General features: G+C 38.0%; 1 protein-coding gene and 1 pseudogene across 1 annotated transcript; one reads left to right on the plus strand and one right to left on the minus strand.

The window, feature by feature from the left end:
- Positions 1-159,194: 159,194 nt before the first annotated feature.
- LOC127687920 (UPF0547 protein C16orf87 homolog) lies at positions 159,195-159,651 on the minus strand (annotated as a pseudogene).
- A 6,151-nt stretch (positions 159,652-165,802) lies between these two features.
- Positions 165,803-171,163, plus strand: Fscb (fibrous sheath CABYR binding protein). Its single transcript, XM_052186728.1, has 4 exons — positions 165,803-167,227; positions 167,513-167,752; positions 168,941-169,444; positions 170,135-171,163. The coding sequence occupies exons 1-4, from the start codon at positions 165,803-165,805 to the stop codon at positions 171,161-171,163; spliced, it is 3,198 nt and encodes a 1,065-aa protein (XP_052042688.1).
- The last annotated feature ends 117,195 nt before the right edge of the window (positions 171,164-288,358 follow it).

The following is a 288,358-nucleotide window of genomic DNA, read 5'->3' on the forward strand; positions in this document are numbered from 1 at the left end:
CCATGTGGTTGTTGGGAATTGAACTCAGGACCTCTGGAAGAGCAGTCAGTGCTCTTAACCACTAAGTTATCTCTCTAGCATCACCTGCATTTCTTATAGACAGTACAAATTTTGGGTTGAAAGTTTTGTGAACAGATTGGTTTCCTCATGTCTTCACTGGGAGTGGAAGGGTTTCCTGCCTGGCTAGAGGAGATAGCCTCTTTAGGTTCTATATCCCCAGTGTTTGGCACCTCAGCTAAGGTCACCCACATTTACTCCTGGGAGCCTCCCTCATCTTAAGTCCCTGGGACTTCTTAAAGATTCCCCTCCCCTCAGCTGCAGATTTTTATTTATTCTCCTGGCCCTCTGATTCTCTCTGCATACCTGATCTCGCCCTCTCCATTTCCCTCCTCCTTTCCTCTTCCAAGCACTTCCCTCCGCCCCACTGCCACTTCTAACTACTTTGTTCCCCCTTCTGTGATTCAATCATCCTTTCTTGGGCCTTCTTGTTTAGCTTCTTTGGGTCTGTGGGGTATATCATGGGTATTTACTTAATGACTAATATTCACTTATCAGTAAGTACATACCATGCAACTCCCTAGGGGTCTAGGTTACCTTACTCAGGGTGATATTTTCTAGTTCCATCCATTTGTCTGGAAAATTCATGTCCTTGTTTTTCTTTCTTTCTTTCTTTCTTTTTTTTTTTTAAGATTTATTTATTTTATGTATGTGAGTACACTGTAGCAGCTGTCTTCAGACACACCAGAAGAGGGCGTCAGATCCCATTACAGATGGTTGTGAGCCACCATGTGGGTGCTGGGATTTGAACTCAGGACCTCTGGAAGAGCAGTCGGTGCTCTTAACCACTGAGCCATCTCTCCAGCCCATGTCCTTGTTTTTAATAACTGAATAGTATTCCATTCTATAAATGAACCACATTTTCTATATCTATTCTTTGGTTGAGGGACATCTGGGTTTTTCCAGTTTCTGCTTATTGCAAATAACAGTTCTATGATCACAGTGGAGCATGTGTCCTTGTGGTATGGCGGAGCATCTTTTGGGTATATGCCCAGGAGTGATATAGCTGGGTCTTCAGGTAGACTGTTTACAACTTTATGACAAACAGCTGGATTGATTTCCAGAGTAGTTGTGCAAGTTTGCAATCACACTAGCAATGGAGGAGTGGTCCCCTTTCTCCACATCCTTGCCAGTATGTACTGTTGCTGGAGTTTTTGATATTAGCTATTCTGATTGGTGTACAGTAGAATCTCAAGGTCATTTTGATTTGCATTTTCCTTATGACTAAGGATTTCAACATTTCTTTAAGTGCTTCTTTGTTATTCAAGATTCCTCCGTTGAGAATTCTGTTTAGTTCTGTACACCATTTTTTATTGCATATTTTATTTATTTACATTTCAAATGTTATCCCCTTTTGAGGTTTCTTCTCTGGCACCCCCATCCTTTCTCCCGCCTCCTTCTATGAGGGTGCTCCTCCACCCTCTGTACACTATTTTTAAAATTAGATTATGTTGTTGGAGTCTAACTTTTTGAGGTCATTATACATTTTGGATATTAGCCCTCTATTGGATGTAGGATTAATGCAGATCTTTTCTCATTTTTTAGGCTGTTTTTTTTTTTTTATCCTATTGACAATGTCATTTGCTTACAAAAGCTTTTCAGTTTCAGGAGGTCCCATTTATTGTTGATCTTAGAATATGAACCATGGAGTTCTGTTTAGGAAATTGTCTCTTCTATCAATGAATTTAAGGCTATTCCCCCCTTTCTCTTCTATGAAATTTAGTGTATACTGTTTTATGTTGAGTTCCTTGATGTGCTTAGACCTTTTTGTGCAGGGTGATAAATATGGATCTATTTTCATTTTTCTATGTGTAGACATCCAGGGGAGCTTTCTCAGTTGGTGGGATTGGTGCAGGGAGAGAGGGCATGGGGTCTCACCTATGTGTCTCAGATTAGAGCAGACCTCCTGGGAGGCAAGTATGGATGCGGGGTGGGGTGAGGTGCATTGATCTGCGACTGATGGGATAGATGTAGACAGGAAGGAGGATGGGGCTCTGACAGGGCATGGCAGAGCCCACAACTACTTTAAGTTTCATTTTTCATCACTTTCTCCAGCAAGCTTCTGTCCACTCTCAGGCCATGCTACGTCAGATTCCTGCAGAAGAGCTCAGCTCTTCTAAATGACAGGTTTCATTAGAGAATAACACCTGTAAATTTTCAGGGTATCTTTTCTATTTTAAAAGTAGACTAGAACATAATTATCAGATGTAGAATTCTAGAGACTGAGTTTGTCATTCAGTTTTGATACTAAAGGGTTCACCTCAGACAGATCTCCTAACTGGAATTCAGTGACACTCTGTTTTCCTAGGAATTTCATCATGCAAGTTGAAACTATGTTTACAAGAAGCTCATGATTCAGGTAAACAAGGCCACTAGCCTCACTCACATAGGCATGATTTTCTGATCTCCTAAGACTGTTGGAATTTCAGGACATATGTTGTCAAAATAGAAAAACAGCAACGGGAATAGGAGAGAGCCTCCTTCCCAGCAGCCATATTCTTTGTTGATACCCCATGAAACTCAATAAAGTTTTTATGTTATAGTGAATTATTGAGACTCACTGACATGGGGATAACCCTGAATTTGGTTCATATCATTTACCTCTATAAAACTGATTCTGTCTTACTAGTTCTGTGTGGCACTATTACATTACGGTCATGTTAAAATAAAGATTGAGGCTAGTTAAATGTTTTCAAGGTTTACCTGGAGACAAAAAAATGTTCCTAACCTTGGTCAATAAAACTTCTTCATGCAGTGGGCATCAGTCAGCGGAGAGATGGATACTTCAGCATGTGAAGAAGAAGAGACCAAGTACTCAGCCCTACATAGAACTATATTTCCTAACCACCAACACTCAATATCATGGAAGAGAAGATGGAAAGAGAGTAAGAGTTAAAGGATGTGAGATGTGCTGTGAAATGCTATCTTTTTGATATGACAATATCCACATAAGGATAAACACTAACATACAACTACAAGTGCATAAACACTAACTACAAGTAATGGTTAGTGGAGTAACTGCCTTCGCTTTCTTCGACTACAAATAGCATATGTACATGGAGTGTAGTGGGGCGTTCAGAGCTATCCTCAATCTAGAATTTTGCCTGGTACTCGTAACTCTGGCCAAAGTACATTCTCTTCTTATTTCTTAACGAAGTGTGTTTGTTAGAAGAAAACGTGCAAAAGATTGAGTCAATAAGCACATTAAGTGTAAAAATTTTATCATATAATGATATACTCTAAAATTATTACAATATCCAATCATTACCAACTTCTCATACTTATATTTAATTTGTTATTAAATAAATAAACATTTAAAAATTAAAAACTCGGAAAGACAAAAAGAAAAAATAAACATTTATAATGATAATTTTATTCTAGATTTGGTTTTTTAAAATAATATTTTCCCCCATATGCACTGTGGAAGAATCTAATTCTGTCTTAACATATTTATATTTTTGAAATTTTCATATATGTGTATAAAGTAATATGACCTAGTCTTTTCCCCATTTCCTTCCTCCAATTCATCCCCTGATCCTCCATTATATCCTGTCCTGAATTTGTACCTTTTGTCTTTTGATAACCCACCAAATGAAACTAATGTTCATATGTGCAGGGGTATTACGGGGCCATCCACTAGAACATGGAAATCACACCAATGGCCACATCCTCAAAAAAGAATGATTCTCTTCTCCCAGAAAGTACTGTTAATAGATCTTCAGGAGGTGGAAGGGGCCTGGAGATGCTAGACATTTGGCTGCTGTGATCTTCTGTAGGTCTTGTATGGGTAACAGTAGCTACTGAGAATTTACCATTGGGATTGTGATATCATTCACAAAAGACAGCATTTCACAGCACCTCTGCCCACCCTTTATCTCTTATTCTCTGCTTCCTCATCCATGATTTTCCTTGAGCTTTGGAATGTAGAAATCCTGTATAGGGTTGAGTCCTCCATTTCTTATTCTTTGCACACTGAAGTATGCATCTTTCCACAACTGTTGCCCAGTAAACACACACACACACACACACACACACACACACACACACACACACACACACAAAACAAACCAAAAAACAAACAAACAAACAAAAAACTTTCCTGGTCAACGTTGAAAACAACCCGGTATTTGGGTTTATGCATAAATATTTAGAAGTTTATTTGCCCATTTAGCAGCATAACAATAGTAGGTTCTGCCCTAGGGCATTTGCGCTATGCAGTCATGGGTTTTGGATCAAAATTATAGTACCAAGAATTGAATTTCTTTCTGTGGGGCAGGCCTCATGACAGTTGAGACAATCTTGCTCCAGTAGGCACTTAACTGTCAATTAAAATACTCTAGACAGTAAAGCTGAAATTTTCTAATGAAAATTTGCTGATCATATATTTATTCCATTTTAGAATTTTCCACTTTAAGTATTTGCTAAAGCAAGACATATAATGGAAGTCCACAGGATATATTTTTTTTATTTTATTCTTCCCAACACCTTCCAAAATGAATGCACAGAATATTTAGAGCAGCAAAGAAATGACCCAGAAAATGGCACAGCAGTATGTGCCTGGCAGACTTTCTACATAATACAAAATGACAACCACCTGTAAGGGCAAGAAAGCTGTATTGCTAGGCCCCACAGACTCGTCAAACCCACAGCGGTCTGCTGTCACTGGGGCCTTTTGGTTAACGATATCAGTTCATGGATGCTGAGAGAGGCTGAGGAGTAAGTGCAGATGTGATGTGTGGCCATTTACTGTCCAGAAGAACACAGCCAAGTATTTGTTTCTTTATGTTTTTTTTTTTTAAAGAAATAGAATGCAATTCAAAACTCTTGAAACTGTCTGCTCTATAGCAGTATGGAGAGACCATTTCTGTTTTTCTCTTAGGAAGGGATTTTTCTGTCTCCAAAGAACTATAGTTTGTCAGCTCTGACCTTTTATACCTTAATACATCAAATGTATTAATTTATCATAGACATATTCAAGGACAAGGATTACCTTGCTAATGTAGAGCTTCAGTATAAACTCTGTAGAAGACTGCTTCATAAGAATTGGTGTAACTGACCCTTCAATTTGATTACAAGGTATACCTATAAGCTTATTATGGAAATCTTTTGACATTGTTTATCTAGTTAGAGGAGTCAATTTGGGCTTAGTATCATTTATCAATTATGACAATAGTTAAAATTATACCCCTTTCCCTCCACCATAGCAAACTAATTTGTGTGTGTGTGTGTGTGTATGTGTGACCAGTGTACCTTGGCTCTTGTGGAGAAGTCATAGACAACTTATGGGAGTCAAATTCTTTCACCCTGTGGGTCTGAGGGTTTACACTCAGATCATTAGACTTCTTAGCAAGCACCTTTACCCTCAGAGACTTCTTACTGGATTGATCAAAAGAAGTGTAATGTTAACTTTCCAAAGAGGGATGTAAAAATATGGATAATTATCAGAAAAATATTATATCCTCTATTAAATTTTTCCTTTTATGTACAACAGATACTTAACCAGACAGACAAAAAAACTTCAAGTATATATTAATTTTACTTAAAATATTCCACATATGAGCTGTTCAGGGAAAGTATTAGCCATGGGAATTAACAAAGTAGGTCATGTCTGACTCTTACTGAAGATATTTTTGGTTCAAGGCAAAAATTTCAGACTCGATGGGAAAGGAGTGGAGTGGAAGTGAACAGATTTGCTTTCCTGACCCCTTCAAGGATGGTCTTTTTTGCCAAGACAATGTTTGACCAATCCACCTATGGTGAAGAGTTCAGGAGCCTTGTCCAGGAGAGCAAACTTCATCCTGCCAGCACTGCAATGTTTCCTTGCACTGAGATTACAAACAACACTTTCGGAATCTCAGAGAGTGTGCAAAGATCCTTGGGGTTTTCCTCAAGTACATCTGTAGACATTTATGGAGATTATCTTTAACCCCTGCAAGTTCTATTGCCCAAATCTTCTGATTTTACTTAATTTTATTCTGAGGGGCTCTCCTCAGGTTTGTATTCTATCAGGTGATTCTGTTGTACTGCTAAGATCTGGGAGAATTTTTTTCTCTCTCCCTACCTCCACTCCCCTCCCCTCTCCTTCCTTCCTCCCTCCTTATGCCTCCAACAGTTAACATTGAGAATGAAATTAGAAGAGTTGCTCTTTTGACCTGAATAACTATAATCAATTCAAGGACTGGCAATCAGGCGCCTCTCCCCCCACCCCCCATGACCAGGTCAACACAGCATTTTATGGCATGACCCTGCAGGCATAGGGCCTTTGTATGAGTGAAGCTAATTCCTCTTTCTTACAAATACAGGAAGAGTTTTCTAGTACTACAAATTGGGTAGGCTGCAAGGCTGGAGGGCTGCCATTAATAATGTCAGGGTGTGGAGTTCTCATCTCTTATTTGAATGCACTCATGGCATTACTGATTAGGAATGGATTTCAGGCTAGTGTTTGGAATCATATACAACAGAATGTATATTATCCCTTCATCTTCATTGTGGGCATTAATTTTTATATATAAGAATCCTACTTGCATTGGGTGAATATGCTCAGTTGGTGGCAGCAATGTTCTTTTACTGAAAAATTTGAGGCCATAGATATTTTGAAGAAAAACAGGGAACAGAGCAGGATGTATAATAACATCCATGTTTTCTGTTAACCTGCAGAACTATAAATTTATTGCATGTGCTCAGGAAAAAGCAAAATGTGTAAAAGAAAGATTTCCTGCTATCTCTGTGTAAATCTGATCCCCTAAATATGTCTTTTGTTTCTAAATGCAGAAGTAGTGTATGTCTCAGCTTCAGGTTGTAATCCAAAAGGAGGGTGGGCATCTGAGGATTTATTGTTGGGTGTCATGTAAATTTATTAAAGTAGGAGCTTTGATCTTAAAATACAACCAGACAAGATTAATGATTTAGCATCTGGGGAAATCAAGTATGTGATGCTATGAATAGATAAGGAAGTTTTTTAGAGATTCATATTGTCAGAGATAAAAATATAGTATTGGGCAGGAAAGATGGCTCAGCTGGTCCAGACACTTACTATGCAAGCCTGGTCTCCAGGGAGGAATCCTCAGAACTAATGCAAAGGTGGAAGGAGAGAACCAAAGTTACAACACCATTCTCTGACCTCCACACATGTGCATGGTGCACTCTCATTCAGTTCACACTCACATCTTAGTCACATGCATGGAGATATGCACACATGTACAGATTATTTAAAAATTAGTTTTTAAAGGCCTAGTTTATAATTTATTTTAATGTCAAGAATTGTGAAAGAATATATAATGGAAGTTAACATATAGACTATCAGAGTTCATAAGCAATAAAGAGATGGAAATCAATAAACAGAAATGAAATGGTAATTAGAGCATCAGCAGTATAGAAAGATGGAGACATGAATTCTGCTTTTGCTTTGGTGGTGATCATTCAGGGGTAAATTGAAAATTGAACCCATAACTGGCCCAGGGATTGTCTTGCTATTGTTTACTTATTGTGTTTTCCAGCAATATGAAATGATCCTTTTCTTAGCCATAATTCTCATGGCATCATCATTTTGAGAGGTGTGTGTAAATAACTAGATATATAAATGGATACTTAGGTAGTACACTGGAATACCACATAATGTGACCAAGGGACATTGATCTCCTAATGAGAAATCACTATTTAGTAAAAATGTAGAAATACTCTTAAGTTGCCAATTTAGAAGTATTGAATATAGGTAGCTAGGTAATTTACCCTAGTGGTAAGCATTAAAGTATCTGATGAATCTTAATATTGCTGAATGGAAGTGTAATCTAGGAAGTTTAATCCTTTTAAATCCCTTTTATACATTGTTTCAATTTCACAAAGATTTTGAGTGCAATATTTTTGTTTTATTTAGCAGCAAGTTTTGCTTTAGATCACTAATTGTCTCATGTTAAAAGTGAATATGAGCTTACAGATTTAAATATTTATTTATTAACCTCAAAATACATAACTGTTGAAATAGCAATCTACAGTTTATCCAGCATGAACTGCAGTAAATGGACACCATCCAAGTTGAACACTCCCGGTTAAAATTTCAAAGTAGTTTGGAATGTAACCGTGTAAAACCCATTTTGAGTAAAGGGATTTTCCAAACAAGATGTTGTTCCACTTCTATGACTTTGAGAGCATGTCCTAAAACCACTCTTCACATCCCTGTCATCATATTGTCAGTCAGATCAAAGTTTGTCTCATCTTCCTTTTTCGATTTTGAAGATACAGTGAAGTTGTAGGATTCTATGAACATAAACATTTCACCCAGGGAATTTATGACTGTCTATTAAAAATAAAAATCAAGAGACAGTTTAGAAATGGTGTCCAAGCACTATATGAACAAAATGAGACAACCACAAGAAACATGAATGCATTTGGTCAGTGCTAGGATTGCAAAGCAATGGCCTGTCGTTTTTACAAATGGTCTCATGGACAAAGACCCACAGAAAAAAAATCAGACAAAAACACAATCAGTTGCTTGATGTTCCTCCTTGAGGGGCCTGCTTGCGAGTTGTGTTATGTGATTAGGAAACCGTAATATTTGGTTGGAATGATATTGTTAGGAGCTTCTTCAGGTCAGAGATGTTAAAGTGTTGAAACATGAGAACCAGGTAATAAACACATTATTGTTCAAAAAATAATTGCTAGGCATAGGTACTTAGTTCTGTATCCCCATCCCTCAGGGATCTGAGGGAGGAAGATTGTGAATTCAAAGCTACCCTTAAGCTTCATAGTAAGATCGTGTTTCCAAAAACAAAAAGGTATATAAACTTACAAGTTATATTAAGTTAAATTATAAAATTGATTGCTTCTTAATTATCACTTTTAGCTCTGGTCGCTGCTGTGGATATCATACCCATTGGCAGCTATTAAACAAGATACTCCTGCATGTTTTGCAAATGTGTTCCCAAGTGACATCATGCTGCTAACTTTAAATTGACCAGGTGGGAGCTTTTATGCTTCTGGCATTAGCAAATGAGGTAAACCAGCCCTCGATTTAATGTCTTGTTTATTTAAATTTTAGAAGTGATAAAGGTAATAATTTTAAAGTGATAAAGCTGAATAAACTTAAAACATATCTACACTGTAGTTATTAATTTGTGAATAGAATAAAAACACAAGAAAAAAAAATCACCTTCTATAGCTATAGATTGCCGTCTGGGTTAAAATGTTATTCATGACATGGCTGAATGAATGAAATTCTACATATATTCTCTTCTACATGACCAAAATTAGCACCTAATATTTATGTCATACCTATGTTCTTTGCTAATGATGTAACTTGTTTGATAAACTGTGTAGTAGTCATTAAGGTGTTGTTGAAAATAAAAGTACTAGTTCTATTCATTTGCCTAAGAATTTCATGAATTCGTTGCTTTTAATAGTTGAGTAGTACTCCATTGTGTAAATGTACCACATTTTCTGTATCCGTTCCTCTGTTGAGGAATGGGTTTGCAGTGCCATAGGAGGAACAACAATATGAGCCACCCAGTAGCCCCACCCCAGAACTCCCAGAGACTAAACCATCACCCAAAGAGTACACATGGAGCAACCCCTGGCTCCAGATGCATATGCAGCAGAGGATGGCCTTGCTGGACATCAAAGGAAGGAGAGGCCCTTAGTCCTGAGAAGGCTAGATGCCCCAGTGTAGGGGAATGCCAGGACAGGGAAGCAGGAGTGGATGGATTGGTGAATAGGGGGAGAGGGGATGAGTAAGAGAATTTTGGGGGGGAGGGGACCAGGAAAGGGAACAACATTTGAAATGTAAATAAAGAATATATCTAATAAAAAATAAAAAAGGCATAAAATAAAAAAAAAAGAAAAATACAAAATATAATAGTGGATTTCAAGAATACCTAGTTACAGTAAAATTATAAGCATATGAAATTTACAATTACATGACCTTAAGTTTTATTATTATAAATTTCACGTTATGTGTGTTTATATAAACAATATTCAAAACAAATATGCATGTATATGTATATATGTATGTATGCATATTCATCTTATACACTTATCTTTTCTTGGAGATCTGGTGGTTCTACACTGATAAGCTTACCACTGTTCTCAGCTCTTCAGTTGAGGCTGGAGAGCATTGAGTTCAAATGCTTTGTATTCGGATATTGGCTAAATGTAGATTAAAAAATGCTTGGTTATGTTTATGCAGATGTCATACTAGAGACATCTACTAAGTGCCACTTTTCAAGATTTTTATTTCCACTGCTTCATTATTAAATTTTAGAGACTTATTACTGTAGATTCTGATATGTTGATCTAAGTAATTCTTTCTAAACCAAAGGGTATTTATTAGAAATACCAATTAAAATCTTGTTTTATGGTGACATATTTCCTATAAACTTGCTACATTATAATCATTAAGTAGTCTCTTCCCCACATTCTCATGCATATTAGGAAGGTTCTTCATTACTTAATCGCATACCCAGGCCTCAAGAATTTACCTTTTCAGTGTTTTTCAGACTGCCACTTGGAAGCTGTCAGTCCATTTTCTGTGGTGAAACAGAATACCATAGATACAATTATTTTTAAAGGAAGAAATTAATTTCTCATAATCTGAAAACGGTCCAATATCAAGGTGTTACCTGGCATCTGGTAAGGGCTTTCTTGATACTTCATTGCAAGGTGAGAGAGATATAAACTTGAATCTGTCCCCCCTCTCCCATACATAGCCAGTAATACCATCACTGAAGCAAGACCCACCTTCACACACCATGTAACTCAAATCACCTGTTAACAGCATCACTTGCAAATATCATATAGACAGCAGTTTTCTCATACGAACTTGGAGTGTGACTGGGGAACACATTCCAACCACCGGGAACCGCTAAACCAATCTTGTGTTTAAAATAACAGCCCCAAAGAATCGATAATATGACTTAACTATTATCCTTGGAAGACTGAATTGACAGATGGCAGAGACCAAGGCTGTGGACACAGTCATTGTCTCCACCACTTATGGGAGTCTGAGCTGAGCGTTCTAATGAGTCCTGATGAGAGGCGTTGCAAGCACATCCGAGCTAATTGTAAACTGCCCTTCTCTGCACACATTCATCTGTCTTGAAGAACATTATCTGGCAAGTTGTTTTACTGGTTTCATTGCTCAGGGAGGAAGCACACGATGTCTTCTACTACAGTGCTACACAAATCAGTAATTGCTCATCTATTTTTGTATGGGCAGTTATATAGCTTCCCAGTATGCATTTCCATCTGTCCTGCAATAAAACCTTTAATTTTTTGAGGCATATAATTTTACAAGACCACTGGCAGAAAAATAAAATGACCTTGAGTTCATATATCTGACTGGCCATTTTGAGCCTCTTTCCTGAGCCTGCTTTAGGGTCTTATCAGGTGTCTAATAGGAACTGATGTAAACAGTATCTCTTTTTCTAGTCTGTCATGTCACCTTTGCTTGGGTCTTCTTCCAACCATCCAATTAATTTCTAATTGCCTTTCTTCCAACAAAAAGGTGGAGGATGATAAAGCCTCTAGACAAAAAATTACTCAACTCTTGTATGTTTTGGATATATAGACTTGGGGTTGTAAGGACAGACTTCATATCATTAAATGTAATAAGTAGTGGTAAATGACATTAATGTATATTTAATACATAGTCTAAGATAAAACTAAACCTCTTGTTCTATTCGTGTTTCCAGACTGGAGTTACTCCTTCCTTCCAGGAGTAGGTTATGTTGCTGTATTTTTCAACTCTAATAAACCCTAAAAATACACAATCCAATTATTATAATTATAAGCTATATGCTTATATTTGGCAGATCTAACACTATACTGACTTATGCAGCTATGAGACCTCTTGTTACTTGAAGTTTCTCCTGGCCAGTGGGTCAGGTCCAGCATGGCTTCCTCCCTGACTTCTGTCTGCTATCCTTCCCTTCTCATTCTCCTCCTCTCTCCCCACCTTCCCCTCCTCTCAAACCGTCAGTCCCACCTTCCCCCTCCACTGCCCAATCACAGGCTTTAGCCTTTATTGACTAGTTAAAATGGGGAGAAGGTTCACAGGAGATCACCTGTATAGGTGATGGACTGTTCTGTTGGGGGATGGGGGACACCCCTCTTGAGGAAACACAGTTAACATCAGAATACAGACAGCACCAGGAAAGCCCACAACAAAGCCACATGGATTTATTTTTGGCTAAAATTAAGAAAAATACCATTCCCTTTATTTTAGCAAAATAAAGGGAATGGTATTTTTTTCTTCTTCTCAGGGGATCCATCACATAGTTGGAGGTTTATTTGAGTATCTACAACCATGAATATCAATATCATTTAGGAAAACAATAGGAATGAGTGGTTGCAGACATCATGAGGAAGAAGGAAGGACTAACAAGTGATTTCAGGATTCTGTCCTGTCTCTGAGGCTCTCAGTGAGTGTGTAAGAATGGGTGCTGATCTGTTCTCCCTTGGTTACACAGTCCTTCCCTGCCTTTCACAGTGGGAGATTCTATTGTGAGATGGAGATCGCAACACTTAATGATAATTTTCATAACAATTATCCAAGGAAACTCTTCCAAGGGACTTTCCAGCATAATTTTGATTATATCTGGCTTTCTGTATCATGTAATATGAAAACCAAAAAGGCTAGGTCACTCAAGCTATGCTTTTTCCCGCATCACAGCTTTAAAGTGGAGGGCACCTTAAAACGAAGACAATGCTTAAGGAATAGTCTTAGGAATTCCAGATAACTCAGTTTGAGAGAATTGCCATTTGTTACCACTCTCAGGAAAACGTAAGATTTCTGAGAGAAATAAAGCATTCTTCCATGTTAGGTCTGGGTTATCATTGAAGATTATTGCTGCCCCAAGCCTTCATCAAAGACGCTTCTTCTTGCAGTGAGTGCATTAACACAGAGAGTCATAACTGGGCAAAAGTTCCAAGAATAAACGATAAATTATCCAAAATAGGATCTATCTATATCACTCCTCTTTCAAGGCTCAGGGAACACACCAGAAGAGGGAGTGGGCAGGAAATAAGAGCCAGCGAGCAGGGAGACATGCAACATAAAGGCATCTTTTGGGCATTACGGAGCCATTATAGTAATACATCCATGGTTATCTGCACAGGACTTGAACAAGATTTGGTCCTCATTGTGGACCAATGGGGAAGGGTCTGTGAGGCCCAGTACTCTCTGAGGGACTATTGGGAGTTAAAGTTTATCAGGTGAGGGAGAATTATCATGTATTAAATGTTATAGCCACTCATAAGCCCTCCTTTCTTCAGTATGTAGCCACACATCCATACTTGGACAAGAGACTCTAATTAATCTCAGGGGACCATGAACAAAAGGAAGAGAAAAGAAGGAGGGGGCCTTACTAAGAAGGTTTCTGGAAGGAGAGAGAGAAAAGCATGGAAGAAGGGAGTGTGTGTGAAAAAGACTAAAACTCATTATTCAAATGTATAAAACTGTCAAATAATAGAAGTTAAAAATACACATGTGTTTTTATACTTACAAGTGGTGTGATGTTCTACAAAAGTGTCCAAAAAACTTTATATTCTGACTTACACTCTAAAATATCTAGTCCCTTGTCCTTATTTCAGACTGTCTAGAACTTTATAATCAATGGTCTTGTATTTTATTCAGTTTAAGGAATCATTGTACTTGGCCTTTGACTTGCACACATCTGGAGAGCAGACTAATGAGAGATTTATGAGAATGTGGGATAGCAATTTCCTCTGAGCTGAAACATTCTACTGGGAAGCAAGTGCAGACCCAGGATTCTGAACGGATGTTCATTCAGACTCAAGAAGCAAACACTTCCCAAGTCTCAGGAAGTCTCTGAAACTTACCATATTTACAAGGTCATTCCTTACAAACTTATGTAAGCAGTAAGAGGAGACTTATATAAGCTGAGGAGGGAAGACCCTCACAGTCCAGCTTCCTGCAGGTTATGCAGACAGCTCCTGTGTTCTAGCTCTCAGGAATCCATTCTGGTTCATGTGCTCTTTCAATGACGGAGCTGCCCTTGAGTTGTCTATGCTGATGTAGTAATTTTCTATTAGATATATTTTTTGTTTACATTTCAAATGTTGTCCACTTTCCTGGATCCCCCCCCCCAAAAAAAATCCCCTAACCCATCCGCTGGCCCCTGCTCACCAATGCACCCACTCTCCATTCCCTGTCCTGGCATTCCCCTACACTGGGGCATCTAGTCTTCTCAGGACCAAGGGCCGCTCCTCCCTTTGATGCCCAACACGGCCATCCTCTGCTGCATATGCAATCTGGAGCCATGGGTCCCTCCATGTACTCTCTTTGGTTGATGGTTTAGTCCATTAATATCTCTTATGCATCCTGTGTTGTTATTTTGGTTCATTGTTAATTCCTTGCCAGGTTCTTATTTTCACCTTAGAGATAAGTGCCACATAACATGGGCAGAAAAGGGTATGTAAGTAAGTGAAAACAATTTTAAAAAGATTTCCATTATATATATATATATATATATATATATATATATATATATATACACATATATATATATGTGTGTGCAAGACATGTATGCAGTATTTGTGGAGGCCAGAAGAGAGCATAAGATCCCTTTGAACTAGAGTTACAGAAGATAGTGACCTGCCATGTGGTTACTGGGAACTAAACTTGAATCCTCTGCAAGAGTGACAAGTGCCTATAACCACTGAGCAATCTTCTTTAGCCCCTTAACATTTATTTTTTAAGTATAAATTATATTTTTAGACTACAACACAAATCCCAAAATCACTATGAGGATAAACTCAGGTAGTAAGAATAAAATATCATGATACATTAAGGAGCTTTCAAGCATATATTGGAGATTCATCATGGGAGTGGGAAAGAATCTTTAATAATCAGAATAATGTGGTGTGTGCACCTAGCTTTATCAAGGACTGATACCAACTTCTGTTAATTTTCTGCTGCTGTCCCAAGTTATCCCAGCATTTAGCAGCTTAAACAACAAGCATTTATTTTCTCACACATTATATGAGAGTAAGATATTTTGGATCAGTCAAGCTTTGATTCAGAGCCTTTCCTGTGGTTGAGGCACTGACTAGGGCTACAGTCATCTGAAGACTTGATTGTTGTGGGCAGAAATCCTCCCAGGCTGATTTCCATGGTTCTTACCAGACATTTTTAGTTTCCTGGCACACTGATGTGTTTACTGGGTTGTTCTGAACTAGCAACTTCTTCATTCAGTTCCCCTTATATTCTTTTTTTTCTTTTCTATATTCTTTGCTTACATTTCAAATGATTTTCCCTTTCCCGGTTATCTCCTCTCCATAAGTCCCATAAGCCTTCTTCCCTCCGCCCATTCCCCAATCAACCCCCTCCCACTTCTCTGTCCTGGTAATCCCATACAATGCTGCATCAAGCCTTTCTAGGACCAGCGCTCTTCTTCCATCTTCTTGGGATGATTTGTTATGTGAGTTGGGTCTTGGGTATTTAGAGCTTCTGGGCTAATATCCACTTATCAGTGACTGCATTCCATGTGTGTTCTTTTGTGAATGAGTTACCTCACTTAGGATGATATTTTCCAGTTCCAACCAATTGCCTACGAATTTCATGAATTTATTGTTTTTAATTGCTGAGTAGTATTCCATTGTGTAAATATACCACATTTTCTGTACCCATTCCTCCATTGAGGGACATCTGGGTTCTTTCCAGCTTCTGGCTATTATAAATAAGGCTGCCATGATGAACACAGTGGAACATGTGTTCTTATTGCATGCCGGGGAATCCTCTGGGTATATGCCCAGAAGTGATGTAGCATTGTCTTTCAGAAGTGTCATGCCCAGTTTTCTGAGGAACTGTCAGACTGATTTCCAGAGTGGTTGTACCACCTTGCAATCCCATCAGCAGTGAAAGAGTATTCCTCTTTCTCCACATCCTTGCCAACATCTGCTGTCTCCTGAGTTTTTAATCTTAGTCATTCTGACTGGTGTGAGGTGAAATCTCAGGGTTGTTTTGATTTGCATTTCCCTAATGACTAATGATGTTGAACATTTTTTAAGGTGCTTCTCAGCCATTCAAAGTTCTTCAGTTGAGAATTCTTTGTTTAACTCTGTACCCCATTTTTAATAGGGTTATTTGGCTCTCTGGAGTCTAACTTCTTGAGTTCTTTGTATATATTAGATATTAGCCCTCTGTCGGATGTAGGGTTGGTGAGGATCTTTTCCCAATTTGTTGGTTGCCGTTTTGTCCTTTTGACAGTGTCCTTTGCCTTACAGAAACTTTGTAATTTTACGAATTTTGTCAATTCTTGATCTTAGAGCATGAGCTATTGGTGTTCTGTTCAGGAACTTTTCCCCTGTGCCCATGTCCTCAAGGGTCTTCCGCAGTTTCTTTTCTATTAGTTTTATTGTGTCTGGTTTTATGTGGAGGTCCTTGATCCATTTGGAGTTGAGCTCAGTACAAGGAGATAAGAATGGATCAATTTACATTCTTCTGCATCCTAGCCTCCAGTTAAGCCAGCACCAGTTCAAAAGGCTATCCTTTTTCCACTGGATGCTTAAAAGCAATATACAGCAAACCGGTAGCCAGCATCAAACTAAATGGAGAGAAACTTGAAGTAATCCCACTAAAATCAAGGACTAGACAAGGCTGCCTCTTCTCTCCATATCTTTTCAATATGGTACTTGAGGTTCTAGCTAGAGCAATTAGACAACATAAGGAGGTCAAAGGGATACAAATTGGAAAGGAAAATGTCAAACTATTACTATTTGCAGATGATATGATAGTATACTTAAGTGACCCAAAAAATCCACCAGAGAACGCCTACAGCTGATAAACAACTTCAACAAAGTGCCTGGTTATACAATCAACTCAAGCAAATCAGTAGCCTTCCTATACTCAAAAGCTAAACAGGCTAAGAAAGCAGTTAAGGAAATGATATCCTTTACAATAGCCACAAATAATATAAAGTATCTTGGTGTGACTCTAACCAAACAAGTGAAAGATCCGTATGACAAGAACTTCAGGTCTCTGAAGAAGGAAATTGAAGAAGACCTCAGAAAATGGAAAAATCTTCCATGCTCATGGATTGGCAGGATTAATATAGTTAAAATGGCTATCTTGCCAAAAGCAATATACAGATTCAATGCAATCCCCATCAAAATCTCAACTCAGTACTTTATAGAGTTAGAAAGAGCAATTCTCAAATTCATCTGGAATAACAAAAAAACCTAGGATAGCTAAAACTATTCTCAACAGTAAAAGAACTTCTGGGGGAATCAGTATCCTGGATCTCAAGCAATATTACAGAACAATAGTGTTAAAACCTGCATGGTATTTGTACAGTGACAGGCAGGCGGATCAGTGAAATAGAATTGAAGACCCAGAAATGAACCCACACAGCTATTGTCCCCTTACATTCTTATGCTGAAGGCCTAAGCCCCAGTGTGATTATACATCACACATTGGCTGCTTGTGAGTTCTTCTTCCTTCTGCTTTTCCACCCATTTCCCACTCTTTTAACCCCTTACACTAGATACACAGAAAAATGAACCGAGGGGAAAGAGGGCAAATCACAGTCGGCTGCTGTGGACAGTCTGGGGTAGTCCATATTGCACACTTGGGATTAAAACAAAAACATATTCTCACAATATTTTTGTGGTTTTTAAAGAAAACCAAATTCCAAAATTCTTACTACAATAGAATAGAAACATATATAGATACATGTGGGTAGAACCTGTGAGGAGATAAAAAAATGCCAATAGAGATGATAAGAGTGAAGGCTTATCTTTTTTTTTTTTTTCTGTGACAAAACACCAAACAGAAACAAGTGAGGAAGGATTTGTTTTGCCTTATCACCTCAGAGATTTCAGACCACCATAGTGGGGAAGGCATGGCAGAATGGCTCATTTCAATGCGAACAGGAAGCTGAGAGAGAGGAGACTGGCACTCAGGCATCTGCTTCAGAGCCTGACACCATTTACTTAGTTCCACCAGAGACCTCACCTCTTTTAAAGTTTCCACTGCCTCCTCAGACAGCACACCAGCTGTGAACCAAACATTTAACACATGAACTGAGAGGGACAGTTCAGATTCAATCCACTACTGGCTCTAATCTGAGAGCTCTTGTTCTTCCATAGCTCAGTCAGTAAAAGGCTTGCTGCGAAAGCCTGAGCACCCATGTTTGAGAGTCCAGAGTTCAGGTGTAAAACCCCAGGGTGGTAGCTAGCATTTGTAATTCCAGCTTGGGAGCTGCTGAGACAGGTATCCGGCTAACTTATACGAACACATCTTAAGCCTACTTATGTAAGGTAGGCATATCAGTTTAATTGTGAATATGGTATTTTACTGTCTGGGATAAAAATATAAAGCCCTCTTGGGAATTTTATGAATTACATGTGCTACTGATAATTTTTCTTTATTTCTTATATATAAGATATTTTTTGAGGAAAATACCTTTAAATTAAAATAACGTATATCTAAAATAAGTGAGGAGTAATGCTGTATGAAAACAGAAAAGAAATTTGTAGTGAAATGACATTCCAAACCATTGTCTTATCATGTTAGCAGATTTCCAGCTGTGGGAGACTTGGTGAGTCTTCAGACATAATCACAGATCAGTATGCATGGAGTGGCTGTCTTAACACCACTAATTCTTCTATAAACTCTTTGCATAAATCTAAACCAATCATGATTAGAACAATATTTTCTGCAAAATCTAACTATATATTGAAGAGAGATTCAGCATTAAGTTTTGACTTTTTGCCAAATTATTTTTGTTCTTGTTTTTAAAGGAAATCCATTCTCTGAGCTACAGGATTTACAAGAAGGAGGAGACTAACACCCTGTAAAGCAGGAAAGCTGACCCTTAGATTACTTTTTTAGGGATCAGTTATTGTTTGAAGGGAGCATTTAAACAGTTTTAATGACTATAAGATGACTATAAAATATCAATGTAATTTCTTTTGGTGGTTGACAGAATTACTTCATTTTTAGAAAATAATTTTTAACAATTTTGAGTAAGAAGATACTCACTGAATTGAACAAATGACTATAGATCTGAATAAACCATCACTGCAGGATCTTAGGAGTAAAGTCCAAATTAAACATGTAAGACTACTGATATTTAGATTATATCAACTACTTAATTAATATACAAGAAATACAATAATCACAAATGAGCTCAATAGAAGAAAGAGAATATATTTCTGAGATGATAAAGTTGCCACTTTCACTTGGTTTATTTTAAAAGAGAGATATCTGCTTTACTGACTTTTGTTTAGAATTAAACATCTATCAATTATCTATCTATTTATCTATCTCTATCTATCTATCTATCTATCTATCTACCTATCTACTATGTATGCATGTGTGTATGTATGTATGTATGTGTCTATCAATCATCTACCTATCTCTTCAGAATAGTTGTCAGTCTTGATATCAAATGCTTATACACACTAAATCATCTCACTGGCTTGGAATTTTTATTAATTTTTTGAAGTTCATGAAGAAATTAATGAGTTTTAGGGTGACATTTTCATGCATAAATATCATCATACATTTTTCTTAATGAGTCTTTAAAAATCGCTTTATGGTCATGTGTATATGTGTGTGTTTGGGTATGCATGAGCATATGTGTGTGCCTGCATGCATGTATGTGTATATGTGTATGTAATGTGTGTATGTATATGTGTGCAGATTTGTTTGTATGTGCATGCATGTAGGAGTGTACTCAGATATTGGTCCTTGTCTTTGATTGTATGATTGGACCTCTTTGCCATTCACCATTGTGTTCAGCAGGCTAGCTGGCCTGACATCTTTCAGGCACTGTCCTGTTTGCACCTCCCATTTCCCCGTAGGAGCAATGGTTTACAGGTGTTTGCTATAGTGCTTGGCTTTAAATGGAACCTGGGGATTCAAACTCAGGTCTTCAGATTAGTATATGAAATAATTTTACTTATTATTTTAGCTTTCTTCTCAGCCATTTATTTCAGTGATTCTTAACATTAGATTCTTTTCAGAAGGAGCTGAAGTATTTCTTTGCAAAATTCTTTGCAGTATTTTTTCAATGTAACGCTCTTATATGTGGTTTTCCTTTAAAAATGCAATTCGGAGGGAAGTTTTACTTGAAGTACTCCTATACCTATATAATTAGTTCAGCTTTAGTAATCACTTCACTATATATTTTTGTATCAAAACATTATGGTAAATGTGCATGTCTTAAATTCATACTATAAAAACCAGAGCAAAATACTCCACTTATTAGAAAAAATTTTCCTAAAGCCACAATGTTCCTTATATATCTAGCAATGACTTTCTTCTGAGATCTTGACCTATAAGCAACCTCTAACAGGATGTTTCACATGTGGTTGAAATTCAACACTTCAAACACGGTATTTAGTTTCTTTACTAGATAGTTAATATAATATTCTTCTAGACACATCTCCATGTTACACTTCATTTGAAGACATTTGGATCCCACCAGAAAGAGTCAGCTCTGCTCTCCTGTAGAGGGAATTTTGCTTTCTTGAAAAACACAGAAATGTTATGCTAATACTTTTTGTTTGTTTGTTTGTTTTAATCCCAGGTGTGAGATATGGGGCTTCTTCAGATCTTACAGAGCAGCTAACTATGATGCGCTTGTACTCTGGCAAGGGCATGATTTTGCTTGTTGAAGATGGCTTACATTTGGAATTCTGAAGACTCTCAGAAGATATGTAAATTCCAGAGATATATAAACTCCTGAGAGGCAGTCCTTGCTGCTCCTCTGACTGTTGCTCCACCTGTTGCTGCGGGTCGTCACGTGGTCATGAGCAAAGAGACAGCAACAAGAAGGAATTGGATATCCTGATGATGAAGATCAATATTGCCCCAAGGAACTCGACACTCCAAATAGTTAGAAGCAATCTAATGAGATCAACACCTCCCTTTTCCTTTTAGCCATCTTTTTTCTCTACCTATTGTTGGGGGGTCAGAAGGGTGGAGGGCGTGGTAGGAAAAAAAACCCAATAAAGTAGCCAAAAATACAGTTATACTCTCCTCTCAGTTTTCATTGTGTCTTGTGCTTCCTTACACATTAACATTTATCAAATTATAAAATGTGTTATGCATTTGTTTGCTTCCTCCATAGAATATGAGTTCCCTGAGAAGATATGCTTCTTATCCACTTTATATTACCATTTCATACTAATAATGTTGCTTTAAATGCAACATAATGTTGGCAAATTCTTAACAAATAAATGTCTTGTTACCAGTATGAATACCAATGGTGAACAGACAAATAATCCTACAGGAACAAGACATGATAATTGAAAACTATTTCTTACATTGGCACATTTTATTTTGTGTGTTCGTGTGTGTATTTGTGTATGTGCATGTAAATAAAAGTGTGTTTTGTATATAAACATGTGCATTTGCATGTATATATATCTTCGTGTGTTGTTGAGTATATACATATATGTGTGTGTTGTGTATGTATATGCATTGTGTATATACACATATGAGTTTGTGTTTTGTGTTTGTGGAGGCCAGAGGTTGACATATGGTACATTTCTCATTTGCTTTTGAGATGGGATTTTTTGTTGAACCTGCAGCTGACCTATTTGGCTAGACTGGCTGGCCAGCAATGTCTAGGGATCCTCCTGTCTACCTCCTGAATCACTGGGATTGCATTCATATGTTGCCATATCTACTTTTTAAATGTGAGTCCTAAGGACTGGAAATCATCTTCATGCTTGCACAGCAAGAACTTTGCCAACTGAGCCATCTTTCTAGACCCTCTTTAATCTACTCTTAATAAATGCAAAGGCTTTCAAGTTCATCATCACTGGATCTGTGATAAAGTAGTTTAGGGTTGTTATATTGATTTGCAAGGAATTTCAGCTACCTGATACTCTCAAGCAGTTGAGTGGCAATGAGCTCAGTGATAAGGAGAATTTAAAGTGACTATATCTTGGAAAAATATTTCCCATCAGTTTTTTTTTTTTTTTTGCAATAAGTGAGAACACCTGAATCTTTTTATTTTGCTTCTCTTTTAGGGCAGGTGACATCTTGATCTACTATTGCTTAATCAATTTCTGGTATGAACAGAAGGTAAAAAAGACTTTGTAGCACAGGGATGTAAGCAGAAAGGAAATTTTCCTATGTAGGATTTGTGCATCATAGATGTGAGAGGTGGTAGAAGGGGGTAATAAGAGGGAGTAGAAAGGACAGAGCAAAGGCAAAGGTGCTGACAAGAGTAGCAGTAGGGGAAAGGATCTCATCACTCCAGAGGAAAGAAATCGTGGACATTAGAACTTAGTATATGATTTTTCTGACTAAGTGTGTACACACACACTCACACAAACACACACACACACACACAAACACCTGTTTATGACCAACTACAACTATGCCTTCTGGTTCTGGAAGTTTCACTGAAATGAAATTCAGAAAATGAGTTTTTCCATGATGTTGTCATAGAGAGCTGGAGGTTAGGGAATGCTGGGAAGCAATATGGGTGTTCTTTGTGATTTGAAGACCCCATGATGTTCTCTGTTGTTCCTCCTCTAGGGAAGAAGACTGACAGTCCATCCATAGTGTCTGATGGCAACTAAGAAATGCTCATGTTCAGATATCATTGTATCTAATGTCTTTTAAATTAGCAGTTCTCAGGTCAGATGAGTTCATCTGACTGTAGGAAGAGTTATAGAAAGGTAGTTTATTTTCAGTCTCTTTGATATTTGATCTCATCTTCCCACCATTTTCATCAAAACACTGATGCTAAGTTAAAGTTGATGGAGTTGCTTTCTTTCAGCAGTGTCTCTTATGACTATCAGTGAGTGAAACATTGCTATGGTAATAATTTCAGAAATTTAATATATCAGGCTAATTGGGTTATGAATGTGTTCTCCTCTTCTTTTACTATCCAGTCATCAAAAACGTCCATATTTCTGAGTTGAGAGACTGGAATCTGCAAAAGAGCTGGCAGCCCTATGTCTCCTTACATAACTTATTCTTTTGGGGTCTTGCTCAGGTCAGATCCTAGGTGACAGTTTTATCATGTGATTAGTTGGTGCTATGTCACTTCAGTGTTTCAACTTTATGGTGTATAACTTGTCATGAGCACCTTCAATTGCATAATGGCAACTTGCTGTATATCAATCAATGCTCCACATCATGTTAGGAACTGCCTTTCTCACAGAGAACAGTTTTCTGGTGAAGACACATCAACAAGAAGCTCCAACCAAATAAATGGGGAGAGCTATCCTGCTCTTCTCTAGGTGTGGTTGGCCAAGGAATGTATGGGGCATCTTCATTGTTTGAATTATGAATTCCTTTGGCATTTTTGAAACTTAGGTCATATAGTCTATGTTGCAGGACTATTTGTGTCTCATTTGAACCAATTTGAGAGTCATCTGTTTTCCTAAGTCTACTCAAAACTGGTAGCCTTGTCAGTGCTTTAATAGCTTTGGCACTAACTTGGTTTTGAACAAGCTAGAGACTGCATATTAATGTTTGAAATGTAAAAATGTCACTTTCATAAGAGCAGTTCTCTAATAAATGTTCAGTAGAAAAGTATAAGGTTTATTTTTGTTGTTGTTTGTTTTGTTTTAGCTGATGCAATAAAATAGCAGTGACATTACTGAATTCTTTGTAGTCTGCTCAGGCACTGTAGTTCTGTTTTGGAGTTCATAAGAACATTCAGGACTTGATAAACTGAGTGATTAGATCAAAGAATCAGTGAAAGTGGGTGATGTAGTTCCCCACAAGCTTGCCCACACACACCAATCTGGTGAGGGCATTTTCCCAATAGAGGGTCCTCTTCCCAAGTGACTGGCACACTGAACAGATAAAGAGCTAAAATGAACAGAGAAGTATGAGATTTTCACTGTCCCCACTAAAATTAAAATTATAGGAAAAGCTTGAGTCGGTAAAGCTTTCCCCATATGATAGTTTCCTCCATTTACATATTCTATTCTCCTTCAACTCTGATGTCACTCAGGCTGCCCAGTGCACTCGTTAACTGTCGACTACTAATTATAGACTTCTGCAGTTATCTCAAAATAGTCTAAATAACAGCGCTTTCCTAAGAAGTACAGATTTAATTTATTTTCTGAGTTTCTATGAATGTTTTTGAGGGTCAGAATTTGCATTTTACTACTAGAACAGTAAATAAACATAATTATTAAGAGATAACTTTTTGTTTTAAATCTTTCAGTTTTTCCTAAATAGAATTAAAGCTTCAGTTTATATGGTAAATGTGAAGGTAGAACATAGATTCTATTTTTGAAAACAATGAAGATGGTAATTGAAGCTTGAAGTTCTCTAGAAAGATTTAATTGAAGAAATAGTATGTGTGATGGCTAATTTTATGTCAACTCAACACTAGCTAGAGTCATTTAGAAAGAAGAATCCCAACTTCCCACAAACCAAGCTGCTGGAGGCATTTCTTGATTGCTTATTGAGGTGGGAAAGCTCAGATCACTGTGGGTGGCGGTGTCACCCTTGGTCAGGTGGTTCAGAGTTGTATAGAAAGCAGACTGAGTGAGCTAGGAGTAGCATTCCTCCATTGCCTCCTGGTCAGTTCCTGCTTGCACGTTCCTGCTTGGACTTCTGCACAACCTTTTCCTCCATAGCTGCTTTTGCTCATGGTATTTTATTACAACCATAAAAATTCTTATTAAGGAAGTATCTAATAGATCATTTAAAATATAACATAAATTCAAATTTCAACTGGTTAGTGTGAATTAAAAATAATGATATTGAAACCACATGATATACATGTAAATTTGAAAAAAAAAGTTTAGCAAGCTTCTCACCAGCTACCTGAACCTCTTGAATGTTTTGTCTTTTGTTAACACACGTTAAGATTCCTTATTTGACCGAACTTCAAGAATTGGTTTATCATGTAAATGGTGAATTTCAACACCTGTAAATTGACCCTACCTAGCCTAATGTACAGAGCGATTTGCTTCTGCCCAGAATAGTTGAAAACATGCTTGTGATGGTAGCGCCACCCCCCTCCCGCGAGAGAGAAAGGAGAATAAGCTTCCCATATCGTTATGATCACCTGTCTTCACAGTTGGGCAACATTCCAAATGTTTAGGTTTCTATAGTGAGTATTGCAGAGTTCAGTTTGTGAAGTAAATTAGAGGTAATTTGGTACAGGTCAGCATGACCTAGTCACAATTGTGATGTTATTAATTTTTTTCTTCCTAAGCTAAACAAAGCACTGGGTTAATCATGATTCCCTGAACTGATCTGAAGAATAAACAAGCCGAGCAGGAATAAATTCTGTCCTGAAATGCAATAGCCTGGGGGCAAGTGTGGCCAGGAAGGTTTACCACCTCGAGGCTGGCGCTGCGGTCCACTTAGACCTTTCCCTTCCTCTCCTCCGTCTGTCGTCCCCCAGTCCCTGCCCTTCGCAATGTCTGCTTCTCCTCCAAAAACTGGTTATTATGAAATTTCACAAGCACATGTGACGTTCTCTAAGCCCCTAGTGACTAAAACCATACTTCCTGTGCCAGCAGCAATGACATCAGGGGCTGGTGAGCAACGCAAGGGCTTTCACGTATAGACTCAGATTTTGCAGTTAACTGTCTGCGGGTAATCTGAGTGCACAGCGGTGTTTGGGAAGCCTCTCTCTCTCTCTCTCTCTCTCTCTTGCCTTTTCTTCACATTCCCCATCTCCACTTTTCCAAGCATCATCTTGTAACCTTTTTAATGGATTTTTTTTAAATTTTATTTTTGTTTTGGTAAAAATCATGCTACTTTTCTAAGACGATATGTGTGTGGCAGTCACAGATTCCTGTTCTCATCTTATGGGTAGAATTTTCCCCATCTTGCATCTCTTATTTTCTATAAATATTGTTTGCTATGTTTCCAATTATTCATTTCTTTGTTTCATATGCTTCCTATATATTTTGCTTTTGTGATGTTTTCTCCCTGACACAGTGGAGTATTTTAAAACATCGTCTGTCCATATTCAAGTGTAGATTCAGGCTGGAAGTGGTAACCACGTGCTCTTTGCAGTAGACTGTAGGGAACCTGAGAGAGCCATTCCTAAGGGGACAGCTAGAGGTAGAAGACCAGCTTCTCTTTAGCAGATGTCATGGCTTGTCATGGCTACAAACAGCACCTCTCAGCAGATGGCCAGTGTTTGAGAACAGAGGACCAAGGAAATAAAGACCCTGCAGGTTTCTGTTCTTTTCTCATTACCACCCTCTTTCCTTCTCATCTTGACACTTAGGTATTGTCTGAAATCATTTAGACGGACCAGTGTCCACCTTCCCATCATGCTTTGCGGTGATCACTGTGGCTTGCTGCTGCTTCTGCTCTACACCTTTCAGAAAACAAGCCATTAAGATCTCTGCTCATAAAAAAACCCTCTTTCCCATTCTACTGCCTTTACCACTTTTGTCACCGGCAATCTTTTTCTTTTCTGGGAACTATTACCCTGGGAATTTCAGAGATCGAGAGGGAGAGATAAGTGCGTCTAGTTCTTGATTACTACCGAAAGATTAAGTTTTTCAGCAGTGACAATGTTCATAATGCAAATTTTGTCCTTTTAAACTCACTGGGTAATCTGGCAAGAATTTTTCTAAAAATGGTAAATTCTGTACTGACATAATTTTCAGCTAATCACACATACAAAGACAGGCACTACGGCTGTACCTGACCGGCATATCAAGCACCTGAAACAAAATAAAATGATTTTGTGCATGCCTTGGCGCTTGCACACGCATATGCGGGACCTCCTGTGAACACCTGCTCCTGTGAGCAGGTGACCAGGCACGACACACAGTGACTGGCACTGCAATGATTAGAAAGTAATCATGTTTTGATTTTTATTCTTAAAATGCAATTTTTATCATGTCTCAGGATGGTCCTTTGACTTCCATTTCACAACTGCCAGGGTTGGCATTCTATATTCTTGGCAGGTATTTTAAGCTCGTGGCAGTATTATTTCTTTTTCTATCTGGGAGTTCTAAGAAGGTAGGTGATTTTCCCCTTTCCAGATAAATCACTCTGATCCAACCCTTATGTAAGAACAATCTTTTACTCTATCTTAAGGTGAGCTTCCTGAGAATCTCCATTCTTTTCCCTCTCCTTCATGCTTTTAGCCCTATTCATGTGGCCTTCATATAAAAACCCTCTAGGGGCACAGCAGAACAGTTTTAGACTAGGATTCCACCTTCTCCCGCTCTGAGATCCCTTTATATCAATAAAGGAATCCATAAATAAATCATACCCCCTTCCTCACTTTACAGTTATTCTTTCTCTCCAGAAGAATATTCTGTCTCTGCCTTATCTACTGCTAGGCTTTTAGAAATCTTATAATAAAATATTGTATCATGGTGATTCTGTAATCCTAAAGTCAATTGTATTAAAACCAATTCTGAGCTATTGCAAAACTAGGTCTGTAGATAGCTATAGAGCCTGTTTTACATGACTGTGTCAGTATTATTTCTGTTTTTCTTTTTGTTCTTTTCTCTTCTATATGCACTAAGATAGGTTTTGGAATTCATTGAACAACACTTAGATACTGTTTTTGTATGAATTTTTAACTAAATACATGTATGATGTGCAACAAATATGAATGTATATGCTATTTATTATTAGAAAGGTACCTATGGAAGTCTGTCTAATGGGGTGTTATTATATCTATCAGCTTTTTCTGTAATTTGTCTCTTTATTCCCTCCTTTTTCCCTGGGCCCCCTCTTCCTTGCTTTCACTTCCCCGTCTCTATGAAATAGTGCATAGCCTCCTTCCCGAAGGAGTGAACGTGACCTTATTTTGACAAGGGTCTGATATCTTTACAGATCCAATGAAGTGAAAGATCTTGGGATGAACCCATTTTAAATGAGCTAGATCCCAATTCTGGTGACAGATGTCTTTATAGAGACAGAATTGAGACAAGACAGACACACAAAATAGTATGCTGTGTAAAGATGGCAGCAGAAACTGGGCCCATGTGGTGGTTATAACCTCCAGAGCTTGCAAGAAACAAGGAAGGAACTTCCCTTTCAGTATTGTGAAAGGCACCTGATTCCAATATTCCCTGTGTACATCAAGTTTCTATAACTGCAATGAGAAAACAAATTTTTATTGTTTTAAGCTACTTAGTTGTATAGTACTGTTTTAAAGTGGCCCCAAGGAAGTAACACAACAGAGGAGAGTAGTCCAAAGATTAGAGAGAGCAGCTCTTCTATCATTTACTAATAAAAAGTTTTGTTATTAAAAATTTTTGTTTTGTATTTCCCTAATGACTAATGATGTTGAACATTTCTTAAGGTGCTTCTCAACCATTCAAAGTTCTTCAGGTGAAAATTCTTTGTTTAGCTCTGTACCCCATTTTTAATAGGGTTATTTGGTTTTCTGGGGTCTAATTTCTTATGTTCTTTGTACATATTGGATATTAGCCCTCTGTCAGATGTAGGGTTGGTGAAGATCTTTTCCAAATTTGTTGGTTGACATTTTGTCCTTTTGACAGTGTCCTTTGCCTTACAGAAACTTTGTAATTTTATGAGGTCCCATTTCTCAATTCTTGATCTGAGAGCATAAGCTATTGGTGTTCTTTTCCCCTGTACCTATGTCCTCAAGGGTCTTCCCCAGTTTCTTTTCTATAGTTTCAGTGTGTCTGGCTTTATGTGGAGGTCCTTGATCCACTTGGAGTTGAGCGTAGTACAAGGAGATAAGAATGGATCAATTCACAATCTTCTGCATGATGACCTCCAGTTGAACCAGCACCATTTGTTGAAAAAGCTATCTTTTTTCCACAGGATGTTTTCAGCTCCTTTGTTGAAGATCAAGTGACCATAGGTGTGTGGGTTCATTTCTGGATCTTCAATCCTATTCCATTGATCTACCTGCCTATCACTATACCATGCAGTTTTTAACACTATTGCTCAGTAGTACTGCTTGAGGTCCGGGATACTGATTCCCCCAGAAGCAAATCAAAATAACCCTGAGATTTCACCTCACACCCATCAGAATGGCTAAGATTAAAAACGTAGGAGCCAACACGTGTTGGCGAGGATGTGGAGAAAGAGGAACACTCCTCCACTGATGGTGGGAATGCAAGTTGTTACAACCACTCTAGAAATCAGTCTGGTGGTTCCTCAGAAAACTGGGCATGACACTTTTGGAGGACCCTGCTATACCACTCCTGACCATATACCCAGAGGATTCCCTGGCATGTAATAAGGACACATGCTCTACTATGTTCATAGCAACCTTATTTATAATAGTCAGAAGCTGTAAAGAGCCCAGATGTCCCTCAATGGAGGAATGGATACAGAAAATGTGGTATATTTATACAATGGAATAGTAGTCAGCAATTAAAAACAATGAATTCATAAAATTCTTAGGCAAATGGTTAGAACTGGAAAATATCATCCTAAGTGAGGTAACTCATTCACAAAAGAACATAAATGGAATGCACTCACTGATAAGTAGATATTAGAAGCTCTGAATTCACAAGACACAACTCACATATCAAATCATTCCCAGGCTGGAGAGATGGCTCAGCGGGTAAGAGCACTGACTACTTGTCTGAAAGGTCCTGAGTTCAAATCCCAGCACCACATGGTGGCTAATAACCATCTGTAATGTGATCTGACTCCCTCTTCTGGTGTGTCTGAAGACAGCTACAGTGTACTTACATATAATAAATAAATCTTAAAAGAAACTCATTCCCAAGAAGAAGGAAGGAGAGGGCTCTAGTCCTGGAAAGGCTTGATGCAACATTGTAGGGGATTACCAGGACAGAGAAGTGGGGGAGGGGTTGATTGGGGAACAGGTGGAGGGAAGAGGGTATATGGGACTTATGGGGAGGGGAAATCATTTGGAATGTAAACAAAGAATATAGAAAATTAAAAAATGGGTAAAAATATGTTAGCAGGGCAGTGGTGTCCCATGCCTTTAATCCTAGCATTTGGGAGGCAGAGGCAGGAAGATTTCTGAGTTTGAGGCCAGCCTGGTCTACAGAGTGAGTTCCAGGACAGCCAGACCCTACACATAGAGACCCTGTCTCTAACCCCTCCCCCCAAAAATGCTATTATAGAAGTTGGTGTGGAAAGTATAAGAGCATACTCTCTTATGAATACATAAAAATATGTTACAGACAGGAAGTTGAGTATTATACCTATTTCCTGGGCATCGAAAAATCAGGTATGGTTACAAACAAACATACTGGATATTTTTCTAAGCTAAAGCAGTATCAGTGACTTCCTCCATGTTCCAGGGCACATGTAGGCATATTATAACATAGCAAAGCCAGGGTACGTATCAGGGGTGAAGAAGATCTGAATGCAGGCGATGTGGAACAGTTCCACAAAAGGGAAGAAAGCCAACCGTGCTTCTTGTTCTAACTTGGCCAAGCATCGCTTTGACTTTGGTAGTAGATAACTACATAAAAGTTACTTTTTATAGTAGAAATGCTGAAGTCAATCTGAAGCTCCGCAGAATGGCCTTTTTAAATGTCTAGAAAGTCACTAAGATATATAAGCCTTAGGTCTTGTTCATTTTCCTTGTGTGATTTATTTTGTAATAAAGTTTGTAAACATTTAAAAAATAATATTAGAAATATTTATTGTGTGTATGTGATGGGTTCGTTTGTGCATATGAATGTATGGGTATGTATATGTGATGGGTATGTGTCTCATGGTGCACGTGTGAAGGTCAGAGGTAATGATGTGTAGCTGGTTGTGTCTTTCCTCCTTCATATGAAATCTAGAGATGTCAGTTGGGTGGTTGAGACTTTACTGGATGCACTATTCTTCCAGCTCTCTCTATCTTTTTAAAGGCCTTCCTAAAGTGAACTGTAATTTTGTTATTTCAGTTACCAAACACATTCATTCCAAATGCAAAGAAAATGCTGTTTGTATATACAGAGGCTAAAACCTAATTGATAGCATTATGATGAACTTAGGAGTTTATTACCATATGGCTGGAGTGCTGTTGAATATTTCAATGGCCGTGATAATGAAAATATTGGCTTCTTTAAAATCATGTCCCAAGAGTAAAAAGAACCTCCTTAGATAAGCTGAAATGACTTAAGAAAGAAACAGGCTGTAGTATAAACTGCTTGTAGCTGGGGGAAAATGTAAATACACAATTATCCTGGTGTCCACAGAAAATTTTTCTCTCATCTTTTCGCTGTAAACTATAAAATGAATGCAGAAAATGTATTAACTGCAGACATAGCTAATAACTTACTTTGGCATGAATTTCTATGTCGCTCCTTTCAGGTTGAATAACTAGCATTCTTGCACGTCTTTTCAGCTATAGCTTCCTCAGGATGCATCCCAAGATTCTCTTTGCCTACCTTTTCAATTTTTATAGGTAAGAAATTTAAAGTTCTAGATTTTATACAGGGACAAACATTTTATGTAAATTTAAGAAAGTTTTTTTTCCCAATAATAAAGCCCAATTAAAAGTGAAAGACCCTTCTTTGTTAAAGCAAATAAAACAAAAATTATACATGTGATGAAATTGTCATGGTCATTAAGTGGAAAAATACCCTTTTTAGCTTCTTTCTTCCCCCTCTACCTCTTCTCTTCTCGTCCCTTTCCTCCCTCTCTCCCTCCCTCTCTCCCTGTCTCACTTCCTTTCTTCTTTTCTGAAGGCAGGGTATTTTATATGCTAGCCTGGCAGATTCTGGGATTATAGCTATTCACTACCACCTCTGGTTTATGTGGTTTATGATGGATTGAACCAGGGGCCTCCTGCACACTAGAGTATCACTTTGATAACTGAGTAACATCTCTAATCCCTCAAAGAAAACTGCCTAACCTAATAATGATACAACAGCATTTTTTTAAAAAGTTTTGCTATTTATTGTTACACCAAATTCTACATATTTAACACATATTTTTATGAGTTTGTACCATTATCACTATCAAAGATTTATACAAATTTATCATCTCCTAAAATTTTGTGTGTTGTACGGTGTGCATGTTCATGTTTGCTGTACAGTTTATCAGTTAACATGCATTCCATTCTCTTAATTTCTTTTTTTTTAATTTTTAATTTTATTTATTTTACATCCTGATCACAGTTTCCACTCCTTCCACTCCTTTCCATCCCCTATCCACTCTTCTTCCATTTCTCTTCAGAAAAAGGCCAGTCTCAATGGATATTAACCAACATGGCATACCAAGTTTTAGTAAGGCTAGGCACCTCCTCTTCTGTTAAGGCTCGCCAAGACAACCCAGGAGTAAGAAATGGTTTCACAGGCAAGCAAAGAGTCAGAAACAGCTGCTCCTCCCACTGTGGGAGTCCTACAAGATCAAGCTATGCAAATGCAACTTTGGAGGGCTTAGGTCAGTCCCATGCAGGCTCCTTGCTTGACAGTGCAGGCTCCTTGGTTGACAGTTCAGACTCTGTTATCCCCTATGGGCTCAGCTTGGTTGATTCTGTGATGTTTTTGTGCTGTTCTTGACTGTACTAGATCCTACAACCCCCCCCCCCCGCCCCCCAACCAGTTGTCTCTGAGTTACTGCCAGATTTAAACAGAATCCTTTAGGAAATACTTTTCGGTAAATGTGGAGGCTCCGCTTTCTATCTTCCTTTTCACTCAAGCTGGGCCCTTTGTACAAGGACCTTTGTACAATAAACACAAGAGAAAATATTTCACGTATACAGTATACATATGAGTAAAGTATTTTATACATACATGTTATAGTATTTTATATATACTAATGTTGGAGAAGGATAAATTTATCAAAGAAAATACTGCAATATCCAATGTCCTTATTCCCAGAATTACAAGGATAGGTTGTTGCTCTTCAACACAAAGGTGTTGGAAAATCATTGTTTGTTCCTTTATCCCAATCAGTCAAGATAAGATCCATTTAAAAAAAGATGAGATCCATCTAAAAATAAAATAATCATTTATTAATACCAAAAACATGTTTACTAAGTTTTGGTCATTTGATTTATGAAAAATCAAATCATTTAATTTATGAAAAATATGTGAAATATTTTCTCTTGTATTTATGTGTCTATTTGTCTATGTATCATCTATCTAATCTATCTATCTACCTACCTACCTATCTATCATCTATCTATCTATCTATCTATCTATCTATCTATCTATCTATCTATCTATCTATCATCTGTGCTTTTGACCCCAATGGGCCAATTCCTGCTTTTCCTTATAGTATGGACACTTTTAATATCACAGAGATGTATCAGTCTTGCCCCTTAGTATGTTAATTAAAACTTTATGAATTTATTATTAAATGTTTTTCTTTTAGCTGAGGCTGGATTTCAAGACCGTTCTCTTGTTAGAAATTTGAAAAGCACGATGACACGGCTGAACACTGATTATTTTTCACTTGGTATCAACATTCCTCTGACAAGGAGAGAACAACAATCACAGACTCACAGAATCATGCAATTTCAGGATATGCATCTGAAACTATTTCAAAGATGTTGAAAGGGTACACTACAGAGAAAGGGAGAAAGGGAAAAGAAGATTCCTCCCTTAAATTTCCATATGTAAGTGCCAAGTAAGTAGAATTGAAAGCTAAGGAAGAATCCAGAAAGCAGACTCCTCAGTCTGTTTGGAAGCAGTGGCACCTGCATGGGAATTCATTTTCTTCAGGAAGCAGCAGCTGCACAACTTTCAAGTCCTAGAAATAAAAAGAAAATCACCTGTGCTAATAGATCACACTGATTTGATTTGGAAAGTAAATATCAATTTATGCATAGACAGGAGGAAATAATAGTACATGATCTCGGGTCTGTTGAGACACATTACAACATTAATCATATTGCGTTTAAAACAATTACATTTGATCATATTTGTAAAAGGCACATAAAGAAATAAAGATTAAATAAAAATGAAAAAACTACCCGTAATCTTGAGAGAATCTGCTTCCCTTTTTATTTTCTCACACAGATCAGAGATGAGCCTCTCATCTAGACAAGCAGGTTGGTAAGGGAAAACGAGCGGAAGGACTGAGCAAAACACGTTTGAGTCTAGAGGAATTTGGAACTGTTTTTGTTTGAAAACTTACAGCCTTCACAAGACCAAGGACCTCTTCTCTCATTGATGCCCAACACGGCCATTCTCTGTATGCTGCTGGAGCCATGGTCTCTCCATGTGTACTCCTTGGTTGGTGGTTTAGTCCCTGGGAGCTCTGGGGGTTCTGGTTGGTTGATATTGTTGTTCTTCCTATGGGTTTGCAAACGTCTTCTGCTCCTTGGGTCCTTTCTCTAACTCCTCCATGGGAGACCCCGTGCTCAGTCCAATGGTTGGCTGCAAGCATCTGCCTCTGTATTTGTCAGGCTCTGGCAGAGCCTCTCAGGAGACAGTTATATCAGGCTCCTGCCAACATAAACTTCTTGGCATCCACAATAGTGTCTGGGTTTGGTAACTGTATATGGGATGGATCTCCAGGTGGGGCAGTCTCTAGATGGCCTTTCCTTCAGTCTCTGCTCCACACTTTGCCTCTGCATCTCCTCCAATGGGTATTTTGATCCCCCTTCTAAGAAGGACCGAAGTATTCACACTTCGGTTTTCCTTCTTCTTGAGCTTCATATGGTCTGTGAATTGTGTCTTGGGTATTCCGAGCTTTTGGGCTAATATCCACTTATCAGTGAGTGAATACCATGTGTATTCTTTTGTGATTGGATTACTTTACTCGGCATGATATTTTCCAGTTCCATCCACTTGCCTAAGCATTTCATGAAGTGATTGTTTTTGATAGCTGAGTAGTACTCCATTGTGTAAATGTACCACATTTTCTGTATCCATTCTTCTGTTCAAGGACATTTGGGTTGATTCCAACATTTGGCTATTATAAGTAAGGCTGGAGACAGCATTTTGATATTCATGTTATTTTTCTGAGTGTACTTTTCTACTTGTTTATACCCACTTACAATTCTTTTATAAAATTCTTGATTGTGTTTTATGTTCATTTTTCTGTTTGGTCAGTTGTCTTTTCCCTTTTGATTTCTGTTTTTTATTTTTATTGTGTGCATCAGTTCATCTTCATCTTCAAACACTATAAGTATTTATTTCCTCTTGACATTTGCATTTCTCTGCCATTCTTACATAAGTAAAAGTTTTAAATTCATCGTAGTTGAACTCGCCAACCTGTTCCCACGTATACCTCTTCTGTATTTTCAAAGAAACCTTCCCCTGTCTTGATATTTTATTTTATCCCAACCATTTAGAGTGGCAGAAATAAAGGACTTTCATTTTCCTTTCTCGAGAGGACTTTAGAAAGATGATTTACATGCTTGTAACTTAATTGTTAGGATGAATATCTTCCTAGCTTGACAAAAGTTTTATCCCCCAATTTTTATTAGCATTCATTAATTGTATATGCCACAACACAGCACAAAAGTGGAAATCCTGTATGGGAGTTGGATCTCATCCTGCATCATAATGATACCCACTGTTTTGGCCCATACCTACCAGTAGGCTGTTTGTAGTAGGCTGTTTAGAAATAAAAGGAAGGGCTTAGAGACTCAGGACTCAAAGAGAGGGACCTTAGATGAAATGCCCCACAGTGGGGAGAGGGAGCTTGTGGAGTCCACCTCTAGTAGAAAGACAAGGCATCAAGTGGAGAGATGGGGTTGCCATCCCACAGTCTAAAATTCTGGCCCAAAATTGTTCCTGTCTAAAAGAACTGCAGGGACAAAAAATGGAGAAAAACATGAGGAAAAGGAAGTCCAGGGGACAGAGGGATGGATCATCCACCATGATCAAGTAAGACTTTATCCCAGGGATGCAGGGTTGGTTCAATATACGGAAATCCATCAATACAATCCACTACATAAACAAACTCAAAGAAAAAAACCACATGGTCATTTCATTTCATTGGATGCTGAAAAAGCATTTGACAAAATTCAGCATCCTTTCATGCTTAAAGTCTTGGAAAGAACAGGAATTCAAGGCCCATACCTAAACATAGTCAAAGCAATATACAACAAACCGGTAGCCAGCATCAAACTAAATGGAGAGAAACTTGAAGCAATCCCACTAAAATCAGGGACTAGATGGGGCTGCCCCCTTTCTCCTTATCTTTTCAATATTCTACTTGAGATACTAGCTCGGGCAATTTGACAACATAAGGAGGTCAAAGGAATACAAATTGGAAAGGAAGAAGTCAAACTATCATTATTTGCAGATGATATGATAGTCTACCTAAGTGACCCAAAAAACTCCACTAGAGAGCTCCTACAGCTGATAAACAACTTCAGCAAAGTGGCAGGTTATAAAATCAACTCAAGCAAATCAGTAGCCTTCCTATATTCAAAGGATAAACAGGCTGAGAAAGAAATTAGGGAAATGACACCCTTCACAATAGCCACAAACAGTATAAAGTACCTTGGGGGTGACTCTTACCAAACATGTGAAAGATCTGTATGACAAGAACCTCAAGACTCTGAAGAAAGAACTAGAGGAAGACCTCAAAAAATGGAAAAACCTCCCATGCTCATGGATTGGCAGGATTAATATAGTTAAAATGGCCATTTTGCCAAAAGCAATATACAGATTCAATGCAATCCCCATCAAAATCTCAACTCAATTTTTCATAGAGTTAGAAAGAGCAATTCTCAAATTCATCTGGAATAACAAAAAACCCAGGATAGCTAAAACTATTCTCAGCAACAAAAGAAATTCTGGAGGAATCAGTATCCCTCTCCTCAAGCAATATTACTGAGCAATAGTGTTAAAAACTGCATGGTATTGGTACAGTGACAGGCAGGCGGATCAATGGAACAGGATTGAAGATCCAGAAATGAACCCACACACCTATGGCCACTTGATCCTCGACAAAGGGGCTGAAAACATCCAATGGAAAAAAGATAGCCTTTTCAACAAATGGTGCTGGTTCAACTGGAGGTCAGCATGCAGAAGAATGCGAATTGATCCATCCTTGTCTCCTTCTACTAAGCTCAACTCCAAATGGATCAAGGACCTTCACATAAAGCCAGACACTCTGAAGCTAATAGAAAAGAAACTGGGGAAGACCCTTGAGGACATCAGTACAGGGGGAAAGTTCCTGAACAGAACACCAATAGCTTATGCTCTAAGATCAAGAATTGACAAATGGGACCCCATAAAATTACAAAATTTCTGTAAAGCAAAGGACATCATCAAAAGGACAAATCGGCAACCAAAAAATTGGGAAAAGATCTTCACCAACCCTACATCAGATAGAGGGCTAATATCCAATATATATACTCAAAGAACTCAAGAAGTTAGACCCCAGAAAACCAAATAACCCTATTAAAAATGGGGTACAGAGTTAAACAAAGAATTCTCACCTGAAGAACTTCGGATGGCGGACAAACATCTTAAAAAATGCTCAACTTCACTAGTCATCAGGGAAATGCAAATCAAAACAACCATTAGAAACAATGAATTCATGAAATTCTTAGGCAAATGGATGGAGCTAGAGAACATCATACTAAGTGAGGTAACCCAGTCTCAAAAGATCAATCATGGTATGCACTCACTAATAAGTGGATATTAGCCTGGAAGACTGGAATACCCAAAACATAATCCACACATCAAATGAGGTACAAGAAGAACGGAGGAGTGGCCCCTAGTTCTGGAAAGACTCAGTGTAGCAGTATAAGACAAAACCAGAACTGGGAAGTGGAAAGGGATAGGTGGGAGAACAGAGGGAGGGAAGGGGGCTTATGTGACTTTCGGCGAGTGGGGCATCAGAAAAGGGGAAATCAATTTAAATGTAAATAAAAAATATATCGAATAAAATAAAAAAAAAGGGAGTCCAGTGACAGGCCCAAATTGGGATCCAGCTCAGGGGGAGGCCCAAGGCCTGACTCTATTACTGATGCTATGGTGTGCTTATGAACAAGGGTCTATCATGACTGCCCTCTGAAAGGCCCCACAAGCTACTGAAAGAGTCAAATGCAGTATTTACATCCAACTAATGGACAGAAGCTAGTGACCCCTGTGGTTGTATTAGGAAAAAGCTGGAAGAAGCTGAGGAGGAGGAAACCCTATAGGAAGAGGAGCAATCTCAGCCTACCTGGTCCCCTGGGATCTCTCAGACACGGAGCCACCAAACAGGCAGATACACCAGCTGATATGAGGCTCCGGATACATGTACAGCAGAGAACTTCCAGGTCTGGGCTCAGTCAGAGAAGATGCAACTAACCCTCAGGTGATGCCCCAGGGAGTGGGGGATGGGGATACTCTTGAAGATGAGGGGGCAGGTGTGGGATGTGGAAGAGTCAGAGGGTGGACCAGGATGGGGATTAAGTCTGGACTGTAAGAAAAAAGGAACTAGACTAAATAACTTTTGAAGACTTTAGAAGATTCATCATGAAATTAACATGGTATTATATATTTTACTCATGGAGAAGAAATGCCAGAATTTGTTCATCTGAATTTACATACAAATCAATAATTTATCATTTTGACTTTTATGTCCATAACATACAGAAGCTGCAAATTTGAATTTTTGTGAATGTAGTATTTATAACTATTCAATGGCCATTTCTCTCATGCTTGCTTTTAAACTAAACTTTAGTTTTTGGTTTTATCCTAAACTTTTTCAGACAGTTATGCCCTAGTCTGACCATGAAGACTTTCCACCCTCCTGCTGGGCTGGGGTTATAAATATAAACCATGATACAAGCATTATCTTTTCATGAGGAACTCATGGAAGGCTTTTCTTTTTTTTTTAAAAAAACAGGACCCAAAGGTTTTCTTGCTTATAAAATGGTACCCAAGGCAAGGAAATTCAAATTAAAAAGGTGCCTGATGCTATCTGCATGAGATAGATTATTTGACAGGCCCCTAGGGACTCTAAGAGGAAAGTTGATAGAATTTCAAAGCAAACAAACTACATCTCTGATTGTTGAACTAATACACTGGAAATTATTTCTAGGGTTCTCCATCAGTGAGATACAAAATGCTCTCATTGTTGAGATGACTTTTAGTCATGCAATGGAGCCTGAAGCATCTGTTTTGACATAGGGTGTAGAACCACATAAAAAAAGAGAGGCTTGACTTAAAATAGACCACAGAGACAAGTTTCTCCATTCCCTTTCCTTTATGGGGTTATAAATAGTGTGTTTATCAGCTGACAATCTGATGGGGAAGAAGAAGTCAGAAAAATGTATAAATTCAAGGACTGTCACTACTAAAGCATGAACTTCTAGAGTCATTTGCAGTAGAGACAAATATCTGTTACCAGTTCATTGGGCCCAGAAGGCATCTCGTTCCCAAAAAGCTTTGCAGTATAGGCCAAATTATTTTCTGTCTACTTGTGTTGGGAGTGTAAGTAATGATTCTAAGAGAATTCTATTCTAGGTGACAAAAATAAAACCAATCTGCTTCTAAAGTTAAATTCTTCAGAACCATTGCTTTTTTTTTATTTTTAAATTTAGGTATATGAAACTAAGTGTTGCATTTATTTTTTCTAAATCAAATTAAAATATAAGTATAAGAAGATAAGGAATTCTTAGCATTTGAAAATTTGGATTCACAGAGTGAAATTTTATGGTAGTTATTGTTCAGTTGGAATACAGTTTTCTGCAGATACAAGAATGCCAATTATCAGTGGATTCCAAGTTATTTTATAAGTATTGGAACAAAGAAATACTTATCTATGAGTTTATATTTGTATAATGTAATAAGAAAATTTTCCTAATTCTTGCTAAACTTACCTTCTGAGTAAGAAATGGTGCTCAGTTCTTGTTTTACATTTACCTTCAAAGTTTCTTCCTTCTATTTCCTTTGATCTCATTCACTTTTTAATTTGATGTCATAAATTTACTGCACTTTGTCTTTTTTGAATTATTATTATTTTTTTATTGTTTTTTTATTCGATATATTTTTTTATTTACATTTCAAATGATTTCTCCTTTTCTGGCCCCCCACTCCCCGAAAGTCACATAAGCCCCTTCTCTCCTCCTGTTCTCCCACCAACCTTTTTCCAATTCCCTGTTCTGGTTTTGCCTTATACTGCTACACTGAGTCTTTCCAGAAGCAGGGGCCACTCCTCTGTTCTTGTACCTCATTTGATGTGTGGATTATGTTTTGGGTAATCCAGTTTTCCAGGCTAATATCCACTTATTAGTGAGTGCATACCATGATTGATCTTTTGAGACTGGGTTACCTCACTTAGTATGATGTTCTCCAGCTCCATCCATTTGCCTAAGAATTTCATGAATTCATTGTTTCTAATGGCTGAATAGTACTCCATTGTGTATATATACCACATTTTTTTGCATCCATTCATCTGTTGAGGGATACCTGGGTTATTTCCAGCTTCTGGCTATTATAAATAGGGCTGCTATGAACATAGTAGAGCATATATCCTTATTACATGCAGGGGAATCCTCTGGGTATATGCCCAGGAGTGGTATAGCAGGATCTTTCGGAAGTGACGCTGCACTTTTTCTTAATCTGTTTGTTGTACAAGTCCCATTCTGAAGATGTGTACCCAAAAATGTGTTGTGGCATTTCAGAATGAAGGTATTCTTAAAACCCGGTCTTATATATCAAAGTGCATATGATCATCAATCTTATGTTTTCAAAGATCTTTGAATGTAAATGAAGTGAAAAAATTTGATTTTATAAATGTTATGCTATATAAGTATACAGATAAAAAAAATAAGTTAGTTATTTTGCAGTTACTTACTAGGAGGAAACAGAAAGAGTTGGGTCCATCTGAAAGGCAGGCAGTCCCTGATCATTGGATCCATAGGGAAAACAGGAAGCATGAATTATGTTGTGGTCTGGGCAACGTTTAGCTCTGGGAACTGCACTGCAGATCTAGGGAGAAGTCTTTTATCTTGGTACCTTTGTTCTAGGGTTCACATTCTGTTTTTGTCCTGTGTCTATAAGTGATTATGTTTGTCTAAGAATTAGGGGATCTTTTTTCTAGCAGGATGCCCACAAGTGCTTGCTGACCCCTAGAGCAAAATATAGCTGTCACCTGGGAGGTTCTGCTAGTGCATGACAAATAGCGAGGAGGACATTCTCAGGCCGCCATTGAGCTGAGCACAGGGTCCCCAGTGGGGGACGTAGAGAAAGGACCCAAGGAGTGGAAGGGATTTGCAGTGCCATAGGAGGAACAACAATATGAGCCACCCAGTACTTCCAGACCTCCCAGGGACAAAACCATCAAACAGAGAGTACACATGGAGTTACTGATGGCTCCAGATACATAGGCAGCAGAGGATGACCTTGTTAGATGCCAAAGGAAGAAGGGGTCCTTGGTCCTGGAAAGACTTGATGCAGCAGTGTAGAGGAATACCAGGAAAGGGAAGCAGGGGAGTGTTGATTGGGGAACAGGGGGAGAGGAGATGGCTTATGGGATTTTTCAGGTGGGAGGAAACCAGGAAAGGGGACATCATTTGAAATATAAATAAAGAATATATCGAATAAAAAGAAGAAAGGAACACTTATTCACATGGTGTACCTTATGCATTCAGCTGTCCAGACTCACACTCTGAATTTTGGAACAAAAGCAAACGATGAAGGAATGGGCATAGGGACAGTTGCTGGAACTCCAATCTCTGCGAGAAAACTTACAAATAAGGACCTGCCAGTCAGAATGGCTAAGATCAAAAATTCAGGAGACAGCAGGTGCTGGCAAGAATGTAAAGAAAGTGGAACACTCCTCCACTGCTGGTGGGATTGCAAGCTAGTACAATCACTCTTGAAATCAGTCTGGCGGTTCCTCAGAAAACTAGTTATGATACTACTGGAGGACCTCATTATACCACTCTTGGGCATATACCCAGAGGATTCCTCAGCATGTAATAAGGACACATGGCCCACTATGTTCATAGCAGCCTTATTTATAATAGCCAGAAGCTAGAAAGAACCCAGATGTCCCTCAAGGGAGGAATGGATACAGAAAATGTGGTCTATATGCACAATGGAATACTACTCAGCTATTAACAATGAATTCATTAAATTCTTAGGCAAATGGGTAGAACTGGAGAATGTCATGCTGAGTGAGGTGACCCAATTACAAAAGAACACACATGGTATGCACTCACTGATAAGCGGATATTAGCCCAGAAGTTCGGAATACTCAAGAAACAATTCACAAATCAAAGGATTCCCAAGAAGAAGGAACGAGAGGCCCCTGATCCTGGAAAGGCTCAATGCAGCAGTGTAGGGGAATACCAGGACAGGGAAGTAGGAAGGAGTTGATTGGGGAACAGGGGGAGGGAAGAGGGCTTATGGGACTTTCAGGGAGGGGGGATCCAGGAAAGGGGAAATCATTTGAAATGTAAATAAAGAATATCTAATTAAAAAAGAAATCAAATTTAATGCAAAAAAGAAAAAAGAAAAAAAGCAAAAAGAAAGAAGGACCTTCAATTTGGATCTCTCGGGAGAGACTGAGTCAGTCACTTCTGTTCCCTGCAAGAGAAAGGGGCTTCAGGGAACAAAAGAAGAATGATTCTTGGGAAGTCCCCTGTTCTAGAAGGGAAACATATACATATGAGAATAGAATCTGATTCTTTTCATTCAGAAAATTGTAAATCAGTTGGACAAATATGGTCAGTTCTTTCTGTGAAAACAAACTTGGCTTCAGCATGTATCCAGAAGGTGAAAAAGAAAAGAATATCAAAGTGAGCTGAGCTTCCTGTGAGCTATTTCTGTTTGAGGTAGCTTGGATTGGTAATAGATCTTCTTCACTCAATTCAGGAAGATGCAGGTACTTAAAAAAAAAAAAGCAGCCTGGTATATAGAGAGGCTTAGGGTACTATTGTCTTACAGACTCTTTCCATCCATACCTTCTATTCTGCTCCAACATTTCTATTCTCTTTCTCTCTCTTTTTTTATATTCTTTGTTTACATTCCAAATGATTTTCCCTTTCCAGGTTCCCCCCTCCCCATAAGTCCCATAAGCCCTCTTCCATCGTCCATTCTCCAATTAACCTCCTCCCACTTCTCTGTCCTGGTACTCCCCTACAATGCTGCATCAAGACTTTCCAGGACCAGGGCCCTCTCCTTTCTTCTTCTTGGGAGTCATTTGATATGTGAATTGTGTCTTGGGTATTCAGAGCTTCTGGGCTAATATCCACTCATCAATGACGCATTCCATGTGTGTTCTTTTGTGATTGGGTTACCTCACTTAGGATGATATTTTCCAGTTCCAACCAATTGCCTACGAATTTCATGAATTTATTGTTTTTAATTGCTGAGTAGTATTCCATTGTGTAAATATACCACATTTTCTGTATCCATTCCTCCACTGAGGGACATCTGGGTTCTTTCCAGCTTCTGGCTATTATAAATAAGGCTGCTATGAACATAGAGGAACATGTGTCCTGATTGCATGCTGGTGAATCAAATTGGGAAAAAATCTTCACCAACCCTACATCCAACAGAGGGATAATATCCAATATATACAAAGAATTCAATAAGTTAGACTCCAGAGAGCCAAATAACCCTATTAAAAATGGGGTACAGAGCTAAACAAAGAATTTTCACCTGAAGAATTTTGAATGGCTGAGAAGCACCTTAAGAAATGTGCAACATCACTAGTCATTAGGGAAATGCAAATCAAAACAACCCTGAGATTTCACCTCACATCAGTCAGAATGGCTAAGATTAAAAACTCAGGAGACAGCAGGTGTTGGGCAGGATGTGGAGAAAGAGGAACACTCCTCCACTGCTGGTGGGATTGCAAACTGGTACTACCACTTGGAAATCAGTCTGGCGGTTCCTCAGAAAACTGGGCATGACACTGCTCCAACTTTTGTAGTGTCTGCTTCTCTGCTTCTATGCCATGTCTGATACCTTGACTAGTCTAGCTTGGCATGGTCTCTCCACTAACTGTGGGTCTCTATTCTGGTTCTCTCTCTGGATTGCTTTATACTGAGGCTAGCTGAGAGTTCAAGATTCTGACTCTGGTCAATAACCAGGTAACTTAAAATATTAGTCATTAGTTATGGTAACTAGAAAGCACCCAAATCTTAAACACGTTTTACTTGCATGCTAATAGGAATAGAATTATTAACGAAAACCCTCTCAACTAGTATCCTGAGTTTTCAGTTGCTTATCATAACTAAAAAGACACATTTATTAAACATGTAATCTTTCTTAGTAACATTAAGCAAAGTTGATATTTGAACAGTATGTTATCATTTAAACATATAAGTTGTTTTTATAAGAAAAGAGAAGAAAGGTTTGCTTAATAGATAATGTACCGAAACTTCTGAACAGTCATCTTTTTGTAAGTCTTTTATCAGGGAAAATATATTGAGAGTAAGACAATTTCTTCTAAAAAGACAATACCAGTGATAATAAAAGTTGTAAATGAAAGTAGTCAAGATTTCAAAATTGTATCTGATAGTAATAGCTGTGCGAGAATTTCTGCAACCTGAAGAAGCACAGGCCTCTTATATTATCCTGTGATTTTTTAATAGTAGGTGCTACAGAGAGCTGCCTCCAATTACTTCAGATTGTTAGTATATCCTTACACTGGATCAATAGTAGAGGCAATCAAGGTGGCATTTAAATTAATTAAACTTTCTTTGAGTTTAAATTAGCCAATGTGTTTTATTCTCTAGACAAACAGGTAATGCTTAAATGAGATTTCAACAGCATTACTTTGAAGACTAATATTTTTATGTAAAAGTTTTTTGCATATTTCTTTTCTAATTCAAGGTTCCTGACACAAGGTCCACTTGAGAGTGATAATAGTACTTGTCACATAAACAAAGATAAAGGAGGGACTCATTGAATTTCTGTCATGGTTTGTGCATAGACTGCTGCTTAGCCTCATGGTGATTTTCTGCTTTCAAAGTGGATTGCTAAAAATAAATCATATCATGCATTTAAATTTTCTGGTAGAGTCTTAGCTATGTAGCCCAGAATGGCCCTGGACTACCAGATCCCTTGCCTTAGCCACCCTAGGGCATGCAATATCAAAGTGTGTCAATGAGCCCACTGTGTTCTGCATTTATATTGAGATTTGTTGCTTCCCACTTTTGTTTCCAAGGTGGAATATTTATGCAGTTCACCTTACCCGAAAAAATGCATTTCAGATACATAGTACCTTAGTTTGTCCTTCTATGAAAAAAAATCCCCTAAAAGGATTAAGTTAGAACATGTAGCTGTATTAATTTATGTTAAGATCATTAGAGCACCATAGTTGCAGTATTGATTTCACAGCCACTCCACAGCACATTTTCAGGCAGGTTGAAACAAACTGGTGAGTGTTGTCATTTGTTTATAAGGAAAGAATTATTTCCTGGTACTCTGGTAACAGCCACTGAAGAATGTGCCTTCAGGGTCTTGAGAGGATGCTGTGCTCAGAAATGTGGTGTTGTCTGCTTTTATTATCTCAGAACTTGTATGGCCCTTTTAGAATGCCAGTGTTACACATGCCAGCAGATGAATCTAGAAAAAATTGGTAAGTCAGTAAGTACATTTAACACATGGAATAATTGATGGTACCTTTTCTTTCTTTCTTTTTTTTGCTTTGGCGTGTGTGTGTGTGTGTGTGTGTGTGTGTGTGTGTGTGTGTGGGTACCAATGCATAGGTGCATGTACGGGTGTATGTGTTTGTATTTATGTGTTTCGGTACATATGCATATGTGATTGTACATGTGTGTATTTAGGTATGTATGTATAGATGCATGTTCATGTATGTGTATGCTCATTTGTGTATTTGGGTACATATGACTAGGTACAAGTGCATGGGTACATATACAGAAACTATCACAAATTGTGATATGTGAAGAATCAAGAAATCTGAATGTGAGGCGGGTGAGGCTCTGCATTGAAACATAGGATGACAGAGAGCGTGGGAAGAACTGGGAATTTCTTTGCATTAATTTTATCTACATCAAGAAGGTTCTCTTTTGAGGGCTGAGAGATACACTGATCTATGGGTACAACACTACATCATTAGGACTTATCTTAGTGCTATGCTGAATTAGCCAAAAAATAATAGTAGGTTTCCCCCTAGGGAGTGTGACCAATGTAGCTACAATTCTTGGCTTTGTTAACAGTGCTGAGAATGCATTCTGTCTTGTGGACCTGCCCCCATAATATTTATGCCAGAGTAGACATATCCTGTTCATTATTGTAGCACATATGGTTTGTGCCTGAGTGAGATTGGTGGTTACTTTTATGTTCCAGTAGTGTGCCTGTCACTTCAATCACCATGAAAGCCAACCAGTAAATATAGGGCTTCCAGGGTAGTATCCATGATACTTGATTTCTCCATGTTTATGATTTATTTATGTGGAGAGTTCAGCAATACAGTCTTCCTGTAAAGTTCTGAAAGGTAACCAAGAGCAATGGCAGTAACTTTCTTATAAGGCTTGTGCTTTCATGGGATCCCAATTACCAACAACTCAAGAGAGGTAACCTATTGAGTATTTTATTTGGTAGCTTGTATTGTCTAGTTTTGATATTGTCTTCCCATTATAGAGTGGCTCCACTTAAATTCATTTTATATGTGCATGTACACACACACACACACACACACACATACACACACACACATACACACACACACACTTATACTAGGCAGTTTCTACTATATGGATTTCTACCATATGGCTTTTCAAAAATATGGTAAGTGATGGGTTTTTTCCCATATCCCCACCTCTATTTGTCCTTCCCAATCCCATACCCTTTAATGTTTCCTATTTTATTGTCTTAGTCAAGGTTTGTATGGCTGTGTTGAAACATAATGACCAAAAGCAACCTGGGGAAGAATGGTTTATTCAGTTTAAAGTTCCAGTCTTTCACTGAGTGAAGTCAGAGAAGGAACTCAAATAGGGCTTTGAACTGGAGGCAGGAGCTGTTGCAGAAGCCGTGGAGGAGCACAGTTTATTTGCTTGCTTTGTCATGGTTTGCTTAGTCTGCAGAATCAGCACCATAGGAGTTTTACCATAAGGACAATAGTTTATGACATCCCACATCAATTACCAGTCAAGAAAATATGCCACAGGATTGCCCACACTCAAATCTGGTGAGTACGTTCTCTCAGTTGAGGTTCTTTCTTCCAAAATCACTCTATCTTGTGTCAAGTTGACATAAAACTTGGCAACGTGCCTATTTTCCTTCTCTTTTTCTTTATAACACTATAGTCTGTTTCCTCTTTCTTGAAAGATGCCTTCCTCATCCATGATCCCTTATTATTTTCTTAACCTTGTTGGATACCCCAAACAAAGCTTATTAGATAAATCTTAAAAGTTCACATCCACATATGAAATAAAAAATGTAATGTTTGTCTTTTTGGATATTAGTTATCTATTCGGGATGAATGTGTCCAGTTTCATTCATTTGACTATAAATTTTACAATTCCATCTTTCGTAACAGCTGAATAATATTCCACTGCTAATGTACCACATTTTAATATTCATATATTGGGCTATGAATATTTAGGTTGCTTCTATTTCCTAAATATTATGAATAGAGCAGCAGTGAATATAGATAGTCCTTTGGTTATATTATCAAGAGTATTATAAGCTGAATGTTGTGGCAATTCCATCTCTATCTTTTTTTATTCTATCTTTCTTTGTATAACCTCCATATATATGAACCACCATATGTATTTTCACAGTGACTCTACCAGTTCCCACTCCTCCCAATAGTTAATAACTGTGCCTTTCCTCCCAAATCCTCACCAGCATCTGCTAGGGTTTTTTTTTTTTTAAATCTTGGATATTCTGACTGAAATAAGATGAAATCTCAAAGAACTTTTAAATAGGATTTCCCTTATGGTTACGAATGTTGAACAGTTTAAACCAAAACTTTCTTCATCATTCGTGTTTCAGTTTTTGAGAACCGTCCATTTTGTTCCAAGTCCCATTCTTTAATTGTGTAAATTTTTTTCTTGATGTCTATTTTTTGCGTTGCTTGTATAGTCCAGATATTATCTCCATGTCAGTCTATAGTTGGTAAAGCCTTTCCCCATTCTACGATACCTCTTCACTTGAATGAGGGTTCTGGAACTAATCTTGATTAAGTTGTACAAGATTGATATTCAAATGAATTCTCAATCTGAATGTGGCTCACAGGCTGGGTACTTTTAACAGGAGTTCAGAGGCTGTTCTAATGCATGTCTACACCGTGAGCACTTAGTGTTAATCAAGGTAGGTTAATTATGGAAGAGAGCTGAGTCAACCAAAGAGGAGATAAAGAAAATGATGGTAGAGGGCAAATTTCTAAAATAGATATTTTTACCAGGTGGAGGTAAATCACTTCCACTGAGGAAGAAACCATTCTGTGCACAGACTGTCTTCAGGTTCCCATGTGACAATCAGGAACCTAAAAGTGAAATACCACACATCAACTTTAATCTCTGTATCACCACTTCCTTGAAACCTTTCCTTCCTGGTTTGAACTCAAAAATCACAGGTCAGCCACTATTCCTGGGATTACAGTTGTGTCCTACCATATTTATGTTATTCTTAATATATTATAATTGTATGACAAACAAAAATGACAATTCAACCAAAGTTAAAGTGGTAAATTAGTGAGTTTGTTAGGTTTACTCTCAGGAGTAAGAATGAGACATTACCATGAGAAGAATGCAGCTACGTTATTGAAGATATCACTCTCACATGGATGATGATCTAGGTAAGCTGAATCCCTGGAACTCTCTGTACAACCTATAGGCATCTTGACAAGGCAGGGAGAGATTGAGAGAGCGAGAGAGAGGCTTTTCACTCTAGCAGTCTTTATTCTTAGAAAGATCTTGTGGAGGTCCTTTTTGAACCTTGTAAGTTTGAGGAACATTCTGAGACTGGGAAGTTTGGTATTTCCTGAGCCTTGTAAGTTTTGTTAGCTTCCTGAATCCTAATAAGCCTTTCTCCAGGATGGAGTATTTCTATTTGAAGGTAATTTGTTACACAACACTCTATCCCTTTCTCTAGCTCGTACATTGTCTCTTTCCTGTCTCCTGAAATGTTCTCTGAGCTTTGATGGAGTTTATAAATATCTTATTAATTCTGCCGACTTATGGCAAAGTACTGGAAAATTATAATACAACAATGACTTAGGAGCTTGGTTGGATTTGAGTCTCTGCAGTACTACTCTTTCCAGTGCAAAAAAGAAGTTTCTTTCCATGACCCATTGAGGCTGGCAGCAAGAGTGATCTATAAATATAAGCACACAGATATAGGAAGGATTTTGTCAGCCACATCAAAACTGTTAAGGAAACAAAAACAACTGCTTCCTCTATGACTTTTTTTAGCCTCGAGTTTTTACCTTAATAAACTGTTCCAGATATTAGTTCCATTTCATGGAGCAGGGCTGAAATCCAATAATAAAGCAATTGGTTGTACCAAGAACAGTTGTCCTACTATTGTGCTAGTGAGCACATCTTGCCTAGAGTGTTGGTAGTAAGCAGAGTCCATATCCAAGTATGACCATTAGTGATAATTATCTCTCAACAGGCATATATGATACTTTCTAACATTTTTAAATCTATGCAGCACACACACACACACACACACAAACACACACACAAACACACACAAACACACAAACACACACACACAAACACACACACAAACACACACACAGACACACACACAAACACACACACAGACACACACAAACACACATACACAAACACATACACAAACACACACACAAACACACACACAAACGCACACACATACACGCACACACACATACACACACACAACCAGAGAGAGAGAGAGAGAGAGAGAGAGAGAGACAGAGAGAGAGAGACAGAGAGAGAGAGAGAGACAGAGAGACAGAGAGACAGAGAGACAGAGAGACAGAGAGAGACAGAGAGAGAGAGAGACCAATTCAGTCTGGTTTGATTTCTCCATATCCAGCAGCCAGGTGTGTGGTAAATTTAGTAACAGGCACTTACCATGTAATTCCAACAAGCAACCAGCATCAGGCCAGCTTTTGACATTTTGGGAACCCCTGGTGCCATCTTATCGAACAACTCTTAGGGAAGTAGCCCACCTCTTGCCTAGTGTTTTCATTTAACAAATTTACAGGTTCTGGTGTATGTGTCTCCACACACATAAAGTGCCTTTATTTAATCTCATTAACTGTCACCTTTGCTGTTATTTCAAATCTGTGGAACACTCAAATAAACGCCTTTTCTAAAGAAACCTTTGTACTGTGGGTCTCTGAAGACCCACCATTTTTCATTCTAGGTTCTAGTTGGTCTTAGATGTCCAGTGCAATACTAAAAAAGAAAGTTTGCAAGGTCTAGTACAGCATGAAATGACCTTATCACTCCTATTAATTGTTCACTGTAAAGAACATTTTGTGTATATTAGCGTGACGAGGAGGTATCATCCTATCTAGACCTGTAAGAGAACAGATACTATTGCTGAGCTCCCTGGGTTCCCCTTCATGGACTGCTCACACTGCAACTGGTTCTTGTGCAACACCTAGTCCTGATGGTCTCTTCAGGGCTGGCTTGCTACTTGGTTTGCCTTTGGTTCAAGAACTATACTGTGTTATGCTTGTAAGTTCCAACACATTCTGTGACAGCATTGTGCTTCTTGCCTTTCTATCAGCTATGGTTGCTAAAGTGGGTTCAGGCTAGGCAGAGAAGTACACTTTACATCATATATTCTGAGGAGGTAGGCTTAATCTATTCTTCCATGAATTATTGCTCTGGTTCTAAAGCCTTTCTGAAGTTCACAAACACAGCTTTTGGGCTTTTGTTAGTTTTCTCCTTATGGACTCAAACTCAACACCAAACTTACTACTTTTGCCTTCAAGTGAAAGGGACAGATCTCTCCGCGCTGACCTCCTTCCAGTCTCTCTTGACTGATTTTGCACACTCACATCTGAGCTCTATGAGAGACTCAACGTTACTAGGATTTGCTAGAATTCCTCCTACCTCATAGAGATGATCTGCAGGTCTCTGCAAGCCACAAAAATCTACACTTGCTTGAATCTGTTTTTATCGCCCTTCAGGACACAATCCTGTCAGACCCTGTGACTAGGGATTAAATACTACCTCTCTCTGCTGAGTTCCTTCAGTAATCTCTGTCTCTCCTCTATTGTTTTCTAATTCCTGGTGGGGTTTTCTTTTGCTTTTAATGTTTTTCATAATATATTTAGATTATATTCTTTTCCCTCCTCCAACTTCTCCCAGATCCACCTTAATTTCCTATTTACCTATCTTCATGGACCCCTTCTGTCTCTGTCTGTCTGTCTTTCTTTCTCTCAAAAGAAAATAAAAACAAAATAAAAATAAGCAAATGTAAAGAAAAAGCTTAACAAGACAAAAATTACCAAAACAAAACAAAAATATGTAAGTTCTCTCCCCTATTTTGTCTTGGCTAACTATCCTTGCTCGTGGGGCCTTCCCTGGAGTGTGCCCGATATAGGCAATGACACTCAATTGACAAAACTGATTTTCCTTTCCTAGTAGAGGTGATGGATGACTCCAAGGAAACAGTATCATCCAGACACAACATGACTACTGTGATGTGAGATATCATAGAGACTGTGCCAGCACACTCCTGACTTGCATAGGTTCAGACCAGACACAAATCTAGCATGGAGAAGAGTCAGTGGACAAAGGGACCCATTCTAGCAAATCCTTGGTGTTAATAGGCACTCATGCAGGAAAGGTGTATCCATGGATTTCTCTACAAGTTGCCATAAGCTTCCTTAGTGTCTCACACAAGTCATTCTGCCTGGCACTGATTTCACTCGTATTGTCTCATAGGATGCTATGTCTAAAGATCTGGCTAGACATATTGCTTCCCAAGTACTCAGTTTGATTTCATCCACCTGCAGATGCCACAACATAACAAGGCACGGGTTCTTCCAGTTTTTGTTTCAAAATTCTTCCTCAGTCAGCTCAGAAGCAGATTATTACTCAACTGTATTGGCTGTTTGCACCAGACTGTCATGAAACATCTGCCTCTTGAGTTGGGAGTTTGTTTTTTTTTTCTTCTCTTTTGGGCATGTGGAGTATCTTGCATCACTTTCAGCTTGTTGACTTTGTTCTCACTATCCAGTTCTTCCCATGATTTTTCCCCACAAATCTAATTCATATTCTTTTTCCATGGCATCACTTTGATGCTACAAAATGACAAATAACTAACTCCAGCTCTTCTTCCCTTCCCCCACCTGCCTTTCCAATAGGAAGCTAATACAGAAGCTACAACTGCATGCTTTTTCTTTTGTAATTTTTCCTTTCTGTAGGCAGGTTCTTTCATTAAAGATTGGTGAGCCTCAGTTGCATATCTTACCACTCATAGCAAAAGACGTGCAACTGATGCTGCAGCCTACATGTGATCCCATCCCATATGTGCTACATTTATGAACTGCAGAACATTCTTAAATCTATGAGGAAATTGGGTAAGTCTCTATCCATGATGGAGACATGACCAACAATACAAACTTGTCTTAGTCATTGTTCTATTGCTGTGAAGAAACAAAAGGAGCAAAGCAACTCTTGTGGAAAAAAACAATTGGGAGCCTGTTTGCAGTTTCAGAGTTTTAGTGCATTGTCATCAATGCAAGGAACATGGTGGCATTCAGGCAGGCTCTGGAGAAGTATCTAAAAGCAACATCCTTATCTGTAGGCAGACAGACAGAGAGAGAGACAGAGACAGAGAGAGAGAGACAGAGAGAAAGAGAGAGGAAGAGAGAGAGAGAAACCCCAATAACCATACCCAGTGACATAGTTCCTCCAATGAGGTCACACCTACTCCTCCAACAAGACCATGTCCCCTAACCTTCTAATCCTGGCAAATACTACCATTCCCTGGTGACTAAGCATTCAAATATCTGAGTCTATAGAGGCAATTTGTATTCAAACCACCACATACATGAAGGAAAATGACTGTCCTGAGATTTCCCTGAAAAACACTCCATTCATAGATGGTTTGGCCTTCACTGAATATCCTATCACCCATCTTGGGAACATGTAATCACCATCATATCAAGAAGGCACACTATCATTCACCATCTGGGGAAAGGCTACCCTGTTGGCATTGCTTCTGTGGATGCCCTGCCCTCATTAGAGATCAGTCTTACATGAAGGTATCAATATCCATTATTGGACCCATGTAACTCTTCCTCTCCACCTCATCTTTGATTCTGTCTATCCTTGTTCAGGTGCCACTGATATTGTGTGACTTTTCCCTGTGAGCTATGAACAATGGCCACTTATCCTTGATAGAACATCAATGACAATGTTAACTTGGTAAACACACGGTTATTAGCATTAATACAGTCTTATGGTTGAAGAGCTCCTTATAGGAGCAGGATAACAGGCTACTTATATGAACATACAGGACTCAAAAGCAGCTGCATCACCTAAATGATGATCTAAGCATGGGTGGTGACTCAGGAAAGGTACATCCCCGAATCTCTCAGTGCAATTTACAGTTAACTCCACAGGTTGGAGTGGCTTCTTCCCAGAATTCCTTGTTTCTTTCATAAGCTTGAGGATAGCCTGTGTAAGTTTTGTATGTTTCAGGAACATCTTGAGACTGTGGAGTTATTATTTCTCTAGTTTTATGAGTCATGTTAACTTCCCACATCTTATTTATTTATTTATTTATTTATTTATTTATTTATTTATTTATAACTTCCTAAAACGTATGGAGCATTCTTGTAGGACAGGGTGATTTAATCTGGAGGAAATTGCTACGCAACAATAATACATACCAGGTAATAAATAATAGAGATTTTATTGATAAATACATAATTTTGACAGGAAGCTGGCATTTTTTTTTACCTTTGGACGCTCTACCAATAGAATTGTTGTAATGATTACTGCCTTCCAGGGTTACTACTTTATTATGATTAATGATACAATAAATGCAAGGCATGTGTCATAGCAATTACATATGTAATTGTAATAGATTTAAAAATCCAGAGTTTATTCTTAGGCTAATCATATTGAGTCAGCTATATTACTTTCAAGTATTCAATAAGCGTTTATAGATTTGAATCAGTTTTAACTTGACTTTGAGAAAATGTCAGATATTGAGACCTGGATTTTCAAACATGTACTATATAACTCAATTTACTAATAGCTAGTGTGTTGAGAATGCATAGGTATGTTTCTGTTTTGAAAGTAGTTACAATATATTTGGCCCTTGTTCTGCTATGCTATGGTCTACTGGAGACGTCTCATACCCTCCAGTTAATTGGTATGATCATTTTTGATTAGCAAAGAGAAACGAAGGGACAGTCAGTAAGTGGGAGGATTGATCTAAATGTGGAAAACCTGCATTTTTCTCTGTGTAATTAATGTATTTCTCTGTAAAAAGTGACTTTGAAATGACCTATTCCTGGTTGTTCTGAATGATTTATCTTTATAAGCATGATAGTTCATATAAACTCCTTTACTTTTAAGGCTACTTTTAACTTTTTAGAAGGGATTTATAGCTGATTGGAAAAACATAGAAGTACATAAAAAAAAACAAGTGTGGAGATAAATAGAATCAGACTGACAGATTTTCAAGATTTGTGCTGGTATTATATAAATTAAAGTTTCTAAAGATATTTGGAAGAATACTATATTGAAAAAAAACTCTACTCTTAAAGCAACAACATTTTTCAAGACAATTGATTTTTCTGCATATATTTATCTTGTGAAGAGCTAAAATGTCAAAACAAAGTACCCAATCACTTGAAAGCACAAAGGAAAAAAAATCTGTGTTTTCAGTGTTTTCAGATAGCCATAACCAAACTAATTGCTGTCCAGCTCACAGCATAACAGCAGAATATAAAATGTTATTTTTACATTAAGGCCTTAATATTCTGAGATGAAGCCACTGAAATAAGTTCCCAGGAAGTAATTTTAGCAATACTAAAAATAATAGCCTCATATAGTTCCATTCTTGATATAAATCCCTGAGCAGACAAGTTTTTACAAAAAGGGCATCTTACTATCCTTATCTTTAGTGATATTGGATATGTGGTCAGAGCTAGTCATATAAAGGAATTCTAGCAGTCCTATTTTAAAATTATTTCCGAAGGAGTGAGCTTAAGTGTTTGCAATTATGCAGCACAGCCTGATCTGGAACTCACTATGTAATCAATGCTGACCTTGAATTTAAGATTTTCTTATCTCAGCTTCCCAAAGGTTGGAATTATAAATCGTATAACCACAGCTACTCCAAATCAAATATTATTGAAAACTCTTTACACAACAGTGAAGGTAGCAGTGGATTACCTATGTTTATGGATGTGACTTCTTTGTTTATCTGGAAGCACAAGAGAGGACTGAGTTTATATACACTTGTGCCTGAAAGCAAAAACCATGAAATGTTGAAGTCATAAAAGTAACAGAATCTGTTAAGATGAAGCTCAATATGAACTGTATATTCATAATCTCAGTTTCTTATTGTTGCATAAGAAATTATCTCACATTCAGCAGCTTAAAATAGCACTTCTTGTTCAATTTAATGCTCTTGTGGATAAGTCTAGGCTAGCTCAATTTAATGTCTCCCAAGGCTGAACTAGAGGACTGGACAGTGGAGGATTCTGTATGGAGAGAGAGCTGGCAAAAGAAACTGTTGTCTGGGCTCTTGAGTGCTATTTGTGAACTAGCTTTGGTTATTGGCAGAACTTAGCCCCTTGTAGTTTTAGGGCTCAAAGTTCCTATTTCTCTTTTGCTTATCAACTCCAGGAATCCTAAGAGGTTAGAAACGTCTTGTGTTTTCTTTTTCATTACCCATCACTAGGCAGGAATGGCATGTCAAAGCCTTTCCCCTTTGAATTTTTCTAACTGCTGCTTCTGCTGGCACATTGAAGAAAACTCTCCTATTTTTAGAGGACTAAATGGCTAATTAGATTCATTTATGTCATATCCATATTTTATGGTCAAGTGATTGGTAGCCTGAATTTTATAGCAACAACTTTTATCAGTTAATTAAACATAATCAAAGCACAAACGAGGTGTTGGACAGCCTAGGACTTTTTAGTCATTTTAAACTTAAAAAAGAAGATTGTATTATGATTATATTAGTTTTATCTAGTTATTTCATTAGTAAGTGTGCTTTCTTTATCCATACAACACAATTATAACCTGCCTGAAAAAGGTCACAACTTTATACTTTGCCATACTCTCCCACAGCACTTATTAAGATTACATTCCTGCTAAACACTTCATGAATTAAATTACTTTGGGATACAAGAAGAATGAAATGTGACTTTTGTCTTTAAAACTTTTTATGTATGAAGTTTGGGTCGCCTGATTTAAACCTAAGTGAAGTATAGCTCTGCTGTCTATAAGCATTCACAGTGATCCAGCTAAACTGTTCAGTTATTTCAGGAATCCCCTTATGTGCTTGGATAGAAATTGTTATAGGACACTAGGTTTTAAATGCAAATTTCTAAAAGATGGATAAAAATTATATACATTCTGTAGTCTTTTATTGTTGAGGCTCAGAAACACCTGGATTGGGATAAAATAAAATGTTTGATTTTGTTTTATTGGTACCTATATCTTTTATGTTAGTCTAACCTAGTGGTTCTCAACCTATAGGTCATGACTGCTTTAGAGTATCAAATGACCCTTTCATAGGGGTCACATATCAGATATTCTACATATTAGATATTTACATTGTGATCCATAACAGTAGTAAAATTACACTTCTGAAGTAGAAAAAAAAAACCTTAATGGTGGGGCGGGCAGTCAACACAACATGAACTGTATTAAAGGGCCACACCACTAGGAAAAATGAGAACCACTGGACCATATAATTTTCCAATGTGAAGCCTCTTTTTCAGTTGTTCCAGTGATGTAACAACTGTTTAGATGTTTAGAAACTAAAAATTGTACTATCAACAATGGGTTAACTACATTTTAAGGAAATCCAGAAGCATGTGCATGCTGACCTCTAGCTCTTTGAAAGAAGTTTTGAAATATAAGATGGGAAAAGAAGAATTCTCTTTAAGAAATAATGTTCTTTAAGAAGAGAAGGAACATTAATAATCTATCAGCAGAAGGTCAAGAATAGTGAGTAAGTAATTATAATAGCACTTGACACTGCCCCAGGAAGATCAGAAAGAGAAGAAATTCTTGCTACATCATCTTGTGAGTTGACTAAGTGAGATTTCATTTTTCCCCTCTGTGGCTCATCATAATTTCATATGCTCTTTATTTGCAAGTTAGAAAAGCCCTACTGAAAGGAATTTAAATTATCACATAGCTGTGTGTTTGCTGTCTCAAGTAGATTCAAGGCTACTGCTATTTTAATATTCTGTAAACAACTCTACTTGAAGGCAGCATAGAGCATTTTCAACTTTTCAAAAGGCTCTGAAAATACTATTGGTGGCCTTTATTGCTGTGGAGAAAACAAATAGCTGAATGTTTGAAACCTCTTAGCGAATTTGTTCTGGAGTTGGCAGGTTTTGTGGAATTGCTGTCATCTGGCTGTCATCCCTCAAATCATTAACTTCTTTATGATTAGTCTTACTAATTAGCTCTCTTGGAGGAACAAAGGATAGAGTGATGGCTTTTTGTATCTGAAGGTGATGCTGCAGCAGTATCTGCCCTCTGGTTGTCATCACAGAAAAACTTGGCTATGTATAAGGTGAACCAGAGTTACTTCTTCCTTAGTTACCCATTTCTTTTGAATTTTAATTCATTAAATTTACATTATTTTAATTATATAAATTAAATTATTTAAATGCCTATCACAGTTTCGCCTCCCTTGACTCTTCCTAGTCCTGCCCCTCCAGCTCCCCCATCCACTCCTCCTTCCTTATTCTTCAGAAAAGGGGAGGCCTCCAATGAGTAGCAACCAGCCTTAGCATATTAAGTTGCAGTAAGACTAGGCAGTTCTCCTCCTCTAGAGGCTAGACAAGTCAACCCCGAAGGAAGAAAAGGTCCTAAAGACTGGCAACAGAGTCAGAGACATCTTTGCTCCTACTGTTAGGAGTCCCACCAGAAGATCAAGTTACACAAGTGTTACATGGGTACAGATGGCCTAGGTGAGTCCTACTCATGCTCTCTGGTTAGTGCTTCAGTTTGAGTGAGCCCCTATAGGCCCAGGTTATTTGATTCTGTAGATTTTTCTGTGGTGTCCTTGACCCCTCTGGGTCCTGCATTCCTTCCTTCCCCTCTTCCATAGGATTCTCCAGTCTTCACCTAATGTATGGCTGTAGATCTTCTGCAGCTGTTTTCATCAGCTGGTGGTTGAAACCTCTCTGATGACAATTATGCTATGCTCCTTTCTTCAAGCATTGCAGACTCTCATTAACAGTGTCAGGAGTAGGCTTCCTCTAATGGCATGGGTCTCAAGTTGGACCAGTTATTGATTGGCCATTCCCTCAATTTCTGCTCCATCTTTTACCCTGAACATTTTCTAGATAAGACAAATTGTAGGTCAAAGGTTTTTGTGGTTGGATTGGTGTTCCAAGCCCTCCATTGGAAGACTTGTGTGGTTATAGGAGTTGACTGATTCAGGCTCCATATTCCCCCCTTGCTAAGACTCTTAGCTTGGGTCACCCTCATATATTTCTGGGGTGTTTCTATTACCTTAGGTTTTATTTTGACTCAGGGATGTGCTCCCCGCTCCAGTTGTCTCTGCTAGTATTCTCTCCCTAAGTCTTGTACTCACCTGTTCCCTGTTGTTTCCATCCCAATACCAATCTGTCCAGTCCCCTTCACTGTCCACCCACAATGTCTATTCTATTTTCCCCTCTCAGTGAGATTTATGTGTTCTCCCTTGAGTCCTCCCTGTTACTTAGCTTCTTTGGGTCTGTGGGTTGTAGCATTGTTATCCTTTATTGCTTATATTTCCTTATAAGTGACTATATACCATGTTTGTTTTTCTGAGTCTGGGTTACCGCTCTAAGATTATTTTTTCTAGTTCCATGCATTTGCTTGCAAATTTCATGATGTTAACTTTTTATAGATGAGTAATATTTCACTGTGCAAATGAACCAAATTTTCCTTATCCATTTTTCTGTTGAGGAACATGTAGATTGTTTCCATTTTCTGAATATCACTAATAAAGCTGCTAGAACATAAATTAGCACATGTCCTTTTGGTACAGTAGAGCACCTTTTAGCATATTCCAAGGAGTGGTATAGCTGGGTTTTGAGATAGACCTATTCCTAATTTTCTAAAAACCAGCCAATTGATTTTCAAAGGACTGTACATGTTTTTTTCTCAAACCAGCAATGGAGGAGTATTCCTTTTTGTTGAGTTTTTGACCTTAGCCATTCTGATGAGAATAAGATGGAATCTCTGAGTTCTTTTGATTTGCATTTTCCTATTGCCCAAACTGAACCTTTTAAACTTGTTTCTCAGCTACTAGAGATTTTTCAGTTAAGAATACTCTATTTAGCTCTCTACCTCATATTTTAATATGGGTTATTTGATCTGTTGATGTTTAATTTCTTGAGTTCTTATATTTTGGATATCAGTCTTCTGTCTGATGTGGGATTGGTGAAGACCTTTTCTATTCTGTAAGCTACCATTTTGTCCTTTTGATGGTGTCTTGGCTTACGGAAGCTTTTCACTTTCATGAGATCCTATTTATTAATTGTTTTTGGTACCTGAGCTATTGGCGTTGTGTTTAGGAAGTTATTTCCTGTGCCCATGTGTTCAAGGCTATTGTCCACCTCCTATTAGATTTAGTGTATATGATTTTATGTTGAAGTCTTTGATCCACTTGGACTTGAGTTTTGCATGGAGTGATAAATTTTGATCTATTTGCATTCTTCTACATTTAGACATCCTGTTAGACCAGCACTATTTGTTGAAGATGCTTTCATTGTTTACAAATTATACAATTACAATTTGTATAATTTTTGCTATTTGTCAAAATCAAGTATCCATGGATGTGTGAATTTACATCTGGGTCTTCAATTCAATTTTATTTATCAACCTGGCTGTTTTCATGCCAATATATGGTTTTTATTACTATTGCTCTGTAGTACAGCTTGAAATCAGTGATGATACATATAGAAGGTTTTTATTGTACAATTTTATATATCCTGCTTTTTTGTTTTTTATATGGAATTGAGTATTGTTCTTTCCAGATCTGTAAAGATTTGTGTGGGAATTTTGATGGCAATTGCATTGACTATGTAGATTATTTTTGGTAAGATGGTCATTTTCACTATGTTAGTTATACTGATCCATGAACACATGAGATCTTTCTATCTTGTGACATTTCCTCAATTTCTTTCTTCAGGACTTGAAGTTCTTTTTATACAGATCTTTCTTTTTTTGTCATAATTACATTAAAAACTTTGTCTTATTTGTTACTATTTTGAAGGGTATTGTTAACCTAATTTCTTTCTCAGTCTATTTGTTATTTTTACATGGGAGGCCTATTGATTTTTTTGTTGTTAATTTTGTATGAAGCCACTTTACTGAAGGTGTGTCTCAGTTGTAGGAGTTCCCTAGTGGAATTTTGGGGATCACTTATATATACTGTCATATTATCTGGTAATGGCAATATTTTGACTTTTTTCCTTGCTCTCCTTCAATTATCTTATTGCTCTAACAAGAACTTTAAGTACTATATTGAAAAGATATGGAGAGAATGAACAGCTTTATCTTGTTCCATTTATTTAGGTATTGACTATTGGCTTTCTGAAAATTTCCTTTATTATGTTATCATGAAGGAGTATTAGATTTTGTAAAAGGATTTTTCAGCACGTAATGAGATGAACATCTGTTTTATCTTTCTTACAGTTTGTTTATATGATAGAATACATTGGCAGATTTTCATATGTTGAACCATCCCTGCATCTCTGGGATGAAGACTATTTGATCATGTTGAATGATCTCTTTGATGTGCTCTTGGATTCAGATTGCAAATATTTTTTTTAATTTTTTTTATTCGATATAACTTATTTACATTTCAAATGATTTCCCCTTTTCTAGCCCCCCCAATCCCCGAAAGTCCCGTAAGCCCCCTTCTCTTCCCCTGTCCTCCCACCCACCCCTTCCCACTTCCCCATTCTGGTTTTGCCGAATACTGTTTCACTGAGTCTTTCCAGAACCAGGGGCCACTCCTCCTTTCTTCTTGTATCTCATTTGATGTGTGGATTATGTTTTGGGTATTCCAGTTTTCTAGGTTAATAACCACTTATTAGTGAGTGCATACCATGATTCACCTTTTGAGTCTGGGTTATCTCACTTAGTATGATGTTCTCTAGCTCCATCCATTTGCCCAAGAATTTCATGAATTCATTGTTTCTAATGGCTGAATAGTACTCCATTGTGTAGATATACCACATTTTTTGCATCCACTCTTCTGTTGAGGGATACCTGGGTTCTTTCCAGCATCTGGCAATTATAAATAGGGCTGCTATGAACATAGTAGAGCATGTATCCTTATTACATGGTGGGGAATCCTCTGGATATATGCCCAGGAGTGGTATAGCAGGATCTTCTGGAAGTGAGGTGCCCAGTTTTCGGAGGAACCGCCAGACTGATTTCCAGAGTGGTTGTACCAATTTTCAACCCCACCAGCAGTGGAGGAGTGTTCCTCTTTCTCCACACCCTCTCCAACACCTGCTGTATCCTGAATTTTTAATCTTAGCCATTCTGACTGGTGTAAAATGAAATCTTAGGGTTGTTTTGATTTGCATTTCCCTAATGACTAATGAAGTTGAGCATTTTTTAAGATGCTTCTCCGCCATCCGAAGTTCTTCAGGTGAGAATTCTTTGTTTAACTCTGTACCCCAATTTTTTTTTATTCGATATAATTTATTTACATTTCAAATGATTTTCCCTTTTCTAGCCCCCCACTCCCCGAAAGTCCCTTAAGTCCCCTTCTCTTTCCCTGTCCTCCCACCCACCCCTTCCCACTTCCCTGTTCTGGTTTTGCCGAATACTGTTTCACTGAGTCTCTCCAGAACCAGGGGCCAGTCCTCCTTTCTCCTTGTACCTCATTTGATGTGTGAATTATGTTTTGGGTATTCCAGTTTTCTAGGTTAATAACCACTTATTAGTGAGTGCATACCATGATTCACCTTTTGAGTCTGGGTAACCTCACTTAGTATGATGTTCTCTAGCTCCATTCATTTGCCTAAGAATTTCATGAATTCATTGTTTCTAATGGCTGAATAGTACTCCATTGTGTAGATATACCACATTTTTTGTCTCCACTCTTCTGTTGAGGGATACCTGGGTTCTTTCCAGCATCTGGCAATTATAAATAGGGCTGCTATGAACATAGTAGAGCATGTATCCTTATTACATAGTGGGGAATCCTCTGGGTACATGCCCAGGAGTGGTATAGCAGGATCTTCTGGAAGTGAGGTGCCCAGTTTTCGGAGGAACCGCCAGACTGATTTCCAGAGTGGTTGTACCAATTTGCAGCCCCACCAGCAGTGGAGGAGTGTTCCTCTTTCTCCACACCCTCTCCAACACCTGCTGTCTCCTGAATTTTTAATCTTAGCCATTCTGACTGGTGTAAGATGAAATCTCAGGGTTGTTTTGATTTGCATTTCCCTAATGACTAATGAAGTTGGGCATTTTTTAAGATGCTTCTCCGCCATCCGAAGTTCTTCAGGTGTGAATTCTTTGTTTAACTCTGTACCCAATTTTTTAATAGGGTTGTTCGGTTTTCTGGAGTCTAACTTCTTGAGTTCTTTATATATATTGGATATTAGCCCTCTATCTGATGTAGGATTGGTGAAGATCTTTTCCCAATTTGTTGGTTGCCGATTTGTCCTCTTGATGGTGTCCTTTGCCTTACAGAAACTTTGTAATTTTATGAGGTCCCATTTGTCAATTCTTGCTCTTAGAGCATACGCTATTGGTGTTCTGTTCAGAAACTTTCTCCCTGTACCGATGTCCTCAAGGGTCTTCCCCAGTTTCTTTTCTATTAGCTTCAGAGAGTCTGGCTTTATGTGGAGGTCCTTGATCCATTTGGATTTGAGCTTAGTACAAGGAGACAAGATTGGATCAATTCGCATTCTTCTGCATGCTGCCCTCCAGTTGAACCAGCACCATTTGTTGAAAAGGCTATCTTTTTTCCATTGGATGTTTTCAGCCTCTTTGTTGAGGATCAAGTGGCCATAGGTGTGTGGGTTCATTTCTGGATCTTCAATCCTGTTCCATTGATCCTCCTGCCTGTCACTGTACCAATACCATGCAGTTTTTAACACTATTGCTCTGTAGTATTGCTTGAGGTCGCGGATACTGATTCCCCCAGATTTTCTTTTGTTGCTGAGAATAGTTTTAGCTATCCTGGGTTTTTTGTTGTTCCTGATGAATTTGATAATTGCTCTTTCTAACTCTGTGAAGAATTGAGTTGGGATTTTGATGGGTATTGCATTGAATTTGTATATTGCTTTTGGCAAAATGGCCATTTTAACTATATTGATTCTACCGATCCATGAGCATGGGAGGTTTTCCCATTTTTTGAGGTCTTCTTCCATTTCCTTCTTCAGAGTCTTGAAGTTCTTGTCATACAGATCTTTCACATGTTTGGTAAGAGTCACCCCAAGATACTTTATACTGTTTGTGGCTATTGTGAAGGGGGTCATTTCCCTAATTTCTTTCTCAGCCTGCTTATCCTTTGAGTATAGGAAGGCCACTGATTTGCTTGAGTTGATTTTATAACCTGCCATTTTGCTGAAGTTGTTTATCAGCTGTAGGAGCTCTCTAGTGGAGTTTTTTGGGTCACTTAGGTAGACTATCATGTCGTCTGCAAATAATGATAGTTTGACTTCTTCCTTACCAATTTGTTTCCCTTTGACCTCCTTATGTTGTCGAACTGCCCGAGCTAGTACCTCAAGTACAATATTGAAAAGATAAGGAGAAAGGGGGCAGCCCTGTCTGGTCCCTGATTTCAGTGGGATTGCTTCAAGTTTCTCTCCATTTAGTTTGATGCTGGCTACCGGTTTGCTGTATATTGCTTTTACTATGTTTAGCTATGGGCCTTGAATTCCTGTTCTCTCCAAGACTTTAAGCATGAAAGTATGCTGAATTTTGTCAAATGCTTTTTCAGCATCCAATGAAATGACAATGTGGTTTTGTTCTTTGAGTTTGTTTATGTAGTGGATTGTATTGATGGATTTCCGTATATTGAACAAACCCTGCATTCCCGGGATAAAGCCTACTTGATCATGGTGGATGATCGTTTTGATGTGTTCTTGGATTCGGTTGGCAAGAATTTTTTTTTTTTTTTTTTTTTTTTTTTTTAGGACAAGATTTTTTTTTTTTTTTATTATTATTCGATATAATTTATTTACATTTCAAATGATTTCCCCTTTTCTAGCCCCCCCACTCCCCGAAAGTCCCGCAAGCCCCCTTCTCTTCCCCTGTCCTCCCACCCACCCCTTCCCACTTCCCCGTTCTGGTTTTGCTGAATACTGTTTCACTGAGTCTTTCCAGAACCAGGGGCCACTCCTCCTTTCTTCTTGAACCTCATTTGATGTGTGGATTATGTTTTGGGTATTCCAGTTTTCTAGGTTAATATCCACTTATTAGTGAGTGCATACCATGATTCACCTTTTGAGTCTGGGTTACCTCACTTAGTATGATATTCTCTAGCTCCATCCATTTGCCTAAGAATTTCATGAATTCATTGTTTCTAATGGCTGAATAGTACTCCATTGTGTAGATATACCACATTTTTTGCATCCACTCTTCTGTTGAGGGATACCTGGGTTCTTTCCAGCATCTGGCAATTACAAATAGGGCTGCTATGAACATAGTAGAACATGTATCCTTATTACATGGTGGGGAGTCTTCTGGGTATATGCCCAGGAGTGGTATAGCAGGATCTTCTGGAAGTAAGGTGCCCAGTTTTCGGAGGAACCGCCAGACTGATTTCCAGAGTGGTTGTACCAATTTGCAACCCCACCAGCAGTGGAGGAGTGTTCCTCTTTCTCCACACCCTCTCCAACACCTGCTGTCTCCTGAATTTTTAATCTTAGCCATTCTGACTGGTGTAAGATGAAATCTTAGGGTTGTTTTGATTTGCATTTCCCTAATGACTAATGAAGTTGAGCATTTTTTAAGATGCTTCTCCGCCATCCGAAGTTCTTCAGGTGAGAATTCTTTGTTTAACTCTGTACCCCATTTTTTAATAGGGTTGTTTGGTTTTCTGGAGTCTAACTTCTTGAGTTCTTTATATATATTGGATATTAGCCCTCTATCTGATGTAGGATTGGTGAAGATCTTTTCCCAATTTGTTGGTTGCCGATTTGTCCTCTTGATGGTGTCCTTTGCCTTACAGAAACTTTGTAATTTTATGAGGTCCCATTTGTCAATTCTTGCTCTTAGAGCATACGCTATTGGTGTTCTGTTCAGAAACTTTCTCCCTGTACCGATGTCCTCAAGGGTCTTCCCCAGTTTTTTTTCTATTAGCTTCAGAGTGTCTGGCTTTATGTGGAGGTCCTTGATCCATTTGGATTTGAGCTTAGTACAAGGAGACAAGGATGGATCAATTCGCATTCTTCTGCATGCTGACCTCCAGTTGAACCAGCACCATTTGTTGAAAAGGCTATCTTTTTTCCATTGGATGTTTTCAGCCTCTTTGTCGAGGATCAAGTGGCCATAGGTGTGTGGGTTCATTTCTGGATCTTCAATCCTGTTCCATTGATCCTCCTGTCTGTCACTGTACCAATACCATGCAGTTTTTAACACTATTGCTCTGTAGTATTGCTTGAGGTCAGGGATACTGATTCCCCCAGATTTCCTTTTGTTGCTGAGAATAGTTTTAGCTATCCTGGGTTTTTTGTTGTTCCAGATGAATTTGATAATTGCTCTTTCTAGCTCTGTGAAGAATTGAGTTGGGATTTTGATGGGTATTGCATTGAATCTGTATAGTGCTTTAGGCAAAATGGCCATTTTAACTATATTGATTCTGCCGATCCATGAGCATGGGAGGTTTTCCCATTTTTTGAGGTCTTCTTCCATTTCCTTCTTCAGAGTCTTGAAGTTCTTGTCATACAGATCTTTCACATGTTTGGTAAGAGTCACCCCAAGATACTTTATACTGTTTGTGGCTATTGTGAAGGGGGTCATTTCCCTAATTTCTTTCTCAGCCTGCTTATCCTTTGAGTATAGGAAGGCCACTGATTTGCTTGAGTTGACTTTATAACCTGCCACTTTGCTGAAGTTGTTTATCAGCTGTAGGAGCTCTCTAGTGGAGTTCTTTGGGTCACTTAGGTAGACGATCATGTCGTCTGCAAATAATGATAGTTTGACTTCTTCCTTTCCAATTTGTATCCCTTTGACCTCCTTATGTTGTCGAATTGCCCGAGCTAGTACCTCAAGTACAATATTGAAAAGATAAGGAGAAAGGGGGCAGCCTTGTCTGGTCCCTGATTTCAGTGGGATTGCTTCAAGTTTCTCTCCATTTAGTTTGATGCTGGCTACCGGTTTGCTGTATATTGCTTTTACTATGTTTAGGTATGGGCCTTGAATTCCTGTTCTCTCCAAGACTTTAAGCATGAAGGGATGCTGAATTTTGTCAAATGCTTTTTCAGCATCCAATGAAATGACCATGTGGTTTTGTTCTTTGAGTTTGTTTATGTAGTGGATTGTATTGATGGATTTCCGTATATTGAACCAACCCTGCATTCCTGGGATAAAGCCTACTTGATCATGGTGGATGATCGTTTTGATGTGTTCTTGGATTCGGTTGGCAAGAATTTTATTGAGTATTTTTGCATCGATGTTCATAAGGGAAATTGGTCTGAAGTTCTCTTTCTTTGTTGGATCTTTGTGTGGCTTTGGTATCAGCTTAATTGTGGCTTCGTAGAAGGAATTGGGTAGTGTTCCTTCTGTTTCTATTTTGTGGAAAAGTTTGAAGAGTATTGGTATTAACTCTTCTTTGAAGGTCTGGTAGAATTCTGCACTGAAACCATCTGGTCCTGTGCTTTTTTTGGTTGGAAGACTTTCTATGACTCCTTCTATTTCTTTAGGCATTATGGGACTGTTTAGATGGTCTAGTTGGTCCTGATTTAATTTTGGTATTTGGTATCTGTCAAGGAAATTGTCCATTTCCTCCAGATTCTCCAGTTGTGTTGAGTATAGGCTCTTGTAGTAGGATCTGATGATTTTTTGGATTTCCTCAGTTTCCGTTGTTATATCTCCCTTTTCATTTCTAAGTTTGTTAATTTGGATACTTTCTCTGTGCCCTTTGGTCAGTCTGGCTAAGGGTTTATCTATCTTGTTGATTTTCTCAAAGAACCAGCTCCTGGTTTTGTTGATTTTTTGTATGGTTCTCTTTGTTTCTACTTGATTGATTTCGGCCATGAGTTTGATGATTTCCTGCCTTCTACTCCTCCTGGGTGAAATAGCTTCATTTTGTTCTAGGGCTTTCAGGTGTGTCATTAAGCTGGTAATGTATGCTCTCTCCGTTTTCTTTTTGGAGGCACTCAGGGCTATGAGTTTTTCTCTTAGCACTGCTTTCATTGTGTCCCATAGATTTTGGTATGTTGTGTTTTCATTTTTATTGTGTTCTAAAAAGTCTTTAATTTCTTTCTTTATTTCTTCCTTGACCAAGGTATCATTGAGTAGAGTATTGTTCAATTTCCATGTGTATGTGGGTTTTCTCTTGTTTCTGTTGCTATTGAAGACCACTTTTACTCCATAGTGATCAGATAGGAGGCATGGGATTAGTTAGATCTTCTTATATTTGTTGAGGTCTGTCTTGTGACCAATTATATGGTCGATTTTGGAGAAGGTACCATGAGGTGCTGAGAAAAAGGTATATTCTTTTGTTTTAGGATAGAATGTTCTATATCTATATCTGTTAAATCTAATTGGTCCAAAGCTTCAATTAGTTTCATTGTGTCCTTGTTTAGTTTCTGTTTTCCTGATCGGTCCATTGAGGAAAGTGCAGTGTTGAAGTCACCCACAATTATTGTGTTAGGTGCAATGTGTGCTTTAAGTTTTAATAAAGTTTCTTTTATGAAAGAGGGCGCCCTTGCATTTGGAGCATAGATGTTCAGGATTGAGAGTTCTTCTTGTTGTATTTTTCCTTTGACCAGCAAGAAGTGTCCGTCAGAGTCTCTTTTGATGACTTTGGGTTGAAAGTCAATTTTATCTGATATTAAAATGGCTACTCCAGCTTGTTTCCTGAGACCACTTGCTTGTAAAATTGTCTTCCAGCCTTTTACTCTAAGGTAGTGTTTGTCTTTGACCCTGAGGTGTGTTTCCTGTAAGCAGCAAAATGTAGTGTCCTGTTTACGTATCTAGTCAGTTAGTCTATGTCTTTTTATTGGAGCATTAAGTCCATTGATGTTAAGAGATATTAAGGAATAGTGATTGTTACTTCCTATCATTTTTGACGTTATTTTTTAAATTTGATTTCTTAACTTCTTTTGGGTTTGATGAAAGGTTACTATCTTGCTTTTTCCAGGGTGAAGTTTCCCTCATTGTATTGGTGTTGTCCTCCTATTATCCTTTTTAGGGCTGGGTTTGTGGATAGATATTGGGTAAACTTGGTTTTGTCATGAAATATCTTAGTTTCTCCATCTATGGTGATTGAGAGTTTTGCTGGATATAGTAGTTTTGGTTGGCATTTGTGTTCTCTTAGAGTCTGCATGAGATCTGCCTAGGACCTTCTAGCCTTCATAGTCTCAGGTGAAAAGTCTGCTGTGATTCTGATGGGTCTTCCTTTATATGTTACTTGGCCTTTTTCTCTTACTGCCTTTAATATTCTTTCTTTGTTTAGAACATTTGGTGTTTTGATTATTATGTGACGGGAAGTATTTCTGTTCTGGTCCAGTCTGTTTGGAGTTCTGTAGGCTTCTTGTATATTCATGGGCATCTCTCTCTTTAGGTTAGGGAAGTTTTCTTCCATAATTTTATTGACGATATTTGCTTGCCCTTTAAGTTGTAAATCTTCACTCTCATCTATGCCTATAATCCTTAGGTTTGGTCTTCTCATTGTGTCCTGGATTTCCTGGATATTTTGGGTTACAAGCTTTTTGCATTTTGCATTTTCTTTAACTGTTGAGTCCATGGTTTCTATGGAATCTTCAGCATCTGAGATTCTTTCTTCTATCTCTTGTATTCTGTTGTTGATATTTGCATCTCTGTCCCCTGATTTCTTCCCAAGGCTTTCTATCTCTAAAGTTGTCTCCGTTTGAGTTTTCTTAGTTGTTTCTACTTCTGATTTTAGATTCTGGATGGTTTTGCTTAGCTCCTTCACTTGCTTGTTTGTGCTTTCCTGTAATTCTTTAAGAGATTTTTGTGTTTCCTCTTTCATGACCTCAGCCTGTTGACCAAAGTTCTCCTGTATTTCTTTAAGTGATTTTTGTGTTTCCTCCTTGTTGGCTTTTGTATTCTCTTGGATTTCTTTCAATGATTTTTGTGTTTTCCTTGCAAGGGCTTCTAACTTTTGATCCATTTTCTCCTGAATTTCTTTAAGTATGTCCTTCATGTGTTCCTGTACCAGCATCATGACCAGTGATTTTAAATCCAAATCTTGTTTTACTGGTGTGATGGGGTATCCAGGACATGCTGGTAGAGAAGAATTGGGTTCAGATGTTGCCATATTGCCTTGATTTCTGTTAGTGACGTTCCTGCATTTGCCTTTTGCCATCTAGTTCTCACTTTTGTTACTTGGTCTTGTCAGTGCTGGAGTCACCAGTGCAAGCTGCCCCTTCCCCGTTGGCCTCTGGTGCACAGCTTACACCCTGCACTGCCTGTACACAGGGTGCTGCTGCCCAGGCTGTTCAGATCCCGAAGCAGGCACCCGAAGGCTCCTGCTGGGTCCCGCAGGATTTACCAGAGCACACCGACTTCTCCCAGCTGGCCGCCCGGAAGCCCCCCCTCTAGCCTCTTGCAGGACCTGGAGATGTGGTGCGGCCGCCCAGGCTGATCTGAAGCAGAGAGAGTTGAGCTGAGGGCTTCTGCCTGAGGCCTTGCCCCAGATTGTGTTTGTGGACCAGATGGAGCCCGTGTGCACCCCCAGGGAGCGCTGGCGGTGTATGCTGCTGTGACCTCCCCTGTGTTCCGCTCACTCCGCTGGGCAGCCGATTGCCCAACCGAGCTGGCGCACACAAGGTTAGCCTGGCTGCCCAGGCCCTGAGTCCAGGCAAAAGCCTGGGAGGCCAAGGTCTGAGCAAAGTTCCCCTAGGGCTATGACTGTTAAGATTGCATATATTTTATTGAGTAATTTTGCATCAATGTTTATTAGGGAAGTTGGTCTGTAATTCTCTTTCTTTATTGAGTTTTTGTGTGTTTTCAGTATTTGGGAGATTGTGGGTGGCCCCATAAAATAAATTTGGCAATGTTTCTATTACATGAAATAATTCGAGGACTCTTTTAACTCTCTGAAAAGCTGGTAGAATAATTTTACACTAAAACTATATGGTCCTGTACTTTTTAAAATTTTTTAAATTTTCTATATTCTTCGTTTACATTCCAAATGATTTTCGCTTTCCCGGTTTCCCCCTCCCCAAAAGTCCCATAAGCCCTCTTCCCTCCGCCCAGTCTCCAATCAACCCCCTCCTATTTCTATGTCTTGGTAATCCCCTATAATGCTGCATCAAGACTTACCAGGACTAGGACCCTCTCTTTCCTTCTTCTTGGGAATGATTTGATATGTGAATTGTGTCTCAGGTATTCAGAGCTTCTGGGCTAATATCCACTTATCAGTGACTGCATTCCATGTGTGTTCTTTTGTAATTGGGTTACCTCACTTAGGATGATATTTTCCAGATCCAACCATTTGCCTAAGAATTTCATGAATTCATTGTTTTTAATTGCTGAGTAGTATTCCATTGTGTAAATATACCACATTTTCTGTATCCATTCCTCCACTGAGGGACATCTGGGTTCTTTCTAGCTTCTGGCTATTATAAATAAAGCTTCTATGAACATAGTGGAGCATGTGTCCTTATTGCATGCCAGGGAATCCTCTGGGTATATGCCCATGAGTGGTATAGCAGGGTCCTCCGGAAGTGTAATGCCCAGTTTTCTGAGGAACTGCCAGATTGATTTCCAGAGTGGTTGTACCAGCTTGCATTCCCACCAGCAGTGGAAGAGTGTTCCTCTTTCTCCATATCCTTTTTCTTAAAAAATAGATTTAGACTGTTTATCTGATTTTGATATAGCTTTGGTAAGAGGTATCTACCAAGAAAACTGTCCATTTCTTTTAGATTTTCTAGTTTTTTGGAGTATATGTTTTTTGAAGTGAGAGCTAATTATTCTTTGGATTTCCTTGGTGTCTGTTGTTGTGTCCCTTTTTATTCTGATTTTGCTACTTTGGATATTCTCTCTCTGCTTTTTAGTTAGTTGGATTAAGGGTTTGTCCAACTTGTTGCTTTTCTCAAAGAACTAATGAAGTTTCATTAATTCTTTGTATTGTTCTGTCTTTATTTTATTGATTTCAGTACTGAGTTCTATCATTTCTTGCCATCTACTCCTTTTGGGTGTGTTTACTTCTTTTTGTTCTAGAGTTTTCATGTGTGCCTTTAAGTTGTTTTATGACATCTCAATAATTTCTTTATGAAGGTCCTTAGTGATATGGACTTTCTTCTTAGCACTGCTTTCACTGTGTTGTTGTGTTTCATAAGTTTGAATATGTTGTGCCCTCATTTCCATTGACTTCTTGAAAGTCACTCATTTGTTTCTCTATTTCTTTCTTGACCCAGTGATCAATAAAGAGAGTGATGTTAAGTTTTCATGAGTTTGTAGGCTTTCTGTTTTCATTGAAGCCCATCTTTTCTCCACATTGGTCTGACATGTGGAAACTTGTTTTGTAATAGAGCATATGGTCCATTTTAGAAAAGGTTCCATGAGGTGCTGAAAAGAAGGTATTTTTTTTTTATAATTTTACTTTAGATCATGATTGCTGCCCCTTCCCAGTCACCCCCTCCCACAATCCTTCCCCTTCTTCTCTGAGAGGTTGGAGGCCTTCCTGGGTATCCATACTGGCACATCAAGTTTCTGCAGGGCTAGGTACATCTTCTCCCATTGAGGCCAGTTAAAGTAGTCCAGTGAGAAGAACATAGCCCCCACATAAGCAGCATCTTTTGTGATCCAGTTGTTTGGGATCCATATGAAAATTGAGCTGCATATTTGGTATATATGTGAGGTGGTGTCTAAGTCTAGGCCATGTATGCTCTTTGGTTGGTGATTCAGTATCTGAAAGCCCCAAGGGTACAGGTTAGTTTACTCTATTGGTCTTCCTGTGCAGTTTCTATCCCCTTTGGGGCCCTCATCATTTCTCCAGCTCTTCTATAACAGTCCTCAAGCTCCATTTACTGTTTGTCTGTGGATGTCTATATCTAAGTCAGCTGCTGGGTGGAGCCTCCAGAGAACATCTTGCTTCTGTCTGTAAGCATAACAGAGTGTTATGACCAGTGTTAGGGATTGGTGCTTGCCCATGGGATGGGTCTCTACTTAGGCTGGTTATTGCTTGGCTATTACTTCAGTATCTGCTCATTCATCTGCCCCTACATTTCTTATAGACAGGATAAATTTTGGGTCCAAAGTTTTGTGGGTGGGTTGGTATGCCTATCACTCCAGTGATGTTCCTGTCTGGCTATAGAACATAGCCTCTTCAGGTTCAAAATCCCCATAACTGTGGTTACCCACATTGGTTCTTGGGTGCCTTCCCTATCCCAGGACTTTGTCAGGCCTTAACTATCCACCCTTGCCAATTGCATATTTCCATTAATTCTCATTGTCATTTGGCTGTCATGTCACTTCCCACATCTGATCCCAGTGCCCTCCCCATCCTTTCTCCCAGTTTGTTCCCTACCTGCTTCCTATGACTATTTTTTAGCCCTTCTAAGTGAAATTCAAGCATCCTCAATTGTAACTTTCTAATTGTTTAGTTTCTTTGGGTCTGTGGAGTATAGCATGAGTATCCAGTATTTTATGGCTAATATTCACTTTATGGCTAATATGGCTAATATATATGAGTATATACCATGAATGTCATTTTGAGTCTGGGTTACCTCACTAAGGATTTCATTCATTAACCTGTAAAATCCACGATGTGCCATATTTTCTTTATCAGTTCTTCAGCTGAAGGACATCTTCAAGGACACAAAGCTGCTATGAACATAGTAGAGCAGATAGCCTTGTGGTATGTTGGAACATCTTTTGGGTGTATGACCAGGAGCACTATAGCTGGGCCTTCAGGTATAACTATTTGCAATTATCTGAGAAAATCAGATTGATTTCCAGAGTGGTTGTACCAGTTTGCACTCCCACCAACAATGAAAGAGTGTTCCTCTTGGTCCACATCCTCTGCTATGTGCTATCACTTGAGTTTTTGATCTTAGCCATTCTGACAAGTATAGGATGGAGTCTCAGGGTCGTTTTGATTTGCATTTTCCTTATGACTAAGGACTTTGAACATTTCTTTAAATGTTTCTTGTCCATTCAAGATTCCTCTATTGAGAATTCTCAGTTTAGCTCTGTAACTCATTTTCTAATTGGGTTATTTGGATTGTTCGCGTCTAACTTCTTGAGTTATTTGTCAATTTTTATTATTAGCCCTCTGTCAGAAGAAGGGTTCTTATCTTTTCCCCATCTGTAGGGTGCTGTTTTGCCCTATTGGCAGTATCCTTTGCCTTACATAAGCTTTTCAGTTTTATCAGGTCCCATTTATCAATTGTTGACCTTAGAGCCCGAGCCACTCGTGTTCTGTTCAGAAAGTTTTCTCCTGTACCGGTGAGTTCAAGGCTATTCCCTACTTTCTGTTCTATTAGATTTTTATGTTTTATGTTTGATGTTTTGAGTTGAGGTCTTTTACCCACTTGGACTTGAGTTTTATGCTAGGTGATAGATATGGATCTATTAGCATTGTTCTACATTCTGACATCCTGTCAGACCAGCACCATTAGTTGAAGATGCTTTCTCTTTTTTTCATTGTATAGTTTTGGCTTCTTTCTCAAAAATCAAGTGTCCATAGGTATGAGTTTATTTCTTGGTCTTTGATCCATTTCATTGATCAACCTGTCTGATTCTGTACCGATACCATTAATTTATTTTTTTTATCACTATTGCTTTGTAGTACAGCTCAAGGTCAGGAATGGTAATTCTTCCAGAAGTTCTTTTACTGTTCAGGATTTTCTTTCTGGCAATTCTGTGCTTTTGTCCTTCCATATGATGCTGAGAATTGCTTTGCCAAGTTCTGTAAAGAATTCTCTTGATGGGAATTGATTTGAATGTGTAGATTGCTTTTGGTAAGATGGCCATTTTCACTATGTTAATCCTACTGATGCAGGAGCATGAGAGATCTTTCTATCTTCTGAGCTCTTTCTTAATTTATTTAAAGATTTGAAGTTCTTGTTATATAATTCGTTCACTTGCTTGGTTAGAGCCACACCAAGATATTTTATATTATTTATATTATTTGTGACTATTGTGAAGGGTGTTGGTTCCGTAATTTCTTTCTCAGCACATTTATCCTTTGAGTAGAAGATTACTGGTTTGTTAGAGTTAATTTTATATCCAGCTACTTGGCTGAAGTTTGCTGAATTTGCTCTCTGGTTGAATTTTTGGAGTTGCTTATGTATACTATCATATCATCTGTAAATAGTGATATCTTGACTTTCTTCTTCCCAGTTTGTATCCCTTTGATCTCCTTTTCTTGTCTAATTGTTCTGGCTAGAATTTTGAGTACTATATTGAATAGGTAGGAAGAGAGTGGGCAGCCTTGTCTTGTTCTTGATTTTAATGGGACTTCTTTGAATTTCTCTCCATTTAGCTTGATGTTGACTATTGGTTTATTGTTTATTGCTTTTGCTATATGTAGGTACAGACCTTGAATTCCTGATCTTTCCAATACTTTTAATGTGAAGGGGTGTTGTATTTTGTCAAAGGCTTTTCAGCATCTGATAAGATGATCATGTTTTTTTTTTCTTTGAGTTTGTTTATACAGTGCACTACATTGATGAATTTCTGTATATTGTACCATCCCTGGATTCCATGGATGACATATTTTCTTTTTTTCTGTTCGTTTAGTGTTTTGGCTATTATAAGGAAGGGGTCCAATCTACTTGGTAATCTATAAGATCCTTACACATTTATAGGTATCACTTTCTTTAGGTAAGGAATTTTTCTATAATTTTATTGAAAATATAATCTTGCCCTTTGAGCTGGAAATCTTCTCCTTCTTCTATTCCTATTATTCTTAGGTTTAGTCTTTTTCATAATGTTTCATATTTACTGGATGTTTTTGTGTCAGGAACATTTTAGCTTTAACATTTGATTTGACCAATGTCTCAGTTTCTTCTATTGTATCTTCTATGCTTGAGATTCTCTCCTCCATCTCTACTCCATCCTTGCATCTGTAGCTCCTCTTTACTTACCTAGAGTTTCTGTTTCCATGATTCCCTTAGTTTGTTTTTTCTTTACTGCTTTTAATTCCTTCATCAGGTTTTAACATTTTCATTACTTTCTTTCACCTGTTTGATTGTATTTTCTGTATTTCTTTAAGGAGTTTATTAATTTACTCTTTATAGGACTTGAGGTCATTTTCTTGTATTTCAGCTGTGTTAGAACATTCAGGGCTTGCTGTAGTAGAATGGCTGTGCTCTGGTGGTGGCAGAGTTATTATAGGTTTATGTGTTGATTTCTGGGTTTATCTGTGTTAGATGGGTGCATTTTGGTTGTTGTTGTTTTTTTTTTCTCTTGGTTTTCCTCTTAGGTTGTCTGGCCTGAGTGCCCTGGACTTCTGATGACCAATGAGTCTTCAGGTCTAATATAATGTCTCCACTGTGGTTTTTCTAGATTATGTGACTTTTAGGGTTTTGGATACCAGTGCTATCTCTGGCATCCCTAGAACTAGAGTGGGCTCTGGGAAAGCAAAGGTCTTCTGCCACAGTTCTTTACTATAATGTGGAGACCAAGGGATAGGGTGCTGTTGGGTGTGCTCAAAGGGGAGTTGGTAAGCACAGGACACAGGGTGGATTCTTATCTAGGGTCATTGGTACAGGCATGGCCTCTGGGAAAACAGGTGGAGTTGTGGGCTGGAAAATGGACCCCAGGGAGAACGTTGCATTTTAAAGCTATTGGGTGTGCTTTAAGGGAAGTTTTATAACTTTTGTTTGGACCAGTGAGAAGGGGGAAGAAAAAGATAGTAAATGAACCATTGTAGCTATGACCATGGAGAGAGAACAATTGCCTCTTGTTTACAAAATGTTAGGAAATGAATCTTATGTTTATAAGTACTATATTATGTATAAATGCAATATTCTTGCAGTGTTATTTTTTTTTTCAACTGGTACTGAGGTCTCTATAAATATCTCTTTACTGTAGACCATGCCAATAGCATTGACTATTGACTTGCTAACTTGTACCTGCCTTTCCTATACATTTAAAATGAAACCTTTCAGCAGAATTTATATCCATAGAAAAATATTTAAATTCAGCAGTGACTCTGAATGTCATGACAGAAGCTCTGTCTTTTCTTCTGTCTATGTTGCTATCAAGAACAGAATAAGAACAAATTGTAATAGTGAGGGGTTAAGTTCTTAGAGGCATTTTCATTAGAATTGTAGAAATGGGCAAGTTGGTATATTTGCAATGCTGCATTTCAAATAGCTGACTAGGGATGACATGGTGAAGCTCCTGCTTTCTTGCAAGCTGACTGCGGGAAAGGCTGTACAAATGTCGCTGATTACTTCTGGCATCATTAATATTTTAAATTGTGGCATTATAAAATATTTAAATGTAAATATTTTGATGTGTCTTAATACAGTTGCAAAACAGTAAGATTGGAAAGGTCTCTTATACTGCATTTTAATTAAATCCATAAAGAAACTTCCTTTAACTTCTGTGAAAGCTCCTGTGTAAATCCAATATAGAGCTTGCATTTCATTGATTGCTTCTACAAATTATGTGTCTCATAGTCATACTTTTCAACCCCCTTTCAGAAACAAATGGTAATTCTGCTTGGAGTTTTCCCTGAGCAATGTATTTAGACTGTTAAGTTTTCAAGGTCTGATTGCATGAATCTTACCCGTCATACTGTTCTGTGGAGCTAGTGAAGAAAAATGTTCCTTGAAAAAATTCAGCATTTAAAATTCCTTTAAAAATGCACTTATTTTTAACTCTCTACTCTCCACCTATGGACTGAGTGTGCACACATGAGTGCAGTTGCCTGGGAGAGTCATAAGAAGATGTCTGATCTCTTGGAGCAGGAGTTACACGTGGTTGTGAGCCACCTGAAGTGGGTGCTGAGAATCCAACTCAAGTCCTCTGCAAGTGCATGTTCTTAACCACTCAGTAACCTCTACAACGCAGAAAGTATCCTTTATAGTGTCTTATATCGAATAGAATGAAACTATTTTTAAACGTATTTGCTACAGTTTTATGTTGGTGTGATTTTTCTGCAATGTTGTTAAGAATTTTATCATAAAAAGAAGAATTTTATTGTCACCAACAGCATCATTGTCATCATCATCATAGTCATCTTAATCATCAGCATCTACTTAATGCCTCAAGTGGGAACATTCTTTCAATACAATGTGTTCATAATCTGCATAAATATTAATCTTATGTCATCACAATTGAATTATGATTATGGCATCTTTTGAAAGTTATTACTCATTTGGGTTATTTTGTTTATTCCTTCTTTATTTCCTTCATTACTCATTACTTGTTTAGAATGAGAGACTGTGGCAATGAAACTCAGGAGACCAAGCCAATGAAATAGATATGATTTTGTTTTAAAGAAGCTTATGTCAAATTCAAGGAACAGGTAATTGATGATTTAGTAACAAATCCACTATGCTCTTCCTTACTCTTCAGCCTGTCTAGTCCCAGTGAATGTAAGTTTAGGACTGAAGGGGAAATCATTTGAAATGTAAATAAAGAATATACCGAATTAAAAAAAAGAAAATACACACACACACACACACACACACACACACACACACACACATACACACAAAGACGGAGGCAAACCCATTTATCATCATTCTGCCCTCTTCTTTTCCAGTCCTTTGGAAGCTGGGGCTGATTCTGTGACTCTGTTATAGCCCAGTAAGATCAGTACCTTTTTCGGAAGATTCTTGAGAGCACGTTCGTTGTTCTGGCAAAGGAAACCAACACTGATAATGTTCATTCATGCCTGCTTCTCTGTCACTGTCTTTCTATTCTAGATGTCTGTTTAAAGTGTTGTCAGGCATCTGGTGACCACAAGGGAAATGCTCAAAGTATCAGAGGTGTCACTGAATTCTTTTAATTGCTAAAGTTTCCTGAAAAATATTACTGTATGCAAGGAAAGTAAACTATTATTTGGTGAGTATTAGATTTGCTGCCAGTTCAAACTGAATGTATCCTAACTGGTATGGAAGTTGCAACATGCTGCTGTTACAGTGAACTTGAAGGAACTATTTAAGGGTCTAAGAAGGCATTTGGGTTTCAAAATCACACCAACATCAAACTGTGGCAGTGATGCTAATATGATGTTAACTGCAAGTTGGATTTCTGAGCAATTCACCACAGTGAGTGGTGGACATTCTAACTCTGATGCTCACTCTGGATTCTCAGATGAAACATTACCTTTTTGTTTTTTGTTTGTTTTTAAAGACTGCTCCCCTTTAAGCCATCTGTCTGTGCCTCTAAGCAGATTCTGTTCCCTTTCAGTTTACATTGCTTTAATTTATTCTTATGCAAGCCAGTCATAATACAATATGGCATCTCAGTACTTCTATTGGAAGAAAAGGTATTCTCAAGCACCATCATTCAAAGGAAGGTGTCTGTTCTATGATTTGGCCATACCCTGAAGACATGCCTTTGAGTCAAGCCATCTTAGTCTTCTCTGTTTCCTGAGTGAATAATTACCTAGCTCTATTTTATTAGAGCAGAGAGGTATACTTAGCCTGTAACCTAAAATATAATAGCCTAGTGTAGTGAGAATCTTGGTTTCTTTAAAAACACAGAAATGTTATGTGAATATATTTCTGTTTTAATCTCAGATGTGGGATATGGGACTGCTTTAGATTGTCCGTAGCAGTTAGCTAACTATGATTTGTCTCATGCCCTGGTAGAGGTATGCTTTTGCAAACTGATGATAGTTTATCTTTGGAATTCTGGGTATGCTTAATTGCCAGAGCCCTCAGAGACACAGTAACTGCTACCCTTCTTGCTCCTCACTATTACCACCACTACTTCCTCCCCTGCCACTGTAGCTGCTGGTTTCTGGTTGGAAATATCCTGATAATGAAGATCAGACTTCTCCCAAGGAACTCAACATTCCTAATTAGCAGGAAACAGTCTAACGATATGGATGCCTCCTTTCTCCTCTAATCTTCTTTTTCTCTACCTAGTGTTGGAACATTGGAAGGGTAGAGAAGAGTTGTGGGGAATGGAGTCCAATAAAGTAGCCAAAAGTCTGGTAACAGCTTAGTACTTGAAAGCAGCATTATCGGGTGCTCTGTCCTGCCCAACACTTAATACACTCTTTGGCTGAACAAATATATGTGGATTTGTCATCAATTAAAAAAAATAATCACTGGTTCATGTCAAGTAGGCACAGGGCTAGGGTAATTATTTCATTCCTGGTCTTACCCTGCAGATATGCTCTTGCTGAATTGCACTTCAACATTATATTCCCTGTCTACATTGGAGGTGTTAAAGAAGTGATCTTCTGAGACACATAGTCATGTTTACTATGAGGCTGCCATGATGGGTGATTCTTACTAGCTCACAGATTCATATGAATAATTTTTGGTGAGTTTTACTCTACGCACACTGGGAAATACAACTGTTGATGATTTCCTTTCTGGGGTGACTGGCACCCTTCTTGGTATTGAGGTTGATTTAGGCAAATGAACAAGCTTTTACTGCACCTTCCTTTTCCCCCTGTAAGCTAATATTATTTAATGATTAATCTGTTTCTTTTCATTTCAGATTAATTTTTAAACTTATTACATATATTTCACATTTCTGAGTAAGTGTTTACTAATTGTCTCCCTAGCTCTAAGCCTGGTCTGTGTGTACATGTACAAATGGGAATATACATTAGAAAAATACATTTCATCCACAACACCTCAAAGGTTTGTTTTGGGGTTTTTTGTTTTTTTTTTTTTTTTTTTGTCTATTGGCTCATTTAGGTGGAAATTGATTCTAAAAGTGTATCCTCAACATGACTCTCAGTATTAGAAAACTTGTTTTCTTTACTCTTTCTGCCATCCCTTGACTTAACTTCACTTTGGCTTAAAAGTGTTTTTGTTGATAGAGGAAATCTGAAATTGATAGTTCTCACAGCAGTGTTTGCAATTAAAGTAGAATCTTGGGGAGAGGCTGTCAGGATGTATTTGAGGGAGATTTGCCTTCATTTCTTCTACTTTAATTTTAACTCTTTAAATATATTGGTTCAATAGTATCTAAAAACTTTAATTCTCTTATTTACAACTTTTTTCCTTACATAACCAAATATCTGGGCTGCAACATATAACAATTATATATTTTTTAACTTAATTGTAGATTAATTTAATATTGAAAATACAACTAATTGCTTTGGGTTTGTTATATGACATCTTGAAATAGATTAAGATATTCTTCTCCTGAATCCAAAGATCCTTTTGCTTTGCCTACAGGCGTTAGTGAGAGTTATAAGACTTTGAAGAAATCTGTGTGTTTTGGATAACAATGAAATAGAGAGATTCTAGTCTGTTGGAAATTTATTGTTTTGGGATACAGTGAGGTTCAAAAGAACTTAGAGAACAATTCCTCCAGGGATTTAGGGGTCTGTTAGTGGGGTTCCGAGCAGCTGGTGTGGGGGTAGATCTTCTCCTGTCATGGTTACTCCTGTTCACCTCATCTCAGAGACAAAGCGGAAGCTGAGGGATGATGGTCTTTGAGTCAGAAGAGGAGCTTTGGGATATGAACCAGTTTTCTTTCCATCACCAACATGACTTGCTTTCTTGTCAAGGAAAACTATTCAGCCCCTTTTTCTAGGTCATGAGAGGGTTTTTCGGTAAGGGTGAATGCTTCTATGGCCCTGCTTTCTGTTGTGTGGAAACAGAGATGGCAGGAAGAAGGACCTCCTGAGTGGAATCCCATGATTCTGCTTTACTTAACACACAGCTGTGCAAGCACATACACAAACACGCAAAAGAAGAAGAGAGATTTGCCACACTAGGCTTAGTTCCTGGCCTCTGAGGGAGTTCAGGGAACACACTCTTGCACACTAGCAGTGGAGATATAGTGATTGGATGCTGGGAGGATTGGAGCTTGTGGAGCATTCTAAGTAGCACTTATGAAAAATACATTTCACTTGTAATAATGTAATGCAACTATTTGATGATGCACAGGACCAAGATCATATTTAGACCAATTACCCTTTCCCATTTTCCTTTCAAAGAGTCAAATGGGTAGTGTTCTCTGCTGTGTGTATTGTCTTGGGAGATAAATATATATGAAAAGGTAGAAAGATACACACCAAGCACTTACTTTCACTTATTACTTCTGCCTCAGACTTCAGAGAGGATATGAAGGGATAGACAAAGTATCTGTTGCAGATGGAAAGAGGGCAGTTGCTAAGTTTTAGACAAAGTGGAACAGACTTTTAGTGTCTGCTCTGATTCCAGTTCAGTCTCCCAGATAGAAAGGAGTGAGCTCCTGGGTCCTTAGCTTTTTTATCCCACATAGTTTACCATTATTCATCTTGATTTATAATCTGATAGGACCTGGAATCACCTGGAAGGCACAACCTCCAGGTGTGTCTGTTGGGAGTATTAACTGATTAACTAAGGTGAGAAGACTTGCTCTGGGAGTAAGTGATACCTTCTGAGGAGTGTCCAAGATATAAAAAAGATCTAGGGAAAAAAAAAACAATTGACTGTTGACTATTTTCTCTTCTTGACGAGGTATATGTATCATGCTGTTGACATACCTCACTGACATCAGCCATCTTGGATTTCCAACATTGAATGAATACCAGTGACTCTCCAGGAATCTTTCAGACCTTAAATTTCATGTCTCTTATGCATTTAGCTTCATGGCTGAGTAGCTGTGGGTTCTTAGCTTTCCCAGTACAGAGACAATCACAAGGATTGTCTATTCTTCATTGCATAAGGCAACAAAATAAATATACTATATATATATATGTGTGTGTGTGTGTGTGTGTTATTAGCTCTGTAGTTTTTGAGAACTCTGCCCAATATGCTTGCCAATAAGCTATTTATATAACAATTTTCTATATGAGGCTTTCTCCTGCAGAGACTAGCTTTAGCATCTGGGATCTGCCCCTTCACAGCTGTTTTTTGTCAGGAATCTGCTTCTTATCTGGGAAGTGATACTGCATGGTAGAAGAAACCTGTTGGTCTTCTACACTATAATAGAATATTGTCTTTATTTTCTTTCTTCTCTCTCCCAAATGGAACTTACTGTCTACCTCATCTCCAAGGAACTCTTTTTTCCTTTTGTTTCTTACTATTGCAATATCATTATTTGAAAGAGTCTCCTTTTAATTCCCTTTATGGAACTTCAAAGCATGGGCTATGCCATATCACAGGAAGATTTGGGCTCTTCTCTTGGTCACATTCATCTCAAGCAAAATTCATGACCTGGTGCTTACTAGGGTTAAGGGAAGAACAAAAACAGGAGGAAAATTGTCACAGGTTAATGATTATCTTTGCCACCAAGTCTTCATGGGCTTGGATATAAGGGTAACAACTAAATTGGTTTGGCAAACATTTCTTTAGATTCAACCATGAGGTGAATTAGAAATAGTATACCATCTTTTTCCACTGAATGCTTTTTTGCTTTAATGATTTTATGTTGGGTAGTGCTTGAGCACCTTAAATCTTAGCAAATAGAGAAGTTCCTATTATTTAAAAAATAACATGGAGCTCAGACACGACTTCAGGGATCTTTTGCTTTGGAAATGGTGAGGAAAATGAGGAGGGAAAGGCATGGGTTGGAGAAAGGAGGTAAGGAGCTCCGTCCTTTTACATGCTGAGAAGGTGCAGAATCTACTCTGCCCACTGAGTCGTGTCCTATCCACAGTCACTATGTGTACTTGTCCTGGGTCTTAGTTATTCCTCACCTATCTTCCTTGGGCTTAACTCCTGACTTTTTTGGTAGATTTTTTTCCTTCAAATTTGCATTTGTAATAAATAAAAGTTTCACATATTAGCTTTACTTGAAAGCCTTTGATTTAGCCTTTACCCCAGGCATAAGCTTTGATGTAAAGCTAGGCTCTTTGTAAATCCATCACCCCCTCACACATCTGCTCTTTTTGTTTATACCTGAGCATGAAATGTACCTGATGACCCACTGTGGCACACAAAGGACGTCTGAGAAGCACAGAAAATGACAGGGCTGGTGTATTTCTGAGGTGCACCCGAAGACTGTGGCTGAAGCAATTTCAAACCTCTCTGTCATACTGCCTGTAGCCTGCGTGACCTCAGGAGGACTGGTTCCCAGGAGTTGGTGCTGAAGCAACTGTAGTTTGGGTTATTGTGGTCTTAAGTAAGAAGATGTTGTACGTTGTTAGTGCCCACAGTTCCTGTTGCATCCTGGTACAGGTGAGGGATATCTATTGATCAGCTGGCTACGGGAGGGGCTTTGCCAAAATGACTCTCCAGGTGATCCCAGCAGAGCACTTTATGCCTGCCTTCCACAGTAGCTGATGTGTACTGATCCCAGGGTGCTTTTTAATTGGAATGGCTGTTCAAACTATAAGAGCCATTTCACAGTTTTCACCTTCCCTAACTGTACCCTAGGCTTTTGCTCTTTAAGTAGGAGAAAGAATGATTTATTTTTCAGTACAGAATTTTCTTTTCTGTTTGAAAATAGCCCATAAGATGTTTTAAAGGAGTTGGATAAATGAGAATCTTCAATTATCTATATTGGAGTAAATTAACAGTATTAAAACTAAAACCTCCTTTGACTGGTATTGCTACAGAATTACCACAACTCTGACTTCATGCCAGCTGTAGCTTCTCACAGTAAGCACATTTTTTGACATGTATGACCTAGAAATGGAACCATTGGAGTGGGGATTTTGAAAAGAAAGTGGTGTTTTATCCCGTTCTGGGCTTTGCTCAGGCCCATCCGTAACCTTATTAGAAATTCAGCAGCCTGATTAGTTGGGTCATCTCAAACGATTGCCCAGGTCCAGGTAGTTTCACAAGTACAATATCATTTAGTCCGTCACCATTCATCCCGTCGTGCAGATGAGGCACAGGCAGACTTGGAGGTGATTGCAGCCACGGATGCCATGACTTTCCCTTTAGACCCCTTCCTAGTGCTGGCAGCTTCTCTGAGACATTACTGCCGAGGCCCATTGCAAATATGAAGCGAAAAGTCTGTAAGTATGTTTTAATGCACTGCCTTACTTCTTCCTGGAGTATCTATGTCTATTGTTGCTCACTCACATTTGTGTAAAACCCATTCCTTCCAAGTCTTACCTTCTCTATAGGGTTTTGTCTACATCACAATTCTATTAAACTGAGAAATGTTAAGTGTATCCAGTAGACATCATGTATGGACGCTTTCTTATAAAACTGCAATGTGACATTGTTAATGCTATATAGAAAGACAATACCAACCAGACAAGACTTGGACCAAAAGTGAGACAGATGTTTTTATAGGCCTGATCATCCATTATCCATACGTTTGATTTTTAACAGTTTTAATGGTGGTCAGCTACTGTTCACAAATATTAAATAAAAATATTATGCAAATTTATTCACCTCATGACATTGTATGTCATTCTGAATAGTGTAATGAAATTTCCCATCATTCTAGTTTTTCTGCTTTTATTTCACTATATTTATTAATATACTGCTCTTGCAGTGCTTAGCAATTATCTTTATTAGGATATTAACTGTCATAACATCACAGTGCTTTTATTCAAGTAACTCTTGTCATACTTAATAATGGTGCCACACCACAAGGATAGTCATGCTGGGGACACACACACACACACATACACACATATCATATATGTATATGCTATAAAGTGCTTCTTTAAGTGAAAAGGTAAATGAAAAGGTACGCACTCCTGATTATATAAGGAGAGAATGAGAAAAATAAAACCTGTATGCTGAAGTTGCTAAAATTTTCGAGAACAAATTTTCTATCTGTAAAACTGTGAAGAAAAAGAAACTTGTGTTACTTTTGCTGTTACACTTCAGAATACAAAAGGTCTGTGTGTGGTGCATAATAAGTTAAGGTAGGAAAGATGTCAAATTTGTGTATGTATGTACAGAGAAAATATAGTTTATGTGTGATTTGATGTTCTACAACATTTTAGATATCTATTGTATATCTTGTAATATGTCTCTTGAGGGTAAAGAGGGCCTTTACAGCCAGCACCAGCTGATAGCATAGTGCTTTTGAACTCTGGGCTCAGAGACAAGAAACTGGCAACAGGAAGTTAGCCTCTATGGAGAATAAAGTCTTGCATATGAAATAGGGAACTAAAGCCATGTTGGAGCTAAAGCTAGGGATTAGAGGAGAGTATGCTTTCCCCAGGGGAAGAGTCTAAGAATGCAAAAGGCTACAATTACTGCTGGGAGCTATGGCTCATAACAAGCAGAATGCTGAGGCAGAAATAGCTCAGGTTCAGATGCACAGCGAGAAGCAACTCTAGAACTATTACAGGTCCCCAGATTATATGGGTAATAGTTCTCATTATCACACACTAGGTTGCTGTAAGACCTGGTCTTGACTAAGGTCCTATTGGGTGGAAGTGATAAGAAAGCATCAGGTGCTTCCTCATAAGGAATATGTTTTCATTAGCTTTGATAACAAGGGCAGCTGATGGTCTTGATCTTAGTAGTTTCACTGGCTGTTAGATACAAATATAGTGGTAGAATGGGTAGGTTATTGAGGCTCAGATAGGACTGTGCATATTTTTTTCAAGAAATATAGAATATCTCCATCCTGTAGAGGATTGTTTAGACTTAGGACAGATGGGACTCCAGTATGGACCAATGTACCACAGGTCAGAAAATAAGGTGTGAAAGAGAATGCCCTTTCATTGAGAGAACCTCTTGCCACACAGCTCAGATTGGCTTTGAACTCATGACCTTTTCATTTCAGCCTTCTCAAATGCTGAGATTTCAAGCATAAGCCACCATGGTTAATACTAACACCTTTTTGATAGTTGATTTTGGTATTAATTATATCATACCAGAAGAAGAGTAAAAAAAGTTCAATATATTAAACATATTATAATACACATTTTGTCACCTGCCATTTAAAAATTTAAATTGATGTCTATTTAATTCTCCAGCTGTTTGAATAGAAATTATATTGCTCAATATTTTATATGAGCTAAACTCATGAACTCTTTGAAACCAAAAATTGAAAACTCTGTCTTTAAGACTGTACAAATTGTGGAGAATATAAAGTGTCTCCCTTCTAAGATAGTTTCTAATAATCTTTCTATCTTGATATTCCCCTTATTGTGCATATATATGTTGAATGGGGCCCAATCTGCAGACTTAACACATTAATGAAATCAAAGAGAGCTCAGAAACAAGTAATGAATATAGCTTAATCACTTTTATATTACTCTGGCAGAAAGGTTGATGGAGCAAAGACACTCTCACTTCCCTGAGAAGAGGCCTATGCAGCAAAGAACTGAAGACACAGAATGTTGACTTGGAAGGCATGTGCTCCATCACTGAGCAAAAACAGAGTTCTCTCTCTCTCTCTCTCTCTCTCTCTCCTTTCCTTCCTTTTTCCTTCTCTGTCCCTCCATCCTCCTCTTTTTCTTTCTCCTTCTTTCCCCATCCCTCCCTCTCTTCCTCTCTCCCCCTCCTTCCCCTTCCCCTCCCCTCCCTTCACTTTCCTCTCTCCCTCAAGTGTATGTGAATTTGTATACATATGTGTGCATATGTGTTGAGGACAGAGGTCAATGCCAGTACCATCCACTATTACTATTACTATCTTACCTTATTGAAAAAATTTTTCACTGAACCTAACAGTTACTAATTAACTCCTTTAGCTAGACAGTGAGTTCAGGGATTCACCAAACTCTAGCCTAAGAGTTATTGATGCCTGTGGCCATGCTCCATCATCATCATCATCATCATCATCATTATCTTCTTCTTCCTCCTCCTCCTCTTCCTCCTCTTCCTCCTCTTCCTCCTCTTCCTCCTCTTCCTCCTCTTCCTCCTCTTCCTCCTCTTCCTCCTCTCCTCTCCTCTCTCTCTCTCTCTCTCTCTCTCTCTCTCTCTCTCTCTCTCTCTCTCTCTCTCTCTCTCTCTCTCTCTTTCACTTTTGGTAGCTGATGGGGATCCAAACTCATGTCCTCATGTTTATGTAGACAGTGGTTTACTTACTGGGACCTTATCTTCCCAGACCCCTGAGTTACAATCTTAATTGCAATAACTAAATGACCCTGAGCTAGAAGCACCCAGATCAAATACATTCTTGATTCATAGAGTGCATGCTTAATCCCTTTAAGATGTTTATAACCCCAATTAATGCAGTGGTATCTGGGAAAGTTCATGCCCTTTCAATCAAATTATCAATGCTTGTTTGTAGTGTTAGAGTTCTTGGAAACGTAAGGTCTGATATGCTAACATGAATATGTGAGTGCTGAGAGTCTCTACTCTGGTTCCAGAACCAAAACACAAACATAGCATGAAGCCAGTGAACCTAAAAACAAATATTAAAATGCTTTTCTTCATACCAACTCCAAGGTATTTGAGAAATGTGTATTCAATTCTCTGAATCCCAAATTGTTATTTTTAGTTAATCTCAATATGTTATAAATTATGACAGTTAATTTTATGTGTCAACTTTATTGGACCATGGAGTGCCTAGCTATTTGTTCAAATGTGACTTTTGTACTGTCTTTGAATATTTTTGGTTTTGGAAATGAGACTAACATTTAAGGTACCAAATGGTTAAAGAAGGTTGCCTTACTACTGAGTCTGGGCCAGAAAAACTTTAGAGGTGTGGAAGGAATAAAAAACTGATTAAAAAAGTTTGTTCTTTCAGCTTGATTGTTCTTGAGAAGACACACATTTTCTGCCTTTCAACTTGAACTCATGCTCAGTTGAAACTCAGACTATTTGCAGTACTTGGCTTACAGCCTGATGACTGTGCATCTCAGGTTTATCAGCGTCTCTAATAAGAATAACTAGTTCCTTATTTCTCTTCCTGTGTAATTATTACATAAATGATATGACATGTATACCTATATAATATATATTTAACTTGCATATATACATATATTTATATAATCCACATCTATATCATCCATCACAAACACACACATATGTATATCTGTTTTGATCTGTTTCTTCTTAGAACCCAGACCAGTAACACTAACTATATATTGTCTATCATTTTAATATGCAAGCACTAAATCATACTAAATATTAAAATTTAATATTAAAGGATTAACAATTCAAGATGCATTTTAAGCATGTCTTTTGTAAGAAGTATTCTGATTAAAGTTATGTTTTGGAACAAAGCTTACTTTTATGTTGATATTACTTTTGATTTAAATGCATGGTGGCTTTATCTTTGGGAAGCCTGCTTGTTTTTAGAAACAAAGTGCATATTTCCTCATCCGTACCAATTCCATTTCCTGATGGCACTGTCATGTATATGGCAATAAAATATTAATGAGGGTATTTATCAAACAGTCTTGTCTTTGGCCTATTGCATGGCAGAGTGAGAAATGGCATCTTTATTAGTAAAAGCTATGCAGAGGTAGCAAACAGCCTTCCAAATCTCTGTCTCATTTTATATTATGTATGTGTATGCATGTGTGCATGTGCATGTACATGTGTATGTGTGTGTGTGTGTGTTGTGTGTAGGATGTAGGTGCACATGCATGTGCAGGTGAAGGCTAAATGTCAGATGACATTCCTCAGGAGCCTGCTACTCTGTTTTCTGAGACAGCATTTCTCAGTGGCTTGGAACTTGCCAGATAGTCTAGAATGGATGGCCACAAAGCCTTGGGATTCACTTCTCTATTTCCTCAGATCTAGGTTTATAAATACATAGCACTATGCTCAGCTTTTTAATGTGGGCGCTGGGGTTTGAACTCAAGTTCTCATGCCCATGTGTCAAGCACTTTACTAATGAAGCTATCCTTCAAGCCTAATTTCAACCTCTTAAAGAAAAAATATTTACCTTATTCCATGCCTCCTCTATAGTATGGGTGGGCTATTATTCTATTCATGCTATCTTAACTCTAGTAGCCAGACTAATGTATAAAGTCTGCCAATAGTTGAGGAATCAGGAGTAATAGATTGACAAAGTATCCATGGTTCTCCAAGCTCTTCTTGAATTAAAACACACTCCTTTTTGCATCTCAGTGTTCAAAAAAAAGTCACACGCTGTCCCAAATTTAACAGAATGACTGTGTTAATTTCTCCATGGAAAGCACAATAAAAATACATTTTCTTTTTTATTGTCTAGTTACACAATCCACCACAGTTTCCAAAGATATTATGCTTTTCATAAGCATTCTTGGGAAGAATTATTTTGAAACGGAGAGTCAGGAATTTTATTTCTATAAAATTATAGCCTAACAAAGCTGACAAAGAAACCCATGCTCTGAGAAATGTATTTGTACTCTATTGTGAAACAATTTCTCAAGAGTGGTCACAGGAACAATGTAATTCCTGGTGGCTTATCCAGGTCAAGTCTTAGTGACCCCTTTTCTGCCCTGGTGTCAGTGTTAACATCCCACCTGCCTCCCTGAGCACTGTTGGGCAGTAGTGCCAATATATCTTTGCCAGTGAGGCCACTGGGTCCTGCTGTCTTCAGTCTCTTTCTCCTGACTCAGCTCTCACTGTGGGCAATAAAGGTAAATTGGCCCAGTTAAATGTAAAACAGATTTTTTTTCATTCAGTGTTTTCCTTCTGTAAAAAATTTCTTTTCCTAAGTAGAAGTAACTTTAAAAATTTTAATATGCATTTTTGGTAAAGACACTGGAAGGGTATCTAATGGGTCACTTAAAGGTGTTTCTGTCCTAAATTGTTGAAATTTTTAAGTTTTTTTTTAATTAGAAATTTGCTTTATTTACATTTCAAATGGTATCTCCTTTCCACATTACCCCTCCGAAAACCCCCTATTCCATCCCCACCCCCTTCTCCCCTCCCAAATTTCTTGACTTGCATTCCCCTATTCTGGGGAATCAAGCCTTCATAGGACCAATGGTCTCTCCTCTAACTGATGTCTGAAATGGTCATCTGCTACATATGTAGCTGGAGCCATGGGTCCCTTCATGTGTGCTCTTTGGTTGGTGGTTTAGTCCCTGGGAGTTCTGGGATACTTCTTGGTACATATTATTATTCCTCCTGCAGGGCTGCAAGCCTCTTCAATTCCTTGGGTCCTTTCTCTAGCTGCTCCACTGGGGACCCTATGCTCATTCTATTGATTGGCTGTGAGCCAATCAATACTTTCCAATAAGGATCAAAGTATCCACACTTTGGTCTTCCTTCTTCTTGAGCTTCATGTAGCCTGTGAGTTGTATCTTGGGTATTCTGAGTTTTGGGGCTAATATCCACTTTGGGACTAATATCAGTGAGTGCATACTGTGTGCGTACTTTTGTGATTGAGTTACCTCACTCAGGATGATATTTTCTAGCTCCATCCATTTGCCTAAGAGTTTCATGAATTCATCGTTTATAGCTAAATTTATTGTTAATAGCTAAATAGTACCCCATTGTGTAAATATACCACATTTTCTGTATCCATTCCTCTGTTGAGAGACATCTGGGTTCTTTCCAACTTCTGGCTATTATAAATGAGACTGCTATGAACCTAGTGGAGCATGTGTCCTTATTACATGTTGGAGCATCTTCTGGACATATGCCCAGGAGTGGTATAGCTGGGTCCTCAGGTAGTGCTATGTTCAATTTCTGAAGAACAGCCAAGCAGATTTCCAGAGTGGTTTTACCAGCTTGCAATCCTACCAGCAATGGAGGAGTGTTCTTTCTCCACAACCTCTCCAGCAATTGCTATCCTCTGAGTTTTAAATCTTTGACATTCTGACTGGTGTAAGGTGGAATCTCAGGGCTGTTTTGATTTGCATTTCTCTGATGTTAAAGATGTTGAACATTTCTTTAGTTGTTTCTCAGCCATCTGGTGTTTCTCAGTTGAGAATTCTTTGTTAGCTCTGTACCCCATTTTTAATAGGGTTATTTGGTTCTTCAGAGTCTAATGCTCTGAGTTCTTTGTATATATTGGATCTTAGCTCTCTATTGGATGTAGGATTGGAAAAAATCTTCCCCCAATCTGTTGGTTGCCATTTTGTCCTATTGACAGTATCCTTTGTCTTACAGAAGCTTTGCAATTTTATGAGGTCCCATTTGTCGATTGTTGATCTTAGAGCATAAGTTATTGGTGTTCTATTCAGGAAATTTTCCCTTGTGCACATGTGCTCTGGATTCTTCCCCACTTTCTCTTCTGTTAGATTCAGTGTATCTGGTTTTATGTGGAGGTCCTTGATCCACTTGGACTTGAGCTTTATACAGGGAGATAAAAATGCATCCTTCTACATGTCGATTGCCAGTTGACTAAGCACCATTTGTTGAAAATGCTGTCTTTTTTTCAGCTGGATGGTTTTAGCTCCTTTGTCAAAGATCATGTTTGGTCTCTGTGATTTTGGAATTAGGGTAGTAGTAGCTTTATAAATAGAATTATGAAGTGGTCATTAAGTTTGTATTTTATGGCATCATTAGAGGAAGATCAGAATTGATTCTTTGATTGTCTAGTTGAATTCTACAGAGTCTGTCTGGTCCTTGGCTTTTATGATTGAGAGGCTTTCAATTACTACTTATGGTAATTTTATGTTTGTTTAAATTTATTATTTGATCTGATTTAACTTTGTAAGATTGAATATATCAAAAAAAATAATTCATTTCTTTTTTACATTCTCCAAGTACAATATATATTTTTAAAGTTTTTTTCTTATGAATTTCTCTGAATTTCTTTGGTATCTATTGTAATGTTCCCCTTTACATTTCTAATTTTATTAATTTGTGTCATATCTTTTTGGGTTAATTTTGGTTAAGGGTTTGTCAATTTCATTGACTTTCTTTATTTCATTTTTTTGATTATTATTTTCTGTTCTTGTTTCTATTTCATTGATTTCAGCCTTGAGTTTGATTATTTATTTCTATCTAGTTTTTGGGGGGAACTATTTCTTTTTGCTGTTCTAGAGCTTCCAGGTATGATGCTCAGTTACTATTACAAGGTTTATCCAGTTTTTGAAGTAACCACTCAGTGCAATGAATTGTCTCTTAGAACCATTTTCATTATGTTCCTTAGGTTTATTTTTATTTTTACTCAGTTATAAAATGTGTTTCATTTTGTTCTTGATTTCCTTCTTGACCCACTTTTTCATTCATTAATGAGTTGTTTAGTTTACATGAGTTTATATACTGTTTATATTCTGTTGTTGTTGTTGTTCTAGTTATCTAGATTTAATCCATGGTGGTCAGATAGGATGTAATTTCCATAAACATTGAGATTTGCTTTGCATTTTTATATGTGGTCAATTTTGGAGAAAGTTCCATGAGCTGCTGAGAAAAATGTGTATTCTTTAGTATTTGAGTGGATTGTTTGATAGATGTCTGTCTCTAGGTAATGGGGATAGAATGGATGGAGGAAATATTGCAGCAGCCAAATGGTATAAGGACAAAACATAAGTTTTGAAGGACAGGAAAAAGAACTGCACTATGAGGCAAAGTTCCTAGGGACTTGTTGGGATATAAGGAAGGACTCCTGCAAGCATGCTGCTATATGACTAAGAGTAAGTCTGCCAGGATCAGAAGGGTCACAGTAAAGGCAATGGACTCTGCTATGTGAATCCAGGCCCAGGGTGTCCAGTGACTGTCTCTGGAAAAAAGTGTTTCTGTCTGTTGGTTGTTGATTCAATGGAGCTGAGATAGTTTAGAAGGGAAGGCTGAGAAGTTTTGCAGGAAAGTCCTATTCTAGATTACTATCAATGTTCTTTTCAAAATGTCCAGTTATTTAAATTTTCATTTAAAGAGCAAAGATTTGAGAGTGCATTGAATTGACATCTGTCTATAAGCCACCTGTTAGGCCAGTACCTGTGAAGAGAGAAATTATGTTGCCTCACTGTAAGGTAAATGGGCACCGGGTGGCAAGAAAGCATATTCAGCACCAAGGCCAGCTCTCCATGGTCTCTTAGGATTTAACTCCTAATAATCTTTCAGCATACCTAACATAAACAATAATTAAATCCTTTCAAACTAATTTCAATGATTTTCTAGCATTATTTGATATTTATTATGTATAAGGCCTTTATATTGCTCCTTGTTCAAGTTTGGTTTTTTTGTTGTGGTAAAACAATGTAGTTTGGAAAACGTCTGTTACATCTTATAGGATAGATTCCATCATTAAGGGGAGACAAATCATGAGCTCAAGGAGTAACCAGGGCACAGACTCTGAAACAGAGCTCAAGGACAAACAATATCTGGCTTGTTCTCTGTGGTTTATTTTTTTCAGCTTGCTTTATTTATTTTAATTGTTTTATATGTTTGGGTGTTTACTTGCATGTATATCCGTGTAAGACTTGTGTGCTTGGTGCTCATGGAAACCAGAAGAGAGAGTTGGATAACTGTAATAACAAACTGTTGTGAGACACCATGTGTATGCTGGGAATCGAACCCAGCACTTTTGGAAGAGCAACCAGCAACCAGTTTTCTCCACTTCGGAGCCAACTTTCCAGCCCTTTAGCTTGCTTTTTTTATATAGCCCAGGGCCATCTGCTCAGGAATGGCATGGCCTACAGTGAGTTGCACCCTTCTACATTAATCATTTATCAGGAATATGTTGTATTTTTATAAAAATTAAAGAGAGAAGGAGTGTTTGGTGGATATGCAGTCAGGATTGGAGGAAGGGGGTGCTTATGCAGGCCCATGCTGAGGCATCCCTTCCTCCTGAGGGACCAGCCACAGGATAGTATAGTATAGAATAGAGTTTATTCAGGGCATGAGGAGGGGAGCTGAGGGAGAACAGACACAGAAAGGCACACACACACACACACACACACACACTGAGAGAGAGAGAGAGAGAGAGAGAGAGAGAGAGAGAGAGAGAGAGAGAGAGTAGAGGCTGGCCATGAACATGTGGAGAGAGAGGGAGAGGGGCCAGGGAATAGGGAGAGAGGGAGAGCAGGAGCAAGAGGACAGAGCGAGAGAAAGAGTGAGAGAGCAAGTGAGAGTGAGAGAGAGAGAGACAGACAGACAGACAGACAGAGAGAGAGAGAGAGAGTGAGAGAGAGAGACAGAGAGAGACAGAGAGACAGAAAGAGAGAGAGACATAGAGACAGAGAGAGACAGAGAGACAGAAAGAGAGAGAGAGAGAGAGAGAGAGAGAGAGAGAGAGAGAGAGAGAGAGAGGAAAGGGCAAGCTACCACTTTTATAGTGTCAGGCACAGTTGACTATTGCCAGGTAACTGTGTGATGGAGCCTAGAATGAATGTCATCAGAATATACCCACACACTTGCCAACAGGCAGATCTTTTGGAGGAGTTTTCTCTACTGAGTTTCTCTGTTTCTAGAAGTCTTTAGTTTATGTTAAGTTGACAAAAAATAAAACAAAAGGACACAAGAGCAAATAAACAAACTTAATAAGAACATCTTTTAAAGTTCAATTCTAAGAATTGAATGTGGGATAGGTAAATTATATTATTCTTACTTTACGGTTCAGAGATACTATGTCAAGGAAAGTTATATAATTTACTATATAAATTAGAAAGGGGAGGGGCCAAAATCTGGCTAGTGTCAAATTCATTACTTCTGGTACAGTTTTTAAATTTTATTATGGAAACTATTTTAAGTACATGCTTCAGACAGACTAGACACATTAACAATACACAACTATTGCCACTTATCTTTTGCTACCCCCTTTATATCACTTTGATTTCAGAATTCATACTCAGCATGTAGGGAAGGAGACTATCAGCAGATAATTTCTCTAAGGATTCCTTTATTGCTTCAATGTTTTTGTACAGGGTTCTTTCTAGCTTAAGGATAAAACTGGCACTTACATTGGGTGGAGAAAGTAATTTAACAGGCTGGGAACGATTTGGCTGCAGAAGTAAGCCCATTTCATGGCATCTGCTGAGAAAATCTCATAAGTAGAAGAATTATAGTGCAGAGACGACAACAAAGTATTATCTGTGGGCAAATTAGAAAGAGGAAACATGCTCTAGAGTATGTAATGGAACAAATTCTACCAAGAAATTTGAAAATTCCTCTCAGTGTCTAATGAACATGTTCTAAGTTTTAGTAAGATAGAAGAATAGCAAGAAAGAGAAGAAAAATATGTACAACAAAGTGACTCAGACCCCCTGTGCTATATGTGTAGGTTTTTATTGTTTCCCACCCTACTATTATTTTCTGATTCCCATTTGCTTATATATTACTATTTTTCAAGGATGGAAATTTCATTAAATTCTTTCTGACTAATAATCTTTTGGCCAATCTAAAAACTTTTTTGAAAATTGTATTAATCTGATAGACTAAGAAATATTTTAATTTCAGAATATCTTATAGTTCCTCCTATTAAATGATCAACATAGTAAAACAATAAAAAATTATCATCTATTTACAGATTTTCTAAATATCTTCAAGAAGTATGTGTGAAATATGTTAACATTTATTTTTAATACATTTTGGTGTTATATTTCAAGATGATATGAGGGCATATCTTAGGTGTCATATCTCTGGCTTTTGAGAGTATAATCATAAAAGAGGATGTTGTTTTAAACCTATGATTTGTAAAGATACCACCAAAAATCCCAACAATCAAGTATTAATCCTATGATGCATATACCTTGTGCATTATTTCTTATTGATTAATCTGATGATCTCTATTGAATCATAAAACTTAAGTTGCATACATATTACAGTCGAACCTTTTCTCATGAATAAGGATTAATTCTAAGACTCATTGCAAGTAATATTCCGTTTCAGATATTTTCAGGAATCTAGATTTTGAGACCTGAAAACTTCATGGTATGCAATGTAAGGTACAGGCTATCAGTACTTAACTGTTTAAATGATACTTAATTTATAGTATGACAGATTTTATACATGTATAAATATTTTATACGTATATATATATACAATTTTGTTTAGATATAGTTTCATCCTATGTTAGTGTGACATGTAACCACGACATTTTATATATCTTTTCATATTCCAAAGACAATAAAGGTAAAATCATTTCTTTGAAAAATACCAAAACAAGAAAGGCTATGATTCCTTAAAAGATGAAAATAACATTTAAATTATCCTTATTTGCCTTCAGAAGAATATAACAGAAATTATTTTTTCCTTTGAGAAACAATTTTGAGGAAACAATAGAAAAAAATCTTTTTGAAAGAAAATTAAGGCATTATATTCCAGCAATTATCTAAATATTGCAAGAAGATCATGTTTGACAGGAAGAACCTCAAAATGAAAATTTCCATTGACTAAAGTTACAGTTAATAACTGCTTCATATCTTCTCTGCAAGACATTGAGAATAATGATGGAAAACTTGCCAGGTTTCTTTTAGTGCAACTGTTTAGTCACACTTGAGCCCTAAAGCACATGCTTATACCCACACAAGTTACCTATCATACTTTTTCTAGTAAAACTGTAATTTCTATCTCAAAGGGAAAATGGTAAATTCAGCTAATTTTATCTGTGGTCAAAAAAGCATATGATATTTAATAAAAGAAGGAGCTAACTAGAATACAGCTGTCACTTGGAAGGCTCTACTAGTGCATGACAAATACAGAGGGGTGACACTCTCAGCCAGCCATTGAACTGAGCACAGGGTCCCCAATGGGGGAGCTAGAGAAAAGACCAAAGGAGCTTAAGGAATTTGCAGCACCATAGCAGGAACAAAGATACAAGCCACCCAGTACTCCCAGAGCTCCCAGGGACATTAGCTAGATGGTACCCATGGCTTCAGATGCATAGGCAGCAGAGAATGGCCTTGTTGGACATCAGAGGGAGGAGAAACCCCTGGTCCTGGAAAAACTCAATGCAGCAGTGTAGGGGAACACCAGGACAGAGAAGTGGGAGGGGGTTGATTGGGGATCAGGGGGAGGGGAGATGGCTTATGAGCCTTTTGAGGGTGAGAAACCAGGAAAGGGGAAATCATTTGAAATGTAAATAAAGAATATATCTAATAAAAATAGAAAAGGTATATAAGGAAACATTTGAAAGACTTGATTATGGTTGCTAACTTTATCATGCTCTTGGCTTCATGGTCAAAAGTCAGAAAAATGGACCAGTGAAATTGCTCAATTAGTGAAGCCTTGCTGCTCTAGAATGCAAGGTTGATGACCTCTGTCCAATTCCTAGAACTCTAAAGGTGAGAAAAGAAAACCAACTCAATAACATTGCCATTTGTCCATTCATTTATTTATTATATATAAGTAGATGTGTTTGTTATTCATGATATATTTTATATATGTTATATATATCATTTATTATATATGTTTATTTTTTATACTGTAACTGTCTTCAGACACACCAGAAGAGGGCATCAGATCTCAATACAGATGGTTGTGAGCCACCAGGTAGTTACTGGGATTTGAACTCAGGACCTCTGGAAGAGCAGTCATTGCTCTTACCTGCTGAGCCATCTCTCCAGCCCCCATAACATTGCCATTTGGCTGAAACATGCAAGCTTGTCTGTGTGCTCACCCTTCCTCCACATATAAACAGACATCTATGTGTGCGACAATAAATTTAAAAACTATAAACGAGAGAGCAAAATCTCTACCCTAAAATATGCAGTCTATTATTAATTTAACTTCAGTAAAAACAGTAAAATTTTATGCATTAAATAATTAGTTTAAACAGAAATTTATATTTTAATGTAATTGAATTAATTGTTCATGTGATGGGACATATATTATGAATATTGTTTTTGGCATATCTGTGGACAGAGGCTATAGTAGTTCTGTCCAGACTATCCTTTCAATGGCCTGTTGTGACTATCCGCAGGGGATGGAAATGATGTCTGCCTTTGAAATGAAGGTAAGATTTTTTTTGCTGGCTGGTATGAAAGAAATAGTGTTTCAGTTTTGGGAGAAAGAACAACATACTTATTGCTCATTACAAATTATTTGGACTCTTTAAGCATAGGGTTTTTCTCCTATCATCCAATTCATCATATTTACATTCTTGACATCACCCTTGGGGACTGAAGTGGAGAGATATGGTGTGACGCTGACTGGACAGCTCCTCCTCTTGTCCTATGCAGTGAACTGGTCTTTGGTTCATTTGGAAGAGTTTTGTGTTTTTTTTTCTCTCCAGTTTATGAAATTATCACTTCCTAATTCACATGTTTGAAATATCTTGAGGCAGGGGGACCAGTACTGAAATAGATGACAGTGGCAATGAAGAATTACCCTCTGATTCAGAGTTTTGGGCAGATGGAAAAGAGTAGGAGTTCATTTGCTGGAGTTAGGAGTTAACACCACTCAAATGTGCAACAGAGCATTACTGGAATAGTCTCTTTTTACACTTCCTTATAAACCCTTTCTCTCAACTTCCTTCTCAACTTTCTTTGTCTCCTCAATTTCCTTATGAAGAAAGACAAGTAATGTTTAGTCTGAGATTTCCTAGTTTGCAAGAGGGATCAAAGAATGTGTCTACCTAGACATGTATGCTAGGAAATCCCCAGGAAGAAAAGAATTCAAACCATCGTGGAGTTGATACAGGTGCCCAGAATTCTACCTGGTCCTGAAATGGAGAGAAAGCTCAGATCTGATTAATAAATAGTCAAAGAGAAACTAATGCAACCTTGTGGTTTGACACTGTGGGTCAATTCATTATACTTTCTTGTTTATCTACATCTGAATATATAAGAGAAATTATTCTGAGTATTCTTGAAATTCTCATTTTATAAGTACTAGGAGGAATTCTGATTAGGAAAATCTATGTTCAAAAGGTAATCACAAGTTTGAGGTTGCACAATCCTGATTACCCTTTAAAGTACAAGCAATGCCTGACTTTTTCCACCTGAGCCTCAGGGAAAGGGAGGCTGTGTTCATTTGTAGGCAGCTGTGGAGTTGTATATGGCCAGCTTTCCTTATATTGACACAGGTACATCCCTTTGACAAGAACCTATTAATTTGGCACTAGACTCTACAAAATTGCATGTTTCATTTATATACAGTGTTTGACTTTATCTCACCATTACTATTTTGTGATGGGTTAGTTCTGATACAACACTGATAAAATATGAAGGGATGTAAATATTTCACTTGTCAATTGAAATGATATGTCTGAAATTAATGACAGTGTGATCTGAGTAATATCTGAGCCGTGTATATGAAATAGTTGCAGTGTTGTACAGTTGTTTCCTCTGAATTAAAATTCATCCTGGAGACAAGAATCAAGCTCCAAAAACTCAGGAAGCTAATAACATTCATGTGATTAAAAGATCCGAGAGAGATACAAATTTCACAAGTGCCTTCCCCAAGGTTGTATACACAGATATCAATTTCTGGAGAAGGGGAGACTCTTCAGTTGTGCCACTTGCAAATTGGACATGCACTAACCCTTCATTACTAACCCAGCATTACTGCTGTAATGCTAATAAACTCATTGGTTCACCAAGATGGTTCTGGGTAGAGTGACTTTTTGGTCTTTTGTCAGTGTCCCATATATTAACAAAACGTCTGCATCTATTTGTCTGCAGGCTGAGAGCACATTAGTCACAGTGTATCTCTTGGGATGGTCCAAACAATCCAACACAGTAAAACTGAAAGGTCCTTGATTATCTTCAGCACCAGTTAGTTAAAAGGAAAAATGGGCATGATTACTCTACACCAATGATTCTCAACCTGTGGGTCACAATCTTTTGGGGTCACATAGTAAGTATCCTGCATATCAGATATTTACATTGAGATACATAACACTAGTCAAATTATAGTTTTAAAGTAACAACAAAATACTTTTATGGTTGGGGGTACCACCACATGATAAACTGTAGAAAACGATCAAGGCATCAGGAAGGTTCCTTTTGGCAAGACTTGTTATATTTTTATCAACTGTAAGACATGATAAATATTCTAGCTGCTAATCTGTCACAAAGGCAATTATGCCTGTCAAATTAAACACATTTTTTTGGGCTTATGAAACCAAAGAACTGAATTGTGGCTGTGGATCTAATTATTTGGTCACTCACATTGGTATCCATGGTGAGGGTCTATTATCTGGTAAAACAGCTAGGATGAAACTACTGATAGAGCTTGTTCTGCCCAGATAGTTATCATTTCATCCTGGGTTCATCACTGTCATGACAACACATTCGTCATCACAGATTAGGTATGATTTAAAGGACTTTGTATTTCTAATTTAGAGAGTGCTTCTGCATAAAAGACTTGTCATACTGTCCCCCACATTAGCCCACTTATCCTATATTGAGAGACTGGATCCCTCACCAGCTGCCAGGCTTACTATATACCTAGGAAGTAGTGTTGATTCCTTGATGTGGACACTTTTTTTTTCAGGTTATGAAACTAATATTTCTGTCTGATTAGTTGCCTATGGCATAGCACTGAAAGTAACTGTGTCACTTTTTGGGGGCTATTTGCAGCTTTATAGTGATGTTTATTTCATTACAAACCTCATCCTTAATGAACATTATCTGAGTATTTGGTGGAGTTTGTCTGCAGAAACTGAATTGCTACTATCCTGAAATTTTCTTCAAAATGATTCTTTTTTCCTTTTTTCTTAGATATATTCTTTATTTACATTTCAAATGATTTTCCCTTCCCTAGTTCACCCCTCCCCGAACGTTCTAGTTCCCCAATCAACCCTCTTCCACCTCCCTGTCCTGGTATTTCCCTACACTGCTGCATCAAGCCTTTCCAGGACCAGGGGCTTCTCCTTCCTTCTTCTTGGACATCAGTTGATATGTGAATTGTGTCTTGGGTATTTTGAGCTTCTGGGTTAATATCCATTTATCAGTGAGTGCATACCATGTGTGTTCTTTTGTGATTGGGTTACTTCACTTAGGATGATATTTTCTAGTTTGACCCATGATTCTAGTTGTACCATGCTTACCTTCTTCTGGCCTATACACTTTAGTGATGTAGATAGTAATGTATATAAGCCTGGTATATAGATGTATACTACCTGTTATTGCAGACAAAAAAGGGTTGGATTTATTATAATCCTGTGTAAAACAATGGCCAAATTCAGTTGTTTTAATGGACATAGGATTCTTAAGGTTTGAGCTGTTTGGAAGACTGTACTGAAAAAAAATCTTTCAACCATTGTCTTCTAGTAAGTGTAGGCACTTTTTGAAACCCCCTGAAATGAAAATATTACATTCTTCTCAACGTATTATGTGGATTTGGTATTGTCTTGTAGAAAAGATATCCATTAACTTATGATCATACAAAAATATAGTGACCTATATGAAAGATGAAGGGCTTCTTTCCCTTCATGTATTTTTTCTTTTTTTCTGTGTTTTGAAACATTCTGCATTTCTTTTTTTTTATTTTCTATATTCTTTGTTTACATTCTAAATGATTTCCCCTTTCCAGGTTCACCCCTCCCTATAAGTCCCTTAAGCCGTTTTCCTTCCACCCATTCCCCAATCCACCCCCTCCCACTTCTATGTTCTGATAATCCCCTACATTGCTGCATCAAGCCTTTCCAGGACCAGGGCCTTCTTCCTTCTTCTTGTGAATCATTTAATATGTGAATTGTGTCTTGGGTATTCAGAGCTTCTGGGCTAATATCCACTTATCAGTGACTGCATTCCATGTATGTTCTTTTGTGACTGGGTTACTTCACTTAGGATGATATTTTTCAGATCCAACCATTTGCCTAACAATTTCATGAATTCATTGTTTTTAATTGCTGAGTAGTATTCCATTGTGTAAATATACCACATTTTCTGTATCCAAGAATTTTGAATGACTGAGAAGCAGCTTAAGAAATGTTCAACTTCATTAGTCATTAGGGGAATGCAAATCAAAACAACCTTGAGATTTCACCTCACACCAGTTAAAATGGCTAAGATTAAAATCTCAGGAGACAGCAGGTGTTGGGGAGGATGTGGAGAAAGAGGAACACTCCTCCACTGCTGGTGGGATTGCAAGCTGGTACTACCACTCTGGAAATCAGTCTGGTGGTTCCTCAGAAAACTGGGCATGACACTTCCAGAGGAACCCGCTATACCACTCCTGGGCATATACCCAGAGGATTCCCCGGCATGCAGTAAGGACACATGCTCCACTATGTTCATAGCAGCCCTATTTATAATAGCCAGAAGCTGGAAAGAACGCAGATGTCCTTCATGTACCTTTTCTAATCTGGTCTCAGTTCGTGCATTAGTAGTGAACAAGTGATCAGTTAGCCTTTGACTCAGGAGGATATTCAGTCACCTTAAGTTACCAGGTTAGAGGCATAAGTCAACAGTTTATAGCTGTTAGAGGCATCGACTTGCTCTTCTTATCTGTAGACAAAAGTAGAGCTTGTGTATTTGTATTTCATCCTGTTACTATATCACCTCCCAGATGCATCTATTAAAAGATAAATGAATAAATATTGTTGAGAAAACTCTTTTCCTATGGTATATCCTTTTCTTTTTTCTTTTTCTTCCTCTTTTTTTTTTTTTTTTTTTTTTTTTTTTTTTTTTTTTTTTTGCTCAAAAGTTGCCAAATGTTTTCTTAAATAGTCTCAACAGTAAATTGTCCTTGTTCAGGAATGAAGGTAAATCTTGTCATGTATTTGTGCCCACTGAAACTAATTTGTATTATACATTTGGCTATTCACACTCTTTGTTGTCTGACAGTGATATACAAAAATCACATAACAATGGGATAGCAGTCAAATGGGATGAGTATTGCCACCAAAATAACTGAATTAGCTGCAAACATTACATGTAATCTACTGGCAATTAATTAGCAAAAGTAAACAGAAACTAGGATTTAGCCTCATGCTCAGATTAATTATTATGGCTGATGGAGTATTATATTCATAGGAAAAATTTCCCAGAGAGGCTAATACAGTGTAGTACCAACAAGCAATTATTCTTTATAGACAACTCTCTAGATGTCTTTTATACTTTGTAAGCAAGGCACTTGCTGACTGCTCTGACATATTTATTTCTTTAAATATACTGACATAGCAAATAACCACAGACGATAGAAACAATATCAAATTTTAGAACATTGTCCACAATGCTAATAAACATAGGTCTTCCTCTTGAGTAGAGATTAGGTATGCTCACTGAAGAAGTTTTGATATTCTAAAATTGGATTTTACTTTCCCGTAAACATCACTGACCTAATTTATTTTACTATTGCAAGGTACGTTTAGACACATAGTAGAAATGTTGTGATTTCTCAGAGGAAGATACTGCCTTTTTTTCTGATACTGAAGTCTTAGGTCTTCTACTAGAATTATGAAATGGATAGGCTAACTGATTAGCATTCAACTGGAGTGACTTTCATGGTTCATGACACTTTTGTATATATAAAAATACCATGTCAATATCATGTATATTTTACCCTGTACTTTATTGCTTCTTTGATTGTGACTGTAAATATTTTAAAACCAACATTTAAGGAAATTAATTCTATTCTGACTCTATTTAGAGACTTCTCATCCACATAGTGTTTTAATGAGAAGTGGTAGAGGTGCAAGATCTGAAATATGATTGCATGAATGGAGTAGATGGCTAAGAGGCAATGACTTTGGCTTGACTCTGGGCTCTGCACATATATACTGCAAATGTAGATTGCTTCAGAGTAGGTGTATCAGTCAGAGTTCTTGAGAGGAACAGAAAAATAGAATGAACATATATGTATATATAATTTAAATTGAAATATTTGCATATAAATGTAAAAATACTATGTATATATGTATACATTTATTTATTTATTTATTTATTCATTTGAAGGTAATTTACTATAATGGCTTACAGGTTGTGGTCCTGCTAGTTCAGGGATGACTATCTACCAATGGAAAGTTGGAGAGTTCAGTATTGTTCAGTCTATGAAGCTGATGGTCTCAGTTTGTCTTCAGTATATGCCAGAAGTATATGCCTAAAGAAATAGGCTCTATCTTCAAGGAATGAAGGAACTTGGCAGCCAGAGTGAGGGCAAGCAGGGAAAGAGTAAAGAGCTTCATTTGTTCATGTTCTTTATATGGGTAGATATACGACCCAGATCAAATAAGCATGAATCTTCCCACCTCAAAAGACCAAGACAAAGGTGATCTCCCCATTTCAAAAGATCCAGATTAAAGTTGCTTCTTCCTATGGTAAATGATTTAATTAGGAAGAGTCCCTCACAGGTGTACTCAGCCACTTGGGTTTAGTTAATTCCAGTTGTGCCCAGGATGACACTAAAAGACCCTTCACAACAGGCTTCAGACTCAATGGATTTCTTTTATCATAGGTTTGAGACACCAGAATCTTTAATATAACAAAAGATTTTTACTTCCATCCATACTGTTTCTTTGATTTTTTCTTTCCAAAGATGTAACAGCTCTCACTTTTCTTTGAATCTGCAAAACATATAAAATATAAGATATTTCTTTGCAATTTTTTGTGTGTTCCACAATTTGGCTTCTGAAAGTATTCAGTTGCTATGGTGATGCTCACTAAATAAATGTAAAGGAACTGAATTCTTCCTCTTTCAATATAAAATTTGCATTCAGAACACATTAACTATGTAATAGATTCATTGGATTTTTTGGCACCAGAAATGCTTGACAATAATGCAGATTTGTCATAGTTTTTTCCTTTAGAGAGCAAAAATTAGTGGCAAAAATGGTTTGAGATTCATAATAAGATATGTATACATTTATATGTATAAATTTAAAAATATGTTTCGAACTTATGCAATCTAAGCTATGTATTGGTGGGGAAGTATATGATACTTGTATCTTAAATGTTTTATTTTTATTCTAGTGATGTTTTCTTTCCTAAAACATATCTAAGAAAAGCATTTCTTTTGCTCATTCTTTTACATAGCCTCTCTATTTGGAATACATTTCATCTCCCCTTTGAAAAGATCACTGAAGAGAAATTACATAGCTTTAATAGTGTATATGAATTTAGAATTCTAGTCAACATTTCCTATAAAATGTGTGTCCAGGATAGACTGAAATATCTTTAGACATGACTTCAAGATCACATAGTGGCCTAATTATTTTTTATTTAATTTTATATGAAGAAAAAGTGACATAGAAATAAATTATGGGGCTAATAACAATGGATATTTACAGTATTTAAAGTATTACAGAAGAAGAGACAAAAATTCATTATGTCAAAAATATGTAGTGTATAAAAGCTTGATTTAGAAGTAATAAAAGTTTGTATGAATTTGCTTATTTTAAAGGGAATAATTCTAGGGGCAGTCTAGTTTTTGTAAAAGTTGGCTAAAAAGCTATGACAAAAGTTTGATTGAAACTTTTATTGTGATTTTGTTAAGGTAGTAATTTCTTCCAGGCACTCATCCATTCTCTGTCTTGCTCCACTTTCATAAAGGGAGGAAATACCTAATCTGATTGGATAGTTTGCAAAGGCAAGTTGAACATATGAAGATTAATATGAACTATATTTAGTTTTTTTCAACTTGAAACAAACTTAGACACACCTAGGAAGAGGGAAACCCAGTCAAGAAATGAAGGAAGCCATAGTTACACTTATACCTAAGCCACACAAAGACCAATCAAAGAGAACTTCAGACCAATTTTGCTTACAAATATCAAAGCAAAAATACTCAGTAATATTCTCAAAAACTAATCTAAGAATACATCAAAACAATCATTCACCAAACTCAAGTAGGCTTCATCCCAAGGATGCAGGGATGGTTCAAATAAAGAAATCCATCAAAGTAATCCACTATATAAACAAACTCATAGGAAAAAAAATGTGATCATCCCATTTGATGCTTGAAAAAGCATTTGACAAAATTCAACACCCCCTATTGTTAAAAGCCTTGGAATTCAAGGCCCATACATAGTAAAAGCAATATGCAACAGACCAGTCACCAACATCAGACTAAATGTAGAGAAATCTGAAGCAATCCCACTAAAATCAGAGAGTAGACAAGACTGCTCACTCTCTCCCTACCTATTCAATATAGTACTTGAAGTCTAATTAGACAACAAAAGGACATCAAAGGAATACAAATTGCAAGGGAAGAAGTCAAAATATGACTATTTTCAGATGATATGATAATATAATTAAGTGACCCAAAATATTCCCCCAGAGAACTCCTAAACCTGATAAACAGCTTCAGCAAAGTAGATGAATATAAAATTAACTGAAACAAATCAGTGGCCTTCCTCCACTCAAAGATAAAGAGACTGAGAAAGAAATTAGGGAAATAAAACCCTTCACAATAGTTACAAATAATGTAAAATATCTTGGTGTGACTCTAACCAAGCAAGCGAAAGATCTGAATGACAGAAACATCAAGTGTCTGAAGAAAAAAATTGAAGACCTCAGAAGATGGAAAGCTCTCCCATGCTCATAGATTGGCAGGATTAATGTAGTAAAAATAATCATCTTGCTGAAAGCGATCTACAGATTCTGTGCAATCCCCATCAAAATTCTAACTCAATTCTTCATAAAAGTTAGAAAGAGGAACTTGCAAATTCATCTGGAATAATAAAAAACCCAGGATAGTGAAAACTATTCTCAACAATAAAAGAACTTCTGGGGGAATCACCATCCCTGATGTCAAGATGTACTACACAGTGATAAAAACTGCATGGTATTGGTACAGACAGGCAGATAGATCAATGAAATAGAGTTGAAGACCCAGAAACAAACCCACACACTTATGGTCACTTGATCTTTGACAAAGAAGCTAAAACTATACAGAGAATAAAAGACAGCATTTTCAACAAATGGTGTTGGTTCAACAGGAGGTCAACATGTAGAAGAATGCAAATCAATCCATTCTTATCTCTGTGTACAACACTCAAGTCTAAGTAGATCAAGGAACTCCACATAAAACCAGATAACACTGAAACTAATAGAAAAGAAACTGGGAAAGAGCCTCGAACACATGGGCACAGGGAAAAATTTCCTGAACCGAACACCAATAGCTTAAGCTTTAAGATCAACAATTGACAAATAGGACCTCATAAAATTGGCAAGCTGTTGTAAGGAAAAGGACACTGTTAATAGGACAAAATGGCAACCAACAGATTGGGAAACAATCTTAACCAATCCTCCAATAGAGGGGATTCTGGTGGTTCCTCAGAAAACTGGATATAGTCCTACTTGAGGACCCAGTTATACCACTCCTGGGCATATACCCAAAAGACACTCCAACATATAACAAAGACACATGCTTCACTGTGTTCATAGCAGCCTTATTTATAATAGCCAGAAGTTGGAAATAACCCAGATGTCCTTCAATATAAGAATGAATACAGAAAATGTGGTAGATTTACACAATGGACTACTACTTAGCTACTAAAAATAATGGCTTCCTAAAATTCTAAGGCAAATGGATGGACCAAGAAAATGTCATCCTGAGTGAGGTAACCCAGTCCCCAAAGAACACACATGGTATGTACTCAATGATAAGTGAATATCAGGCAAAAATCTCAGAACACCCATGATACAACTCAAAGGCCATGTGAAGCTCAAGAAGAAGGAAGATCAGAGTGTGGATGCTTCAGTTATTTTTAGAAGGGGGAACAATATACTCAGTAGAGGTAGAAAGTGGGAGGGACTTGTAAGGAATGGAGGAGGGAGGTGGGAAAAGGAGGCTACCACCAGGTGTGGGAGGAGATGGGGATGATACACAGAGGGTTAGGAAATTGAACAGAAGATTTTAGTGATGGGGGATGGAGTACTGGTTGTAGTCACCAGAAAGTCCCAGATTCCAGAAAATCAACATGCTTCCAGGACCCATCAGGGATTATGTTAGCTGAAATTCTCAACAAAGGGGAGGGGGACCTGTAGAGACCATATCCAGAGCTTAGGCAAGGCCCCTAGCTGGTGGATGGGGCCACACACTCATCTCCAAATTTCTAACCCTGTTGAAATGAAATACAGGGGCAAAGTGTGGAGCAAAGACAAAAAGAAAGGCTATCCAGACACTTCCCCACCTGGGGATCCATCCTATATACAGACACCAAACTTAGACACTATTGCGGATGCCAAGAAGTGCTTGCTGACAGGAGCCTGACATAGTTGTGCCCTGAGATGCTCTGGCAGAGCCTGACAAATGCAGAGGCGCTCACAGACAACCATTGGACTAAGCACAGGGACCCCAATGGAGGAGTTAGGGAAAGGACTGAAGTAGCTGAAGGGGTTTGGAATCCCATAGGAAGAACAATGTCAACCAACCAGACTCCCCAGATTCCAGGGACTAAACCATCAACCAGAGAGTACACATGGAGGGACCCATGGCACCTGCTGCATATGTAGCAGAGGATGGGCTTGTTTGTCATCACTGGGAAGACAGACCCTTGGTCCTGTGAAGGCTTGATGCCCTAGTGTAGGAAATGCCAGGGTGGGGAGCTGGGAATGGGAGCACCCTCATAGAAGCAGTGGGAGGGAAAGGGGTTAGGGGGTTTGCGGAGGGGAAACTGGGAAAGGGAATAAAATGTGAAATGTAAATAAATATAATAGCCAATAAAAATAAATTTCATCAGATTGGCCTGTTGGCATGCGTATAGGATATTTATTGGTTGCTGATTGATATGGAAAGGCCCAGCCTATCATGTAAGGTTCTGTCACTGGGCATTTAGGCCTGGTTGTATAAGAAAGATAACTGAGTAAGCCAGAGTAAGCAAGCCAGATTAAGCAAGCCAGAAAACTTGGCCTCTGATTCTGTTCGTGCCTTCTGGTTCAAGCCTGTGTTCTTGCCTTATCTTCCTTTGATGATTGACAGTTTCTAAACCTGTTCCTTCTCAATTTGCTTTTGATCAGCAGCTGAAGGCAGACTGATAAAAATCCTTATTAGAAGGAGATTGCTATTGTGATAGATATGCCATGGTATCTATGTCTGTCTCTATGTATGTAGTATTTATTTATTTATTTATTTATTCATTCATTTATTGGAAGGTAGTGTGGAGCTTTGGTCTAGAAAAGCCATTTAATACACAAATATTAATGGGCTGTTCTGCAGGAGCTTGGATGATAGGAAAGTTGTGAAATGTGTAGAGGATGGAAGCCTGTCTTGTGAAGTTTCAGAGGAAAGCCAAGGGTCTATTGGGGCCAATCAAGTAATGTGTTGAATTAATAATATGTGGAGGTGAACCTTTGCTTGTCTGGGACAGTCTGTATTGGTTAGATGGGACTAAAGAGTCAGCAATGGTTAATAAACCAGAATCATTGAGGTAAAATTAAAAAAAAAAATTCTTCAGGGTTAGCACATAGGCATTGTGGTCCAGAGGGAGCCAAACAAGGATGAACTTTGAAGTGTGTCCTGTCTGATTCAGTCTTTACCAGCACGAAAGCTGCAGAATTGCCACTGTGAGAGGTCATTTGTGAAGGCACAACCTCAGAGGTAGCAGAGAGCTTTGGATTGAAGGGATCATGGAGCAAAGCTTGGTACCATGTGACAGGATTAGAGGCGCTGCAGAGAGGTCAGAAGGTTATTGGCGGAGGCACAGCCTCTGTTGCAGTGGAGACTTCGAGGTAATGGAGGGACCATGGGATAACAGCCAAATGGCAAGCACAGAGTGACAGAGTTAGATTGTCACTGAAGGGTCTTAGTTTTGATTTGCTTGGATTATAAGTGCTCTGGTTTTTCCTTGTTGGAACAACAACATCAAAACAAAAACATATGAAACTTGTTTGTTTTATAAGAACCACACAAGACCTTGGATTTTTAAAGAGTTTGAAGTTTTAAGTATTGAAAAATTTAAAGACAGACTTCTAAATGTTAGACTGTGTTTTATATTGTTATTTTCACATATTGTCTTGGCTACAAGAAATTAAAAGGGCATAGCTTAAATTTTTAAAATTTATTTACTTATTTGCTTTACATTCTGATCATATCTTCCTCCCATCCCATCGTAACCCTTCTGCCCATCACACCCTTACGAATACACCTCCCCCCTTCACTCTGCTTCTCCTCAGAGAAGGCACCTCCTCGTGGGTACCATTCTATCCTGGGAATCTAGTCACAGTAAGTCTAAGCGCATCCTTTCCTACTGAGGCCCAACCAGGTAGTCCAGTTAAGGGAAAGAGATCCATTGGCAGGCAACAGACTCAGAGACAATTTTCACTTCAATTGTTAGAGAACCCATATGAAGACCAAGCTGCACATCTGCTTTGGTGTGTAGGGTACCCAGATCCAATCCCTGTATGCTCTTTGGTTGGTGGTTCAAATTAAATTTTATTGTGTGTTAAAGTTAATAAGGAATGGAATGTCATAGTTTCTTCAACTTGAACAAACCTGACCATAGCTGGGAAGAGTGATTCTCAATTGAGAAATTTCCTTCACCCACTGGTTGGGGGGGCATGTCTGTGGGGTCATTTTCTTGATTGCTAATTGATGTAGAAGGGCCTAGACCACTCATGATGGGCAGTGCTGTCCCTGGGCGGATTAGCTGACTGTATAAGAAAGGTAGCTGGGCAAGCCAGAGGAAGGAGGACAACAAGCTTACCCTCTGCTTCTGTTCCTGCCTCCTTGTTTCTGCCTTTGTTTCCCTAAAGATGGACTGTAATCTGTAACCAAAATAAACCCTTTCCACCACAACCTGCTTTTGGTCAGTGTTCTATCAAAGTAATAGAAAGCAAACTAACAAAATACAAATTATAATCTGTTTCCTTCTGATTTTTAGGAGCTTGCTACCCACAGAAGAAACACCTTATTGACCATGCCCTGCATTGTTTGGTAGTCATGGTCTTTAGCATGAAATGGTCTGAATACTCTACTGCCATCAGAGACTAGGTAATTTTGTGTTTTGTTTTCAAGGAGATTATTATACTTGCAGACTCTGTCTTAGAACCCAAACAATTAAACCAAATCAATAATTGCCACATGAAAACAATGCTGTATTCTATGAAGACTGTTCTTCAGTAACAATGGAGCATAGATCTTAGCAGAGGATGAGGCAGGATAAAATTAGGTGAGATGGATGGAATTAGATGAGACAGTGGAATAAAACCTCAGGATCTGGAGAACACACATTAAAAAACATATTTACTTATTGAATTTTACATTTTATATATTCTATATGTAATTTTTATTAGCTTCTATGAAGAGGGCCCAATAACATTTCTCATTGTATAACTGAAGTTCAGGGCATTCCATTATTTAATGAAAACTAAATTTGATGTCCCCAATTTTCTCTTTCCAGGAAGGCTTGCTCCTTCAAAGGAGAACATTTAGATGTTCTCAAGGCAGGTGGTATGTTAGAGCAGTACTGATTTGCAAACCCAGGTTTGACTGAGGTTTGGACACAGTAAGGTGGCTATGAAAAGCTGAACCAGCAGTAGTGCCTCAGGGAGAGTTGAATGATACTGGTAAAAGGCCACACTCAGGTACATTTGCTATTTGGTCTGCAGTTATAGGAACTACCTGGGGTGTAACAACAGCAGTTTGAGTCATCTTACCCTTGTAAAATTTTGAGATAAGGTTTTGTATACAACTTTTGCTTTCCTAAAGTTTATAATGAATTCTAAGCTGAACTCAGACTTACAGACATCCTTCTGCCTCTGCCTTTGCCTCTTGAAATTGTCGTACTTCAGGACTGCACCACCACACCTGGCTTCTCTCTACTCCATGTTCAATTGCTTAAGTTAATCTTGATAGTACCAATATAGACAAATAAGCAAACAGAACAAACAGACAAACCCAAACACACCACTCCTTAGGTATTGTCCAGGAAATAAAGGACTTATGGATGGCTGCAGGTTGGGTAGATCCTAAAGAAAGCCGAGAGTTTGGTAGCAGTGTATACCAGGGTGGTCAGCCTAGGGCAGGACATTGGCTGTAAGACTTGATTTATATATGGCAGGTTGTAGAAAAATGGGGGTTGTATGGTCAGGGCTGCTCACTAGGCTAGACATTGAAGAAGGACTTGGGAAGCCTGGGTAATACCTGAACAGATGTCTGTGATATTCAGCTATGGCCTCAGCTGTAGGCATCAATTTATTAAATGTAAAAGTCTTATTTGTTCTTATTTGGTGGTCAGATTTTTCTACTTTTGTCTGAACAGTGCTTCTGATATACCCAACAGCCACATTAGTTTTTTTTTCATTTGTTTCTTATGTAATTTTTCTGTTCTGTTTTCCTAACTACTGTTCTCTCTTTTAATGGCCTTATTATGATTGTAGTCATTAGCAGCAACTCTACAATACTTTTGCATTATTTAACTCTGTGCATTGCTTAATTCTATGAGGATTTAAAGATTCTTTTTCTGCAAAATGGGTATGATCACTATACAGTGGAGCCACTGGTGATAGAATATTTAATCAAACCATACATTCAAAATATCACAAATATATATATGAGAGGTTGTTAAGTTAGAATTTTATGGCCTTTGTCCATTGATGAAGATATAATTTTTCCCTTCAGTGATTTCCCACCAGTGGAAGACTTTTAGCAAACCATTTTCTTAAAGCAAGAGAAGAAAGAAATTTTACCTGAGAGTGATCTGTTTGTCCTGTTCTTTCCAAATGGAATCAGAGAGTCTAGGATAACTAACTGAAAAATCAAGCTTGCTGTGAGTCAGAATTTGCCTCAGATTAGCCAAATGTGAAATAATGCAGGTACATCAGGGAACCAGCTCAGGTTCTGAATCCAGCAACTGGATGGGCATATTAGAAACAGAGAACACAGCGGGGAGAGGTTGAGGGACCAGGGAAGAGGAGCTGGCTAGGGAACAATAGGACACAAGTGACCCATTTATACTTTATTTTCTTCGGAGTTTTAGAAAATTGTTCTGCCTGGGTTTTTAATAATTTGTGTTCACATAGGTGTTTCCTTGGCAGTCGCTTTTAATACATTTTTGCTAAGGTAGTCGTCTTTCCAAGTATACTGTAAGTGACTTGAGGGCAAGCTGCCTTTATTTTTTTCTTTAGTGTATTTCAAAGGAATATAGAGGAATCCTAGAATGGCAAAGAAAAAAATTAATTTTTATGTCCATGTCAATATTAACTCCTTCGTGACATATACGAATGAACTTTCTGTGCCAGACATGACTCTCCAGGCGTCCATTTTAACAATAGAATTTTAAAAGTCTGTTTCTAAAATGGTGATGGAGAGATGGATCATTAGTTAAGAGCAGTATCTGCTGTTGCAGAGCACCTGGGTTCAGTTCCCAGTATCAACAGGTTTCACAACTGGACTATATGTCCAGTTCCAGAGGATCCCATGCCTTCTTTAGACCTCCATAGACAATTGACATTAGCATGGTGAAAAGACATACATGAAATCAAAACAGCTACACGCAAAAAACAAACAAATATTTAGCTGGGCAGAGTGTTGTGCAGCTTTAATCCTAATACTTATCAAAGGCAGAGAGGCAGAGGCAGGAGGATCTCTGTGAGTTTGAGGCCAACTTGGTCAATATGGTGAGTTCCAGGATAGCCAGAACTCCACATTGAGATACATTCTTAAAATTAAAAGTAATAGGGGGTAGAAGAGATAGATCACTAGATAAAAGCATGTATTGTTCTTATTGAGGACCTGAATTTGATTCCCAGCATCCATATATGGAGGCTCACAACTTGTACATAGTTAAAAATTTAAAGAAAAATGCAGATGGAAGAATTACTCAAAGGCAAAATATGATTTAGGAATGTTAGTAATGTTAAATATTACTTATACTGACATGTTGCTATCAATGAAATACTTTTTAATTTAGTTGTTAAAAGGAGCATAAAGGTACTACTTTAATCAGTCACAGAGTGTTTTCATTCTAATAACTTTTTAAGGAATTCTGACATTTCTTGTTACCAAAAAGCAGCAGTTAATAGTGCGAGTATCTTGTTGCTAATCCAACAGCTGTTAAATTGGACTGGGCCTGTTCAATAAGAGGGAAAAGATGCCTGGTGCCCAAAAACTGGTGAAGTACTCTGGCCTAATATTTCATGGACTGTGGAGGACAATATACAACCCCAATTATATAAATCAGCATATTTTCTGTCTCCTAAATGTTTATCCTTAAACCCATGGATAAGTGTAGTCTTCACTCCTCATCAAGGAAATTTCTCTTTATAACAGATGGGGACCATTACAGAAAAGCACAGTCAATTAAGATGCAGAGAACAGGTGATCGTGAAGTATCAGCCTCAATGGAAATCTCAAAATGTTTAAGTAGTCATTCAATTAATCTTTGTCATCAATATTGGTGATCTTTCTTGTGCTCAACAAAGATGGTTTCATGACTGCATCTCTCTGATCTTTTCTTTTTAATTGGATATTTTACTTTACATTTCAAATGTTATCCCCTTTCCTGTTTTCCTGTCTGCAAACTGCCTATCTAATCCCCCCTTACCCTGCTTCTATGAGGGTGCTCCCCTACCTACCCTCCCACTCCCACCTTTACTGCCCTAGCATTCCTCTACACTGCGGTGGGAATCAAGACTTCACATTACTCTTGCAAGCCTTCACTCTTGTATCCACAATAGTGTCCAGGTTTGGTGTTTGCATGTGAGATGGATCACCAGGTAGGGCAGTCTCTGGATGGCCTTTCCTTCTGTCTCTGATCTACTCTTTGTCCCTGTATTTCCTTGAGACAGGAGCAATTCTGGGTTAAAATTTTGGAGACGGGTGGGTAGTCCCATCCCTTAACCAGGAGGCCATGCTTAACCTCTGGATATGGTCTCTACAGATTCTTCCTCCCTTTTGTGGAGTATTTCAGTTAATGTCATCCCCGTGGGTTCCTGGGAGGCTTTCCTTGCATCTGGGACTTTCTGGTTGCTATCCCCAGTTCCACATCCCCCATTGCTAAACACCTCTATTCAACTGCCTAACCCTCTGTACATTTCCTACATCTCTTCCCATACCTGATTCTTCCGCTCTTTCTGCACCCCCTTTTTTCTTCCTCCCAAATCTCTCCCACTCTCTACTTCCCTTGATTATTTTATTCCCCCTTTTAAGTAGGGCTGAAGTATCCACCCTTTGGCCTTCCTCTTGAGCTTCACATAGTCTATGAGTTGTATTGTGGGTAGTCCATGCTCTTTGCCTAATATCCCCTTATCATTCCAATGGCCAAGAAGCACATAAAGAAATGTTCAACATCCTTAGTCATCAGGGAAATGCCAATCAAATTGGGCCTGCGATTTCACTTCACATCAGTCAGAATTGCTATGCCCAAAACTCAGGTGACAGGAGATGCTGGTGAGGATGTGAAGAAAGAGGAACACTTCTCTATTGTTGGTGGGATTGCAAACTGGTACAACCACTCTGGAAATCAGTCTGATGGTTCCTCAGAAAATTGGACATAGTGCTACCTGAGGACCCAACTATATCACTCCTGGGCATATAACCAATAGATGCTCCAACATGTAATAAGGACACATGCTTCACTATGTTCATAGTAGCCATATTTTAACAGACAGAAGCTAGAAACAGATGTCCCTGGACAGAGGAATGGATACAGAAAATGTGGTACATTTACACAGTGGGATACTGTTCAGCTATTAAAAACAATGACTTCATGAAATTCACAGGCAAATGGATGGAGCTAGAAAATATCATCCTGAGGAAGGTAACTTAGTCACAAAAGACCACACATGGTAGACCTCTGATCTTTTCTATTCTTATTGTTTGTCTTTCTCATTCCTCTTCACCTGTTGGGATTTTGGATGATGGCTTTGCTCCATATTTTATGGAGAGATATGTTCTTGTTATGCAATGTGTGTTTCTGTTGCTGTGATATATACTTAAGACAGCAGGTTAAAGGGTGTGGTGGGAGATTTCAGTGCAAAATCAGCTTGTTCCATTGCCTTTAAAAATGTAGTAACATCCTGATAAGATGGTACAGTGAAGCAAAAATGCTTACTTCATGACAGCTAGGAAGTTGGTGCAGAAATTGGAGGGGCAAATCTTGCAGATGAATCTTGTCTGATAGGTATATTCAAAAACACCGGCCCATATATGTACTACCCATGCCAAAGGTGTGACAGTTATGCCAAAAGACAGAGCTCCCATACCATGTGTGGATCAGCTTAAGAAGCCATAATAAGAGGAAACATTGCATTCTTTTGTGGAGGAATTAGAGAAAGGACTGAAGGAGCTGAAGGGGTTTGCAACACCATAGGAAGAACAAAAATATCCACCAAACAGATCCCCCCCCCCAGAAGTCCCAGGGAATCAATGGGAGGACAGGCCCTTGATCCTGTGAAGGCTCGATGCCCTAGTGTACTGGAGTGGCAGGGCAGGGAGGCAGGAGTGGATGGGTGGATGAGGGAATATCCTTATAGAAGTTGGGGGCAGGGAGATGGGATAGGAGGCATCTGGGGGGTGGGAACCAGGAAAGGGGATAACATTTGAAATGTAAATAAAGAAAATATCCAATTTAAAAAAGAAAAATATACTTTCCCCTTCCTTCTGATATTTTTCTGAATGTTTGATAACCTTTTTCTTTCAATGAGGTCAAATGTATCTAAATGCATAATTGTTAAACACTTAGAGGATTGTCAGGCACTGGCAGTTCCTCCATTTCTTTGTGTGAATTTTTAATATAAATGTGGGTATGTAATGCATTAACAGAACAAAGAATGTTCCAGTGAACATGTTTCTACCTCAAAACCACAAAAAGAAGGCATGCTATTTTTTTTTTCTTGATAACACCTGCACCTGCATTTGGATAAAAACCAAAAACCAAAACCAAAACCAAAACCAAAAACAAGTTTCTTTTTAATAACAACTTACTGGTGTATGTGGTATCCCCCACATGCTCCATTCATGATATACTTTCTTGAGTTGTCTTACATTCAAGCACATGCCTTTAAAGTTGGTCATCTTCTGTGCTGTATCTAGGGGTGGTGTTAAGTATATCTGGGGTACAGAGCTAAACAAAGAATTTTCACCCAAACAACTTTGGATGGCTGAGAAGCATCTTAAAAAATGCTCAACATCATTAGTCATTAGGGAAATGCAAATCAAAACAACCCTCTGATTTCACCTTACACCAGTCAGAATGGCTAAGATTAAAAGCTCAGGAGACAGCAGGTGTTGGCGAGGATGTGGAGAAAGAGAAACACTCCTCTACTGCTGGTGGGGTTGCAAATTGGTACAACCACTCTGGAAATCAGTCTGGTGGTTCCTCAGAAAACTAGGCACATCACTTCTGGAGGATCCTGCTATACCACTCCTGGGCATATACCCAGAGGATTCCCCAGCATGTAATAAGGATATACACTCCATGTTCATAGCAGTCCTATTTATAATAGCCAGAAGCTGGAAAGAACCCAGGTATCCCTCAACAGAAGAATGGAAACAAAAAATGTGATATATATACACAATGGCGTACTATTCAACCATTAGAAACAATGAATTCATGAAATTCTTAGACAAATGGATGGAGCTGGAGAACATCATACTAAGTGAGGTAACCCAGTCTCAAAAGATCAATCATGGTATGCACTCACTAATAAGTGGATATTAGCCTAGAAAATTGGAATACCCAAAACATAATCCACACATCAAATGATGTCCAAGAAGAATGGAGGAGTGGCCCCTGGTTCTGGAAAGACTCAGTGCAGCAGTATAGAGCAATACTAGAACATGGAAGTGGGAAAGGGTGGATGAGGGAATAGGGGGAGGGAAGAGGGCCTATGGGATTTGGGGGAGTAGGAAGCCAGAAAAGGGGAAATCATTTGAAATGTAAATAAAAAATATATCAAATAAAAAATACTTTAAAGTCAAACAAATCTAATATGTTACTGATCATATTTTATGATTAATCATGTAAGAACTGTTCAATATATGCAATGCAAGAAACTGAATAATTAAAAGCAGCTACCCCCTCAGGCCTAATTTCCATCCTTAGGAAAACTGGAGGTGGTGGCTTGAGTCTGTTATCTGGGCAGTCCTACAGTGCAAGTGAAGGCAGAAACAGCACAGCCTAGAGCACCCTATGCTGTGCCCAAACAATAAACCACAGCCCGTTATAGCCATGTGGATGGTGGGAAGTGAGTCTGAAGGTTGTCCTCTGACCTCCATACCACATGCCCCATGCCACACAATAATCGAAATGTTAATATTTATGAAATATAAAAATCATTGAAAAATGACACATTCAAAAATGTTTTCTGCCTATTCCCATAGTGAAAAATTAGACAGGATTTACCCCTTTTCTCAACTTTAACCTTTTTAGAAAGCACTATGTTTATAGAGTTGTGATATGTTTAGATAGACTTAATATTAAAAAAATGAATCTTTTCTTAATTTTTCTGTACTTTCTACACTTTTCCTCTGGACCTTCTTTATATCTGATATCCGCAAAGGCAAAAGTTGCATTCAAAGAAAGAACAGCAAGTTACTGTATTAAAAAACATTTATTTTAGAACCTTTATTTTATTGCTTTCTATTTCCTTAAATGTTTGTTAATCTTGGTTTAAAAAATGAGATGCAGGAGCATGCAATGGTTGTCTCCGGAGGGGCCCTGCCAGAGACTTACAAATACAGAGGCAGATGATAGCAACCAACTATTGGACTGGGTTTGGGGTCCCCAATGGAGGAGCTGGAGGGTGGTCCGGAGGAGCTGAAGGGGCTTACAGCTTCATGGAAAGAACAATGATTTTGGTCACCCAGAAGCCCCAAGACTCCCAGGGACTGAACCATCAACCAAGGGGCACACATGGTTCCAGCCAAAATGTGGCAGAGGAAGGCCTTGTTGGGCATCAGTGGGAGGAAAGGTCCTTGGTCAGATAAAGGCTCAACAGAGGCCCCAACAAAGGGAAACCGAGGAGGGAAGGTGGGAGTGTGTTGGGTGGAAGGGCATAGTCTTGGAGGCAGGGGGAGGGAAGAGGGGTTTGGGGTCTTTGGGGAGGGGGGAAATTGGGAAAGGTTTTACCATGGCAATGTAAATGAAGAAGATACTCAATTAAAAAAATGAGATGCATATTAATCTAATAGATCTTTGCACTCAGGACCAGGCTGCATGGGCATTAGGGGGGAGGCTATACTCAAAATCATAATGCTAATGAGTCAGAAAGTACTGAGGTGTGCAACACTGATACAAGGAGCTGGAGAATTAGTCAGGGTCATTGGACAAAGACAATTTGTTCAAATATATTCAGTAAGTTGTTCACTGGAATAGGAACAAAAATTCCTTATCTTTGGTAAGTGTGTGGTTTATTTTCTAGTGCAGGCTCTTTGAGAAAAAGATTCAGGTACCAAGCTGTGAAAGCCTTCTGCTGCTTGATTCTTTACAGTACGGTGCTTAAACATTTAAAAAGAAAACCCTAATTTGCAAACTTACATTGCCATTGTAATTTCTGCATATTTAATAAACCTTAGCTACTTTAACTGAAAAGTGGAATTTTTCATGGAATGCTACCCTTTTCATTACTGCATGCATCTTAGATTTAATTTAGCATGGGATGCACCAACCTTGGTGCCTGGAGACAAGGTTACAACCTATAGTGCATGAAAATGAGCCCCTTTTAACTCTCATTCATTCCCTGCTCCTTGTGCCTCTGCTCTGAAGAGAACACAGGGAATGAGAATGATCCTTTCTCCCAGCTCGACAGAAAATTATTAGTGTGGATGCAAATATTTTCCTTTTCAGAATACAGAGGTTCCATTGTCTACACCCATATTCCTTTTACCATGTCAACAAGATAGGTCTTCTTGTTGCAGTAAAAACAAATCAGCGGCTGCAGAGTCTTTTGTATTTGCAGTAAAGCTGTTATTATTTAATGTAAAGTCTTTGAGATTTTGTTTTTCATAAAAATTCAGATAGGTCGTTATGATAAAAATGTATTTTTTACTTGCTGTCATCAAATTTAAGACATGAAAAAACTGGAATTTTCTCCCTGGAATTCACTGCATTACTCATTTTCTTTTCCATAGGGATACTAACAACTTATCTGCAGTTATGGTGTAGACAGATGGACTGTACCTATTTTGAGGAGTGTCATTACTAACATTAAGTTGCTTTTAAAGCTTGTATTATTATTTACTTGAAAAGTATTATTTAAATGTCACTAGAATTTTTTAATAAAAATTGTGTCATGAAGTCCCTATGTATAATATAATCTAGATTAAGGGCAAGTGAGTTTATTAACATATCACAAGAGGTTCCAGGCACAGGTCAAACATATGGCAGAGCTGCATTATCAGGGATAAAATAAGATTCTGAAGATTTTCTGTTGTATTTCAGGCAGGCTAGCCAGCCGTCCTCACTCTCCCATGCTTCTACGATCCACTGCCTTTGCAGGTCATGTATTTGTATGCACCAAATTAAATCACCCTGGCTTTTGAATGTTGCCTTCTGATAAACAGAGATTTTAGTAAGCACAAAGAAATGATAAAATGTACTGACAAGGAGTGAAAATGGATAACGGAACAAACTTCTCAACTGCAGTTCTCTGAAAAAGAGAGCTTTTAGGTAGGGCTTGGAGAGACTATATGCATCTAATACAATTCCAATAATTTGTGTTTATAAGCTAATTGCAATAAATATGGACAATTGTGAATATATTAGTCTAAGATTAGGTTATTTTATTTTTTGTGGGTGATGTTTGCTTTCACGTATGCATGTGCTTGTGTACATGTCACAGGGCATGTGTGGAGGTCAGAGGGCAATTTGCAGGGGTCAGTTCTCTCCTTTTGCCATGTGGGCTAGCAATTGAAGTAGAGTTTCCAGGCTTGGTGACAAGTGCCTTACTCTCTGAGTCATTTCACAGTGCAGAATGTGACTGATGCTAGGACACAGGTTTTATCCAATGTACGGCAAAGTATTCCCACTATTATAAAGGAGGAAAAGGTCATGTAATTACTAATGGATGGGCTGTGGATAAACCATAGTCAAAGACATCTTCTGATGAGATTGAAATTCTTTGGCCCTGTATTTCTTTTAGACAGGATCAATTTTGTAACCAATTCCTGACACTATTACTGATGCTATGTTGTGCTTGCAGATAGGAGTCTAGCATGGCTGTCCTCTGAGAGGCTCTACCCAGCAGCAGAGACAGATCCAGATACTTGCAGCCAAGACTGGGACAGAGTTGGGAATCTTATGGAAGAGCTAGAGCTAGGATTGAAGGAGCTGAAGGGGCTGGCAACCCCACAGGAAGACTGACAGTGTCAACTAACCTGGACCCCTGGAGCACCCAGAGACTGAGCCACCAATCAAAGAGCATACACAGGCTGGTACAAGCCCCACTCCCCAAGTACATTTGTAGCAGACCTCTGCCTTGCCTGGCATCAGTGGAAGAACAACACCCAATCCTGTAGAGATTTGATGCCTTAGGGTGGGGGATATCCAGAGGGGCACCCTCTCAAAGGTGAAGGTGAGGAGCTATGGGGTAGAGCTCTGTGAGGGTCAGGGAGAGGAGCAGCATTTTGAATATACATAAATAAAATAATCAAAAACACTTTTTGCTTATGGCTAGCTGGCTGTTTTTAATTAAGCACATTAGCTGAAGTATTTCAGAAATAGCAAAATGTTCTCAGGAATCCCAACAATGCCAGCTAACAAGCCCCACATGTTAGTTTCCAGGATCTGGGATGTGTGATACACATATAATGCTATGTAAGAAGGCACATGGAGTTTGGGGGTATTTGTAGCAGGGTGCTTCATTGTCGTAATTGATCCCATATTGGACTCAAGAAGGCTTTAGACCTTGTAACTAAGAGGTACAGAAGTTCTCTTTGGTTGACAGTTGAGGTCCTAGTTACTATCTTTCTATCATTGGGCCATAGTAATGTGAAGGTCTGTAAATAGGCAAAGTGGGGTCATAAGAACTGTTTTCATTATTACCTATATTTATCTAATAATAAAAAGTATTATTGTTATTAGAAAATGTATTACATGGTGTAAGATTGTGTGTGGTTGTGTGTGGTTGTGTGTGTGTGTGTGTGTGTATTTGTCTTTGTTTTGGTAGGAGTGAAATTCAACTTGTTTATTACAATTTCAGATGTTCTGAAAAGCAAACACAAAGAAAGTCAAGGTTCTTTCAAAAGCATCTTTCCCAAAGATGTATTATTTAGTAAGCTTTTAATTTTATGTCCACCAAGGAATCATGCTTCCTCCAGCAGATTGGAATGAGGAAAATTGGAAGGGCTTAGAATCTGGAAAAGAAAATAAAGTGTCAGCTGTAGATATGATAGGCCCTCCCCTCCATCTGGTGGTAGCATTAGTGTAAATAAGAAATTGTTGAGCTGGATAATTTAATTGAAAAGCAGATGATGCTGTCTTTCCTACTGACCAGGGCCTATTCCAAGTCTTCATTATAATAAGCACAAAATGAACTGTAGAAAGTAAATAGGTTAACAAACCTCCAGTGCAATTAAGTTCTCATGTGTAGGACAACAACTTTAGCCATGTCTTCCAGACTTTTGAAATTACCCCAGTGAGCTAACAGCAACTTTTAATGAGACATGAGCAGGGAACATACAGATTCTGTAAGATGGAGAATCAGATAGCTATGGCAAAATCGTTGCTCTGCTGCACACAGGCTTACTCCATTTGCTCTTAATGAAGCATGGCCACTTTCTGTGTTCCTGCATTTAATTTTACTTTCTGTGTGTGACACGTTCACCTTCCCAGGGATAAAGAGATGCGTGCATCCCAAAGAAATGCATCAATAAAAGAGGAAAAACATTTTTTTCTGGTACCAGACTAAACATGAGGCAGAGGAAAGAGAAGAGAGAAACACACGTGAATGACCAGGGGACCATAAATCAAAAACCAGGACAATTTAGGCCCGTTGTTTACAAGTCATGTGACTTTGGGTAGATTATTATGCTCTTGATTGCATAATCTATAAATTTTAAGAGTAATTTATACAGCCTAACTTACTTTTTTTTTTTGACTAAGGTAGATAAATTTTTAAAATATTGCAAAGCTTTGAAAGCTCATATTAGGAATCAAGATCCTTACACTAAGTTGTCATTTAAGATGGGCAGTTGCTTCTTAAATTCCATGGTACACTGTAACAAGCAGGTGATTTTGAATGTTAGAGCATGAGAGGAGCTTCCGTTTATCTAGAATCGGCGGGTGCGCGGGCTCATTTTGGGAACAATGGCATTGCACTTTATTAATTTCTCTTTACCCCATTCCTCTTCATCCCTAGCCTGTTTTCTTAGCAAAACTGTCAATTAAACAGCGGTGGCATTACGACCTGAGTGAGTTCCATCAGCATTTGCAGTTTTGTGCCTGCTCCATTTTAGTTCTCTTTTCCTTTATCCCCTGAGAGAGCTTCTAAGACACGTAATAGCTAGCTAATTTTGAAGAATGTAGATTTGCTATTTTATTTAATGTTCCTAAGAAAGTTATAGAGTGTCACCTTCATTTTCATCATGTACTTTGCCTAGGACACAATCAGTAAAGGACACAGTTAGGACTCAAATGTTCTAGTGTTTTACTGTCTTCTTTATTTTAAGAGGCAGTGTGGTATAGTGCTTTTCAGTTAGGAGAGAAGCTCAGGCTGGCCTCGAACTCATGATCCTCCTGCCTCTGCCTCCTTCAGCAAATCCTACCAGCATGTGCCACCATGGTATTCCCTCACTAATAAGTGGATATTAGCCCAAAAGCTTGGAATAACCATGATACAACTCACAGACCACATGAAGCTCGAGATGAAGGAAGACCAAAGTGTGGATACTTTGATCTTTATTGGACAGTAGATCAAAATACCCGTGGCCCACATCCCACAAATAGAATGAGCATAGGGTCCCCAATGGAACAGCTAGAGAAAGGACCCAAGGAGCTGAAGAGGTTTGCAGCCCTGCAGGAGGAACAATAATATGCACCAACCATGACCCCCAGTGCTCCCAGGAACTCAACCACCAACCAAAGAGTACACATGGAGGGTCCCATGGACCCAGTTACATATGTAAGAGAAGATGACAATTTCAGACATCAATGAGAGGAGAAGCCATTGGTTCTGTGAAGTCTTGATTCCCCAGAATAGGGAAATATAAGTAAGGAAATGGGGGGGGGCGGTAAGCAAGGAGAGGTAGGATGGGATAGGTGGTTTTCGGAGGGGTAATGTGGAAATGGAATACCATTTGAAATGTAAATAAAGCAAATATATAAATAATAATAATAATAATAGAGAAGCCAATGCATGTAGTATGTTCTATATGACAGGAGATGTTTTATGTACTTTGTTATATTAAGTATCATAATTATTCTATATCACAAATTTATAATGCAAGTGCTATTGATGTTTCTAGAAGGGATGAAGAGAGTCAAGTCATTTCTCCAGCTTCACACAACTAGCAAGTGCTGAGGGTTTGACTTTGGACCTAAAAGTGTGAAGTGTAGCCTATAACCCTTGCTTCAAACCATGATACTTCATTGACTTTCTCTTGAGCTCACACTCTTGTTGGAAAACTTTGATGAGATCTTGATTATTAGGAGAGCTGTGGAATATTTTCTGAAATAGTTCTAATTAATTAATCTATGAATTCTGATTTTCTTTTTTAAAGTGAAAAGTGGATTCTATTAATGCAAGACTGAAGTTAATGAAGTTGGGGAAAGGTTCTGAGGTTGGCATTGAAGAAAGTGGATGTGATGAGAATGTGGTGAGCTTTATCAGCTTCTGTTTCAGTGATGACATGGCGAGAATAGAGAAAATGTATTCTTGTCTGAATGAAGCTGAGAATTTTAATATGTCCACCCCCATACTCTCTCTCTCTCTCTCTCTCTCTCTCTCTCTCTCTCTCTCTCTCTCTCTCTCTCTCTCTGGGTGAGTATGTGTATGTGTGTATGTATGTACATGTTTCATGGCATGTGGATAGAGGTCAGAGGATAACTTTGGAAGTTGGTTCTCTTCTTTGTCTGTGTAGATCCTGGGTTAGAACTTCAGGTTCTCAAGGTTGGCTGCAAGTGCCTTTATCTGCTGGGCCATCTCACCAGCCCTGTTTTGTATTTTTTATGTTATTTTTATTGTTCCTGAAATGAAAAGAATTTAGCCATCTTCCTCCTGATCCTCATTCAAGAAACAACTCAGGTATCAACATCATCAAGAGACCTGTCCTGATCTTTTGATAAGAATCTTGTGCTATGTTTTCCCAAAGAATATTTGCAAACATGTCAGTCATTATTTTAATGCATTATAACTGAAACTGTATTTGTTTTTACGTCTAATCATCTTCCTTATATGTCTTGCCATGCTGAGAGAAGTAACAAAGCTGGGGGCTATATTTAGAGTAGGGATATATTCCAAAAGTTCAAGTACTGGAAGATAGTCTGGTCCCAGTGTAACTGTCAAAATGTGGTCAGAGCTAAAATAGGTGGGACTTACTGACTGAGAGGTCTTTGAGTCATGACTGCCTTCATAAATGATTAATTCTGGGTTTGAAGAGTGAGTTAGGTCTTACTTGTATAATTAATTTCTGCAAGATTGGATTGTTAAAAAGAAGTAACCTGAACCCTTGTTTTTTTGATATGTGACCATTTGGTATCTCATATATTCTCATTATGTAGTGCTATTTACTGGGTGGGAGGTAACTAAAAGACTCTCACTAGTGGTAACCAGATAAGGATGATTCTGGACTTTCAAATCCATATGTTAGATTTTATTTCCTCATAAAATGCTTAGCCTAAGATGTTTAGTTATAGCAATACAAGATGAACTAAGGTACTAGTAGAGAGTAGTATATTTATATATCTATAAATATCTATCTACTAGGTAGAGAAATAAGTACAGATCCTGCTTAGCTGTTCACATCGCTCAAAGATGGTATATTGGTTGGTCTTTGTGTAGTATCAAGTTTACCTGAGAGACATTGAACTGAGCCATTACTGCTTCATCAGTGAGAATTTAACTGAAGGTCTTTGGTCTCTGAGTGATGTGATGGGCAGGTGACATGATGGTGTTAACTGTCTTCGTGGGGTTCTAGGATTTGAATGTCTGTGGATCTTTATATATTAAGATAAGCAGTGCATTTGGATCCTTCTCTCTCTGTGTCTATTTATCTTAGTCATGGGGCTGGCATTTCCTGTGGCTTATCATCAAGGGTACTTTTGTTCCTGTCTCTCTTATTTTGGGACTAAGAAGCAGTTAATTTGGGGCTGTCTTGGAAGTGGTGCCTGGAATCATTTTCAAGGCTGTGAAGAATTCCCCATGTTTGTCTCAGTAAGCTGTGGTAATAATTAGAATTGACACAAAACCCTGTTTGGGACTAGATAGAAACTGAAGTGCCAAGACACCCAGAGTCTTTCATTTGTTGACTGGAGTTGGGCCAATGACTTTTATTTGAACTCTGTGTTAATTAGCATACAGACTTAGTTGCAGAGAGACAGAGAGAGAGAGAGAGAGAGAGAGAGAGAGAGAGAGAGAGAGAGAGAGAGAGAGAGAGAGAGATCTTCTTATAACCTGGAAATGGTTGGTTAGTGACTTAGGGTAGATAAGAGATTTGTTCCAAAGCACTATACAGATTCAATGCAATACCCATCAAAATCCCAACTCAATTCTTCACAGAGTTAGAAAGAGCAATTATCAAATTCATCTGGAACAATAAAAAACCCAGGATAGCTAAAACTATTCTCAGCAACAAAAGAAAATCTGGGGGAATCAGTATCCCTGACCTCAAGCAATACTACAGAGCAATAGTGTTAAAAACTGCATGGTATTGGTACAGTGACAGGCAGGAGGATCAATGGAACAGGATTGAAGATCCAGAAATGAACCCACACACCTATGGCCACTTGATCCTCGACAAAGAGGCTGAAAACATCCAATGGAAAAAAGATAGCCTTTTCAACAAATGGTGCTGGTTCAACTGGAGGTCAGCATGCAGAAGAATGCGAATTGATCCATCCTTGTCTCCTTGTACTAAGCTCAAATCCAAATGGATCAAGGACCTCCACATAAAGCCAGACACTCTGAAGCTAATAGAAAAGAAATTGGGGAAGACCCTTGAGGACATCGGTACAGGGAGAAAGTTTCTGAACAGAACACCAATAGCGTATGCTCTAAGAGCAAGAATTGACAAATGGGACCTCATAAAATTACAAAGTTTCTGTAAGGCAAAGGACACCATCAAGAGGACAAATCGGCAACCAACAAATTGGGAAAAGATCTTCACCAATCCTACATCAGATAGAGGGCTAATATCCAATATATATAAAGAACTCAAGAAGTTAGACTCCAGAAAACCAAACAACCCTATTAAAAAATGGGGTACAGAGTTAAACAAAGAATCTCACCTGAAGAACTTCGGATGGCGGAGAAACATCTTAAAAAATGCTCAACTTCATTAGTCATTAGGGAAATGCAAATCAAAACAACCCTAAGATTTCATCTTACACCAGTCAGAATGGCTAAGATTAAAAATTCAGGAGACAGCAGGTGTTGGAGAGGGTGTGGAGAAAGAGGAACACTCCTCCACTGCTGGTGGGGTTGCAAATTGGTACAACCACTCTGGAAATCAGTCTGGCGGTTCCTCCGAAAACTGGGCACCTCACTTCCAGGAGATCCTGCTATACCACTCCTGGGCATATACCCAGAAGACTCCCCACCATGTAATATAGATACATGTTCTACTATGTTCATAGCAGCCCTATTTGTAATTGCCAGATGCTGGAAAGAACCCAGGTATCCCTCAACAGAAGAGTGGATGCAAAAAATGTGGTATATCTACACATTAGAAACAATGAATTCATGAAATTCTTAGGCAAATGGATGGAGCTAGAGAGCATCATACTAAGTGAGGTAACCCAGACTCAAAAGGTGAATCATGGTATGCACTCACTAATAAGTGGATATTAACCTAGAAAACTGGAATACCCAAAACATAATCCACACATCAAATGAGGTACAAGAAGAAAGGAGGAGTGGCCCCTGGTTCTGGAAAGACTCAGTGAAACAGTATTCAGCAAAACCAGAACGGGGAAGTGGGAAGGGGTGGGTGGGAGGACAGGGGAAGAGAAGGGGGTTTGCGGGATTTTCGGGGAGTGGGGGGGCTAGAAAAGGGGAAATCATTTGAAATGTAAATAAATTATATCGAATAAAAAAAAAAAGAAAAAAGAAAAAAAAAGAGATTTGTTCCATAAGGTAATTTAAAGACCTTGGCTCTTTTCATTTGATTGTTCTATTCCTGAGGTGACTAACTTTATAATACATTAGAACCACCTCCAAGGGATACTAATCCGGTCTGGCCTGGGTCCTGATAGAATTTCAGACAACTTCCAGAAGATGTTGCTATTTCTGGTCTATAAATATCTCTGAAAATCATTGCCCTGTGTGTGGTTCTTAAATGGAACAGGCTTATGTGTACCTTTCCCAACTTACAAGGGAACATCTAGGAAGAGGGCAAAGAAAAAGAAGATTTTTATCTATTTCAGAATTATGCATGTTTCTTTTACTCACAGTCCATTGGAAAGAACACAAGAGTCTGAAAGGAAGCCTGGTGAACACAGCTTTGACCTGGCAGGCCATCTTCCTATAGAAAATGTGGGACTCTATGACAAACTGGTAGAGTAGGAGAAGGAACAACTTTTTACCAACCATACCCATACACTAGAAAATCTGTGTTGATGTCTTGAGTAGGGAGACATGACAAAAGCTTCTTCAGGCTAAGAGTCAGTCTTGAAAACATGAGAAATGACTTAGACCCAGTCTTCTAGATCAGTTCATAGAGCCCTAATGCAACAGGCTAAGAACATGGACTTTCTCACTTTCCTGAGTTTCTTTTCTATCTCTTTGTCTCAGACCTCTTGATCCCATGCTCCATTTTCCTCACAACTGATACTACAAGGGTTTCCTTATCACACTGCTGTTGGTTGCTTGAGTGGGAATACAATTGTTTTTTGATCTTATTATGGATAGAGATGACCTCTAAAACCCATTGCTCCCACCCCAAGTGTAACCTTCAAAAAAACATGAAATTGTTTTAATCTCCCAACTGCCTTGCAGAGAGACCAAAGGAACTGAATTCCATCTAAAGAAAAACATTCTGGGAATGTAAGTAAATGGCTCCTGATGTGTATTTCACTTAATCAATGGTAAAAGTTAGCATGCTTGCTTTCATTAATATTTTCAGTGACACAGCTTTTATTTTGTCAACAGAAAACAGTGCAATTTTTTATTAAAATGCAAAATGTTTACTTTCATTAAGAATTATTCAAGTAACATTTCTCCTATTTCAGTCTCACTTGCTAAATTTTCATGACACAAAATTCAAATTCTATTGAAGTTCATGTTACTGCCAGTCCTTTTAAGAGAGGTTGTCTGAGAGATAGTCTATCTGCTGTTTTTTCTAACATCTGTCTTCCTAAACTATCAAAGCCAAGTCTAACATTATCCTGACTGAACTCTCTCTGTAGCTAAAACATATTTGAAGCTGAATGGCATTTTCACCTTGAGTAGTGCTGAAGCTTACAGTGTGAAGCCACCATGCCCTGCTTCAAATCCATGCTCTCATTGTGAGTACCTCAATGTTTTATTTGAACCCTCAAAGTTCTTTTGGTAGAGTGGAGATATCAATATTATTACATAGGATAGTTGTGTTGAAGAATGGTTATTCTGACACTTACTAAAACTGTAAAGAAGACTGGTACAAGATTATTGTAATACACTCTTGATCCTAGCAGCAGAAAGTGACTGAGCTTATTCTGAATACAGCTGACAGCTAGGGTTTATAGCCAAGTCTAGAGAGAAGGGAATAGTGAAGAAAAAATTACTAAGAAGAACAGGGAGGTTCTTTTTAAATTGGTCTGCTGGGATTCTTGATAAAATCAGGTCAATAATTTCCACATCAAGAGTAGGAGATGATGAATTTGAACAGATATCAAGGGTAGGCGCTTTCTCATTAAATTGACTTAGTAGGATTCCTGCTACATCTGGACTAGACTAAGTCAGAATAAGAGTCAGTGTCTAGGACTCATAAAGAGCTCCCATGGGAGCCTGATTAAAGTTTGCATAAGGAAAGTTCTTTGTCATCTGCGAGGCTTAAATTAGATATTTAATAAATTAGTCATCCTCACTGCTCTGTGCATCCCCTTATTTGACTGTACCAGTTTATTGTAACACTACCAAATCAGGTGGGTAAAAACTAATTAAATGCTAATTAATATTCTTAAAATTAATAATGATTACTCCTCACTGACATTTTTGTGAGTATGTATATCTGTATCAATATAGATATACTCATATATGTGCATATAGATTGGAGAAACTATTTATAATGAAACCCAGAGCAAATACTCTTCAAGTCTTCTGAGTTTACAAGCACTTTTTTTTAAAGGTGTCATTTTTTTTTTTTTGGTTGAGTCTGGTTCTGTAATGAGTTTGTACAGATAGCTTTTTCTAATTGTACAGAATTGCTTTTTCTAACTCTATGAAGAACTGAGTTGGGATTTTGATGGGGATTGCACTGAATTTGTATATTGCTTTTGGCAAGATGGCCATTTTAAGTATATTAATCCTGCTAATCCATGAGCATGGAAGATTTTTCCATTTTCTGAGGTCTTCTTCGATTTCCTTCTTCAGAGACCTGAAGTCTACCACGTTTTCAAACGGGCAGCGTTATCCGTGAATCAGCATGTCATGAAGAGGTTGCAATCAGAACCCCAGCGATTGCATCATGCTTGTTCTAGTCGCTAATCTTCCCTTTCACTGCTGTGCCTACCAAAGAGACTTTCCTTCTCATTTCTAAGTGTGCAACTTAAATTTTTTATTTTATTTTATCTAAGTATAAACATACAAATATAATTATAGCATATATATTCTTTAGAGCAGTGGTTCTTAATTTGTGGCTCAAAACTCCTTTGAGGAGTCACATATTAGATATCCTGCATAATAGATTCTTGTATTACAATTCATAACAGTAGCAAAATTACAGTTAAGAAGTAGCACCAAAATAATTTTATGGATGGGATTACCACAACATGCGGAACTATATTGAAGGGTTTCAACACGAGGAAGGTTGAGAACCACTGCTTTAGACTCTGCTCAGGCTTAGCAGGTTATGGGGAAGAAGGTTATTGCAAGTCACAGCCCTCTTTCTCTCACTCTGTATTCCACTGAGTGACCATAGCAATTTGTTGGTCAGATGTCATAGGAATGTTGGCATTTTCTTTTATTACTACTTTGATGATGCTTTGCAAAAATGGAATTTAAAACTGGGAAGTCTAAGGCTGGAGTTAGCACTCCGTGAACAAGGATTGGCCAAGCATGAGCAGCTGAGCTTGGGTTTCTAGCACTCATAAAAAAACCTCAGTGTGGCAGTATGAAATCATACTCTCAGAGCTGAAAGATGGGCACAAGAGAATCCTGGGGGCTCACTCTGTATCTTTAGAAAATAGCAGAATTTTCTTGTTGGGAAACTTCTGAGAACAAATCATTGTCTCTAATTAATTTAGCTTTAGTCTTTTAATCCTAAGTAAAATGATAATTTTAATATACTGTGCATTTGATTTCCATCTACTCAGCATTACTAAGCAATGTAAACCAGTGTTTATCAGGTTTACTCTTGATAGATCATCAATGACGTGTTAGAAGATCTCATGAGGAAAATAATATGCCTGAATTTTAAATGAGACAGTTGTTTAACTTGTCATGTAATATATCTTGTCATCATTTGAATGATCAGAGAAGGAGTAAAAGGGTAGAGAATTTGAAAAATTCAAGATCTACTTTCTAAAAATCTACTGTTTAATCTCTACCACAAAAAGATACTGTGAAGAATCATACGCAAATGTAGCATACACTACAAAATGATTCTACATTGCTTGGTCATGTTAGCCGTCATATATTCCTGCATGCTAAACACTGGTTACCAGTGATTAATGTACAACATACTTGAACAATGCTCTCTACTTCAGCTAATGATCTCGAAAGTTTATCTCACGCTCCATTTCCACAAATAAATGGACACAATACATAATGTGATAATTCTTTATTTCTTGGAAGTATATTGTATTGTGCATAATGAGTGTAAAAATTGAAGATACAGTTTAATCATGCATTCTTTTAATGTGATTTTACATGTGAGATTATAAAATATTGCCAGAATTAAAATGTTTGCTCTGCAAGGAATAGAGCTGCTAAAATTAAGCAACAACTGAAAGGGCACTGTGAAGAGCTGTAAACACAAGCTCACAATAGGCTCTTCTCTTGTTTTTATTTTAATTATCCCCTCAAGTAAAACTGCAGTCGTTTTGTTTTCTGTGTTTATATGCACTTGCAAATAAAATTTATTTTTCTCATTAATTATCATGGTATGCTTCTGTAGTAGCTAAACTGTGACTTAGTTTTATATATCTTGTGGTCACCTTTCTCTCACGGCTTGTTTTATCTTTCATAGTTTGTTGTGTACTGTTTGTATTGAACAAGAACAATCTGTGGGATTTAATGGGTCTGCCTATTTATATCTCAGCCCATGTAGGCTACTTTTACATCTAAAGTATGGACTTATTTCTTCCCTTGCCCATGGATTGGAAAGTGTACAGAGCCCATGAGGTATGTGGTCTGTATAAGGGAAAGCAGAAGGTAGTCACTAGCCCTCACAAATACCTTTCACTATAGCAATTGAAAAAGAAAGAGCAGTCTTCATAGTAATTGAATTCCTAAGCTTGAAAGTTGAGAGTTTTTCTAGTGCACAGTTTATTTTTCCCTTCTGTTCTCTAGAAGCCTCATTAGTGGCCCTCCAGGGAACAAGGGGAGAGCAAAGGGGTAGTCAAGTTCTCTTCACTGACACTGCCATTTTGGTCTCGACTTTGTGCTCTCTTCTGTGTTTTGCAGATTCTTAAAAACAGATGTGTTTCTTAGAGGTGTTGAGAATATTTCATCTATGATCAGTTTCCTTTCAGAGGACTGTGCATCAAATTCATAGCTAGCCATTCTTTTCTTCTCAGTGTCTGTAAACCTTCAGGTTTGCAGAGCTGGATTTTGTTCTGTTAATTAATTAATTATTTTTTTGTGGTCAAAGCCTAAAGACCAGGTGCAATTCCAAGGTTCTTGCCTTACTCTGTTACAGGCACAGTAGCCAGACTGAATGACGTTGTAAACCACACAGGGCTAAGAGAACACCAGTGACAAAGGATAGGGCAAATATAATGAAAACCCGTCACTGCAATCTTTCTAGATTGGAAGGACATTTCGCAGGGAAAGTGATTCTTTTTCTACCCTTGAAAACTTTAAATAATTTGAGACCTTCCATAAGAGTGAAGAGTATGGAAACTGTGAAACTGTACAGGTAATGTGAATGTTCTATTTCATCCTTTAGGAGAAGATATTTATTCTTTTGTTGCTTGTTGATTCAGCCCTGAAGTTATTTTCTTTCTTTTTAAAAAATTCCCCATATTGTATTTTTATTAAAATATTTTAAATCAAAGTATAATTGCATCACTTTCCCCTTCCCTGTCCTTCCTCCAACATCTCCCATGCTCCTTCCCTCTCTTCATTCCATTTCTCCCACTGCTCTCCAAATTAAGTCCTTTTTTGGATTATTATTGTTACATAGACATTCTTTTCTTAATTTTACTAGATATTTGCTTTATTTACATTTCAAATGGTATCCCCTTTCCTTGTTACCCCTCCAAAAACTGCCTATGCCCTCCCTCTTCCCCTTGCACTGGGGCATGGAGCCTTCATAGGACCAATGGCCTCTCCTCTAATTGCTGTCTGAAAAGGCCATCCTCTGCTACATATGTAGCTAGAGCCATGGGTCCCTCCATGTGTACTCCTTGGTTACTGGTTTAGTCCCTGGGAGCACTGAGGGTAGAAGCTGGAAAGAACCCAGATGTCCTTCAACAGAGGAATGGATACAGAAAATGTGGTGCATTTACACAATGGAGTACTTCTCAGCTATTAAAAACAATGAATTCATGAAATTCTCAGGCAAATGGATGGAGCTAGAAAAGATCATCCTAAGTGAGGTAACCCAATCACAAAAGAACACACACGGTATGCACTCCTGATAAGTGGATATTAGCCCAAAATCTCAGAATACTCAAGATACAACTCACAGACAACATGATGCTCAAGAAGAAGGAAGATCATCTTAGAAGGTGGATCAAAATTCCCATGGCTCACAGCCAACCAATAGACTGAGCATAGGGTCCTCAATGAAGTAAGGACCTAAGGGCGCTGAAGAAGGTTGCAGCCTGATAGGAGAAACAATAATACATATATATTCATAAATATTCATAAACACATCTTTAAGGACTCTATTTAGTGTGAATTGTATAGAAATGATCTCTGGGTTGCACACTTTGTATTAGATAACCACCCATCAAAGAATCTTCTTTTTCCAGCTACAGACCACTACAGAAACCTAGGTCAGTTCATAATACAGAGATCAATGTGGCACTCAGCTCAAACAGATATATCTGTACCACAACTCCTATACTGAAACCTCAGGAAACATCAAGACAAAGGGGAAAGGAAGACTGGAATAACCAAAAGACCAAATGTCTCTTGTGAGATTTTTATCTAGAGATGACAGAACAGCTACACCCACGATACTTCAACTATATGACTACTTAAACATAACCTGAAAATGATAATATTAATATACATGCTATTGAGAAGGGACACCTCATGGGGTCCTACTGCAAGCCAGATGTATTGGTCCATGACTTTAATCCTAGTACTTGGCAGAAGCACAGGCAAGAGGCAGAGACATAGGCAGAGAGGCAGAGGTACAAGAGGAGGGAGGAGGGAGAAGAGAAGTGGCAGGAGGCAGGAGGCAGGAGGCAGGAGGCAGGAGGCAGGAGGCAGGAGGCAGGAGGCAGGAGGCAGGAGGCAGGAGGCAGGAGGCAGGAGGCAGGAGGCAGGGTGTATCTCTGTGAGCTCCAGGCTAGCCTGGTCTGTATGGTGAGTTTCAGACCAGGCAGAGCTACCTATTAAAACTCTGTCTCAAGGGAAAAATCCAACCCAAACCAAAACCAAACAAAAAGCCTACAAACAACTAATGACTGTTGAAAGAGGGACAATTAGCCTCTAACCGAGATGAGTCCTGAAATCATTTTCTTAGTATCCTGTTAACATTTGGTCTTTTTCCTTATAATATTCACAATAAAGCCTAAAGGCACTAAGCACAAAGATAACAAAGATGCAATATAGTGCATCACAAAGGTATTATTGAAAGTCTGGGGAGCTATGTAAGCTGATGGAACTATGTGAAACTAACAACCCTCTGTAAAAAAGACTAAACCAAGTAATGGGATACATAGAATGAGCGGAGGGGTGATCCAGTCATGTAGCCAATAAAATGCATACAACCTCCTAGCAAAATGAAACCAAACAGCCTCTTGTAAAACTGAACAAAAGTAGGTTTAGAGACACAGGTCAGAGGTTAAGGATGCTTGTTGTTTTTGAAGAGGACCTGAGTTCCTTTCTCAGAATGCATATCAGGCAGTTCCTAACCTCCTGTAATGGCAGCTCCAAAGAATCAAAAATGTCCTTCTGGGCATCCACAGGTACTGCATACACACACACACACACACACACACACACACACACACACACACAAACACACCACACACACACCACACACACACACCACACACACATACACACACACGCACACACATACACACACACACACACAGAGAGAGAGAGAGAGAGAGAGAGAGAGAGAGAGAGAGAGAGAGAGAGAGAGAGAGAGAGAGCTGAGCGAGATAGCAAGAAAGCATGGGAATGAGAGTGAGAGGACAAGAAAGAGGGCAAGGGAGAGAGGGCTAATATCCAATATGTACAAAGAACTCAAGAAGTTAGACCCCAGGGAACCAAATAACCCAATTACACATGGGGTACAGAGCTAAACAAAGAATTTTCACCTGAAGAAATTCGGATGACTGAGAAGCACCTTAAGAAATGTTCAACAACATTAGTCATTAGGGAAATGCAAATCAAAACAACCCCGAGATTTCATCTCACACCAGTCAGAATGGATAAGATTAAAAACTAAGGAGACAGCAGGTGTTGGCAAGGATGTGGAGAAAGAGGAACACTCCTCCACTGCTGGTGGGATTGCCAGAGGGTACAACCACTCTGGAAATCAGTCTGGCGGTTCCTCAGAAAACTGGGCATGACACTTCCGGGGGAACCTGCTATACCACTCTTGGGCATATACCCCAAGGATTCCATGGCATGCAATAAGGACACATGCTCCACTATATTCATAGCACTCTTATCTGTAAAAGCCTGGAAAGCACCCAGATGTCCCTCAATGGAGGAATGGATACAGAAATTGTGGTATATTTACACAATGGAATACCACTCAGCAATTAAAAACAATGAATTCTTGAAATTCTTAGGCAAATGGTTGGAACTGGAAAATATCATACTAAGTGAGGTAACTCATTCACAAAAGAACACACATAGAATGCAGTCACTGTTAAGTGGATATTGGCCCAGAAACTCTGAATACCCAAGATACAACTCACATATCAAATCATTCCCAAGAAGAAGGAAGGAGAGGGCCTTAGTCCTGGAATGGCTTGATGGAGCATTGTAGGGGATTGACAGGACAGAGAAGTGGGAGGGGGTTGATTGAAGAATGGGAAGAGGGAAGAGGGTTTATGGGACTTATGGGGAGGGGGGAACTGGGAAAGGGAAAATAATTTGGAATGTAAACAAAGAATATAGAAAATAATGATAAAAAGTATTGCTGGTACCATAAAAAAAAAAAGGCGGGAGTAGAAGAAAAATAACCAGAATACTACAATCTTTGTGGCTTATGGTAAAAAAAAAAAAGAGAGATGTTTAAAGGAAATGAGAAAAGATATAAATGCACACCCAAAGTCACATAGACAATATGCATATGAAAAGGATGGCCAATATGATTAATGATCCAGTAAAAACAGGATATCACTGCTCACCTATTTATTGACAAGAGAGTAAGTGTGGACAAGGATTTGGACAAATAATAAACTTTATTCTCTATTGATGAAAATGTAAATTATGGAAAACAATGGAGTTTCCTCAAAACTAGGAAGAAACAGAATTACTACAAAATTCAGCAATCCCATATCTACCATGTCTAGCTAATATTTATAGAATATAAAACAACCATCTCAAAAAGATATGAATTCCCTACCTACACTGAGGTATTTGAAGTAAGCAGTTATAGAAATAATCTATGTTTGTCACCAGATGAAGCAGTGGATATATTCAGCCATAAGAAGGAAGTTATGATACCGTGAATGAATTTGGAGGCCACTGTGCTACAGGAAGCATGCATATACGGTACTGAATTCAAAGAAGCAAAGAGTGAAGTGATGGTTTCCAGAAACTGAGGCCTGGTGAGAAATGAGAGTATCTTAATGAACTGTCAAGTATAAAAAGTTGCCTTTGTAAATAATGTAGGAGTAGCTTGTGACAATGAAATATAGAAGCTGTGATAATAGTTTGCTTGGTTAAATGCCTGCTATATTAAGCATTTAGGACCTGAATTTCATTCTTCAGATCCCATGTTTGAAAAAGATCAAGGTATGCTAATGTATATTTGTAATCCCAGGTCTGGTAAGATAGATATAGGAGACTTCCTAGGGTTCATAGGCTAGGGTCATGACTGATGAATATCAGGACAGTGGGGGGGGTCTCTGTCTTAAAAAACAAGGTTGGCAGTACTGGAGTAAGAAGAAAATCTGAGATTTTCTATTAGCTTCCCCATGTACCTCTTTTGCCCAAATGTGCAGCTTAACATCACAAACACACAAAGCCAATAAACCAACTATCCATCCATCCATTCATCCAGATAACCAAACAACCAAACAAAAACAAAACAAAACCCAAGCCAAACCCAAGCCAAAACAAGACTGAGAGAAGCTGCAGCATCAGTTCATCAACAGGCAAAAACATGCAGAAACTGGACTTTGGACATAGCTCCTTTTTAAACAACAGTGTGTGCATGGAGAGTAAGAGACCTGGTACATTAAAATTACATATTAGTAATTTTATTATAATATGTAATAAAGTTATAGAAATAAGATTTCTAAGTAATCTTACACTAATGAGACAAGTATGGAATGAAAGTATTTCACTGTGTATGCTGGGCAAGATTTTCCTCTTTGTGAGAATTTTACAGAGAATTTTTCAATTGTTGTTCATATTCATTATAACTCATAGTAATTAGATGATGATTCTTTGGATACATTTTTATTCCAGCTCCATTCACTTTGAGAATAAAATGATGTTTGTTTAAACTGGGTATATCTTAGCACAAAAGCATCAAAGTGCCTACGCATTGCTTGCTGGTTTACTTCTGAAAATAATTACATATTCTTTCCTCTTTTGCATCGATAAGGCTGAAAATGTATTTCATACAGCCTTTACAGCAAAGAGGGTGGTTCACCTGCCTGGATAAGAGAGAAGCAGATGATATGCATGGCTTTGATCTTCTTTTGCTTCATTATTAATATTTTAACTTCTTTAATCAGTTATCCTTTAGATGTCCTGGTTACCAGAGTCAGTTTGCCACATACTCTTGGGAAGAAGGGATTGATAGAGGATTATGAATGTTACATTGGTTATTCTTCTAGAATTAGAGTCAATGATTTAGAAACAATAGGAAAATCATTTCCAATTATAGACAGTTTATACTATATAAAATTAACTATAAAACAATAGTGAATTTTAAAATTCTTATGAATAGTCAGACCCACAGAAACATATTTTCATAAACAATTCCATTTATGGAAAACCTCTGAACTTCCTACAGGATTGGATTGGGTCTTTAGTTTTCTGTATTTGTAAATTTACATCTCACTGACTTTGCTAGTTCATTTTCAAAAAAGGTATTCATTTATGTTGGTTACCATAGAAACTAGAAGTGCTTCATTGGCATCTAGTTCTCTGAGTGCATTCTTCTTCCTTCTTGCTTTTGAAGTCTGAAAAATTGCTATGTGTCATTTGTGTAGAATAACCTTTCCTAAAATTAAGTTTTTAATGAAATAAATCTCCATAACCTTCAAATGTGTTGCTTTATATTCATCTAAATCCTAATTTTGATGTGATTTTTTTAAAAACCCAACTGATGACATAAACAAGCATTTTCTAAATAAATAAATAATCTTTAGAGATGATATTGAGTAGGATAAATCAAAACATTGGTAGGCCTCTTTAGAAACATTATATTCTTCTACTAAACCATGAAAAGAATTTAAATGACATACTCAATTCAATACATTGGCAGATATTTTAGCAGTTAAACAGGATGAAGCTACTAGAATCTGCATGTCCAACTTTGAGCAGCTGGGTTTGAGGGAATACAAATACCGAGAAATGAAGCCACATTATACCATATCTACAGACAAGCACGAATGTAGGTGTAGTAGAAGTTGTGTTAATTACATTGCAGAAGGCATCATTTGAGAACTAAGTTACTATTGTACAATGCCTAAGCAGATTGATGGACTGCCTTTGTCTCACCTGTTTTGAGCAGATCCCTTGAGCAGTGCTCTTTGTCCCCTGCATTGATTTCACGTCGTTTCTCTTTCTTGTCTAATTGTCTCAGTGCTCTTCAGGAGTCATACACAGCTGACACAGGATACCAGACTCTAGTCCTTTCTTTGCCACTGTCAGACTGTGATTCAGCATTCCCGACCAGGTCACTTGACTTTGCTCCACCATTATTCACAAAACCAGCATCAGTTAAGTCTGCATGAGGGTCTTTAAGATTTGGCTCAGCTCTAGGAAATCATATCTGATTCTGTTATCCTAAAAACAGCTACTATTAAGTCTATTGTGACATTTGAATACTTAGTCTGTGTGAAGAACACACTGCTGTCTGCATGATAGGACACTGGCTAGGCTGTCAGCCTTAGTCAAATAATGCTTTCACTGTGTTAATGAATGTGAAAAACTCATGGTTGTAAGATGTTTTATATTATGTCAGGACCTATATTATATTATTATAATATTATATATTATTATTATATTATAATATTATATTATTATATTATATTATTATATTAAGTGGCCTTTTGATTGAGCCAACCATTAAAGACCCATACTACCTGCTAGGTAATCTGTGGCTTTAACTAGAACACTATTTAAAGATTTATTATGATTATGATTATTGTGTGCAATGCTTGCATTTAAGTGTGGGAGCACATGTCTCATGACATACCTGTGGAGGTCAGAGATCAACATTCAGGAGTCAATTCTTGCCTTATACCATGGGTGGCTGGTGTCACACTCAGGTTGTCAGATCTTTAAACAAATAAGACCTTTTCCCCCTTTTTGGAAGCATGGAGAAGGTCTCTTTTGGATTTAGATATGGATTTGCTTAGAAGCTACATACATTTTCGCACATACAATATGAAAACATCTTAATGTTTTCTCTAAGGCCTATTACATTTTCTCTAAGGTTTCATTTTAATTTTCTTTTATCTATTCCTCCATTAGCACTTGCCAAAGATTTTGTTGAGCAAGGTTTTCCCATCTCTTTACTTTTCATTGTAGATATATATCATCTACCAGTTTTACAGGTTTTATTCTGAAAAACAGAAGAATAGACAGGGAAACATTCTATAAACTGGATGGTGCTGTGGAAATACCTGTAATATGGAAATGCATGTAATAACCATTTTGATGTTTTTGTCATCAGGGGGGGCTATTGTTACTCTCACATGATATTTTCCTTGTGCTAGAAATGTAAGTGGTAAATGTTTTCTTTCCCACTCTGCCTTTTCTCTAAAATTCTACCCTTTCTATTTGTTGCATAATATCCACAGCTCCCTTTTTCTTTGTATAATTTATTTTTATTCCTGTGTATGTGGAGATGTTTGCTATGTGTGTATGGGTGCCTGTGAAGGCTAGGAAGGGGTGTCAGATCCCATGGAACTGAAGTTATAGGTGCCTATGAGTCACCAGCCATGCCCCATGAGTGATAGACATGGAACCTGCGTCCTCTGAAAGAGCACTACGTGTTCTGAACTGCTGAGCTCTCTCACCAGCCCAGCTTTGATAATTTCAGTCTACTTTAAATCTTGTTCTTATGTAAAGAATTGCCCTCATTCGCAGTCATCTCGAAGGTAGTTGAGAGAGTCCCAATTTTTATTAATTATTTTATTTATTTACATTTCAAGTGTTTCCCCCCTTCCTGGTCTCCCCTCTGCAACCCCCTCCTGCCCCATTCTCTCTCCCCTTTGCCTCTAAGAGGGTGCTTCCCCCCACCCATCCACTCCTGCCTCACTCCTCTAGCATCCCCCTTCACTGAGGCATCAAGCCTTCATAGGACAAAGCGCCTCCCCTCCCACTGATGTTAGATAAGGCAATCCTCTGCTACATATGTAGCTGGAGCCATGAACCCACCCATGTGCACTCTTTTGTTGGTCATTTAATCAGTCCCTGGGAGCTCGAGTTAGTTGATATTGTTGTTCTTCTGGGGTTGCAAACCCCTTTAGCTCTTTCAGTCCTTCCCCCATCTCTTCCATTGGGATCCCCCAGCTCAGTCTGATGGTTGGATGTGAGTATCAGCATCTGCTTTGGTCAGGTGCTGGCAGAGCCTTTCAGAGGCTTCTATCTGCAAGCACTTCTTGGCATCAGCAATAATGTCAGGGTTTGGTGACTGCAGATGGGAAAGATTCCAAGGTGAGACAGCCCTTTAATAGGTTTCCCTTTTGAATATCTTATACTTGATGGATTTGTTTTTGTCCTTGAGAATCGTTTCTGTCTCATTATTATTTCTGCATCTTTTGTTTCTTCCCTTATGTATCTATGATGCGAGGCATTTATACCTGCATTATTTTAATATCAAACTCTTTAACAAAATGGTATTATGTTCTAAGCTCTTTTGAGATTTTGTTTATTTAATGCTCATAGCAATTACTGAAGTTGATATAATGGTCAGAGTTGTTTTTACCTGACACAAAACAAGTGAGGTAGGGTGAATTAAGGAGCTTGCTTAAGATCAGGAGCTAGGATTCTCATCCAGGTGACAGGGCTTTTCTGTCTATCATTTTTCTATACTTCCCGTATTAGTTACTTTTTTTTCTTCTGTGACAAGTTACCCTGAGAAAAGCAATTTACAGAAGGAAGTGTTTACTTTAGTTTACAGTTTGAACGTGGAGTCTAATATGATGTCGGGGAGGGGGGAGGGGCATGACAACAGGCAGGGAGCAGGACCTGGGGGCCAGCGTGCCACGTTGTATCTGTAGTCAGGAAGCAGAGAGTGGACAGTGATTGTGACCTGGCTACAAAATCTACTAAGGCCCACTTCTACCTGCTTCTTCTCCATGGCACCTTCGATATATGTTCTATAGCTTCCTAAAACTGTACCATTTTGTTGGGTAACCAGTATTCAAACAGGAGGCATATATGGGCACTTTTATATTCAAACCACTGCTTATGGCTGTTTCTTTATATTCCTTTAGCCTGATTTACATGTCTTCAAAGCATTTTAACACAAAAACTATTAAATATGTGTATATTGTATCATTCTCTCTCTACCAAAATGTCAGCTTCCTTGAAAGGAAGTCCCCATGGAAACAGGGACTTCCTTTTGCTAGTATCTATAAATGCCTAGAATATACTAGACATCTAAAATATATTTGAATGAATGGACAGATGGACAAACAAGCAATGGTCAAACAACAGATGGACCTCACCTGTGGCAACTTAGCAGCTGCTTCTCTGTTGGAGCTGGGACACTGTAAGATGTCTTTCTGCTTTCAGCAGGCTGGCTCCAGTTCGGGCTAGGTTATGGAGAACTAGAACTCGGTAAGGCTAGAGGAGATGCTGGAAACCGCTCCTTTTCTGGTGTCTACTTTACTCTAGTAGTTGCCCATAACAGCTTTCTCACCTCAGCTGAGCAGTTTCTTTCCTGCAGTGGTGAATGTTGCCAACTTGCTGTTCTGCCAACCATTGCTGAGACAGGAACTCCAAGTGATCATTGCCCTCTGCTCAGCACCCAGACCGTTACACCTTTAGCTTCATGGATCTCACCTCTAACTAAGCACCTGCGTTTCATTCATTGTATCTCACTCTCTTTGTTCCTCCCATTGCTGTGAATGTTAGCTGCTGCAGAGTTAATTTTGCCTTACTAATACTCCCTTTTACCTTCTCAATTTTCTAACATAGGGTTAATAATTTTCACAGTAAATGATTTTATTTCCCAAGCATGGCATTGTTGTTGTCTTCAAGTGTTTTTCAGATAGGAATTTATTGATCCCTCAGTGATGAGACTTGGGGCTTGGCTCTGTTTTGTCCTTGAACTTGAATGCAATCCTTAGCTCTGTGCAGATGTGGGAGAGGATATCAGCAAACCATGGGTGCTACTAAAATTAATCTGGTTTTCAGTTGTTTTTGTTATGTGCATGCCTAGTAACAGAGGCTGTATCTTTAGCTACTGACCAATATACTAGTAATGATGACTGAGTGCATTGTGGTGTGAGGTGGTTTCCTTGAAATGGATGGGAGAATGCTTAGAAGTTATTCACACTAAGTCCTTACAGTACCAGAGAGCCTGAGAGAATTTTAGAGGAATCTTTTATTTAAGGACTAGGCACAAATTTTCTTGTTTATATATGAGTTAAAATTTACCTAGTTCTCATATGTGTGAAAGAATTTGGAGACAAGGCACGGGGGAATCTGAGTGGATTCATGCTTAATGTGAGATATTTGCTTGTCTTCAAAGCATTTTAACACTCAAACTATTAAATATATGTATATTGTATCATTCTCTCTCTACCAAAATGTCAGCTTTATGAAAACAGGGACTTCCTTTTGCTATTGCATGGAAAGCCTTTTCCCATGAAAAAATAAATAAAAACCAGAAGGAAAAAAATCGTACTTCAAATGATATATTCAGAGTGCGGAGTACATCAATGTTCTTCAACAGAGGAATCTTTGTCCAGTGGGTGTCATTCCATATATTATCCTGCCTCTGCTCGACAAGTCTCCAGAAATAGGGGATATGTGTTTTAAGTCTTTCAACACTGAAAAATGGTATCAGTTGCCTTTCCTGGTAGGAGCCATTACTGAGAATCCTGTTGTCATTTATGGAGTCTGACAGGCTGCAGGAGCCAATCTCCTTGTCATCAGCAGCTGTCAGATGCTTGCCTGCTTCACTGTCCACAAGCACGTGTATGACTTTCCTGCCTTCAGTCCCTGCCCCACTGCTTTAGCCATTCCTCCATCCAGTCTGCCACACTCCATTCCAGGGCCGGATGCACAGAGAGATACAGAGTAAGAACTCAGAGATGTTACTCTGTGAAGTGCATTTGAAAGCTTATTTTTAAATTTTTTTTGTTTTAAAATAAAAGTATCTCTTTTTATGTGCATGTGGTTATGTTCATGTATGCACGATGTATGTTATGTGCCGTCCTCTCATATTAGTGTGTGGGTTGCATTCCTGTGAAGTCAAGTGGCACCCAGAGTAGGGCACTGGGTGTTCTCCTCCTTCGCTCTCTACCTTGTTGTCCTGAGATTGAGTCTGAGTGCGGGACTTGGGTGCTTGATGGTTTAGCTAGGCTGCCTGACCAGCGCATTTTCAGGAGTCACTTATCTTTGTCCCCAAATGCTGGAATTATTGGCATATACAGACATGTCTGCTCTTTAAAGTGGGTGTTACGGGTTGAGTTCAGGTCCTCGTGGTTGGAAAATAAGCATTCTTACCCACTACAGCATCTCTTGAACTGTAAATTCAACTTGTTTTGATAGATGCATGAAAGCATAAAATTCTTTCTTTTAACCTTAAAAAAAAGTAAAACGGTGTCTTGTTAACTGTATTCACCCCAGTGTAAAATTAGAAAAAAGTAGGATTTGTTTCTAAAGGATGAGAAACTTTCTTGGATTTGGTGGAAGTTTTTATTAAAATAAATACACAGTGAGGAGTTGGAGTGCTGAGTTTCTGGACAGGTCAAGCCATGTAAGAAATACAGCACAGTAATAAGTGGATGACTTTAGATCTAGGTTAGTTCTGAGTGCCATCACTGAGTCTCTAACACTCAGTTCTTTCATAACGTAAACAGCAGTAACAAGTCATGGACTTAAGTTTAGGAATAAATAAAATTATACAAGACTTAAAGTAGTGCTTTGGCTTTCCATTGCAGCTCTAATAAATTATCGCACATCTGGGGACCTGACAAAAGTGTGGTCTCTTTCTGTAGGACAGAAGTCTGAACTGGGTCTCACTGGGATATAAATACAGGTTCAAAGACGGAGCATAGACTTAAGGAATGGTCACCCAATAACTGACCCAACTTGAGACCAATCCCACAGCAAGCACCAATCCCTGACACTGTTAATAATACTCTCCTATGCTTGATGGCAGGAGCCTAGCATAACTCTCCATGGAGAGGTTCCACCCAGTAGCTGGCCAAAACAAAGGCAAAGACCTTCAGCCAAACTTTGGACAGAGCTCAGAGACTCTTATGGAAGAGATGGTAGAAGGATTGAGGGACCTGAAGGGAACAGGAACTTCACAGGAAGAGCAGTAGAATCAATCAACTTGGACCCTTGAGAGCCCTCAGAGACGGAGTCACCAACTAAAGAGTATACATGGGCTGGACTGAGGAACCTGGTACATATGTAGCAGATATGCAGTTCAGTCTGCATGTGTGTCTCCCAACAACTGGAGTGTGGGCTGTCCTTAAAGCTGTTATCTGTCTGTGGAATCTATTCCCCATCAAGGCTGCTTTTTCTGGTCTCAGTAGGAGTGAATGTTCCTAACCTTCAAGAGACCTGACATGCCAGGATTGGGGGATAACCAGGCCCCCATCTTTTTGGAGGAGAAAGGGATGGGGAATAGGTGAAGAGACTCTGTGTGGAGGGGGAACAGGAAGATACAATAGATAGATAGATGGATAGACAGACAGATAGATAGATAGATAGATAGATAGATAAATAAATAAATAAATAAATAAATAAATAAAGGGAGAGAGAACATAGTAAAATTCTCTGAAACCATAAACAAACAAACAAACAACTCAAGGCAAGAGCTAGGCTTCAAAGTTCTAGTAAACTGCCTTTTGTCAGCTTCTATAAGGTTTTCTAGTCCTTGGCTTGTGGCTCCTTTTTCCACCTTTCCGTTTCCCACTTATGAGACTTCCATGGTTGCATTTGGATTTTCTGGATAATCTAAGATAATTCCTGTAGTTAAGCTGATTAACAATATGAACTCTCTTTACAATTTCCATTCTCCCTTGCTAGGTAAGCAAGCATGTTTATGTATTTTGGGCATAGACTTCTTAATGTATGCTACTAGTATTCCTACTTTACTCAATAGATATTTAGTAAGCAAATACTTGCATGAAATGCTTAGCATTCTGTTTGACATGCAGCAGGCCATTATTAAACTCTATTTTCAGCATCCCCCAAAGTCATCCAACATATATTAGTTTATAAAAAGAATATAATCAATCTGGAAATTTTAGGTAAATGTTGTATATATACAGATAGCCCTCTCTCCTCAGGCTGTATCTGAATTTCCTCTTGTGAGAGGGCCCCAGGTTTGTGTCTCTTCATATTAATAATATATATGTCACCATTATTTAAGTTCCACCAGGTGTTCTGACATTGGTGATATTCAATGAGCAGAGTATAAATGAAAAACATTTATTTCAGGGTCATTTACAATCACTCAGGAAAATTGGTAATATTTCTAATTTGGCAGCTCAGTATTCTTGAGATTTTATCTGCTCAGTATAGAAAATTGCTCCCCCACAGAGGCCTGGGAATTACATTTACTTATATTTTGTTGCACACTTGAGAATTATATTTTAATTTAATTATTTATTTCATGTATGAGGATCAAATTCGGGTTCTTGTCCATGGTAGGGATGTATCTATCATTGAGCTATAACGTCCCACACTACTTTACTATTGTTTCTTTATTCTTGTTACATGTAAACTTCTATGCCAATATGTAAGAACAACTTGCTGAGTTCATTTCATCTTTCAAGTAGGACCACTTAATATTGGATAAATTATTAGGGGTCTCATCAGTGGGGAAGATTGATTGATTTTTCCCTGCTCAGCAATAAAGTCTCTGTAGCTCTTTATCTGGAGTTGAGGACTTGGGAGCTTCCCCTTGTCCATGCTGGCCTGTTAACTTGTGTTCTCACCATGCAGGCCTACTGTTTTTACTGATATACTTAAACACAGAGAAGAGAGGCCCCAGTATATTGAGGCCCCAGTATATTGATGTATATTTTGAGATGGCTTTCTATGATGAAACCAAGCCTTGAAAAATTTTGAAATAGCTTATGTTTATTGGCAGCAGCATCTACCTCTTCTTTTCATAACACATGTGGTAATCGTTAAAAGACTGCTAGGATCTATTAATTTTCTTCCTTCTTTTCACTATCAAGTTTGAGCTTGTGAAAGGAAATGCTACAAATATTAATAAGCTAACTAGAAAATTAAGTCACTGACTCCATTTCTCCTCTGAAGTATTTTTGTTTTTAGACTGTATCTCTCATGCAGTATTTTTGCATCTCATTATGGGAAATTTCAGCATTAGAATGAGGAGTTTTGCTTACAATCAGTATGTACATGTATAGAACCAACCACTCTAGACATCCAAATGTTGTCTCTGATTTGTGTAACCTGGATCCTGTTGCATCATTCAAAAATTAGAAATTTTATTCTTGTTTGATTCAACATCAGTATTCAGCTTATGTCAAACATCCCGATTTCAGTTAATGCCTTTTTGAATTCACTGCTGCAGGTTGAGCCAATTTTGATTTGATCTCTGTTAATTGATTTGGCATTTACACTGAAGGTGCCATTGGAATTGTTTTACACAGCTCTCTTAGAACACAAAATAGAAGGATGATGTATAGTGGCTTGTTTGCATAAGTGAAGCAGAAAAAGTTATACTGAGTTGACGCTTTCCAGTGTTTCTAAATGCATCATCAAACTCTTCTTTCAAACCCCGAGGGCTTCATGCTTAGTTAAAAGGATTTAGCCCTATGCTGAACACATACAGTGTAATGCCGTGTCAAAATGTGAGAGAAGATCCCATTTCCTCGGTTTGCTTTTTATTGCTGTCAGTAGTTTCCAGCTCCACTCTTGGTGCCAAGCAGTTAGGAACAATGTTATCATTGGAGAACAGTGTTGGGGCTTAGTGCTTTAGAATGCTAGAGCTGACAAGTCAGACTTTTAGAGCAAATCTCCAGAGTCTTGTGCTGTGCTCCATTTCAGTGTGCAACCACCTCTATTGTCTACAGTTAGCTTTGACCTTTCAGCAAGGGCTGGACACATCTAGCATAAGGGTTTACGTGGTTATGCTGAGTTAGAACTTTAGGCCTTTATACATTGAATCCAGTAGAAAAGAATACTTCAGTAATGGCCTCCTTCTGCTGCAAAATGGAAGTTTCTTTGATGAGGGATGGGAACTAAACTCACTGTGGGCATAAGGATAACTGTTTAGAAGACAGCAATTAGATGCACTTAATAAAATTACAATAATAGGTTCTTTAGTCGATGACTTTACCAGCCACAGGCAGTTGGCTAGTTTTACACTTCCAGGCATAATTTCTCTTTTACTAAGTCATACAAAAGTACAATTATATGGCTGTTAGTTATCACCAAGATAAATGTGCTGATATTTCACCATTGTGGATATCTTTCCATGATGGTCATTGTTGTAGTTCACAGGCATTGAAGTTGCATTGAAATATTGCTTTCCTCCTTTTGGCATTCCACCTTCAGATACCAAGAAAGCTAGTTATCAGCTACAAGGCTTTCTATTTGGTTCTAGCTTGATTCTTCCTAGGACAACTGTGTCCTAAGTTGTCTTCAGCCAAACAGCTTTACCTTCATGCGTTGGGAGGAAATCAAGAGCACAGAGAATGCCTAGCATTTTAGAAATTTCTTGGACTACCCTGAACAGCAAACAGGAATCCATAATTGGCCATTGGGTGCCCAACTGCAACTGATATAGTTATATCAAAATTTCTACATCAACATCTTAGAAAACATTGTTGAAGAGGACATGAAAAAAATTGTAAGAGCCAGAAGTCTAATATATGTGTTGTGTGCTAGTATCTTCTATACATGACAAGAAGCTTCACCTATGAAATCTCAACAGTATGGTTGCCTGAATAAGACACAGTTAATGAAAACATCAGATGACATGCCAATATGCATGAAGAAAATCTCACTAGTCACATCCCTAGATGAAGAGCTAGAAGTAATCATAGTTGCTGAGAAAGGGAGACTCAATCTTCTCCACCAACCAATACCCTGATAGGTTATTTAATACCAAGTAGTCAGTCTTAAACACATATGCATGTGAGCAATACTAAATGGACTCAGTAGGATAAATATATATATTTAAACATACATATAAATAAAAACATATAAATTACATAACATAAATGAAAATATAATTCATATAATATATATAAACCCACTTTAATGATATATAGAATATATATTGTATACAATGTATACATATATCTTGTATATATATACATACATATATGTATATTGTATATGTAGAAACACATTTATACATAATAAGAATTTTAGAGTGAGTGGATTTGGTACAGGAGAAGTTGTAAGAGGGAGGGAGAAAAATGATGTAAATACAGTAATCAAGTATACAAAATTTCCATAAAATTAAAAGTTAAACATCTCACTTTGATAGAGATACATTTTTCTCCATTGTTGTAAAGCTTTCTTGTTCTAGAAATGTTAGGCTTTATGATTTCAGGGACAGTATATGTGGAGATAAAAAAATGATAACATAGGCTGTATAAAGCAAACAAGTGCTGGCTGACAATTGAGATGTGCTCTCCTTGTGGGAAAAATAGTTAAGGTTCATGGAAGTTTTGGAGTTCCCCTGCAATTTAGATAAAAGTTAGCTATATCCTCAAAAGCTACAATCCTATTGCACATGCTGTCTTTCTAAAATGTGTCAGTCATGCTGTCTTTCTAAAATGTGTCAGTCAACTGTTGAGTGAACACAGGGATAGGACGGAGCTTATAAGTGGACAAGACATCAGAGTTTCCTCTGAGTCAAACTGCAGTATGATATTCTTTCTTTAGAAACTCCTGATGCTTATATTTAGGCAAATGATCTGTAAGTCTTTCACAATTTCACGTCAAAATGAATACAGGGATTCTTGCATCCCTTTAAAGGTCTTTCTCAGCAAGTTTATAATTTGTCCCTAGAGGATTATTCTAAGAATATTTTTTTCTTGGCATGTTTAAAATCTTTGGGCTTCTTTTTATAATAAAGAATTTTTAATACCCTTGCAAATAGCTGAATTTGCATTTTCAATAGTTTCTTTTCTGTCTGAGCATTTCTGCCTCTATTATATTAGAAAAATTCAAAGATGTGCTTAGACATTTTCATATTTACATGAAGTCCCATCTATATAATTTGAAATAAAACATTTTAAAAAGTATTGATGGACCAAAGAGTGTTTTGATTTAAAGAATTCCTTCATATTGATATATGTGGAACAATAAATTCTTCAAACAGGCTTAAATATCACTAATGTAGGAAAAGAAAATTTAACAGGAATATTGAAAGTGACTACATTCTACAAATTCATATTAGTAGGATTTTAACTTGTATATTCTCAGATAGGGATAAGTGATGCTCTCTATTTATAAATTATATGTAAGAACTGTGTAATAATATTTTATGATCCATTTTGTCATATGGTTTTATATATGCTAGGTTTTTAATTTACAAAATGGAGTTTAAAAGTTTTTGCCATTAATTTCTAAGGAAAGAGGAATTGGGAACAAATGTTAAATTCGTGTAGGGTCTCTAAATCCTCGGATGAGAATAACATCTTACAATGGTACGATTGCTCCCCAGAAGTGGCATCTTAGACCTTTGTACCAGAACTTTTCTTTCAGTAAGTTAACACAGCTAGAGTAGCTAATGTTTGGAATGGGCTAAGAAGGAGAAATTGTTCTGTAAGAAGTTGAGTTCTGGTCAGAGGTTGGAATTACTACTTTGTACATCTTACTTTGTCATGTAGTTTTCCTTGGTTCTTGCATCTTAAAAAAATGTTCAACATCATGAGTCATTAGGGAAATGAAAATCAAAACAACTCTGAGATTTCACCTTACACCAGTCAGAATGGCCAAGATCAAAAACTCAGGAGAAAACAGGTGCTGGTGAGGATGTGGAGAAAGAAGAACACTTCTCCATTGCTGGTGGGTTGCAAATTGGTACAACCACTCTGGAAATCAATCTGGTGGTTCCTCAGAAAACTGGGCTTGTCACTTCCAGAGGATATACCACTCCTGGGCATATACCCAGAGGATTCTCCAGCATGTAATAAGGATACATGTTTCACTATGTTCATAGCAGCTCTATTTATAATAGCCAGAAGCTGGAAAGAATCCAGGTATCCCTCAACAGAAGAATGGATGCAAAAAATGTGGTATATCTACACAATGGAGTACTATTCAGCCATTAGAAACAATGAATTTATGAAATTCTTAGACAAATGGATGGAGCTCGAGAACATCATACTAAGTGAGGTAACCCAATCTAAAAAGATCAATCATGGTATGCACTCACTATAAGCAGATATTAGCCTAGAAACTTGGATTACCCAAGTCATAATCCACATATCAAATGAGGTACAAGAAGAACGGAGGAGTGACCCCTAGTTCTGGAAAGGCTCAGTGCAGCAGTATAGGGCAATAATAGAACAGGGAAGTGGGAAGGGGGGAGGAGGATGGGGAGCAGGGGGAGGGAAGAGGGCTTATGGGAAGTTTACAGAATTCCAAATCGACTGGACCAGAGAAGAAAATCTTCCCATCACATAATTGTCAACACACCAAATGCACAAAACCAAGGAAGAATGTTAAAAGCAGTAAGGAAGAAAGGTAACATATAATATAACATATCGTAGACCTATCAGAATTACACCACACTTGTCACCAGAGTCTATGAAAGCTAGAAGATCTGGGCAGATGTTGTACAGACACTAAGAGTACATGAATGCCAGCCCAGGCTACTATACCCAGCATTCTCTCAATTACCATAGAATGAGAAACCAAGATATTCCATGAAATACAACCAAATTTCATAATATCTTTCTACAAGTCCAGCCCTACAAAAAATAAGAGACAGTAAACTCCATTATAAGGAGGGAACTACAACCTAGAAAATGTAAGAAAGTAATCTTTCAACAAACCTAAAAGAAGATAGTCACACAAACATAATTCCACCTCTAACAACAAAAATAACAGAAAGCAACTTTCACTCTTCCTTAATATCTCTTAACATCAGTGGACTCAATTCCCCAATAAAAACACGTAGACTAACAGACTGGATACATAAATAGGATCCAGCATTTTTGTGCATACAGGAAATGCACCTCAGTGTCAAAGAAAGATACTATCTCAGAATAAAGGGCTGGAAAACAATTTTCCAAGCAAATGGTCCAAAGAAACAAGCTGGAATAGCCATTCTAATATTGGATTTCAACCAAAAGTTACCAAAAAAGATAAGGAAGGACACTTCATACTCATCAAAGGAAAAGTCTACCCAAGAAAAATCTCAATTCTGAATTTCTATGCTCCAAATACAAGGGCACCCACATTCGTAAAAGAAACTTTACTAAAGCTCAAAGCACACATTGCATCTCACACAATAATAGTGGGAGAATTCAACACTCCACTCTCATCAATGATCAGGGAAACAGAAACTAAATGGAGACACAGTGAAACTAACAGAAGTGATAGACCAAATGTATTCAACAGATATTTATAGAACATTTATATACCTTCTTCTCAGCACCTCTTAGTACTTTCTCCAAACTGACCATATAATCGGTCACAAAACCATCCACAACTGATAAAATTAGATTGAAATAATCCCATGCAGCCTATCAGATCGATGGATTAAGTTGTTCTTCAATAACAAAAAAAACAGAAAGCCCAAATACACATGGGAGCTAAACAATGCCCTACTCAATGATAACTTGGTCAAAGAAGAAATAAAGAAAGAAATTCAAGACTCTTTATAATTTAATGAAAATGTACACAGAACATACTCAAATTTATGGGACACAATGAAAGCAGTGCTAAGAGGAAAACTCGTAGCTCTGAGTGCCTCCAAAAAGAAAATGGAGAGAGCTTACATTAACAGTTAAACAGCACAGCTGGAAGCTCTAAAACAAGAATCGAATATGCCCAAGAAGTAGATGGTAGGAAATAATCCAACTCAGGGCTGAAATCAACCAACCAGAAACAAAAAGAACTATACAAAGAATCAACAAAACCAGGAGCTGGTTCTTTAAGAAAATCCTTTCTTTTCTTTTCTTTTCTTTTCTTTTCTTTCTTCTTCTTTCTTTCTTTCTTTCTTTCTTTCTTTCTTTCTTTCTTTCTTTCTTTCTTTCTTCTTTTCTTTCTTTCTTTCTTTCTTCCTTCCTTCCTTCCTTCCTTCCTTCCTTCCTTCCTTCCTTCCTTCCTTTCTCTCTCTCTCTCTCTCTCTCTTTCTTTCTTTCTTTCTTTCCTCTATTTCTTTTCTTTCTTTCTTTCTTTCTTTCTTTTTCTTTCCTTCCTTCCTTCTTTCTTTCTTCCTTTCTTTCTTTCTTTCCTTCCTTCTTTCTTCCTTTCTTTCTGCCTTTCTTTCTTTTCCTTCCTTCCTTCCTTCCTCCTCCCTCCCTTCCTTCCTTTTTTCCTTCTTTCTTTCTTTCTTCTTTCTTTCTTTCTTTCTTTCTTTCTTTCTTTCTTTCTTTCTTTCTTTCTTTTTCTTTCTTTCTTTCTTTTCCTTCCTTCCTCCCTCCATCCCTCCCTCTGTCCCTCCCTCCCTTCTTTCTTTCCTTTCTTCCTTCCTTCCTTTCTTTCTTTCTTTCTTTCTTTCTTTCTTTCTTTCTTTCTTTCTTTTCTTTTCTTTCCTTCCTTCCTCCCTCCCTCCCTCCCTCCCTTACTTCCTTCCCTTCCCTTTCTTTCTTTCTTTCTTTCTTTCTTTCTTTCTTTCTTTCTTTCTTTCTTTCTTTCTTCTTCTTTCTTTCTTTCTTTCTTTCTTTCTTTCCTTCTTCTTCCTTCCTTCCTTCCTTCCTTCCTTCCTTCCTTCTTCCTTCTTCTTTCTTTCTTTCTTTCTTTCTTTCTTTCTTTCTTTCTTTCTTTCTTTCTTTCTTTCTTTCTTTCTTTCTTTCTTTCTTTCTTTCTTTCTTTCTTTCTTCTTTTGTCTTTGTTTTCCTATCAAATATAGTGTAACAGGAGTCAAACTGAAAACAGAAACTTCATTTGAGGAATTATCTCCATCAGATTGTCTAGTAGGCAAAAAAAGAAGTCATTCAAAGTGCTTTCTTGATTTTTCTCAGAAGCAGGTAGCACTGTAGCTGTCCTCCTTAAGTTATGACACCCCTATCCGAGTCCCTGGTTTGTAATTTTCAGTATTTGTATTCCTCTGACTTATCAAGTCCCCTCACTGAGCTTTTAGTGCCTTTTTCTAATTTTCTTTCTGAATTCCACCTTGAACCTCTCTTACATCCTATATAGCTTTAGATTGTAGTTAATCTCTAGTTCTTTTGTACTTCCTCTGCTCCAGTACCCCGGAAAACCTCCAAAATATGAAACAATCTGATTATTATGATTCTATGAGTTTGTAGACAAGCTTTCTGAACACCTGGAAAATAACAATTAAAAGGCTAACTGGACAGTTATATTTATGCTCTCCCAACAAAGCTCTGTTAATGTGGGCCAATTCTATTATTTTTTATAGTTGATATCTCAATTGCTTCAGAATATCAATTTGTTACAGCTATTCTTATCTTTGTCAATTAAACCAAAAATACTATTTACTGAGAAACATATGGAAACGTAGAAAAGGTAAAGTTCTTAATGTATTCATCCTTTAATATATAGCCTATAACTATGTCACTTTACTTTTTACAGTGAGAATTTTGTCTATATAAGATGTATGATATACATATATGTGCAATATACTTACATTATGAAAATAAGCTTATAATTCAAATTTGTGTGTTTAAAATTAATGTTCTGTTGATGGTTACCATCTCCCTACTGTTGTTCGGTAGCACAATCTTAATGGTTATGCAATATTTAAACGTAAAGATATGCTATCAAGTGTGTTGTTCACAGACTTCATTGGATCTTTGGTATATTTATTGGATGATCTTCACATGTTCTTTTCCTATAACTGTCACCCCACCTCTCTTTATACAGTGTGGCAGAAAGGACCCATAAAGGCTTCTTTAAAGTAAGAATTTGAAGCAAAAATATAAGACTCTTAAAATGTTATCAAGAGTTTGTTAAAGATTATTTGTGCTTGGAAAGGAAAGAACATAGGTCAGTTTCAGGGATTTCTTGTCTATGCTGAATGAGCTCCCTGCATGGTAGATGGTTTCTACATCCCCCTAAAACATCTCATTTAGTCTCCTTTCTAATATCTTGTGTGTCTTAATCAGCTTCCTTCCAATATGAAAGGTTTTAATCCTGAAGGAAGATGCTGTACAACACCCCAGCGGCAAGTTTATTAATTCAGAAAAAATACTTAGGTTTACCAGTTTGTCTTCTTTTTTGTTTTTTACCAGGTTGTCAATAAAGGATGCTACATTATTTAAAAAAAAATAAAGATATGCTACTTACCATTTCCTTATTAAAAGTGGACATAGCTAATTGTTTCATATGACAATAAATACTTTTTTTAAATCATCTTTAACTTAAAGCTTTCTGAGAGTTGTCAACCTGTGATCTGATTCCTTCTTCCAGTATGTGTTGTATAACCTGACGCTAAGCCCTTCTTAAGGCATATCTTAAGGCAGTGAGAATGCCCTAAGTAAATTCAGTTAACCACGTTGACAAATTCAGTAGAGAACAGACCCTTCACACCAACAAAAGGAACTGCTCTCTTGAAACATTCTCTGATGTACTGCCTATATCCTGAGTTTCTATTTTTCTATTTGTGTATATTCACCCCTAGTCACATTTTGCTAGCTTCTCTTTGGGTCTTACATTAAGTATTCTATTGGTTATCAGGCTCAATTGTAGACATTCTTATCTTTTTTGGCCTTTGCTAGGTAAGCATATCCAATTATGGTTGTAAATATTGTTTATATTTCCAATGATATTCACAAGTTTATCTCCTGTCACTCCCATGACATCTGGAGTTGTTCATCCAGTAAACTCCCTAACATCTTCATTCATTTATTCATTCAAAAGCATTCATTTAAAAAAAGATCAAAGAATAATAATAATAAATTTTATTTACTGAGAAATTCATACACGTACAATTCATTTAAATCATATTCATCCATCTTTGTAGATACCACCACTGCACTGATCCTGCCAGTGCAAAGATAAACAGTCCTCTGAGGGGAGAGTGAGGATGATTACAGGAAAGATGGAAGAGAAGACTCAGAGACAAAAGTTAGAAATCAGAGGGCTGTCCAGTGAATACTGTGGCAGCCCTGAGTTTAATCTCATCGGCCTTATAAACTTTGCAGTATCATGGGAAACAAAGGCACAAGGTAGCAGAGACAATGGCTGTCATAACTGGATATCTGTTCCCATCTAGAGGTCTCCCTGTCCCGTCCTCCAAGATTAACAGAACATTTAGCCACCTTGCTTTGAGCTTCAAGTGGAGCTCCTCTTATCATTCTGTATGTCAGCCATCCAGAGAACTCTGGCCTGCCTTGACTCTGCCTGACAGGCAGGCTTTCACAGCAGGCAAAATGGCACCTGACACACCACCACCTTCCCTCCCAAATCCAAGTCATTTTATCCCTCCCTGCTTCCCAACTCACTGAGTCTAAGTACACCCCATGCATGCACATGGGTATGGGCATGGTTCACTAGAGCTTAGGCAACCTACTAGGAGCCCTCATAGTTAAAGAAAACAGATTTTCCCCTCCTCCAGCACTGTTCATTTCTTTCATCCCTTAGTTCTAATTCAATTCTTGCTAGTTGCAACATGGACCAATATCCCAGTTTCTCATTTCTATTTCTATTCCTGTCAATTCACTACTTACTTGCAGTCATGTTTTCCAGGCTCAATTCTATTTGGCCTTTAAATGCATGGTAGTGAGGGCTTTGCCATGGGTTCAGGATAATTATTGGAATTCTTTTATCATATCTATGATACATAAACCTCTATGATGACCTCCCAGATTCATGACCTGCACCTTGTTTGTATGCAACATGCAGTTATTCATGGAATCTCTAAATAGCATGGAACATTCACTTCATTGATTAGGTTTTGTTGTATGACAATGTACAAGGTTGTCCTCTAGCCTTGCAAAGAGATTGTCCTTGCAATTTTCCATGCTGTATGTGGACAATTTTGACCAGGATGGGATAGTAGTTACTAGGACCTATAAGCTGATCTAGTTGTCAGCTAAGAAGAAAACTGGAATTAGGAGCATTCTGAAGCATTTTTCTGGTGCTCAGTAAACCTGGAAGAGGCTTTGAGTGTTCAGTACAATTGGTCCTCTGACTAATACAATTTAGCCTGCTGGGAATTCATTCAGATGAGAGACTCCAGCTAAGCTTTTCCTCAGCTCTGAACCTTGGCTTTCATGGAAACTGAGGTAGTACATCTGTGTTGGTTGAAGATGCTACATTAATGGTAATTTACAGTACAACAGTACAAACAAATTTCCCTTCTTCCCAGAGCTATCTGAATACAGAGAACAGAGGCCACTTTCTGGTATGTAAAACAAAATAGTATTTCTCCATGTATTCTGTAAGTCACTGTACCTCATATTTCATGTGCTGCCACCCCACCCCAGTCTTCTTCCATTCACAATTTCCCAGAAAATGGCATTTGCTTCTTAACATAACCCTTATATTTTTTTAATGGTTTCCCAATTCCATAGTCTTCCCTATAGATCCTTCTTTCCTCATCACCTAAAAGTACTTTTCAGAATTTGCATTTTCTGTTTAAGTATTTCACACATGGGTTTTGATCACATCCAACCCTGGTTCCTTCCCCTTGAATTTCTCCCCTCTTCTTGCATCGCGTTTTCCTATCAGTTTTGTGTGCTCTTCACTCCAAATCCCACTTACTCCACTTAGTGCTGCCTGTGTGTGTAGTGTGTGTGTGTGTGTGTGTGTGTGTGTGTGTAGGACACTGTGCTGAAGAATGAGTAGTCTCTCAGGGCCACATCCCTGCAGAAAACTGACTTTTCTCAGAAGTGATCAATTGCCAACAGCCCTTCAGCTATGAGTGAGTGGGAGGGATTTCCTAAGCCCCCTAGTGAGTTCATATACACAATGGTTCCTGCAGGCCCACCAGGACAGGTTGTTTCAATGCAGGTTTCTGGTTAATATATACACTTTCCTACAGAACTGTAAAGTCTGTGAGAGAAGCAAACCACATTGTTTTGTTTGGTTGGATTTCCCTCATACCTAAAATATCATTGGAATATATTGAGGCTAAAGCTATTTCCTGAGGAACCTATTATTCCCACAAGTCAAGTTTCAAGAAAGTATAATTGCTGGAGAATGATGAACTTTAGAAATCTTTTTTTTCCACCTTTAATATTAAGGTTTATTTTTTCCTGGATGAAGTAACAGTTTAAATAATTACTAGAATTATGTATAAATGAATATTCATTCAGACAAAACATCATTGTTCACAAGTAGCTAAGAAATATTTTGCAATTTATGTAATAAGTATATCTGTGTTTAGGTTAACAAGTACCATCTTGATAACAGAAAAGTTTTTTAAAACCAATAAATAAACATTCAAGAAAACAAGCTGTTTATATCTGAACTATAATACTGCCTTAAGTGCTTTTCTTCATATAGCACCCAAATTTCCAAACTGTCTAGAAAGTTTCTGAAAAATATAACTTCTACCTTTAATCATTAAAATAGCACCCAAGAAAGAGGTCAATTGAAGACAGAATTTATAATCTATATTCGTAATTCTCCATTCAATAAAGTATCAATTACCAATTTATTAAAAGTCAGTGGATCGTATATATGCAATCTGTTAATGGTGAAAGTCTGAAATACATACAGTTACAAGTCACTCTCCTGACAGGACTTACGATGCTGCAGCTCTGGCTGCAGCTCTGGTGCGCCCCTGAAAACTACCACGCTCTTCAGCCGCTCCAGCCTGTGTATTTCCACTGACACACCTCCCCCTTCAATCTGTAAATAACCATCCAGTTTCTGGGCCTTTTTTGGTAGTTTTATTTGTTTTTGTTTTTTTTTTTTTGTTTTTTGTTTTTTTTTTTTTTGTAAATTAGTAACATCCCAACACAAAACACTGATAATAATCCTTGGTAAACAAGGATATCTAGCAAAGTCTAATGCACAGGTTTGCTCCCACAGGGCGGCCACAGACTAGAAAACAGAAAAGAGACAGTCAATGGTCCTCATTCACTCCATCTGAGAGCTCCTCAGAGTCCACTGCTGTCTGAGAATTTGCTGATGTAATCCTGAATAAAGTGGCATCGGATTTTGAAGACAAATATCAGAGAATAAGTCTTTGATTGATAATTTTTCCATTTATTTCTGCCAAAGCAACTGAAAACTCGAAAGCCTTCTCATCAGAGAGGTTAGCATAGATGTTGATTTCCTTTTCCTGTTTTTCCTCTCTCCGTCATGTTTTTTTGGCGGATGAATTTTTAGGTCTTCCTCATCTGATATGATCTGAATGGCTATTGCTTCGAATCTCTTTCTGTTTTCTAAATCTTTATTTACTGTAGAATTTATCTTCTCTCTTTTAACTCTCTCTGTTCACCTCCTCTTGGCCTCATGCTTGTTTTCTATAGACGGCGGTAATTTCTCTGAATGTTTTGCATTTAGTAGCTTTCTACTAATAAATATGTAACCACAGGGAGGTGATTTACATGCAACAGGACTCTGTTGGTCGCACTCGGGGCACGATTTGGTGGCCATCTTCACGTTCTTGGCAGACATGCTCCCGTCCTGAGCAGCTGTGGAAACTGCAGAATCCTTAGCTCGGCTGCTCCACACAGCACGCCCTCACCCTAGCCACGCCGAACATTAGAAATCTTATTTGATGTGTGAATATTTTACATTTTAAAGAATATAGTAGGTGTTTTGATGAATATATGCACCGTTTTACCTTAATTAATATATTTATAACCATATGTAATTATGTGCTTTTGTGTATTAAGCTTAAAAATTTACTTTCTTAACAATTTCAAATATATAACACATTATGTTGGTGATAGTCAGGCTCTTATACATGGAATCCCTAAAACATAGAAACATTTGTAATTTTATTTATTTATGATGCATTAAAGAAAACTTTGGTAAAATATTTATTTTCCTTCTTTTTATTAAAAATAAAATATTTTCTTTTTTAATAAATCCTGACTACAGTTTTCATGTAATTTTTAAATTTTCAGAGAAGATACTATATCAATTCAACTCTACTAAAGTGCAAAACTATTCATCATAGAACCCTTAGTTTAAGGTTATTATGCTTAAACTAAATCTCTATTTTGTATTGATGTTACATTGATTTATATTTTAGAAGTAAACTGATTTGTTATGCATTTATTGGTCACTTGTTTTCATATATAATATTGTTTCACTGATTTAGGTCTCCTATTGTCTCTTTCATTACATTTCTAAAGTGCTCTGGACATTAACAATTTGTATGTGATAGTTTGGCTTAATTTTATAGTTTCTCTTGATATCTTAATTTACTTTTAGGCACACAGAGATGTAAATTTTATACCTTCTGACCTTACCATACACTGATCCTGGAACATATTTCAAGCCTTATCTTATCTTATCTATTCAGTTAGAAACAAAGCATTATTATCTATCACAGTTTATATGTTAGTTATTAATATCAACCATTTTTGATACTTATAAATTATTGCATTTAAACTCATTAAAATTCTAAATGAATGAAATACTATTCAGAAAATTTATTTTTGGTAAAATTAAGTACAAATCATCTGGTGGAAGTCTCTCAGAAAATCCCTCTAGTTCTTTGATTCTAGGACTATGTCAGTCACATATGGTATCAAATTCTTGTCAGTTCTTAGTCCAAAACAAAAGCCCCAGGTATTCAACTTGATAAGAAGGCACGGCAGTTGTTATAAGTATGAGGCCATGAAAGCGTCCTGCATTAGTTACGAATGTCTCCCACAGGAATTACCAAAAACTGGCTTTCAACCACACAAATTTAGTTTCTCACATTCCTGGAAGGCTACAAATACCAAAATGGTTGGTGGCAGAACTAGATTGTCTCCTAGGAGACCACTCCTCCTGTATTCTAATACGTTCAGACATCCCCAATTTTGTATTGTAAACTCTTTCTGCATCTGTCTTATGCTGTGTCTTCCTCCCAAAAGACTATATGTGTATATGTATATGTGTATGCGTATGTGTATGCTTATGTGTATGTGTGTTTGTATGTGTATGTGTATATGTGTATGTGTATATGTGTACACACACACACACACATTATATATATATATATATATATATATATATATATATAAAGACGGGATCTTAAAACCCAAAAGTAAACAAAGCTGGCTTTCTGCCTGGCTGTGTCTCTTAAGTGCTGGAATAACGGAGTATACCGTCATGGCACCGATCAACAGGCTACACCCACAGGTGCTAAGGACTAGGATTTCAATTTAATTTTGGAAGCACAGTTTATTAATAGATGTAAATCAAGTGAGAAGTTCTAAATCATGTGACATTACCAAGAAAGATAAATCTCTAAGCCTTAAAAAGAGAATAATGATGTTGCCACTTGAATTAACTGCAGAAATATGTGTAGGCCTTGACTTGTTAACCTTCTTGAGTTCTGAGGGTTTTATCCTGGGTATTCTTATGTTTTTGGCTAGTAGATATTCATTATCAAGTATATACCATGCATATCCTTTTGGGTATGAGTTAACTCACTCAGGATGGTATTTTTAGTTCCATCAATTTGCCTGCAAAACTCATGGTACCCTCGTTCTTAATAGCTGAGTAGAACTCCATTGTGTAAATGAACCACATTTTTTGTATCCATTCTTCTGTTGTGGGACATCTGGGTTGTTTCAAGCTTCTGAGTATACAAATAAGGCTGCTATGAACATAGTGGGTATGCCCCTGTGGCATGGTGGAGCATCTTTTGGGTCATATGCCCAAGAGTGGTATAGCTGGGTCTTCAGGGTAGATCTATTTCTGAGGAGCCTCTGGGTTGATTTCCAGAGCGGTTGTATCAGTTTACAATCCTACCAGCAATGGAGGAGCGCTCTTCTTTTTCACATCCTTGTCAACATGTATCGTCACCTGAGTTTTTGGTCTTAGCCATTCTGATTGGTGGTGTAAGGTGGAATATCAGGGTCATTTTAATTTGATCACTGATCACTAAGGACTTTGAACATTTAAGGAAATCCCCCCTCCATGCCAATGAGTTCAAGGCTCTTTTCCACTTTTTCTTCTATTAAATTTAGAAGCCCAAGCCCAAGCCTAAGCGAGTATGCCTCAATCCTACTTGGGAGGGAGAAGAAAACAATCATAGGGATGGGGAGGCAGAGGGAGGGAGGGACCTGGGTGGGAGAAGGGACAGGGAGGAGAAAAGGGAAACATGATCAAGTATTGGAGATGGGGAGAAGAACAGGACGGAAGCCTTGTGAACCAGCAAAAAGTATTGAAACAGGCAACCTCAGGAGGTGGGAGGTGGGGGAACCTTTGTAATGTATCAGAGAATAGTGAGGTGAGACTCTCAGAACTCAAAGGGGGGGAAATCTTAGATGAAATGCCCTACGGTGGGGAGAGGGAACTTGTAGTATCTACCTCCAGTAGAAAAACAGGTCATCAAGTGGAGGGATGGGGTTGCCATCCCACAGGCAAAGCATCTTACTCAGAATTGTTCCTGTCTGAAAGAACTTCAGGTACAAAAATGAAGAAGAGCCTGAGGGAAAGGAGGTCCAGTGATCAGCCCAAATTAGGATTCAGCTCAAGTTGAGGAGGCTTCAAGGTCTGATACTATCATATACTATGATATGGTGTGCTTACAGAGAGGAACCTAGCATGGATACCCTCAGAGAGGCCCAACAAGCAGCTGAAAGAGATACTTAACACCCAACCAATGGACAGAAGCTGGAGACCCTTGTGGTTGAATTAGGGAAAAGCTGGAAGAAGCTGAGGAGTAGGGCAACCCCATAGGAAGACCAGCAGTCTCAGTTAACCTGGACCCCTGAGATCTCTCAGACACTGAGCCACCAACCAAGCACCACACATGAACTAGTCTGAGGCCCTGCGACACATATATAGCAGAGGACTTCCTGGTGTGGCTTCTGTGAGAGAAGATCGGAAGTCTGGTGGGGTGGTGGTAGGTTCATCTTCTTGGAGATGGGGATGTGGGGGAGGAGGAATGGAATGAAGAACAGTCAGAGAGTGGACTGGGAAGGGGATAATGACTGGATGGTAAAAAAAAAACATTAAAGAATAAAAACAAACAAAAAAGAAATAGTGTGCAATTCTCAGAGAAGCTTCTTTCTGCAGCAGACAGAAACAGATGCAGAGAACTACAATCAGTCCTTGGAATGCATAGATCTAAATCGATGTCCTTCCCTTCATATATATAATCCTTCCCATCACAGCTTAGAAAACTCCATGGAAGAGAAGGAAGAAAGGGGATCCAGAGGGGATAGAGAATACCAGGAGATCAAGGCCCTCTGAATTAACTGAGCGAGACTCATAGGAACTCACAGAGACTGAAAGGAGCAAACACAAGGCTCACAGGGTCTAACCAGGTCCTGCACTGTATAATGTAGCTTTCAGCTTCATATTTTTATGGGACTCTTGAATGTGTGAATGAGTGTGTCTCTAATGCTTATGAATTTTCTTGTGCCCTTTTTCTTTAGTTGGGTTGCCTCCTCCAACCTTAATTTGATGGTTTTTGTTTTATCTTTTCAATCTGATTTTTTATGTTTTATTGTTATCTTTTTTAAATTTTCTATATTCTTTGTTTACATTCGAAAAGCTTTCCCCTTTCCCAGTCTCCTCCCCCAATATGCCCCATAAGTCCTCTTCTCTCCATCCATTCTCCTATCTTTCCCCCTCCATTTTCTCTGTCCTGGTACTCCCCTACAATGCTGGATATCTTTTAGAAGTCTTTTTTTCCTAATGAGAGACAGAAAGGGACTGGATCCAGAGGAGAGCAGAGGTGGCAGAGGAAATGGAAGGGATAAGATATGAGGAAACTATAATCAGGACATATTGTATGGGAAAAGATTCTATTTTCAATTTAAAAAATTAGAATGAGAAGATGTGCCTTGAACTGACTACAATCCTGTTTAGAATCTTAGGTAAAATCATTAATTGATTATGTTATGCATGATCATTCATGGCTGTGAACTTGATATTACTAGTAGAAATAAAGAATAAACAGATTATGATAGTTTAACCATAATTGGGTAAGGTAAAATTTTTAATGTATGTTTAGTTTTAATTGACATAGTAATTGTATGGGTCAAGTTTCAATCATATGTTGACATTTTAACATATGAATTTAATGTGTAATGATTAATATAATAGGCATCACAGATATTTATCATCTATTTGTGTTGGTAATATTCATTGATTAAGTTGTAATATTCAGACAGTCATTGTTAAGCATATGAATTTTCAGAGTTCTGGAGACTTGGAAGTCTAAGATAATCAGTGTGCCAGCCATAGTTGATCTGTGTCTATCTACTTTGTAGATTTTTTTTCTAGAAGTATCTAGAAGAACCTCGGGGTTTAGGCTTTAATTTATGAATTTGGAGGATGGTATAAGGACTTATCCATTAATACCTCTGTGTGCAAAATAGGATTATTTAATTGCTTTCATGTTGTCTAGAAGCAGTAAGGAACATTTTGAAATATTTGTAGACTAATGATTTAGTGAATGTTCAGTACTTTGACTCCTTGGAATTTATTTTAAAACTTTATCTTTTTATTATGATTTTGTTAGAGTGTTTTTGCATGTGTTTGACCAATCTATAGCTTGTAGTAGTATTGTGTTATACATGAGTAAGAGGTTCTCTCCATTTCTATCTCTATACAATATTCTTTGTTGCCATCTATGATATACTTCAGTGGCATTTCTCTTTTCCAACACTTCAGTACACATTTTTATTGATTAATTTTGTTATTTGAAAATTTCCTAAATGTATACAATATATTCTTAGTAGTCTCTCCTCTCCTCTTTCATTTTCCTTTCATTCCTGTAAAATGCCCTTAATGAAAGCAGTCCCATTCATTACCAGATAGATGACATTTTTCTCTTGTAGCATTCATTCCAACAAAATCTATAGAGAGAAACATTTTTAATCTGACATATATTTTGAATCAATAGCCTCACATTTGGAACACTATAGATGAAATTAAAGATACCTTATATTGTTCAAGACCAAAAGCATGAAATACCTTTTGGCAATAGAACACTGTGGTCACTCAAATTTAAAAGCAGAAGAATGGAGCTTCCATGGATATTGACTTCTGAATCATGAATCTTCTAAAGATTAGCAGCTTCTTTTCAAGTCCTATAAATGTATATTTATCAGAAATTCCTACAGATATGTCAATTCTAATAATTGAAAACCTGCTCTAGGATGCTGAGTTCTGTTTTATAATGTCCGGAAAATAACCAAGTTGCAAGCTCAAAAGACTTTAATAATTAGCAGCTTTCTTGAGATTAATTTGTTTTCCTTTTGGGAGAAACATGCTCCTTTCAACTAGATTTTTTAAAAAGTAGACACTTACTTTTTTCAGTGCTTGTGGGAATACAAGTTGAATACTGCTGGTAATATAACTTTCGGAACTTTGAAAAAAATTGGCTGTGATGTCACAAACCCTTGAGGAGAAACTTCTAAAAGTGAGATATGTCCTAACAGAAACATAAGAAGAAAGATGATGGATGAGTAAGGTGGGATCCAACAGGAGTGTAGTAAAGGATGGTATAATTTATGAATTATTTTTTCTTGAGCTCAATAAAAAAACTCAATGAAGGAAGGCAAAGGTGTAACCATCTAGTACATTTATGATTCTTAATGATTAATTGTTTGAAGACTGATCATTTTGGACATCATCAGTCATAGAAATGGAAGAAAGTGAGGAACCTGAACAGCCTATATCATTAGGGAGGCAGGAATATAGAAGGAGAAGACGACCCAGCCAACCGATGGTAGATAAGTCCCAGCAAACTGAAATAACAGAAAAAAAGAAAGCCATGGCTGCAGTACAACCTTCTGCTCCTAAAGCTACCCATAGTATTGGTAATATTCCTGGAAGTAAAGACAACTACTCTGGAAAAGAATATGAGTCTCTTAGACTGTCCTCTCAACTTCAGCAAACTTGGATGAAGAGAAAGCATGGTCAAGAAATGACTGACAAATCTTTTCAGACAGACACTTCTGTGGAAGACAAAGTTTTATTCATTGATAAAACACTTACACTTGAAGAAAACACAGCTGGTGTTGGAGAAACAGCTCCTGAATTGCCACAGAGTATTCCAGAAGTAGAGATTCCAACAGGCAGACCCACCAGTCATTTAATAGACAGATCACAGCAGACCAGCTGTACTGGTGACTGGAGTCTGATAAACATTTGCCCGAAAGATAAAGTGGACAAAGAACAACAGACCTACTTCAGTGAGTTAGAATTTACTATCAGGTCTATGGCAGGTAGCTCCCCGACTAAGTCAAAGGAAGAAACAATGCCCATTGCACAAGAAGGTTCTTTGGTTGAAATAAATGGTTCTCTCAAAATAGAGGTAGTGTCAACTGAAAATATCCCTGAGGCCATGATGTCTTTCACTGAAGGTGAGATTTCTGGTGAATTACAGGCTCTACCAGCTGATGACACAACAGGTAAAGCAGAGCGCTTTACAGAGCAGACCCCTGTCCAAGCATCATCTCCAGCTGAAGAGACCTCTGCAGCTGAGATAGCCACTACAACTGCAAAAGACATTGTAGACATACAGGCTCCACCAGCTGATGAGTTTTCTTCTATAGAGCCCCCTGCTGACATTAGTCTTCCATTAGTGCAAGGGGCTCTTTCAGACAAGTCTTCTGAGCAACAGTATCCCCAAGGAACTGAAGTGGCTCCTTCAGAACTTCCTGTTGAAGATATGGTTCCCCCCACAGAAGAGGTGCTTGAGAAAGTTCAGTCTTCAGCAATTGACACTATGCTTGAAGACTCAGGTAGAACAGAGTCTACTACTGCTGAAGAGACAACTGGTGAAGTTCAGCCTCTGTCTGAAGAGTCTTCTAAAGATGTACCTGCTGAAGTTCATTTACCAATAGTTGCAGGCTCTGCAGAAATTGTTATTGTAATAGATAAGAAATTTGCTATTGATGAAGTCTTTGAAGATGATCAGCCTCCAATAATTGAGGAAGTCTCTGCAAATGAGTTTACTGCAGAAGTTCAGCCTCCATCAGCAGAGGATGCTTCTGAAGAAGTGGCTCCTTCAGAAGTTCTTCCTCCACCAACTGAACAGGGCACTCTAGAAGACATGACTGCAGAAGTTCTATCTCCAACTGAGGAGGGCCCTGTGGACATTCTACCTCCACCAGCTGAGGAGAGACCTGAAGAAGTTCCACCTCCAACAACTGAAGAGGAGTCTGCAGAAGTTCCACCTCCAACAACTGAAGAGAGACCTTCAGAAGTTCCACCTCCGTCAGCTGAGGAGGGACCTGAAGAAGTTATACCTTCACTAACTGAAGGGGAGCCTGCAGAAGTTCCACCTCCACCAACTGAAGAGGGGCCTGTAGATGTTCCACCTCTACTAACTGAAGAGGGCCCTGCAGAGGTTCCACCTCCACCAGCTGAGGAGGGCCCAATAGAAGTTTCACCTCTACCAACTGAGGAGGGCCCTGCAGAAGTTCCACCTTCAGCAACTGAAGAGGGCCCTGCAGAAGTTTCACCTTCAGCAACTGAAGAGGGTCCTGCAGAAGTACTTCCTCCACCAGTTGAGGAGAGCCCTGCAGAAGTTCCACCTCCTCTAACTGAAGAGGGCCCTGCAGAAGTTCCACCTGCACCAGCTGAGGAGGCCCCTACAGAAGTACCACCTTCACTGGCTGAGGAGGGCTTTGCAGAAGTTCCACCTCCACCAACTGTGGAAGGACCTGAAGAAGTTCCACCTCCAGCAACTGAGGAGGGCCCTACAGATCTTCCATCTGCAGCAACTGAAGAGCATCCTGTAGAAGGTCAGACCTCAGCAACTGCAGAGGTCCCTGAAGAAGTTCAACCTCGAGCAGCTGCAGAAGGCCATGCAGAAGTTCTACCTCCACCAGGTGAGGAGGGCCCTGTAGAAGTTCTACCTCCAGCAACTGCAGAGGGCCCTGAAGAAGTGAAACCTCCAACAACTACAGAAGGTCATGCAGAAGTTCTACCTCCACCAACTGAGGAGATCCCTGCAGATGTTCCACTTCCACCAAATGAGGAGGCACCTGCAGAAGTTCCACCTCCAGCAACTGAGGAGGGCCCCACAGAAGTTCTGCCTCCAGCAGCTGAAGAGGCCCTTGCAGAAGTCCCAACTTCAGCAACTGAGGAGGCCCCTACAGAAGTTATACCTCCAGCAACTGAGAAGGCCCTTGCAGAAGTCTCACCTCCACTAGAAGAGGAGGGGCCTGCTGAAGTTCCACCACCGCCATCTGAGGAGAGACCTGAAGAAGTTCAAACTCCAGCAACTAAAGAGGTCCCTGAAGAAGTTCAACCTCCAATGACTGAGAAGGGCCATGTAGAAGTCCCACCTCCACCATCTGAGGAGGCCCCTGCAGAAGTTCCACCTCCACTAGCTGAGGAGACCCCTACAGAAGTCCCACCTCCACCAGCTGAGGAGGGCCCTGCAGAAGTTCCACCTCCACTAGCTGAGGAGACCCCTGCAGGAGTTCTATCTCCACCAGCTGAGGAGGCCCCTGCAGAAGTCTCTCCTCCACCAGCTGAGGAGACCCCTGCAGAAGTTCTGTCTCCACCAGCTGAAAAGCCCCCTGCAGAAGTTCTATCTCCACCAGCTGAGAAAGCCCCTGCAGAAGTTCAACCTCTACCATCTGAGGAGGGCCCTGCAGAAGTTCAACCTCCACCATCTGAGAAGGGCCTTGCAGAAGTTCAACCTTCAGCAGCTGAAGAGGTCCCTGGAGAAGTTCAACCTCCAGTGACTGAGGAAGGCCTTGCAGAAGTCCCACTTCCACCAGCTGAGGAGGCCCCTGCAGAAGTTCTACCTCCACCAGCTGAGGAGGCCCCTGCAGAAGTTCTACCTCCACCAGCTGAGGAGGCCCCTGCAGAAGTTCTACCTCCACCAGCTGAGGAGACCTCTGCAGAAGTGCCACCTCCACCAGCTGAGGAGGGCCCTGCAGAAGTGCCACCTCCAGTAACTGAGGAAGCCCCTGCAGATGTCCCACCTCCACCAGCTGAGGAGGCCCCTGCAGAAGTGCCACCTCCACCAGCTGAGGAGGGCCCTTCAGAAGTGCCACCTCCAGTAACTGAGGAAGCCCCTGCAGATGTCCCACCTCCACCAGCTGAGGAGGCCCCTGCAGAAGTTCTACCTCCACCAGCTGAAGAGGGCCCTGCAGAAGTGCCACCTCCAGTAACTGAGGAAGCCCCTGCAGATGTCCCACCTCCACCAGCTGAGGAGGCCCCTGCAGAAGTTCTACCTCCACCAGCTGAGGAGGCCGCTGCAGAAGTGCCACCTCCACCAGCTGAGGAGGGCCCTGCAGAAGTGCCACCTCCAGTAACTGAGGAAGCCCCCGCAGATGTCCCACCTCCAACAGCTGAGGAGACCCCTGCAGAAGCTCTACCTCTACCAGCTGAGAAGGCCCCTGCAGAAGTGCAACCTCCACCATCTGAGGAGGGCCCTGCAGAAGTTCAACTTCCAGCAGCTGAAGCAATCCCTGAAGAAGTTCAACCTCTAGTAACTGAGGAAGGCCTTGCAGAAGTCCCACCTCCACCAGCTGAGGAGGCCTCTGCAGATGTCCCACCTCCACCAGCTGAGGAGGTCCCTGTAGAAATCCCAATTCCACCAGCTGAGAAGGCCCCTGAAGAAGTTCCACCTCCAGCAACTGAGGAGAACCCAGTAGAAGTTCCACCTCCACCAGCTGAGGAGACCCCTGCAGAAGTTCTATCTCCATCAGCTGAAGAAGCCCCAGTAGAAGTTCTACCTCTACCAGCTGAGGAGGACCTTGCAGAAGTCCCACCTCCACCAGTTGAGGAGGATCTTGCAGAAGTTCCACCTCCATCAGCTGAGGAGGCCTCTGTAGAAGTTCCACCTCTACCAGCTGAAGAGGGTTCTGCAGAAGTTCCACCTCCAGCAACTGAGGAGAGCCCTGCAGAAGTTTCACCTCCACCAATTGAAGAGGGTCCTGCCTCTGCAGAAGTCCAACCTCCACAAGCTGAGAAGGACCCTTCAGAAGGTCTACCTCCACCAACTGAGGAGAGCCCTGCACAAGAAGTCCCCACAGAGGTTCAGCATCCACAAGCTAAGAAAAGTCCTGCAGAGGTCATACCTTTATCAGGTGAGTCCCCTGCTGAACAGGCTTCTGCAGAAGTTCAGCCTCCATCCTTTGAGAAGACTCCTTTAGAAAGTATTCCTCTAGAAGAAGTTGTGATTCCACAAGCTGAGGAGGTCCCTTTAGATGATTTATCAGTTGAAGTGCAACCTCTGCCAGCTGAGGAGGACATTGCAGTAGGTGTCCCAGCTGAAGTTCAGACTCTTCCAGCTGATGAATACCCTGTAGGAGAGGACACGGTTGAAGTCCAGCCTTCATCATTTGAGGCTGCTCCAAGAGAAGAAAACCACGTTGAAGCTCAGCTTCCAGCAGCTGAGGCAGATACTGCAGAAGCTTCTGCAGTTCATCCTTCATTAGCTCCTACAGATGAGGCTCCTACAGAAATTCAGGTTCTACAAATTGAGGATACTCCCACCGAAGTGGCACCAGTTGAAGATCAGCCTCTACCAGCTGAGGAGGTCTTTCCAAAAGTGGTCCCAGAAGAAGAAGCCTCTGCAGCTGAAGTTAGGTCTCCTTTATCTGAGGGGATTCCTGCAGAAGAAACCATTGTGGAAATACAATTGACATTTGTTGAAGAGAGCCCTAAAAAAGCTTCTGTTGATGTTCAACCTCAACCACCTGAGACCCCTGTAGAAGAGTCTCCTGTTGTTGAACAGCCTTTAAAAACTGATGTGGTTACTATGCAAGAGTTTCCTGTAGAAAATATGCCTGCTGAAGATCCACTTCCACCTTCACAACAAACCCCTGCCGATCAGGTTCTACTAAAAGAACATCGATTGTCCCAGGTAGCAGACACCTCAGAGAAAGAATTAGAGTCTACTACTTTGACAGGTGATAAAAAGCCTGAAGGAACAGATTCTGTTCCTGAAGATGTGTCTGGGCCTAAGGATGATCAGATTTCCACTTTCAAAATAGAAGGTACCATTAAAATAGAGTTAAAGAGCTCCACTTCCTGAGCTATAGTCAGGTGTAAACTTAAACTAATAATTAAATTGGATTCTAGAAGGTCATTCTTTAGAAAATGAGATGTTATCTGAAAGAACTCTTATGAGTAGATTAAAGTAAAAGGATCCACAAGACTGAGCATGCAGGTTGGACAATGAATAAAAGCAGTCACAATATAAAAGTCCCTTGTGTTATGTTCCTTCACATCTATATAGCATGTAAAATAACTACTTTAAAATGAAGTGAATTTATGGTTGTCATTATTACTTAAAATATATATTAATTTTTGTAGTACACCCATGGACAGTTCTAAATCTCTCTCTCTCTCTCTCTCTCTCTCTCTCTCTCTCTCTCTCTCTCTCTCTCTCTCTCTCTCTCTCACACGCACACACACACACACACACACACACACACATGCACACACACATATGCAGGAGAAATTACAGTTTCTTTCTTGAAGATGTCATTTCCTTTAAATGCCTTGAGTTTTGTTTGCACATATAAAATTACATGGTAGGGTTTTTTTTCTGGTTTTGATTCATCCTATCTTTTATTATCTTTCCATTGACTCCTTCTGAGATAAGAATTGGTTTTATACAGTCACTGTGGAAGTCAGTGTGTATAACTCAGGAAGCTCAAAACAAATCTAAGGTATTACTCAGGTGCACCACTCTTTTGCATATGCCCAAAGGACTCAACTTCCTATTCCACATGAGTATACTCAGCCTTATTCATTCATTGGTATCTGATTTACAAAAACAAGGAAATCAAAACATCCTAAATGACCCTCAGCTAATTAATGGATAGTGAAGATATGGTTCACATACACTATGGAATACCCTTCAGCTGTAAAGACAAATGGAATTATGAAATCTGTAATTAAATGGATAGAATTTTAGAAAAGACCATAGTGAATGATGTAACTCAGACCCAGAGAGCCAAATATCACATTTTATCTCAACTGAGGCACCAAGATTGAAATCTTCAGCTATGAGTATATATCCGAGGATAACTTCAGAAGCTATGAAAGCATGAATGGACGTTGTTAGAAGGTAGGGTTTGGAATAATAGGTTTTAAGTGGTTTTTAGACTAAAGGAGGGACTCTCATTAGTGGAATGGGAAATAAATATATATAAAATGAGGTAGGAGTGTAAACTAACAGTATATATATATATATATATATATATATATATATGAAAACATATATATGAAAACATATATATATATGAAAACATATATATGAAAAAAATATATGTATATATACATATATATATATATATATATATATATATATATGAAAATATAAGGAATCATACCATTAACTATACAACTAAAAATATTCTATGTCACGTGGGTAAATGGAAATATCTTATCTGGGTTGTTGGTGTCTCCCCTCCTCCCAGAGCCAAACAACCATTTATTAAAGACACACAACACCAGGCATGAAAAACTTCTTTTCAGCTGTTAGATTGTTGTTCAAGAGACTCCAGCTAATAAACATACCAGCTATTGCTATTGATCCTAAAGTTGGAAGGTAAGTTCCAATTGTGAAGACAGAATAAAATTCAAATACAGGATCCAGAGACCCTTGAACTGAAAATGATCTGAAAACTTCCTCCCTTCAGACTAGCTTTTAGAGTCATGATACTTCCAAATAAAGAAAACTGTCCCGTCCAACTATGTCACCTATGAACTAAGATAATGACGGAAATGGTAGGATAAACTGAGTGTGCAGTAGTGATATGCATAGATTAGCAGGAACCAACTGTTTCCTATTTGTCCTTAAGAGCTGCTCTACAAGAAGGAAATCATATCTGGTACTGTAGCTAATTCTCTGGGGCTAGTGAAGTCCATGGGTCTTGGAGGAGAACAGGTAACCACTACTTTACTAACCCACCACAATTTTCAAGGACATTGTAAATATTTTTCTTCATACTCATAGAAAAGTATAGTCCTTAGCCACCATCAAGAAAACTCCTCTTTGTAAAAGACTGATACCACTACAGAAAATAATAATCAACCAAAATGTGGTTATAGAGCCTGGCACCAAATAACACATCTTAAATAAAAGGCCTACACTTAAGGTTCATGTGAGATTGTATCACCTAGAAATGGCAGCGTGCATACCCTTAAAGTCTCACCAATATGACCTGAGATGAACAAGAAACATATCAATAAGCCTGCTAATAAGGGAGAGCTCAGGAGTCCTCAATCCTAGACAAAGAGGGACAGGCAACTAAGGAATTCTGAGAGCAGGAAAAAATAGTTTACGACAGGAAAGAGCACACTTGTTTATCCAATACTAGATGATCATCCATGAAAACAACTAATGTACAGATGAGCAGATTGGACCTTTTCATTTAGAAATAAATATCTATATGTATGTAAGTAATTAATGAAAAAAAGAGGCCATGGATTTGGAGAGACCTATGGGAGGCCTTGAAGGGAGAAAAGAGGTAAATGATGTTATATTTTAATCCAGTAAATAATTTTAAAATGCACTAGGTAGATCTTCTAGTAAAAATTGCATAAAGCAAAATCTTTATTAGTGATTTTGTGGGGAATTGTTCTGAATTTTACTATTAGCTTAGAAGCTTAATATAGGTTTTCTATTGAAGACCTTTTTTTCTGATTTTGAAAGTTGCTTTCTATTTCTAGTTGCCTGACGATTTACTCAGTAGAAATTGATGTTCAATTTGGGTAAATATGAGTCTAGTGAGATGATACATGCTTTTGATTTAAGATGTGCTAAGGATTTTGTGTTTTTTTAATGTTTTTATATTTTTGAGTGTCTGTGTGTAAGTGTCTGCTGAGAGAACAAGAGGGTATCAGATATTTTGGCATACAGGTAGGTGTGTGCAGCTTTATGAGAGTGCTAAAGTCAAACTCAGGTCTTCTGGAAATGCAGCAAACATTCTTAACACTGAGACATCTCTCTAATACCAAGATTTTCACATGTCAAACCAACACTTCATATCCTTAGAAATCCTTATTTGGTGATGATATACTATTTCTTATATACTAATAAATTCAAATGTGTTAATTTTGAAATTGGGAGTCATAAAATTGTTCATTACAAAGGGCACTATATGTGTTTTTGATTCAAATATATTATTTTAACTGGATAAATCTGGGCAAACATTTCTATCTCCTCAAAGATTTACCACTGATGGTGAACACAATCAAGGTCTTTTCTCCCAGATATTTTTGGGGATGTCTAATCACCTTGATGTGTCATACAATATATTTATTTTTCGTATTTGGCTTTTGAAAATGTTTGTATTACAAAACAAAGAATTTAGTTCTCTTATAGCGATGGCAAATAAAATTCGTTTTTGTTGTTTGTGTTTTCCCTGCTTCTCTTAACATTCCCTTTCCTTTTGTCAGCCCCACTTCTGGAAGCCTCTCTTCTTCTTCCTGGTCACCAATGCCCTTCGCCATCCCAAGAAGAGCTCTTGCTCACACGCCTTCTACCTAGTTTCATAGCCTAACTTACTATGACACCCCTTTATTTTGAAACAAATTGATTTTGTTCTTTTGAAAATCTCCTGCGTGTAAAATGTACATTTTAATAACTATAACCTCCAAGACTTTTTAATCTCATCTCTCCCCTATATAAACCCCTGCTTGTCCCTTGGCCATATTTATGTTTTTTTTATTTGTTTACTTAGACTCACTGCATTTATCCAGGGTCATCTGTATTATCATGGGTTTGGAACGGCTCTCGTGCATGCCTCAGTGGATACATAGCAGGAGACAATAACTCTCCCCACAGAGGACATTTATGGGGCCTCCTCTGGGGCTCAGAGATATTGAGGGAAAGGAAGCAGAAAGACTCAAGTGCTGGAAGACTGACATAGGAGCTGAGGATTATCTTTTGGGAGATGATACATCCACTACAGTCAGGTAGCTGAGGCTGCCTACTATTTGCCTATAAAACCCCGTGCCTATCATCCTGAATTATGGATCAGGGTTAATAGGGCCTTACTAAATGCTTTGCTCCTGATAGACAGCTCTTTCTTTATAAATACACAAATATTAAACTTTGGGATACATACGTGAGAGAGAGAAGATGCATTTTTTTGTTGTTGTTGTTGGTTTTCTTGAGTCTTAGTCATTTAACATAATACTTTCTAGACCCATTTGCTTGCCCCGCCCCAGGAAATTCCTTAAATTAATTATCATTACAGCTGAATAAAATTTCTTTATGGACATATGACAAACTTATTCATTCTTCTTCTGAGATGTCTAGTTTTGTTCCATTTTTTTTTGTTTGTTTTTTTTTTTTGTTTTTGTTTTTTTGCTATTGTGAATAATGTAGCAAAAAGCATGGATGTACAAATTATCTAGCAGTGGCAGGCTGTAGAATCCTTTGATTATATGCGAGGTGTGGCATGGCTGGGTAATATTGTAACTGTAGTTTTATTTTTTAATTTTTTTTGAAACAGGGTCTCTTTCTATAGCTCTGGGTATCTTGAAATATACTCTGAAGGCTGGCCTTGAACATATAGAGATCATTTAGCCTCTGCCTTTTGAGTAAAACCAGTGCTGGAGGGATTTTATTTCTTTTTTGTGAAACTTTCACAATGATTTCCAAAATGGCTATACTAATTTTCATTCCTCTCAGCAATGAGTAACTTGTTCCTGTCTCTCCACATCCTTGCAAGAATTTGGCATCATTTGTTTTCTTGATAAAAGCCAAGGTGAGATGGGATGTCACAGTTGTTCAATTTGCATTTAGTTACTTGGTGACTAAGGATATTGAACTATTATCTAAGCATAACTTAGCACCTTTTGGTCAATTGATTGTTAATTATTTTGACAACTTATGTTTATGAGGAAGGCAACCAATAGTAAATTTTTTCTTATGTTTTGGTCTGGCTTTGGTGCCTGTGCAAAGTAGATTCTCATGATGAATTTTATTTTCCTAAAGAGTCTTGTTTCATAATGACTGTAGTTTTCCACTGTGTTTTATAAACTTCATTGGTGAAGCCATAAAGGCTTAGAGGTTTATTTCAAAGAAAGGTTTATTTTAAAAAAGTATTCTGATTCTGATAGGCATTTTTGTGTTTCTATTATTTAATCCCTTCTATGATCACTTTCTAACTCTGACACAGTTATCAGTACTTTATTCCAATATATATTGATACTTTCCTCTCTTTTCCTTACATCTCAAACCTCATGTCCTATGGTTAGTTTTACAGATCTTGTCAGAGAACTAGCTCTAAGTTCCATGGAGCCAGCCACCCTCCACCACCACCACTACTATCATTCACTCAATTTTTTTTTATCTTTATCATTTTTTCCTCCTCTTAAATTTTATATATGTGCTATTTATTTAGTTTTATCCTATGGAACAAAATAAATGATTTATCCTGTAGAAAAAGGAAGGGCCTTAATCATTTATTTTCTTGCTAGACTTTCAAACTTGTAATCCTCCTGCTTCTTCTTTCCTAGTGCTGATATTCCAGCCTTGTAGCATCCCATTCTTCATATCTTCACTCTTTGAATATAGGCCTTAGTATTCTCAGTGTTTCCGGGTCTACAGCTTGACCTCTATTCCACAGATTCCAGGTTAATTTTCCTGACAGCTAGTTATAATAGCTTATGGTTTTAGTTCTTATTGTTCTTGACACATCAGTTATCTAACTGGGTTCAGTTCATTCTAAAGTATTTTAGGGGTTTTCTAGATTCTTCATTGCTACTTAATTTTCACTTTTTTATTTTTGTCAGGAACAACTCTATTTTTGATGCCTTTTAATTTTTGAAATTGGTCTATGGCCTAATTAATATATGGGCTGCCCTGGTACATATTCTCTGGTCTGTCTCCTTTTTCTTGTTTGCCTACCTGTAATTTTAAAAATCAACAATTTGATTTAATAGCATCAGGTGAATTTATATTATAATTGGCTTTTTTCTTTTTTTTTTTAAAGATTTATTTATTTATTATATGTAAGTACACTGTAGCTGTCTTCAGATACCAGAAGAGGATGTCAGATCTCTTTACAGATGGTTGTGAGCCACCATGTGGGTGCTGGGATTTGAACTCATGACCTTCAGAAGAGCAGTCGATGCTCTTACCTGCTGAGCCATCTCTCCAGCCCATGATTGGCTTTTTCTTTACCTACTATATTAATCATTGAGAGACCTATGTTATAATTCTTACCTATAATTATAAATTTGTAGAAATGTATTTCTCTTTAAAGTTCTGTCATTTTTGCTTATATACACTGACAATTTGGCATGGGCTCTATGAATACTGTGACATTGTCTTCCTACAAACCTGCGACTTCAGTCACCGCCTCGTCTGTGTCTTGGACTCCTGGACAGCCCTTGTTTGTTTACTATGGGCATTATCTGCCTTTCTCATTTTCTGGTCCTAATTTATTTCCAGAGCTATTTTCTATTAATTGTTTTGAGATTTTTATAAAAGAGTACTATATTTACATAATCTCCAAACCACCCTCTCCCTACTCCATTGCACAAATTTTAGGTCATCTCAGTCCATGATGGTGGGAAGAGTATGGTAGGGGTAGGGTGGGGATTGTGGCTACAGCTGTTCTCATGGCTTCAGATTAGGCCAAGAGGACACTAGAACCAAGAAAGAGAATAATACACCCTCAAAGGCCCTCTCCTAGTGACCTACTGTCAGCTGGGAGTCCCATCTCTTAAAAAGCTCTCACAATTTCCTAAAGACAGAGCCACCAGCTGCAAATTAGTACTTAACGCAGTCTTGAGGCTGTGAAGGACATTTTTTTTTTCCGAGACAGGGTTTCTCTGTGTAGCACTGGCTGTCCTGGAACTCACTCTGTAGACCAGGCTGGCCTCGAAAGTAAAGGACATTTTTTATTCAAACAGTAACAAGACGAGAAGTTCTGGCTGTAATTTGCAATGATGATGTACATACTGCCTTCTATGAGACATCCCCTTTTCTTATTGTACCTAATGCTGATTGCTATTCTGCAATGTCTCTTTGTTCCTTCTGTTTTAGTCATTTGTATCTTAGACATTTTGCTGTTTAGTTAGCAGACAAAGTCCTAATAATTTTTGAAGGCAGTTTACTCTTCCCCAACTATTAGTTAGGTACTTCTGTGCAGAAAATTTAGGTTTCAGAGCTTTGGTGGTGCTATTGTCTTCTGATTCCTTTACTTGGGAAGCCACTGCTTCCTGCTGAGTGTTTGCCACCTTACCCTAGGCATGGTGTCTCTAGGTCAGAGCCCCTAACTATTACTGAGCCCCTTCTAACTTGAGAAATGTATTATGTGATCCTGATTATATGACATATAATATAGGCACACAAATCAATTGTTTATTGATAGAAATCCAAGAGGAAATTATTTTAGAAATTCCGTGGTTATTCCAGATGAATTTGAGAATTACTCTTTCTAACTCTATGAAGAACTGAGTTGGGATTTTGATGGGGATTGGATTGGATCTGTAGATTGCTTTTGGCAAGATGGCCATTTTAACTATATAAATCCTGCCAATCCACAAGCATGGAAGATTTTTCCATTTTCTGAGGTCTTCTTCGATTTCCTTCTTCAGAGACCTGAAGTTCTTGTCATACAGATCTTTCACTTGATTGGTCAGAGTCACCTCAAGATACTTTATATTGTTTGTGGCTATTGTGAAGGGTGTCATTTCCCTAATTTCTTTCTCAGCCTGCATATCTATTGGGTATAGGAAGGCTACTGATTTGCTTGAGTTGATTTTATAACCAGCCACTTTGCTGAAGTTGTTTATCAGCTGTAGGAGTTCTCTGGTGGAGTTTTTTGGGTCACTTAAACATACTATCATATCATCTGCAAATAGTGCTAGTTTGACTTCTTCCTTTCCAATTTGTATCCCCTTGACCTCCTTATGTTGTCTAATTGCTCTAGCTAGTACCTCAAGTACTATAGTGAAAAGATATGGAGAGAGGGGGCAGCCTTGTCTAGTCCCTGATTTTAGTGGGAATGCTTCAAGTTTCCAGTTACTTTGATGTTGGATACCAGTTTTCTGTATATTGCTTGTACCATGTTTAGGTATGGGCCTTGAATTCCTGTTCTTTCCAAGACTTTTAGCATGGAAGGATGCTGAATTTTGTCAAATGCTTTTTCAGCATCTAATGAAATGACCATGTGGTTCTTTTTCTTTGAGTTTGTTTATGTAGTGGATTGTATTGATGGATTTCCATATATTGAACCATCCTTGAATTCCTGGGATGAAGCCTACTTGATCATGGTGAATGATCATTTGGATATTTTCTTGGATTCTATTGGCAAGAATTTTATTGAGTATTTTTGCATCGGTATTCATAAGGTATATAGACCTATAGTTCTCCTTCTTTGTTGGATCTTTGTGTGGTTTTAAAGCCCAGGATAGCTAAAACTATTCTCAACAGTAAAAGAACTTCCAGGGGAATCAGTATGCCTGACCTCCAGTAGTACTACAGAGTAATAGTGTTAAAAACTGCGTGGTATTGTACAGTGAGAGACAGGTAGATCAATGGAATAGGATTGAAGACCCAGAAATAAACCCACACACCTATGGTCACTTGGTCTTTGACAAAAGAGCTCAAACTATCTAGTGGAAAAAAGATAGCCTTTTCAACAAATGGTGCTGGCTCAACTGGAGGTCAGCATGCAGAAGAATGCAAATTGATCCATTCTTATCTCCTTGTACTAAGCTCAACTCCAAGTGGATCAAGGACCTCCACATAAAACCAGACACATTGAAACTAATAGAAGAGAAACTGGGGAAGACCCTTGAGGACATGGGCACAGGGGAAAAGTTCCTGAACAGAACACCAATACTTATGCTCTATGATCAAGAATTGACTAAAGGGACTTCATAAAATTACAAAGTTTCTGTAAGGCAAAGGACACTGTCAAGTGGACAAAATGGCAACCAAAAAATTGTGAAAGGATCTTCACCAACCCTACATCTGACAGAGGGCTAATATCCAATACATACAAAGAACTCAAGAAGTTAGACTCTAGAGAGCCAAATATCTCTATTAAAAATGGGGTACAGAGCTAAACAAAGAATTTTCACCTGCAGAACTTTGAATGGCCGAGAAGCACCTTAAAAAATATTCAGCATCATTAGTCATTAGGGAAATGCAAATCAAAACACCTCTGTGATTTCACATTACACCAGTCAGAATGGCTAACATTAGAAACTCAAGAGACAGCAGGTGTTGGCGAGGCTGTGGAGAAAAATGAACATTCCTCTACTGGCAGGCTTGCAAGTTCATACAACCACTCTGGAAATCAGTCTGGCGGTTCCTCAGAAAACTGGGCATAACACTTCCAAAGGACCCTGCAATATCACTCCTGGGCATATACCCAGAGGATTCCCCAGCATGCAATAAGGACACATGCTCCACTATGTTCATAGTAGCCCTATTTATAATAGCCAGAAGCTGGAAAGAACCCAGATGTCCCTCAGTGGAGGAATGGATACAGAAAATGTGGTATATTTACACAATGGAATACTACTCAGCTCTTAAAAACAATGAATTCATGAAATTCTTAGGCAAATGGTTGGATTTGGAAAATATCATCCTAAGTGAGGTAATCCAATCACAAAAAACACACACATGAAATGCAGTCACTGATAAATGGATATTAGCTCAGAAGCACTAAGTACCCAAGACACAATTCACATATCAAATGACTCCCAAGAAGAAGGAAGGAGAGTTCCCTGGTTCTGGAAAGGCTTGATCCAGCATTGTAGGGGAGTACCAGAACAGAGATGAAGGAGGGGTCAGATCAGAGAAAGGGCAGAGGGAAGAGGGCTTATGGAACTTTTGGGGAGGAGGGAACCAGAAAGGGAAAATCATTTGGGATGTAAACAAAGAATATAGTAAATAAAAAAAAAAAGAAATTCCGTGGTATGTTTGGTTGTGAGACTAGCCTTTCTTACGGAAGCTATGGAGTGCTCACAACAAGGGACCTAGCATGACTACCCTCGGAAAGACCCAAGAAGCACCTGAAAAAGTCAGGGGCAGATATTTGCACCCAACCAATGGACAGAAGCTGCTGATCCCTGTGGTTGAATTAGGAAAAAGCTGGAAGAAGCTGAGGAGGAGAGCAACTCTGTAGGAGGACCAGCAGTGTCAATTAACTTGGACCCTTGTAATCACTCAGCTACTGGACCACCAGGCATCATACATCAGCAGATAAGAGACCCCCAACATATATACAGAAGATGACTGCTGGGTCTGGGTTTAGTCAAAGAAGATGCACCTAACCCTCAAGGGATTGGAGGCCCAGGGAGTTTAGAGATCTGGTGAGGTGGGGGTTGGGGGTTGGGAACATCCTCGTGGAGACAGGGGTCAGGGAGGAGGTATGGGATGTGGACCTGTCGGAGGGTGGACCAGGAGGGGAATAAAATCTGGAGTTTTAAATAAATAATATAAATAAATAAATAAATAAAGTATTGATGAACAAAGCAAAGGAGGAGATATTTGTCTCTATGAGTCAAAAGGATGCATAAATCTGCTAGTGTCCAATTGTCACCTTTGTATATGACATCATACTGTGATGTTATTACTCACTTTCAGCAACTTTGCCAATGTAGTTAATGGTAAACATCACTATTGAAAGCTTTACTATATAAAAATTTCCATGATAATCTTCAAAAAAAAAAAAAAGAAAGAAAGAAAAAGAAAGCTTTGCAGTAGGTAGACAGGATATTTCAAAGGTGCTGTTAAGTTTGTGATTGCTCAGAAAATGTTGCACTGAATCCTTTTACATATAGTGCCATTCAAGCTAGAGGTAAAATTTTAGATATTTTACAATATTCCCCCCAATAAAGACCCACAAGATTTTGATGTCTCTGTATATACTATTTTATCTTTTATGAAATAAATAAGAGTAAAATACTGCTTTTGTTAGGCTATTCCAGACTAAATAACATTAATCTCCACTGCATATGTTATTGAATGCATGTCTATAGTGAAAAAGGTAAGGTTTAAAAACACTTTTGGGAAAATGTGAAGTATTTAATGTTTATATGTATTGCTTTACAGTCTTCTCATAGACTACTCTATGTAGTCTCTATCTAGTAAGGGAATTTATTAATGACATACAGTCTGTAGTCCAACTCCCAACAATGGTCAGCAGCAGCTGTGGATGGAAGTCCAGGGAATCTAGCAGTTTCTCAGTTCCACAAGGGAAGTAGGCAAAGAAGAGAGTGAGTCTTCCTTCTTCCAATGTCCTTATGTATGTCTCCAGCAGAAGCTGTGGCCCAGATTAAAGGTGTGTGCCACCACGCCTGGATCTGGGGCTTGCTTCATCCCAGATGACCTTGAACTCAGAGATCTCCCTGTCTTAGTCTTCTGGGATTCATAGTCACTGTGCCTCAAGATCTCCATGTAGAGATCCGAACCAGAAAGTTGTATCTCCCAGCCTCTAGATTAGGATCACAGGTGAGCCTTCCAGTTCTGGATTGAAGTTCATTCCAGATATAGTCAAGTTGACAACCAGGAATAGCCACTAAACTATGATATATGCGTGTGTTTAATAAAGACAGTTCATTGAAATCTGTCATATGTATTGAATTTTAGCACCTCTGCACAATCCATTTTATCTCTTCCAGTAGGTCCTTAAATCATCTCTAATATAAGGCCAAATTTAAAAATGATTATGTGTATATGTATGTATACACATATACATACATACCTACATACATACCTACTCAGATACATACATATTCTGTTTATTGGAGAACATGTGGGAAAATACATTTTTTCATTTTAATTTGTCTTATTTCGCTTAATGTGATAACCTGTTTATTTCCAGTTTCCCTCAAAGACAAACTTTTATGCCTCTTTAAAGCTGAATGAAATTCCATTGTTTATATAACCCAACTATTTAATCAAATTGATTTGTTATATGATTATTGTGATCTTTTTTCAATAAATCCTAATGGTCAGGTAAAAAAAAAATCCATGGTATACATATAACTTTATTATTTGAGAAGAAAATAAAACAACTCTACAATCTAATAAGATTGGAATGCTTGTTGATCTTTAGATAAAGAATTAAGCCTGACCTCAATATTTGATACTGAAGGACATAGAGCGTGTCCAGCATCTGTCAGAGTGGATCAATATTTTCTTTTTTCTTTGTCAGGGATGAAAATACCACTTCCCATAAATACGTAGTATAAAATGGCAGCAGTAGTGGAGGGTATTCTTTCCTTTATTTATATATTCATGTATATATGTTTATTTATTTATTTTAGAGACTGGGTCTACCTTTATAGTCCCAACTGACCTGGAACTTTCTATGTTGACCTGGCTGACCACAAGGTCACAGAAAGCATGTTCCACCATGCTCCTCCGCCAGTCATATTTTAAGAAATGATACTCAATTTAGCAACTCAAACATTTTTAAGAACAAATATTCATTCTAACAATACAAGACATACTCCAATTTGATATTAAAATTCTGTAAATAGCTGTAAGGAAATATTAAAAGTCTTTGGTTTCCATAATTTATCTTTGTTTCTATAAAAGCAGTAAACCTTACACAGAGAGGAAAGCACTGCAGTTCATAATATTTAAGTCTTGAACCATTTCAGTCTGTGTGCAGGGTGTCGGTTGGTGTGGCATGCTCAGTGCAGTGTGTATCATGTTTTCAGAAACAAGGCTGAGATGACAACTCACAAGGTAGCAAATGCAAGTGCTATCAGAAAGACCCCAGAGTCATTTTTACCGTTGATTCTGTATTTGTTTTTTGGCCATTGCACATTCAAAACCTTTTACGGTCGTAAAAATATTTGGATTTTGCAGTCACACAGTATTTTACTGGGAAAAAGTGAAGTCTCACTTCCTGAGCAAGTAGGGACTTCTGAATAAAGTGTTGTTATCACAGGATTCCTTCACCTGGTGCTGCCAGTGTCTATAGATGTCTAAGCATGGCCACAGCAGCAGGAGGGGGCAGGGCGCACTCCTTTTGGCTCCAGTTGTCATTCAAGTCCATCTACAGAGAAGCTTCCCTGGGCCTCATGGTGGGGCAATCTTGGTGTTCAGGGGAAGAAAGAAGAAAGAAGCCCACCTGGACGGTCTTCTCATGCTAGGTTGAAAACTGGCAGGCAGTTCCAGAATAAGCTTTATGAACTGAGGTGTGGTTGTCAAACGTCAGGCCTTTTGGCTGTTTCTTTGGTTTTTGTATTTCTGAGCACTACAAATTCTGCTTTATGCCTTTCTAAGTTCTCTTTTAGCTGTTTCCTGCTGAATTAAAGTGTTTATCATTTATAAAGTGAAAAGGAGAACAAAGTTTGTCTTTGTGCCAGGAGTGAAAGTTTTGTTTTCTTTTATGGTTATTATCATTAAATATTTATAACTCCTATGGTCCTGTTTATCCTACAAGACTCAGTTTGGCCAGCATTTTCCTTAGAACTTTCATATTTATCCATTGATGCAGTGTCTGTCTCCACAGAGTTGTACCTTGTTTTTTATTACGAATACATCTCTGCTCCTATCAAAGCTAATCCCTCCACATGTACTTTATCCTATCTTTATTTTGCCTTTCTACAGACAAAAAAATTTTAAGTTCTCCACTGTTCTTTATCATCATTTTCCAATTACATTTTAAGGTTACCCACTAGCTTTAACACACACACACACACACACACACACACACACTATATATATATATATATATATATATATACACATGCACGCATATATGCATATATGCATATATACATACACATATGTGTATATATACATATTCTGCATATATCTGTGTGTGTATATATACACCTATACATATACATACATATATACACACATACATACATACATACATACATACTTACATATATATACACATATGTGTGTGTATATATATATATATATATATATATATATATGCAGATTTATTACCAAGCTACTCTCCAGTGAGTTCTCTGGCCACTAGGGCAGAGGCCAGAGAAACCACCATGGAGAAAGAAGAGGAAAGGGAAGACAAAGAGAGAGAAACGATGATGCATGGCGAGTGAGATGAAAAAGAGAAAAGAGAAAAGACATTTTATTTTATTTCTTATTTTCTTACACAAGCAAATAATCTCTTCATGCTTTATCTTCTAGCTATGGCAACATTTATCAGTTTACCTTGTTAGTAAAACTTGACACAATAAAAGATAGTCGGTTCCTCTGGCCTGTTCTCTCTTCCCACAGGCTTTCTAACTCACTGTTGGAGTGAAATTGCCTGCAAAGGCCACCCACATCGGCTACCATATGTAGGAAGCGGTGCCCAGGCTCCTCTTACTTAGCCCGTAGCTTCACTCAATACCGTAAAACATTTGCATCTCACATGCTTGATTCTAGTATGTTTTCCTACTGTAATACTGGTGGGTGATACTTAGGCTGTGTTGATGCTTGATTTTCTTTCAATTATCTCAGAGTTCACAAATCTTAGAGAATCCAAAGGACTAGGTCTTGTGTCTCTTTGTTATGTATCTATAGTCACTTTTTGTTGATTAATAGTATGATTTTAATTTCCATCTGTATGATCATGACTTACATCTCAAGGTATTATTCCCAGATCTTTTTGTTTGTTTGTTTGTTTGGTTTTGGTTTTGGTTTTTTTGAGACAGGGTTTTTCTGTGTTGACTTGGCTGTCTTGGAACTCACTCTGTACACCAGGCTAGCCTCGAACTCAGAAATCCACCTGCCTCTGCCTCCCAAGTGCTGGGATGAAAGGTTTGGGCCACCACCGCCCAGCTATTTCCAGATCATCTTAAGAATTCTTTGTGATGTCAGCTTCTCATAATTAAAGTGGCATTACTAAGCACATTTCTGGGATTGTGACATGTGTTTCCTTCACCAGAAGCACATAAATGAAAATTTAAAAGTGATCGCCTACTCTCAACTCAGGAAGCTCTTCTTAAAACGTTTTTCCATTTGTCAGGTTTTACCGTAGCTCTTACATGAGTCATTCTGATTACGCCCAGAATATCAGAAATACTTCTCATATGGTTGTGAGAGTTATTTTTTGTCACTTTGACTAGTAAATAGTGTCCAGTGGATAATCAAATACTAATGCAGGTGCTTGGCTGATGCTGTGTAGATAAGATTAATGTGTATAATAATTTTTTATAGTTTTATTGTGTTTACTTCTGTGGTGCTGTGGATTGAATCCAGTGGCTTTATGAATGCTAGGCGAATGTTCTCATATAGCCTAGCTTGAAAAAAAATGTTTAAATGGATACAGCCCCTATCACGTGAAAGAAAACATTTTAGTTTATTTCTTTCCATTTTCTTTCTGTATGCGTAATTTAAGTGGTGTTGGCTTTGGTAAGTGTGTGAGCCTCATTGTATCAAATGAAGAGCATGAAAGCCCAAAGTGAGGTTGTCTAGTTAAAGGATTTCTGTAGCAAAAATTGTTGCATCAACCAACTCATGATGAGTTTCCAGCTGTATATTTCTTTAAATTTAATGTTTTTGGACATTTTTATAATATTATGTATGCATAATGCATACTTATAAACATTACTCTATTTACAGGCAAAGCCATAACTGGATGTGGTTTCTAATCACCTAAGCATTGTTAGAGGTTTCTGCAAACTACATTTTAACATGATTTATTTTATAGGAAGTTATAATTTTGCCTCTACCGGAGAGATCCAAAGTTGTACCACCTAAATTATGTATTTGGGATTTCACAATCCTGATATTTACTCCCAAATATTGCTTAAAAGGGCTAGCAGAGGAACTGAAGATCAAGAAGACTATTGCTGTGGACAAACCTTGGCAGAAAAACAAAAACAAAAGCTATGATGGTAGCAATGACAAAGATAAAATGAACAGACGAGAAGAAACTGTGCTGCACTCACAATGTCAGGATAAATAACTTTACTATTTATTCTTTCATTTTCTCCACCTCAAGGTTTCTGAGCCAGCATACTAGAATGTTATATTCAGTAGACCTTGAGTTCAGGATTTGGAACTATTTCTTATGATGACTAGAAAATGTGTGGTACAACTTTTTTGGGGGTGTTGAGTTACTGGACTCACATGATAAATGATTCAATACAAGCAATCTTATTGTGTCTGAAAGGAGAATAGATTTGAGCATTATCTTGGAGATAGCAATAATACTGCTTTCTGCTGAGCGGATGCCATGCTCAATGGGTAAAAGAATATTTTACATGACTGTCGATTTGCACATCCAGGTATGTATGTTTGACTCAGTACAACTTGAGCAAAGGCATAAAAACATACTAGAAGATAGAAGTTGATAAAATTTTTAGTTTTGGAGTTTGAAGTTTCAAGCGCTTATGAAACATGCAGGTGGCTCTAGTTAGTGAGCAGCTGAAAATGCCTTACACAGCTCACGGAATGCCAAAATGTTCAACATAAGTAGTTAGCAGTCACATTTAGGTCTAAGTACTTTGGCTTTTAATTGTAAAAACGAAGACAAAGGAGATATTAAGATTCTTTAGGAAAATAACAGACAAATATTTTTTAAAGGCGACAATACATACATTTACATAGTGAAGAAAAGGTCATGGGCTGGGGATGTATCTCAGTGGTAGAACATTTTTTTAAGCATGTATGAAGGTTCAGGTTCAATTCCAAGCACTGAGCAAAAGACTATAGTAGAAATGGAAGCAGGGAGTAAGGGGACAGAAAAGATGCTGCTGTGTACATTAACGCTGTGTCAGAGAATACAGCAAGAGAAGACATACAAAGAAATGAAGAAAAAAACCTATTAAAGGGTGAGGGAAAAAGAATAAGAAAATCAAGTCTAGTGTAATTACTAGTATAAAACAGGGGTTATCCCTCTATGATAAGAGGATATGCATGTGTGCCGGTTAGATTTATTGTCAGTTTGACAAGTCCAAGGAAGAGGGAACCTCAACTGAAGAACTCTCTCAATCACATTGCCCTGTGGGCATGTTTTGGGGCATTTTAAAAATTGTAATTGATGGAGGAAGGTCCAGCTTTCCTACTGTGAACAAGACCATCCCCAGGACGGTGGACCTGGGATGTATCAAAGAGTGGATGCATCAGCGATGTTTCAAAGCATAAGCTGGATTGGGCCAGTAAGCAGCATTCTTCCACAATTTATACCTCAGGTTTCTGCCTTGAGTGTCTGCTCTTATTTCCTTAGTTGAAGGGCGATGACCTTGAAATATAAGCTAAAATAAACTGTTTTCTTCAAAAGTTTCTTTTGGGCAGAACATTTGCTTATGTAAACAGAATGCAGATTAGGACAGCCTGGATGGCAGTGAGGAAGAGGTTTTATAGTGGGGAGTGTGGCCCACTTTTGTCCTGAGTACAAGGGCTAGGGTTCTGAGAGAAAAACAGAGTCAATTCTACCTAATCTCTTTAAGTGCCAAAACTGACCATTTATGAATATAGACTAGTGGTATTTCCTAGAAAGGGAGTCTAATACAGTTTGTCTCTGCCTTAGAATTATGATAAAATCACCTAGAACCTACAAATTTGTAAAATGTGAAAATATCATGTAATTCCTACTACTATTTATGAGTATAAAGCTGAGATATTACAATTAATTATCCCAAATGTATGAAGAGGCTTGTAAACCTCAGTCAGAGATTTCAGCCGTTCTTCAGGCTGATGGTACCTGTTGAATATGGAATGGTTGCCTGTGAGGCGTCAAGTAGGATGTGAGAGGCTTTTCTCTGTGTCTTTTTGATTGTGTTTTATTCTGTGAGATTTGACTGGGTGAGTTCTCTGATGCATGTGAATCTGCTTGGGTAGTTTGGTACCATGTGTTAGCATAGATGTTCATTTGCTGAGGTTGGGATACAATCTATTTTCTCTGAAGATCCTGACAACAGTACCTTTAGCTAAGAGTAAAGGAGTGAGATGAGTAGCTCAGAGTTCAGAAAGAAGTTAGTAGACATTTAGTAGCCGGTGAGGGGAGAGGAGGAAAGCAGAATCTGACAGAAGTAAAATGATCACAAAGGGGCATTTAGATCTAACTAAGGTCAGGTCCATGTGGAGAACGCATGTAATACCTTGGGGCGGGCTATATGGAGGGTAGATGGGGATCTGCTGTGTTTTGTGCTGCATGAGAATGTTGCACTTCCTCTGGTGTATGACACTCTGAGAGATAATTGTGGGAAACGAAGCAGATGACTCAATGTTTTGTCACTTGTTAAACAACACAACACTTGTGCTCTAGCTAAGAAAAAAAAACAAAGGTCTTAAGTGAATGAATTAGGTCTGACGATGGGAGCAATGGAGAGCTAGTTTGTGACAAAAAATAAGACTTTACAAAGATGACCAAAGACAGAAAAGAAAGCATGACTTGGATCTACAAATTGTGTCGTTGCTGGAAATTTTAGAGAAGTAGAGCCAAGTTTGCGGCTCACGAATGTTTATTTTATTTTGTTTTGTTTATTTTGAAACAAAACAAAGCAAACTGGAAGCTATCCTAGGATAATATATCATATAGTCAGGCTAAAGAGCACTGAGCTGGCGAGCCACAGAGTATCTGGATATATGACTGGGTTTTATGAATATTGATGTTCTGACCTAGGTAAGTCTATGCAAATCTATAGTCGACTCTGAACTGAAGGCTAGCAGCATTTGTTGGTGGTGCATGCTTTTTCCCCCATGGCTTTATAGAACAGCTGGCATCTGGATGATTAGTTTATTTTCTTTGGCTACAGAATACTTGGCCTTCCTGTTGCTTATGAAATATGACTCACTTATGGTATCTAATCAGATGGCTGGAAGCCTGACATAGCTCGCTGTGTAGCTACTCATCAGCACTGAGCTGTTCTTGAAGTGCTTGTGTCAGAAGTATTACCAGGAGAGCACTTGGAGGCTGAATTCGTGTACTGAGGCATAATGAGGTCACCTAGGAAACCAGCAAAGAGTTGAGCATGGACTGGGCCCTTGTCTGCCTTTCTTCATTGACCTTATTAGACATTATGGAAATGATGACACATCCAGAGCATTACATCCAGAGCAGAAACTGAGAAAACTCCCTCTACTGTATTTGTACAAAGGGAAAATTTTGATGTTACTTCTTCAATCACATTGCAGCAGAACCAGAGCAGTGCCTCTTCAGAGGAAAGAGGTCAAGTTCTTCATCCCAGGGGGTCAATTTTCTTAATAATTTTTTAATTAAAACAAACAGCATCATTTCCCCATTTTATTTCCTCCCTCCAACCTCTCCCCTGCCACACTATCACATTATTCTCTCTCTCTCTCTCTCTCTCTCTCTCTCTCTCTCTCTCTCTCTCTCTCTCTCTCTCTCTCTCTCTCTCCTTTCTCTGTCTCTCCTCTCTCTCTGAAGTTCATTGACTTCTATTTCTCACAATCTGGGTTTACCTTTTTCTATCTTATATATCAATTTTTCTTATCATAGCCTTTAAGAATGTACATTTACAGCTTCTGGCTATTATAAATAGGGCTGCTATGAACATAGTGGAGCATGTATCCTTATTACATGCTGGGGAATCCTCTGGGTATATGCCCAGGAGTGGTATAGTGGGGTCCTCTGGAAGTATCACTCTCAGTTTTCTGAGGAACCAGCAGACTGACTTCCAGAGTGGTAGTACCAGCTTGCAACCCCACCAGCAGTGGAGGAGTGTTCAGTCTTTCTCCACATCCTCTCCAGCACCTATTTTCTCCTGACTTTTTGATCTTAGCCATTCTGATTGGAGTGAGGTGAAATCTCAGGGTTGTTTTGGTTTGCATTTCCCTGATGACTAAGGATGTTGAACATTTCTTTAGGTGCTTCTCAGCCGTTCGATATTCCTCAGGTGAAAATTCTTTGTTTAGCTCTGTACCCCATTTTTAATGGGGATATTTGGCTCTCTGGAGTCTACCTTCTTGAGTTCTTTGTACATCTTGAATATAAACCCTCTGTCAGATGTAGTGTTGGTAAAGATCTTTTCCCAATTTGTTGGTTGTCGTTTTGTCCTTTTGACAATGTCCCTCAATGGAGGAATGGATACAGAAAATGTGGTATGTATACACAATGGAGTACTATTCAGCCATTAGAAACAATGAATTCATGAAATTCTTAGACAAATGGATGTAACTGTAGAACATCATCCTAAGTGAGGTAACCCAGTCTCAAAAGAACACTCATGGTATGCACTCACTGATAAATGGATATTAATCTAGAAGCTTGGAATACCCAAGACACAATGCACATATCAAATGATGCCCAAGAAGAAGGAAGGAATGGCTTCCGGTTCTGGAAAAGCTCAGTGCAGCAGTGTCGGGAAGTACCAGGACAGGGACGTGGGAAGAGGTGGATTGGGGAACAAGGGGAGGGAAGAGAGCTTATGGAACTTTCAGGGAGAGGGGACCCAGGAAAGGGAAACTCACTTCAAGTGTAAATAAAGAATATATTGAATAAGAAAACAATAAAATAAAAGAAAAAGAAAAAAAGAAAAAAAGAAAAAAAGAATTTGCATTTACTTTAAATATTAAACTCATCTAAGCCATTTCAGTAAGACAGCTAGTAACCATTAAGCTAGCATTTACCCTGAGGTATTCAGGCATCTTGCTTTTCATTGTTGCAAAGCTATATGACACTATGAAGGAGAGTATACACAGAATCTTATAATCGACTAAGGATATATGAGTAGTCCTTGCAAAGTGTTTCCTGTAAGCTATGGAGGTAAACTCAGAGAGGTTCCCTATAATGCAATTTAATAAGTGCAGTTGAGAACCATTTTATTTCTCTGTCTAAATCACAAGTCTGTGTGGCAAATTAGAAAGTTTGTTTCAGTCAATGCCCAATGTTACAGTTTCATTCTTGAATTCTGTAGATCATTGGAAAGGTCATTTTGTCTGCAGAACTCACCATGGTCTGCTTTACAACACATAGTCCAGATGACTCCCAGGGCTGCACTTTTATATTGTACTAAGTCCCAAACACAGTAGCTTCAGTGGCATTAGTTATACCCATTAAGTATTTAATTTCAGCACATTTCTTCTAAATATAAACGTTGTTACAAGTGAGAAAGTCATTGTGACTCACTGCTTATTTTCCCACAACCTTGGTCCTACTGCTTAATTTATGACAATGTTTCATGTTACATGTTAGACCAATACCTATGCCATTTTTGAACATCATGGTCTTCATCTTATCTCTTGATGTAAACCATGATTTTGTCCTTCTTGTTCAATTTTGTAGCTAAAATTATTTAAGTTATTCTCATACATAGTTTCAGCATCTGTTAAGAGACTTAGATGTTTTAAGACACAAAAATGTTTATTTGTTCATTTATTTCTAGACTGGACACTGAACCTTTAACCTTGTCCATTCTCTTGTAGAGAAATCAAGCACTTTACCAGAGAGCCATATTCTACCCCACATCCAACTCTCTAAGTCAGTGGTTCTTAACCTGTAGTTTGTGACTCTTTGGGGGGTTGGATATCAGATATTAGATATTTACATTATGATTCATAAAAGCAATATTATAGTTATGAAGTAGCAACCAAATGGTTGAAGGTTACCACAACACAAGCAACTCTATTAAAGAACCACAGTATTTGGAAGGGTAGGAACCACTCCTTTGGGTTAAACATAACTATTAATGGGTTCTTAGAATTAAGTTGAAAAATAAGATTCACATCACAGTGATCAGTAAGTATCAAAAATCATAAATAGTAGCTGCCTGGTAATACATGAACTGGATGCATTTGAAACATTTAGTTCTGCAGTCACCATTTCTCCTTATTCCTTTTAGGGAATAATTAGAAGATAAGGAGGGAAAGCGAGAGCCTTCCGGGACTCCATGAGGATGACAGTAGTTGAAATACCCAACAAAGGGGAGGGAGAACCTGTCAAGACCATATTCAGAAATTAGGCATGGCCCTCCTGGTTGAGGAATGGGGTCACCCACCTATCTCCAAAATTTTAATCCAGATTGGCTCCTGTCTAAAGAAAGTGCAGGGACAAGGAGTAGAGCAGAGACTAAAGGAAAGGCCATCCAGAGACTGCCCCACCTGGGGATCCATCCTGTCTGCAGACCCCAAACCCTGACACTATTGCTGATGCCAAGAAGTGCTTGCTGACAGGAGCCTGATATAGCTGTCCTGAGGGGCTCTACCAGATCCTGACCAATACAGATACAGAGGCTCATAGCCAACCATTGGACTGAGCACAGGGACCCCAATGGAGGAGTTAAGGGAAGGATTGAAGGGGTCCTACCTGGCATCAATGGGAGGGGAGGCCCTTGGTGTGTGAAGGCTTGATGCGATGCACCAGTGTAGAGGAATGTTAGGGCAGTGAAGCTGGAGTGGGCAGGTGGGAAGGAGAGCACCCTCTTATAAGTAGGGTAAGAAGGACTAGGATAGGGAGTTTGCAAAGGAGAAACCAGGAAAGGGGATAACATTTGAAATGTAAATTAAAAAAGCAGAGACCGCATGGTGGCACACGCCTATAATCCCAGCACTTGGGAGGCAGAGGCAGGCGGATTTCTGAGTTCGAAGCCAGCCTGGTGGTCTACAGAGTGAGTTCCAGGACAGCCAGGGCTACACAGAGAAACCCTGTCTCCGGGGGGGGGGGGGGAGGGAAAGCAGAGACCATAAGACACTGTGTCTGGCCAAAAGATACTTAAAATAATTTCTTATGTAGTTTTATGCATTTTTATTTTTTCTATTATTTCTATTTAATCAACACAGAAGAACAGCAAAAGAACACATCAAAATGATCATCGACCATGATCAAGTAGGCTTTATCCCGGGAAGGCAGTGTTGGTTCAATATACGGAAATCCATCAATGCAATCCACTACATAAACAAACTCAAAGAAAAAAACCACATGGTCATTTCATTGGATGCTGAAAAAGCATTTGACAAAATTCAGCATCCTTTCATGCTTAAAGTCTTGGAATGAACAGGAATTCAAGGCCCATACCTAAACATAGTAAAAGCAATATACAGCAAACCGGTAGCCAGCATCAAACTAAATGGAGAGAAACTTGAAGCAATCCCACTAAAATCAGGGACTAGACAGGGCTGCCCCCTTTCTCCTTATCTTTTCAATATTGTACTTGAGGTACTAGCTCGGGCAATTCGACAACATAAGGAGGTCAAAGGGATACAAATTGGAAAGGAAGAAGTCAAACTATCATTATTTGCAGATGACATGATAGTCTACCTAAGTGACCCAAAAAACTCCACTAGAGAACTCCTACAGCTGATAAACAACTTCAGCAAAGTGGCAGGTTATAAAATCAACTCAAGCAAATCAGTGGCCTTCCTATACTCAAAGGATAAGCAGGCTGAGAAAGAAATTAGGGAAATGACCCTCTTCACAATAGCCACAAACAGTGTAAAGTATCTTGGGGTGACTCTTACCAAACATGTGAAAGATCTGTATGACAAGAACTTCAAGACTCTGAAGAAGGAAATGGAAGAAGACCTCAAAAATGGAAAAACCTCCCATGCTCATGGATCGGTAGAATCAATATAGTTAAAATGGCCATTTTGCCAAAAGCAATATACAGATTCAATGCAATACCCATCAAAATCCCAACTCAATTCTTCACAGAGTTAGAAAGAGCAATTATCAAATTCATCTGGAATAACAAAAAACCCAGGATAGCTAAAACTATTCTCAGCAACAAAAGAAAGTCTGGGGGAATCAGTATCCCTGACCTCAAGCAATACTACAGAGCAATAGTGTTAAAAACTGCATGGTATTGGTACAGTGAGTTTTCCCATAGATGTTTTAGTAGTTGACTTTGAAGCTTTATTTAATGTTTTGATATCGTTTAAATATGGGGGCATTTCTAAAAACAAATGTGATTTATTGAAAAATTGTTGACTTATCAGGTAACCCCAAGTCATAGAGTTTGCCTGAGACTGCTTATTATTTGTAAAATAAATATAAAATAAAATATTTTATATATTAATATAATATATAATATATTATAAAATATAAGAAAATAAATATAAATTTAATTAAATATAAAAGAAAATAGAAAAAAAAGATGTGGTCCCAAATACAGCTGATATGATGGAAAGGCCGAGAAGAGCTTTCCTCCAACCATTGGTACTTATGTTTCTGTTCAATGATCAGATTTATTACAATTATGCTGTTCACATATTGAAAAGAATTGCAGGGGTTGAATTAAGTTTCACAAAAAGTAGCTCCAGGCTCTTCTCATGTGCAGCCAAGTTTTAAAGCCATTGTCTTAGTGAATCGGATAACCAGAGAACTCTTGTTCGATACTTGTTATTTGGCTCCAGAAATAGTTTAGGATGGAAGTAAAACGTTGACAGCAGGGATAAAGATGTGAAGAAAGGAGTAGCTGATAGAAGAAAGAGACACAACTTGGTGATGGTTTGGATAAGGGGTGAAACAAAATGAAAATCTTAAATTAGGAGGTAACTAGAAATAACTGATACCAAGACAAGAAGGCAACCACCGAGATTATACCTATTAGAATAAGTATATACAAAAGAGTTCTCTACACATAGTAGAGAGGCACTAAAAGGCAGAGTTAAGGACAAAGAAGAGAGAGGGGTGGCAGGGTGGGGGATGTGCTGTGATACAAAACCTGGCTTTGGAGCAGGATTCAGACTTTTTGGTTCATGTTTTGTTGCAGTCTTTTAAAAGATGTTTATTTTATTTTTGATTATGTGTATGTGTGGATATGTAAATATGAGTGGAGGTGTCTATGGAATGCCAGAGGAGACCAGAGGCCTCAGTTCCCCTGGCTCTGACATTAGTGGCAGCTGTGAGCAAGCCAAATTCAACATAGGTATCTGAAACCAATTTGTGGATTTTCTACAAGATCAGTAGTACATGCTCTTAAGCACTCTCTATAGTCATGTCTCTAGTCCAGAATTCTTGAGAAATTGTGACACCCTGGCAAACTGTGAGATATTGTTGGAGTCCAAGTACAGTGGGGATAAAGGAACATAGGAAAACAGGAAAAGTAAAGGCAGGCTCTTTACGATCCTGGCTTCTTGTTGTATAAGACTCTGCAAGGAGAAATGACAGAAAAGCACAGGGGTGGTTATCTAAACAGGAGAAATAGAGGGGAGGGGAGGACTCAGGGACTCTCCAAAATACCCGACCCAGCATCTGTTAAGCAAACTTCCACCCTTATGTTTCTCCATATACATTTCCCATTCTCTGTGGTGTAGTATTCTGGCTTTCCTGGTTATTGTTATTATTATGTTTGTTCAACATAATAATAAGGCATGAACTCAGCAACCATTAGATCATCTTTACCGCTATTATATATTTCTTTCAGGGCTCATCTGAAAATTTAGAAGACCTCTACTTAGGGTACTATAGCTGATGGGGAAGTCATCATGACTCTTTCAGTACTCTAAGATCCCCTTCCTAGTGACCATGACTAGCAAAGAGGGAACCCCAGTAAGCCCCTAGCTCACTGGCAGGAGGAAGAGTAGGCGCTTGGGCTCGAATGGACTAGGACATGTGGATATTTTATGGCTGGAAGGATTTTTTTTTTAAAAAGCTGAGAATCAGAGTATAGATTTATGTTTCTACCCCTAAGCCATGACATACGGGATAGACCCGAAGGAAATGATAGTGTTTCCAGGGAGGATGGATGGAAGAAAGCAGACTCTTTGCATTTACTGGGAACGGACCATGTGGAAAGCCGCTCTCTTTCCTGGCAACTTCCTCACCCAATACCCGCCCCTTGAGCAGTGACTGTATTAAGTGGAGGCACCTGGGAGTAGGCTGTTTGGGGGAAGAAAAGACTTCCTTAACTTTATCTCTTTTTTTGTTCTTAAAAAAGTATACAGTAAATTTTAAACATATATTCCCCTTTCTCAATTCTTCCCAGACAACACTACCTTCTTATCCACTCCATTTTATATACCAAACCAAACGAAGAAAAAACAACACACACACACACACACACAGACACAATGTACAAAACCACAAGCGTGAAAATCAGAACAAAAGATCAATAAAACAAAAATCCCCAGACAAATTAGATCAAAACAAAAAGCCCAGAAAAAATGTAATTAACTTCATTTTGGGTTAGTCCTCTCCTTTAGGGCATGAGCCCTACCCAGGGGAGTGATCATCACGCCTTTGAATTAAGCTTTTCCCTTTTCACTGCTAGGTACAAATTGTCGATCTTCTTGAGCAGTACTAGCGCCCAAGAACAATCTAATATTGTGTTCAGCTTTCTAATGTAGAGAAAATGATAATAAGCTTGCTCAGAGTTCAAAGTGGGAAATGCCTAAACTTTAAATGGTGGAGCTATGGATGAGCTAGAATGGAAAGGTCTCCGTGCAGGAAAACGTCCTTGGGTTCTGGTATTCCTGAGGGGCTTTGGGATGTTTGTCCAGAACCTTAATGGCTTGTTCATGTTCTTCCTTGGACCTCCTAATAGGCAAGGTACAAATATTTAGCCTTGATGAATTGTCACCATAAGAGAACTCTAAGGTAAGAGCTAGGTTTGTAGAAAAGGCTTATGTGGACTGTGGGGTGAATCACAAATGCCCCCTAAACACACACACACACACACACACACACACACACACACACACACACACACACTCCTTTCCCAGCCCAGATGCCCTGGTTTTGAGTATTCAGAGCTCTCTGCTGACTTTGCAGGAGACACTTAGCTCCAGAGGTCTCTGGATTGGATTGGCGGGAAGCAAGGAAGAAAATGCCAGAATCATTGACCATGGGGCTATCACTGGGGCTGAGGTTGGAGTTCCAAGGTAGAATGTTTGCCTAGATATGCAAAAGGGAATAGGTTCCATCCCAACACTGAGACTGGCGCAGACCCAGGCCAGGTGTTAGACAATACTGCCACTAACAGCTTACTTGGGTGGAAGGCTAGAGTTGAGGTCTCTGCTGGGGTTTAATGCCTTCTCATTCTGTCCCAAATCTCCAGGTTTGTTCTCTGTTTCCTCCTTGTTGCTTTCCTTGTACCTCGACATACCCAAGGCACCCTCTCTTGGGATTTTCACTTTTAAGTTGCTATGACTTAAGGCTGAGGAGTAAAACATTCTGTATTTTCTACTTTCCAGATAAAGAATTCACTCTGAGTGCTTATTATGCTGTTTTACCCGATAATGAATTTGAGTAAAAGGTGATTGAGAACACTCTGCAGAGCTTTATTCAGATGATGGCATCTGAACAAGTTTCTTGTTCTTTTATGCTCACTAGTGAAGGAGAGGATGCAAGTCCCCATGGTCATTTTAAGAAGATCTCCAGAGGACACAGAGGGAGATAGAGAAGGTCTGGAATATGTAATATAGCCTCTTTTGCTGTACAGATGTGTACTCATGAGTAAAGACTCTGGTAGACTCTGTCTTTATCCCCTGAGATCTCTTTAATCCATGGGACTTAAGGAAAAAGACACCTAATATTTTCTCTGCATACTGCCTTTCCTAAATGCAATCTAAAAAATCCAAAGCAGTGGCCTCTAGTGGAAAACATCAGAATATGAGAAAACGCCCAAAGATTTTCGAAGCCTCCATGGCGCTGAGAAGAATCTGGTATGGTTGTGAAGATGATGGACTGGTTTCTTCCCAAATGAATCTTAGTATTGTGTGAAAGGTCCCAGGCTTCCCTAGTACTTCATACTTCATGCCAAGTGTTGCCAATAAAACAAGCAATTTTAGGAAAGCTCCCAGAGGCAACAGAGGGGTACATTAGGAATAGCAGAAAGTATTCATTACTGAGCAGTCAGGAGAAGAAGGGACTCTGAAGCCAGACTGCTGTGTTTTGAGCATATGGGGTGATGCTCATCTGGGACTGATTTACATGGTTAAGGGGGGATTGTAGTGTATAATTACACTGCTACTGCTACTGCTTTACAGTATCAGACACCATGCTCTTGCTCTGACCATGGCACTCATTGAGGGCAGTATTATCCTAGTAATGGTCCAAAGGTTACTAGGACCATTCTATTCAGATAGTCTTTGAGATTATGACCACTTTTACTCCCAGTTCTATACATCCTCTTCAATCAGGGATGGCTTTAGGCTTCTTTCACTAAGATTTACCATTTCTTCCTTTGCTTTAATTTTTTTTTAATTTATAATTTTATTATAAGATTTTTTCCTTCCTTTTTCTCTCTAGACACCTTCCCACATACTCTTCTTCATTCTTTCTCAAATTCATGGTCTTTTATTTAATGTATATTATTTTGCATTAATTGGGCCTTATAGGGAGGGTTTCCATGGCTATGAAGAGGCACCATGACTGAGATAAGACAACTCTTATAGATAAGGAACAATGGTTCATTAGGGCTGGACTAACAGGGTCAGAGGTTCACTCCATTATCATCATGGAGGGACGCATGGCAGCATCCAGACAGGTATGGCACTGGAGATTTTGAGAATTTTACACTGTGTTCTGAAGGCAACCAGGAGAAGACTACTGTGCCTCACACAGGTCAGAGCTTTAGCATATATATTGCCTCAATGTCCTGTCTCCATAGTGATACACCTCCTCTAATAAGGCCAAATCTCCCAATAGTGCCACACCCCAAGCCAAGCATATTCAGTCCACCACAAATTGTCTCTGTTGCACAAAGATATTTTCTTCTTAATAGGTGAGTACTATACTTATCTATGAGTATAAGGAAAGATGCTGATAGACTGTTGTTTAGAATCATGCTGTTTAGTAAATTTGTGGTTGGGAAATTCTTCTCCAATAACTATGACTTCATGATCATTGAGTATTTTAATTATATTGATATATATTGAGCCAGGTTTGTAGTATCAGGTATAGTCTCCCTCCTGTTAAGTAGGAAGTCTAAGGGGCGAACTGTTGTTTATTGCAAGGGATGTATATTACTACTATGACTATACCCTTTGCAATTGTTTATTATGTTTTGGGTGTTACTTGTTGCAATTGTGAACCCTTGGATTCCTGGTTGTGTAGTCAGATGTAACAAGGATTGTGAATATGGATATGAATATGTAGCTTCAATTATAATTACCCTTAAAATCAAATAAGCCAGAGTGGATGGAAAGTACAGTGGTCTGAATTCAGGCCCTGCACATGTTTGAGTACTTGCTGACAATGTCTTATGAGACTTGTATATTACTATTTCAGTTTTGATGTCACTGGAATCATTGCCAAGTCACAGGATATGAAGCTTGCATAATCAGGAGTTGTCTCACCAAAAGACCTCTAGCTTGCTTAACTGGGGACTAAATAGAATATGCACCAGAGGCATACCTGTGAGCTGCCTGTCATCTATGACTGATAATGGGTTAGTAAGTCTGGATCGTAATGGCTCAGACAGATGTCAAGACTATCAGGGCTTTTCATGTAATCTGTGCTTCTGGTCAGCTGGGACTGAAGGATCAACTGTGAATAATAACAGACCGGAATCATTAAAGTGTAACCCTTGCTTTACTGGGGCAATTGACACGAGTTAGCTGAGGTGAAAAGATCAGCTGTGATTACGAAGAGACCAGCGTCATACAAATCTTTTAGTAAGCTTATGCTCAGGCACAGTGTACAGAGGCTGTGATGTAGAGGTGCTAAAGCTACATCTCTGGCAGGCAGCTAAACTCGGTAAGTGTAATAGGCACCTATCTGGTACTGGTTTTGAAGGTACCTATACCATAGAATGATGACCAAGGGCAGTAGTAGCTCTGCAGAGGAGCATGTGTGAGCCTATGAGATGAGCTATGTGTGGTGTGGAAGGTAGAATTGCAGAAGTGGAGCTATCCAAGCCCTTTGGAGGGCAGATATTTTAAGGGGTCTCAGACATTAAACACTGAGTCTTGATTGTAATTGTGCCCTGCTTCTTCCCTCTTGGAATTAGTATTTAATTCTAATTGTTTCTCTGGGATTTCTGCAAATGACTCTGGAATGGTATATTTATTGGTACCAGAATGAGTCAGTTAAATCTTGGCTCCTGTTTAGTGTATCTCTTTTGTGCATCTGGCTTTTTCTTTAGTGTATCTCTTTTGTGCATCTGGCTCTTTCTTTGGCTCTGTGATTGAATATTAGATCATGTGAGGCTGGAGGAGAGCAGTGTCCACTATTTATCTGTACTTAGGGACGTCAGTAAATGAGGCTTCTGATACCTCTTGGAGCTTGTATGGCTATCACATTCAAAAAAAGGAAAGTTGAGGTCACTGGACTGAGCCCTGAATAAAGTGTAGAAACTCCACTACTTAGTCTGGCCTTTCTCTGGGACAGACTAGACTGTCCTGTTTCTGCCTGTTGACAGATAGTGAATGCTCATGCATGTGAACTAGGGAATGAGCGGAGATAAAGGTAGCGCCAACTCAATCTCTCTCTCCCACCTTTTCTGTCTCATTACAGGTGGGGCAAACAGATCCCAAAATTCTGCCAAAGTTAACACTCAGTTGATTCCCCCCACATAGGACAGAATTAGACAAACAAGTAAACCCAAGGTCTGGCCACATTATCCTGTGAGATGTTTCCTGGAACAACAGGACTCACTTATATTTACAGAGACTTCTTTTTCATAGAGTTTAAAGACAGCAGAAGGTATTATAGTCTTTCAAGTGATGTGTCACCACAAGTCTAGCCAGAGGTTTAGGTAAAGGTAGATATTTTTACTGGCTCGATACTCCTTAATTATGGGTGTTTACTGTCACTCATCTGTGACCTTATAAAGTTTAAAGACTATAACAGAAAAGCTTGTCGATCTCTGTTCCAAATCCATAGCCCAATAGATGATAAGACTCACCTGGACACATGTCACAAAGGGGACAGGTACTTAGAGGCTGTGGAAGAGTCAAATGTGACCATTATGAGCTAAAAGGTGAGAGGTTATTAGGTCAACTGATGAGAAACCCAGAAAGGAATTTGGGAATATTGATTTTGAGGGTATCAGTGGTGAGGAATACTACAGGAGCAAGTTGAGAATTGTGAAGGGCTTTATTAAAATTTTCCTTTTTTAAAACAGGGTTTCTCTGTGTAGCCCTGGATGCCCTAAAACTCACTCTGTAGACCAGGCTGGCCTCAAACTCAGAAATCCACCTGTCTCTGCCTCCCAAATGCTGGGATTAAAGAAGTGTGCCACCACCACCCGGAAGGGCTTTATTCAATCACAAGGAATTTGGACTTTATCAAGAAGGTACCAGATGTCTGTTGAAAGATTTGGACCTAACAAAGATGGGAGACATAGTTTAGTGAGAATTTGATAGCCATATAAAGGATGTTTTCTGTAAGGGGATTTGGGATATAGGGATCCCTGTTAGATGGCTCCTGAAATAATCCAGATCAAAAATGATAAGGGTGGAAGTGAAGCACTGACAGACAGCAGGATTAAGATGAGAAATAATGACTAGCTCTTTTGGTGAGGAAACAGACAGGTCTCAGTGATGGATTGAATAGAGGGTGACAGGAATGAGCCTACAAGGACAAGGTGATAGAAATGCCATTTATAAGATGAGAGATCATCATGGGATTAGCAGGTACAGGTCACAGTTCTAAACTGAGCTTGAGGCCTGTTGAGTTTTAAATGCTATGGCATTCAAATGGAGCTGAGGCCTGAATGCTGCTCCTAGCGTCCCCAAAAAGTGATGGGACAGTAGGCTTGGGTAGGGATGGCTGGCTGCACTACCAAAGTGGTTGACCTAACAAAGTGAAATTTCTGCATCAATAAAAAGGTTTATCAAAAGAGTAAATATATTTCTTTTATGTGGATTTTCTTTGTATTGAATAACTGTAATTGAGATCATCACAAAAACAAACAAACAAACAAAAAACCCAGAGAAATTCTATTTGCTCTCCAAGTATCCCAAACTCATTTAACACATTGCTGTGGATTTCTTCTGTTTACTGAACACAGCATTTTTCTTGTCTTAGAAGTTGTGGTGTTTGCTTTGGGATGATGAAAAGGGTGTTTAGTGAAAGAAAAATCATTGTATAGCTAAGTGTACTAGTCAAAAGGAAAAGAAAGGGAGGTAAGGGAAGTAGTCAGGGCACTAAATTAAAACTAAATGAGCAGCTTTAAGCAATGTCTAAGGATATAGGGGAACTGAGTATCTACATTGAGGGGGAGGGAAGAGGGCTTATGGGACTTGTGGGGAGTGGGGACCCAGAAAATGGGAAGTCATTTGAAATGTAAATAAAGAATACATCGAATAAAAAAAAAGAATATATCCAAGAGATGTTAAATCAATAGCAGCAAATGCTGTCAAATCAAAGACAATTAACATCTTTGTAAGATTTAGCCAGTGCTATACGGGGGAGACCCTGTCTCAGGGAAAAAAAAAAGAAGATTTAGCATGTGAAGCTTTAGATAAGGCAGGTTGAGTGATGTTGGTAGAAGAGATCAAATAGTTTGAATGAAGAAGAAAATGTGTATATAAAGAAGTCACTAACCAAGATGACCTTAATGTTTCTCTTGACTTTGTTAAACTTTAGATAGAGTTCTTCCTCTGATCTCTCTTTGTTCAGAGCACTTACAAAAGCATTTGCAAGGCATTTCTCTGCCTCATTGAGATGTACAATCTCCCACCCCCTACCTAGTCTTACAACTCAGAAATGTCTCTCTCAAGGACAGGTGAACCATTCTTTTGAAATGAAATCAGGGAATACAGGCCCTCTACTTCCCGGTTTCTGTGGTAAGGCAAGGAGCCCAACTTGTCAGATGGCTAACCTGCCCTCCTCACGGTCGCCTGACAAAAGCTCAGGTATTATAAAGTTTTCTGCCATTTGTTTCAGCATGATTTATTTTTCCCCACCAAAATATTCTTAATCCATTACAACAGTCTAAGTTTTCTCTAACTACTTAGCTCCATCCTGTACAATTTTTCCTAGTCTGAATTGTCTACTCCTGTAGTATATCTGTATGTCCTTTTTCGAACCTTTGTACACAGGCTGCTTTCCCAAACACAATCAACATGACTGCTCTTCAAACACTTCCGTTCTCAGTTTGCTCACTCAGTGAATGTGAAAATAAGGTATTATCTAGACTACTACTGTAAGGATGAGTTGTGTGTCTGTGTTTCTGTTAAGTTACATGGAATGCATATTTGTACTGGTTAATTTGTGTGCATGTGGCATGTATACATTGTGTGTATGCGTGCATGCTTTTGTGCACACATATATATTTGTGTACTGTATGGGGAGAGCAGAGGTTTGGTCCTCATGTGTTGGTCCTCAGGGACCTGGTTGTCTCCATTTTATCCATACTGATATTGCACAGTACACATCAGCATGCCTGCCTTTTTATGGGGGTTCTGAGGATTAAGGGTTGAACTTGGGTCATTAAGCTGGTAAGGCAAGCACTTGGCTAAGCTATGTAGTTAATATGTTGCTATATGTATTTAATATATATTATGTATAATTATATATTAATATATATTAACTACATAGCTTATATGAGTATATATATATATGTATATATGTTAACTACTGAGACTGGTCTCAGTCTCTCCCTTTCTGCTTTCATGACACATTTATATGTATATACATATAAATAACATATATATATGTTAACTACATAGCTCATATGGGAATATATATAAGTATTTGGGATTTAAAAATGTTATTTCTTTATATTGCCCATGTTTTGCTCAGCTATTTATTCATTCATTCATTCATTCATTCATTCATTCATTCACCATGTGTGTTTGACCCAGGGAATATAGAAATGAAGAGCTCAAAAACCTTGAATAAAGTTTCTGGCTCTGGGGGATGTAGAAATGCCCATGTAAAATCTATGGTTATCATGTTCTGATATGTTAGATGTTTTATTACATACACTAACTCATTTATCCTTCAAAATGCTACATAAGTGCTTCCAATGTGCCATATTTTCTTTTGTTAACAACCAATTGTCAATATATTAAAACCACTGATATGGGCATCACTAATCATGATTTAAAATTCCCTAAAGGCTCAATGCTGAAGTAAATATTTTGTTTAATAATGTCAGAAGAACCAAGCAATGGAAAAAAATCCTTTGTGTGTTTTGTGCATTTCTGTACATCCTGGGTTTGAAAAGCTTCCCCATCAAGCTTTTTTGCTCTTTATTTTATTTTTTATTTTTATTTTTTATTTTGTTCATATTCTTGGAAGACATCCAGACTGGCTCCTTTGGCTCTAGATTATTTCCCTGTGTACTTTTGACCAAGAAAAAAAGCCCATCTCTAGGGACTTGATGTATGTGCTAGTAAGTGTAGGTGCTAGCAACAGAATTCTAATTCAGCAAATTCCTCTGACTCCAGAAGGGTCTTTCTGGTGCCATTAAAAGTGATGGCTGTGGATTCCTGAATAACTTATTTCTTGAGGGGAAGGACATCCGAGAGCCAAGCTCTACAGCACTTTAAGACCACAACTTCCTCAGAAAGCTGAGTAGGATTTGGTGCTGCCTCTTTTAGATAAGCAGCATCAGGAGTAGTAGAGTAGTACAGTCAGTCACATATATTGTATTATCCTCATTTTTCTCCTTCTCCTTAAACTCTCTTCTTTCTTTCCATGTGTAGTGTCTTGTTTTCTGAGAAACACACACACACACACACACACACACACACACACACACATACACACAAAGAAATATGTGCAGTGTTTGGTCTGTCTTATTTCACTTAACATAACCCCCCTTTTCCTGCAGATGTCAGAATTTTGTTTTTCTTTATGGGTAGAAAAAAATCACATTGGTTATATGCACCTCGTATTCCCACTATCAAGCTATCAGTTGATACACATTTGGGCTGGATCCTTTCTCAGCTACTGTGCACGGTGTAGCTATAAACATGAATGTCTAGGAAGAAAAACTGAGATGTTAGGAAACTGCCTTATAGGATTATAGGGGTTAACAATTCTGAGGTCTGCAAGTCAGTGACAAGCTGGAGACACAGGAAAGTATTGATTTTTCCTTTGTGGCAGGAGATATTCTTCAGTGTTTTTCTCTTTAAGCCTTTCCCTGAGGAGAGGCCTACCTGTATCATGTACAGTAATCTAGTTTCCTTAAAGTAGCAATTGACTTAAAAATTAATGACATTTAAAGATAACTACATTGAGACTGGTGAGCAACTACATATTAGAGTGTGTGAGCTAGCCAAATAGACACATAAGGTTAACTATTGCTTTGCTTTATATATGTTTATGACTTTCAGCCTTTCAGGTGTTTATGGATGGTTTTTATGGATGGTGAAATTGAAGGCTGATAGGTAGTTTGACTTGCATAGCAAAGGGAGTAAGTTTCAGAGCATGGGTACAAAGGTATAGTCTCATTTGAACTAACTCTAAGTAGTGATAGATGGTTTCAGTGATGTGGGATGAGACCAAGGCATAACAGGAAGTCGAGGAAGAAAGGAAGGAAAACCAGGATGTTTCAAGTTTGGTGGAAGTGAGTGGGATTCAGAACCATAGTAGGGGAAGTCTGTGCCTCGCCCTGACACTGATGGCAAAGAGGAAGATCTAGAAGAGGCACAGACAGCCTCAGGCCACAGACAAGACAGGGAGAGATTTTACTTAGTGGCTTGAAGGACATGTACTCAGAATGACAATGGAATTTAAAGTTTTAAGTTTCTTACTCTCACAAACACACTATAGGTGGATTATTATTTTTCTTAGTGTACAAAGACAGAGCAATTAGGCCATTAATTTTAAAATGTGCTATCCCCACAGCTATCACATAACTGTGAAGTTTCTAACTGATTGCATTATGAGATTGCGGAGGGATTCCCAGACTCCTTTTGCCATCTGTCTGCTTGCCTCCAGGAACTTGTAGTCTTGAATACTGTGCAGTGTATGTTACAAGTAACCTCTTTACTGAGGCTTCTTTTTTTTGCCACATGTAGTCTCCTTATGTCAACATTCTCAGACTTTACTGCACATAGCAAGCCATCATAAGAAAATCTGGTTGCAGAACCCCAATCCAAAAGATTCTAATTCTTTAAATCTGAATGGGTCCCATGGATTTAAACAGACATGCTAGATAACACTGAAGATGGTGACCTATAGACCACACGTAAGATATCTGAAGGCATAGGATAAGTTCAAGTTTATGGCACTTAATGGTCTGTTGCTGTAAGTAATGATTCTGTTGGGTAAACTCAGTGGGTAACATTGTGGAAATCTGCACAAGTTAGTTTATAGCTTAAAATGAAATGTTGGGAATTTTCCTTGATCAAAATGATCTGTCAGAAATGATGATTTTATTATAAATATTTTGGCTGGACCTGGCTTTTTTCTCTTGAATATTGAATTTCATACATGAACAACAATTCTGATACATCACACTACTATAGCATTCTAAAATGTTAGCTTGGAAAATATAAATTTGCCATTCTTTCTCCTTGTAAATGACATTAAAGTCCATTTAAAATTATGACTCTGTACATTGACATCATGCGTGTTAAAGATGCATATGCCAAGTGTGGGTGGATTTCATTCCAGTTCTTGATGAAGGTGTATCCTGTCATCAACTTCTGCCATCCAATATAGAACTAAAGGAGTCATGAGCTAATTTAGATAAACCATTATTTTTGGATTAATCATTGTGCTGGTCAGCTTCATGGCTTGAATTTTGGTAGTGGCAGCAGTACTTTGGTGTTGGGTGTTAGTATCTTCATTTCACAGTAAAAGGACAATGACAAAACTAGCTGGTCTTTACAAGGTGTTTCTCTCAAGGCACAAGAGTAGTCCTGTGTATAGAGAAGAACTGTGGGGCAAGACCTAATAAATAAGCCAGATTGTTACTGGCCCAGTAACAGAAATACTCAGGTGGTTGTAATGTGTGCTGAGTTAGGAAATATGTCTCTTCAAGACTTGAAACCTGGTAGGACTTGCAAGTCACTGCAATCGGTGGTGATCAAAGATGTAGAGGCTGTAAGCTTCTATAAGGAAACCTGAGGCCTGTCTGCTCTCATTTCATGTGGATAGGCATTATGTTACATTTGATTCAGGAACTGGGATCACTGGTTATAGGAGGTTAGAAGTCGTTTATTGTCAGATAAATGTGAGGATCTGGGAAATAGAAAATGAACTCTATGAAATCTGAAAGAGACAATTCATGTTTGTGACCAATAAGTTAAAGACATTTTCTCCAGAACCTGAAAAACAACAGCAACAAAATCCAACAATCATGAAATTCCTCAAAATAATATTTGTATACTCTATGGAGACAAGCAAATTTGCAGTAAATACATCATGGGGAGAAAAATAATTAATAAAAATAATGACAACAACAACAACAACAATAATAATAAGGCTATAAGAGAAGTAACCCAAGAGAGATAAAATTCTCAGTGTTGGGGATGTTTATTTCATTTCCTTGGGGCATATACCCAGCAGTAATAATGCTGGCAGAATAATTTTAAGAATTTTGAGGCATACTATTCTACACTATTATTCATATTGGCCATTCTAAGTTACATTCTGACCAGTGGTACTTAAGAATGCTCTTTTCTCAAGACTCTTCCAGCCTATGGTTCTTAGTATTTGAGATCAAACTTTACTGTAATTATTAAGTGATGAGAAGCACAAATTAGCAGGTGTCGCTGTGTACTGCCTTACATGTCCTTGCTGTGTTTTGATGGAAGCCCGCACATCTGCTCTCCCTTGCCCATGCCAATCTTCTCCTTCCTTACCCCCTACTCTGCTTTTTAAGTGATTTTTTATTTATTTATTAAGTAAAAATTAGTTAGGTATTTCTACATGTATTACATGTATAAGAAAAAATGTGATTCTTGTCCTGTTTCTGGCTCGTTTTCCTACTACAATGACCTTCAATTTTCCCGTGAATGACATTATTTAATTTTATTGACTAATGATGTTCATGGTGTATATTTACCACATTTCCTTTATGTTTTATGCAGTTACCTCTGCATACTATACTCTGGCACACTAATTTGGCTAGTTTGATTCTTGCCACAGTAACCATGAGTACACAAATATTTCTTGTATTTGAATAGTCTGAAATATTATGTTGTATAGATTAGCTATTTGGGACTCTTTGTGGTTCCACATATTGTTTGGATCTCTTTGTTTTTGATATGCTTGCAATATTTATACATATTATTTATTTATAATGTATTTACTTAATTTACACAATGTATATATATACTACTGCTACTACTGTTACTACTGCTGCTGCTGATACTACTACTAGTATTCATTCAGTTTCCATGATGTATTTGTTTGATGATCTTTATTTCTTCAGGTATATTCCAAAGAGAGGTATACCTGATATTCTAATAGTTGTGGGTTTTGGTTTTGTGGACTCTCCATGTTGACATGCACAGTGACTGTGCCATGCCAATTTATCCTCCCCATCAGTGTACAAAGTCCCTTTTGTTTGCTTCTTCCCATGACGTTTTAGGCTCTGTAACTATTTAGAACTATTCAGTCATCCCTGCTGAGGTGATGTGGAATAGGAGTACAGCCTTGACTTGCTTCTGCTGTTATTTCTTTCCTTTTAATGACTTTTGTTCTCATTTTTCCCAAGGCATTGAGAAGAATCATCACTCATCTATTGGAGATCTATCTGTGCCCAGATCTGTAAACTTCAGTTAGCAAAACATTTGTATTCTAGAATGCTTTGCTGATCTTTCATTTGGTACTTTGCAAGTTTAACCACTTTGCTCACCTAGATACTTTTTCAGTGATCTATTACTTGTTAAAATAATGTGTTGTTTCACCTCCATGTAATTTCTCTTGGTATTAGTGCTATATTAGTATATGTTCAAAAATCATGAAAAAATTACCAGGAATTTGAGAAAAAGAGAGTTTATGGCACAATTAAAAATCACCATTATCATCATCATCCTCTTCATTACCACCACCACCACTATGATCGTCATCATTGTCATAACCATCATCACCATCATCCACATGTCTGGGGTGATAGCTCAGTGCTTAGGAACACATACTACTCTAGTTGAGACTCAAGTTTGGCTCCAAGTGCTCCTGTTACGAGGCTCAAAACTGCCTGCAACTCCATCTCCAACAGATGCTATGCTCTCTTCTGGCCTCTGTGGGAGCTGCACTCAAATTTATGTCTCCATACACAGAAACAGATGTATACACATAATTAAAAAATTAATATATATATATATATATCATATATATGCTTGTATTTTTCTTTGCTACCTAAAATTTTATTTATAAAAATTCTATAAGATAGTGAAAGAAGTGTGTATTCTGCATCTTTTTGCTATGATATTCTGTAGATAATTTCTCTTTCTTTTCTTTTTTTTCTTAACTATTTTCTTTATTTACATTTCAGATGTTATCCCATTTCCTGGTCTCCCTTCTGACCACACGCTAACCCATCCCTCCTCCCCCTGCTCACCTACCCCCACTTCCACTTCCCTGTCCTGACATTCCCCTATACTTAGGCATTAGCCTTCACAGGACCAAAGGCTTCTCCTCCCTTTGCTGGCCAAGAAGGCCATCCTCTGCTACATATACAGCTGGAGCCATGGATCCCTCTATGAATAATCATTGGTTGGTTGTTTAGTCTGTGGGAGCTTGTATGGTAACTTAACTCTGGTAATTGTTGCATTCTTTTTGGTTCTATGCTCAATCTGTTAACGTTCTTACCAGTCCACACAGTTATTTATGATATTTCTCTTTATGTCTTAATGTTTGTTTTGTAAAACAGTTGTTCTGAGATTCAGGATGCAGTCATTCACCCTTGTTACATCTTTTTGTCGCTTGTCCCCTTTGTCATCATGTAGTAACATTCCTTGCCTTTTCTACTCTTAGCTTGAAAGATTCTTTCTCTACCTCTGTATTTTGTTATCTCTTCTGGATTTTAGATTCCATTTCCATTTGTTTGTAATGTTTTCCATTCTTTCATTTTCAATTTGTGTGGGTCTTTGATGACAATTTGAGGTTTTTTTCATTCACTCTCGTAATCTGCTTCTTTTTTTTCTTTTTCTTTTTTATTCGATATAATTTATTTACATTTCAAATGATTTCCCTTTTCTAGCCCCCCCCACTCCCCGAAAGTCCCGTAAGCCCCCTTCTCTTCCCCTGTCCTCCCACCCACCCCTTCCCACTTCCCCGTTCTGGTTTTGCCGAATACTGTTTCACTGAGTCTTTCCAGAACCAGGGGCCACTCCTCCTTTCTTCTTGTACCTCATTTGATGTGTGGATTATGTTTTGGGTATTCCAGTTTTCTAGGTTAATATCCACTTATTAGTGAGTGCATACCATGATTCACCTTTTGAGTCTGGGTTACCTCACTTAGTATGATATTCTCTAGCTCCATCCATTTGCCTAAGAATTTCATGAATTCATTGTTTCTAATGGCTGAATAGTACTCCATTGTGTAGATATACCACATTTTTTGCATCCACTCTTCTGTTGAGGGATACCTGGGTTCTTTCCAGCATCTGGCAATTATAAATAGGGCTGCTATGAACATAGTAGAACATGTATCCTTATTACATGGTGGGGAGTCTTCTGGGTATATGCCCAGGAGTGGTATAGCAGGATCTTCTGGAAGTGAGGTGCCCAGTTTTCGGAGGAACCGCCAGACTGATTTCCAGAGTGGTTGTACCAATTTGAAACCCCACCAGCAGTGGAGGAGTGTTCCTCTTTCTCCACACCCTCTCCAACACCTGCTGTCTCCTGAATTTTTAATCTTAGCCATTCTGACTGGTGTAAGATGAAATCTTAGGGTTGTTTTGATTTGCATTTCCCTAATGACTAATGAAGTTGAGCATTTTTTAAGATGCTTCTCCGCCATCCGAAGTTCTTCAGGTGAGAATTCTTTGTTTAACTCTGTACCCCATTTTTTAATAGGGTTGTTTGGTTTTCTGGAGTCTAACTTCTTGAGTTCTTTATATATATTGGATATTAGCCCTCTATCTGATGTAGGATTGGTGAAGATCTTTTCCCAATTTGTTGGTTGCCGATTTGTCCTCTTGATGGTGTCCTTTGCCTTACAGAAACTTTGTAATTTTATGAGGTCCCATTTGTCAATTCTTGCTCTTAGAGCATACGCTATTGGTGTTCTGTTCAGAAACTTTCTCCCTGTACCGATGTCCTCAAGGGTCTTCCCCAGTTTCTTTTCTATTAGCTTCAGAGTGTCTGGCTTTATGTGGAGGTCCTTGATCCATTTGGAGTTGAGCTTAGTACAAGGAGACAAGGATGGATCAATTCGCATTCTTCTGCATGCTGACCTCCAGTTGAACCAGCACCATTTGAAAAGGCTATCTTTTTTCCATTGGATGTTTTCAGCCTCTTTGTCGAGGATCAAGTGGCCATAGGTGTGTGGGTTCATTTCTGGATCTTCAATCCTGTTCCATTGATCCTCCTGCCTGTCACTGTACTAATACCATGCAGTTTTTAACACTATTGCTCTGTAGAATTGCTTGAGGTCAGGGATACTGATTCCCCCAGATTTTCTTTTGTTGCTGAGAATAGTTTTAGCTATCCTGGGTTTTTTGTTGTTCCAGATGAATTTGATAATTGCTCTTTCTAACTCTGTGAAGAATTGAGTTGGGATTTTGATGGGTATTGCATTGAATCTGTATAGTGCTTTAGGCAAAAAGGCCATTTTAACTATATTGATTCTACTGATCCATGAGCATGGGAGGTTTTCCCATTTTTTGAGGTCTTCTTCCATTTCCTTCTTCAGAGTCTTGAAGTTCTTGTCATACAGATCTTTCACATGTTTGGTAAGAGTCACCACAAGATACTTTATACTGTTTGTGGCTATTGTGAAGGGGGTCATTTCCCTAATTTCTTTCTCAGCCTGCTTATCCTTTGAGTATAGGAAGGCCACTGATTTGCTTGAGTTGATTTTATAACCTGCCACTTTGCTGAAGTTGTTTATCAGCTGTAGGAGCTCTCTAGTGGAGTTCTTTGGGTCACTTAGGTAGACGATCATGTCGTCTGCAAATAATGATAGTTTGACTTCTTCCTTTCCAATTTGTATCCCTTTGACCTCCTTATGTTGTCGAATTGCCCGAGCTAGTACCTCAAGTACAATATTGAAAAGATAAGGAGATAGGGGGCAGCCTTGTCTGGTCCCTGATTTCAGTGGGATTGCTTCAAGTTTCTCTCCATTTAGTTTGATGCTGGCTACCGGTTTGCTGTATATTGCTTTTACTATGTTTAGGTATGGGCCTTGAATTCCTGTTCTCTCCAAGACTTTAAGCATGAAAGGATGCTGAATTTTGTCAAATGCTTTTTCAGCATCCAATGAAATGACCATGTGGTTTTGTTCTTTGAGTTTGTTTATGTAGTGGATTGTATTGATGGATTTCCGTATATTGAACCAACCCTGCATTCCCGGGATAAAGCCTACTTGATCATGGTGGATGATCGTTTTGATGTGTTCTTGGATTCGGTTGGCAAGAATTTTATTGAGTATTTTTGCATCGATGTTCATAAGGGAAATTGGTCTGAAGTTCTCTTTCTTTGTTGGATCTTTTTGTGGCTTTGGTATCAGCATAATTGTGGCTTAGTAGAAGGAATTGGGTAGTGTTCCTTCTGTTTCTATTTTGTGGAATAGTTTGAAGAGTATTGGTGTTAACTCTTCTTTGAAGGTCTGGTAGAATTCTGCACTGAAGCCATCTGGTCCTGTGTTTTTTTTGGTTGGAAGAATTTCTATGATTCCTTCTATTTCTTTAGGCATTATGGGACTGTTTAGATGGTCTAGTTGGTCCTGATTTAATTTTGGTATTTGGTATCTGTCAAGGAAATTGTCCATTTCCTCCAGATTCTCCAGTTGTGTTGAGTACAGGCTCTTGTAGTAGGATCTGATGATTTTTTGGATTTCCTCAGTTTCCGTTGTTATATCTCCCTTTTCATTTCTAAGTTTGTTAATTTGGATAGTTTCTCTGTGCCCTTTGGTCAGTCTGGCTAAGGGTTTATCTATCTTGTTGATTTTCTCAAAGAACCAGCTCCTGGTTTTGTTGATTTTTTGTATGGTTCTCTTTGTTTCTACTTGATTGATTTCGGCCCTGAGTTTGATGATTTCCTGCCTTCTACTCCTCCTGGGCGAAATAGCTTCTTTTTGTTCTAGGGCTTTCAGGTGTGTCATTAAGTTGGTAATGTATGCTCTCTCCATTTTCTTTTTGGAGGCACTCAGGGCTATGAGTTTTCCTCTTAGCACTGCTTTCATTGTGTCCCATAGATTTGGGTATGTTGTGTTTTCATTTTCATTGTGTTCTAAAAAGTCTTTAATTCCTTTCTTTATTTCTTCCTTGACCAAGGTATCATTGAGTAGAGTATTGTTCAGTTTCCACGTGTATGTGGGTTTTCTGTTGTTTCTGTTGCTATTGAAGACCACTTTTACTCCATAGTGATCAGATAGGAGGCATGGGATTAGTTCTATCTTCTTATATTTGTTGAGGTCTGTCTTGTGACCAATTATATGGTCGATTTTGGAGAAGGTACCATGAGGTGCTGAGAAAAAGGTATATTCTTTTGTTTTAGGATAGAATGTTCTATATATGTCTGTTAAATTTAATTGGTCCAAAGCTTCAATTAGTTTCATTGTGTCCCTGTTTAGTTTTTGTTTTCCTGATCGGTCCATTGAGGAAAGTGCAGTGTTGAAGTCACCCACAATTATTGTGTTAGGTGCAATGTGTGCTTTTAGTTTTAATAAAGTTTCTTTTACGAAAGAGGGTGCCCTTGCATTTGGGGCATAGATGTTCAGGATTGACAGTTCTTCTTTTTGTATTTTTCCTTTGACCAGCAGGAAGTGTCCCTCAGGGTCTCTTTTGATGACTTTGGGTTGAAAGTCAATTTTATCTGATATTAAAATGGCTACTCCAGCTTGTTTCCTGAGACCATTTGCTTGTAAAATTGTCTTCCAGCCTTTTACTCTAAGGTAGTGTTTGTCTTTGACCCTGAGGTGTGTTTCCTGTAAGCAGCAAAATGTAGGGTCCTGTTCACGTATCCAGTCAGGTAGTCTGTGTCTTTTTATTGGGGCATTAAGTCCATTGATGTTAAGAGATATTAAGGAATAGTGATTGTTACTTCCTATCATTTTTGACGTTATTTTTTAAATTTGAATGTTTAACTTCTTTTGGGTTTGATGAAAGGTTACTATCTTGCTTTTTCCAGGGTGAAGTTTCCCTCCTTGTATTGGTGTTGTCCTCCTATTATCCTTTTTAGGGCTGGGTTTGTGGATAGATATTGGGTAAACTTGGTTTTGTCAAGAAGTATCTTAGTTTCTCCATCTATGGTGATTGAGAGTTTTGCTGGATATAGTAGTTTTGGTTGGCATTTGTGTTCTCTTAGAATCTGCATGAGATCTGCCCAGGACCTTCTAGCCTTCATAGTCTCAGGTGAAAAGTCTGCTGTGATTCTGATAGGTCTTCCTTATGTTACTTGGCCTTTTTCTCTTACTGCCTTTAGTATTCCTTCTTTGTTTAGAACATTTGGTGTTTTGATTATTATGTGATGGGAAGTATTTCTTTTCTGGTCCAGTCTGTTTGGAGTTCTGTAGGCATCTTGTGTATTCATGGGCATCTCTCTCTTTAGGTTAGGGAAGTTTTCTTCCATAATTTTATTGAAGATATTTGCTGGCCCTTTAAGTTGTAAATCTTCACTCTCATCTATGCCTATAATCCTTAGGTTTGGTCTTCTCATTGTGTCCTGGATTTCCTGGATATTTTGGGTTACAAGCTTTTTGCATTTTGCATTTTCTTTAACTGTTGAATCCATGGTTTCTATGGAATCTTCAGCATCTGAGATTCTTTCTTCTATCTCTTGTATTCTGTTGTTGATATTTGCATCTCTGTCCCCTGATTTCTTCCCAAGGCTTTCTATCTCCAAAGTTGTCTCCCTTTGAGTTTTCTTAGTTGTTTCTACTTCTGATTTTAGATCCTGGATGGTTTTGATTAGCTCCTTCACTTGCTTGTTTGTGCTTTCCTGTAATTCTTTAAGAGATTTTTGTGTTTCCTCTTTCATGACCTCAGCCTGTTGACCAAAGTTCTCCTGTATTTCTTTAAGAGATTTTTGTGTTTCGTCTTTCATGACCTCAGCCTGTTGACCAAAGTTCTCCTGTATCTTTTTAAGTGTTTTTTGCATTTCCTCCTTGTTGGCTTTTGTATTCTCCTGGATTTCTTTCAATGAGTTTTGTGTTTCCCTTGCAAGGGCTTCTAACTTTTGATCCATTTTCTCCTGAATTTCTTTAAGTATGTCCTTCATGTGTTCCTGTACCAGCATCATGACCAGTGATTTTAAATCCAGTTCTTGTTTTACTGGTGTGATGGGGTATCCAGGACATGTTGGTAGAGGAGAATTGGGTTCAGATGTTGCCATATTGCCTTGATTTCTGTTAGTGACGTTCCTGCGTTTGCCTTTTGCCATCTAGTTCTCACTGGTGTTAGTTTGTCTTGTCAGTGCTGGACTCACCAGTGCAAGCTGCCCCTTCCCAGTTGGCCTCTGGTGCACAGCTTACCTCCTGCACTGCTTGTAGACAGGGTGCTGCTGCCCAGGCTGTTCAGATCCTAAAGCAGGCACCCGAAGGCTCCCGCTGGGGCCTGCTGGATTCACTGGAGCACACTGACTTCTCCCAGCTGGCCGCCCGGAAGCCCAGCTAGCCTCTTGCAGGACTTGGAGATGTGGTGCTGCCGCCCAGGCTGATCGAGAGTAGAGCTGAGGGCTTCCGCCTGAGGCCTTGCCCCAGATTGTGTCTGTGGACCAGATGGAGCCCATGTGCACCCCCAGGGAGTGCCGACGGTGTATGCTGCTGTGACCTCCCCTGTGTTCAGCTCACTCCGCTGGGCAGCCGATCTGCCAACCGGGCTGGCGCACACAAGGTTAGCCTGGCCGCCCAGTCCCTGAGTCCAGGCAAAAGCCTGGGAGGCCAAGGTCCGAGCAAAGTTCCCCTAGGGCTATGACTGTTAATTGGGTCCGCCAGGTGACTAGGATGGTGGGCGTGCGCTCCCGCGCTCCCTGAAAGCGCCGGGAGAGTCTGCTGTGCTAACAACCTCCTGGGCAGGCTGACTCACAGATGGCCCACCAAGCTGCCCAGTTCTTGGGGTCAGTCCTGTGCCTTTTGGGGCCTAGACCCCCGCTTTGTTAGCCTCAGGCTATGCCTGTTACAGGTCTGCCCGCCAGAGCTCTCTGTCGTCCTGCAGGCAAAATGGCGGCGGCGCGCTCGCAGGCCTGGGCAAAAAACCTCCTGGCTGTGTTGGCACCCCGATGGCCCCCCGACCAGCGCAGGGCCTGTGTGCAGGCCAACGCCCGTCGGGCTCAGACCACCGCGGTGTTGGCCTCGGATTATGTTTGTGTACCTCAGTCTGTCCGATCCCTGGAGTCCGGAACCAAGATGGATGCACCTCTCCTGATTGGTGGGAGGTCGAGTAATCTGCTTCTTTTAATTAAATGGTCCAGAAAAATTTGAAGGTAGATTTATTATTTTAAGGTACACGCCATTCCTATGTGTTTTCTTCTTGTTTTTTCTTTTGCTTGTTTTGAATAAATGTTCGTTCTCTCTGCCTTCCTTCCTTCCTTCCTTCCTTCCTTCCTTCCTTCCTTCCTTCCTTCCTTCCTTCCTTCTTTTCTTCTTCCTTGTTTATCTTAGAAGCATGTTTTCTGAATTAATAATGCTTAGTTCGCTCCTCCATTTCATTTGCTTCTCTGCTTTTCTAGGGAGGTTTACTTTACTCTTTCCAGTGCTTTAGTGGTTATATTTATATCCTTTCCCCCCCTGTTTTTTAAAGTACAGTTTTGGAGGTGTGTGTGTGTGTGTGTGTGTGTGTGTGTGTAACATCATGCATGTGAAAGTGAAAATCAGAGGACAACCTGTGCTTGTGAGAGTTGGTTCTCTCTTTCCACCAGGCTGTTTGCAGGGAATGAAATTTAGATCATCATGCTTAGAGCCCAGCCCCTTTTCCCATAGCCATCTTGATGGCTCTAGTTTCCCCTTTTGTATGTGGGACTCCCTTAAATACCTTTTGTAATGTTGGTTTAGTGCTCATGAATTCCTTTAGTTATATTTATTGCAAAGTGTGTATATTTCTTCTCTAACTTTGATAGGATCATTTTGCCCGATACAGATCGGTAGTTACTTACTTCCTGGGCTTAAATCATGTCACTTTACGCCCTCGTGGCTTTTTTGCATTTCTGATAAGTTTTATATTATGATTAGAGTTTTCTTTATGTGATATTTATTGTTTTTCATCTGTTAGGTTTTGAGATGCTACTCCTTCTTTCTCCTGCCACTGTCCCTTCCCCTGTTTTCTCTTCTTTCTCTTCTTTCCCCTCCTCTTCTTTTTCTTCATATTTTCCTTAGTTTAACGGCGTGAAGACATTATTTTCGGTTCATGTCTCTGTGTGTTCTAAATGACCTATGTACTTTGAGGACAATAATATGAAGATTTAGAAAATTCTGCTGTTCTTTCTGTAAATAAAGTATAATGACATTAGTTTGTATTCTAACTTTTTTATACTGATTATGCATTCTATACTGATTTTTTGTATGATCATTTTTCATGTGTCATATATCATTTTCCTTTTGTATATAATTTCTTACATTTTAATTATTATTATTATCTGAATGTAATAATTTATCTACCTTGGCTTCTGTACTTGAAGCTTTTGCTTCTCGTCTACTGGCCAGGCTTTGCTCTAAGCTTCCTGGTTAATTTAGTCCACGTTTGATTGGCAAGATTTTATTTGGATCCTTTTCTGAATCTCCACCCCTTTGACTTATTTTCCCTTATATGAGCTTATTATCCTATTTGAATTCATTCATCATTTATCAAATTACCAAGTATCAGTCTTTTCAAATCTTTGTCATTTTATTCTGTACTTAAGATTTAATTAGTAGACAGTTCATTTCATGAGTTATGTTGACTTGTCTTCATATTCTGTTTCTATATTTTGATGTGGGGTTCTTTTCCATTTTTATATGTAGATATTCCTGGGAACAATCTTCAATTATGAATGTGCACTGGGATATTGACTCATTGTATAATATTGAAAATATTAATATAATTATTATATATTATCATTATAATTAATAATATATACTTATATAATACTAATTGTCATATAATATATTATTAATATAATTTTTAATATTGATAACATTAATATTGATAATATTAACTCCAGGTGGATTTCTTGTGTTGTTTTCTTGGTGACCTCTATTGCTGTTATTAGTGGTTCATGAGACAGACTGAATGCACTGTGTCAAAGCCAGAGAAACTCACCTTTTCTGCAGGTCTCAAAAAAATGACTTGACTCTAGAAGTATAGGCATGTGTGTTATGACATAAGACTATCTAGGATAGACCCTATGTGGGTATTAATTCATTCTCATTGGTAATATGTGGTCTAAAAGGACATTGAAAACCATTCTGCTGAAGTCTATTGTTGGTTAATTGTATATAATATGTATTGCTCTCTGATGTTGCTATGGGGATTAATAACTAGGAGTAGAATTTCAGGCAAGACTTTGAATGCCAACTTTGGGCCAGATCATTAGCTTGTGGTTTTATTGCCAGTGTTTTTTAAGTTGAAGCATTTGCCAATGTTCAAACAGAATGAGTTGTTGGCTGGATCAAATCTCAATTTTTCTCAAATGGGCTATGGATGTAGTTCAACAGCAAAACAGCAATCAAACATACTTAAGGCCCTAAGTTTGATCCACAGAACTGCCCACAAATAAGACAACAAAAAATGCAGGTTATAGAATACTTCCTTCCATGTCTTCATACATTTTTGCATTTCTGATGAGTTTTATATTATTATTAAAGTTTCCTTTATGTGAGACTTGATGATTCCCTGTGTGAGATTTTAAGTATATAGGTATTTATGTAGTCCTTGGCTTGGTATTAAATATGGCACATATGTATGTATCTATATCTATATCTATATCTATATCTATCTACATCTATTCATGAAAAATAAATCAGACATATAAATAGAGGAAAAGGAGATGGACAATATGCAAATGCTTGTGATCCTAGCACTTGAGAGGACTGAGTGTCCAAAGCCAGTCTGAGTTTCTCTGTCACAGTACAAATAAGAGCTATGGAACGTAGTAATGTCAAAATAAAAGCCACAAATAGCCACATACTAACAACAAGAGAAAAGAGGTAAAAATAATATAAAACCATACTCTAGGAAATGGTCAATTCATACATGGAAAATGAGGAATAAGAGGAAATGGGAGGGAGATAATGAGGGACAAAGAAAGAGAGGTGAAAGTAAAGAAAGCAAAGCAAACTAAAATAAAGTGAATTAAATATTAGGAGAAGAGACAAAGAGAGAAAATAAAAACTAAGAAGAGAGTAAGATAAAGAAGATAAGAAAGAAAGATGAATAAAGAAAAGAAAGAAAGAATAAAGAAAGGAAGGAAGGAAGGAAGAAAGGAAGAAAGGAAGAAAGGAAGAAAGGAAGAAAGGAAGAAAGGAAGAAAAGAAAGCCAAGCATAATGGTGCCAGACTGTTTTCCTTGATTCTCTGGAGTTTGAGGTCCGCCCAGGGTACATGGTGAGTTCAAGACAAATGTGGGAAACATAGCTAGCCCTTCTCCCAAAGCAGCGAAGGGGACTGAAGGATATAGTGTAGTGATAGAGGGCACACCTACACAAGGCCCTGGGTTCAGTGTCAGTCCTTCAGGTAAAGAAGACAAAGGGTAGCTAAGCAATCTAAAGAGGCAGATGGAAGCATTTTCATAACAAACTGAGCTTCCTTTCCAATTCAGTATGGTTAAGGTGGCAAGTGGTGATGATCAAAGGCACTACTGACCCATATTCTTTCCATAACCTTTATGGCTGTGCATCCCTTGGAGGCAGAACAGGTTGGAAGGTTTCCTTTCTTTCATTTCTAGGTATCTAACCAGACTACTGTTTGTCTGTTTGCTTTATGCTTTTGTTTTTGTTTTCTTTTTTAGCAGCTACCTTTTTTTATTATTTCATATATTACATCCAACCATATTTTCCTCTCCTTCTCTCTCCCCCACCTCCTTTAATGCCCCCCTGCACCTTCTCTTCCATCCTCCCTCACATCTCCCCCTCCATCTCTATCCACTCCTCCTCTCTTTCCCTTCAGAAAGGGCAGGCTTCTCAGGGCTATCAAACAAGCATCGCAAATGAAGTTGCAATAAGATTAGGCACCTCCACACATATTGAGGTTGGGCAGCAGGAGAACAAGTGTCCCCCAAACAGACAAAATCATCAGAAACAGCTCCCCTCTTTGATACGGCTCCCACAAAACCACTAAGCTACACAACTAAACCTGATATAGTTGCAATACCTCCTTCTACACAAATAAACAACAACAACAACAACAAAAACCCTTCAATGCCTCTTTAACTGCTGTACTCACTAATATAAACATGCACACAACACCGTACCCAATTCATTCTGGTGACTAGAACATAATACCGTATACAGTCCATTCTTGTGTTTTTTGACTATGTACTCCTAGGCAGGCCTGGCATTGCTTGTCAAAATTCATTAGGGTGTCTGGTACCTTACTTATATGGAGCCTGCTTAGAGGGCAGAAAGATAATGTGAGGCTGAAATATCTTCAATGTAGGATGTCAGCAGTGAATTCTGGTCCCTTGTCTCTGAGGTCCCCACAATAGTTCCTATGCTTCACTACATATTCCTACTGAGCTCTGGGTTTGGTCCAGTTGAGCTTCCTGAGCTGTGGTTTTTCTTAAGGGAAGGTGACTTTCACACTCTTATGGATCACAGGCCTTCTACTACCATTGACTTCTCTGGTCATTGATTTTACAAGTTCTCTCGTGGAGCCAAATTGGCTCTCAAGGAAGCTGGTTTGGATTTGCAATAGATTTCCAAGGACAGGGACATTCTGGAGTCCTGGACTTCTAGGTATAGAAACCCAAACAAAATCTTTCAAGCTGGTTTCCTGCTACTGCATTGTCAGTACATGCTAAGGAATATGAAGGGCTTTTTAGAGTCTGTATGCCATACAGATGCCAGGCCTTCTCTCTGTTCGTACAACAAATCTGCAGGCTGTGGAATCCTGCACTTACCTTTCATACAGACTGAGCCCTTCTGATTGATTACTTCTGGGGCATTCTGTTTCAGCCCTTGTTTTGCATCCAAAGTCTTTTGCATTTTCCATTTCTTTTCCATAATTGCATCCATAAATTTTATGTGACCATCTACTTCAAGAAATGGCACTATAGGTGTTTTGATCTGTCATGTTACTTAACAGCTAAATGATTGGAAAGCGCCAATGTTCCTGATGTCAAGTTTAGTCATATACCACAAAGAAACAACAGAGAACTAAGTATAAGAGAAACCCTACTGGGTTGCCTGCCCAACCTCAATGTGTGGAGGTGCCTAATCTTATTGCAACTTCATTTGCGATGCTTGTTTGATAGCCCTGAGAAGCCTGAAAAAAACACACACGCTAAATTCAGGGCAAAAGAGTTTTATAGTCTTTAGTTTTAGAGAGACAGCATTTTCTCCTTTGGGTGATAGCTTGCTATGAAACAGCCACCTACTGAAGCAAACCGTTAAACTGCTGTATCTTAATTTGAAATCAGTTGGTCTTGTCATGCCTCATTTAGTTGTTATTGAATGGACAATGGTAAACCTACCTTCTGCAACAAATAGAAATGAATGTGCTCTTATTAAACCATATTCATATTCCATCACGTTCATGTTTACTCATAATTTTCTTACAAAGACAAAAGGACAGGAGGGCCCTTTAAGGAGTTATTGTAGGCTGTCTAGAAACACAATACCACTATCTTCCATTTTCTTTTCTTCTCCAAAGAACAATGAAGAATTTCAAGTGTCTTATTCAATGGTTCATCAATCATCACAATGTTCAGGTAGGTACTAAGAATCACTATTAAAGGAAATGAAGTTTAATACAATTCTTTGTTGCATGAAAGAAACAGAGATAGAGCACTTACAATAAGAATACTTTAGTTTGAAATATTATACATAATAACAGGGAATAAAGAATTACTCAATAGAGGAAAAAATCACATATGACAAAGCTTTTGGAATATAGAAATGTTTTCTCATAACAAATGAAATAGAAAATAAATCATAATAAAGCCTAAAATAGAAAAATTTATGGCACTTCAAGCTAAATTCAATAAACATTTATTGTGTGCCTAATGAATTTAAACTTTAATCATTCTCTGTTCCGAGTTATATTGAAGATGGGTTTTCTTCTGGAAAATGTAAGCACCAAACGAAAATGAGTCTCCGTAATGATTCTGGCTGTTCATGGAGAAGCAGATAGAACAATAGTACTTTGTAGGGATTCTGCTCAAGGTATTCAGGTCACTGTGAAGGAAAACTAGGATAGGACTAACCCATGTCTTAAGGGCACATAGTGAGAAATTTAAAGATTATGATTAATTTTTCATCTGTGTCACATGCAAAATAAAAGAAAAATGTAAACCATGGTGTGAAATTCTCAGTTGAGAGTTGGAAGAAATTTCTGACAATGAGTATTGTCTAATATAATGTAGAAATGGGTTTCTAAGTGTCTTGGGTTAGTTTCTCTCTCTCTCTCTCTCTCTCTCTCTCTCTCTCTCTCTCTCTCTCTCTCTCTCTCTCCGTGGTTGTTTTCTGAGACAGGGTTTCTTTGTGTAGCATTGGCTGTCCTGGAACTCACTCTGTAGACAAGGCTGGCCTTGAACTGAGAGATTCTCCTGCTTCTGCCTCCTAAGTGCTGGGATTAAGGGATTGTACCACCATGTCTCTGATGGATTCTCTCTTATTGAGTGGTCTTAATCTCAATTAGACAACTGTTAGTTGCTATTAGATATTGGAACTACTATTGATTTCATAGTTATATTTTGACATGCTAGTAATTGTGATTTGTATGATATGTAGTTCAGTAGGACTTTTAATTCTTTATTTCCCTTGATAGTTTGTATGGCTTTCAGATGCCATGAGATCTACTTCTCAGAGAGGAGGCTTCCAGTATACTCTGGCTCAGTTTCTGTAAGTACTATGCCTGAAACATGCAGTATCTTCAGGAATAAATAAGGTCTCACCTTCAAATTCTGGGAGGCAGCCAAGTGTGATGGCCTATATTGTTTAGAGGGTAATTTGGATGCCTCTAACTAATAACTTGAAGTGAAATTTCCCTTGTCTGACTGGGTTTTGTTAGTTAATACTCATGGGGGGAACAGTGTCACTTCAATTGTGTTTGTGACTCAATTGTGTTTATACATGCATACATATTTATACCTATCAATCAATCCATATATGTGTATATTCACATACACTCGTATATGTAATTTTATAGTAAATATAAGATAATACATTTCTCTGTAGCTTTTTCAATTATTAGTCTTATTTATCTGTCCTCCCTCTTCATCTATATTATACTCTCTTGCTCTGTCCTGTTATAATTCCTCGATATTCTGGCTACTTTTATGCCAATCTGACATAGGCTAGAATCACTTGCAAAGAGAGAACATTAACAGAGAAACTGTCACCAGAAGCTTGGCCTCAACGCAAGCCTGTGGGGCACATCTTGCTTGAAAACTGACATAGGAGGAACCAGCTCAGTTGTGGCCTTGTCAACTCTGGAATGGTGGCCCTCAGTGCTACACAAAAGCAGACTGAACAAGCCATGAGGAAAAAGACAGTCTGAGTGTTCCTTCATAGCTTCTGTTTCAGTTCCTGCTTCCATCTTCCTGCACTGATGTCCTTTCTTGATAGGATGTGATCTGGAACATAAACTGACATAAACCCAGTTCATCTCCAGTTGCTCTTGGTCATTGTCTTTTATCACAGCTCCCTTCATAGCCCTTGTTTCTGTCACCCCGCTCTTGGGAGTTCCTCCTTTCTGCCACCAACCTCCTGCAGTATGATCTTTTCTCAATTTCCTTGTTTCTGTGCTTACATACTCACATCTAATGATCTGGAACTAGATCCACAAAAAAGAAGGAACACACAATGGGGTTTTTTGGGGGAAGTGCGGGGGTCTGGGTTACATTACTCATTATATTTTCTAGTTTTATGCATTTACCTGCAAATTTTACGATTTCCTCTTGTTCTTTCATCTGGTTAGAATTTCATAACAACACATGAATGAAATAAAATATATCATTTTCATTCATTAGTGGAAGGTCATTTAGGTTGTTTTCATTTTCTAGCTATTATCAATACCATGGCAATTAATATGGCTGAGAAAGTATCTCTAGGGTGGCTATTGAGTTGTTTGGGAATGTCACTGAGTGGTAAATAAGTAAATCACATGGAAAAATTATTTATTCTTATTTTTTAATCTTTTACTTATTTAAGAATTTTATTTTTAGATTTTTACATTTTAGTTTTTCACAATTATCCACACTGATTTCCATAGAGGCTTAACCAGTTTTCGATATCACCAATGGTAAATGAGATTTTCCTTTGCCTCACTTCCTCAGCAGCAGGTTTTGTCAGTTGTTTCCTTGATCTTGGCTGTTTTGACAAATGTAAAATTTCAGAGAGGAGTTAACTTCTATTTCTCTGTTAAAAATATTGAAAACTATGAGTTACTTCTGAACTACTTTTATTTCTCCTTCTGAGATTTCTGTTCAGATACATTGCCCCTTTTAAAAAAAATGGGTCTTTTCAAAACTTTTTGAGGTTTTTTTTTTTATATATATTCTGGTTATAAATTCTCTATCAGAGACATAAGTCGCCGAGATTCAGTCCTATTCTTCCTCTTGACATTGTTAATTGTCACTTTTGCTATTCAGAGCTTTTTAATTTTATGAGCTTTTGTTAATTTTTGAGTGAATGAAGTCTACACATAAAGTCCTTTCCTGTATGAAGTCAAAAAGCTTCCATCTATGAATGTTATGTACCAAAGGTATCATTAAAAGCAGCTAGTTCCTATTTGTCTTGGAAAAAAATTTTCTTTCTTTTTTTTTTTTTTTGTTTTTTTTTTTTTTTTTTGTTTTTTTTTTTTTTTTGTTTTTTGTGGGGTTTTTTTTTGTTGTTGTTGTTGTTTTTTTTTCGAGACAGGGTTTCTCTGTATAGCCCTGGCTGTCCTGGAACTCACTCTGTAGACCAGGCTGGCCTCGAACTCAGAAATCTGCCTGCCTCTGCCTCCCAGAGTGTTGGGATTACAGGTGTGCGCCACCACCACACGGCTGAAAAAAAATTTTCTAACTGAGAGAAACTTTATCTATGGTCATGAGTGTGTAGATCCTAAAAGTGAAGTTGCTGGGTCAAGGTAGTAGTAAATATAAAAGGAAGAATATCTAAAATTACAGAAGTGTGTCAGAGGAAATGGGAAAAACACAAGACAGAGGAGTGCCTTGGAGTCACACCACAGAGATTACTTGTCCAGTCTGTTTCCTGGTATAATAACAAAACACTATGTATTAGGTAATTATAAGCATGGTTCCAGAGGCTAAGTCCAGTAGCTCACTTTTGATGAGCACATTTTTGTTGCAACATATCATGGCCAACCAATATGGTAGGGAGAGGGTATTCAGAAAAAAAAAATCCCATTTGTCAACAACCTATTCCCATCACAGATGCAGTTCTACAATAACACCATTATGCCATTAATGATGGGGATTCCCTAATGAAATAAATACATTATTATACCACCATAGTGGCAAATGAATTTCAAAATGAGTTTAATAAGAGATATTTAAAGCATAACATACCTGCATGATATATGACAAAGGAATAAGAGATAGCAAAATAGAAGACTGATGAGCAAAATAAAAAGAAATGTCTGGAAAGAGTTAATTTTTTAAAAAAATTGCCACATTTGAAATGTAAATTGATAAATTACTAATTTAAATAAAGAAAAATGCTTACAGCAAAGGAAGTACTTTGGTTCTGACTTAGAGTGATGGAGATGGGGAGAAAATTGAAAGAGCTATTTCACTGCACCAAGTAGCCAAAGGGAGTATGCTATTTTGACAAACCACTAATGAAGATCATGTAAATATTAGTTTAATGTCTAGACTTAATCTTAGTGACTAAGACACCTTTCTTTTTGAGATGTCAATGCATGCAGACAATGAGTTTTGATCAAATCTACTAATTCCTACCATCTGTCTGTCTGTCTGTGTTTATGTCTGTCTGTCTGTCTTTAAGTCTATCTGTCTTTCTTTAAGTCTGTCTGTCTATCTATCTATCTATCTATCTATCTATCTATCTAATCTGTTTTCTACCTTATCATGTATCTACATCCTATATCTACTCATCTATTTGTCTCTGTCATTGATTTATATCTGTCATTCATCTATCAATCTATCCTATCTATCTATCTATCTATCTATCTATCTATCTATCTATCTATCTATCTATCTATCTACCACTTACCTATATCTTGCTATCTATCTGATCTATCATTAGCCTATTATCTATTTCTATGGATTTTTAATTTTTTTCTCAGGATGTCTGGTGTTGAAGTTGACTGTAGTCTTGATTATATTAATAGCTTCCCTATGATTATGAGATCCAAAATTACATCAGCACTTTCTTTTTTTTCAAAATTTTTTTAAGATTTATTTATTATTATGTGTAAGTACATTGTACTCCACACTCCAGATTGTCTTCAGACACTCCAGAAGAGGGCATCAGATCTCATTACCAATGGTTGTGAGCCACCAGGTGGTTGCTGGTATTTGAACTCAGGACCTTTGGAAGAGCAGTCAGTGCTCTTAACCACTGAGCCATGTCTCCAGGCCCTAGATCAGCATTTTCTAGTGTAGTTACAATTGTTGCATCTCTCAAAATGTAGTTCTTTGATTAAGTCTTTGGTGGTAGTTTGATGATAGCTTATGTAATAAATTATTTTTAAGAAAGTTCTACGATGAGTTTTATTTAATTTACCTTTGTGAAATATTACTGGAAGGACACAGAAATGTAGATGTGACACACTTTTCTTAGTTTTATATTGTTTTATTTGAATATTGAGCTTTGGTGTTAAGGCAAGATGAAAAGAAGTTGAATGGCACAGCACTACTTGCAAGCGGTGTGCTGCCAGCTTAGGTGAATGTTCTCTGCACCTCTGTAAAAATAATCAAAAGCTGAATTCTAGCCTTCTTTCAGCTGTACGCCTCATACAGATGCCAAGAACCAATTTAAATTTGCCTCTTCTTCACTTACCTAACTCGCATGAGTCTCATTTTTTAACTCACCACCCCCACCCCAATGTGAGCTTTGCTTTCATCATCTTCTCCATTAGGAAAAGGAAGATTAAAATCTCTTTTAAAAATTTGATGATTAAGGTTAAATTATGTTATCTTAAAATAGTGAAGAAAACAAGATTTGATTACTGCTACCTCAATGAAACTGTTGATTTGTAAATATTGCAAAGGTGATTGCTATGTAATTCATACTGGAAGTGAGTTTGATTGCCTATTGATTTCTTAGTAAAATACACCACTGAATTTTGTGTGTGAGGGGGTGAAGGTAGGTATTTAAATTTCCCTGCAACTAAATAGATTTATTTTTTTTCCAGCCTCATTTTATGATGGCTGGGATAAATCACATTTTATCAGTTCAGGTGGCAAAAGAATGGGCAGCTACTTCCGTATCAACCTATTAATAAATGAAATTGGCATTTTCTATGAGTCCTGCCACATTTTCTCACAATATATAGAATAAAAAGATTTTTTTCTTTTAATAATTTTTAGCAGACAACAAAAGAAGAAAGATTATTGAGGACTGAGTTTTACATAAAATGAATTGATTTGCTTTATAATGACTTCAGACAACAGTGAAACCTTTTTGATTGCTTGTACAGATTTTGCAATATGACACTTGTGAATGTAGCATTTTAACTTCCTTGTGTGATGTTATAAGATCTTTACTTTTGAAGAAAAATTTCACACTGTTCTAGTCTCCCATGATAGTGTTTTTCAATGAAGAAAGAACATAAAATTATTGGCTCAGCCCTAGGTTTATAAACCGTGCAGCTTTAAGAATATTTTTAGAGGTTTTAAAATATTGAAGGCAAATTATAGTGAAATCTTACAGGTTGTGGTTGAATGCAAAAGTTTGTTAATTTGAGGGAAGTGTATTGGCTCAATTGTGTAAGCTAATTATCCAGCTCTTATTAAGACTGTATGTATTTCCATTGCAGACTTCTTTTTGCTACCTGGTGCAGAATAGTTCCAAACTCATAGGAAGAAACAAAGTTAAAATAATTATGTGAGTACCTCAAGTGAGAAAGTGAGTCTCCTTAAATATTGAGTTTAATGAGGCTAAAAAGATTGTGTAAGGTGACCTCAGCGCTAGTTTTCTCTAATCTACTTACAATGTCCAAGCAAAGTTTGTGCCTATAGAGGTAATCTTTGCTTAAAAATAAAAAAGGGAAACATCTTTATAGGCACTGGTAGACAAAGAAGAGAGGCTCATCTTTTAGTTAGGAGCCTAGCTGCCTGTTTTTGTAAAATTCTTAAGTGAGACACTGGGGCAGTTGCTGCCCTCCTCCAAGAGGGCTCCTAAATGGAAGCAACAGAGCTGAGATTTCCCAAGTACTAGGGCAGCTGCTCCTTTTAAGTAGGATCAATTTATGTACTTCTTTCCTCTACTTTATTTTATTGAAATTGGGGAGTCCTTCCTATTGTAACTACCTAAAGATTGTGCATAAGATGCTAGAATCCTATTGGTTTGAAGAGTGAAAAACATAAAAATTGTAAATTTGTGTCAGGGTCTAGAAATTACCACACAAATCACTCAGATTGAATGCCACACCCCAAGCCTGATTGATCAGGGCTTCAAGTTAGACTTGGAAGCTGACTGTGATGTTGAATCAAAATCCTATAGGGCACAGATCTATAAACATCTGTGCCAAGTTATTTCACAATCAGGATTTAGGGCTAGGGGTATTTCCTTAGAATCATAACTTTGTTGTTCATTATCCTGCTTTCATTGATTGGGATATTCAACTGTGGTAGGGAACTTACGTTGTCTAACATCCCTGTCTTAACTTGCCAACCTGGGTGTCAGTTTCTCATGCACATGTCTCCTTATGCCAAATAGGATTTCAGTTCCAAGGGAGGTCTTGGGAACTTAAACTTTACTTAACCTCTACTCAAAGTGGAAGTCTTATTCTAAATAGATGCAGGTGTCTCTCTTATGTTGGTGTCTATCTCAGAGGCATCTTATAAAAGCAAATACTGTAAGGGCTTATACATAGGTTCATGAAGTACGACTGGGTGCTTGGTTCAGGTCCAAGCTTATTATGGGTAACTATACAAAGCAGTTCTACTGACTTCTATAGCAATTGGTTTCCAAGGGTACAGAACATACTGAACTTGGGCATTAGAAAGTTTCCTAGTAACAGCAGAAACATAGGAGAATGCTTCCTTCTAATATTAGTAACAGCACAAAATGGCAGGCTAGCCAGGTAACAGTTAACTAGGAATTGACATTTTAATTAATATTTTACCTAGGTCTCAACAATTTAGAGGTTTTTAAAGGAGATGGGTAAGGAAATTTGTTCCTTTGAAAATGAGAATAAACTTGAGAAGCTTTAAGTTAATTACAGCTTAATAGTGGTGGAGGATATTATAAGGAAAACCATCCTGGGAATGTGAGTTCTCTTCTGGGTGGGCTTAGGTACTGTAAGTGTGGTGAGCCCACCCTAATGCTATCTATCCCTGAAGAATAAAATGGACCATAAGCAAAACCTAGCTGAACCTACCTTGTAGACCAGAAGCATGTTAGGTTAGCTCCAGACTTCATGCTCAGCAAGTATCAAGGAGGTGATGGGGTCTCTTGAAAAAGGTGGAGGGATAAATTAGCCTTATAAGCCACAGTTAGAGGTCAGTAGAGGTAAAAACATAATTGTGTTTTGATTAGATCCTGAATTCTTCTTGGTAAGACACTGTGTATATAATTCCTAGGACTTGATTAAATAATTAGAGGTTAATTACCACTGGTTCAATTGGTCTAGTTTTAGTACAGGAAACAATATTTAGTTTAAATCAAAAATCAAGTTTCGGCTTTTCAGTCAGTAGAAAGAATTACCTTCGTTAAGTGAGTTAAAAATTCAGAGTGACTTTCTTTTAAGATGATAAAATTTCAAATCACTAGGACATTGTCAAACAACATATTCTTGTTTGGTTATACATAATCAAGTTCTGATTTTTTTTTACAGTAGAGTTTAGCCAATCATTTGTAAATACACATGAAAAGGTTTTGTGTTCATGTTTATTTCATCTACCACAACCTTGTAGTGATGGCATCTAAGGAAGCTAGAGGCTATCTAGACACTACTGTGAGGGTCTCCTCCAAGTATTTGATAGAATATTCTAGATTAGAATCCTTCATTTTAGTGTGGCCTTTCAGTTTATTTGGTATAAACTTTGTTTTGATTTTATTTTCTGTCAATATTATTTTCACAACAAAAATAATTCAAAATTCTTATAAATTTAAAAATATTCTTAGAGACAGAATATTAGCTGAGGAGGTTGTAATTCCTGCACTCTGGTCTATTTTCAGAATTTAATTTTTGTTGTGATTTTTATATAAAAGTATTGTGGCTGCTAAAACCATTCCTGGTTATCTCAGACATCTCTGACTTTGTCAAAACATTTATTTCAAACAAATCCCACAAAGTTCAATCATTAGTTTGCATAGTAGACACAGTTCTTGCCACCCTGAGATTCTCCGTTTGCTACTGTTTTCAATTTAGCAGCTGCCATTTGTATTTACTCATCATAATAGGTTCATCTGGATTGCCAGCTTGACTGCACTAGGAAGCGGTGGCTAGCAGTCTAGTCAAATAAACCTGAGAGGCTATTTCCACAGCAGCAGAGAGAGGACAGGGCTTCCACAAGGCTGCTGCCTCACAGCTGGCCTTTCTTCTAATAGACCAGGAAGTCATGCCATGCTCTAGGCCCAATGTTACCTGAGCAATAGATGACAGCATGTAACACAGGAGAGTTCCTCTAAAAGCCTGGTCTAATTCCCTCAAGGTGGGGGATGGCATTGTGGTTAAACAGAAGCAAGCCTTCATGTTTGCTCATACCTGCTCAACTGCCCTTTACCCCCTTTCTCCTGAAGTGATACTTCAAGGAATACCTGAACGTGCTATACCTTCTGCACCCCACGTCCTTGGGGTATAGCTTAAAGTCCTTAACTGTTTTCTTCTTATATATTCTCTATAGTAAACCCCATGGCTTGAACCAAAGCTAATATACAGAGTTTCTTACCAACTCCATAATTTCCATGCTGAGAAGTTCAATGGACTGCTTATTAGATTTTATCAACTTTGGATCTCCTGTCTCACCTCTGGACTCAGCTGTGTTTTGGTTCCTTTTAATTGCATTGAATTAGAGATTTCAAGATCATAAATCTGAGACTAGCTAAAAGTTCAAATGCAATTTACTATTCATCTACTATAATAATTTTGTGAGTATTATATAATCCTATAAGCATATTGTGCTCAGGTACAGCAGACTTGGGTTATACCGTCCATACTATAGTTGCTTTGACTAACTTGTGTTTTCTCAGCAAAACATGTCAGTGTTCAAGAAAATCACAGTGATGCTCTAAGCAGTAACAACTTGATTCCATTCAAATTAATTTAAAGAATTCAAACATAAATACTTGGATAGTTTTAGTGGCACTTGATATGTTTACCTTATAATATATGGTGTTACAACAGTAAAGTTAACCTTTGTACATGCGAGATGCAGAAATGTATTGTTAGAATTTAGCTCTGGCACACACACACACACACACACACACATTATAACACACATATCACCTTGGATTTCAACAGTTTCACTTTTTTTATTGTCCTCCAGATTTTAGAGACAGGAGTGGCATATATTTAATCTTTAATCACAACTAGTAGATACTCTAAATGTTATTTTCGAAAGAATGAAAATGTCTAGAAAACATGCCAAAATAAAGTTTAGTTGACTGTCAATTTTTAATTTCTTGCCTCTCTACTCTATATGCAACCTTTAATATATTCTCTGTGATAAGCAATAACATTTGCCCAGAAATTTCTCTTTTGAAGAGCATACATGGTTAAGCTATCTTAGAAGAGGGTCCTGGATGGCCTCTGAAGGAAGAAGAGGCTGCAGTGCAGATTCTCATACAGACAGCTTCAGTGTTAAGTATGTCTGGGGGCTCCTGCTACATCCATTGACCTCCAAGAAGAGTTATTGTCTGGTTTTAAAGCCTAAGCTGACAATAGTTTCCTCACACCTCCCCAGTCAAGAAAGCAATATGTGGTAAATAGAACCACCCAGTACACCCAGAGCTCCCAGGGACTAACCCACCAGCCAAAGAGTACACATGGAGGGACCCATGGCTCCAGCTCCATATGCAGCAGAGGATGGCCTTGTTGGAGATCAAAGGGACGGGAGGCTCTTGATCCTGACAAGGCTGGATGCCCCAGTATAGGGGAATGGAAGGACAGGGAAGCAGGAGAGGTTAGATTGGTGAGCAGGGGGAGGGGGGATGGGTTAGGGGATTTTCAGGGGGGGGAGACCAGGAAAGGGGACAACGTTTGAAGTGTAAATAAGGAATATATCTAATAAAATAGAAGAAAGCCTTCTGTGCTCATTGCACACTGATACCACAATTGTATGCTGGAAGTTGTCAGTTTTTGGTAATCTCCAGGTCAGCAGTCCCAGACTACTTTAGGCCTAATCAAACAAGACTTTTCAAATTTCTTTTTTGAGCCTTAATCATTGCATACACTTGTATATGTGCTATGTATATTTACAAACAAGTGGGCATAGAAAATCCATTTGTGTAAAAAATGGAATTTTATTCTATCTTTTTGAAAGATTAATTGGGGCATATGTGTTAGACTGAAAGATCAGTCTGAATCCAATCTGATCTGAACACCAATGAGGGCAACAGAAGAAATAGTTATAGACATGACAAAACACAGTTGAGCACACACTAAACTTTCAGATTTTCTCATTCTACAATTTGCTAGTTAAAGGAGGCCTTCAAGTACTAGTCTAGTCTCTCTTGGTTTGTTTGTGTATCACCTAGAATATTTAGTAGATTTCCAGATATTGAGTAAAGATATAGCATGAGTACGACTTACCTGCAAAAGCACCCTTTTTGATTCCCAACATGATGCATCTTAGATAACTGCTTAACAATCTTTTAACATGCTTATTTTTGTATCTAAACTTGTTAATTGAACATAATAAAATTAGACTTTGGAGGATGGTTCTATCTCTTTTTCTAACTCCAATATGATACTTTGTGATAAAAAGCAACTTTTTTGTAGGTTTGAAAACTATTAATATGTTTATAATTTTCCAAGGGTCATCAAAAGACATGAAATTGGCTTAGGAATTTCTAGGTGGTTTTATTTTTGGAATTTTTTTATGACTATTACATAATGAGATAGCAAACAGACACTAATAAACTCATTTCATCATTTTATAATGTAGTTTCACATGTGCCTGAGGATACCATTTGGACATTCACTTTACTAACATCAACCATTATGGTAAAGCTTTCTTTTTCCTGACATCTTTGTGTGGTAACTGGTACACCTCATCTTCCTTTGATAAAAATAAACCCCTTGGGAGAGAGTAAGATCTTATTTTTCATACCCTGTTTTATGCTTTATTTTATTAAATATTTATTTCTGTGCATATATTTATTTATTTACTTGTCCTTTAATTTCTTCACATAAAATGTTTCACTTGGTTCCCTTAATCAGTGGTTTTCAACCTTACTGATATTGTGATCTTTTAATACAGTTCCTTACATTGTAGTGACCCCAACCATAACATTATTTTTGTTGCTACTTCATAACTGTAATTTTGCTATGAACTATAATACAAATATCTGTTTTCCATGGGCTTAGTCAATCCTCTGTGAAAGGGTTGTTTAACCCCCAAAGGGATCATGACCCATAGGTTGAGGATCACTGGCCTTAACATTTGAGAGAGGTAGAATAATAGGTCTGAGTCACATGGGTTTGTATTCAAATTGATTTGCTAACTACAATCTGTGTGACCCTAGGTACATTCACTTTATCTAATCTTTGTGGTTTTTTGATATGTAAATTTCCAAGGAAAGAGAAATGTAAAACAGAAAGTTTGATTCACCTTTGGTTATAAAAGTATTCACAAATTATTGTACTTGATTAGGCTGAAGAGAATAGAATTCTGGAAAAAGTAGGGGTATGCTGGTAAGAAAGATATGTGTACATTGTGTGAGTGCAGGCACAACCAGTTAGTCAAAAGAGATTGCCTCTAGAAGACACACAGAAGAGAAAAGGACCTGAAAGTTCCTCTCTACAGACTGTCCTCTGGTGCAAAATGAAGAGAGAATGTAGAGGTTTATGTCCGCATTCTTCTCTCTTCAAAATTTCATGTCTAATTGTCCTGGAACTTGATTTTCAGAGGTAAGCACTTGAATGTATTGTTTTTAGTTATTATATAGAAAAGATTTTTGTCTGGCAGTGACACTTCTATGTTCATGTTGTAGTGAACACATCTCTCATGTTTCTAAGGATTAACTAGCAGCAGGGACTCTGGGCTTGGTTCTTTCAGGAAACTTCCAGAAGAAACAACAGTGGGAACAATCAAAGACAAAAAGTAGTATCAGTCAGCTTAAATTCAAACATGGGAGGAATCGTGGTTTCTTAACTGAACAAGTAACAGTGTCTTCCTCCTCGTGTTCATGACAAAGATTGAAGAAGATAAGACACATCTGAAATTTTTTAGGTACAACCCTTAGGAGCCAAATGGGAAAGCAGTTGTTCTAAACAATAATCTATTCTAAGCAAACCCAGAAATGTAGATTGTGTAATAAAAGTGGCTGGTACCTTATGTGAGAACTAGTGTCAGTATGATTTGGTGTTTATTGTTAAGGCCCACATTAGCATCCCATAGCAGAGGTTGTAAGAAATCATTATGGTCCTTGCGTTCGTGATAGTTTCAATAAAATTAGTCCCATGGACTCATAGGGATTGGACCTTATTTGAAAGGATTAGGAGATAGGACCTTGCTGGAGTAGGTATGCCTTACTGAAGGGATTTGAGGCATCAGAAGCTCAAGCCAGGCCCAATGACTCATTCTCACTTTCTGCTGCCTACTGCTCCAGATAAAAAGCTCTCAGCTCCTCCACAACCCTGTTTGCCTTTGTGCTACCATGCTTCCCTCCATGATGATAACGAAGTAAATCTATGCACTCTAAGCAGTACAAATTAAATATTTTCTTTTGTATAAGTTGCCATGGTCATTGTGTCTCTTCACAGCAGTAGAAACCCTAACTAAGACAGCTGTTTTCACTTAGTATGCAACAGTGAATCACAGTAAGCAGGTATCAGTAGGGCTCCAGACTCCTTGCCGAGCATCTTGAACATGCCTGCCTGGGTGCTTTGTAGTTTGTCTCAGGGCTGAAAAGTTGTAGACAATTTGCAACATGTTTTAAACAACTAACCAGGAATGGAGGTTGGGTGGATCTCGATCCCCATGAGGGTGGCGACTTCAGGATCGGGACTATCCTAGATAAGATTGCAGTTTTCTGAAGTACTAGCTATAGGGGAAAGAGGACAGGAACTTCAAAAACAGCCTTGTTCCACATGGGCACGCAAGTCATTTGTACCTTTGACTCTAGGCTGATTCCTGACATTTCAAGGGTTGAGAAAATAAACTTGGCATTCAGTGTTCCTCGTCACCAGCACTCTTACTATGAAGTGAGGACCAGTGTTTCTCACAGGTCAGACTGTAACCTTTATTATCTCCTAAGTTTTCCTTTTGAGCTCTGAGTTTGGCCATCCTCCTATGTCTAGTGTAAGATGTAGCAGGATCCTCTGGAAGCTCTCAAATCTTGTGGACAAGAAAAACTGATTTCAGTTCTCCAACATCATCCTATTGGTGTTAGCGTGTGAGGTCTGTCCTGACTTATTTTAGAAGATTAAACTACCTGTGGTTTCTCCATATTCTTATTGCAAAAGCCACAGATGCCAGTGAAGGTACAAAAGACACCATTTCTTAATGATTTTTGTGATACCCATGTGTAACATTAAGGTGTTTAGTAAAAAGGCTTCATACTTGCACAGAATAAATGAGTAAACAATATGTGATATAAAACAAGAAGAATCTACATACAAAACAGATCACATAAAGCAGATATAAATATACTTGCATGATATTTAAAAATAAGCTTGCTTTTGGCCTGGAGTGCTTAACAAAGATTTCTATTTTACCTGTGGTGTTTTGTTCTCAGTTATTAATGGATCAAAACTTTTTTCTCTGGCACCCACCTGTTCTTTATACAACCTGGAACATCTACTTAATTTTCCTCTGCCAGTTGCTCCTATAAATTCTCTGCAGATTCTGCAAAATAGGTGATGTAACTTATGCCCTCCTATTGTGTATGAAACAGGATTTTGTGAGGTGAGCATTGCCAGCAGTAGGGGATCAGCAGCCCATGGGAAACTGAAGTGTGAACTCTGTGTGTACTTGGGAGGATGACTGTCTATTACTGCTTTTCATATGGCTATTTCCTGCAGAAAAGTAAGAGCAGCCACATAATACCAGAGACGGGTAGTGCATCTCATTTAGGACAGGTTCAAAATCAGGACACCATGTCTCTCTACAATCTGCATTCTGACTCACTTCTCTACTGTGGATTTACAAAGGGCACAGATTTGTACTGAGTCAAGCATTGTTTCCCTTACTCTTACTCACTGTCATTTCCTTCTCTCTACTTTGCTGATTGTTCCAAAACTGCATAAAGTCTTCACTAAGGTCCCATAAACTGACACTTTAAAGTAAGAAAATATGTGATTTTGGATACTTGATTTATATTAATTGTCTTTGAAGTAAATATCCCTGAAGGTTATAGCTTTCATATGATGTTTCTTATTTCATTTGAAAAACACTTTGATTAATCTAGACTGCACAGTCCTAATGGTATTTAAATTATCTGATAACTATTTTGATATGAGTCTCTAATCACTGTTACCTAATATTTGGCTTGTTCCTTTATTCATTATATTAACTTTTTGGATCATGTTATGAAATTTGGATCACTATGATGTAGAATTCTGAAATGGGTTATGTGGGGTACAAGTGAGATTTGCAACATTATTTTATGGCAAGTTATTCCAATTACTTCTGTCTTGCTCAAGAAATCGAGGTGACACAGATGTGTTCAAGATTTTGGTTTGCTGATGCTCTCATCCCTCTAGTCCCTGGGTATCAGCTTCTTGAGTAGATTATTTGACAACACTCATATTATTTCAGTTGGAGTATTTTTAAAGTTAAAGTGGTTCTGGTTTGTAGGAAGATTGAAGCATTTTTCCTTCCCTATAAAGTATAGTCACAGCTTAATTGTAAAGCCATGAGTTCAAGTGCTCTGGGCACCAGGTTTGATCTCCAGCACACAGTGAAAGCAGAATGTTAATTCTAGACACAATCAGAATCAATGGATGTATTTACCATGAGAATGAAGGAGGGGAAGGACAGAGGAGACAGGTGTCTGTGGAATGTGAAGCTTTCACCACGCCTGATCTAGAAATGTGGGTGCTGCAGGAACAGCTGAACTACTGAAGTGTCCCATGCTGTCACGACAACAGCCTCAGGAGAGCTGTGCTGTGGATTTCTGCCCCAGGTCACCCATATCTTATATATTTTACATGGTCACATACACGTAGTAGGCAGAAGAGAGAATAATGGATGAAATCATTGATGATTTTAAGAAGGAAAGGTATGGGCTTCTGCTTTGTCTCTAAGGATATACATAACCCTCATTTTCTTGTAATTGTTTCTTATATCTTAAATAGTTTTCCAAGCACAGAAAAGGTCACTGTTGTCCAGAAAAGGTTGGGTCCTAAACCAGAAGCGGGTGTTTGCTGTGGAATGATAAGAAATTTGTTCATTATGTAGAGTATGCTCTTAAAAATATGCATTGTAATTTTTGTGGTAATGGAACAAAAGCTGACCAACTATTTCCACTTATCTGACCAGTGCAATTTTTTCTTATCAGGGAAAAATTGCTAATGCTATGTAAAGTTCATTATTCTTGGTATTTTTGAATTTATATAAAAGAAGTGAGAATGTAATCATTGCTGCAGGTATAGAGACTGTAATAAGCATCTCTCTCTCTCTCTCTCTCTCTCTCTCCTCATCAGTTTAAAGTATAAGACGTTTAATTCATGCAGCTAGAAAACACATGCAAAGTCTTGTTTATATCAAATCTCCTGAGAGCAGACGGTGGATCATACAACAAACAGAGCTGGGGATGTGAAATGTAGCACTATAGATGCTAAGATAAACCTTGCCTCAAATCTCAGGCTCCAGTTAGATTTTGCACCAGGGATTGGAATTTAAAAGCTTTACAAAAAGTCATCTTGTCTCTCATGCAACTTTGAATTTTTACATGCATGGATACATCTATTTTGCATCTATCTAAAATGAATTTTGTATTCCAGGACTCGGTTTCTACTCTATGGCAACACTTTCTAAATATTAAAGCTTTCTTCACCTTGATCTTCATAGAATTATTAAGGCTTTTCATTCATTGCTATATGCCATCTTGGTGAGCTGATTAAAATAAAAAATTTCATTTCCCTTTTAATTCCTGTCAGAAACTTTTATGGAAATCTTTCATCCAGAAAAATTTCTAAATTTTTAATAGTGGATTACTTCTCAACCCGTACTCACTCAATATGGGCTCACTATTCCTTAAATATTTTTGTTGCATATTTTTTAGATACATGAAACAGAATATGGACACTTTTTAATTTCTTAGAACTGGAAGATTTTTAACTGTTTCCTTGTTATTAAGACTCTGGAGAAAAGATATAACAATAGATAATGACACAGGGGAATGCCATCAGTGTTAAAAAAAATATAGGAACAGGCATCAGGTAGTAGTGTGAGCCGAATAGACTGCATAAACTTGGAAGCTACTAATCTTCCAGATGTGTAGAATTCTTTTTGTGATATTTATACACCAAAGACCTCATATTTTACCTGCCTGTTTGTTTTTAATCAATCTTTCTGAGCCTACTGTTCTTTTGGTTAAATTTTCTAAATTTGTGGCATCAAAATGGACTTACCATGTTTATTTCTAATCTTCCCTCAAACTCCATCCCTAGAGTGTCTCTAGCATTCAGTCTGAGAGTCATCATCATGAATCTAGCAATTAGCTTCTCCCTCCCCACCTTCTGCTTTATTTTCTGCAGTGAGAGATTATTAACAAACCTTGTTTGTATGCCCTCATGGGAAATAACTGTAAGAACCACCATTGACTGCATAGAGGTGTGTGTAGTATCAGTGCACACACAGCTCCGACTCCCTGTTGAATGGGTCAAACTCGGATGCTCATTGGCAGTCACTTATATCTCCATTGTGTTGTTGAATATGAGGATTAGTAACAGTGCCAAGGATTGAACCTGTCAATCCCCCTGAGTAGTGTGGAAGACTGTTAGTTAGACACAGGGGTCTGCTGTGTATGTGCTTCATTAGTGTTATCTAGGAGCAAGCAGACTTGGGAAAGAACTCCCTCTTGTAACTTATTTTTTGAGGAAACAACTATTTCCTACCTGTTTTGCAGCTCTATGATCATTATTTGCTGTGGGAGGCTATGAACAGAGTTGGCATATGGAGCCAACTTTTGAAAAAAAATGGAGGTTGAGGTTGTGATTCAGGAAAACCTGGGACTCAGTGACTAGCAAGGAGGGGATATCAATCTGTATGAGAGGATGAGAATGATATATAAGATGAGTCCAAAAGTTTAAGGGGCTAAAAGTGTCAGTCTTGTTTATGAGGATTGATGACAGTGCTGATCTATAACATTCGTGTTATAGAAAGGTCACCCTGATTGCCATAAAGGAGCCCTGTGTGTGCCTGTTGCTTGTGGACTGCTGTCCAGATGAAAGCAGTTTCCCAATGGAGATCCTCAGACCTCTGTGGGAGTTCTCTTGTGAAGCACAGAGTCCAGAGTGAGTTGCAATGCTGGACTTTTACCTAGTTTCTTCTTAGAGCTTTCCTAGATAACTGTGACCTTTGTCTTAGCAATGTTGAAGGCCCAGGGATCCCCACTTATCAGGATTCTCCGTTACAAGAAACTTTCATGTTGAGCCATGGCAGGTTCCTTCTTATCCACCTCCCCATTCCAGAAAGCTTTATTTTGTCCCGTGGACTTATGCTTATGTCTCTCTAAAGTTAGAATGATGAAAATATAACAGCCATCAACTATCAACAGTGATGATAGTGGTAGGAGATAGGATCTTTGGTAATAGGATTTGGTTATGAGTCTAATGAATGAGATTAGGGCCCTTTTTCTAAGGACCAAACAGAGTTCATTCACTGTCAGCCTTGTGAAGTAACAGAATGAAGGTTTCATCTATGATCCCAAATAAGGTCCCCCATAGACACACTATGTTTAAGTTTTGAGTACTGAACTTCTTTTGTTTATAAGACCGTCTGTTTATGCTATTTTGTCATAGCACCAACTAAGTTCAACTGGCTAAGGTAGTCTCCTTAAGTTTAATCATATATCTATGAAGACAGTTATGTATGGCATAGGGTAATTAAGTGTTTTCATACTCTGCAATCCGACTAAAGTTGGAGTTCTTTGGGTTTTTTTTTTTTTTTTTGGATTTTTTTTTTCCGAGACAGGGTTTCTCTGTATAGCCCTGGCTGTCCTGGAACTCACTCTGTAGACCAGGCTGACCTCAAACTCAGAAATCTGCCTGCCTCTACCTCCCAGAGTGCTGGTACAGGCGTGTGCCACCACAGCCCGGCTAGGAGTTCTTTGATAATCAGCTGCATGTCATACTTTGTCCTACTCAGGACATGTTGCTCAACAGATGCACATTCCTAGTAAAGTTTGGAAAGATTTCAAGTAAGAAATCATCAGGACATTGAGTACAGCAACGAGTAAAACACGATTCAAGCACTTCCGTATACATATATTGTATTCTGTACTTAGTCTAGTTTGTACACTTGAGAAAAATCAGACCTCTGTTGGCTACATTTGCCTTCTGATCTGTGTCTGTCTTCTTATCAGCTGGCTGGCTAATAAAATCCCTAGGATATGCTAATGTTTCAGGTTGCATCAATGAATACACAAGTAACCATTTTGCATAGTTATTTAATCAATAACTTTCCTTACAGATAAGGGAGATTTAACATTAATTTCACTCTCCTCAAACATAAAAACTCCCCAATTCCCCTGAGAATGTAGCTTTCGTTGAAATAATAGGGCCTGCCTTGTGTTTGTTTATTGTATAAGATTGCTTCTTTCATTTCTTGAATACACATTTTGAATGAGTTTCAGAAACTGAGTTTTGGAAGCCTTGAGCCATGCCATTAATGGCGTCATTTAGCGGTATGAAAATACTTTTCTAGAGAGAGAGAGATCTAAGGTTTTCAGAAAAAAAATAATTTTCCTTCTCACCACTGTTGAGGACTTTGGAAAGTGTCTTTTTACCTCCTGAAGTCAGCAATATCAGCCAGTGGCTTCTGTATCTATGCTAAAAGCAGCCTTCCATGGCAGCTTAAAAAACTGGCCCTGGCATCCCTGAACATCCTGCTAATTAAGAATTCACAGCCCTGTTTCTCTTTCCTTCTTCTCCACTGCTTGTGCTGTCTGGTGTTGCTCCTCTTCCTTAGTTACAGAAACTGAAATTAGAATTCCAAGTGGAGGCGTCATTCCCTGAGGAGACTGAGAACACCACAGTCTTTTGACTTCCCCTCTTTTAGCATCTCTCTGTCAGTGATGTCTCACTTGTTACAATGTGGGTATTTCACCATACTGTCATTCACTTAGACAGACTGCACACCCTCAGTAGTTCCTTTGTAGAAGGCAGCGTAACTGAACTCCTCATGATTAAAAGCCCTCAACCCAGGATTTCATGAATACAGACATATAAGCAATTTCTCAAGTAGCCTGTTGGGCATGCTTTTGAGTAGTAGTAGTAGTAGTAATGTGTGTGTGTGTGTGTGAGTGTGTGTGTGTGTGTGTGTATGTATGTCTCACTGGGTTCTTAGGCTGTTGAATGACTTAGAATATTTTAATTGACTCTCAGTATTGCTGACAAGTAACAGGCAGTCAATAAAGCTTAGCTATTTTTATGATTAATATTTAACGTAATAATTTGACCAAGTTTCCATAAAGCTTCAGAAAAGAATTAAAAGCTTATTACAAATTAATCCAAAGGTTATTGTTGTCAAAGATGAAATAGAATTAATTATTTTATGCATTTCTCTTACATGAATTTAATTAGAGACTTTATGAATGTAAAACTGTTCCTTGACAAAAGTCAAAGAGACATCAGATCCCTGTGAAGGAATGCATGAACATATTCCAAAGGAGTGTGATGTCATATGATAGAAATGCAAGGGGACATTTCCTAGTTGCAGTACCTTTATTTTCTGGTTTGAACCCAAGCAGGACTGATCACCACAACAGCTTTCTGGAGGAGTGTCCTTTCCCAAGCTGCTCAGTGCCAGCATATGTTAATACATATGCAAAGTTGTTGTCTACATTTAAGATGACATGGGACATGTGTCCCTCAATTGATCACATTCTGAAGAACATTAACTTTGCTTTTGAAATTCTGATTCAGTGTTCAGCTGAAGTGATCATTGTTTCTATTTTTTTTAAATTACATTTATTGTGTGTGTGTAGACTCTATGCATGCATGTACCATGCATGCATGTAGAATTTATTTTTTAATTATTTTTTTAAATTTATTCGATATATTTTTATTTACATTTCAAATGATTTCCCCTTTTCTGGTTCCCCACTCCCCGAAAGTCACATAAGCCCCCTTCTCTCCCTCTGTTCTCCCAACCATCCCTTCCCACTTCCCTGTTCTGGTTTTGTCTTATACTGCTACACTGGGTCTTTCCAGAACTAGGGGCCACTCCTCTGTTCTTCGATTCAGTAGTTCCCATCATATGGCTCTCAGGGGTGGCACTCCAAATGATTTCCAAGCTATCTCACTGGCCCAATAGTTGCTAATAAAGAAATCATATCAATACTTTCCTTAATTTTGTGTTGAAAGAACTAGTGTAACTTCTGTTTCAAAAGCAGATAAGCACCAAGGTAGAAAAGCTGTTACCTTGCAGAAGCTTTCAATTTTATAAGGCACCATTTTTCAATTTTTGATCTTATAAGCCATTGGTGTTCTGATCAGGAAATTTTCCCCTGTGCCCATATTCCTACTTTCTCTTCTATTAGATTCAGTGTATCTGGCTTTATGTGCAGGTCCTTGATTCACTTGGACTTGCTCTTTGTACAAGGAGATAAGAATAGATCAATTTGCATTCTTCTACATGCTGACCACCAGTTGAAACAGCATCATTTATTAAAAATGCTGGTTTTATGTGCAGAAACCAACAGATTCGGAAAAGATCTTTACCAATACTACATCCAATAGAGGGCTAATAGCCAATAAATACAAAAAACTCAAGAAGTCAGAATCCAGAGAAGAAAATAACCCTATTAAAAATGGGGAACAGAGCTAAACAGAGAATTCTCAAAAGAGGAAACTTGATGGCTGAGAAGCACCTAAAGAAATGTTCAACATTCTTAGTTATCAGGGAAATGCAAATCAAAAGGACCCTGACATTCTGACACCAGTCAGAATGCCTAAGATAAAAAAATTCAGGGAACAGAAGATGCTAGTAAGGATGTGGAGAAAGAGAAACACTCTTTCATTCCTGGTGGGATTGCAGGCTTGTACAACTACTCTGGAAATCTGATTAATAGTTCCTCAGAAAATTGGACATAGTACTACCTGAGAACCCAGTTATATCACTACTGGGCATATATATACCCAGAAGATGGTCCAACATATAACAAGAACATATGTTCCACTATGTTTAAAGTAGTCTTATTTATAATAGCCAGAAAAGAATACAGATGTTCTTCAACAAAGGAATGGATATAGAATATTTACACAGTGGAGTACTAGTCAGCTATTAAAAACAATGGCTTCACAAAATTCACAGGCAAATGGATGAATCTAGAAAATATCTTCCTGAGTGAGGTAACTCAGTCACAAAAGACCACACATGGTATGCACTCACTGATAAGTGAGTATTAGGAAGACAGCGTGGAATACCCACAATACAACTCATGGACCACATGAAACTCAAGAGGAAGGGAGACCAAAGATTGGGTGCTTCAGTCCTACTTAGAAAGGCGAACAATATAATCAATAGAAGTATAATGTGAGAGGGACTTGGGAGGAAGAGAAGAGGGGAGGGGGGAAAAGAGGGGAAGAATCAGGTATGGGAAGAGATGGAGGAGATACACAAGGTCAGGAAATTGAACAGAGATGTGTAGCAATGGGGGAATGGGGAATTGGTGGTAGCAACCAGAAAGTCCTAGATGTCAGGAAAGCAAGAGCCTCCCAGGACCTCACAGAGATGGCATTAGCTGAAATACCCAACAAAGTGAAGGGAGAACCTGTCGCAACCATATCCAGAAGTTAGGCATGGCCCACCAGTTGAGGGATAGGGCCACCTATCCCATCACCAGAATTTTAACCCAGAATTTCTCCTGTCTAAAAAAAATACAGAGACAAAGACTAGAATGGAGACTGAAGAAAAGGTCATCCAGAGACTGCTCCCTGCACCTGGAGATCCATCCTAGAACCAGACACCAAACCCAGACACTTTTGCAGATGCCAAGAAGTGCTTGCTGATAGAAGCTTGATACAGCTGTTTCCTGAGAAGCTCTGACAGATTGTGACCAATACAGATGTGGATACTTACAGTCAACTATGAGGCTGAGCACAGGGACCCCAATGGAGGAGTTAGGGGGAGGACTGAGGAGCTGAAGAGGCCTTATCTGGCATCAATGGGAGGGGTCCTGTGAAGACTTGCTGTCCAAGTCTAGAGGAATGCTAGGGCAGTGAGGTGGAAGTGGGTATATGGGTGGGGGAGCACCCTTATAGAAGCAGGGTAAAGGGGGATGCATTAGGGAGTTCACAGAAGGGAAACAAGGAAAAGGGATAACATATGAAATGTAAACAAATAAAATCCAACTTAACAAAAAATGAAAAGCTGTTGCTAGTCTTCAGTGTTCTTTCAGTGCATTGACACAGACTGGTTTGTGAAGTTGCTAATTGTTTTGCCATCTCCCAGTGCTGGATTGTTTGAGGATGTGCCCAATATCCACATTGTTTCCAATCATAGAATCACTGGCAAAACCGAATTTAAAAGGCAAAGATTAACATGGTTTATGAAAGATTATTTAAATTTTCTTTCTGCAATCTGCCTCAGGTTTCTTTCTTACCTTGAACTTTCTGAGGCAAACACAAAGTTTCTGTGGCAAATTTCAGATCCCAGGAAGCAACTCTAGATACTTAATTGACAATAGTCCTTAATTTTTCACCTGTATTAACTCTGGGTTTTGGGTTATAAAATGAAAGGCAATAGCATCAGGGGTGTCAAACCTGTTGACTGTGATTAATACTGTTTTTCTTCATTTGAGAAATGTGTGTGTGTGTGTGTGGGTGTGGGTGTGTGTGTGTGCACACGCGCGTGCACGCAAACACACACACACATACATATGATAAGATATGATGACATTCCATTTTTCTCCCTTCCAGGTCTCCTCATATGTAAACCAGCACTGCCTGCTCCTAACTTCATGCTTTTTTCATTTTTATTTAATAACCCTCTGAGTTTACATAGCATAGGGGACATGGGTGTGAGGTCATCCACTGTAGTACAGGAAAAAAATTTATCAGTGGCCATACCTTCAAAAATGATGATTTTTATCTTCACCAGCTCCTATCTGTATTTCTATTGTTTCTATTATGATAAAACACCATGATCAAGGAGACTTACTAAAGAAAGTTTATTCTGGGCTTACAGTTTCAGAGAATTAGTGTCCATGACCATCATGTTAGGAAACAGGGCAGCAGGGAATCAGTCATGGTGCTGGAGCAGTGCTGGAGGACTATTTAGTAACAAAACCACAGATAATGCTCACATACCTTCATAGGTGAATTTCCAAGATGTTTCAGACAAGTTATCATGAAACATTTGAACAATATTACATTTTTGTTAACTTGTTTATTGATTTCTGTCAAGAATTACCAGCAATCCCTCCCTTCAGGCCTTAGGGATCTATGAGGAAGAGGAGGGCAGAAGACAATAACAGTCAGACGTGGCATATTACTCCAAACCAACACTATCACCCAGACACAGCAGGACTGACATATACAGGAACTCACAGCGATTGTGACAGCATGCACAAGAGCTGGAGAGGTTCAAACCAGACAAAATCCCAGAGCAGAGAAAGCGAAGTGAACACAAGGTTCTGCCCCTACCAAGAAGCTACCAGCAGTTGATACCTTCTGGGAAAGGGAAGTCAGTCTTTTTCCAATGGACTGTCACTTGGATATAACAATTACATTCTAGGGTAGGCCCTTTCCTCAGGAGTTGGCCAATACAAAATAGACTCTATTTTTAATTTTACTTTACTTTTTGTGCACTTTTTTTTCTTTTCTTTTTTTTTTTTGTGGTGGCAGGTGTTTGCTTGTTTGTTTATTTTTTTACTGTTTTGTTGGTGGTGGTGCTGTTGATAGTTGTAGTTGTGTTTGTTTTGAATGTTTGTTTGTGTGTGTGTGTGTGTGTGTGTGTGTGTATGTTCTTGGAAGGGCATGGAGGAAGATGATGTTGGGTAGGTTGGGAGATAGAAAAACTATGGGAGGAGTTGAGGAGAGAAAATAACATGACCAAATATATTGTATGAAAATGTTTTTGAATTGTAACTTGTTTATTTTGAGATTTTTGGCTAACATCTGCTTATTAGTGAGTGCATACCTTGTGTGTTCTTTTGTTAGGGTTACCTAGCTCAGGATGACACTTTCTAGTTCTATCTATTTGCCTAAGAATTTCATGAATTCATTGTTTTTAATAGCAGAATAGTACTCCATTGGGTATATATACCATAGTTTCTGTATCCATTCCTCTATTGAAGGACATCTGGGTTCTTTCCAGCTTCTTGCTATTATAAATTCACCCAGCACAGGAAGCTCAAGAAGAAGAAAGACTTAAGTGAGGGTGCTTTGATTCCTCTGAGAAAGGGAACAAAATACTCAAAGGAGCAATAAGGGAGACAATATGTGGAGCAGAGATTGAAGTAAAGGCCACCCAGAGACTGCCCCACCTGGTGATTCATCCTATAAACAGTCACCAAACTCCCACACTATTATGGATGACAAGAAGTGTATACCAAAAGGAGCATGCCATGATTATCTCCTGAGGGGCTCTGCCAGAGCCTTACAAATACAGAGGCAGGTGCTAGCAGCCAACCATTGGATTGGGTGTGGAGTCCCCAATGGAAGAGCTGGAGTGTGGTCCAGAGGAGCTGAAGGGGTTTACAGCCCCATGGGCAGAACAATGATTTCAGCCACCCAGACGCCCCAGGACTCCAAGGGTACACATGGTTCCAGCCAAAAATGTGGCAGAGGAATGCCTTGTTGGGCATCAGTGGGAGGAGTGGTTCTTGGTTAGGTAATGGCTCAATAGACACCACAACAAAGGGAAATCTAAGTGGGGGTGTGGGTGGGGGTTAGGGGGTAGGGGGAGTGGGTCCGGTGGGGGGGCATATAAGTGGAGGCAGGGGGTGGGAGGAGGGGTTGGGAGTCTTTGGAGAGGGAGAAAATTGGGAAAGGTTTTACCATTGGTAATGTAAATGAAGATGATATTCAGTTAAAAAAAAAGAAAATGTTTTTGAATAAAGAAAACATTTAGGAAAAAGAGTGACTGGCTTTTCAGGGAGGGTACCGAGGGTTCACTTTACCTTACCTCCACACATGGGTGGTAGTTGTTGTGGGTGTTGCTCAATGGTACAGTAGTTCACTTCAAAGGCTCTGGGAAGTGGTGGGATACTAAATGTATTCTCATCATAGAGGCCAATATTTCCTGACATTTGCGTACACACATTTCAACAACAAAGGAATCAAGGAGGACTACACAAGTGTTGAGTAAGAAATTAGAAGGCATGCATAACTCTTTATGGAAGGGGATATCAGTGGAACTATTTTTTAAATCTTGAGCATTAAAAATGTTCATTTGAGGGGACGGTAGAGTGGGTAAGAGTATTTGTTTTACAAGCACTATAACTTGAATTGGAACTTCCCACATCCCACACCCACACAAAAAGCTGGGCATTGCCGTGTCCTCATCTGTAATGTGAGGACTTTCGTCGGTCAGCATACCACCAGATTAAGTGAGAGATCCTGTCTCAAAGGAATAAGGATCAGAGGGAACATCTTATTAAAATTATAAAGGCAAGATGCCATTTATACAGAACAGGACACTATTTCTGTGAATACAAAGTGGGGGGTCATATTTAACTATGATGTTTACTGCCTGATGTATAGTGAATCTTTAATAAATATTAAATGAATCATCTGAGTTTAAGAAGGATCTTTTAAGGATCTTTTCACATCTGTGGAAGAATGTGAGGAGGAGATTGGATGACATCTAGGGGCAGAGTAGATAATACTGAAACGGCAAAGTAAGGCATGATAGAGTTTTGGAGAGATTCTATAGTAAATTATGGGAGACACAGTTTATCAAGTCTTATCTTACCTATATTTTACTGTTAGAAACAGCAAGAGGTATCTTGATAAAGTTGAAACTTAACATATTTTGGAGGATTCAAGGCATTACATGTTTATGGTATTGGGAAATGGGTTACCTATTTTTTGTAACCTTATGTATTCAGACAGTAGCTATAGAAACAGCTCCTCAAGAAATATCTAACACAGTTTCCTCTGAGTGTCTGAAAGATTACTTGAAAAAGGCTTCCAGCATTCTCTGTGGGAGCATTTTTTTTTGTAAAGATTCAAGTCTATGAAACAAAAGGAATCTTTCTTAGGCTTATATGATTTGCACGTTTGGAATGTTTTGAAGTTGTGGTTTCACTGAGCTGTGGCTAATGTTTTACTGGGTAGTCTGTGTTTGCCGGGACCAAAAAGATTGTAGGATTATTGTAATTGAAAAGTTAGCTAATAACGGAATATACTAAGCAATAATGCCAGGCTGGATTTAAATATTTCTTGTTTCCCATTTCTAATTATACAGTTGTCACTTCTGCTTAATTTTAGAATGCTCATGGCATGATTTAACAGTGGGTTTAATTTTCCTGCTATCATACTCTGAGGATAAAGATTAAGGGTGTCTGTTTATATTTTCTCAGAATTTATTATTTCTATTAGATTTCACTTTAAATGTGCAGAACACTGATATTTATTTTTTAGCTTTAAGATTATGCAAATATATTGAGCAAGGGACTCTCAAAGATATTAGAAGTTGATATATCTTTTCTCTTAATTTCAGATAGGAGGGAGAATTTTAAGTATTCCTGGGTCACACTTTTTAATGAAAGTATTTACATTTTATGGTATCCTTGAAATTTAGGTCTTAGTAATGTATTCTTTAGGAAAATGAACATATTAAAATCCCACACTTCCTGGTCAATATATTGTCTGATTGTTTTCATTAATACTGTATGAGTACTTTTAGTTAACTAAAAGCTTATTTTGGCTTTATCCTTTCAGTGTCCTGAAATGTACAGAAAACTCAGTACAGCAGCCTCTTACAATGGCACCGCCTCATTAATTTGAAGCAGTTGAGCCTACATACTAATAAGGATACTCACAGAATAAAAAAAATAGTATTTGACTATGTTCTTCCTGGGTACTCCACTAGTGGATGTGGGAGCCCAAAGGAAACCAAAGGGAAAGCTCAGGAAAAGGCCCAGATGGTCTCCTGGCACTCTGGAGGGGCACCTGTCTGCGCCAGTGGCATCTTCTACCTGATTTATCTACCTGTTTGCAAGGCATAAAAACTCATTTTGCAGTTAACAATGCCATAGTCATAATCAATGTCAAGTCTGTCATTTCTTAGTGTGGGCAGCTAAAAAATAGGCCTGCTTAACAGTTTCCACATAACCTTGTGTGCCTTTCAATTAAGAGATATTCCTGTAATTAGTGGAAGCATACAGCTGTGTTATTTATCTGCATTCCTTCCTAAGCAATTGTTTTGCATCATGAATTATACCACCATGGATTCCTTTTTTTTTTCTTTTAACTTTTTTTTTTTCCTGACAGAGAGAGGGTATGGACCTCTCAGACAAATCCTAAATTGGATTTTCTAGACCATATCTGACATTGATGGTTTTGTCTGTACAACAGTTTTCTTTTTTCCACTGTGGAAGCTTTGATTTGTTAGAAAACCATGTCAAAAGAAGAGGAGCGATTCATGCTAGTGTCTATGAAATGTAATGTCTATTCAATCCCACGGAAACTGCTTTCTGAGAGCTCCCATGTAGATTTGGAGCCCCAAGGAAGACAGCAATTTTAAACTGGCAAGCAAAAGCTGCAAGGAGACGCTGATCTTTTCCAAAAGTTTCAGTGACTAGGACGAAGATGGAACTTGCTTGGAAATTTGCTTTCAGTGTCTTGATTCATTAATAGGTTTGTTTACTCTTGTGTTTAAAGTGTCACCTTTGCTATCTTCATAGAACAATGAGCACCTTAAACTTTCAGATCTTAGGACCACAAACACCATGAGACAATGTTTAAGAGCAGTGCACTGGGAGACTGCGAACCAATAAAATTTAATTTATTCCCAAAATATTTAATGAGATCTTAAAGGATTGAACTATAATAAAATTAACAGGGAAGAAATATTTGTCTGACAAGGAACAATATGATGCTTTTTAAACATTAAATTTTTAAAAAATAATTTCTCATGTTAAAGAGAAATGGATATGAATGCTGTGAAAGCGATGTACTAGTCATGAACTGCGTGTGTCCACTGAAGCAGCTCCTGGGAGTCAATGGGAATAAAGCTCTATTTGCATTTTCTTCTAACCTAACATTTCCTAGCCTAGCTGATTAGAAAGCTCATCTGCCCTGCTCCCTTCACCTGAACCTATTGTAAGCTTTCTTACACTGCAAACAGGTCCGTGGAATCCCTTTTCTGAGGCTCAGAGTTTGGCTTGTGTTCAGTGTTTTCTACACGTGAAGTGCTTCCTTCAACTGTATGGAGCAACATGATTTCAGAGAGCATGACTGGCCTGTTTTGGATTTTGTGCATTCTTTGTTAGTCAAAGTAAAATATTAAAATATGTTTTAATAGATTATTTATTTATTTTATGTATGTGAGTACACTATAACTCTCTTCAGACACACCAGAAGAGGGCATCAGATTCCACCCCATCTCTCTAGTGCCTAGTTAAAGTTTCTTTTTTTTAATTTATTGATATATTTATTTACATTTCAAATGATTTCCCCTTTTCTAGACCCCCACTCCCTGAAAGTCCCATCAGTCCCCTTCCCTCCCCCTGTTTTCCCACCCAACCCTTCATGCTTCCCTGTTCTGATTTTGTTCAATACTGCTTCACTGAGTCTTTCCAGAACAAGGGCCACTCCTCCTTTCTTCTTGTACCTCATTTGATGTCTGGATTATGTTTTGGGTATTCCAGTTTTCTAGGTTAATATCCACTTATTAGTGAGTGCATACCATGATTCATCTTTTGAGTCTGGGTTACCTCACTTAGTATGATGTATTAGCTGATGATACATTTTTAAGTTTAAGTGACTCTAAAACACCCACAAGAAAATTCCCTACAGTGGTTAAGTACTTTCAACAGAATAGCAGGATATGAAATTAATACACAAACCCATATATATATAATAAATACTATTGTCTGTGCACGTGTGTGTGTGTGTGTGTGTGTGTGTGTGTGTGTGTACTCATGCTTAGCACTACTGGAAGCCAGAGGACAGCCTTGAGGAGCTGGTTCTCTCCTTTCTCCTTTATTTGAATTCTTGGGATAAAACTCATGTCACCTATCTCCCTGCCCCAAATGAAGGCTTTAGAAGTAGGATTTAAAAACAGGATATACAGTATTTCAGCAAAAGGAAGGCTCAGATATTCTTTAAACTAGTGGCTACTTGTATGTGGGTTTTCTGTTGTTTTTGTTGCTATTGAAAACCACTTTTACTCCATAGTGATCTGATAGTAGGCATGGGATTATTTCGATCTTCTTATATTTGTTGAGGTCTGTCTTGTGACCAATTATATGATCGATTTTGGAGAAGGTACCATGAGGTGCTGAGAAAAAGATATATTCTTTTGCTTTAGGATAAAATGTTCTATATATATCTGTTAAATCTAGTTGGTCCAAAGCTTCAATTAGTTTTACTGTATCCCTGTTCAGTTCCTGTTTTCCTGATCAGTCCATTGAGGAAAGTGCAGTGTTGAAGTCACCCACAATTATTGTGTTAGGTGCAATGTGTGCTTTGAGCTTCAGTAAAATTTCTTTTATGAATGAGTGTGCCTTTGCATTTAGAGCATAGATGTTCAGGATTGAGAGTTCTTCTTGGTATATTTTTCCTTTGACCAGCAAGAAGTGTCCCTCAGAGTCTCTTTTGATGACTTTGGGTTGAAAGTCAATTTTATATGATATTAGAATGGCTACTCCAGCTTGTTTCCTGAGACCATTTGCTTGTAAATTGTCTTCCAGCCTTTTACTCTAAGGTAGTGTTTGTCTGTGTGTTTCCTGTAAGCAGCAAAATGTAGGGTCCTGTTTACGTATCCAGTTGGTTAGTCTATGTCTTTTTACTGGGGCATTGAGCCCCAATTAAAAAAAACAAACTAGTGGCTGCTGATTATAAAGTTCAAAGATTTAGTATTGAATTTAGTTCTCAGCTAAAAAGCAACTATAAAACTGTTAATTGGCATTCAGAGAGATAATAAACATCTACAGTAAACAGACCTTAAAACCTGCAGCATTATTTAATCAACTGGTTCCAGGCAAGCAGCTCTTTGTCTCTGCTCACAGTGTGAGGGCTCTTTGTCCCAGGGCTGCCCTCCAATAGTCAGTAGTGTTGGGGAGACACATGCACCAAGGAAGACCAAGAGACTTTTGAAGTGCAGTGGTTCAGAAGGTTGTGGGGAGTGGTAGCAGAGGAATTGCCATTTAGGGATAATAGAGAAATTAAATGAAAAGAGGCCCTGTTGATTAGAAGAAGAAAAAAAAGATTGAAGCAGGGAAGTAATTAAAGAATCTGGAAGGAAAAATGAAAGGAAGTTGAAGTCTTTTTAGAGAGGTTCTTTAAGGTTTTCTACACATAACCAAATTTAGAGAAGACTGTTTTATATTCATTTTGCCCACATTGACAAATGTGTAAGAGCTTTTATTTAGAGAAATTATAATAATTACATCATTTCCTGCTCACTTTCTTCCCTCCAAACTCTCCCATATACCCCCTTTTGCTCTCTTTTCAAGTTCATGGCCTCTTTTTATTTATTGTTATTTTCCTTTTTGTTATAGTACATGTGTACATATATATATATATATATATTTCTAAGTATAACCTACTTAGTCTGTATAATGTTACTTTTTTGTAATGTTTTGTGAGTCTTTTAGCCAACTCTCAGCAAGAACTCAAACGAGGGCTTCTTACACCTACTTTTGGGAGCTTTATTAGATATCTTTTGACTCCTTGCTGGATTGTCAGCTGAATGAGAAAATTTTATTTAAAAAAATATATGTATGTATATATATATATACATATATATATATGCATATATGTGTATGTCTATTATATTTACATCTATTAGAGATTTTTTACAGGTAAAGACTTAAAAGTATTGTTTCATTTGACTTTCACACATCTTTAAGTTATTTTACCCTATTCCATCCTTATGTATTTATTTCCCTCCCCACTTTTCAGTTAAACTTTTCCCTTTTTTCCATTTCCCAGATCAGATCATCTGCACCCTGACATTTCTGTCTCTACTGCACACCATCTTTGTACTCCATTGATGGTACCCTTTTACTTTCCCAATAGCTTCAGCTATTCGAGAGTATGTGCTAGCATTTGCATATTTGGAGATAGGAGCTTCTGATGAAAGAGAGCGTTCAATGTTTGTCTTTATGGCTTTTTTTCAAGGTTTTATTGTAGAAATCCTCCATTAGCCCTAGTTTATTGGTTTATTTCTAGACATTTTATTTTCTTTGAGATGATTGTGAATAGGCTTGTGTTCATTATCTCTTTCTCTGGATATTTATTGGTGGTTTATTGATTGACAAGTGCTAGTTGATTCTGTACCCTTCCCTGCCAACTGCCTGAATTTGTTTATCATTTCAAGATGTTTTCTAGTAGAATTTTGAGGATCTCTAATGTATAGTATCACAACATAATCTGCTAATAGTTTGACTTCTTTTCCTTTAGCTTCTTCCTTTTGCCTATTGCTTTAGTTAGTGCCTTGTATTGGCTGGTTTGGTGTGTGTCAACTTGACACAAGCTGGAGTTATCACATAAAGGAGATTTATGTAAGGAAATGCCTCCATGAGATCCAGCTGTAAGGCATTTTCTCAGTTAGTGATCAAGGAGGGAAGGCCCTTTGTGGGTGGTACTATCTCTGGGCTGGTAATCTTGGGTTCTATAAGAAATCAAGATGATGTACTAAGCTCAAATCCAAATGGATCAAGGACTCCACATAAAGCCAGACACTCTGAAGCTAATAGAAAAGAAACTGGGGAAGACCCTTGAGGACATCGGTACAGAAAGAAAATTTCTGAACAGAACACCAATAGCGTATGCTCTAAGATCAAGAATTGACAAATGGGACCCCATAAAATTACAAAGTTTCTGTACGGCAAAGGACACCATCAAAAGGACAAATCGGCAACCAACAAATTGGGAAAAGATCTTCACCAATCCTACATCATATAGAGGGCTAATATCCAATATACATAAAGAACTTAAGAAGTTAGACTCCAGAAAACCAAACAACTCTATTAAAAAATGGGGTACAGAGTTAAACAGGGAATTCTCACCTGAAGAACTTCAGATGGCGAAGAAGCATCTTTAAAAATGCTCAACTTCATTAGTCATTAGGGAAATGCAAATCAAAACAACCCTGAGATTTCACCTTACACCAGTCAGAAAGGCTAAGATTAAAAATTCAGGAGACAGCAGGTGTTGGAGAGGATGTGGAGAAAGAGGAACACTCCTCCACTGCTGGTGGGGTTGCAAATTGGTACAACCACTCTGGAAATCAGTCTGGCGGTTCCTCTGAAAACTGGGCACCTCACTTCCAGAAGATCCTGCTATACCACTCCTGGGCATATACCCAGAGGATTCCCCACCATGTAATAAGGATACATGCTCTACTATGTTCATAGCAGCCCTATTTATAATTGCCAGATGCTGGAAAGAACCCAGGTATCCCTCAACAGAAGAGTGGATGCAAAAAATGTGGTATATCTACACAATGGAGTACTATTCAGCCATTAGAAACAATGAATTCATGAAATTCTTAGGCAAATGGATGGAGCTAGAAAACATCATACTAAGTGAGGTAACCCAGACTCAAAAGGTGACTCATGGTATGCACTCACTAATAAGTGGATATTAACCTAGAAAACTGGAATACCCCAAACATAATCCATACATCAAATGAGGTACAAGAAGAAAGGAGGAGTGGCCCCTTGTTCTAGAAAGACTCAGTGAAGAAGTATAGGGCAAAACTAGAACGGGGAAGTGGGAAGGGGTGGGTGGGAGGACAGGGGGAGAAAAGGGGGCTTATGGGACTTTCGGGGAGTGGGGGGCTAGAAAAGAGGAAATCATTTGAAATGTAAATAAAAAATATATCGAATAAAAAAAAAGACAAAAAAAAAGACATCAAGATGAGCAAGCCAGGGGAAGCAAGCCAATAAGTAACATCCATCCATCACCTCTGCATCAGCTCCTGCTTCCTGACCTGCTTGAGTTCCAGTCCTGACTTCTTTGGTGATGAACAGCAATGTGGAAAGTATAAGCTGAATAAACCCTTTCCTCCCCAACTTGCTTCTTGCTCATGTTTGTGCAGGAATAGAAACCCTGACTAAGACACGCCTCAAGCACAATATTGCCAAAGAGAAAGGATAGTGGAGAACCTGACTTTAGTGGGACTGTTTCAAGGTTTTCTCCATTTAAGATGATATTGGCTGTGGGCTTCTAATACAGAGTTTGTATTAAGTTGTGGTATGGTCCCTCTAGACCAACTTTATCTAGAAGTTATGGTGAAAATATTCTGGATTTTTGTTAAAGTTTTTTTCTTTTATTGAGAAAATCTTTAAGTCCATTTTTGAGACTTATCACAGTTTTATGTCCTTATTATATGGAACCATCTCTACATTCCAGTGATAAGGTCACTTTGTCATGCTGGATATCTTTTTGATGTATGTCTATATTCTGTTTTCAAGTATTGTATTGAGCATTTTAAGTCTATGTTCACCAGGGATATTTTCTATATTAGATTTCTTTTTTTGGCTCTCTGTGTCTTTATTTCATTTTGTTTTTAGAGTAAAACAGTCTTCATAAAAGAAATTTGCGGTTGTTCTCCATGTGTCTTTTTTTTATTTTTCCTATTTTTATTTTGTGCTTTTCCTTTCTTTTTCTTCTTTTAGTAATGCAGGAAAAACTGACTATAGAGATCTCTGAAAGTCTAATAGAATTATTCTGTTACTCAATCTAGATTTTTTTTTTTTAGTTTGAAGCCCATTTATTATTATTTCAATCTCGTTTGTTATAGACCTGTTTAGACTGCTGATTTATAAGTTTAATTTTGGTGGTTTGGCTGCATTTAGAATTTTGTGAATTTCTTATAAGGTTTCAAGCTTAATGGTGTACTGGATTTTAAAATACTTAGGACCACCAGGGATGCAAATAGAAGTTCTTTGCAATGCTTCTCTCAATGAAGTGAAGATCAGTGAAGACACGAGAACAAGGAGTTTTGCAAAGCTGGCTCTATAAGCAAGCCCCTCTCACAGTCCACTGAGTCTTCTTTGTACTCCCTCCAAACATCACGTGTCCTCCACAGGTCTCGCCTCATCATGAGTCTCGCCTCAGCATGTGAGTCTGACTTAGCAAAACTCCACATGAGTCTGTCTCAGCTGACATCACTCTGCCAACCTGCCCAAGTATGAGGAGGCAGCAAAGCGCTGCCAGAACACCACCAGTGACTCTCTCTATGGAGTCACAAAAAAATGGAGTACAACAAGGCATTTAAGGTGACCCAATACATGTGTATTGCTAGCAAAGAATTCTTCCTCATGCATCCTCTCATGTGATTACTTTAGCATAACATCCTTTCACCTGTGTCTGCTTCATCAAAACATTCCTTCATGTGTCAGCCTTATCTAACCATCTTTTCACTCCTGTCCACTTCAGGAGAACACTCCTTCATGTGTTGGCCCTAGGAAAACACCATCTGACACAACTGACTTTCCAAAGAACCCTCCAGTTTCCACTTCACACAGGAGATCTTGCTGTCTTCCTAATATCTTCTTCAATTTCTTTCTTAAGAGACTTGAAGTTCTTGTCATTCAGGATTTTTACTTGCTGGTTAAAGTTATAGCAAGATATTTTATATTATTTGTGGCTATTGTGAAAGGTGTTATTTCCCTAATTTCTTTTTCATTCTACCAATCTTTTTTGAGTTACTTTTTTTATCTAGTTACTTTGCTGAAGGTGTTTATCAGCTGTAGGAGTTCTCTGGTAGAAGTTTTGGGGTCACTTACCTATGCTATCATGTCATCTGTGAATAGCAATACTTTGACTTCTTCCTTTTGAATTCATATCCCCTTTAGTAGTCTTATTGTTCTAGATAGAATTGCAAGTACTATATTGATTAGATAGGGAGAGTCTTGCAGCCTTGTCTTGTTTTTTTATTTTAGTAAAATTGCATTAAGTTTCTCTCCATTTAATTTGATGTAGACTATTGGCTTGCTGTCTATTGCCTTCATTTTGTTTAGATATACACCTTGCATTCCTGATATATATTACTCTGCAGAAAACACAAGTATTCTGCTAAAGCAAGTATGTGAATGGACAGTTAATGAAAGATTCTTAATGACACAAATGTATTGATCCATCTTCTATTTTCATAATTGAGCTACACTTTCTGGACTACATAGAGAGAAATGCACCAAAAAACTTCTGGTGGTGTGCTGCAACGTCTTGTTGATCCCCTGCACTTGGGTTGATTGGCAAAATGATGTCAGCCAAGACAGACTCATATGTGGGACAGATGCATGTGGTGAGGAAAGATACAAGCTGAGGCAAGACCTGTGGAGGCTATAAATAGGACTCAACAGACAGTGATGGAAGCTGAGCCAAACTTGCTTATAGAGCTAGCTGTGCAGTGCTCATGGGTCTCTCATCTTTGCTGATCATCAATTCCCTGAGAGAGGCACAGCTGAGAACATTTCAGGATAAATGAGAGTGTATGAACCTAAACACAACACTCATCAATCTTTAGGAAATTTTAAATCTGATTAACTCACCTTAAGAACAGCAGTACAATTGAAAAATGCAACTTTTCAATTTGCAGATAAGGTTTAAGGCCTTCAAAAAGTAAGGGCTTGTTTTGTTTCTCCAATTGACTTTTGTCAACCATTGTAGTTAATATTCACAAGAATTTCTTATTTGATTGGACAGTTTAAGAAATTATTCCAACTGCTTACCATTGGCCATGTTTTAAAGGGTTATTTTTTTGAGGTGTGTTTTGACTGCTTTTTGTTTTAAAAATGTGGTTACATTCAGATTTTTGAAGTGTTTTACGCTTCATATGGCTAAGCTGTAGTTTTGCAGAGTTAACAGCATATTAATAAACATGCTGTAATTTTAAGATTCTTTGAATAAAATTTTATTTTTATTTAAAGCATAAAAAATTCCAGCCCTGTTCTTCACAGACATGGAAAGAGCTATTCTTAACCTCATATAGGAAACTAAATACCCAGGATAGCAAAAGCAGTTCTCAACAATAAAATAACTTCTGGGGGAATTACCATCCCTCAAGCTATAATAGAAAGCAACAGTGATAAAAACTGCATGATATTAGTATAGAAACAGGAAGGCTGATCTTTGGAAAAGAATCTAAGACCAGAAGTAAACCCACACACCTTAGGACACTTGATCTTTGACAACAAAGCCAGAAACATAGAGTAGAAAAACAAAAGCATCTTCAATAAATGGTTTTAGTCTAACTGGTGGTCTGTATATAGGAGAATAAAAATAAATCCCTATTTATCACCCTGCACAAAGCTCAAGTCCAAGTGGATCAAAGACCTCAACATAAAACCAGATACACTGAGTCTAATAGCAGAGAAAGTGGAAAAGAGCCTTGCATTTATTGTCACAGAGGGAAATTTCAAGGATAGAATACCAATGATTCAGGCTCTAAGATGAAACTGAAAAGCTGTTATACAAAAGACACCATCAATAAGACAAACCGACAAACCAAAGGTTGGGAAACAATCTTCACATCTGATACTACATCCGATAGAGGGCTAATATCCAATATATGTATATATATAAAGATCTCAAGAAGTTAAACTCCAAAAATTCAAATAACTCAATTAAAAAATGGGGTTCAGAGTTAAACAGAGAATTTATGATAGAAGACTCTTGAATGTCTGAGAAGCACCTAAAGAAAAGTTTCAAGTCCTTAATCATCAGGGAAATGCAAATCAACATGGTCCTGAGATTCCACCTCACACCAATCAGAATGGTTAAGAACAAAATACAAGTGACAGCACATGCTGTTGAGAATGTGAAGAAAAAAAGAAGACTCCTCCATTGCTGATGGAAATAGCAAGCTGGTACAACCACTCTGGAAATCAATCTGGCAGTTCCTCGGAAAATTGAAAATAGTACTACCTGAAGACCCAAGTATACTGCTCTTGGGTATATACTCAAAGACACTCCATCATACAAGGGCATGTGCTCCATCATGCTTATAGCAGCCTAATTTGTAATAGCCAGAATCTGGAAATAACTCAGATGTCCCTCAGGAGAAGAATGGATACAGAAAATGTGGTTCATTTATACAATGGAATATTATTCAACTATTAAAAAGGAGACATCAATGACTTGTTGCAGGCAAATGGATGACCCCAAATTACATGCATGGTATGTTCTCATTAATAAATGGATATTAGTCAAAAAGCACAGAATATCTAGGATACACCCTACAGACCATAAGAAGTACAATAATCAGAAAGGCCCAAGTGAGGAGCTTCAATTCCACTTAGAAAGGGGATGGAAATATGGGAAGTGGGGGAATGGGGACCTGTTTGGTGGAGGGGAGAGGGAGGGGAAAACTGGAACAGAATCAGGTATAAGGCACAGGAGAGAAGCCCAGAGGGCCAAGAGAGTGAATGGAGATAAGCAGCATGGGGGAGGAGTTTTGAGGGGGGGACCCTGTAGTGAGTGCCAGAGACCTGGGAGGTGAGAGACTCTAAGGACCCAATGGTTAAGCAAAATGCCCAACATTGAGGAGAGGAAACTGGAAGAGTCCACCTCCAATAGATAGACTGGGCCTCAAGTGGAAAGACAGGGTTACTAATCCTCAGTTAAAATTTCTGACCCAGAATTGTTCCTGCCTAAAAGATTTGCAGGAACAAAAAAATTGAGAACAGACTGAAGGAAAGGTGATCCAATGACTGGACCAAATTGGGGTCCATCTCATGCAAGGACACTAAGGTCTGATACTAAATACTAATGCTATGATGGACTTACAGAAGAGAGCCTGCATGGCTGTCCTCTGAGAGGCCCTACCAACAGCTGACTGAGACAGAAGCAGATACTTACACCCATCAACTGAACTGAAGTTGGGGACCCCTATGGTTAAATTAAGGGAAGGGTTGACGAAGCTGGAGGGGAGAACAACTCCACAGGAAGACCAGCAGTATCAATTTACCCAGATCCCAGGGAGCTCCCAGAAACTGAGCCACGAACCAGGAGCATGCATGGGATGGTCTGAGACACCTGGAACAAATATAGCAGAGGTCTGTCTGGTCACGCCTCAGAGAGAGAAGATGTGCTTATTCCTTGAGAGACTTGAGGCCTCAGGGAAGGGGGAAGGGGGAGGCCTGGTGGACAGGAGCATTCTCTTGGATGTAAGGGGGAGGAGGAGTGGGATGAGGAAGTGTGGGATGGGGTATTAGGAAGGGGAGCAATTACTTGAATGTAAATAAATAAAATTTAAAAATTAAATAGGGGAATTCATTTGAAATGTAAATAAAAATACATTGAATAAAAAATTAAATATAGGTGTTTTAAAAATTAAGGTTACACAAGTCCAATTAGATCATGAAACTGATTACATCAAATCGACTAGAAGAGAATGTGGTGGGGAAAAGCCCTGAATACATTGGTATAGAAGACAGCTTCCTAAACAGAACACTAACAGCTCTGACATTAAGATCAACAATTAATAAATAGGACCTCATGAAACCGATAGGTTTTGTAAAGTAAAGGACACAGTCATTAGGCCCAAACTGGCCTACAGAACAGGAAACGATCTTTACCAGCTCTACATCTGACAAAGGGCTAATATCCAAAATATACAAAGAACCCCCCCCCCCACAAAAACCTAGACACCAACAAACCAAATAACTCAATTTAAAAAGGGGGTACAGAGCTAAACAGAGAATACTCAACAGAGGAATCTTGAGTGGCTGAGAAGCACATTAAGAAATGTTCCATGTCCTTAGTCATTAGGGGAATGTAAATCAAAATGACTCTGGGATTCTATCTTATATCTTTCAGAATGGCTAAGATAAAAACTCAAGTGATAGCACATGTTGGTGAGGATGTGGAGCAAGGGGTACACTCTTACACTGTTGATATCTCTCTCTCTTTCTCTCTCTCTCTCTCTCTCTCTCTCTCTCTCTCTCTCTCTCTCTCTCTCTCTCTCCCTCTCTCTGTCTCTATCTCTATCATCTCTATCTCTATAATTTTACTTCAGGACCTCTCTATACCACTCTTGGGCATGTACCCAAACGATGTTCTACCATACCACAAGAATACTTACTCAGCTATATTTCTTAGCAGCTTTATTCATAACAGCCAGAAACTAGAAACAATCATGATGTCCCTCAACCAAGGAAAGGATAAAGAGAATGTGGTCCATTTATGCAATGGAATACTAACCAACTGTCAAATACAAGGACATTGTGTAATTTTCAGGCAAGTAGATGGAACTAGAAAACATCCTGAGTGTGTAAACCAAGACCCAGAAAGACACACATGGTATAAGCTCACGTATAAGTAGATATTGGCCAGAAAGTACAGGGTAAGCATGTTATAATCTGCAGACCCAGAGAAACTAAGTAAAAAGGCGATCTCAAAGGGGCTTGCCTTAATCTCACTCAGGAGAAATAAATAGACATTGGAAGTGGATGGAGGAAGGGAATTGGGGGGGAGAGGGCAAGAAGAGTGGGCCATCCATGTGCTAACCTGGCTGGGAGGTCGTTTGTCTGGTAGAGAAAAGGCCTATGGGTTGTGACAAGTTGTGTGGGTCCTGGTGGAAGGTATGGCAACATCATAGCTTAATTTTTGTTATGAATTTTCCTTGATTTACTTTGTGGATTTTGCTTTAAATACACATTCATAATTTCTACTTTCCATCTCTCCCTCTCCTTCTCCCCCTCTCTTTAAGTATATATTTCTTTAATATTTCCCTATTGACCTAATTTGCTTTAAAATATATAGTAATATAATGATATATCTACTAGAAAATTTTCCAAGTGATGATAATCAACTGTAAATTCTCATTAAGAGACACTATGCCTATCTCTGTTCTTTTCATTTAATCATACAATATCTTTTGGGATAAGTAACACCTGTGGCTAGTGAATGCTTATTAATGTCTATAGTTGGTATATTACAGCTTTCTCTAATACATATTCTAAAGGAGGAAAAAATTCTTAATTGAGAGAATCAGGAAAAGCAAAGGTACTAAGATGATAATTTCAATAATAGCTCATATATATACATATATGTGTATCTCTCTCTCTCTCTCTCTCTCTCTATCATCTATCTATGACATAGAACATTAGAGTACCTTTAATTCTGCTGAAAGATTATTCCTCCCATGTAATGATACATGTCTTAGTTTCTTTTCTGGATGCTGGAATAAAATATTTTGATAAATTCACTTGAGAGAGAAATAAATTATTCTGGCTCATATTTCAAATTCCATCACAGTGAGGACTTTAAGATGACAGGAGACTGAATTAGCTGGTCAGTGTACACTGAGAATCAGGAAGAGATCAATGGATGCTTCCTGCTGTTCAGTTTCATTTATTCTCTTAAAGAGTTCAGAATCTGGGCTGGGAAATTGTGTCACAAGAAATAGAAAAGTCTTCTCATTTCAGTGTTTACATTCAAGATAACTTATCCTAACACATTCTTTCAAGTTGACCACACTGACCAATAGGCCACAATTTTTTGATGGCACTTACTATTGAAGAAAGCAAATATTCTAATGAAACACAGTTGGACCACTTGTGATATCTAACATTAATTTTAGCCAAATTTATTCAATTCATTTTGTAATGAAAATTCTTGAGAAGATTCTAATGAGATATATTTGATTAGTGGTTTATAATATTTTAATTTTATGGCTTCTTGCTTTCTACAATGATTAACAGAATGAAAACTGGACAGAAAGTCTTGTGCAGTGAGTGAGAATCTTCCTGTTGAGAAGGGAGTAGGACATAAAATACATAGTCTTTCCTCTGGTAGTGGATTTATAGCACATACAACTTTTCACCAGGTTTCCATAACACAGAGATGTTTCTATGACCAGTCAGTATGTCATCACAAAGTAATTCCACTTTAAACATAGATATAAACTTCAGTCTTCATGGTAAATACATGGCATAGTCTATGCTATGTAGCATTGCTAGATGCCATTTCTTGTAAGTGACCAACTTGGTCAAATAAAAAAGAAAGTATACATAAAAGCTACTTAAATCCGTTTTTATAGCTTCCAAAATTTAACAACTTGCATTGGAATCCTGTAAATATAGAAAAGACTGTTACACTGTAGAATTCCCTGGAAATAAATTCTGTGCAGCTTTGATCAGACTTTAGCACCGAAGCCTCTAGGTTATCATATGTGACGTTATCCCTGTAAAATCACTCTCAACTACTTTCTCTTCAAATCAGCTATTGAATGATAAGGAATTGACTAAAGGTTCAATGAGAAGTGGGTGTTGCACTTGCTCTACAGCTTTGCTTAGTAAAGCCAACTTATCTGTTAGCATGAGGTGCAGATTGAAATGGATATACCTTTAAGTAGAGATCATAAGTTATTTTAGTGATTGTGAACATTTGCAGCTACATAGTTATCGTTTTACATTTTATCCATGGACTGATTTTTATTTTCAGTGTGTGAGGAAATGAGACAGATGAAGAAAAATAAATAGTACATTACTATGGAAAGTGATGAGACAGAATGAATATTTGACAGGATTATAATGATCAAATAGGAGGCAATAGGAACATTGTAATATGCACATATAATTGATTATTTGGAGAGACTGTTAGCATGTAGAGGAGGATTATTCATTGCATGAAGATTATTTATTGATTTGTCAGATTAATGAGCTAATGTATAGCAGTTTCTTGCTCCTTTTAAGTATGAAAAAGATGATAAAATACTCTCATTAAAATGAGACAAGAACCATAATCCGCTTTTGAATGAATAATGAATTCTTTTCATTCTCTCTCTCTCTCTCTCTCTCTCTCTCTCTCTCTCTGTGTGTGTGTGTGTGTGTGTGTGTGCATGTGTACATATGTGTTCATGTGTGCCTGTACATATAAAGTCCAGAAGAATGTCAAGCCCTTAGAGCTGGATCTACAGGAGGTTGTCATATACCTCTTGAAGGTACTGGAAATCCAACTCTGGTCCTCTTGAAGAGCAGTAAGTGCTATTAAACACTGAACCATCTATCCAGTCCCTCTACTCAGATTCTTAGGGAGGGAGCCATTGAAATAGGGATTTTTTAAAAAGGGATTTGAAATAAGGGAAGAAGCACGGTTGGAGTTTCTTTCATAAAGTTAACACCCAACATATCTCTATTGCCTATGAATATAATAAAATGTCAGCCATAATTCTATTCTTTTATTTCCTTATCCTAGCCACTGAGTCACCTATTAGAATGGGCATCAAATGTTTTTGGTATAAGTAGAATTGTATAGATGGAGATTCATTATGCTTAAAAGATGGTGTGTAGAAAATTTTATACCTGAAAATGGGCATGTGTTTTATTGATCTTAATGTAGCCTAAAATTACTATGCTTCAATCACAGGACACTAGTATTTTGTACCTTTGTCATCCTTTCATTTGTAAGCAGCAGAGTAGTTCCTTTTTGAAAAGAGATATTGGCCCTTCCCATAGGTACTCTCTTGCTTATCTCCATGTGCAGATGGAATGTCTTTCCCATCACACATTTGTTCTTGTCAGAATTGTCTACTCTCATAAGGAAATGTCAATCTGGCCTCTGGGTTGAGGAGCTTTTACAACATATGGCTTTGCGCTTAACTGGAAAAACAGAAAAGCTGCACTCCAGGTACTTGTCAGGGAATATGGTCTTCAATTCAAAGCTGCCACTCAGCACTTATCAGATGCTCAGCTGGGACAAGACGTGTTTGTGAAAGATTGTCTGAAGTACATGCCGTCTGTCCTTTCACGAGGCTACTGTTTAATCAACTCCATCTAAGTCAGATAAGTAAACATTTTGGAATACTCTTGTTCTCTTGAGAGGGTGCTTACTAAGTTGTGAAGTGACAGCCTGCCGCTAGTTTTTACTGAGAGATGTAGGATGCAGAATGCAGATCCTTGATACCCACTGAGTTTACTGCAAGGCTGTTGTTAGTGAACCTTCATTACATTGCACACCTTTGTCTTTATGACAGCCTGGAGGAGACATTCTTCTTTCATTTCAGTACCAGCCATGGATATGTTCTTTGCATTTGCTTTGTTTCTAAGCACAGAAACACTGAAGGTTGTGGTGCTTCTGCATTGAGCTGTTTGCTTTCAAGTATAAGGCTAAAGTTGTGTACTATTTCCATAAAGCAGGTTCAAGTTGATAACATATATGTTGAGACACAGTCATTTGTCAAACCTCACTTTCTTTGATTTTTTTTTGTAATTTTTTTCCTAGTACAGGGTAAGGTGGGGAAAAATTCTTCAGAGAAAATTTTGTTACTTGGGTTTGTGATGTCAGTAGTTTTTTGATAAGAGGAACATAACTTGTGCTTTGTGTGGGAGCTAAATCCATGCTTAAATGATAGTTCATGAAAATCCAGAACAAGATACTGCCTCCTTGCTGTGTCTTTGTCCTTCTGAATCTTAAACTTTCTTCTTCTAATGGTTCATATTTCCTTTCTGCTGGTCTTTCTTTGGGGGTTGAAAAGAGAAGTGACTTCAGGTAAGATGGCTAAGAAGGGGAGGGGACTTCAGAGTGAATAAGGAGATGGAGTCAGGGAGTTTTTCACAGCCTCAGTCAGGAATCGCTTTAGTAACAGCATCTGTGTCTGAAACCAACCAGCCAGATGAAATTTTGCACAGTAGGAATTTCTGCACACTGGGAGTGTGCAGGCTAGACTATTAGTCTACAAACATACTCCCAGTGTGCACAAAAAAAAAAAAAACACAAATGCCTCTTTTATGGCTTGTGTCAAACCTATTTCAGATTTTGGCTGCAGCAAGTAAGTCACTTGTGGAGAGAATCAGACATCACAAAAATTATAAGACTTAATGTTCATTGAGGGCAGAAACCTCTCTCTTTCTGACATCATGTCCTTTTTACATCTTGGTTCACAGAAAGTGACGAATACGTGCTTCACAGTTTATGGTGTAGATCACTGTAATGAGATCCTTATGCACCTGAAGTTTTAAAACATAAAGCTTTGTTTCTACATCTGTAACTATATACCTTCTGATTTGAGCATCTATGTATTTATTTTCTTCAGTAAATATTGTGATAGGTCTTTTAAAAATATCAGCCATTATTAAATAATATTAATAACCTAAGTATGTCTCTAGGGGTAGTAAGTGTGTTTGCCCATGTTGTTCATTGTATAAAGTTAAAACGTTACATGTAGATTAGCAATTTGGTGCTTATCCAACTTCTTTGAAGCAGAACTGATGAAATCTGAGTTTTTTGGTGGGCCAGATACACCCTGCCATCCCTAGGTTGAAAGTTTAGCCACTGTTTCCTATTGAAAAGTGCAACTTTAAATAATTCCCATTTCAACACAAAAAAACATTGTAGAGAAGATAATTACCCACAGCTTGGTGGAACAATATTGAATATTGAACAGCTTAATTGGCCTTGCAGATAGGATGTCGTGACAGCTGGGGTCCTTTGAAAGACAGCATTTGTGTCTCAAGACCCCAAAGCTCCCAAATGTCAATAACAGCACCTCGGCCTCAGGTGATTTATTGGAACTGATATACTTGCTCACTTCTCTAACACATTCAAAGTGTTTGATCATTGTCTGCTGTCTTCTTAGGTCTTCAGGAAACTAGCTGCAATGATTTCCTACTGGGTATTTTCATAAGGTATGCATATAGATTTATGTTCCCTATGCATATGCACGCTCTTATAACTTTGCCTTATTAGAGGTTCATTCTGCAAAAAAATACTTAGAAATGAGATTAACAAAAATTTTATAAACAAGTCCATTACATGTTATTGAAATAATATCATAACATAAGAAAACATGCATGTTCTTTTATGTGCCATTGATGATTCTGTTGAACTCTTAGTAGTAACTCAATGAACTACAGTGAATATCTAAGCAAAATACAACTCACTCAGAGATGGAGTTGGTAAGGTTGAATTATGACAGGTGATATTTTAAGCAAAATGATTTTTCATTCCCTGCATATTAAAAGGGCAAAAATTTACTCAGTGTTAATAAAGTACATTCCTGAAATAATTTCTCTTTTTAGAATGTACATTTGCTACCAGATTCCTGGATGAGATAATTTTAATAATATATTAGAATTCAGTTATACTCTTGTGTCACTGGACTTGTAGATAACTTCTAAGACATGATATTGAAACCTCAGTTTTAGCAATTAAGATAGAGTTTACTTTATTAGGACATTAAGTTTAGGGTCATCTTTCTCAGACAACATCATGTGATAAGTCACATATTCATTGATATTGATTTGAATTCTGAAACCTGGTAGACATTTTACAATAGTATGTCTAAAATATTCTGAATGCAAATTAGATAAAAGTACAATGTTATTGTAACTTTATTTGAAATAGCACTAGTAATAATAGTCTGTTTTCCTTTAGAAAACTAAGTATTGAATATTACCAAGCATTCTGAATGCATTAAATCTTCCAGAAGAAAAGGTGGGGTACAGAATTAGTGCTTACATTCAGTTAGGTGGATGAATTCAAGGAGATTCAGGGAGTTGGTTCAGTAGTTAGTGCTGCTTGCATTTGTACCTGATGACCTGAGTTTGACCCCGGGCAATCACAAGGTGGCAGGAGAGAACTAATTTAGAGCTGTCCTTTGCTCTCCACATATATGGCACTTGTGGTGTCTACTCACATGCACAAATACAATAAATAAATAAAATTGAACTTGAGTCTGGGCCTTTCTCACAATCATCTCTGCATGTCTTTCGCCACTCGCTCTCCCTTCCCCGTTTCTACTGCAGCTTCTTCAGACTAACCCGTGCGTCCTATTACAGCTTCACTTTGCTTTCCTCTTGAATGTATTTTCAGTCCAGCCACATAGAACTCTGATTCTGAAAGCCCATGTTTCTTTGTAGCACTGATGCCAAGGGATTATGTTGCTGAGATAAAATTTTTATTTCTGGAAGCATTTCCGTATAAGTTTTAAGGAATTCTTAAAGAATGAATGTTGGTTGGAAGTAGAGCTATAGCTCTGATATTCGCATAGAGAGTTCCGTCATGAAGACTCTGATTTCTAACAGCAGAAGCCCCAGAGTTGACTGTTCAGTTTCAAATCCATACCTGTTAGACAGTGAGTTACACATGGATGGGAAGACTAATTAGACAAAGCACATGCCTTTTCTCCTTTCAGGAATACAAACAAGCAGTTATACCTCATCTTTGGTAAGTCTTCTTTTTTGTTAACTCTCTTTGTTAATTTTACAGTGTAATAAAATTTGGATCAAAGTTTCCATTAGGATATTCAGAATATTAAAGAGCAGCTAAATATCAATGATACGCTTTATTATTAGCTTTAGCAATTAAAATTTTCATGCTTATTTTGCTGGTGGGAAAGCCCAATACTTAGTAATCCTTATGTCCTCATTTCGCTTTGAATTCATGATTCTATGTATTTGTTTAACAAATTCTCAACAAAAGGAGAGTCAGTTCTGGAAAGTGTAGTAAAGGGCTTTTAGAATTGTACTGCTCAAAATTAAAAGAAAATGAAAGCCACTATCACACCATGACAAACAAACAAACAAAAAACCCTGTTAAATAACTACAGAATGCTAAATGGAAACCACTGTAATAAACATTACTTAGATCCTAGCAAATGAACTATCTTCCTTTAAACAAGTTGCCAAAAGGCAAAGTTAGCACAGCCTTGTCAATATGATGTTTTAAATAAGAAAGCCTTGGCAGAAGCTTTATAGATGAGTAAGCCTGCTTTCCCCTCAGCACTTTGAATACTATACTTCCACTGCCCCGCCTTTTGTACTGGAGTAGGATAACCAACAGCAAAACCACTTTTTTCTTGCTGTAAAATTTGGTTATCTGTGTTAATATACTAACATCAACCAAAGAGTTGCCAAAAAGTAAGTAAATAGCTGCAGACTCTCCTGTGTGTTCACCTTTATTGCAGTATACAGAATGTGAGCCTCCTCTCTGTGTGTTTTAAGTTTAAAACATTTGTAATTTAGAATTATAACGGAGAAGGGCACCTGCATTTTCAGATTCTTTCCATTTTCTGGTTTTGTGAAATTAATAAGTATTTATTCTATTTAATTACTATGCATTTGAAAAGGGTCCCTAAAGAGCTAGAGGAGATCGTTAAGCACTCCACAGTAGAGTCTGAAATGCCATGACTGGCCAATGTCATTTGGAAATTCCCAGGTGAGGTAGGCAGAGAAGCCATTAGAAATGGGAGGTGGGGTGAAGATTTTGTTCTCGGGTTATTTAATCAATGAAGTTAAGTTCATTCTCTCCTCCTTCACACTGGACATCTGGTCTTTCACTTCTCTTCTTCATGAACAGAAAAGATAAAACATGAGCCTGCACTAGTGACTTGACCACTGATTCCTTGCAGGTAGATGGGGCTTTTTAAAAGATCAGTTTTGTGAACAGTGTTTTGCTAATGAGAAATCTTGGGAAACAATGGAGAGATCTGAATTCTAAAAATGATAACTATTGATTTAGTAACTCATGGAAATTAAAGCTATGTGGGTGCTGTGAGTCAGAGGTTAAAAGAAGATATTGGTCTTCCATTGGATCTGGGTTTAATCCTCAGCACCTACCTGCATGGTAGCTTACAATTATCTGTAACTTCATTTTCAGAGTGTCTGATGCTCTCCCCATCAACACCAAACCCATCTGTTGTACATGAATATAAATTCAAGCATATATATATATAGTCTTTTAAATATGTGAGTGCTTTTCTATTACAAATTAAAAATTTAATAATTACATGCAATATTTATATGCATCAGTTGATCATTTAAATTCAGTTTTACTTGGTTTGGTTTATGAACTAAAAGTAATTTTTTTGTATACTGACATATTTCACTGAGCAGACTCTAATGTTTTATATACAATTTATGGAAGTCTTTAATAAATGTATGTATTGCTTGAAGAATATGATCTCAATTTCAGTGAGGAAATTGTCATCATTAAGTACGTATCATTCAAGAGTATATTTCTAATAAATATTAAATGTAATACTAACCTGGAAAACCTAAACCAGAAACATATAAATATTTATCACATAAATGTTTTCTTGTCTTATTAGAGAAGATAATGATTCATAGCCATAGGTTCAGGTTTTTAGCATTCGATCCCCAGTTGATGGTGTTGTCTAGGGGAGGTTTAGGATATATGGCCTTATTGGATGTAGTATGTCACTGGAGGTAGGCTTTATGAGTGAAAAGTCTTAACCTAGGACAATGGAAATTCCCAGAAATCTATGATAGTGACCTTACCTAAGACTCCTAGGAATGGTGGATATGGAAGCTGAAATGGCCATCTCCAGTAACCAAAAAAGACTTCCAATGGAGGGATTGGAACACCAACCCAGCCATAAGACCTTGAACCCATAGTTTGCCTACAAGAGGTGCAATGATTAAGGTGGAACAGAAATGGGAGGAAAAGATAACCAAGCACCGGCCCAGCTGGAGAACCATGCCACGAAAGAGAGCCCACCCCATCCGCAATAATGACATTATGCTGTGATTGCAGACATGTGCCTAGCATGACTGTCATCTGAGAGGCTTCAACCTGCAACTGATGGAAACAGATGCATAGACTCATAAGCAAACATTAGGGGAGCTTCAGGAATCTTGTGAAAGACCAGGAGGAAGTATTGAAGGATCCTGGGAGGTCAAGGACATGCCAAAACAAATAAACAAACAACCCCCCAAACACAAACCTCCCAAAACAGCAGCAGCAGCAGCAGCATCAACAACAACAACAACAACAACAACAACCCCAAACAAACAAAACAAAACATATAGAATCAACTAACCTGGGCCACAGAGACTGAACTGCCAACCAGAGAGTACGCATGGGTCAGACCTAGGCCCTCTGCACCTGTGTACAGGTGCATCCCCATGGGGACCCCTGACAGCAGGAGCAGGGTCTGTCTCTGACTCTGTTGAGAGCCTTTGGTCTCTTTCCCCTAACTGGGCTGCTTTATCTAGTTACAGTTTAAAAATTTAAAATTTAAAGCTTATATCTCATTTTCTCTCTGCTTGTGTTTGAAGATGTGAGCTCTCAACGTCCTGTTGTCACATCTGCTGGCAGCTGCCTGGCTTCCCCACACTGATGGACTCATCCCTCTAGAACCATAAGCCCAGCTACACTCTTTCTTCTCCAAGTTACCTTGCAATGTTGTATAATCAGAGAACAGAAAAGTAATGAATGCAACCAACTGCAAATATCTACTTCCTTGAAGAAATCAAAACTATGGGAATGATTTATTCAGGAAAGGTAGGTGTGGATCAATGGACATAATAATAAAATAATCACATGATAAGAATTGTTTAACTTAAAAACATCTAAATTAAAATAAAATATTTATAATACATACCTGTTATTTTTTAAAATAGGCATAAGTAAATAATATTCAATAAAAACTAATTAAAAATCAGTTACCATTAGTCTAGTACTAGTAGTGTTATTTATGCTTTTTGTCATTGTTGGGCTTCAGAAGGTTGTTGAATTTCAATAATTAGCACCATGAAGGATATACCAAACTGTGTTCTTTTAAAGAGGTAGCAAACTCTTTAGGAAACAATTAATGGGTGTTTGTTTTTTAGATGGATGAGCTTCGGATGGGAGTCTTAATTACTTTGAACTTTTATGACTACATTTTACTGCATTAAACCTTTGGCCAGGCAAACTACAATTCAGTGGACAGTTTTACTACCTCATTTGAAAAGAAACTAGGAGTTCTTCAGTTAAAACTCCAAGTCAAATGCGCTAAGATCTTGTTGTTCACTTAGGATGGGCAATTTACTCATTCACTGTGGCATTTCAATGTGACATTTCCTGGCTAGAATCTACTGTAAAAATCTCAAAGAAGGTAAAAGAATGCTTTATTTGCTTTTGATAAGATTGATAGAAAACTGATAAGAGTAATCAAAATTTAGAATTCTTTTAAAAATCCATCCCATATATCTGCTCCTTAAAGAGAATTTAATCTATTTGTCTAGTGAAGTCACTTTGATACTTGGATTTATTACATGTATTCTACAACCCATCAAGGGTTCCTAATACAATGGATAAGACAAAAAAACAATGAAGGTAACATGGTGATGCTACTTCTAAATACTTTTCTTAGTACTTTATTTACTCAGTATTGTTTACTAATGTAGAAGATATGTGCCATTATTATTCCTATTTTGCAACAAACAAACAGACAAACAAATAAACAAACCAAAAATATGGAGGCACAATGAGATTTAAAAATGTTTCTAAGATTACATACCAGTAAAGGCATGGAAATTGGAGTATCAACATCATGATTTTATAAATTTCTTCTGGTGGTGAGTGGATATAGTTAAAAGTCTTAAAACTAAAGAAGTCACATCAGCAACACGAATGCAAGGATCTAATATATTCCCACTTAAAAACAGAAAACCAAACAAATTTGAAAAAAAAATAATGAAAACAATAGAAAATCCCACCCAAATCTGTTGGAGCATTTGAGACAAATCCCCAAGCTATACTTAAGCTGTGTTGGCTCATGGAACTGCATGATAGTCATACAAATTACAGAAGTAAGATTTATGGTATCTCTTATTACATCTCTCTAGTGAAGGTCAAACCTGATCCAAGAAATCCTTCACTCAGTGGGTAAAGAATAAGCAGGAGAGCCCCAGAACTCTAATGTAATACTAAAGACATGGCAAAGAACTAAATTCCTCTGGAAAGCATTCAGCTCCTTGAGACTCTTGAACTCAGTTTGGTTTAGGATCTGGGTAACCATGCTGCCGCAATGTCCTATAGACAATGTCTATCCCTCCTAGTCCTGTAGTGACTTGATGTGTTGGGGTTGGGGAGGATCTGCCTTCTCAGAAAATAAGGGAAGGAAATATAGGGGGGTAGGATCTGAGTGCAGGGCTGCTGGGAGGAGAAGGTGGGCTGATATCGGAATTTAAAGTGAATAAATAAATTAATAATAATAAAAAACGATGCCCATTCAATGCTATTTTCTCTTCTCAAGGGTCTGATGGTATAGTCCTATCTCGAGAAGCTATACACAGAGATCCCTTTAAAGCTTTAGAGCAGTTGTACTGAATATGTTTCATTATAATCCCTGCCAATCCCCCCTACAACCTGAGAAGATTCTCTAGGCTAAATAGGTATTGAAAGGCAAATGGGTGTCCACATTAGCCTACTCTTGGCCCAAAGAGATAAACAGATAGGATACTCTCAGTGGATCTGCATAGAATACTGAGAGTCATATGGACAGTCTTCTTCCCAGACAGGCTAACCTCCTAAGGTTTCATAAAGGTGAACATGGGCAGCTTAGTGTATTCTAGTCCCAATATAGACTTCAGCTTTGGACATATTTCATATCCTACTACCAACCATATGGTGCTACAGTTTAATAAGCCAAACAATACAACCTAACACACAAACACAGACACAGACACACACACACACACACACACAATCTGAAAAATTTGATTGTATTCTTGCCTCCTATATGTGATAGCCATAACTTGCTTACAAAGGCCTGAAAAAGTGGCTTTCCTCCAACATGACTCATCTCAAATGACAGATAACCTGTAGATACCTATAGCTGAGTACATGGTGTTTGGATCAGAAATAAACCTGATATAGACTTATATCAAAAGTTATTTATAGCAGAGGAGGAAATACCCCATTCTCCATAATGTATAATACTGGAGACACAGAAACATCACTGATGATAATGTCTGAAGAAGGCAAGTGGAAATTGTTCTCTTGTATTCACAGAAGTCAGAGTTGGCATATTCTCAATAATTTATGCACTAAGATACATCTTTAGTAAATGTTTCTATTTGAATGCTAACTTACAGAACTGGATAGAGACATCTGGCTCACCAGATATCCAACAACCATTTATGGAAAATAGACAAGGTCATGTGATACCCATAAAACACACAATAACTATCTGCCAATTGACTGCAAATGAAAACAAACCAATAGGGCTCATTCCATCACTGAAGGAAGTTAGGGCAAGAACTCAAAGCAGGAACCTCGAAGCAAAAAAGATTCAGAGATGATGGAAGATAGTATTTATTGTCTTGCTCCTCCAGGCTTGCTTAGCCTGATTTCTTATAACATCCAAGACCATCCTCCTGTGGGCTGTACCATCCTGGTGGGGTGGGCCCACGTACATCAATCATAAATAAAAAAAAGCCCCATAGGCTGGCACACAGGCCATCCTGATAGAAACATTTTTCAAACAATCATCCTGCTTTGCAATTGACTCTACCCTGTGTAAAGTTGACATAAAACTAGCCAGCACAAATATCGTGTTTCATGGGCTTAACAGCTTCCAGATTCTTGGTCTTTCCATTAGACAACAGCTATTGTTAGACTACTATAATCATGCCTGTAATCTGTGTGTGTGTGCGTGTGTGTATTTACTTACTGAATAATATAATTTGATAGAAAATCAATATAATGACATAAACATTAAATGCTGTTTGAATATGCTGAGATTTATGATATATGTGAAGAATCTGGTTGAATTTTATAAGTGCTTTTGAGAATATCAGAAGAAATACAACATTGATTAATATGTCTTGATGGTTTGTTTTAATTGTTAACCTGACATATCTAGAATCATTTGGAGAAAGTCAGGGTAACTTTTCTAAGTCATGTAGGCCTTTGGGCATTTCTGTGGGGATGATCTTCATTATATCAGTTAAAGTGGGAAGAACTTCTCACTAGGGTGTCACCATTTCCCATACAGGGGGTTTAACAATCTGAGTAGAAGTGTGCTGAGTGAGCATGTGTGTATTCATTGCTCTGTGACCTTCAAGGACACAGATGAAGAATTCCTTCAAGCTCTTGCTGCTATGACCTCTGCTTTGATGGACTGAGAGCTAAGATAAACCCTTTCTCTGTTCAGTAGATTTTCTCAAAAATATTTTATCATCATAACAAGAAACGAAGCTAAAACTAGCATAGTTTAGTTTGTGAGTTCAAACACAACACACATCAAAGTATCCCAAGTCCACACAGGTAGTGCTTCTCAAGCATGGGTGAAAAGATGGGATTCCTCTAGCCAAATAGAAGAATGGAATGATGTGAGTTTTCCCCAAGTTCAGCAAGTTTATTTTTAGATACAAAATAGGGAATGAAATTAAAATCTCTCACTAAAAACTATTGACAATAGTCATAAGTCCAGAAATAGCAGTTGTATAGTGATAGAACTTTATATTTTCTTATTGGGTTAATCATGTCTGAAAATAAATAATTTATAAAAATATGACATAAACATCTTCCTTTGTCAATTTGGATTTACAATGTAAGCTTAAATCCAAAAATCAAACTCTTTCTACTATTCTTTCAATAGAAACATCACAAGGCACTTAAAGACAAAATGATTCACACTAAAAATACATCTTTGCTACTCTAGAAATCCATGAAAGAACTAAGTCATGCTACTATTAAGACTAGGGATTATTAATAACAAAACAGATAAGCCTAAGAGAGGATAAACTTGATGTTAATATGGGGACTTAGAATTGAAAAAAGTTTGTGTGTGTGTGTGTGTGTGTGTGTGCATTTGTGTGTTATATAGAAATTGTCCATTCTAGTATAAATTACATATCCATAATATTCCCTTTGTGGCCTCAATGTTACTTTACTAGTGATTATATCACTACTTACTACCCTATGTATTTTGCATTATTTTCTTATGAAAAATTAAACGTAAAGGCAATTATTTATTTATTTTTGGAATTTTTAGACAAGTTCTGGGTCATCCTATCTGTCCAGGAACTTGCCAGGTAGACCAATTCTGTGTCACACGTATGGCAGTCCTCCTGCCTTTGTATTTCCAGGGCTGGGATTAGAGACTTGGTATCACACCTGGTTCAGAAAGGCTGCATTTAGGGCACTAGAGAGTTTCTTAAAATTTTTGAAAATTTTAGAACTTTTGAAAACTCCTGCTATTTAGCATTTACATTGTGCCTATTTCTGAAATGATTTGAAGTGGCTTTTGAGAGTAGGCACAGTACAAAATAAGACAATTAGGGAAAAATGAAAAGATATTATCTAAATATAGCATGGGGAATGAAGAGAACATCACCCCAGATGAGGTGACTTTTAGAACTGGGGCACCGAGCCTGGCTTCTCTCCTGCTGTCTCCAGGATAAGGAGGAAAGGAAAGCCTTTCAGAATGAGACTAGAGAGAGCATCTGGCTACTAGGATGCTGCTTTTCACTGGGCTGCACTTCAGATTGTTCTGTGTTTAAGGGTCCCTCTATGAGGTATTGGTAAGATCCTGCTCTGCTTAAAGTAAACATTAATTCTGTTAAAAGGTAATAAGAACCCCATGGTTCCATTTAATACTTCTTTAAGTTGTTCTCTTTGAACGGGTATATATGTACAAGAAAATATGAATTTAACATGTCCAAAATGGCACAGAATTATAATCGTTAATCAGTGTTTGATAGTTTGACTCTATATTCAGTCTCTCTCTCTCTCTCTCTCTCTCTCTCTGTCTCTGTCTTTCTCTCTCTGCCTTTCTCTCTCTCTCTCCCTCTCCTCTCTCTCTCTCTCTCCCTCACTGTGTATGTGTGTGTGTGTGTATATGTGTTTGTTTCTATAATAAATGATGTGGTTGCATTTTATTTTATGATGATTAAGTAGTCTTGAAAGAATTCTATCAATAAAAAATGGAGTTCACTTATTCAGTGTAGTTCTACTAACATTTTTTGAATTTTATTTTTATACATTTTAATTTGAATTGATCCATCCTTGTCTCCTTGTGCTAAGCTCAACGCCAAATGGATCAAGGACCTCCACATAAAGCCAGACACTCTGAAGCTAATAGAAAAGAAACTGGGGAAGACCCTTGAGGACATCGGTACAGGGAGAAAGTTTCTGAACAGAACACCAATAGCATATGCTCTAAGATCAAGAATTGACAAATGGAACCTAATAAAATTACAAAGTTTCTGTAAGGCAAAGGACACCATTAAGAGGACAAATCGGCAACCAACAAGTTGGGAAAAGATCTTCACCAAACCTACATCAGATAGAGAGCTAATATCCAATATATACAAAAAACTCAAGAAGTTAGACCCCAGAAAACCAAATAACCTATTAAAAATGGGCTACAGAGTTAAAGAATTCTCACCTGAAGAACTTCGGATGGGGGAGAAACATCTTTAAAAAAGCTCAACTTCATTAGTCATCAGGGAAATGCAAATCAAACAACCCTGAGATTTCACCTTACACCAGTCAGAATGGCTAAGATTAAAAGCTCAGGGGACAGCAGGTGTTGGCGAGGATGTGGAGAAAGAGGAACACTCCTCCAGTGCTGGTGGGGTTGCAAATTGGTACAACCACTCTGGAAATCAGTCTGGCGGTTTCTCAGAAAACTGGGCATGTCACTTGCGAAAGACATATTCCCCAGCATGTAATAAGGATATATGCTCCACTGTGTTCATAGCAGCCTTATTTATAATAGCCAGAAGCTGGAAAGAACCCAGGTATCCCTCAACTGAAGAGTGGATGCAAAAAATGTGGTATATATACACAATGGAGTACTATTCAGCCATTAGAAACAATGAATTCATGAAATTCTTAGGCAAATGGATGGAGCTGGAGAACATCATACTTAGTGAGGTAACCCAGTCTCAAAAGATCAATCATGGTATGCACTCACTAATAAGTGGATATTAGCTTGGAAAACTGGAATACCCAAAACATAATCCACACATCAAATGATGTCCAAGAAGAAAGGAGGAGTGGCCCCTTGTTCTGGAAAGACTCAGTGAAGCAGTATTCGGCAAAACCAGAACAGGAAAGTGGGAAGGGGTGGGTGGGCGAACAGGGGGAGGGAAGGGGGCTCATGTGACTTTCGGGGAGGGGGGGGGCAGAAAAAGGGAAATCATTTGAAATGTAAATAACAATATATCAAATAAAAAACAATAAAAAAGAATATAAATAAAAAAATAAAATAAAATATAACTCCATCACTTTCTGCTTTCCCTTTCCTCTCTCAAGCACCTTCCACACTGCCTTGCTCCTCTGTACACGTGTGTGTGTGTGTGTGTATGCATATATATATAACATATATATATATGTTGTTATATAAATATATTTTGTTATATATATATATATAACAATATATATATATTGTTTTATATATATATAACAATAATAGTCAAATCTCAGAGAAGGCAATCTATCTGCTAATATCATATACTTATGCACTTTCATATTTGAATCCTTGTTTGAGAAAACTGAAAACTCCATGTCAAATCATATTAATATTTTGCTGTTAAAACAAGCAAAACCAGCACATATGCTTATATTTTTCTACATAAAAAGTAATTTCTACTGTAATAATTTTTCTGAGGCATGATCCCTGACCCAGTATTTTCCTTTTGTTGGCTAATTGTCAGGTCATTTTTCACATAATTTGTTGTTCCCCTGCAACCTTTTAGCACACACTTTAGCCACAAGGGATCCTCCTTCTTGCTGTCAATTAAGCTCCTTATCTTACAAGCTTTGACCTATTTTTTTAAAAAAAGTCTTACTTTAGCAGAGATCAAGCAAGGCTGGATGTAGTGACACCTCTTCCATACACTTCCTGTGTCCCTGGGCTTGCATACTGTGCCTCAGATGGACTGTGGCTGTTTATTTACTTTGGCCTTATCAATTTGAATGTATGGCTCCCTCTGTAGTGATGTCTCCTAACCAATGTAATAATGGGACAAGAACGTGTTACTTCCTCTTGAAGCACATGAATCTTCCAATTTCTCTTTTCATTTTTGTAAACTCGTCTTTAAAGTAACTATTAATACTGACTTTTTTTTATCCCCTATAGGCATACAGGAAATTCACAGCAAAATTAGCATTCTAGTGTAAATTCAAGATTTTTTTTTTTAAGACAGCAAGTACTGACATTCTCCATGAGCTATGACAGAAATTTTAAAAATAGACATTTTTCACAAAGTAGATTTCCTTTTTCTGTATTTTCTCCCTACCCTAACAAAATAGTTTGATTTCAAAAGCTACTGGCTCCCTATTTGTGCATGGCTTTTAATTGGTCTCCAGATTTGCTTTTTAGACCTTTGTTGTTCCTGAGTTATATGGGAGCCATATCATAGTCTGGAGCCTTTAAGTAGAAACTTACAAGTTGGTATAGTTTTTGGCCAGCTTTTATAGTTTTCTTCAGATCTGTCTGCAAGAGAGGCAACTTCTGTTTTATGACAGAGTGACAAATCCTATTTAACATATCTGTACCTAATTTTTGTGCTGTGTGTTGTAAAGAAAATAGTCTATGGCATAAAGAGTTTCGGATTGGTCCTTTCTTGGAAAAAAACTAGTTTCTGGATCATATATAGAAATTAACTTGTGAGAAATATTCTATAAAGAAACAGTTATTTTTATATTGTTCTCAGCATGGCTTCTTGAGTTTGAGAGTAGGAAGGAAAAAGCCCCACACTCATACTTCTCTCAATAATAGTCCATACTGAATCTTTAAAGTAAATTGCAAACTTGTCAATAAATGTTTGTCTTTCTGGGTATCTGATAGTCTTGTCGCATTTTATTCTGCCTTCTATTTTCTGAATGTAGGATACTGGTTTTCTAATTTATAATTTATTAATTTATAAAAATAGATTTATAATTTAGTTTCTGTCTTGTTATATGGGTTCCAGAGTAATAAAAGTAAAGTTTCATTCTCCCTTATATATTAAACATGCAGCAAAGTCACAATAAATTAGCCTGGTAGTGGAAAATGAAGATAAAATTGATCCACATTATATAAGTTTGGCACCATTTATGAAGTTTTATTATCTCATGGCTGTTATGTAGACTATTATATTCTATGAGGAAAATGTTAACTTTGTAATATTATAAAAATAATTTTGTTAGCATCCACTCGCATAATCATAAAAAAGTTAGTGTTAATTGGTAGTACTCATTCTGAAGTTGACTTTCTTAATCTGTCTCTGGTATGTACACATATGTAGTGAATAAAAAATAGCATGTGCTGGCATAAATAATATTGTGTTGGTATTTGGAAGGTTTTAAGTATTGAAAAAAGTATTTCCTCTTCTGTTGTCATATTAGTTTTGCTGCCATCTATCATATAAATCATATGTGTCTCAGTTTAAGCTCCAAATGAACATATTTTGTTTCTTCTTTTAAAAATGTAATTCATTGTAAAGTTACTTATAGAATGTACTAATGCTGGCTTACCACCAATAACAGCTAATTTTTCATTTGTTTTTTTTTTTTAAATAGGAATAAGAATATAGCTGAAACTATTTACAATATCATTTTAGCCAGTATGGTACCATGAAAAAGTTGAAAATATAGGAAACCCCAAAAATATCAATGGGAACATCTACATACATACTCAGTTCCATGGATCTTTATAGATATATAAATGTTTGACACACATATATACACATATATCACACATGTATCACATGTAATTATAAACATACCAAGCCACCTAATTTTAATACATTTCAAAATAAATTGCAGACATTAGTACATTTTCCCCTACACACTTCAGAATGCATGTAAGGATATAAGAGTCCAGTGCTTATTACAGTCTTCATTTTCTTGTGTTATATAAACTCTGATGCAGAGGTCTTAATTGTACATCATCAAATAAGATCCCAGAGAGTTCTGTTGTCCTAGATGATTTCCCCATGCTTTTCCTCAGCCACTTCCATCCTTCTCACACACAGCTAATAATTAGTCTTGATTTGTCAACTATTTTCTCGAGAACACAGTATAAATAATGTTACAGTAAGCATACTTTTGTGTAAGTCTTCTTTGGAAAGCATAATTTGAGATGCATTCTTGTCATTTGGGTATTAGATTTTCTTTACTTGTTAGCTGGAATTTTATTTTATTTATTAACACTTAATTTATTATTTTTATATCTAGGCTGCTTTAATTTTGTATATCATGAATAAAGTTACTATAAACATTGTTACAAAATTTTTCTGGGGAAACACTTTAACATTTTCAAAGTAGGGAATTTGTAATTGCTATCATAGGCTAAATGTATATTCACTTATTAAAATGTTCTAGACTTTGCTCTTGAGTTATTGCATCATGTATCCCAAGCTGGCCTCAAACTATATATAGCTAATGATACTGAGCCCCTGATTTATCTGACTCCACACCCCAACTGCTAGGATTATAACCACACATTCCCATAATTACTTTATGTAGTGCTGAAGATGGGACCCAGGATATGCATGCTAGAATAAAATACTCTACTGCATAATCTACATCCTTACTATATCTTGATATTTTTCTAAAGTACTTACATCATTTTAAATTCTCACCAATATGTGTTCATTATCTTCCAAATTTTGGTGAGGTAAATGTTCTTAATTTTAGCCAGCTAGTGTGTATACTAAAACCACATTGTGGCTTTAATTTGTCTTGATCTTATTTTTTTGACCTTAATATATATATATATATATATATATATATATATATATATATATATATGTTCTTACTGTGCATTTGTATAGTAAAAGTGTTTATTTATATCCTTGCCCATATTTCCCTATTTCATTTAATGGCCTAACTTGAAATTATGTGTTTAAACTGTTATTTTGTTTTAAACTTTGATGTTTTAAAATATATTCATTAATTTCATAATTATGAACACAAGGAAGAATTTACTACTATTTGTGGAATATCATAAAATTACTTGGAATCTAAATCTCACACAAGGCTATAAAATTATTACAGTATTCCTTTACAGACTGTGGCAAGTTATATATACATGCTTGTACATTCTACATTTTTGAGACATTTTACAAGGTTTAAGTTAATTAAATTAAACCTAATTATGTATACTTTAAGAGGCGATTTTTCTATAATCAGCAAGGATGCTGTTACTGAACATAAAAGAGAAACATGTGTTTCTAATTGAATGCCTGCAAGACTCTCAGTTGCATGACTAGAGACATGGCTGATTTTCTAAGAACCTGCTTACTCCAACTCAAAGTATAACAAACATTTTTCTTTTCTGTTCCTTCTTCCTTCTGCTTCTCCTAATTTTAATAGAGACTTTCACAGGGTGTTCTATGAATAAAACATTACTTCCTTGTATTATATATGGCAAACATCAATTGATTCTGTTTTTCTGAATGAGGAATTTGAAAAGAGAGTAGGTCATAATTTATTTAATACCTTATAGCTGGTAAAGGTTGGAACTGGAGCCAAACTTTGGACTTTTCTGGATCTTTCCAAACATGGTGTTCTTCAAAGCTCAGTAATGAACTCTAGCATAAGAGACTTGGTTAACAGTTACTCTTACTTGAATGTGGTTTTGTCTCTTAATAGTTTATATGTTGGAAGCTTGGTCCAAGGTATAGTGATGTTGAAGATTAGGAGGTGAAAGCTAACATAAGATAATTAGGTCATTGAAGTTGCTTTTCCTGAAAGGATGCTGTTTACTTAAAATTAAAGTGCTACAAAAGAGAAAGACTGATGCCTGCATTGCTCTGATTTGTTGTCTTACCAGGTGCTTCTGTCATTGTGATTCATCTCCTGGGGGCTCCTTAAGCGAACTGCAAAGTTGACTGATAGCATGATGCTCTTGGATCTTCAAAAGATTGAGAGGTATAAATCTATTTTTCTTTATAAAGTACCCAATATCAAATATTTTGTTGAAGTAATAGAAAATGTATTGGTATAGTGGTTCTAATGTTCTCAAAGTCAGTTTGATGAGTAAGAAATAGCCAGAAAGTTCAATAAGATATATTCTTACTTCTTTGTCTTTTATAGATGTCTGCATCTTAATAGAGGAGAATATCCAAAATATATAAAGAACTCAAGGAGTTAGACTCCAGAGACTCAAATAACCCTATTAAAAATGAGAAACAGGCTAAACAAAGAATTCTCAACTGAGGAATATAGAATGGTGGAGAAGCACCTAAAGAAATGCTCAACATCCTTATTCATGATGGAAATGCAAATCAAAACAACCCTGACACCAGTCACAATGGCTAAAATAAAAAAAAAAAAAAAAAAAAAAAAACAGGTGACAGCAGATACTGACAAGGATATGGAGAAAGAGGAACACTCCTCCATTGATGGTGGGATTGCAAGCTGGAACAACCACTCTGGAAATCAATCTGGCAGTTCCTCAGAAAATTGAACATAGCACTACCTGAGAACCCAGCTATACCACTCCTGGGCATATACCCAGAAGATGCTCCAACATGTACTAAGGACACATGCTCCACTAGGTTCATAACAGCCTTATTTATAATAGCCAGAAGTTTGAAAGAACCCAGATATCATTCAGCAGAGGAATGAATACAGAAAATATGGTACATTTACACAATGGAGTACTACTCAGCTATTAAAAATGATGAGTGCACGAAATTCTTAGGCAAATGGATGGAACGAGAAAATACCATCTTGAATAAAGTAACCCAATCAAAAGAACAGACATGGTACACAGTTATTATCCCAAAATCTCAGAACACCCAAGATACAACTCATAGTCCACTTGAAGCTCAAGAAGGAAGACCAAAGAGTGGGTGCTTTGATCCTTCTTAGAAGGGGGAACAAAATACTCAAGGGGACAAATATGGAAACAATGTGTAGAGCAGAGACTGAAGGAAAGACCACCCAGAGACTGCCCCATCTGGGGATCCACCCCATACAGTCACCAAATGCAGACACTATTGTGGACAGCAGGAAGTGCTTGCTGACAGGAGCCTGATATGGCTGTCTCCTGAGAGGCTCTACCAGAGCCTGACAGATACAGAGGAGGATGCTCACAGCCAATCATTGGACTGAGCATGGGGTCTCCAATGGAGGAGTTAGAGAAAGGACTGAAGGAGCTGAACTGGTTTGCAACTCCATAGGAAGAACAACAATATGAACCAACCAGTACCCCAAGAGCTCCCAGGTACTAAACCACCAACCAAAGAGAACACATGGAGGGACCTATAGCTCTAGCTGCATTTGTAGCAGAAGATGGCTTTCGGGAGCATCAATGGGAGGAGAGGCTCTTGGTCCTGTGAAGGCTCGATGCCCCAATGTATGGGAATGCCAGGGTAGGGAGGTGGGTAGGTGAGTGTATACCATCATAGAAGCATGGGGAGGGGGGATGGGATAGGAGTTTTCCAGTGAGGGAGGGGGAACAGGGAAGGTGATAAGGTTCGAAATGTAAATAATTAAAATATCCAATAAAAAAGAAAAAGAAGAAAAAACAAATGTCAATTGAAATATTAAAAAAATAGAGGAGAAGGATTGTGGGAGGGGAGGACAGGGAGGGGGCAGTGAGCAGGATGTAAAATGAATAAATATAAAAATTAAATTAAAAAATAGTTAATCAAACAGTCTGCCTAGTTAAAAAAAAATTGGCATGTGGAAACATTATTTATCTCAGATGTATATAATTAATCCAAATAGATTACCTAAGCAGTTTACATTCCATAGTATGCAGAACATTTTACAGAATATTTTCGTAGATAGATAAGAGTTCTGTTAGGTAAAACTGATTATGCTCAAGAGGTCTTATAACCTAATGGATGTCAGTTAGATGCTTAAGGAAGAACTGTAATAAAGTTGAGAGCCATGCTACAGCCATGAACTAGTGGTCCATCTCATGTTTCCAATCATTTGTCTGTCATGTACTTTCTGTTTAGCCCGCTTTGCTCTGATAGCCAGAACAAACAGAATGCATACGGCTGGGATTTTCTAAGTGGCTCTCTCAGTGCTTTTGTTTTTGTGCTTCATGCTCTTCTTGCCTAGGTTACTTGGCACTAAAATAGATAATAGTAACTTCAGAAACCTTTAAATAAATACTAGCAATTCAGAATTTGATACTACTATAGTTGAAATATTAGATTTCTTAAGAGGAAGATCTCAAAACTAATCTTTTCTATTCACTGATTTTTGAGGCTCATCTTCAGTAAAATTTGTTTTGTGTTCACTAGGCTGTTATAAAATTTGTGAACTTAAATGAACATAGAGTAAAATTTATAACCTTAAGTGAACATGGACTAAGACAGAGGATAATCCTAAGAAATAAGGAGCACAGAGAGAGAGAAGAAAAAAACCATTTGGATTACTGAATTATACTTCTTCACATTGGCAAATGGAAAACTCATCTTTTTTTCCGTTTATCTATTATTATTATTATTAATTATTATTCCTCATTTTATGCTTTATGGGCCTATGGAGGGAGAGAGAGACACACACAGAGACAGAGACAGAGAGACAGAGAGATACAAACATAGAGAGACAGAGGGACACAGAGACATGCAGACAGAGGGGGGCAGTGTGGGCTCTGAGAACTAAATCATAGGCCAAAGTATCACAATCATATAGTTGTATTGCTTAGATTTTTCTAGAATGCAGATAGATCTGAGTCTTGTAAGTCTGCATTTCTGAACAATGGAATTTCCTCTTGTTTCAAATATCAATGCTTAATTAATGTCTTCTGCTGCCATTTAAAGTACAATCCATCCTCAGTGGACACACTGTTGTATAGCAAGTTTGTTTACTCTTATTTCAGTTAGGTTACTATGACTAGGTCAGTGTTTATTATGGCAATGGCCCTTAAGTGTCCTTGTCAACTGGACTGGGGCTCTCTCCCCTCAGAATATCTTCTTTCATTTACTTTAGCTTACTAGACAGACCTGCATTTTCAACATAAGCACTTTTCATTTGGAGTTGTTCTCAAATGCCAAGTGCTTATGTAATAAGAATTCTTTATGCTTTTTGGCTTGAATTTACAGATATTAATGAAATTCTAAAATTTCATTACTATACAGAAAAATGGCTTGGTTTGGGAACAGAATATTAATCACTCCAGCTAACTTTTAAACATTTCAAAACTTATCTACTTTAAACTTATGGTTGAATGTTTTAGCCTTGGAACTGTTCCACTTTGATTTAAAGCCAAATATTTGGACACACTGAGAGGAAACCCCATTATGAATCTCTCGTTTAATTAGGTGTTTTCAAACAGAAGGAGAGCAGAAAGTCCGACATTATCCTTTGTGAGAACAGCAGATAAGTTTTATTTATGAGCTGAATTTTGGAAGTATATTCTGGAAGTGTATTCTGGATAACTTTGACCAATGACCTTAATCTCTCTCTCTCTCTCTCTCTCTCTCTCTCTCTCTCTCTCTCTCTCTCTCTCTCTATCTCTCTCTCTCTCTGATAATTTCTAAAATTCAGTTTTATTCATCTTCTTTTAGAAAATAAATAAGAGCCGAGTCAGTATACAGAATGATTAGTTTGCAACATCTCTCCATATTAATGCTTTTGTAAACTTGTTGTATTCTTTTGGGAAGATATTTCATGTTTTTGTTATCATTTCGACTGGAGACTAAGATTCAAGTGTTACTGCTTTGCTGTTATCTGAAACTGAAACTACAGCCTCAGTTATGAAAATAATATTATTGATGATTTTCTATTTTAAAGCCAGTGATTCTCTTCATTTAGCAACATGCTCAATTTATAAGATTGAGAAGAGAATTCTTTGCCAAATAAATCTCAATGTATTTCATTGTACTTCTGGGGTAAGCATACCTGTATTTCCATGCTTTATATTAGAACAGTATAAAATTCAAGAGGAGAATTTTCTTTCTATGTGACATAGAACTAGTATCACAAACTTTTCTTAAGAACTTTTTTAATGCTTGGGAGAGGGAAATTGAAGGTA

Source organism: Apodemus sylvaticus, chromosome 6, assembly GCF_947179515.1.
Source record: "Apodemus sylvaticus chromosome 6, mApoSyl1.1, whole genome shotgun sequence".
NCBI lineage: Eukaryota > Metazoa > Chordata > Mammalia > Rodentia > Muridae > Apodemus > Apodemus sylvaticus.

What these genes read in the sequence shown, in the direction of transcription:
- Fscb (XM_052186728.1), top strand. Translation starts at nt 165,803, where the DNA reads ATGGAAGAAAGTGAGGAACCTGAACAGCCTATATCATTAGGGAGGCAG. An exon ending in TAGAAGACATGACTGCAGAA is followed by an intron (nt 167,228 to 167,512) that starts GTTCTATCTCCA and finishes GGCCCTGCAGAG; the next exon opens with GTTCCACCTCCACCAGCTGA. An exon ending in CACCTGCACCAGCTGAGGAG is followed by an intron (nt 167,753 to 168,940) that starts GCCCCTACAGAA and finishes CCAGCTGAGGAG; the next exon opens with GCCCCTGCAGAAGTTCTACC.